A 288,358-nucleotide genomic window follows, 5' to 3' on the forward strand; every position below is an offset into this window, starting at 1 on the left:
GCTGTGGGAGAGAGAAGCCAGCCAGTGGGAATCTGGAACAGAGGTTAGTAAGGAGGAAGCGAAGAAGGGGAGAAAAAGGGATCCTTATCAGAGATGCCCTCGGGAGCCCAATTGCTAGGCTCAGTACACACTACTCGGTATCAAAAGACCCCGAACCAGAGGAAGAGGAAATTATATTCATCAAAAGCCTGAACCAGAAAGGACATCTAGGTTCTCTGCTAATTAGAAAGCCTATTTCCAGAATATTCTTTTGCCCTAGGCTTCCAGCGATTTAAGTTTTGCTAAATTTCAAGGTTTCAGACTTAAGCCATTGCGATCTGTCCCTTTATGTCTGTACTTCTCCCACTGCGTAGATGGGAGATGCCAGGAGACCACAAAACAAACACGGCACTCCTTTCTAGACCAGAAATGTTATCTAAAGCTTTGAAAAATAAAACATTACTCAAAAGTTTATAACACAATTACGTAATAAAATAGAATGCAAAATTCAGATTTAAAAAATTTAAATTCAAGCTATCGAAAATACGGGACAGCAAGACATACTTTGGGTAAAAATCTGAAGGTGCTGCCTTTCTGACTTGCTGTGTGACGTTGGACAAAGTTCTTCACCTCTCTGAGCCTTGGTTTCCTCATCTGTAGAACATGGGATTTAGCGTGCTATGCTTATCTTTGTATTAAGTTCGCCAGTCCATCTATCTTTGTATATCAGTCAGCGTCTTCCAGAGAAATAGAGCCAATGTACAGATTAGATTTACTTCAAGGCATCGGTTCAAATGACTTTCCAAGCCTGCAATCTGTAGCCCCACAGGCTGGGAACTCAATCAAAAGCTCTCAAGACAGAATTTATTCTTCTCCCATAAAACTCCGCTTTTGCTTTTAAGCCTTTTCAGCTGGCTGCCTGAGGCCCATTCACCTTGTCAGGGGGAGTACTTTTTAAAGTCAGCCGGTGGTAGGTGTTAACCACGTCTACAAAATACCTTCGGAGCGACACCTAGAGTAGCATGTGATGAAATAACTCAGTACCACAGTAAGTTAACCCACAAAACTAACGGGCGCGCCTGGTGGTAGTGAGCAGGGTGGGTTTCGTGGGTGCTTGACTTACCTGGGCAGTGTCAGAAGGATCCTGTGCTTAATTTAGTGCTCTGCTGCCACCCTCCTGAAATCCTTGTTTTGCAGTGGGCCCCGAGAACTACTTAGCTGGTCCTGCTGAGGGGTCAGTCCTTGCTCTCATGGCCATGGACTTGGGCATTCTGGCTGAGCCGGTATCCGAGGAACTTCGGTCCGGGAGGGCTGGCCGGGTAGCCACGCTACACCATTTCCCTGACACGTCACCACATTCTCCCTGGTGTCACCATTTAACATCCTATGCACATCGGTCTGGTTTCCCTGAACAAAAATATAGATTCGTTTTTATTGGAGTAAAAAATACATAACATAAAATTACCATTTTAATTATTTTTCAGTGTACAGTTCAGTGGCATTAAAGAGTCCCATTGTTGTGAAAGCATCACCACCACATCCAGACCTTTTTCATCTTCCCAAACAGCAACTGTCAAACGCTAACTCCTCATTCTATTTCCGGTCTCTATAAATTTGACTACCTTTCATATAAATGGAATCATACAGTCGTCTTTCTATAGCTGGCTTATTTCACTTCACGTTAGATCCTCAAGTTTCATCCATGCTGTAGCATGTGTCAGAATATCCTTTCTTTTGAAGATCCAATATTCTATTGTATGCATATGCCACATCTTCTTTATCCAATCATCTGTCAGCTGACACTTGGGTCGCTTCTACCTTTTGGCTACTGTGACTAATGCTATGAACGCGGCATGCAAATCTCTCCCCAAGTCCCTACTTTCAGCTTTTCTGGGTGTATATTCAGAAGTGGAATTGCTGGCTCATGTGGTCATCCTGTGTTTAATTTTTTGAGGCACCGCCATACTGTTTTCTGCAATGACGGCTCCATCGTATCACTATTCCACCCGCAATGCACAAGGATTCCTGTTTCTCTGCATCCGTGACAATATTAGTTACTTCTTAAAAATAATCGTGACCCTAATGGATATGAAATGGCCTCTCATTGTGGTTTCATTTGCATTTCCCTAATGATTAGGGATGTTGAGCACCTTTTCATGTGTTTATTGACCATCTATATATCTTCTTTGGAAAATTGTCTATTCAAGTCTTTTGCCCATTTTTTGATTGGGTATTTGTTTTTTCTGTTGTTGACTTGTAGGACTTCTTTATATATTTTGAATATTAACCTGTTATAAGATATATGATTAGAATATAATTTTGAGGCCAGGAACATGTCTTAAAGTTATTTTAATTCCCCAGAGCACTTGGCACCTCATAGATGTTCAGTGAGTGCTCCATACAAGAAAGGTGGTAGGTCAGAGGCGAACGGAAACTATATTTGCAAAAGGAATATAAAGAGCATTTCCCAGTTAAGTCTAAGACCTGATACCTCCGGAGGAAAGCCAGGAAATCAGTGCGCCCCGAAGGGTTACCTTGGAGATAAAGAGAAGGGATCAGAGGGTGAATCAATTTTTGACTTTTATTAAGATGAAAGCAAGGAAAATCCCATTTCCCAAACATCCTCTGAAATAGGCATGCCGAAGTTCAGGCTATGGGAGGTCAGATGGACAGGTCTACCCATAGGCGAGAGGGAAGTTCCAGGGCAGAAGGGTACTCACCCGAACATTTGAAAAGACCCCCCAAGAGTGGAAAGAAGTGGAGTACAGTACACACAACTTCTGTGCCCAAACACATGCCAATGGGGCCTCTTCTTAAGAGGGTTGGAGAGGGGACCCCTTTAAGAAAGGGACCCTCCCACAGGCAGGTGAAATCTGTGAATGACTGAATGAATCCCTGAGCTCCTAGAGAAACATAACACTTTGGGGCTTCTCTATCTCTTGGGAAAACAGGATGTGGTAATGTAGGTTTAGGGAAAGGGGGTGCTGCATGAAGATGTAAATGGGAGTTGGGTGCTCTTCCATGCATGGGGTTCCTGTGAGGATAAAAAAGGTAGGAGAGGGATGTGTCCTGCCCAGAGCCAGGCCCATCGCTGCGGGTCAGAGCAGCGATGGGCTCTCTGGCAGAGGCCCCAGGGAAAAGGTCTGTTCCCCTCAGGCCAAGGAACACAGCCTTCGGCCTCATCGGAGGCAACTCTGGGGATGGGTGGGGTGAGCTCTTCTTGTTTTCTGTTTCTGCTTCAGTAGAACACCTCCAGATACGCATTCAGAAACATCCCAGTGGGGTCCAGCTTTTCTCTGATGGCACAGAACTTTGGGAAGGCAGGATACATTTTTTCAAAATCCTTCCACCAGAGGGCGCCCCTCTTTCCCGTTTCTCTGCCTGTGGAAGCAACAAGATGCAAGAGACCTCAATCCCTGGAGCTGGCATTTCAGTGAGGCTGCAAACAGGCACGCCATGCCCATGTGCCTGCATGTGTGACATCCCTACCAGCAGGCACACACACACATGCATGCACCCCTCCACACACACACATGCATGTGCACGAATGCAGGTACCCATACCCATAGGTGCATGCACGCACATACATGCATACGCAGGCACACACACACACACACACACACAATGTAGAGACCCAAACAGGAGGAAGTTTCTGGAAACTAAAGAAGGAAGGTGTTAAAATGTAGCATTAAATTCCCCATTCCCAGTCCCATCAGGCAGTGTGACAGAAAGGAGAGAGTCCTCTGGCCTCAGTTTTACTGCTAATTAGTAAGTCCCATCACCTGGGAGACCCTAAGTTTCCTCTGTTAAACGGGCTCACCGACCCCTCCCTTACCCGGCTGCCAGGGTTTCTATGAGAATCAAATGAAGTGAAAGAGGAGGAATTTTTCTGAAAACTCTGAGGAAATTACAGTCACTGGGCTGCTGGACCACGAATGCAGAGGGAAGCTGGGTCTGGGGGAGCCCCTCCTTCCTGGGACTTGCTCAGCGCCACTTTTCTCAGCCTTGGGCAGGCAGAGAAACGGGAAAGAGGCGCGCCCTCTGGTGGAAGCCCTGGCTCACAGCAGCTGCCCAGCTGACACAGCAGGCGAGGCTCTGACTGGCAAGTCCTACTTTGGCCCGGTGGGGCCTGCCCCCGACCTTCTTCATGATCGTCTGGTAGGCCAGCCAGTAGTCCAGTCGTGACACATCCTTGCCGTAGGGCCTGGGGGTTGGGCCAAAGGAGGCGAAGCCCTGTCCCTGCTCACACCGTCCCACAGTTACCTAGCACCTTCTCTGAGCCACACCTGGAACTTGGCATGTGACATGGAGATCAAGATGTGGCTCTGCCTGAAGGACACGGAGAGCAATGACACAGCAACTTGAGGGTTTTTGCTCATGGCTCATTCCAGGATCTGAGAAAGCTTGCATCCTCTCACATATTTTTCAATTGGCATCTGAAAGTCGTCATGAGTTTAAATAATTTCAAAAAATTTTGTGTCTCTATATAGATACATACAATGTTATTATTATATATGTATATTATACATTTATAATTATATTATGTAATAATAGTTTTTGGATTTTTTTTTTCTGGACTCTGGGCCTCCCCTCTAGAACATCGCATTCTTGAATTGTCCCCTAGGCATCCTATTAGCTTGGGGTTTTTATATGCTGAAGAAATACATCATAAGCTTCAGACTCTGTGAGAGGCGTGTTTTCCTTTTGCGAAACGTACATACAATTCTCTCTGTGTATGTATATATATATATATTACATATATACGTATTTCCTACTTTAGATATCTTTTTGACAAAGCCTAAGAATTTCAGAATTACCTCATTCAACGTGCAAGAAGCATGGCCACATAACCTAGTTGCTCAGTCTTCACTGCCTGACCCACTAGCCAAGACAGACTTACTAACAGAAAAGGTTAAGTCAGAAGTTTTAAAAATTAAAAAAAAAACAAAGAGAAACAAAACAAACAACCCCCCCCACCCCACCAAAACCACAAAACATAAAATTCACCACCTTAACCATATTTAAGTGTACAGTTTGGTAGTGTTAAGTATATTCACATTGTTGTGCAATGGCTCTTCAGAATCTTGCAAAACTGAAACTCTGTCCATGTTAAACAACTCCCTATTCCCCCTCTCTCCGGACCCTGGTAACCCCCATTCTACTTCGTTTCTATGAATTTGACTACTTTAGAAACCTCATAGAAGCAGAACCATGCAGTGTTTGTCCTTTTGTGTCTGGCTTATTTCACTTAGCATCATACCCTGAGTTCAACCACGTTGTAGCATGTGCTGGAATGTTCATCTTTTTCAAAGCTCAGTAACACTCCACTGTATGGATATACCACATTATGTTTATCCATTCATGCACTGATGGACACTATACTGTGAATAATGCTGCCGTTAACATGAGCGTGCATGTTATTCCTTTGAGACTGTGCTTTCGATTCTTGAAGATATATACTCAGAAGTGAGATTGATGGATCATATGGCAGCTCTATTTTTAACTTTTTGAGGAACATCCATACTGTTTTCCATGTGGTTGCACCAATTTACATCCCACCAACAGTGCACATGGGTCCGATTCCTCCACATCCTCACCAACACTTATTATTTGTTTTCAGTTTTCTGTCACCACATGCTACACTGTAATAATAAATACCTTTGTCGTTATGTCCTTTCCAGAGTATCGGGGCAAAGGGCGAGTATAATTTTAATTTTCGCAGATTGCTACCAGATTAATTTCCATAAAGACTGTAGTATTTCACCTTCCTTCCACACCTGACCATCCTGGGAAGCCCTGAATGTTGAAAGTGGTCAGTGGGGGCCAGTGTCCTAGGGAGGGGTCTCAGCTTATAGGCTCTTGTCTCTGGAAATGATGCTAGAACCACACAAAGAATTGCAAAAGGAGGATTCTGTGCTTCCTGGCCAGGAAGGAGCTATCGCCTGGCTTTTTGATCTAGGAAACTCACTCACCAAGTTCTATTCTTCAAAATCTATACTTACACACACACAGAGAGATTAAAGTTCACTTTTTTCCTGTTTATAAAAAAACTAAATGTTCACTGCAGATATGTTGGAAAGACAAGAAAACAAAATCAGCCTTCTCGATGCTGTGCAATGTCAGACCAAAGGCCTGTGGTATCGGCCCAAAAGGGGAGGGGGAAGGGAGCTCCTGCTGTGGGTAGGCGCTGGACCACGGGCCTGTTGGTGTGTGCGTGTGTGGTGTGCGCCATCTAACGTATCTGCATGTGATGGATGGGTTCACAATGGCGTAGATGTCAGCAGGTCTGCCTGACACTCCAAAGCCTATGCCCTCTCACTGCATTATATGCACTCAGGACACAGGGACACGGGAAAGACAGCACGGGAATCATCCAGGGAGGTGAAGGATTTCTGCCATCTCCTTGTGTCCATGAAAGTGTCAAAAATCTGCACATTAAGGGCAGAGAGACTTGAGCTGCAGGTTGTAAACGGAGAAGCTAAAAGGCAGCCTCCACGAGGGCCAACCTCAGATGTGCAACCAGGAGCTCTTTGGGGCTGGGGCAGGGGTGAACCGGTTCTGGCAAGGGCCCAAGTGGGCACAGGTCCAGAGGCTCATCACGGGATGGCCGGACAGAGGGCTGTCCAGTCATCCCACTCATGAACCTGGGTCCTGACAGCTCAGGGCCCTGTGAGGTGAGCTGGCTTTAACCACCTCAGCAGCAGCTCCTGCCTCTCCTGGAGTCACTAAAAACCCCTGGTGACCAGGCTCTGTCTGGCTTCGATCTGGTTAAAGTGAAAATGGGCTTTGGGACCTATGGGCCTGAAACCTCAGTGCAGGCCTCTCTCTCTGGATTTACTCCCCTTTCTCCCTGCAGGTGGCCTCTGCCCAGAGGCTCAGCAGCCACTTTCCCTGCCCACAGGTCTAACCCTCCTCCTGTTTCTGCCATCTCCTCATCCCATAAATCCATCTCAACTGCTCAGAACACCTCGTGTGGGTTTACAGATAATATCACTGGATCCAGGGCCTCGTATTCTGCCATGTAGGTGAGCCACAAGAAGCCTTCATGGACCTTTGCGAAGAGAGAGGGAAGTGATGTCCAGTGAACACCCTTCATGTGGACTTAGCCTGAATCTTCCCAAGAACTCAGTCGTTGCTATCGGCTTTACTCACTGTACAGGTAAACCAGTGTGGAGAGGCTGAGTGATTTACCCAGTCACACAGCAGGTGAATGTAGGGCAAGGATCAGAGTCCAAGGTCCACTTGACTCCACAGCTCATGCTCCCTCTCTGATCCCAAGGTGACTGAGTTTTCTGGAACTCAGATATGGATACGTGCTCCAGGGCCAGAGCAGAGAGGATTCCTCTCTCTCAAGGCAGATGCTCTCTTATGTCTCAGAAACCAGCCTGGCTGAGGTGGGGCTTCCACTGGCCTCGGGGCACAGGGCTGTTCTACCCATAGGAGCTGAACTTGGCCCTGATCCTGACTCACCCTCCAGGGACTGAGTCCTGACAGATAGCCTGCCTCTCTGTCCTGGTCAGCTATGGCCACCACTATCACCCTACAGTTGACTGGTACTCAACAGCTCAAGGACATGGATCAAGCTTTTCTTTTGGCATTTCTTACATGAATATCTATGAGCTTTGTCCAGGTGCCAGGCACTGTCTGGGGCACTGGAGATCAAGTATGACAGGACAGACAGGGTTCCTGCCCTCATGAGGGTAAAGTAAGTCTTACTGTGAAGCTACTGGTAAACCACCAGTTTCCCAATCGTTATTTACGGTTTACTTCTACACCCTCAGGCACACAGCTCAGTCAGTGTCCAGAGCTGCAGAGATGAGGCAGGGGAGGCAGTGTCCAGAAGCCATTAAGGTAGAGCCAACTGGGCTGAGCTCAGAGGCCGCAGAGCTCTCACGGAGAGCCAGCCCCGGCTGGGATGTGGCCGTGGTGAGTGATTTAGAGTCCAATCTCTTTGAGTGCTCACTGGGCTCGCACTCCACAGACACAGGCACATAAAGCTGCCGAGCTGCTGTGATGGAGGCTACAGAGAAAGCCTGGCCACTCTCAACCCCAGTCCATAATCTGGTGGCGTGATAGCCTTCGGCTCAGCTCACTCACTACTCCTAGTCCCTTCTCCGCCCAGATCCAGCAGGTCACATCTCTAGTCTCACTGTCTTAACACTTTCTGGGCAGTTAGTTCTCTTCCCAGTTTGTCGTCTTCCCCTAAATGTGCACACCCGCCCCCGATCCCCACACCTCCCCGCCGCCCTCCTGCTGAAAGGATGGGGCCGACTCTTCTCAAACAGACACCTGGGGCTGGGCCACGCCCAGAACTGACAGGCACACTGGCCAGCTCTCCCGGTCCTGCTGTCAGCGCCTCCTTTTGTGTGCTTTTATGACTTTACGGGCAGGGAAAGTTTTCTTAATAAGACACAAAATTCCCAAAGAGAAGAGAATAGATGGATAAGTTTGGCTATATTAAAATTAAATACATCTGCACACCACAAAACACCATAAAAGTGAAAGACAAGACTCAAACAGGGAGAATATGTTGCAACACATATAACCAACAAAGGACTAATGCTCAAAATACATGTAAATAAAACTCTACAAAATAGCAAGAAAAGAAAAAAAAAGCCACTCAATTTTTAAAAAGGGCAAAATACATAAATAGGTATTTAAGAGAAGAGAAATCTGAAGGATCAACAAACTGAAAAGGTGTGCAACCTCATTAATAATCAGGGATATAAGAATCAAAAACTGTAATGAGGTAATGTTTAATACACATCACCAGGAAATATAGAAGGCTGTCAACAGCGGACTTGGCTAGCTCGTGGTGCAGAGTCTCAGAGTGTTTGCAAGTTAACTTGGTATAATAATGACTTCAATCTGATAAAACTGAAGATGCCCATACTTGATGGTCCAAGAATTCCACTCATGAGTACATACTTAAGACATAAAAAGCACCAGGAGCAATGTTCGAGAATGTTCACAGCAACATTGTTTGTAATGGCTAAGAATCCTGGAAATGATCCAAATATCCATCAATAAGAATATGGATACATTGTGGTAAATGTATCTATACAGAGAAAAACAAAAAAATTAGAGCTCTCCATATCAACGTGGATAAATATGACTATCGAAGCTGAACTAGTGACTTTATTATTTCAGGATTCATAAAACTACAGTATAAATAAAAGCAAGAGAATGATAAGCAGGAAGTTCAGGGTGGGGGTTTCCTCTTGGGGGGAGGGGTTGCGATCTGTGAATTCCGCAAAGAGGACTCCGTTGTACTCGTGTTGTTTTGTTTCTGAAGCTGGTGTTGAGTATGTGGCACTTATTTATATCTTAAATATACGTTGCCTATATTATTTTGTATGTATGAAATATCTGTTAAGTTTTTATATGATGTCATCCCATATGATTTCTTGGCTGGATACAAAGTCCCCACTGAAGGCCCTGTAAAACCTTGCCTATCTATCACTGATAATACGCGTCCAGGGGCAGACATGGGGCCCGAGCATGAGCACAGATTTTAGGGAAAAGGTAGAAAGCAGGACAATATTAAAAGATTCACTGCATCACCTGTGAGTCAGAACAGAAAACCACTGTCTCAGGAGCCAGACCGAATCTGTGTGCATGAAGGTAAGGGAGTTCTTTGGATGGACCACATCCTCAAAAAGCATACGGCAGATGCCAGAAACGGTGCCCCTACATTCCTACCTGATCCAGAGCAGGAACTCCAGTAAATGGAATCCGATGGCATAGTCCCCAAACCAGCTGGCTGAAGAGGAGGGGGGCTGGGGAGCAGAATTTGTGATCAGTTCCGTTCCTCATGGTGTCCCCTTAGAGAGAGATGTGTCCCTGTAGAGAGAGAGTGGCAATATTGTGTGTGTGTGTGGGGGGAGGGGCGGGGGCAGGGTGACTCACATGCCAGGACAATTAAAAACCTCACTCCTTGGTGGCACAGTCAGTTCCCCTGCCCCAGTCCCTTTCATTCTGTGTGTATGTATTTTTCACAAGACAAAGGAATACATCTGGCTTTCCTCTTTAGAGCCAATGAGCCCTATGTCCAGCTATCGCCCTTTATTAACCCCACACCAGCCCTTACACATAATAGGTGTCATAGTCTTTGCCTGACTCATCCCATCAACATCCATCCTAAGTGAAGGCTTTGTTTTATTCTGCTGAGAAGCAGCCTGTTTGCTAAGCACAGGAGGGACAGATATGAAACTACTAGTTTCTTCACCTGCATAATTGGGGGTGGGAGAGATGGGGGTATTGGAGGGAAGGTCCGATGTGTTAGACGGTTTCTGAGGTCTAGTCCAGCTGCCTAGTTCTGTATCTTATCCCATCCTGTCCTGCCCACACTTCTGTCCTTTGCACCCCCACCCTTGACCTCACCGCTACACATCCCTACCCAGGGACACAGTGGACCCTCGCTGGGCCCACCTTCCGTCTTCCTTCCATGCTCTGGTCGTTTCTGCTTCTCTCCTCACGCTCAGCGATGTTCCCCTTGCTGCTTCCCTTCTCACATCTCACTGACCTCCGGGATGACATCTCACTTCAAGCATCAGCCGCCGTGTAGCTGAAGGGGTATGGGGACTGTGGGCTGTGTGACAGGGTGGCTTCCTTGTTGGTGTGGTCCTGGTAGATGAAGCTGACGTTCTCGGTGTGTGGGGACCAGAGGAAGCAGAAGTACTCGGATTTCTTCAGATGGCTGTCCAGGTTGTCAAGAACCTGACCTCAGCAGAAGGAAGGAGGAAAGATGGCATTGGTCATAGGATGATGGTGGGGAGTTCTGGAAGTCAGGGCCCAGGGTGTGCCTCAGTTTCTCCCCATCAAAAGGAAATTCTTAAAATTGTCCTAACATTGCCAAATGGCAAGAAATGTCTCATAATAGCTGGACCTTAAAATGGTCCACTTCCACGCTGACTTCCCTGAGTGGGTTAAAGGATCGCAATGATTTCTTAGTTGTCCTGGCTTCAACAGTTAGCGGTACGAGTTCGGGCAAGTTAATATCTTTGTGTCTTGGTTTTCCCACTTATAAAATGGGATTAATAACAGAATCCAGGTCAAGATTGTTATGAAGATTAAATGTACTAATGCCTAGAAAATGCTTAAAATGGTGTCAGGAACATGATTAGTACAGTATATGTATAAGCTGTTGCTGCTACTACTGTTACTCAGATTGTCATTGTCATCACCATCATCATCATCATCTCTTATCCCCATAATGCCTGACACATCTTAGCCCTCAGTGAAATGAACAGGAGACTCCTGCTCTAACACGGCTCATTATTGAACACATGGAGATAACATCGCAGAGCCATACGGTCTCTGTCGCAACTACTCAGCTCTGCCAAGGATAATGACAAAGCAGCTACAGATAACACATGAACGATGAGCGTCGCTACGTGGTAATAGAACTGTATATACAAGAACAGGTGGCAAGCCAGGTTTTGCCTGCAGGCCGTAGTTTCCCAGGCTCCCACCCTAGAGCTACCGGCACAGAGCCTGGAGCGCAGTGAATGTCAGAGAGCACCAGGCTTCTTGATTTGAAGAGAAGGGCCTTTCCTGCTGTGCTGTAAGCCTGGGAGACGTTCGGGAAGAAACCCCAGGGCTCCATCGCTATCACTTCCATCCTGACAGGGCGCAAGCCCATGGCCCACAGGGCTGTCACCACGGAAGCCTCTGGGTGGAGCTGCTTTTCTCCTGTGAGAGCAGGGAACACGGCCCAGTGGGTTGGCCTGGAGGAAGGGGCTGGGCACGAGAGTGGAAAACCCCCATTTCCTCGTGTCCTAGCATCCTGTGCCGTCTCACTGTACTGCCCAGAGTCCCGGCAGTGAATGTAATGGCTCCTTCTAGCGTATTAAAGCTGAGTCTCCTGATAACTGGTCCATCCACTCTCTGTTTCTCCTTTGACAGGGCCGAGATTGGCTAAGATTGTCCGTCTGTCCTTCCGTCAGTCTGTCTCTCCAACATGAGTTTTTCATTCATTCAAAAAACACTGCTTTCAGTCAGAAGCCAGCACCCCCCCACCCCCATCATCCAGATCCAAATCCCCTGCATATGACCTCAGGCACAGGGCAATGTGGAAGTTAGTCCACCCACCCCTTGCTGTGAAAAAAACACTATAAAGGAAATCTGGGTGTTCCCTGTGGCTGGGTGCACTTGGGAGTCAATGCCCTCCAAGAAGGAGTCAGTTCCTGCCGGCGCCTTGTCTCCTACAGCAAGTCGCTACCCAGCCTGCTTTTTGGCTGTACCTCTGCCATCCCCCTGCAGGTCCTCTGAGCTTCACTGACCTGCTCAGAAAAGGTTCTGGTCACAGTGTTGCTAAGGCCGAGGAGGGGATGACGAGGTCAGCCCACTCCCCCTTTCAAGGGGCCCGCAGAGCCACAGGGGGCTGTCCGTGGCACATGGCCCACTTGTCGACGTCCTCCATTCATTTTCTGAGGTTGACCAGTGGCGAGAAAGAGACCAGTACCTCTCTCAGGGTGGAAGGGAAGGAAGTCTCCTGCAAGTGGAACTGGGGCACACACTGCAGGGTGATGGTGAGGATGACTCCGAGGCAGCCCAGGCGAACCCGCACGGCCTGGAACACCTCTGTGTTGCTGGACTCGGAGCACTCAAGAATGGTCCCGTCGGCCGTCAGCAGGGTCAATGCCACCACCTGGCAGCGAGAGAAGAGCCTCACTCAGAATCCAGGGGGGCATTTCCCGCACCCTTCAGGTGAAGCCCTCACCTCTCTGTCTTTGCAAGTGAAGTCAGGGATGACCTGGCCTGGGAAGATCACTGTCATCTGGCCACAGGGGACTTTCCTGGCAGGGTCTACGGTCACAGCCTGAAGGGGGTCTCAGTCTTTAGAGAGGGAGAAAGGGGAAATGGAGAAGGCGAGGCTCTGGATGAGTGGCGTCAGCCCTCGGTAGGGAGAGGGGAACCATCCATCACGTGAGGTTCCATGGGACCTGCACGTCTTGTCCTCCCACCACTGCTTTGCTCATTCTGTGGGCTTCACGGTCAAGGTGCAGCAAGCCTCTGCCCCGCCCCGAGGAGGACTAAGATGAGCCCGGGCTCCAGATAGCTGCCAGGTCCTGGGTGGAGGGCCTGGCAAAGGCAGAGGGAGCATATGCGTGCATCTGGGGTAAGACCAGCCCACTGTCCCCACCCGCAGCCTCTCTCTGCCTGTCACTTCTCCTGGGTGCCACCTCAGGCAAGCTGAGTCCATCCTCTCACCTCAGGAACCAGGGTCTCTCACTTGGACGCACCTGCCTAGCAACCTCTGGGTTTCTACAAAGAGTAGGATGCTCCTTGGAGACAAATGATTAGCTCTGGCATCTTTCACCTTGGGCCCATTTCCGGAGGAATGCTCTCTCATGGCCTATTTGAGTTCCTCTCCATACTCTGCTACCTGCTAATTTGGACCGAAATTGCTTTTGACACGTGTAGGTGGTGGCTGGGCGCTCAGGGTCAGAGAACAAATAAAGCTGAGCTAATTCTGATTAACAGTGGCCAAGACTAGACAGGAGAAAGCGGAAGAAATGGGGCACGATGGCCCTCTGTGGTAGTGAGGGGGTCGGGACAATTTTTATGAAAAGCAGATTTTGTGTAAGAGTCAGAGCAGTGAATGAGAACTGGCCAGTGAGATACTTTAGCCGGGTCCAGCAACAAGTAAAGGTGGGCAGTGATTTTACATGTTCTGTGACCTTGGGCATGTCATTTAACCTGTTTCCTCATCTGTAGAAGAATAACTCTCTCAGATACTGTGTGAAGATGCGGCTAAGTGCCTGGCGTACAGTGGATGTGAAGGGTGTCAGTCCCCTCTCCGGGCTCCTTCCGTTGGCATGATGTGTAAAGTACATCGGCGGCATCCCCCGCTGCTGTCCCAGAGCCGGTCCTGCTGAGTTGGGCTGTCTGAGAGAAGGAGCCAGTAAATCTCATGAGCCTTTTGATCTGTGGCCAGAGTTATTTTCATACTCCGCTGATCATTTTGAGAAACTGAGGCAATCAGTTTGACATCGGCCCTGGAGAGCCGACTAGGACTGTGGCCAAATCTTGGGAAGAGGGCCACTGTGTCATCCTTCACCCCCAGTGACCACTGGGCTTTCGTGGGCAGTAAAGTCAGCTCTGGGTAGGAGCGAGGAATGACATGTCCATTGAGGGCTCTGAGCACCTGGAGATCAGGTCCTACAAAATGTATCATGCTTTGGCTGCAATGGCTCTTACCTGTGGAGTGGGGGGAACGGGTAACGCGGAGCCTCGGCCTTTCCCCTTCCCTGCTCCCTCCGCCCCTTGGGTTGCCCCTCTTTGGCCTGGTGGTTCTCTGGGCTCAGCAGGACAAGAGCAAGAGGGACACAAGGGACCAGTTAGGCTTTCCTGGGACAGTGTCCCCCAGGTTGCGGCGTGGGACAAAGAGGGAGCGGGGGAGGGCGAGCGGTGCCAGGGTGAGCGCACACTGCTGATGAGAAAGCGGAGTGGGGTTTCAAGGCACAGTAGCTGTGAATTAGGGTTCCTGAATTAGGATTCCCTCATGGTGTTCCAGAAAACTGACCGCGTCCCTTAGAGAACGCCTTCGGGCTGTTTTCTTTGATGTCGGTGCCACTGTGGCTAGAGCACATGGGACCCAGGCTCCCAGCCGTCACATTCAGCCCACGCTTGCTCCGGTGTTCTGTCTTGCTCAGAGGGAGAGCCATATACCTGGTTAGTTGACTGGGGGACACTTAAGTGATCAGTGTGGTCCAACCCCCAGAAATGCTGAAATTTGACAGTACGAAGTACGAGCTCTGGAAAATGCCTTGCCTTACATGCCAAACCTATCACCAGCGAGCCCTGTGTACACTCTCCTAAGCCCCCACGTGCATGGCTGTCGTGATCATCCCCATTTTCCGGGGGAGCAAACTGAGGTAGCCAGAGGCAAAAAGACTTGCCCCAGGTCACACAGACAACAGGGGAGCTGGGATGCACAGCCGAGCCCCAGTGCTCAGCCCTAATGTTCCAGGAGCTGCAGCACAGATGAGCTCCCGGGGGCAAAAATCACCTGGCGAGCCCTGGAGTGCCGACAGAGCACGGGGTCTCCACCATCCCTGACGGAGGGGCAGCCACTTCAGTGTGTGCGCCCTGCAGCCTGCCCCACACCCTGCCTGCTAGGAAGCCCCTCCTAACGTGAAAGTGAACGGAGGTAGCCCTCCGCAGGGCAGCTCCTGATGCAGGCTTCACAGCCTTTCACCGCGTCCACCGCACGTTTAATAGATGCCATCTCATCTACTCCTCCTGGGTCAAGGAGAATTCTCCCCACGTCCCAGACACAGGGATGTACAGAGAAGTTAAATAACCTATCTACATGCGCATACCCAGAGCTGGTAGGAGGCAGGTTTTGAACTCAGATCTAAATCCGAAACCTGGGCTCATAACCAGTTCCCCACACTAGGCTCCTGCGAAGTTTAAGATACGCTTTTCAATGAAGGTCAGGTGTGGATCCGAGGCCCACATGTGCTGGGCTCCAGGTAGCCCCGGCCACCCTCTGACCGCCGGACTTGCTACTGTGGAAGGACCCCTTGCCCTGCCTGGCTCCCGCTTTCAATGAGGATGAATGCCTTGCCCTGCTTGCCCTTTTCCACAAGGTGGCCAGGAGGCTCCTGAGAGGCAGCGGCGTATTAACACATATGAGGACTCCTTTGTCACTTGTGTCTGTCAGGGACAGATGAGGCTGAGAGCAGGAGATGCTGTTCCTGGAAGACACCTGGGCTGGTTTTGAGGCCCACAAGGAGCTGAGCCAACAGGCTCTGGGGGAACGAGATTTCCCAGGAGCCTCGGTAAAGTGGGGCTCCAGCCAACCCTCCCTTCTCCCTGGCAGTCAGCAGAGCGCTGCGAGGTAGGCACGCTCACCTGGGTGGCCAGGATGCTGTGCTTGATCCCCGTGTTGTGTGTTCCGGTCCCAATGACGCCACCTGCAGTCACATCTGACACGGCTCCCAGGCTGGGCTCGGCAGGACAGAGCGAGAAGGACACAAGGGACCAACCAGTTAGGCTTCCCTGGGACAGTGGCCCCCAGGTTGCGGTGTGAGGCCCTCAGAGCAGAATAGTAGATTCATCTCCTCCCTGGGTTCTTGTCTCGCACTTCTCATGACTTCGCTTGTCTGGCTCGCTGGCCCTCCTTGTCTCTGAGCCTGTTTCCTCACCTCGGTGACCTGTCACATGAGCTGGCAGGGGCATGGCCCAGCTCTGGGGTGGGGGTGGGGGGCCTGCCTGCGTAGCTCCGGGGTTTCCACAGCCTACAAGCTCCCTTCTCTCGGTCCCCCACCCATCAACAATATCTTCTCCACCAACCCAAGGCCCCAGTGTTCCTGCTAAGACTTCTTTAGATCCAGCCTAGTAAGGCCTGAGAAGTCCCGGGGGACGTGGGTCAGATGACACACAGACATCCCAAGCTGCCATGAATAGGTAGGAACCTCCCTGAGTTGTGAGGAAGGAGAAGACCATTCTTAGAAACCTTCAGGGGCGTCTCGGGCCATCTAGAATAAACCCCGCCTCCTTCAGCCCAGAGTTCCAGGCCCTGGAATGAATAAAAGGTTCTGTGTACACAAGAGGACCAGATTTCTTAAGGGAAGTTGTATTGCTCCTGGGGCATGCAGTCTGGGGCCAGAAATTAGAAAGATACGCCCAGATCTCAGGGTCAAGGAAAGAGCGGGTCAGGAGCATAAGAGGCTTACATCTCAGGAGCTTTCTGAGATATTCCAGCCCCAGCTTAAAGGAGAAGAAAGACAATATTTACTGAAGGTCTATTGTTTGCCAAGGTGATTGGAGCCTTACATCGTACATAACAGTTTCACAATTAATGGGCTTGGTGTGGAAGGGCAGGGATTTGAAATGATCCCTCCCCTCAGCAGACCCAGAGCCCCGAGGCAGGCAGGCTCCCCAAAACGCAGGCTGGAGGACACCAGTGGCTCTGCTCTGATTTCAACTTAAGTTGACAAGCTGACAATCAGAAAATCTAGCTTCATGCCTTCCTGCAGAGGGGCCTGGGGGCTGCCCTGGCAGGACAGTAAGAGGATGAGAGAGACCGAAGCCTTTTCCCGTCCCCCCTTGTCCTCCCCTCACCTTGTGTCCTCTGTCATCTCTGTTCCTACTCACTGGACTGCTGGGTAATATGGCCCCTTCTGAAAAGACCGGAATGTTAACAGGGGGTCGCAGACAGCCTGCGCCAGGGGGATGCTCCGGCGCGTGGGAAGACACAGGCACGACGACGTTTGTCACAGAATTATGAATCACAGCGAAAAACAGAGCCGCCCAAGTGTGCACAGGGAGGGTGGTCGATCCAGCTGCAACCTTCTTCCCTTCTCCATGAAGTTTACGAAGACGAAAGAGGAACGTGGAAGAGAGGCTGTGACAGAGTAGGAGAAAGCAGGCTGGGGACAGCAAGGCCCTCAGGGAGAAGGGCCTCGGAAGGAAAGACCAGGCTTTGGCCTCTGAGGGGATGGACATAAGGAGCCTCGGGGGACAGTTCACTTCTGGAGGCTGTGGAACGAGGCATTGATGGAGCCAGGAAAATGAACAAGAACAAACATTTACGGAGCGCTTAATATGTGGGGCGTCTTTTACTCGTCCGGTCCTCTGAGCACCCCTATTTTATAGACCCACTTTTCCAGATGAGAATTCTGAGGTTCAGGTGGGTCAAGGAACTGGACACAAGCTCGTATGGGGTGCAAGCGGGACGTGCACCCAGGCCGGCTGCTCTTGGAGCTGGGGTCTTCACCACACTGTCTGTCTGTCTCTTAAGCACGGCGCTGTGTCCTGCAGCCTCTGGCTCGCCACACGGCGAATGCCCCAGCCAGTGACTTGGGTAAATAAGCCCTTTGGCCTCAATCCTGGTTTCTTCATCCCTCAGTGGGGGTTATGTTTCTCCCTCTCAGGGCTGGTGTGATGATGAAATGAGACGGTGCATCAACCAGCCAGCACGTGGCCTGACACAGCTGTCCTTCCCTACTGCCACTCAATCCCCACAGCATCCTTGGAGTTGTAGACCCAGGTGGCCCCTGGGACACACATGCTGGGACATCCTAACTCCCTCTGAGTGGCAGATGAGCCTTGTGCAGGCAGCCACTTGAGGGGGACTGGGTTCCCAGGGAGGACAGAGACATCAGGGCCCAGAAGCTAACACTTCCTAGTGTCACCCGTCATGGACTCTGCTCCACTATCTGCTTACGGCCCCTGAGTGCCCCAGGCAGGGGGTAGTGAGCAGCACTGGCCCACCTAAAAATGGGGGAAGTGGCTCTTACTTGGACAAGGCCAGGCCATGCTTGTCCAGCTGTGGGTGCAGGTCAGCCAGGTGGATGCCAGCCTCCACGGTCACCTGCTTTTTCTCTGTGTCCACCTGCAACAGAACAGCATAGGCTGAGATGAGCTGAGTCATTGCCCAGTCCTCACAACTGCATGAATGAGAATGTCTCAGCCTGTGGTTAGCTCAAGCCACCTCCCACCCCAGGTAGCCAAATGGGATGTGGGCCCTGGCAGAAAAGGGGGTGGACATCCTCACCATGGCCACAGGGGTGCAGAACTGACAAGAGGCCTGAGCAAGCCCAGGGAGGGCTCTGGACTGTGGGTCAGGAATTGGGGCATCATTTTGGGACTCAAGGGCAGGGAGGGGATCAGGCCATAGGGGAGAGGCTAATGAGCTTCTGCTTGGGGTTTGGGATGGAGGCCAAGGCTGGGCGCCAGCAGAGGCGGAGGAGAGGGCTGTGAGCACCTGGAGGACCCGGTTCATCTTGCCCATGTGGATCAGGAAGCCATCGGTGCAGGCGATGTCTGAGGGCGAGTGGCCACCACCCACCACCTTCACCCCGGCTTGTTCTGCTGCCTGGCCAGGGCCGGCACCTGCCAAGGCAATGCCTGGGTGAGCCCCAGCTCAGGCCTTTGTCTGTGGCACAGCCAGGAGCACGCAGGGCCGTGCAAGCCGCCTCCAGGGCCCCTGCCTGGCTGGAGGCTGCTGTGCGGTTCATCCCAGGAAAGAGAGCCGGAGAGAAGGGCCAGGAAGTGAATGGGATGGAGAACCAAGGAAACGTCCCGAATTGGGACTCCCATGTGCTCCCCTGGCTGGAGGCTTTTCTACAGGCAAGCCTGATCACATTCCTCAGGGCAAACCCTCTCAGGGGTGTCCCAGTGCCTTCAGAATAAGGTCTCGGCCCCTCACCTTGGCCCACACAGGCCTCAGCTGCCTCCTAGGCTGGAATGGAGCCTCTGAAGGCAGTGACAGTGGCTTAATTTGACTCTGTACCTCCCATGTCTGCCCCGGGCCCAGCGTGAGTAGGCAGTTTATAATGATCACTGAATGAATAAATGAATGAATGCGTGATGCCACTTAAATGAATCCACATCCTTTCACCCTCGCGTCCCTGCTCAAACACTCTCACTGGTCCATGGAACACCAGTTTTACAGTTTATATTGTAAGGAGTTCCACAAGCAAATAAACACACATACAGCATGTTTAAAGGTTCAAGTTCTAGAATAAAGAAACCTGTTTAACACCAACTTCCTAGAGCTCCCTCGACTATACAATCTGTTTTTATTTTCACTCGTCCTTAGTGGCCCTCTAGGGAAACATCGGCCCACAACAGCCTCACCTGTTAGTAAGTCGCGGCTGTGCAGGCCAGCATAGTTTAGGAATGGCCTTCGAGTGCCGAAGTATTAGCACACCTCCAGCTTCTTCGTGCAGCTCCGGATGCCCTCACAGCCACTCTGCCGTCCCAGCCGCCTCTCCTGCTCTGCACTGCACTGCACTGCACTCATCCTCCAGGTAAGATAGTACATCTCACCTGGCTAGCAGACCTGGGGTGGGCTGGGAGTCTTAGCCTGGCAAGCCCATCTCCCAGCCTCTGCTTTGGAGCAGAGTCTGGTCTATAGGGCCTGCACAAGCTGGAGATCCAGGGGCTGGGCCAGTGGGCACTGAGCTGAGATGGACACTCACCTCTATGATCTCGGATATGGATGTGGGCTGATAGTGCATCGCTGGGCAACAGCCATAGCTCCTTGCCCAGTTTTGGAATGCGACTCCTTTGTACCCATGAACCTGTGACAGGAGAAAAGCTAAGTCACCACAGATAGGTGGCCATGGCTGCCCTTGACCTTCATCCCACTGTCCTGTCATTGAAGAGGAGGGACTGTGTGCTGAGCTAGGCTCCTTCCCTGCCATCATCACTGCTCAGGGTCATAAGGAGGAGGGCAGGTGGGCAGATCACACAGAAGACTCTGCCTATTCTTAGGAGGCAGGATGAGGTCAGGGTGGAGCCTGAGAAAGCAGGACCCGGGGCTCAGTCTGAGCAGCTCTCTGAGGGACCCAGGAGGCTGAGCAGGATGATCAGGAAAAGGGTTGCATAAGCTGGCCTGTGGTCCAAGGACTTGGAAGTGGCCTTCGTCTTCCCCACCAGGCTTTTCCAGCATGGAAGGGGCACATCTAAGAGATTCCACAGCACCTTCCTGGCCTGTAGGTCACAGCAGGAGCCCAGTGGGTAGGACTCCCATTTATTGGAAGCCATCTGAGTGCAAAGCGCTGTGCTGGGATCCTCCACATATTGTAAGTTCCCCAAGCTTACGCAGCAACCCAAGGTCGACTGGAGTCCAACAAGGCTCTTCTCTCCCATACCTTCCCCCAATAACCCTGTGCCTCCTCACAGGCCTAAGTCCTCTTCAAGAGGGTCCCCGTGGCCTCCCTGTGGCCTCCCCTTGGCCTCAAATATGACCTAACTTTGCTCTCCTGCACCCTGCTCAGGGGCCTAGCCTGAATTAAGCCCGGCTGAGCTGACCAGCTGTCCCGTGTGGCCTTACCATGGTTCCAGTGGTGGGTCAGTGGCCTTGGCTCACTTTGGCTTCCTCCGGAAAGAGCCGTGGGCAGCGGGATTCAGAGGCATAGCCGAGGGGTCTTGAGCAGCCAGCACAGCGACTTCAGTACTTGGGGCTGACTCCAAGCTGCTGCTCACAAGGGACTTTGGGGCCCAGCAAGTGTTGGGGATAGGCTCCGCCTGGACAGCAGCTCAGGCCCACCCCCTGCCCCAGTCCTCTCTTGGCAGCAAGGTGGAAGGGCAGTTTAAAGGTGGCTGCTCTGTTGCTGGAAGCTGCCTGAGCGCTGACTCCAACTCCAGGCATTCTGGAGCAGAAGTGTTAGGCAGTTCCCCAGGCTCCTGCTACAAGAGTGAAGGCCCAGCTCTGTAACCATAGAAACTTCCCTCGAAGACCTTCCTTAAGTACCTCCTAGAAACATCTCCATTTTAGGGTTATAAATTATCCCAAATCCTAGAGGACAAAGTCCATAAAAGCTGCTGGCCTAAACCAGCTACAAACTCATGTGCAGGAAGTACTGCCCATAACTCCAGCCTCATTATACCGTCATTATAATATCGTGATTATGGCTGGAAGTTCATGAATCTAATTATAACACTGAATTCTGGGTAAGCACATGCACACTAGGCAAAGTTAATATAGCAACTGTCAGTCAAGGGCACCTCACATTCGGATCATCTAGGACCCCTCATCAGGGCCCAAATATAAACAGACCTTCCCCTTTCTGGTGGTTACAGCAATCCTGGCTGGAAACCCGCCCCTCCCTTTGGGGCGTACTGTCTCATCTCTTCATCTCCTGAATTCCACAGGGCTGCAGCCTTCCTTAGCCCGGCCGGTCTCCTTCTAAAATGTACTTTCAATAACTCTTACTTTTTCTAAATCTCGCCGACCTGTAATTCTTTGCTGCGTAGGTGGGGAAGAACCGAGGGACACAACACACGTTGCCACTGTCCCCCACCCCCTCACCCCCCATGCTGCTGGAGTGACACCGGATTTTCATGTCACCCCAGTGGTGACAGCAGGTGCCCCCCAGCCTTGAAACTGGGTCCTTAATACTATAGGTCAGGGGAGGCTGTGACCTGGGGGCCCATGTGGGTTTTAATGCAGGGGATCCCCAGTGGGGCTGAAATCTGTTCGTATGTTAGTTTATTTGTCAGGCTGGGCAGATGAATACACTGAGGGGGAGCAGAAATTGCCACCCCAATATATGCTTTTTTTTTTTAGAAGGATACTGATTATTTTAGCTGATTACTTTCATAAACAAAAGAACCAGGAAAAACCTTTGACCTTCCCCCTAATCACCTGAAAGAATTCAGATTGAGGACCCGCTCCAGGAATGGAGCTATCATCAGAGATAACTAGTTTATCAGGTACTGAGTGTGACAGACAGAGAGGGACTTGGCAAGGCCCATTCAGTCAAAGTCCTCTCTGTTCCGTTGTTAAAGATGGCCCTAACCCGAAACCCGAAACCCGAATCCTAAAACTTTGCCTCTGCAATGTCAAATGCTGCAGACTGTATGTATGATAGCCGGCATTACCTCAGAAAAAATTCCCATAGGTATATAACTCCTAGATATAGACTCTGAAAAATTGAAAATGAGTGTTCAAAAAAAAGAACTTATTTATGAATATTCATAGAAGCAGCGTTCATAGTAGTGGAAAGGTTGAAACGATTCAATTTCTCTGTCCGGCTGCTATCAGTGAGAGCAGCAGAGTGGGTGCCAGTGCCCACGTAAGAAACTTCTAAACCTGTAGAGAATTTTTGTAACTTTTTACGTGAGCCAAACATCTGCCCAGGAGCAAGATCTCAAATGCTCTGAAGAATGGATTTTGCATCTTCTTTAATGCATTTGAAGTTGCAGAGGGAACATAAGGAAGATTACATGCAGGTGGGGGAAAACAAGGCAAGGATGGCTTACAGGACGGCTAACAAGATTATGTGCTTTCGAGAGGGTTAATACCCCCTTCAGGGGTATTGCTTTTGTCATTTGAAATGCATCTTTACCTAGATGCACCACTGATGATTGACAGGATTGGCTTCAAACCTTTCGCTGAAGTTTTAGGCCTAGGGCTGACTACCCACTAGGACCTGCCTGGAGAAGAATTTCCGATCTTAACATCCTGTGAGGCTACTTTCCATAAAACCTTACTCTTTTTCTTCCCACTTGGGTAGGGTGGAGTAGAGACCTGGAGGAAATTTCTCTATCCCGGTTCTACCAAGCCTGTGAGGGGAAGAGGGGGTGCCTGGGGTACAGAGGGAGTACAGACTTGGAGACAATTTCAAGCACAAGCCTCATATGTGAAAGGCTAAAGGGGTACTGGAAGCCGTCGGAGGAGAGACCCGAAGGCGAATTCTCCATGGGGCATAAGCTGAGTATGGGTGAGGAGAGACCTACAGGGAAATGCTCCATTCTGGCCCCTGCCAGATTGTGAGGGCAGAGGAGGTCCAGGTGCAAGGTTCAAGATGAGACTTGGAGGCGAGTACACCACCCCTGCTCCAGCCAGCCCGTGGACGGCAGAGGGGGTGCCTGCGGTAGGGGTTGCACTTCTGGCAGCTGGAGTTCTCGGGAACGCCTCCAGCAGGCTGGTTTCCTGTATTTCCAGACCGCTTCCCAGGTATACTTCCTCCGGGCCCAGTTTAAGTGAGCACTTCCTATGGGACCAGTTTCCTGAAGCACTGAGAGAGCCAGGAGCCAGAGCTGCCAGGATCCCTTTCTTGGTCCTATGGCGGCATTGATTCCGCAGGAATTTGAGGTGCTGCAGTATTAGCCCTGGAGGTGCTGTGGCTTTGGGGACAAAGTGGGGCTGCGCCTGGACGTGGTTTACCTCAGCACCCTCCCAGGGATGAAAAGGTAGGGGGAAGCTTCCTGTGAAGGAACGCTGCTGAGTGTGGGGTGTCGGGCTTCTGAGGACTCAGCAGAGCGAGGGCTTACTGTGGACAATTGCTGGTTTTTCTGTGTGCTGCAAGGTAACGCCCAGGGTCCTTCAGCGTGCGGCTGTTTAGTGTTCCAGCGCCATTTATGCGAGCTCGATTTTTCAGCTCCATTCTATTCTATTGACTTATGTGTTTGTTTTATGCCGATACCACCGTTTCGGTTACTATAGTTTCTTAGTGGAGTGATGTGGCAAAGGGAATTCACTGCGTCCACCGCATCCCAGGTCATCCTCTCGACACCTGAGTCGTAGTGGCTGCTAACCTGGTCTTCCCACGGCGCCTCTGATGACCACGGGGTCTGCTCTGAGGGAGATGTGCTTCCCGCTCCGGGTGGACCTGTCTGCAAAGGGCTCGGCCGCTAACAAACTTGGTTCTTCTCTCCGCTTTTCTGGCATGGTGTCGACATGGTTGTTTCACATAGTCATTTACCTTCCAGTCATTTCAAAAGTTCAGAAAACTTGCAACGGCAGTGCAGACTCTTTCTCTGCACTAAGAGCCCTCAGTTGTCATTGCTTTATCGCATTTGCCATTTGACACGCAGGACTCCCGGGGCGTTTCATCCCAAACAGGTGTGCCATCCCCGGGATGACTGGCCACATCACCTGCGGGGAGGAAAGCGTTATGGTTTCCATGTGAGAATCCAGTCCAGGGTCCCACCTGAGCTTTCACCACCTGTCCCAACTGTGAGAGAATGATTTTCTCCGTTCTGATCTGATTTCGTTTCTTTGGAACTTTGACAGAGATGTTCCCACATTTTCACAATGTTGATGGATTTGGGCTGCACAGATGACTCCGATCTGGGTGGCCTTTTCTGCCTGGCTTCTTTTATTTACGGTGTTTTCAGTGTTCACTCATCCCTGTGGTGACATGTATCAGTACTTCATTTATTTTTCCCTTGTGATTAAATATACACAACACCACATTTACTGTTTAAACCATTTGAAGTGTACAGTTTTATGGGCATTAACTGCATTTACGTTGTTGTGCAAATATAAACACCATTTGTCTTCAGAACTTTATTTTCCGGTCTGGAGAGGATCACTTATCTCTCCAGCTTGTGAGGCCAGCTGGAACGAGACAAGCTTAAGGGAACCTATGCCTGTGTGTCCCTATGGCATTTCCTTAAGACAATCGACATAAAAGACAGACATAGAAAAAAAAAAAAGACCATTTCTGGGAGGAAAGGACTCAATAAAGAAAACCCTAGCACTATTTAGCTTCACAAATATTTCTAACTGCCAATCTAAATTTTCGAGTGAGACAATGGATTCACACCACCTCTAACTTCTACCAAACCCTGCAGACAGCGACGGGGAATTTTAAGTTTTGTTAGGCAGCCCAGAAAACTATGGTACACGGAGTGGGAGGACCAAGGCTGGTTACCCGGCTCCCGCGTGGAGTCTTCCCATCCCCTGCTAAGGAGATCATGCTAAGGTTTTTTTAACTTGTCCTTCACAATTTTTAAGGAACCAGGCTAGACAACCAAAGTCTGTGTTTTTAAAATTGGCCCTTTTCCAGTTATATTTCCTTTGTTTAGCACAGGCTGCCTCAGGCAGCTGTGGGCTGTGAGGGCCTGGGGGAGGCTCTGAGACTTTCTTTGTAATTCCAATCAGACTTTCAAAAATCACCTTCCATTTTTGTCCAATTTCTTGAAAAAAAAATCAGTTATTAAATCCTTTAAAACCAGTTCCAACATAGTGATACAGGGAAGAGGCAGGAAGCTACAGAAATTGACTAAATATTAAACCAGGTTGTTTTCAGAACCTGCCAAGGTATCGCTAGAAATGGGAGCCTGGCTGGTCAGCCCTACGGCCAGACCAGAGGAACCTACAGAACGAAGGAAGATTCCTGCAGAGATAATAACTGTTTATCCAAACCCTTAACAGTTACCCAAACTGTGAGGGGAAAACAGGAAAACAAATACGGTAAGCTGTACCCTAACAAACAAACAAACACCAATAACTTATTCCATTCTTTACTCCCTCCTGCCAGACCAAGAGATCAATACCAATTGATCTCTCATAATACTCATAATCTTATATATCAATAAATTTAAAAATTTCCACCTTTTTGGGAAATCTTTTGCTTTCCCTTCTGCCTTTTTATACTAATGTTGATATTACCATGTGTAAAACCCAAGAAGCTAAAGAACTAATTCAAAACTTAAGAATAGTTAAATTCGCTTATACTCATTTGTTTTTAAAATGTGGTCTTTCTCTAGGGACCAATAAAACAATTGCTTATCATGAGAGTTCTATAAAACATTTTCCAATTTAAAAGTTTTTCTAATTCAAGGAATTCATAGTCCGCCCATTAATGGTAGGATTTTAATAGCATCCTAAACCAATAAGACTTTTTACAGCTTAGCCAAGGAAGCCAAAGTCTTCCTATCCCTATGATATTTCCTTGTTATAACAAACACAAAAGACACGGACACAGAAAAAAAAAATGAACATCTCTGGGAGGAATGTTTCAATAAAGAAAATCTTGAGTCACTAAGTCCAAGTAGCTAGCTTCACAAATATTTTTTTTATACCAGTCTAAATGTATCAGAGAGGAAAAAGACTGGCAGCACTTCTAAATTCTCCCAAACCCTGAAGAAACAGACCAAAAAGGCTGACAGGATAAACAAAAATATTGTTTACTTCTGCCAATACATGTGATTTCTCAGATGGGGCACTTTCCAGGAGCTAGCGGTGCTGAGGCCATTCATGCTGGCACCATAACAAGATGGGAGCTTTCTGGTTTTCTCAAATCATCTTAAGTGGGCCTTTAAGCCCAAGCATTTTTTTCTCTCCCGCGAAAGGAGGAGGGGCGAGGAAAGAGGCAACATCTAAGAAAGAGCCAAAATCTCCAAATCTGTTGGTTTAGGCAGAACCTCTCCATCCGTTAGCTGTTAGCCTGGGGGGACAGGCAGGCTGGAATTACAGTAGAAGCAATTCCCTGATACAAGGATACTGATAGACCCAAATATCGTTAGTTCCTCTGCAATATAAAGCAAAAAATAGATAAACCTATGTTCAGTACTATCTTACACCAGAAAAAGTAAAAATAAGAAACCTCAAAATTCCTCTGCTGGGTCCTCTGAAGTCTGATACCCTTCCCTCACCCTCCAGCCGTCGTCGCCCACAGTGGTCCTCACCTTTTCCCATGGCGGTCCCTTGGCGCACCCTCTCGGGGATGCTGAGGTACACGGACTGCCTCAGCACCCGGGGGACATGGGAAGCCTAGAGAAGCTCCTCTCAGGGGCTTCCTGAAAAGGCAAGGTGCGCGTGCACGAGAAGCCACGCAGACTCTGCGGGTCACGTGAGTGGCAGGCGGGAAGGCGCGCACAGTCACGTGGGGTCACGTGGCCGTCCACGCAGGGTGGAGACGAGTCCCTCCACCCCCAGCAGCTGCAGGCCCAGGTCTGGATTCGGGGCAAACGGAGTCCACTGATGGGCCAGTCACCCTGCGACCCACTCGTCGGCTCCTCCCCACAGGCCGGGGCCTCCTCCCCGCACCCTCACGGACACCCGCGACCCGCACCTCCTCTGGCCAAGCAGCCAGTGGCCAGTGGCGGGAGAGCAGCAGGTGGACCTACGCTGTGTGGGCGGTGTGCCTGAGATGGCGTTTTGTCGCTGGGACAGCCACCCCTGGCAGAGGAGCGGGAAGGGACTGAGTTTGCTCACCCGTAAGTGTCCGCGGCCTCGTCCCTGCCCAGACTCTGGAAAATGGAGAGGGTTCTTCAAACATGAGCTTTGATTGTAGAACAGTTAGCAGAATTGTGGACATAGGCTAACCCGAATCGCTTAATAATTTCTGAATGACTAATACATCTCTTCAACACACGGTTGGTATAAAAGTATAGGAATGTGAAGGATGATTGAGTCACTTTCAGAACGTCTGCAGGTAGGTGCTCCTGTGCCAATTCGCTCTCTTTATTAAGCACATGAGCAACTGGCAGAAATGTGAATTTATCAGGGCATTTTGTTTTCTGTTGCGCTTTATTACAAGGGATCCCTGACTTATCAACACCTCATTTGAAAATTGTTAGTGGACTCGGCCACTGTCCGAGGTGGAGCGGTGGACCAAGAGTAGAGCCCATGCCATGGTGGCAAGAGTGTCACAGGGACCAGCCCAGAGAGGCCCCCACCGCCTCTCATGGACCAAGGAGATATGAGTTTGGGATAGGAATCCACTTGCAAAACTACTTTGGGGTTATGAATATGATTTCTGATGAAACTTGGTTGGAGAACGTTTCATGATCTTTGCGTGTGTGTGCGCGTGCGCGCATTTTAATTTTGCATTTGACTAAAAGCGCCCTGAGAAAATTCGTATATTGCAAGGTGGTCCTAGCCTCCTCCTTGGTTTGGGTTCTCTTGGATGCGTTCCTGCCGCTTCACTTCAGTGAATGCAACGAACGTGGAGGAAAGGAGCGAGGCCTTTCTGCCGGGCTGTTCTAAAGCCAGCACAAAGGCCTCATGAAGGTCCTGGAGAAACGGGGAACTGGTTCCCACTCCCGAAGAGGATCAGGAAAAGCTGAAAGAGATGTTTAAAGTCAGTCAGTTCAATTAAATGGCCAGTGAGATGACTGCACCCCACAGGTCTTTACCAGATGATACGTTAGAAGGTATAAAAGAAAGATATATCCAGATAATCTTCCTACGGCAAGTGTGGTGGTAGTTTGCCACAGTGAGGCTCGGAGTGTCCCCCCATAGGGCCATTAATCGCTCACTAAGACACAGGCTGGAAGAAATTGTTGTCGTAGATGATGCCAGTGAAAGAGACTCTTTGAAAAGACCTCCAGAAAGGTATGGGAAAAAAATGAAACGTATCAGTTTATGGAGCTCTCATGGAAGAAGGTTCTGGATTGATCAGAGATAGATTAAAAGGAGCTGCTGTGTCTTTATAAAATAATATTGAATGTCAACTCTAATTGAAACATTAAAAATGTTTTAAATTAAAAAATACAGAAATGAAATGAGCGGCTGTGTCTCAAGGCCAGATGATCACCTTCTTAGACGTTCAGTGTGAGTGAGATGGCTGAAGGCTCTCTCAGCCAGCATCGAACGTGACAGGAAGACAGCAGTGTGTCCTGTCATTCATGTGACCAGTGATAATACCTTTGAGCATATGGCAGGTTCTGATAACGACTTATGGTGGACTCCACTGTAAGCTTGATTTTTGCTGATATCCTGTTCCCCAAAGAGAAATGGAAAGAAGAAACGGTGATTGGACTCTTTTTGTCAGAATACCTACAATGGCAGGAGGCCTTTTTTCAATAGATAGAGATTTCTTTCAGGAAATTGGAACATAGGATGCTGGAATAGATATTTGGGGAGGAGAAAACCTGAAAATTTCCTTTAAGGTTTGGCAGTGTGGATAAACTTTTGATTGTTACCTGCTCACATGTTGGACACATGTTTAAGAAAGCCACATCTTACATATTTCCAGGAGGCACAGGACAGAGTATCGATAAAAATGACAGATGACTTGTAGAAGTGTGGATGGACGAACTCAAGAATTTCTTCTATATAATTTCTCCAGGTGTTTTGAAGATAGATTATGGAGATACAGCATCAAGACTTGGTCTAAGACACAGACTCGAATGAAAATCTTTCTCTTGGTATCTAGAGAACATGTATCCTGATTCTCAGATCTCACGTTACTATTTCTCTTTGGGAGAGATATAAAATGTGGAAACAAATCAGTGTCTAGATAACATTTCTAGAAAAGAGAATGAAAAAGTAGGAATTTTTAACTGTCACGGTATGGGAGATAATTATGTTTTCTCTTACATTGCCAACAGTTAAATTAGAACAGATGACCTTTGCTTGGATGGCCTGGTCACAGTGCTCAAATGCCACCACCTAGAAGGCAACGAGCCTTGCAGCATGTGAGCAGCCACAGAAGCCACAGAAGGGGACAGCCAGGTGCCTAGCGTTAGAGACTGTGATGGAAGCTGGTCCCAGCAGTGGCTTCTTCAAAACCTCATTCATCTAGAAATATTCTGAGACAAAACTTACAAAGAGAAAAAAAAAGAAAAAAAGGACCGACAGAACTACTTCTGCATACCTTTCTGCCATATTCATAAGTAGCGAAAAAAGGAAAATTGCTTTCCTCCTCCTGCAAGATGTAAGGTTTCTCAGCCATTAAAAATGAGACTCCATTCACTTCTCAGCTGTGGACGGGACTTCCTGTCCCAGGATGAGCAACGACAATGCAGCGAGACCATGCACACTGCCCAAGGAACCTGGTGTTCAGCTCGTTTTGCAAATGCTGCACCTGGAGTGAAGTCCCCCCAAACCCTTCAGCTCCAGCCTCCAGACCAGAGCCCAGGATCCCGCTGCACCCTGCCTCCCCAGCTCTCCCTGGGGGCTGCAGTTTGGCTCCACAGGCCTCTCTATGGTCTTTTTATATCCAAGCTTTCTGCTTTCAAACTTGGGTTCCTTTTGGTCTGTTCCTTCAGGGCTGCCTCTTTTACCTGCAAAATAATTCTTTGCTTTACACCCCACTACCCCCAGATGTAGTTACTTATAAAGGCTCTCTAAGCACACTGTTAGTTTAAAAACTGCCCAAGGGAAGGTAGAGAGCCAAGAGGGGAAGGTGGCATAAACCATGCATAGGTAAGAGGCAGGTGAGAAGGCAGTTGATTCAGGATGTGCCAAGACCTGTGCCAGGTGTCATCTCAAGGACTCCATTTTCCAGTGGCAGCTTCCAGGGCACACATGACTGAACCTAGGGCCCAACCCTGTGTCTGACATAGTCTTCATTGGCTCAGAAGCCTTCAGAGAGAAAATATTTCCCTAGTGTTACTCCCGAGTTGCACTCTAGATGGTTGTGATGAAAAACTTTGCGTGACATACACTCTGGTGTTATTCCCAAAATGCACACGAGATGGCAGCAGAAGATAACTTTTTAATGACATACACTGAAGTGTAATTCCCAAGATTCCTACGAGATGGCAGCAATGAGTAACTTAATGACACACTTGGGTGTTATTCCCAAAATGCACATGACATGGCAGTAGAGAAAAACTTTTCATGACATGCACGGGGATGTTATTACGGAAATGTTTCCTAGACAGGGGCTCCCTCCCTAGAGACATAGCCCACAGCCCTCAACTGTCAACCCTGTTTGGATTTGGCAGTGGATGAAGATAATTACTTTCTCAGCTCTTCGAGGGCTCCGTCACTAGAGGGCTCCGTCACTAGAGGGCTCCCTCGGCAACGCCCACTGGTGTCAGCCCACTTTGGGTCGCCCTTGGGTGAAGATAACTATTTCTCTCAAGTTAATGGAGGGTTCCCTCCCTAGAGAGGGGCTCTCTTTCTAGAGCATGGCTCTCTCTTCGAGAGCAGGGCTTCCCCCTCTGAGATGCCGGAGTGGGATTCTCCTATAAAAGCGGGGCTCCCCCCAGAGTGTGGCTCTTCCTATTGAGCAAGGCCTCCCCCTAAGAGTTTGGCTCTCTCCGAACAGGCGTTTTCCCACTAGAGTGAGGCTCCCCCTTCAGAGCTGGGCCCCCCTAAAATCAGGCTTCCCTGAGTGGGGGGCTCCTCTAGGAGTGGGGCACCCACTAAGAGAGGCCTTCCCACTAAAGAAGGCCCCCTAAAAATGGGGCTCTTCCTCCTAAAATGGGGCTCCCCCTAGCAGTGAAACACTCCCCAAAAGAGTGGAGCTCCCTTCCTTGAGAGGGGCCCCTCTAAGTGTAGGGCTACCCCTTTTAATACATTCTGCTCAAAGGGGGGTGCCCCTCTTGAGGTAGGGGGCTCCTGATCTTTAGGAGAGAACCCCACTATTAGGGGAGCCCACTTATTTCACGGGGCCTACTCTGGGTGGAGCCTTACACTTAGGGGGGCCCTGTTCAGGAGGGAGCCCACTTCTAGCAGTGGCCCTGCTCTCATGGGGAAGTCCCACTCTGGGGGAGAGCGCACCTCTTTGGGGGAGACCCCAATGTAGAGGAAAAGCCGCTATGGGGAGAGCCTCGCTTCTGGAGGGCACACTCTAGAAAGGGAGCCCCTCATAGATCTGAGAGAAACCCAAAGAGGGCCGGCGGCTGAGGGCTGTGGGCTAAGTCGAGGCAGATTCCGGGGGCCGAGATCCTCTCTCTGGAGAGAGAGGGGAGCCCCTCTTTAATGGGAGAGCCCCAGTCTAGGGAGAGAGCTTCTCTCTAGAAAGGGAGCCTGTAGGCCAACCATGGAGTTGAGAATGTGGGTATGTTCACCCCACTGCCATCCCAAGGCAGGCCGCAGGGAGCCCTTTCTCAGAGAGAGCCTTTTTTTCGTGTGCAAAAGTTACGCTCTTAGGAAAGAGCTCCGCTATTAGGGGCTCGCTCTAGGAGTGGTACCCCACTCTCGAAGGAAGCGTTATGCTCTAGGCCCGCACAGTGCTCTTATGGGGTGAGCTCCGATATAGAAGGGGGAGATCCTCTCAAAGGGTGGGGAGCCCTGCTCCTAGAAAGTGATTTCTGCTCTAGCGGGGATTGTCCCGCTCTTAGGGAGGGATCCCCGCACACATAGGAAGGAGAGGTCTGGTTTTAGGGAGATAACTCGCTTTAGCGGGGAGCCCATGTTTTAGGGGGAACCCCGATTTAGAAGGTGGAGCGCCACACTTGACGGGCCTTTATCTAGGAAGGGAGTCCCACTCTTTGGGGGAAGAGCCCCACTGTTAGGTAGGAGGAGGGGGAGCCCTACTTTTAGGGTGGTTGCTTTAGTGGGGTGATGCTTTTAGTGGGGGCTCCACTCTGTGAGTATTAACTGTTATTTGCCTGGGTATGTTGACTTCCACCATTCTTAGTTGCTGCTGCATTTAAGTCTTTCATAATTGCCTGAAAAATGTTACAGGTTCTTTACTCTGACTTCTAGAGTTGGTGGATGAGTCCAGGACATGGATCTCTTTCCCAAGGTCATTGGCATAGCAGCTCTTTGGGTTTACCTGCAAATCCGGATGTCCCTGGGCAGTCTTGGAAGGGGCGACTGTGCCGTTTGCGGGCCTCGGTTACAAATGCGTTTCATTGTCTTCACACATCACATGTTTTTCTTCTCTCTCTCTGTGTATGTGTGTGTGTGTGTGTGTGTGTGTACTCTATATATTATATATACATATGTGTATACATATACATACATTTGAAATATTTGACTTTTGACTTTGTTCATTGTTGTTTAATTTTAAAAATGTTAATGGAAACTTATTTATTTAGTAATTTATGATGAAACAAGGGTGAATTTCCCCCATTATCCAGCCATCTATCAGGTATGTACCTATGCGTTCGATTCTACACCAACGCCTTTTCAAAGATCTAGCTTTTTAAAAAACTATTTATCTATCTATCTATCTATCTATCTATCATCTATCTATCTATCTATCTATTTATCATCTATCTATCTATCTATCTATCTATCTATCTATCTATTTATCATCTATCTATCTATCTATCTATTTATTTATTTTTGCAGGAGAGACCCATATGGTAGAGTCTTGGAGTTCATATCCAATAGCTATTCTTCTTTCTTCGTAAGAGAAGCTTTACGTTTTGGAGGGAGGGTGAGAGGTGGTTAATGCAGCCACCTAAAATGCCGCACATCCCAGAGTGTTTGCAGCTCTGTGTGGCCATGTGGGAAAGTCTTAGCTGGTGAGATTTAATCAGAAATGTTGTGTGGGACTTCAAGCAAGCTGGGAGATGTGAAGTTTGCACTCTTTCTCTTGTCAGAAATCAAATGTGATGGGTGAAAGCCCAGCCACCATCTTGGGACAAGAGCTGACCTTGAGGCGGAAGCCAGAGCTAGACTAACGCAGTGGCAACACAGACGCCTGAGGTCTTGCTGAACGCAGTACTACCATCCCTGCCCGAGGCTGCTCTCCTCTGGATTTCTGTGACGTGATAGAGGAATAAACTTCACTCTTTCTCAAGCGACTGTTACTTCAGCTTCTCTGTTATAGATAATTGTATGGAATCTTAGCAGAGATAGGGGACCTGCTTTTGAGTGCCCCCAGGAGATGGGTCTTTTGTTGAATGAGCTGTGGTAAAACTGCAGGCAGCAGTGAGGGGAAGTAGCTTCTCTGCCAGGGGCGAGAGGACGAGCTCATAGAAATAGCAAGGATGGTCCCTGCCAGGGGTTGGCGGGCTTCCTGATGCCGCCAGGGGCTAGCATAGGCATTTGGCTGACTCCTCTTGAAAAGATTATAAACTCTAGGTTCTATTTCTCTCAGTGCTTCGCCTTTGGATCTTAAAATCTTAGTTTGGGAGTGAAAAATAATAATACTATAATACCATAAATAGTTTCTTTCTCCTTGAATTTCTGCTCTACCGATCCTAATTCTCCTCTGGGCAATATAATCGCCACTGAGTGATGGGTGGAAAGGGCAGGGAGGAGGGGAGAGGGGAACAGAAGGGCGAATGTTTATGATGTTATCTCAGCACATGTACCTGCCACCAGAATGTTCCCTAACACTGTGGTAATATGAAACAAAAAGATGCCGAAGCAAATCACAATCACTCTAGTTTCTATTTATTTTGAAAAATACTAACTAAAGAAAAATATTCATTGAACCTTCAAAGAAGTGTTGTCCTGTACTGAGCATGCCTACTTTAAAAGAAAAACCATAAAGCACAACCTATGAAGACAGTAGCTCTTGTCAAAAAGTTAGTATGACATTTAGTAGATCATCTTATCAATGACGACCAGCTATTTGAGTATAATTATAGCCTTGCCTGTCTACCATCCTCTCGGAAGCTATTTGCAATCGCACTGCTTCTAACACTTTCGGTGGCATGCCAAGTGATGATAGTATCGTTTTCTATAGGAGTTAATTGTAGAATATTTCATTTTATCCTTATAGGGTATGCAGCTGGTGATGTATTACAGCCAACCCTTCACATTGAGAGTGGAGAGTCCATGAGATGCTGGGGAGACCACGGCAGCTCTAGGTAAGGAGGATGGAGTAGAAAATCTCAAGTACTAATATGATCCTGAGTATTGGTGAGGAAAAGGAACAAGATTCCGTGCATGAGTTTGTGACCGGGAAAGTGCCGGAGTCCCCTGTCCCTGGGGTCAGAGTGCCACTCCTTCTTTTCCTCCGCTGGTGTTTGACACATTTGATACTTAACTATTGTCAAGAAGAGTTCATTATACTAGAAGAAATAGCTGTAAGCATATACCCCAGATGTAATGAAATTAACTGTTTTCATTTTTTAATTTCTGGGTCCTATCTATGGAAAGTTTTCTATCTTATTGACATGTCATCGTTCCGTCCTTTCAGCAAAGATGAGATTCTTCTCTGTTTTGATTTCTTTTAGTTACTTCCTTCTTTCAGTCCTGATGAGATCTCGAGTGGAACTGGGTGCCCAGGACTTCTCCTATGATGCTGGGTGTCAGGACTTCAGCAGAGGCCCTGTCTACAGTCAGGGTTTGTACCTGGAGAGTGCTCACGCCACTCGCTCCTGCCCGTGGTGCAGAATTCTCATTTAAGCTGTCCTTCCATCAAAGACCTGGCCGGTGAGTGGAGATCTAACTTCTCTTGGCTTATTTATTTTGTCTTAAATAAGGAGACAAATCCTACAGACTACAACACTCTTCTGATTTGGTCATGCTAACCAATGAAAATGTGATTTTTTTTGAAATAAAACATACATACCACTCTATTAAGGGTAGAAAAACATATATAGATAAAAATATCCAAATCAAAGGCTGATACCAGCTTTACTTTTTAAAAATCCCCAGCCTAACTTTGTATAATAATAGGCAGAACTTTCAGAAATATTCTTCTCATAGGGCAAAGTGAAAAAAAAAAAATTAAAAATAGTTCCAACACTCTAATGACACTTCTTTTTCTTTAAACGTTTATCTCTTTTCATGAACTTTACGGTGACCTTTTCTTTGCTGTGTGCCCTGGTTCCTTCCAGGAGTCACGTTCCTAGTTCCCTTTCTAAAACTGGTTCATCTTTTTTTTTTACCCAGCCTGACTTTCTTCTAACAGAACTGGATTAAAACATTCCTGTAGAAGTGATTACAAATTTTTTATTAGTTAATTAACAGAAATTCAAAAAGTAAAATGCTTGAAACATCTGTGCTACTTTCAATTCCAGAAAGAAAAAATAAGGACTTTCATGATGATACCTGGCAAATAGTAGGTCCACTAAAAATTTGAATTCTTCCTTGCTTCCTTCCGTATCAGGCCTTGACCTATCTCCAAGGAATTTCGCATTGCCCATTTGCCTTTGTGTTTTATTTCTTCTTTTCGGGTTGAGAGTCTGAATCTCTTTGACAAGCCTATTTTTAAAACAAATCATACGAAAGAGTCTAATTATTTTTAAAAATCTTGATAATCATCATTTTTTCCTTGGGGGCCATTCATTCTTCTGTTTTATTCACTTAGACAAAATCTAAGAGAATACACATCATGATTTTCAAAGTCATTTTAAAATAATGAAAACTCTGCCCAATCCTTTAAAGAAAAGAGCTTACTTTAATAGATTTTGTGGGGTATCCTAGCAACCACTTCATAAAGAAATTTATCAATTTTCTGAGAGAATTTGCACTAAATCCATGAAAGAGACACTTCAATTTTAGCTTCTTAGAACTCTTTTTTTCTACATTGTTCCAAGAATTAGATCTTCTTAGATATCTTCACTCCTGAGGATTCATTTAATGACCATTAAAAACATTTGATGTTATTCTGCTCAGCCTAGCTCCTTAAGTGGCACTGGATTCTACCTGCCCATAGGTAAGTAGGAAGATAGATAGGTAGACAGGTAAAGAGAATTTTAAAATTGTATAAGCAGCCTAAAACTTAATGCAAAAATAAAATATATGTTTGTTATATGTTTGTGTTTTTTAGTTTTACTTCTGTATATGCAAAAATACAAGGTAAAATGTTCTTGATCCTATGGAAATATTGACAGAAGTTGAAGCTTGGAAAGTATGTTCATACTTGCTAATCTTGGTTTTCCTGGCTGCTATAAATGGGAGAAGATTTATTTGGTTGCATTTTCAGATATTAGTTGTTTTCAAATGGGTGACTTAAAAAAAATTCTGAATACAAATCAAAGTAAAAATTTCTCCCAGGTAGACAGACAAGTCAAACATGAAATAGCAAGCTTGCGTTCTGAAAGGAAGATTCTGAAGTGAACAGGCTATTAAAATTAAAGAACGTTAACAATGCATCTCTGGATAACCAAGGAATAATGCCTGCGTGGAAAATTTATATGTGTGAACAAGATTTATTCCTGTCTTTTTGCGACCTTGAAAAGCAATATGAAATGGTTATATACATTGGTCTATGTGGATTTAGAATCCATGCATTGTTTAAAGGCAGTCCTTTGGTTTTGCCTAGATATCTATGTGGACGTTTGAATAAGTACATATGTGTATACAGAGAATTATTTTAATTCACTGTATGATAATTTCATTATGAGAAGAGAATTTCCACAATCTACCAAGCTTACTGATAATACTTTCTTTTTTTCCCTAATAATGCTTTCTTAATGTGTTCTGTTGAATTAAGCATTTAGAAGTCAATATTTATAATGATAGCCTTCTTCTGGCAAAATGCCCATTAACAGAGTTGGAGTTTATAGCAAATACTTTTTCTTTTAAAATATTTAGGTATTCAATAATAGTTTGTTGATTTCATCATACTAAATGTTCTTTATAAAAATTTTATTTACTTATAGTCTGAATTATTTAAAATGTTATATTTTGAGTTATTCTTTGAGCTGTGTTAATATTACTTTAGCTTCTTACATCCTTTTTATTTTTATTTTTCATCCATTTTTAACCTGTTAGTTTTAAAGATTATTGTTTCTTAAACCTTCCATCTTGAGCGCATTGAATCCTGCTTTATTTGTTTCCCTTTATTTTTGCTTTTTCTGGAGGTAGCTGGGTTACCGTTCGTTTTGGTATGTTGTTGATAATGGCAACAAGGAAGCCTGGGCAGAGGGTGACAGTGGCAGGAAGTGCCCACACCTAGGAGGTGGAAGATATTGAAACCCATCCCCTTCCCCAGTGGTCCTCCTTTTTTATCTTCTTTCATCTCCACTCCCTCAGTGTGAATTCTTCAAATAATCTTAGGGTGATTTAAGAATCCTATAGACCAGCGGTCCCCAACCTTTCTAATGCCTGATGATCTGAGGTGGAGCTGAGGTGGTGATGCTAGTGCTGGGGGCGGCTGCAAATACAGAAGAAGCTTAGCTCGCTTGCCTGCCACTCACTTCCTGCTGTGTAGCCCGGTTCCTAACAGGCCATTGATAGTACTGATCCAGGCCCAGGGGTTGGGGACCCCTACCATAGACAAAGAAGGTTTTTTAAGACAAAATTATCTTATTTGTTCAAATGGCACACTTCAATTGCTATCACCTTAGGCAGCCTCTAGTTCACAACTCAGAGCAGCAACTATTTATTGAATAGCTATTGTATGCTGAGTTTGTGCCATATACTTTCTATAAATTGGAAATATGGAACTCAGGAAGTGTTTTCTCCCAGAACATTGCCATTCTTATATCTAGGTACCTAGGTCTGTCAGCAAAAGCCCAGGGGACCTGGACCAACTTAATGACCACTTAATTAATCCTTCCCTTCTCTTATTGTATTAAAAAAAAAAAGTCTCGGCATGCTGAGTTTCTTTCTGTGCACATTCACAACCATCTCAAGGAATTAGTTTCTTACGTAGGTTGGTTTTAAGCTGCTCTTTCCAGAGTTAAGTGAGACAATTAAAGGGAGACACAGCCTGGGATGGCAAAAACCAGGCAGAGCAATAAACTTGAGCCTGAGAAGCCTCCTCTTGGGGCAAACATGAGAAAGACTGGGGAAGAATTTCAGTATGAGGGACTGAGGCAAAGACGGGCAAAGACGGGCACAGACGTTGCTGAGCGACGACTTCGGAGATGTGTTGATTGCGTCAGTGGGAGACTAGCAGACGCGGAGACCAGTGCCTGTTAGAATGCATCGTGAGTGAAGCTAAACAAATCTGTAAGCATCGCCCTAAAAATGGCCTCAGTGGGAGATCATCAAAAGATTCCAGAGAGCAACAGGTATCAAATGGAAAGTAATGCTCCTTAATTAATTAGTTATTAATTAATAATGAATTAGTAATTAATATTACTAATGGGTTTACTCGGTCTTGATGACCTCAAACCAGTTTTTCATTAACATCTTAAATTTCTCAATTTCCGACTCTCCTGCCAAGGGCATTGCAGGCATCCAGCCACCGACCTGGAGAACTAAATCTGAAAGCCATGAAAAAAATAGCGTAGTGATGTTGCAATGCCTCGAATTCAAAGAGAAGGGTGTTAAACTGCATTAAAAACAAAACTGTTGTTTTGAATGCCGATGCTTAAGGGAAGGCGAGCCTAATTAGAGGAGGATGACGAAGCTCCAAATGGGACAGGTGGCTACTTTCAAGGGCTTCGAAAGCTGGTGGCAGAGATTCCTTTTGAACCGGTTTCTTTTCAGTGTTTCTACTGGTCTGGACCCTTGCCCCTTTTCCCTGCCCAAGCCTTTAGCTTGGCTCATAAATGGAACAAAAATATAATAAGAAATGGAACAAAAGAAAGATTCCTGGGATAAACTGGCAGAAAGTGGGATAAGAAAGAAAAATAAGGGAGCAAAGGATATTGAGGGAGATGATTTCTCAGAGGAGAACTGAGAGGGTAAGGGGAGCGACGGAGGAAAAGAGATGTGAGCAAGGGGAGTAGAGAGTTAGAGGAAGAGAAAAACATAGTGGGGCAGAGAGAGAGAGAAAGAGAGAAGAGAAGAGAAAAGAGAGATTGCAATTGTGATTGAGAGAGATATTGAGAGAGAGGAAATGGGGCACGAGATTCTGTGCGGATGTCATGGCAGTAACCTCTTCTTGGGTGATGCAGAGGCCCTTATGAGCTCATGGTTTTTTAAGTTAGGGCTGAAGTGGTGCTGTGGGCCTAGAAGTTCTTATTTTAAGACAGAGAAAGCTGACATCAGAATGGCTTAGGGCCCTCGTTTGTAATGCTGGCTGCACATTAGATTCACCCAGGGAGCTTTAAAATTTTTAAGCTTTAAAACTGCTTAGACCTGCCTCGCCTCTCAGAGCTAGGCACTGATTGGCCTGGGGAGAGGCCTGGGTATTTTCAAAAGCTCACCTGGTAGTTCTAACGCGCGGCCAGAATACAGAAATCAGCCTGAACATTGAATGAACGTCGGAATGGAGTTTGGAGACATTGGGGCAACATGCAACTGGCTGCTCGTGCTTGTGGGATGCTGCTGATAGGCTAGTCGTCACCCTTATGAGCATGTCTGCATCTAAGTACTTGGTTTGTACCTTGTACGGGTTCCTTTGAAAAAGGAGACATCCAGGGTGCTCTCCAATGCTGATACTTTCTAAGGAGTAGAAAAATATAGCATTTAATATAATTATCAAACAGCTTCTTTCAACTACATCATTCATTTTTACACTATAATTTCTTTGTAAAATTTGTAAAATAAATGTTCTTATTCTCTCTTTGGTGAATTTTTCTGCTGCTCAGAGATATTAAAGGGAAGGAAGCCCTTTAGATTTCAACTGTCAACATTGACCGATTTCTCAAACAATACAGAATTCTGTAATCTGTCAATAAAAAATTACTGCAACTGGATTTTTAAACCAGGGGCCAAGAAATTTGAAAGGAAAGATCCTTACTAGCTAAGTTATCATCATCATTATTATTTAATAGCTATTTCTATTAAACACTTATTATATATCGGACGTTGTATTAGGTAAATTATATAGGAAATCTCATGTCATTCATACAACTCTGTTTTCGAGGTTAAAATGTTGACAGTAATTACAAAAGTCAGCTTTAACATTGAAAAGAGTCTTGTTCATATTCCCAGAGAAATCACTGTGGTATAATGGAATTTTTTCCTGAAAGTTAGAAACCTAGGAGAACTTGTTCATTTCTCCAAGTTGTGGTTTCTTTACTTGTTAAACGATGTGTTCAGACAGATTTTTATAAATTTACCATGATTTATAAAAAAATCATGGTAAGAAGAAGTAGCTGGATATAACTATGAATTGTTGAGTGCAATATTATTATGCTTTTGGCTGATGGTGCTTTACAATTTCCATTATAAATGTTATTATTTTCGATTCTCACTCACAGTTCCCTTGTGAGGTAAGCAGAATAAATATCACCTCACCATCCCTGGGAGCAAGCCTGGGAATGTTATTCTTTCTTAAGAATACTACAGAAAGAGCAGTCAGTTTTTTTTATCTTGCAGTGCGAGGCACTGGGAAAAGTAAATGAAAGGTTTTATAATTGCTAAAACAAATATACAAAGAAATGTAAAAGCTTGACTTTTCCATCATGCCTTGCAAACATTTTACAAATTTTGATTTTACTAAAGAAGAAAATCATGTGAATTGTTTCCCTCTAAAATACTCGACTTGAGAAGGCAATTCAGTCTCCTAGCAACCAACACTTCTCCAAATGAGAAAAATGTCTGGAGGAAGGGAGAAACTACAATTACACACAATGAATGGGGTAGAATTCTCATGGGCCTGGAAGAGGATCGTAAAGGGTGTGATTAGTCCATTTTCATTCTCCCAGAAGTGTCAGCTTCTGGGGTCCTCAGAGGCTCCCAGCAGGGTCCCCAGCAAGGTCAAATGTAAGGCCTACCTTACGCCTCTGCCTGGTGCCGGGGCCTCTTTCGTTCGCGCCCCCTCGGAGCTTTGCCCTTTCTGAAGGAGCAGCATTTTTATAGGCAAGGTCTGTAAACCCTCTGGAGTAGCATAGTTCAAAATGATAGCCACTAGACTCATTTGGCTATTTAATTTTAAATATGAATTAATTGAAAGGAAATGAAATTAAAAGTCAGTTGCTCATTCGCACGAGTCACATTTAAGTACTCATGTGGCGACAGCTCAGACCGGAGCGGGTCCATGGTGACAGAGCTGGGTGCTGTTCCCTGGCACTGCCGTGCAGGCTGGGGTGGGGACATCCCGTGAGCAGGGGTTGGCCCGCCGAGGAGCCTTGCTGTTGACCTCCAGTGGTAGGTTCTTCTCACTGTATTTCCACATTAGGCATTCATTTTTCCTACAGTTCTCTTCAGTAGGAAAAGTAATTTTTATAACTGGGAAGTTAGGTTATGAATGTGACTGTGGGCTACAGAGGGGAAAAACAGTGAGAGGACGAGGACCTTTTTTGCAGCCAAGCAATTGATGTTTTCTACAGATTTACCTCTAAAGGTTTATAGCAGCAACAGGAGCAGCAGGACACAAACAGCAAAAGTCTCTGTCCAGACAACTCAGTACGGGTCGTCTGAGAACCGTGGACGTGCTTATTTTTGCTTCCTGTTTTCGGACCCCGCTTTCCTGCCAGCCCATGGGGTGACGCTGACACCGCTGCTCGGGGCGAATGAGGCTGTGCAGACAGACAGGGATTTCCTCCTGGGCTTCCTCACCTCCTCCTCTTCTCTTTCCTCCCCGCACCCTGACTCGATCGGCTCTTCTGTTGCCCCAAAATAAAACAGCTTAGTGCCTTGGAAGGAAACACGAAGCAGAACCGGAGTGCAGCAAGCCGGTGTTCTGGATCCATCTGCGCCCATGCGCCGGGTTCTGGACCTCGGCTCTAGTCAGCGGTGTGTCTGGCATAGTTCGCTGCCAGCGCGATTTCCCCGCCTGGCTCCTACGTGGCTATGGGGGGCCCGGCAGAGACGACACGTGTCTGTAATTCCAGGGCTTTCATCATTAAGGACACATTTATAAAAGTTCGTCTTATACCACTGAAATGCACTTCTAGTCTGATATTTCCTTTTCTATAGGATCGAAAATTCTTTCTTCAAAAAATCTTCTTTTCACCTACTATTCTCCAGGAGTCTTTTAATTTGAGAAAGCATATGTTAGCCTGAGAGGCGAAATAGTAGAAGCGAAAGCAAGAATTCTCCGAAACTTTGAACAGGTATACATAAAGTGTGGATTGTTAAATGGCCAAATGAAAGGGCTTTGTGAGCTTCTGTACCCACAAGACACCGGGAATGAGATGATTGAACAGCGATGCCAGGAGGGAGGATATTTGCTGACATGCTCAGCAAGTAATACGGCACCCATATTTCTGCCCATGGAATCGATTTTAAATTAGAATCCAAGCAAGAATTGATCCATAGCAGTTGTGGAGGCTTAAAACACTCTTTCTTTCTCATGGCCGTAACATGCAGAGAAGAGACCATGGCAGAGAGAAACCAGACGCATAGACCTGGTTGAGAGACTAAAAGCTGTGGTTCATGATCTTGTCTCCTTAATAGTGAGAGCTGGAAGCCAGCAATCCAGAGCAAAGGGAAGGAGCACAAACTCCCTTACTGGAAATCAATTAATAAATAGTAATAAAAGGAGAAGAATTGTAAATAGTCACAAGACTCAATTTGGTGACCTTATTTTTATGCAAGTCAGCTTAATCCTCAAGCCACTACTTCTGCCTAGTCCTAGAAAAAAATAATCTTGCCAACCCAACAAAACTCAATTACCTCTGGTCTGAAATTTAGTCAGGTCAGGATTTAAGCTTATTCAAGTAGAATTTTTCTGGGCCCTCCCCCTTCACACACACACCTAGACATATGCATACTTTATTCCCATAAGGGAACTCTGAGACATAGCTATTTTTTCTCTCCTGGGGCTTATATTGTCACAGGATCCTCTGTGAAGCTGTCTCTAGACAGGAAATGGGGCACAACTCTCCTGTGCATTTGAAGACCTAAACATGCTTGGGGTTTCAACACTGCTTCTTTCTGGGATGAAGATGCTGGCGACGAGGTATAGGGTGGGATGGAGCACAGACTGGCCATTTTATTTACTGTCTAAACGCATTGCTCTCTCTCATCTTCTCCATCCTTCTTCCTCCAGTCCAGAGAGGGTCGCCCTCTTTCTCTCAGTGTGATTTACAGCGTGAGCCCAATGCCGCAAGTGGTCCACTCTCTGGGCTTTTGGAAACACAAATCCTCGTCTCTGTTAACAAAGCCAGATTCTTGCAAAAGAATGCTTTGCTTTTCAGTTTGTTATTTCTGTAATAGATTTACAAAAATTAATTTAACACTTTAATTAACATTAATTGATTAATTGTTTTTGTTCTTACCCATTCTCCTTCTGGAAACAATAAACGGCATTGATTCATTGGGTGAAAAGCCCTGTGGCAACAAGAAGCTAAGAGGAATCACAGGAAATGAAGAAAATTCATCAGTTACTAGGCACGCCAATTATCTGGACAGAATATGACTGCCCTCCCAGGGCAAGGCCACCTTGACCTCTTCGGCTTCATAGTTTGCTGTTTGTTCGTTTCCTCTGAATTTATTTTACTTTCACCTCTACTAGGCAACAAATATTTGTGTTTTGCCCAGGGCTTAGCAGTCATGAAAAATCTCAATTTTATAGCACCCAAATTGAGGGTATTTTATTAAGAATAGAACATCCCAGAACTCATGGGCCAGCCAGCATTGTATTGCGTGTATAAGTACGTCAAATGCAGCACAGACAACTCAGCGAAGTAAGACTGATAGATGAGGGGCAGGGGCAGGGTTAGAGGGGAAGAAGGACCTGACTCCAGGCATTTGCCACGACCCTGCGCATAGTCCTCGTGGAGGCCGAGGTCTGTCCCTTTGCCCTGAAAGCATTATTTTTATAATGGTAAAGATCCTTGAAGGAGAGTTAAAAGGAAAATTGAGTTTCAGTGATAATGTTAAATCTTTTCAAGCGCTTAAAACGAGTGGAGCTATTGACAGGATTAGTGCTATGATTTTATTTTGCAAATACTTTTCTTTTTTGGCTCATCGCTGGGTGTGAATTCTGTTCTGTGTCATAGAACCTGCTTCATCTCTCAATAACTCAAAAGCCAAAAACATTTTCTTGGATTAATGATTTTTAAGTTCACATCTTTGGCTAGCCTTGCCTCACCTTTTCCATTTTCATACTTTACCATAATAATGATGGAGGGGTGGGGAGGCGGTTTTAAACGGAAATGGAAAGAGAGCAACTAAGCCACGTACTCATGCTGGGATTCGCTGTCTGTTCAGTCGGCCGATCGTTTCCATGATGAATCCACTTAGACTTACTTTTCAATATTGATTTATTTATAAGGCACAAACTGGTTAATTAGCTATTGACTCTGTGAAAAATAAATTATTTGTAAAGATTTATTCTATGATGTCACATGATACAAATGAGCTTCAGAATGACCGATGACTTTTCAAAACAATTTAGTTTATTCCTATGCACAAAAAAGTCCCCAGTGGCTACCATGCTGCTTATGAGAAATCCAGTTCAAAGTCATTTGAAAACAATCATTCTGAGAACAGACTTAAAAAAAAAGAAAAGCAAATATGTTTGGTAAAATAATAGCTGAGAAATAGTCAAGGAAAGGAAAGAGTTTGACAAAGTTTTTTTTTTTTTTACAGTAGCAAAAAGTTTGGGAATTTCTAACTTTTCGATTTGCTTATGCCCACTTGTGCCTACTCTTTGCAATGCCCTTGAGCAATTCCTCTGAGCCTGTCCTTGGTGTGCCACTGGGTTGGCAGGTCACTTCACCTCTCTGCCCTTCCATTATTTATTTATTTACTTCTAGTAAATATTGAAGCCATGCCCATGCCGGGGATTTTATTATACTGTTCTTTCTACTTTTTGTATAGGTTTGAAATTTTACACAATAAAAAGAAATAGATTGAAACAAATTTTACACAATAAAAAGAAATAGATTTACACAATAGAAAGAAATAGATTGAAACAAGAAACAAGATTTCCAGCTCTAATATTTTTTTATTCTGTCATTTGGAGCAATATAAGTCTCAGTCAGTGTTTACTCTGAATATTTAGCTTATGTAACTGGTCTTTGAGTTTCATACAACTGATATTTTTTTAATTACAAAAATAACGTGAAATAATTAGAAGTAATATAGTTAACTATTGACCTTTACCACCACCCGGTCCCAAACTCCCACTGCTCCTGCAGTAATCAGGGTATCTTTCCACACTTTTTTCTGTGGTTATATGAACATTTATATCCGTATGTAAACTTTGGTGTTTTTTCTTTTCTTTACAAAATTTGGGCTACATATTTATCACTTAATTTCCTAATACAGCAAGGTCATCTCCTAGTAAATAGACATGGATTTATTTAACTCATTTTCTCTTTTTTTTAAAACCCCACCTTAAAAGTAGTGTGTTTCCAGAGATTGCTGGTACTGGGGTCACCAAGATTATGCGGTATGTCAGTGTTTCAGGATGGACTTGGAATGTCAAAATAGAATGACTGCTTTTGAAAATATTGGAAAAACATTTGTCACCATTTTTGAAGTTGTCATATCTGCTATCTGTTTATTTATTCACTTATTCTTTCAAAAGTAGTTCTTTAGGACTTTTTACGTATCCTGTTTTGCACATATATTAGCAAATAGAGTCAGTGCATTGCTGCCCCCATAGAGCTGATAGCTGTGGCCTGGAGCGCATGTTAATTTTTTAAAATAAAAGACTTTAAAAAGTTTTCTGGACTAATAAGAGACCTGAACCAGCAAATGGGGCTTAAGTAAATGTGTCCTTCAATATCCCTAAATTATGAGGTTAAGGGAAATCAATAGAACTCTACAAAAGAGAGTCACTAAAAGTAGAGTTTTGTAGTTTACAGTTTCTAATGGTTATTCGAGTGCTGTTCATTTTAAGGGCTGGAAAAGGGGACTAGTGAGAGATACTTCCAGTTAGCTCCTCTTGTTTATAAAACATTTTATAAAGGGAGGATCAGATCAGATTGCTTTCCACCTTCTTCTGTGATCACAAGATGGCAGTGTTTCTGAGCTTTGCTGCTGTAGCGATTTGACTTAAAATGGAATTGGACAGAATTGCTGTAAGGAAGGCGGAATAAATGGTGTGGAAGCATCTCAGCACGTGAAATAAAATTAACCAGTAAAGAAACGTCACCTGATTGTTCAGGAGTTTGCCTTTCTGGAGGGGTGACTTTGTACCTAGGTCTTGAATATATCTGAATGCTTACAATTCAGGGACCTTTTCTAGAATTCTCTAAAGATGAGAGGTAGAAGAGTTCTTGGGAGGGCAAGAAGGTGCTGAGGCTGGGAAGTTATAAAGGGTATTGCGTGGGAGACTAAGGAGATTGAATTCTGGTCCTCACTGAGGAGCCACTGAATGGTCTTTAAACAAGGTTAGGGGAGGGGATCAGATTGTGCTTTGGAAAAAGAGTTATGGCAATATTTTGTAGGTTGATAGTGCAGTGGAGAGCACGTTTAGACACGAAAGACAGGCTAGCTAGTCAAGAAGTTGTTCCAATGGTGAAAACAAGATCTAATTATCTAGATTAAAGCAATGTCAAAGAGATAGAGAAGAAATTTGAACTGTAAGTAAAAGTATAGTCAGTAGGATTCAGTGATTGTTTTGGGCTTTGAGAGAGAAGTCCTAAATTAGGTGACTGGGCAGATAGTCACATTATTATAATGAATTATAATAATGCATGAATTATATCAGAGAGATAGAAAAAAGTTTAGTGGAGAAAATGATATATTGGGTTGAGGGTCTGGTGGCTGTAAAACATCAGTTGGAGAAGCCAAGCCTTCTTTTGAAAATGAGAAATTAGCATTTCAGAGAGAGAGTGTGTGATCTTAAAGTCCTGGTTTGGGGCACCATGGGGTCTAGGCAGAAAGCTGAAGCCTTGAGAGCGGGCAAGTGTAGGGGTCTCAATAGTGGAGACAGTTTGTCCCCCAAATAATAATCACTTTGGTAATAAAAAATTCTCTGTATTGCAACTAATATTTTCTAAATTGTATAAAAGTCATGAACACATCCATCCGACAATGATTGCTCTCATGGGGTGGGGGAAGATCATGTGTGGATGTGAATAGGGGACATGCTCTTATGACCCAACGAGTAAGAGTTATTGATTTGAGGGTTTGTTGAACAGCTGTGGGGACCCAACTGAGGTTGGAACCTATAGATTTGAAATGATGTCAACCTGCATTAATTCATAAGTTTATTCAATACTGTCATGGGCCCTGGGGATAGAGAAATAAATAAAATACACAAGATCTTGCATTTCAGAGGAAGGGCAGACTGTAAACAAATAACTAAATAAAGGAGTTAATTTCAGAAAGTGGTAAGTGCTACAGAAGGAAAAAAAGTGGTGATGATGTGATACAGACTGAGAGGAGGGTTACTAGTGGCAGCTAGCATCTCGAGGAAGACCAAATAAAAGGAAAAAGGTGCTTGGCTTAATCCAAAAAGAAAGGAATGGGTACTTGAGCAATGGAATATTCCAGAAGTAGGGGATGGGAGGGGAGGGGAGAAATCCAAAACAAAGTGTCCTTGCTCTGACAGCTTAAAAAAAAAATTTTTTTTGTGGAGGGGGCTGAAGCCTCAGAAGGATCAAGGGCCAAGGATGTTAAGGTGGTTGCTGAGAGGCCAAATTGGCCCTGAATGACAGTGAAGCTGTCTTCTGAGTTCTACAAGGGTTTTCTTCACAACAAGTTGTAGCGTTATTTATCTTGGAATGTAATTAAGTTTTTAGTCATGTGCTTCCCTGACTAGACTGTGAGTTCTTTCGGGGGAAGGGATTTTGTCCTACCAGATTCTTCCTTGAATTCCTAAAGCGTTATATTTAACTGGTCTGGACCATTGCTTTCTGGAATGCCAGCTGGAGAAGTTTGGCTGTCATGCCCCGCTGTGGTAGTCTAATATACCCCAATAATCTGCTTGTGTAGGAGTAGATGGATCCCCAAAGACAGGCAACTTGTTTGTCTTAATAACGGAAGAGTCATGTTAGATAAATCATCAGAAATAAAAAGCAGAGTTCGATGATTTAAACTTCTCTTTATGTTGGTTTAAAGATTGCTGGAAGAAACCAAAAGGCCATCAAGAATGGATTTAATATATTTAGAGACCCTCTGCAAGAAGTGAGGTAAACCGATTTTTACCCACATTTGAAGAAAAGGAGGTTAAGATAATTTACCATGTAGTAATTTATTCGTCCAATAATATAGAAGACAATTATGTATTTTTTCTACCTTGAGACATTATTCTTATTGTTTTTTGCCTCTGTCTGCTTTAAAGAAGCTTAGATTCATTTAGATTTAGATAAATTTTAATTACTTTTCTGTCTCTAACTGCTATGTCTTTAACTGCTATCAATCAAATAATCCAAGTTAAGTATAACACTTTCCAAAATTGAATAGATACAGACTTCTAAGATCTTGAGTCCAAATTATGGCTCAGGAAGGTTCTGGATCTTCAGTCCAAACTGGAGGTGAAAGTCCCCCTCCGACAATGTGTCCTCGATGTTCCTAAGTTCTGCTCATAAGTTTTCTCAGCCCCATGAATCAACACCCTATCTCCTTTCAGAGCTGCCTAATCTAAATATAGATATTAAAATTTCCCTTCAAAATCCTTATTTGAAATTCTGAATGCATTTCTTCTTATAAGCCACATTTCGAATGGAGTACTATTTGATTGGATCAGCCTAAATGCTACTTCCAGAACGATTGGGCAGGTCAGTTTTTTCTGGTTTCAAGACCGGCATTTTCCTATTTTACTGCTCTCTTTAAGTAAATGTTTCACATAGGCAGAGATTTCTTGGTATCTTCCCAGCAGCCGTCTTATATCCAACATTGACTTTCCAGCATCCTTTTTTTTGTCCTTCTTCTATAACTTTCCGTAAAAGAGACCATGTCCTATTTCCCCAAACAAAAAGCTTTTCAACAGAATTTGATGGGACTTAAAAACAGAATTACAAAGTATTTTTGCTTTATAGTCAAGGGCTTCCAAATTAGTATGCTTTATACATACCAGCTTCATATCGTAAAGCTGTGAACTGTGATCCAGCCTCCATTCTAAATGAAACAGTATGGGCTCTGCTTCTCCTTTAAAAAAAAAGTCTTTAATTTTTTAAAAATCAAAGTAGCTGGAGATACTCATTTACATTATAGTTTATTGACTTGCTATATTTGGGGGCAAGAGCAAAGTAATTTTGATTATGGCAATTTAAAATAATTGCTCTTCTCAAAATAGAAGGGAAATTAGCTGGCCTGGTGGATCAGCCTTTTGAGACAATATGTCTCCATATGTCAGCTCACTGCTTTCTGCACCACCTGCTTGAGTCCCCATCAGGGACGCAGACTGATGAGATCACCACAGCGAGCTATAGATCTCGGGCGAGTTAACTGGTCTGAGGTTGCTTAGTAATGAGGAGAATGTCTCTGGAAAATGGGAAATTGGAATCTGTCACCTCTTAGCAAACTGATGAGTGATTGCTATTGTTTTGCATTTCTGTGGGGTTGGCACAGTTTATTAACTATTCCTCGGCCCTGAGAGTTTAGTGTCACTCCTGTTTCATAGGCAAGAACCTGAGCAGTGTGTTGCGAAATATAATTATTGAAAACAAAGTGAAGGTGAGCAGATTTCTCTGAGCCTTAGGATGCTAGCATTACCTGCCTGGAGCAAGCTTAGTGATGGGGAGAGGAGGGGATTTTCAAGGTGATGCTGGCTAGGATCATAAATCAAAACACTTCTGCGGAGTGACTCACAATGCATTGTCCCTGAAGAGTGACTTTACCTCCCTAAATTCCTGAAATCAAAGTTCGCAAATACCAATGCCAATGTGGCAGAAAAATGTGACAGTATTTTCAATAATTTATTTTGATTTTGATTAGGAATTAATCGTGGAAGAACAAGAAATGTCAGAATTATCTTAGCAAACCCCTTTATTTATTAAACAAATTTGCAAGCGGGAAGGTTCCAAGTTGTCAGTCCTTGCTTCATGCTATTAAAAAGAAACTTTGGATAAAACAATGTTCCTCGAGAAAAAAACCATGAAATCACAAACTTGGAAGAGACCTTAAAGGTAGTCAGTTCCAAACTACGATTTTATATGAAGTTACTGGGTGCCAATGGAAAAACCATTTAGTATTAATTGGTAAGAAAAATCTACTGTCGTGGTAAGTAGTACTAAAATACTTGTTAAGCTGTGGGTCCTGACACTTAGTAAGTCCTGGCCAGCATTAAAAAACAGAATAACAATAAAAAGTAACAGTAAAAATTAGGAAATATTAAAGTACATCTAGTATTGTAAGGGTACAGAAGGTGTCATGAAACTATTGTTCCAGCTGCATTGTGTGTACGTGCGCGCAGTGGCTTATGAAATAAAGCGTATATCTCAGAGTGGATTAGAAAAGTTTGAAAACTACTGCATTTAGAATTGAGTATGAGGAGATGAAAAGAAACAGATTCTTAGTGTGTGCATCAGCAGGTTTCCCATCTCATGGGTCAGTGACAACCTTGCCCCCCTGCCCCCGCCATTGAGTAGATTTCATGTCTCATTATATAATGCTGAGATCGTTCCCACAGTCAGGATTTATTTCCCTCCACGATATAACGAGAACCCAGTTTTCCGGCTACTGGTCCAAGCGCTTTAATTTAAAAGTAAAGTTCGTGTTCTTAACCCCTGTTCACAACGACTCCGTTGTCTTCCTCAGATAAATTGTGGCTACCTCTCAGCTGTATCCCAAATGCACATCTAGTTAAGGTTTTAACACTTGTGATTGTGTTTTCTTTGCACAGTATTCTTTGACCTTTTAAATGGGAGCTTTTTGTTGTTGTCACAGATGTTTTTCTAAAACGTTTTATAAAAAGATAAGATTTTTGGAGCATGCATTTAAATCAGTGAACAAAAACTCACCTTGACATTGTAAGAAACACATTCTCTGAAATGAATCTTCCTAAATTACCACCTGGAACTAATCCCTTGAGATACTGTAGGCTGGGAGCAAAACCAGTGCTGTGGTAACTTCCACCTTCTTTTCAAAGAGAATTTAGATGTTTGAGAGATAACAGAAGGTTTGGAAAAGCAGCTATTTATTATGGACAATGCAAGGAAGAGGACAAACTGGCTTTGGCATTGTCAGGGATGTTTTAGTTTCTTATTGCTGCTATAACTAATTACCAGGAACTAGTGGCCTGAAAACAACACATATGTATTATTTTACAGTTCTGGAGGTTAGAAGTCTGACACGTGTCTCATTCCACTAAAATCAAGGTGTTGGCAGGGCTCTGTTCCTTCTGGGTGCCCTGAGGAGGATTCATCTCCTTGTCTTTTCCAGCTTCTGGAGGCTGCCTGAACTCTCTCCCTCATGGCCCCTGTACCCGGACCTCAGCTTCCATTGTCCCATCTCCTTCTCTGACTCCAGCTTCCATTGTCCCATTTCCTTCTCTGACTCTGACTCTCCTGCCTTCTCCTTTCATTTATGAGGACCTTTGTGATTACGCTGGGCCCACCTGGATTACGTAAGATAACACATTCATAGGTTCTGGAGATTAGTATGAGGACTGTCTGGTGGAGTCCTACCGCAGGAGGAAGGGAGAGTGACATGCTTATAGGGTTAGGATGGGGTGACTGGGCACCTGCAAAATTCAAGGATTGGCGTCTGTTTCCACTCCATGGCCTTGTTCAGCTCTGCCTTTTTCCTCATGGGCCATGCTACACACCTGCTCAAAAATGAGCAATTGCCTCTCTGACTGCCCGTGGTTGTTTCCAGAATTTAACATTCATCTCTCTCCCCTGAAGAGCTTTATCATTTGGGTCTTTAAAGCATCTCCTCTAAACCACATCTTTTATGGCTGTTATTTTTAAGCTTGACCTTTCTGCCTAGATTAGAGACCAGGGCTTAAAAGAAGCAAAGAACAGCAGATAAAGCCCGTAGGTGAAGCAGGTGGGCTGAGGATAAAAACACAGGAGAAGAGAGGTTGAACGCCTTCAAAGCAGCTCTTGAAGATGAAGCGCACAGCAAAAACTCAGAAGCTGGATTTATAAATAAAGTAAAGTGTCCAACATAAAGGCCCATGAAAGCAGAGGAAAAAAAAATAAAAAACCATCTGCAGACACAGGAAGCTGTGTTTGAAGAGAAGCTCCTGCAAATGCAGTAATGTTCCTTCTGGTAGATATCCCGGAGTTCAGTATGATGGCGAAAACACTCAGCATGCAATGGCTGGGATGGATGTTGACCGTGGGACTTAGGCCTGCTTTCTTGCAAGACTATGGTTTATTAATTGAATGCATCTTGCCAGGCCAAGAGCTTCTGGAATTTCATTCCTCTATTTCTCTCTTTTTTGCACTGCATACAAATAGTTATGGGAAATAGGAATTGGCAGTAAACCAGAGGAAAGTTGAGGGGCACCTGAATTCAGGAAGCAGTTGCTACCACAGCCTCTCCAGGGATGGTAATCTATTTTCTGGGGGAAGTCACTGGGTGGAAGGGGCTCTCCCGAGACCTCCGGATTCTAGAGCCCTCAAACTCTAAGTCTGTGATTTCTCAAAGGACAAGTTCTCTCTGCAGTCTAAAAACATCTGTAAAAGTATTAAGTGCTGACTCAGTCCTTAAAATTTTAATAGCTTTTATAAGAAACCTCTATGTGCCTTAAAGTAGGTAAATTCATTGATTAATTTGTGCAAATATCTGCCTAATATCCAGGTTAGTTTTAGGGCCAGTGGTGGTATTTGTGTCATGGATTGCTGAAACAATATTTGGAAAACGTGTAAAAACTTATTCGATGCAAAAGAAGTTTTTATCAAAAAATGGAAATATGTGGAAAATGTAAATTATGATGATGGAGATAATGGTTTTTCCCTCAATTCACATGTGTTCAGAAAGGCCTAGCACATTCCTATTATGATTATGCTACTGTGTTGTTGATCACACTAAAGAAAAACAAGGCTGACATTCAATCTTGCATTTCTCTTTATGTACACACTGCTAAATCTAAAGAATTGGGGAAAAAACTCAGGTCCCATGTGATCCAGGAAACTTAATCAAGGAGCAGTGCTGCCAGATCCACATATGTTCCATGAGAAAACCGAGATAGTGACAGGGCCAAAAATCTGTGGCATAAGTTTTCTTCCCAAATGTCTGTGTATTAAGGAGTTTCTCATAGATAATATCTATATCCAGTACCTCCCCATCTGCGTGTGCTAATCGGGAACTGTGCTTCAATCCAGCAGGATCCATTTATTTCCAAAATAACTGTGTCTTGATCAAATAGGATTCATGTGTGCCTGTCGTAGTCAGGAGACACACTGGGCCGGATGTGGCTCTTTTCCCTGACTGCCTTGATTCAATGGGATCCAGGCATTTTCCAACTGCAGCTGTGGCTTGGGGGGAATCCAGGTGTTTTTCTCACTGAATATTTGTGGGATTGGCAGGGTCCTGGGTATTTCCTTTGCTTTCTGTGGCCTGGAATTATTATAACATATATTATATATATGTATTTCAGTGAACTTTGCCTTGTCCCAGGAAACGGATTGACTTCCTTTACTTCACACAAAGAGCAATTACACCTAGAAAAATGTGGGCAGGATTAAATGATACCTATCTTTCCTTCATGCTATCTTGTACAAATACATGAGTATTCTAAAAATCTCTTTGAGTGAAAGCAAGTAAATTTCCTTTGCACACTGAATAATTATCTCCTCCGAAGGTGTTACTTTATCGAAATGGATGTGTCACACCTGTTCCGACATCCACTTGATAAGAACCTGTTGGACTTGGCTTTGATTTCTGATTGAGGTAAGTCTGTTTCCCTAAGTTTGGCAATGCCTAGACCCTGTTAGAAAATGGTGTGTGGTTTTGGTTTCCACATCTCAAACAATCTATAGGGAAATTGGAAAGAGTTCAGAGAAGAGAAACAAAATGATTAAAGAGTTGGGGAAATAAGGAGCTGGGATTATTTCATCTAAAGAAAGACTTTCAGGGAAACAAGATGGTGGTGGTGGTGGTGTGTGTGCATGTGTGTGTGTGTGCGCCAAAGACAGTTAGAGAAGCCAAATCTTTAAGTCTATATGCTTGAGCAGGTTCGATTGGCCTTTGTAGGCCATCTGGAGTCTGGGGGAGGGAGCGGGGAGAAGTCGGTCTGCCTTACCAATTATTGGAAAGGAGAATAAGCAGTTTAGGAGAGAGAAGCGGACTTGGGGGAAATCGGGCAGGAATTACTTTTGCTGAGGTGTCCGTGTCAGACCTGCTTATGCTATCATCTTTAAATGCAGGGACCGCTTTAGTATATGTAACTCTTCCACTTCAGGCTTCTACAAGCTTAGAAAAGTATAGTTCAATATAAGATATCTAAATCTATGTAATGATAAGCTATTATATTTTCTCCAACCATATGACGAAATATCAGTATAAGGTTTTTCTCCATCTTCTCAAAGAATCAGAGGAAATGATACAATTGGCCCTTGAATGACATGGGTGTTAGGGATGCAGACTCTCGCCCATCTGCATATGACTTTTAATTCCCCTAAAACTTAGCTACAGTTGTCCTTCAGCATCTGCAGGGGATTAGTTCTGTGTGGCTGTTCTGCGCCCTCTATTCACACAAACACGCTGTCTGAAGTTCTTTTTTCTGTAGTTCTCCCAGGTCTTTCTCAGACCGTTACTATCACATTGTACTGATTTCAATGAGAATTCAGAAGCTGAACAATCTGCTTTAAGCAGAAAGTCACGGAGACGATAAATGAACAGTGAAGAGCTCAGAAGACCATGGGCATGGGAGCAAAACTGTTTGGGTTCAGATTCCAATTCCGCCGTTTACACCTACATGACTTGTTCAAGTTACTTGCCATGTCCGTGAACCTCAGTTCTTCATCTGTAAGATGGGGGTAATAATTATAATTACTTTCCTAAAAGGTTGATGTGAGATGCTTTGAATACTGCTTTGAGAACTTAGTAACTACTTAGATTATTTAAGTTAACTATTACAAAGCTAAGGACTATCTACAGTCTGGGAGAAAATGTTTTTGACAATGGACTTCCTACACTACATAAACTATATCACGCCAGGTGAAGATCTGCTCTGGGCCTTTTTCCTTTTGATAGTGTCGCTTCATGATACTGGGAGTTTTACATCTTCCCTCTCCACACATTCAGGGGTTGCTAAGAAGTCAGAGTTTGATATTACTGAGAATCCCAAAACGCTTCACCCCCCAAAATATTTCATCACACAAACAGAGGGCAAGGGACATAATATTTACTGAATGCTTTCTTTGTGCTAGTTCGCATGCACTGTCTCATTTAAAGCTCATAACATTCCTATAAGTTAGATATATAATCCCCAATTTAGAGAGGAGGAAACTGAGGCTTAACAAGGTTGAAATAATTTGCCCAAAGTTATAGAGCAGAACCAGGATTGCCCATTTCGAAGCCCAAATTCTGGCCAGTTACATCATGATGTTTCTCTCAAGAGAATCAGACTTTAACTCATTTCTGGCAGGCTGTTGGCTTCTGTGCTATTAAAATTATTATTATTTTTGCATATTTAAGAAATGCTCTTATTTCTTTTACTCAACTAAATTGAATTCTCAATTCTAGAATGCTGCTCAGGACAGTCAATGAAGGGTATTGTGAAATGGGTGGGAGACCTTGAATTGTACGTACTAGAAATATAAAGCCTGAAAATGAATTGGTAAACAGATGTTTGAAGTTCCTGATTTTCCATTTGTTTCTAAACTAAACCACTTTTTACAAAGAGTGTGTCAATGAAAGATGCAGAAAAACCAGCTGCTTTTCCTTTATTTTTAGATTCACATCAATATTTGATAACAGTAAAGTTTGCAAAATAAGTTGAAAATTTCAAAAATAAGTTCACGAAGCCCCAGCAAATGATTAAAATGAGTAAATTTTGAAGATTCAGTTCATCACAGTAAAGGTTCTCATGGCCAATTAATTCTGAGTTATGGCTTCAAACCCCTCCTTTAACAGAGTTATCCTTCATCTTCCCATTAGTTCAACCAGCCATCCATCCAGTCATCCAACACACTTTTAGTAAATAGAGACCCATTATGTGGTACATGCTGTTCCAGATGCTGGGATAGAGACCCATTATGTGGTACATGCTGTTCCAGATGCTGTTCCAGTGCTTACGGTGGTAAAGAGGGTTGAGATCACAATAGTCTAATAAGCAAATGAATAATACAAGCTACTTCCAGGTAGTGATAAGTGCTGTGATTTAATTATAATATGAAGACAGCTTATGGTGGAGAAGCTATCTGAGCTAGGGTGGTCAAGGAAGGTCTGTAAACAGTTGGTATTGGAGTTAAGACTTGAATGAGAAAGAGCCAAATCTTTGTAAAGCAGAAGAAATAACTTGAATTGTTAGAACCTTTCTGTGCCTGAAAGGTTCAGAAAGGTTCTAACAATTCAAACTTATACAGTCTTAGTCCACTCAGCTGCTATAAGAGAGCACCATAGACTGGGTGGCTTATAAACAACAAAAACTTATTTCTCACAGTTTTGGAGGCTGGAAGCTGGAGGCCAGAGTAACAGCATGATCAGGTTCTGGTGAGGGCCCTCTTCCTGGCTGCAGACTGCTTGCTGACTTCTTGTATTTCATGTGGTGGAGAGCAGAGAGCAGCAAGCTCTCCTTTTTTTTTTAAATTAAATTTATTGGGTGACATTGGTTAAGTCTCATGTCTCTTATAAGGGCAGTAATTCCAGGACCTCATGTAATCCTAGTCATCTCCCAAAGACTTGACCTCTTAATACCATCACATTGGGGGGTAAAATTTCAGCATATGAATTCTGGGGTAGATATGAACATTTGGTCCATAATAGGTACCAGAATCAGAAAGGAGGCAGTACAGCTGGATCCAGAGTGATGATATGAGATGAAGTCAGAAAAGTGAATAGGACTCTGTTAGGTGTTGTACTTTTGGAAGGAGTCTGAATTATAATCCAAGTGTAATGGAAATACATCAGCAAGTTCTAAGCAGAGAGTGACATGATTTAAATTAGCTTTAAAAACTTCTGTCCAGATGCAGTTGAGAATTACTTCTAAAAGAGCAAGAGTGGAGGCAGGGGAACTAGTTAGGGTGAGCTTGCAGAGGTCAAGGTAAAAGAAGACTCTAAAGACTCTATCTCCTTAATGGTAAGGAGACTTCACTGGTGAAAGGAAGCTGAATTTATTGTAATAATGTCTCCATTTACGTGCAACATACCCGCTATAAAACAAATTGTTTTATTATTATTTTGTGAATGGTAGGGTCGGGGTATAGAGTAGCAATTATATATAAGTCACTGTATGTTAAGCATCTTGCCACAACGAACCACTATGCCGGGCTTCTGGTCCTCCCTAAAGAGAGTTACAGTATCTAGAAAATTAATTTTTCCCTTCAGCCTAAGTGCAAAATTGCAGAGGCCATATGCTAAATATGGCCGGCTGTTCTTAAAGAGGGCACAGTGTCCTTCCTCCGACATTCTTTATTAAATAGAGTCCATTTATCAATTTCTACCAATTATTATGGATAATTGAGGGGAAACCTGTGACTATGACAATTTATTGGCATTTTTCTTGGGCTCATACACAAGCTATTTTGAAAGTGGTATGAATGTCTGCCTGCGAACTTCGTTGCTCACAGGCGATGGTGGAGCGCGGGGAGGTAGGTGGTCGAGCCTCAGTCATCCGGTCTTCCTGCCCGTAAATCAGCATCTTAACACATCCTGGCAGTGTCGTGCTGGCGCTGAATGTATGAAAAGTGCTCGCAAACCAAATCTATTGTCGTCATTCCTGGTGACAGAGGGGAGTGACAAGACGCTCACGTGTCCCTGAGCAGTAACGCGGCATAATAAAGTGTGGTTTGCACCATGTGTGTCACAGATTTGTCGGGGTTTCTCGAAGGTTTTTCCAAGTTCCGCCTTCCACCCTTTGCAGTTATCTTGGCCCCAGCTGTGCATAGGCTTTTGACTCCATCTATCCTTTCGCTGGGGACGAGTCTCTCGCCAAATGAAGAACACGAGTTTGGCTCCCTAAAGTGATTATAACCCCCACCCTCTCTGCTCAGCCTGAGCCAAGCGTCTGGCCTGCTTAAGGGACGGTCAAGGGGATGAAGAAAGAGGGCGTTGAGAGGCTGCTCCCTTCCCCCCACCATCGCCACTGTACGCAAAGCCAGGGCGGACGCCCCCGCCTGCGCATCCCACACCCGCCTCACCGCCCGAATCTCCGGGTCCTTTCTCTTTTGCATCCCTCTCCTCCGTCCCCGGCCCAGCTGCAAACGCACCCTGCTGCAGAGCGGCGACTCGCAGGTTGGAACTTGCCTTCGCGTGCGCCGCGTCACACGGCAGGGAGGAGACCGGAGGGGAGGGGGCGGGGGTGGGGGGTGGGGGCTGGGTCGCAGCAGGAGCCGCGCGTCCTGCGTGCCCCGAGATGCTGTGGGGAGCTGCCGCCCCCCGCAGCCGACGTTGCTGCAGCCAGAGCCTCCGCTCTCTCTCTGTCTCCTTTTCCCCCTCCCTCGCTCCGGACTGGTGCCCTCACTCTCGGCCTCTCCGCCCTTACTCCACCCCCTTTCCTAGGCCGACCCTCATTCTCTCCTTGTGTGTGCGCACTTTAAATAATTTCATGCTTTTTGGCAAAAGAAATAATGCACCTGATTTTACCAGGGAAAAACAATCAGCTGAGCAGAACAAGGAACAGATGTAAAAGGAATAAAAAGAGAGAGAAAAAGATGAGATTCGTTTAAAGAAATCCGGGGGCTGAAGAGGTGGCCGCAGAGGCAGAGGCAGCCAGAGCGTCCCGGTCTGCGTGAGCTGCAGGCAGAGGACCTTTTCACCAGTTGCAGATGTAACCTCGAGAACTCCTGAGTCTGTGGGTTTGTTTGCCAAACAAAGTCTTTTCTTCTTTGGCTGAGACACTGAAGAGGCTCCTGGATTTTTCTGCCATCCCGCCCCAAGCTGGCAGTTACCCGGGAGCCTACTCAAGGAGCTGGCATAGCAATGAGCCCTTCTGCGCGGAGGATGGGCGAAGGGCTTCAGCAACCGGGCGATCCCTCCGGGAAGCGTCTCCTGCTACCCAGGAGGAGAGGGTCAACCCGCCGGCGTCTGGGCGGTGGCGGCGGCGCCAGGGCGCAGCGCTTCCTGCTCCGGCTCTTTATGCACGTGTGGCTGTGGGCGGCCTCGGGCACATCTGCCCAGGTGTTCAACCTCACCCTTTCCGTGGACGAGGGACTTCCTCCGGACACTCTAGTCGGCGACATCCGCGCCGGGCTGCCGGTTGCGCAGCAACAGGAGGGGGGCGGCTTCTTTCTGTCCGAAGATTCGGATGACTCCCCGCTGCTGGACGACTTCCACGTGCATCCGGACACCGGCATCATCCGCACGGCGCGGCGTCTGGACCGCGAGCTACGGGACCACTACAGCTTCGTGGCCGCCACGCTGCTGGGCGCGGTGGTGCAGGTGGAAATCCGCGTCAACGACGTCAACGACCACTCGCCCCGCTTTCCCCGCGACTCTCTGCAACTTGAAGTCTCCGAGCTCAGCCCTCCAGGTACGTCGTTCCGCCTGCCGGGCGCCCATGACCCCGACGCCGGGTTGTTTAGCACGCAGGGCTACACCCTGCTGCAACCGTCTGACCTTCCCGAGGACCCCGCAGGACCCTTCTTCCAGTTGCACTATGGGACCCTAGGGTCACCAGGGTCACCGTCACTGCTCTCCTCATCACCCCTGGAGCCCCTAGACCTGGTGCTGCTGCGGCGCTTGGACCGAGAGGCAGCGGCGGCACACGAACTGCAGATCGAGGCTTGGGACGGCGGCCGCCCGAGGCGCACAGGCCACCTGCGTGTGGAGCTGCGGGTGCTGGATGAGAATGACAACCCGCCGGTATTTGAGCAGGGCGAGTACCGCGCGGCCGTGCGCGAGGATGCTCCGCCAGGCACGGAGGTCTGTCGCGTGCGCGCCGCCGACCGTGACCTAGGGCCTAACGGCCACGTGCGCTACCGCATCCGCGCCCGGCAGACTCCTGGGGCAGGTAGCAGCAGCGAGGCACTGGGGGACGCGGCCTACTTCGCCGTGGAGGAGCTGAGCGGAGTGGTGCGGGTGCAGAGGCCGCTGGACCGCGAAGTGCAGGCCTGGCACCAGCTGGTGGTCGAGGCCCGCGACGGAGGTGCCGAGCCTGAGGTTGCCACTGTGCGCGTGTCCATCGCTGTGCTGGACGTGAATGACAACCGGCCTGCCATTCACCTGCTCTTCCTAACCGAGGAGGGTGCCGCGTGCGTCTCCGAGGGCGCCCGACCCGGCGACTACGTGGCTCGAGTCTCGGTGTCCGACGCTGACGGTGACTTGGAGAAGGAAGAGGAGGCACTCGGGGAGCTTGGTTTGGGACTCGAAGGCAGGACCATTTCGCTGTCCTTGGAGGGAGCTGAGGGAGCCTTCGCACTGCGGCCTGGCGGTTCCCCGGGGGTATTTTTTCTTTGTGTCGAGGGGCCCTTGGACAGGGAGACCCGCGACCTGTATGATTTGCGCCTGGTGGCCACGGATGCGGGATCCCCGCCGCTGAGCACAGAGGAAACCCTGCTGCTCCGGATTGCTGACCTCAACGACCAGCCGCCTCTCTTCAGCCAGGAGCATTACCAGGCCTCAGTGTCTGAGGCCGCGGCCCCTGGCACCGCGGTCCTGTGGGTCAGCGCCTCCGATGCAGATGAGGCTGGCACCAGGCACGCCCGACTGCGGTACAAGCTGGTCCACCTTCCTACTCGCTGCAGCCTGGAGGCTCTGAGGACCGCAGCGGAGTGCGGACCGTCCTTCACTATTGATCCCGAAAGGGGCCTGATCAGCACCACCCGGAGGCTGGACCGAGAGGTCCAGGAGATGGTAGAACTGAGAGTGGTGGCCCAAGACCTAGGAGAGCCCCCGCTATCTGCCACCTGCCTAGTGAGCATCACCGTGGACGACATGAATGACAACGAGCCCATCTTCCAGAGGCAGGTGTACAACGCCACCCTTGCGGAGCATGCCCCGGTTGGACACTGCTTTCTGCAGGTGAGTGAGCTGGGCAGTGAATGAAAGGAGGCCTGGGGAAGGATGGCGCTGTTGTGAGTCTGTCCAGAGAAAGAGAATTGTGATGTGGTGGTAATACCCTAGCTCAAGAACAGGGGACATGGGCTCTACACCTCTGCAGTGAGATGATTGGGTGACCCCTGGCCACCTAACTTTTCTGCCAGAGGTTTGGAGTGAATGACCTCCTGGGTCCTTTCTACATAACATGATGTTTGGACCTTGCTTTTGCTTATAAAATTCTGGTTTCTTCATGCGGTTATATGCACCTCGGTTGGTTTGGGGAAAACCACCTGTTCTCAGTCAAACAGTAGGTGAATGGCAATGTCTCATATTTTTCAGCATCATTATGTGACACCCTAGGGAAATGAGGTGGCCCTCACAAATTAGTTTTTTCAAACAAACAAGTGTATGCCTTTAAACACTGAAACTGTTTTGAATAATCATGGAGTAACCAGAGACTTCTTATACACAGTCCTACCTTCTTTTGAAGCTTACGAAGGCTAATTGAAGACAGCGAGTCATTTTTATCAGTTGTGGGCCCTGCTCCCCCAGTGGTGTCTTCAGGACTCTTCGGAGTAGTGGGGCTCAATCATCCTTTGTAAGATGCAGGCTCTGTACTCTGCTTTTGGGTGTGTTGCCTTTTAGAGTTCTGATCTCTTCTTCGCTCGCAGGAGGTTGTGGTGTGCAACCTCTAGCACCACTCCTTATTGATTCCAATTTCCTATTTCTTGTCTGATGTGAAATAACAAACCAGATTTCCAAGAATGGTTTATTCACTCCAAGAAAACTTGAGTAATAAATAGAACCTGCGAGGCTAACTAGTGAGTGAAGCTCTAAAGCTTCATTTTGCTCTCAGGCTGGGTTGTTTTAAGACCACTATGGCTTATTTCCTGGTTCTCATGGAGAGGCTTTGGCCTTTATAAGTTATATCTCAAATTATAACCTTTAGATAAGTAAGATGCTACTACATTATAAATATGAGCTTTATGACTGCTTGTATGTATATATTTTAATCTTTTGGATCTGTGGGCAATAATAATCTCCATCCTTTTGTCTAGCACGATTGGTGACTTTGAGTTGCTAGGTTATTAAAAGAAGGCTTGAAAATCAATGAATGCTTGCTGCTGAAAGGGACAAATCCACAATTGTCAGTGAATAACATAATGGAAGATTATTTACCTCTCAAGCAGAGTCTAATGTGATGCAGGTTGGCGGGTCTTCTTCCATCCAAGGTAGGGCCAGGCCTGGGAGTGACTTAGATCAGGTCCACCAACTTCCCATTGGTCGGAGCTCAGCCACGTGGCCTCAGGCGTACTGCAAAGGAAGCCGAGAATGGAGAGGAGCACATGGATGCCAGGGTGTGCTGATAGTTTCTGCTGTGGATTTCTAAAAATAAAGTCATAATAGGTAAGGAGTTGGACTAGATTTCTTCCATCTGGAAGACCTTAAGCCTCTTGATATGAAACAGTACAACTTGGCTCCATTTAAAGGAAAATAAGCAGGGTGGATTAATTGTGATTCCTTTGATTAGAACCTATCTTTAGAACCCATTGTGAGATGATTTGGCCGTGAAGTGTGAGTTTACCCATTGTTATGACTCGATATGTGGTGGATCCGTTATGGTGAGCTGACCTTGGCTCAAGTGTGGGACTGCATCTCCAACTGCAATAAACCTTTCCAGGTTGCCACGTATTGCTGTAGATATTATTAAGTCGCATTGATTAGAATTTCTGGAAATTCAAGTGATCTAGCCCCTGAAGATTTCAGAAACCCTCTTATCCACTGGTGGCTCTCTGGTGGCCTCTTCGCAGCAGCTGGCCCAATCTTCTGTTTTCCATACGTCTTCTAGCTGACTGCCCCCTAACTTCCAGGTAAGCCTCACTGGCGTATCTTCCATATGCTTTCTTTTTTAAATTTAAGTATAGTTGGTATGTAGGTTAAATTAGTTTCAGGTGTTTAATATAATTTGACATTTTTATACCTTATGATGTGATCACCTCACTAGTTCTAGTAATCATCTGTCACTGTGCAAATCCATCACAATATTATTAACTATATTCCCCTTCACCTTCTTCTCCCATCCTTCCATCCTCCTCCCCCTGGCAACCATCTCTTTGGTCTCTGTTTCTGTGAATCTGTTTTTGTTTTGTTTGTTTTAGATTCTGCATGTAAGTCGAATCGTGCAGTATTTGTCTTTCTCTTTCTGACTTATTTCACTTAGCATAATACCTTCTATGTCCACTCATGCTGTCACATTCTATTTTTATTGCTGTGTAATATTCCATTGTATGTATATACCACATCTTATTTTTGTTCATCTATTGATGGACACCTACGTTGCTTCAATATCTTGGCTATTGTAAATAATGCTGCAATGAACAGCTTTCTGTCTTTTTACTCTCGACCTTTTTTTATACCACTTTGTAAAAATGAACCTCTCTAGCTAACCTTTGGATCTCATGGCCACTCCTTCCCTCCAGAGCTTTGTTTAATCACATTAAATAAATCCTTAGAACTGTACCTTCTTTCTGTTGCTTCCTGCCAGTTTTCTCCCTATAGACCTCATACTGCTCTGTACTCTTTTATCAGAATCAAACAAAAACAAAACAAGAGATAACAGGAAAAGAAAAATTCAGTCCTAGATTCCCTGTAAGGGACTACCATGTCATCTAATAAAACACACCCTTGAACCTTCAAGGCATCTTGGTGGTTTCTCCCAATCACATATCCGCTCTTATTTCTGCTCCTGATGCTCCCACAGTGCTGGACATCCTCGCATCCTCCAGGGCTGGCTGAACCCTTATCCCAATTCCATACCCACATTGGAACTTTCCAAAGTTCCAATGTGGGCAGAACAAAGGGATTTAATACACAATACAAGAACCGGTAACAGCCTGAGACGAGTGACCTCTAGTCCCAGAGGGTTTTCACAATCGTGTGGGAACTGAATTGGCTTCCTTAATTTCTTGCTCCCCACTGACCCTCTCCCTCATGTGGGGAGTCCCTTCTTAACAGCCCACCCCTCAAGAGCTCCTGTCAGTATCTCTTGGTGCTTTTATGGTCAAGGCAGAGAGGGACTTCTACTCTGCAGACAGTCAGGGTTCCCCCTCCCCCTGCCAAGTTCTATTATTTGGCCTTAAAAATTCTCTCTTTCCTCAGATTACTGTCAGAAAGACTAACTTCAGCCTCTAGGCAGGACCTTCATTTTCTACCCACACTAAGTTCAATGATGTGAACTGTACTTATAGCTTTTATCTTGTAACCAGATCTTTTTTTTTTTTAAAATTACTGTTGTCTAGTCTTTATTTATCTATTTTTAATGCCTACAGCACCTGATGTTCCAAGGTGGTCTCCCATCCAAGTACTAACCAGGCCTGACCCTGCTTAGCTTCAGAAATCAGATGAGATTGGGCATGTTCAGTACCGGATTTTTTTTTTTAGGCGAGGCAACCTTTGGTTGACCTCACAGATTGCAAGGACCTCGTCAGTTTACAATCCCTTATTTTTTATTTTTTACACCTACAGCATCTGGTCTTCCTAGGTGGTCTCCCATCCAAGTACTAACCAGGCCCGGCCCTGCTTAACTTCCGAGATCAGTACCAGATCTTAATATAACGCCAGCATTCTCACCTGAATCACGCATAACAAGATTATTCTCTCATATCCCTCAAATATCAGCACTGTATTAATTCATTCACCAATTCACTTATTTAAGCAAATGACAGCATTCATTGAATAAGTAATATTCAATGGACAAATATTTATTGAGTACCTATTACATGCCAGGGACCGGTCTTGGTGCTGGAGACATGGCAGTGAGCACAGTGGGCGAGGTCCCCATGCCAGTAGGTTCTCTCCTTCCTTCCTCTGTCAGTCCTCGTGAGTGAATGACAGGTGCCCTGCCTCCACTTGCTGATCACTCTTTAGCCTCATTCTGACCTTCCCCCATCACTATACTAAATTCTGCCTTTCCGAAGGCAGCTTTGTTCTTTTATTTCAAATCTAGTGGGTTTTTCTTTGTCATAGCCTTGATCATTTTTTTCTAAAGCATTTTGGACTGTGACTCACTTCCTCTTTCTTAAGTGCAATTCTTCCCTGCCTTTTGTCACACTGGCTCTGTCTTGCCAAATGCCCCTTTCCTCTTGTGCCACCCCACTCAGTGTGGTATGGACATTTCAAGGGTACTGTCATCCTCTCATTTCTCTCTTTTCTGTACTTTCTTCTTATATATTCCCAGAACGTCACCGTGTTTTATTTTTTGCATCTCCAGGTCAACCTCCCTTATAAACTCCAGATTAACATTTCTCTACTTGGTACGTATCTCTCTACCTTGATGTTTTTTTGGCACCTCAAATCTAACATTTCCCAAATTGAACTCATTTCCCTTCTGCTACTTTTTTCTTTCTTTTATTTTCTGACTTCGTTCATCAGCTTCTTTTGGAAACTCTCCTATCTTTGTGAATATGTCCTTTCTATAGATGTGTTAATGCATTCGGTGTGTGTCTGTGGGATGTATTTGCTATTTGTTGGCATGGTTGTGTTTGCATCGTTGAGAATTACAGGGTAAAGAGCAAGGTCCCATCTCCTGTCAATCAGTTAGATAAAAAACAATGTCTCGAGATTCTGAACGTGGGTTGTCAGAGGGAGCACCTGACGGTGCTTGTTTGTTCACAAAGTTGTGGTCTGACTTTGAGAAACCTGCTAGGTGGGGTGCCTGGGCGGCTGACCTTAAAAATGGTGTCTACCATGTGGGAAGACATGAAGGGTGCGAGGACCTAATTCTCGCTGTGCTCCATGGGCTGAAAAGGACTAGACCACATCTTGTTTCTGATTCATTATATCTTTGAAGGCTATTTCCTTTTTATTAACTCCCTAGCCTTTAGTAAAGTCTTTCTAAATGTGTTAGCTTTATCTCGGCTGTAGTATGGAGGTAAAAATGGAGAACCCAAAACACCCCTTAGGTGATGATATGATTGAAAGGAGTGTTATTAATTAGCTTTAGTCAGAGTGTCCAGGGCTGGCAGCCCCTCTCCTGAAGTCTGAGTGGTGATAATGGCGAAGGATGCTGAGGTCAGGTGGTTCTCAGGAACAATGTGAGGCCCTTTCTCTCAAGAGGCTCTTAGTGCCGATTTAGGATGTAAGAGACTTTATTAAGGAAGATGTTTCCTAAAATCTTAGTGTCATCTTTGACAAATTTGACCACAGTAGTGGCCAAGGCCTATGGTGTTTCTTACCTCATTCACACCCATGGTTGTCAGCTAGTTCTGTCTACCATCACTTCTTGTCTTCCGTTGCCTGTTCTTTAAACTGCGGGGATTGTAGGCATATCTCAAATACCAACTCCTCCCACTAAATATTTTCTTATTCTGTTTCTCTCTTAATGTTCTATCTGTTTCTATCTGTTCTATCTGTTTCTCTCTTAATGTTCTTTATGGTGCTACAGTTTTCTTGTCTTATTAAAACAGAGGATTGCGAGTACCTTGTGGGGTTGCAATTTAATATTTGAGTCCCTCGTAATTAATATTGTCCTCAATCTCATGTACTAGAAGATCAAAAACTTTGTTGAATTATATTGAAGAGCTACATAGCAAAAAAAAATATGTCTGCTAATAAGAGTTACATCTAGTCAAGGTGTTTACTTTTTCATTTTTCACATTATATATAATAGATATTAATTTTATTATAAAGTTTATCTACTTAATATATTTTATCATTGGTCCTTTGGAATTTTATGGTCCGAATTGCATTGCTTATCCTTTACTTTTTGTTTCCCTCACCTTACTACCAATATACTTTTATTATTTACCTTCATACATGCTCCCAGACTTCCACAGTGTATACCAGCTTTGACAGTCATACAATTGCATTACTCAAACGTGATTGTCTTATTCTGACTCCTTTAAATGGCCTGGTCCTATCTGTACAAATACACCAAAAGCATGTAAGATTTCCACAGCAATGCCTGTCTCCAGTATATGTCTAAATCACCTGCTGTCATCTCATCTGATCATCTGACTCTTCCGGGCTTTATACCTTAGTTCCCGCATGTGCTATATATGGCTGTGGCTTTGCTTTGATGAGCTGTCTTAGGCACTCAGATTCCATCATAGAATTCTCTCTCAGACTTCATGTTTATATCTCTCTTCTCCCTTTCTCCCATACAACTGCTACCCAAGACCATCAGCTTTCTTTACTTCCTTTCTCCTTTCCCACTTGGGAAAGGTGATCAGATAATATATTTGGATATGTAATAGGGGGAGTATAACCTAGAATCTGGGGATGTTATCTGTAGTTATAGTCAATATATAACTTTCCAATAATTTGTCTAGTTCTTGGTTCTGTAACAAAAAGATGACCGATATGACATTGTGGAGCGTTCATAGCTTTGAAGGTTAAAATTAGGCTCCATGCAGTGATGAAAATGTAGACAGACTGTGGGGGTGGGATGCCTGGGTTTGAATCTCAGCTTTGCTGCTTACTAGCTATGGGATCTTGGACACTGTGCCTCAGTTTCTTCATGTGGAAAATGTGGATAACAATAGTGTCAGCTTGATAAAGTTTTTGTATAGATAATGAATTAATACATATGTGCTTAGAGTAGTTCTTGACTCATAGTAATTGCCCAATGCATGTTATATGTTATTAAATGTTAGTAAATAAGGCTTCTAGAAATGATGAAGGGAACTATTTTGCCTGATACAGCAAAGGCTGAGGACTCATTGAAAATGACATTTCAAATAAAAATTCTTTTACACTCAAAGATGGAAAAAAGAGCAGAAAAAATTTAAATTGCATGTTAGGGTTTTAGTTAGAAGTATGTTTCTGACAATGAAAGCAGAAATCTGTTTTACTTACTTTGGACACTTGTAACAAATCCTTGTGGGTTACAGAATCCCACCTGTCTTAAGGAAGGTTCAGATGGCCTCTCTCTCAAGAATGATCCCTGCTCCCCCTACTCTACCCTCCTAAAAAAAGCACTGTGAAGGTCTTAGAGAGACTAGGTAATAATACAAGTTGTGGTGAAGGTATGGGGGGGTCATGAATTTTTTGGGATGCACTTCAGGGCACTCACCATCATGCTTAGACTTAGTGCAGGCACCTGACCCCTCTCAGGTGACAGGGCATGATTCTGGTCTATAGGGTCCTTAGTGTCTTATTCTGCTTATCAGTTATTACTCTTTGGAATCTTTTATTGAGATGGCATGGAAAAAGACAGCACTGGATTTAGAGTCAGAAAACTTGGTTTCGACTCTGACTTCATCATTTCCTATCTCTGTTAACTTTTCTGGCCATAGTTCCTCATCTATAAAATGTTTGTATTAGTCAAGGTTCTTTAGAAAAATAGAACCAATAAAAAAATATGTGTGTCTGTGTGTGTGTGTGTATTTTGGTAAGGAATTGGCTCACATGGTTTTATGTATATGTAAAATATAAAATATATTAACATTTATTATAATAAATTATATTATAGATATTTATTATATTATTATATACCTATTATAACAAATTTATTATGTTATATATTATAATAAGTTTATTACATAACAAACATAATGCATTATAATAAATATAATACATTAATATATAATGCACATATAATGTATTTTATTGGTTACATATAGTATAAAATGTATTATTAAATCTTATATATAAAATATCAACTATATATAATTTATTATGAGGAATTGATTCATGTGATTACAGAGACTTAAAAATGGCATGATCTGCTGTCTGAAATCAGAAGACCCAAGAAAGCTGGTGGCTTACTTCAGTTGGAGTCTGAAGGCCCACACACATTGGGTTGGGGGGGCATCTGCTTTACTGACGCTACCGATTCAAATGTTAATCTCAGCCAGAACCACCCTCACAGATGTACCTAGAAATACTGTTTAACCAGATCTCCAGTGTTCCGTGGCCCAGTCACATTGACATATAAAATTAATCATATATTGTAATTCGTTTTAGCAACACATTATGGTAAGGATTTGAGGTGATCTATGCTATGTGGTAGAGAGTTGTCGGTGCAGTAAGAGTTAAGGGACCGTGATGTGGAAAAGGTTCTTTATGAAGTGGATTGTCATGGAGGTTTCTTTCACTAGATATGGACCTTCTAGGAGTCTTTTGTGTAATATATATGTTTTTATTTACAACTTGTCATGGATGCATGCCATTGCACATCTTTTTTTTTCCATAAAAACGTGTGCATTTCAAGGCATGATCACCTCTAAAAGAGGATCACTCAGGATGGATTTCTGAAAGTCGTGATCAGTATTTCTTTCTTCTGAGGATGGAAATCTGACAATAAATTCATTTTATTAACAACCACACACCACAATTCTACTAATGAGCCCCTCACTTTCTAAATTATAAATTAAAAGTGAGCAACCATAGAAGTGATTTATACTTTCATAGCCCGTTAGGGAAATTATGCTAGATCATTTTCACAAATGCCAGGTTAATTGATTAAAATCTTACTTAATTAAAATCTTGATTTAAAAGGAGTATGTGCTTTGAGGTACAGGTAGATCCGGTGAATATCTTAACAAATATGAATTTAATTAAAACTCTATTTATGATTGCATAGTCCAGGTGAGTATAGAATAAATTGGAAAATCATCGTGTTTCTGTTTCCTGCAGTGAAGTAATGAGAAGAGCTTTGAAGACAAGGGTCGATGACCCCATGAAGGACTTGCAGTGTTTGCCTAAAGAATTTGATCTTTGTTATGGAAGCAACTGAGAGACGTGGGAGTTTTATAATAGAGATTGATCTGTGTTAAAGTAAGGTTGTAGGAGGATTTGCCTTGAATTAGTAGAAAGAAGTAGGGAAACCATAGAAGAGAGCCCTGATAATGCTCTCGTAGTAACACATACTCAGCAATGAGAGGCTGAACTAGGGCAATGGTTATGAGGTATAATAAAAACGGTGGCTTTGCTCTGGTTCCTTCTCTGTCCAGCTGGGACTCCCAGAGACACTAGATTAACCCTTGCTCTTCCATGCCTGTGCACACATTACTGACTGTGGATTAATCCAGCTACATGTGGCCCGCCTCCCCGCAACCCCACACTTGTAGTATGGGACACTGCTGGAGTAACTCTAACTGATGATCGGTTCTATTATAACTGCATGGCATCAGCTTGGCCCTCGATACTGCTGAGCGATTTTGTTGTATTCATCTTAGCATCTCTCCCATAACTTTATTCTCTCTAAGCATCATATCTTGGTCCCTTTAGTCTTTCTTTAAAGGCAAATCATGCCTCCTACTCAGAAGAGTTAGAAGGTGAAAACTCGCTTGAGTTTTTGCCTCCTATTTTCAGACTTTTCTGTACCTATGCCATCCAATTCCCAAGGACTAGGTACTTCTTCTCTGATTAAATCAAAGCCATCCAGCTCTTCCATTGTTTACAGTAAATTCAAGTCACATCTGTCCGTGGGCATCTCACCCCCTTTGCTTAAGTTTCTTCCTCAGTGCCCTGTAATGATTGAGGATGCTACCTGTTCGCTCATCTCTATCCAGACCTGGCCATATGTTGAGAGCCCTTTCCTACTTAAAAAGGGTTCTGGAAATCTGCTATTATCTTCTTCAGTGTTTGACATCTCTTGCTGGTGGATTCAGGACCCCTTGAGCTAAAGTGGTCTTCTTCAGCATCTATTAGTGTCAGGAAGTTGTGAAGAAAACAAACTGCTAAAGTATAAAAATGACACATGGAATTTATTATTGCCCATTTCTTAATATTATATCCTGTAGTTGATGGAAGCTCTTAACTAATGTCTTTCATATGAGAAGAAAGTGTTGAATCAGTTAAGATAGGGTATTCTATTGAACAGAGAAACATGCCTTAGTTTTGATTAGTGTTTAGATAATCTTGCTGCTTTTACCTTTTTCCTCTATGGCTTTTGGGCATACTAACCCTGCCCTATGTATGCAATAGGAAACTGTCATTATTTCTTAGCAGTTCTGTTTTGAATTTCCTTTTATAAAGCCCATGCTGTTCACTTCATTTCAGGTTTTACCATTTTCCCATAAAATACAGATCTCAGATTGCCCACTGATGAAGTATGTGGAAGCTCTTTAGTAGAGATGATGGAAGAGGTTTACTGGTGCTCATTATTTCCAGCTGTCCTTGTTTTGGACAGAAGAGTGATCTAGTGGTTAAAATCTTGCACAAAGGAGCCAGGCAGAAATGGGGTTAAATTTCCGCTCTGTCACTTAGTAACTTGACCTTGAGCAAGTTCCCAAACCTTCATAAACCTCAATTTTCTTATCCATAAAATAGGGATGATGATAATAGAATCTACTTCATAGGGCTATTGTGGAGATAATGCATATCCAGTGCATAGAGCAGTGCCTGACACAAGGTAAATTCCCAGTTTATTATTATGTGTAGCCTCAATTGAGTTTTGATTAAACCGAGGAGCTAAGTGAAAGTGAGAAAAGAAATGTCAGTCTCTTAGTTTAAAAATCTCAATGACTAGTCCTGTGAAATGGATAGAAATATGATCTCAAACCTCAAAAGAGACATCGGAGGTTAATTACTGTGTGGAACTTCATTCTCAAATTTAGTCTGTTCCTTATTGTTAACAGACACGGGAGCCACATGAGCTTTGAGAATACTTTGACTCTCTTGGTTTAAAGATTAGAGTAGCCTGTTCTCTGACATTCTTCTATGGTTCTTCTGTGGTCATATGTGTCAGTCCCACAGCTTCTATTACCTTGAATGCTTCTCTGGTCTTCAGAAGGTCAAGATATTTCCTAAGAAAGAGGCGCCATCAGGCTTTGTCTTACTGTACTTGTCTCCTAAGATGTTAAGTTGTCCCAGGGAAGGAGAAAACATTGACTTTCTAGAACATGGTGGCCTTGTTATCTTCTTTTTTTGTTTTTATTGATTATCCAGAGAACTTTTTCTCATTCAATAGTAGAAATAAGGCAAAGGGAGGAAAGAGATGCTTTGAATTTCCCTTTAACTAGAGTAAAGAAGAACAATATCATTCATAGCACCCATTAACAAACACTCACTGATACACACTACTTTGAGCATGGACTTAATTATAAAATAAAATCATAAGACTGCTTTTGAATAATTTCATTTACTGTAGGAAATTTACCAACAGAAAGAAAAGGATATCAATTAAAATTTATTTAGATACCTCCTTTAAGAAAGCAAAACAAACAGATCATTCCTTCGCAGTGCATATCAAAAAAGGAAATATATACTTAAAATATTATTTTAATATTAATGTAAAACTTTTTTCAGTTGTGTTTTTATATGTCGTGTACACTTGCTATATTAAGATCCCTCATGTAATCAAGTAAATTATTTGTTTATGCTAACTTTATAGAAATTAGAACCTATGTTCTATTCTAAATGATGGCAGTAATTTTTAACTGCTGAATTTTTTTTCTTTTTGAGGATCTTCATTCTAAATCCTCAGATAAGAAAATAGCATCTACTTGATGCTTTGGGAGAATGAATTGTGGCAAAAAGCAAGAAAGACTTGTAGTTTAGTTTTTGTTCACGAGGATAGCAAAGAGAAAAGAACAAAACAGAATTCAAGGCAATTTCTCGTCAGTTTGATAACTGACAGTTAATCCAACTTTTTTTTAAACAGGAGACTATCCTCTACCTTTAAGAGTTCTTTTGTTCAGATTATTCTGAAAATTCTTTTATTCTTTATTTAAATTAACTGTGTAGAAATAGCCATTGTTATGGATATGTTTTCAAGAGATTAAATATTATTTCTAGCTTTACCATAAATAGACTTGAATATTCTTTGATTTTTAACAGTAGTCTAGTTAGAAACTTCTCATGTTGTGTACTCTTCTTGATTTCTATATATGGAAACACAAAGGAAGTTATTGTTTACATAGAGATTGACTTGCCTAGTTTTTAAGAATGTCTGTTATAAAAGCACCAAGTCATGAGGTAAAAAGCAATCTAAGCTTATGCACTGTTTACCTTTCTTTGAAGTATAGCTTATTTTAAGTACTGAACTGTTAAAAACAATACAAAAGCTGTTCTATTACATTATGCAGAAACAAGAATACTATATTTCAGTGCTGGCAGATGCTTTATTTCCTGGACTCATCTTATAAGAATTTTTATATGGAGTTTTTCTTGGGTTGAATCTAATTGTCATGCTATGTCTATCCCACTTCCATTGCCTCCGTTAAGATCCAGCATAAAGAAGAGAAAGTGGTGACAGGAAGAGCAATTTATAAATTGATGTTTGACATTTACAAATTAATTAATGTACTCTAGGTAATTTGTTTACTTGGATTAAAAATATGGATTCTATGTATACTACAGTATACTTCTAATATCACAAAATGATTTGGAAATGGTAATATTCAGTTTTGCCCTATACCCTGTGGAGTACAATTGTGCTCTTATCTAAATTCATGATACCTTAAGGCTACTTTGCTATTATTTCTCTAAATGCATTTTAACATATGAAGTAGTTACCACTTTTGTCTGTAATTTGTAAAGATAATTTTTTTTTTTTAATGAGGAAGTTAAGCTTATTCCATGTATGAAGAGGGATCTTTTTAGAGGCTGCTTTTTAAAATTTTTAAATATTTTTTTCTGCTTTATTCTTTCTTTCCTCTGTTCCTGAGATACCAAATACACACATGTTAGACCTTTTAATCAGAGGTCTTGAGGGGTCTGTTCATTTTCCTTTTCAATAGTTTTCTCTCTATTCTTTAGATCAAATGGTTTTTATTGCTTTATTTTCAAGTGTACTGTCTTGTTTCTCATCTCATTCTGCTGTTAAGCACAACAAACAAATTTAAAAAAATTCAGATATTGTATTTTTTATTTGTAGAATTTCCATTTTGTTCTATTTTACAGTTTCTGTTTTTCTGCTGATTTTCCTTTTTTTCTTCCATTCATTACGAATGTTTTCCTTTACCTTGCATAGCTATAATAGCTGCTTTACAGTCGTTGTGAATTCCAACTTTCAGATCATCTTGGGGTTGGCCTTTGTTTTTTTCTTAATTATTCACGTGTCGAATAATTTTGCACTGTATTCTGGACATTGTGTACACTATGGAGACTCCGTGTGTTGATTCTGGATTCTACGTTCTTTTGAATAGTGTTGATATTTTTGTTTTACTAGGCAATTAACTTGATTGGACTCAAGCTGAAAACCGATTTCTGGGTACCAGGGCACAAATCTTTTGGTTCAGTTATGCTTTTCCTTAACAGGGCGCTTTCAATGTGCCCCACACATGTGTAGCTCAAGAGTCAGTCAGAGATTTGGTCAGAGTTTACAGAATATTTGGGGCTTGCCCACAAGGCTTTCTCTTATCTGGGATTTCCTTCCCATTTCTTATGGCTGTGGTTGTCCTCAACTCTGTCTTAAGGTTCTTCAGTTCAAAAAGGCTACGTGTTCCTCAATTGGTGATTTAGCCACCCTGAATGATGCCTTGACTGACACCTGTCTTTAGGTAACAGGCTATTTAAAAAAAAAAGTGGGAAACCCACTCCATGGCAGTCAATTACAATTTTTTGAGCCCTTGTGAAAATCTGACTGTTTTTATTCAGTCTCTAGAGCCTTTTTTTTTTTAAATTTTATTCTATTCAGAGTTTTGTTGTTACATGCATGAGGGTAGGTGGTCCTAGGAGTATACTTGGCCATACAGAAGCAAAACTGCTTTTCCCTTAAATTCAAATTTCTATTAATCTCAATAAGATTCAGATGATTATTAAGACTTAATAATAAGAGCCCTTTGAAAATAAAACCTGTAGAATTTTACTCTATTTATAGTATATTAGATTATGATTATGGCAGCTAATGTGTAGAGCACAAAGATTTACTGATTCAGTGTTTCATGGATCAACATTACCAATAGTAAATGTTAACAAATTAGTCATTTAAGTATATTTTAGTTTCACCCAAGCTCAATGATTTCATGTATTTATAATTCTAGAATCTTAACTGAATAGATGCTAATTCTACATGAAAAAGTAGAAATAAAAATCAAGTCCATGAAATAGATAATATTTTCCACTATATTTGGGTTTGGCTAGGACCCACTTTTAACTTGAGGAAAATCAGCCCTTAACAAGCCCTATCCAAATGCAAAAAAACCGCAGCTAGGATTGTTAAAAACCATTAAGGCTAAGCTTTAACATGCCAAAGAAAATTTTGTCTAAGTAGAAGTTGATTTTGCTTTGTTTCTCTTTCTGTAAGTCAAAACTCTAGAGCTAAAATATCTCACAATTATTTTTTTACTAAATGCCTTGTTCTCTTGTGACATATCAGATGGAACTTGACATTTACTTTGATAATTACTCTCTTTCAAAATCATCTGTAACATAGATCTGATAATATGACTCATGCTTAAAGCCTTCAATGACTTTGAAGTAGTTGTAAGATCAAGTTCAAAATTTTTGCCTAAACCATTCTTCCTGCCCTTCTATTTTTGTTCCAGGGAACTCTCCTAAACCCCTGTGTACTTCATGAAGGCACCATGCTCTTTCTCACTTCAAGCCTTTGCTCTGTGTTATGGACTGAATGTGTTCCCCCAAATTCTTATGTTGAGGCTCTAATCTGCAATGTGATGGTACTTGGAGGCAGGGCCTTTGGGAGGTAATGTGGTTTGGATGAGGTCAGCAGGGTGGGGCCCCCATGATAGGATTAGTGTCTTAGTAAGAAGAGACCAGAGCTTGTTCTCTCTATCATCTGAGAAGTGAGAAGTCAGCTGTCTGCAAGCCAGGAGACGGCTCTCACCAGAGTCTGACCAAGCTGGCACCCTCATATCGCACTTTCATCCTCCAGAACTGTGAAAAACAAATTTCTGGTTTTCAAGCCAGCCAGTCTATGGTACTTTATAATGGCAACTTTATTAAGACTAAGACGCTGGATTTTTGCTTTGCTTGAAATGTGCTATCCTTGTCATCTTTGCTATGGATTCTCCTTCCTCCAGCTTCTTTTACTTATTCCTTGGAAATATGTGTAAGCTCATCACTTCACCACTGTTTATTAAGTCTTGTCTTATGAATATCCATAGATTATATGCATTATGCAATAAGCCTCTTTTGTAGCACACCTCACACAGGTAACCCGTGTAGTATCTTTCCCTGCTCATTATAAACTTCATGAAATGATGGCAGAGGGCTTTATCTGTCTTGCTTATTGCTAAATGCTTATTAAAATACCTAGCACATAATAACAGTAAGGTTTGTTCAATAATAAATTGGAATGGCCTGCAGGGTACCCGCATAAATGAGTGTTGGCTGTTTCCGGAATTGGGCATAACCTACAGCATCTTCAGGCTTTCTGAAAAGCAATACTGTCATTGGAACATCTACCATAAACATTATAATACAGTAAGACAGTTTATATCCTTTTTATGTTGTAACTTAGTACTAACACCTCCCATTTCATGTAAGAAACATGATCTTTGTTAGTGCCTCTTTTTGCTGTCAGAATATGAAGCTATGAATTTTTCATATTAGCAGAAATAGCACTAGCCTTTTTGTTAAATGTCTCAAGTTAATAATCTGCTTTTAGTCCTTTAACCTGTCTTTAAAAGGCATGTATAATTTTCATTGTTTTCCAAAAAAATTGGGTAGCTGATTTGAGAATATAGCAATATTTCAACTTTTTAGTTTGTTCTGTATGTTTTCTAACTTGAAAAATAAACAAACCAGTTTGAAACTTAAAAAAAGACTAATTATATTAAATATATTTTCTCTTTTTTTTTTTTTTGGAGGAATGCCAATATTGTAAAGTACTTTTCTAATCCTTTTATGCAGAATATAAGCTGGCTTTTTAATGGTTATGTACTCAGTGGGAGACAGTGAGTAGAAAGAGTACCAATAGACTGGAGTCTAGCTCTGCATGTTATAAGCTGTGTTCTTTGAACCTCATTTTATTCATCTAGAAAATGGGATAATAATATGTACTTTGAAGGGTTATTCTGAGAATCAAAAATAATATATTTCAAACATTAGCATATAGTAAGCACTTAAAAAGTCGTAACTTTCTTACAAGTGGAGACATGGAAACTTGACCAGACATTACTCTTAGGACTGGTCCTTACTGGACTGGGTAGGATTTCTGCACAGAGCAGCGCAGGAATGTTTACTACATAATGGCGAATAGTATGTGAGTCCTCAGTCTGCAGGGTGACTTTTCCTTGTTTACATTGACTTACTACAGTTTACTCATCTTGTCCTAACAAATAATGAGATGAGGCATGTTCGTAAACGATATTTCCTAATCCTGAGAAAAACTAATTTAAGATATAGCTGCATTAAATGCAAAAAAAGTGTTGCTAATTTATTCCTTTAAGATTTCAACTTATCAACTATGTGAATCTATCCTTAACTTCATGTTGCTCTCCAAGTGTTAATGTATAACTTTGATCATCAAAACTCTGTAGTATCAGGCATTGATATATGATTCAGAGCTACTCTGAAATATCAAAACTTCCATTTAAATTGCAGTTTTTCTCCTTTTTGATTTTGTTGGGTTTGGTATATTAAATTTAGAATCAATATATGAGTTTACAGAAGGAGTTAAGTAGATTCACTCCTTTGATATTTATAAAGACAACAGAAATGATTTTATTCCTTTGCTAAAAAATAACTGACCTGGAAGTTATGATACTGTAATAGTGATCTTAAAAAATATTAATATATTATATTACAATTGGAATATCAGAAATAATGTAAACTATAACTTATTGTTTTTAGCTTCATTGTTCTACAGATTTATAACGTAGAGCCCAAAATGTGATATTAATATAAAAATTAATTCCTTAATGAGTGTTCTTTTTACAGAAGAAAACGTGATAATAATAATTGCTCATAATAAACATTTATTGAGCACTTACTATATGCTAGGCCCTGTTCTAAGAGATTTGGATCAATTAACTTGTTTTATTCTCACAATTCCCTGCATGGAAGACACAACTCTTATCTCCATTTTGTGGATGAGGAAACTTAGGAGTAGAGGGGTTCAGTATCTTGCACAGAGTTCCTCAGCTAGTGAGTGGCAGAGTGTCTTAGATCAAGTTCCCTGGAAACAGATGCTGAGATGGCAGCTTGCATGGCAGGGGTTCCCTGGGGGCTACTCTTGGGAACGACACCTGGAAGGGAATGAGTGAAGGAAGCAGGATTGAGCACAGGAAGGGGGCGAATTATGATGCAGGTGCAGCATTGACTTCAGCCCATCCTCCAGGAGCTCCGGGCTGGAAGAGCCCTTCAGCTCTATCTTGAGTTGGGTCTTGGGGCTCCCCTGAGGAAGGGACATAGTCTTCAGTGAAGCAGCTCTCTTTGGCTGAGGGCACTTCCAAGGAGAGACGGCATTTCCAGAGTTCCCCGCAGCTGGAGGCATGCATGCCTGGGGCCTGAAAGCGACTCTGGACAGTATACTACCTGCAACAGCACACCTGTGACTGTGGCCTTATTTGGAAAGAGGGACTTTGCAAATGTAATTAAGTTAAAGCTCACGATATGAGATCGTCTTGGATGAATGGACCCTTAATCCAATAATTGGTGTCATAAGAGGAAAAAAAGAGAGGTTTAAGACAGAAGGAAAGGCTGTGTGAAGACAGAGACAGAGATTAGAGTTATACTGCCACAGACTAAGAAATGCCAAGAGCCACCAGGAGCTCTAGGCAAGGAAAGATGGCTCCCTAGAACCTTCGAAGGGACCATGGCCTGCTGATCCCTTGATTTCTGACTTCTGGCAAAGAACTATGAGAGAGTAAATTTCTGTTGTTTCAAGTTGCCTAGTTTGAGGTACTTTATTATGGCAGCCTGAGGAAACTAATACATCTCTTGTGTTTCTTGGGCTTCCTATAGTAAGTTAATCCCATCTGGGAGCTGCTCCTCCAGGCTTCTGTTGGTTTCTTTTCTTGGGGAAACTTAAAAAGGGAAGATCAGCAGGAAGAACCACAGCCCTGTTGCTGCAGCTCGTTTGGAGACTGCTGCCGGCACCACTATCTCCCTCTTCTGCACATTCTAGAATCCCCTCACACTCAGCTAGCACCCTTCTTGGTCAAGGTGGTATGTGACTCAGGCCTTGATCCCAGAGGAATCTTGAGCCTCTGATTACCATAACCCTTCTCAAGCCATATCTGCTGAATCTGTCCATTTTATCAAAATTGGGCAAGGCAGTACCAAAAAAATGTTTTAGTATATTACCTGGGTGTCAAGTGACTTCTCCCCGAACCTCATTGTATAACATCAGCTCTGCGTCACAGTCAGGGTCAGTTACTCCTGTCAGGATGGTAACTGATGGTCATTTGGCACAAGGAGATGGAAGTGACAAGACATCAGCCTAAGCTGAGTCTAATGGGATTCTTGCTGTGTCCCGTGGGGAAGTGAGCCCCCACCGCCCTGGGAACTAGGCTCTCTAGACTCACAGAGCCTGGAGTTGTGGTGCTGGTGGTTTTTTTCTTTTTCTTTTGTATTTGGAGGTAGACTGGTCAGCAAGAACTGTGGCATTGAAGCAGCACTTTGAAGTAACTATAGACTTAGAATCTCTGGAGCAATGGCTGAAGAGATGATAGAGTCCATCTGATCTGCATTCCTCATTTTATAGGCTCTGGGAGGATGACACAGCAAAGTAGTAGTCTAGCAGGCCCCGAACATACCTTTTCTAGCAACGTATCATGCTGCTGCTTCCCATTACTTTACATGGATTAATTTTACTTAATTATTAAAACAAGTGAGTTGATATTTAAAATACACATACTATTGATTTTTCAAATTTGTTTTTGAACTGAAATGTTATTAATACAATGAAGCAGCCTCTACTAGTTAACTAGTAAGAGATTTCATTCCGTGCGTGTGTGCATGTGTGTGTGTTTCGAGCAGGATTGGATCATCTCTGAAACATACGTATTTAATATCAGTTTTGAGATCCAAGGCAGTTGTGCCAATGCTTCCATCAACGTTAGCTGCTCATTAAAAAATAAACATTATAAAATGCATTAAATTTTGGAAATTTTAGTGAGCGAATAAAATCTTTCTCTTGCAATAAATTGTAATAAAAAATTTCTTCTAAGTGCTGCATATGCCAAAACTTTAGGGAGAAAATGGAGACTTTCTAATATGTTGGTAAAAAGGGTAGTGTTGTTTAAAAATATACCTACAACATTAGAGTATGTGTGTATGCTCACCAGTTATGCCAGGTTAACTCTAATGTTATCTGCTTGGTGAAGATTGTGATGGATTGACAAGCTGACAATAGTCTTATTTGTCTTTAAGGACATGACAGGTCTTATTTCTTGGATACTTTCGTTATTGTGAGATTTAGAAAAAGTAATTGGAACTAAGATTACTTGCATACTGTCCTGTAATCACAAATGTTAGACTTGGAAGAGATCTCAGCACAGAGCGTTACAATCATTGTCAAGGGGATAAAGCATAGGAGGGAAGGGCCTTTTAAAACTGGATTATTTACATATGTGTGATAGTGCTGACAACTGGCCAGAGAGCTTCTTTGTGGTTTCGTGTCTCGGAGTTTTGCTGTTGTATTAATTAATAACTCTGTGCAATCCAAACCACTTTCGTTGCCCAAAGCTGTACTTTAAATAACAAGTTGTTTTTGCTAGGGACTCACAGGACATAAGTCATATAATAGTGATATCCATAATGGTATCACTGTTAGAGTAAGAATATGATCACATCTTCGGTCTGAAAGCTCCAACATTCTGAAATGTGCATCACCTTCAGAATCTGGATTGTGAGCATTTCTAGTCTCTGCTTCTGCTTGTATTTTTACCTACACCTTTTGTGAAGATTTGGCATAGAATTGCATTAATAAGAACTACCCTTCCAGAGACAGTCCAATCTCAGAACCTAAAGCATTCTCTAAAGTTTAGAGAATGGAAAAGACACAGAACAAATGCTAGGCACGTGACCACAATGATGCTTCGGTTCTGGTGACGGTGGAGATGTTTGCTCCTTGAGACAGTTGTCTGTTAGGATTGTACAGATGTGTCTCGGAAGGATCAGTGGCTCTTAAATTTGACCCAAGATTTATTAACTGAAAACTGAACATTATCTGTGATTGAGGACAGCCACTATGGTCCCGAGATAAATCATTTCTAACTCAATTAGAAACATGCTTCTTTTTACAGCTGACCTTGAAAAGAAAGGAAAGCATAGTTTGATCAAAAGTGGGAAGGCTTTCGCAGCAGTTACCCTCATGCTGTGATATTAAAAAGAGCATTATCAGGAAAACTTTTTTTTAACCATAATTTATTTCAGACCTATGCTAGAATAAATAAAACACACGAGCTTTAACAGATGCAAATAATAGGGAATAATCTCTGTAAGAGTAATTTAACATATTGTGTAGATTGTGGAATCATTCTGATACAAAACTGGGCTGTCAGAGACACTGTGGAGTTGGGACGTTTTTCATGTGGAACTTTAAGTAAGTCAGTGTGTCCTGAAGCCACATGGCAATGGTTATAAAATCCAGCCAGCAAATGAATGAATGAATGAATGAATGAACGAATGAATGATGTTAAATTCCAGGCCAATAAATAGAAACCATTTGTAGGTCTCTTCCCTTCAGCCACTGTGCTATGGTTGAAAAACAGGAAGTTGCTATGTTTGATTTCTTCTAGAGCACAGCTTGGAAAAACCCGCTAGGCCAGTAGACCCTTTTCCAGGATGCTCCTCTTGCTTTTGAGGTGTGCTTTTCCAAACCCTAAGTCTATATGAAACTCAGTCTCTACTAGAATGACATTTAGTTAACTTCGATCAAGTATTACAATGGAAAAGTGTGGTGATAAAATCTTCTTTTTGAATCCTTAGCCCTGCTTTATTAATTTTTTTTTCTTGAGGGGGAATGCTTTGAAAACATACATTATAAATCTTACCTAAATCTAAGTAGTAGTGAAACTTCTAGGGCTTTCCCACTATGAATTTTCTTGAGACACATAGTTCATGAAATGTGCGACTACGTATATACAGTGACATCAAAACTTTGGACTCTAAGTAACATTGGTTGAAGATTGTGTATAAGCTGTTGGTGTCTAAAAATCTTACCTCGGGTGACATCAGAGTTAGCTGGCAGATCTTACTTAATATTAGCTATAGCTATTAGCAGTTTGGCTCTTGTTGAATATGAAAATTTTTTTTTCCTTTTCTCTCTTCCTTCAACCTTCCTTCCCTTTGTTCTTTCCTTTCTTTCTTCTTTCATTCTCTTTCTCAATCGTTCATTCACTGTTACTCACTCATTCATTCAACTAATATTTATTGGCCACTCACTATGTTCCAAGCCATGTTCTAGGCACTGGAGATATAAGATACAGTAGGGAACAACTTTCAGGATTTATTTTCTTGTGGAAGAAGACAAACAGAAAATGAAAATAATAAAGAAATACATAGCCTGTAGAAAGTGCCATAAAGAATATAAAACTTAGTGATGGGTTAAAGAGTGCCTGGGGGTGACGTGGTGCTACTTTAGCCAGAAGGAAGGCTTCTGAGGAGGGTGGGATTCTAGCTGAGACCTGTATGATGAGAAGGAGGCAGCTGTTTAATACTATCTGGGGGATTAGCACTGAAGGCAGAAAGGAACAGTAAGTACTAAGGCACTGAGACAGGTAGGAGCTTGTTGTGGTCAACAGGCAGAAGGAAGACCAGTGTGGTTGGAGCTTCAAGATCAAGGTGAAGAGTGAGAGGAGAGTTAGGTAGGGGCCAGTCATGTAGCGTGTCACAGACCACGGTAAGATATTTGGATTTATTCTGATTAAATGGAAGAACACTGGAGAGTTTTCAGCAGAGGCATGATTTGAAAGCTCTTGAGTATGTATTTAAAAGATTTTGCTGAGATTGCCATTCACTGGATCACAGAATGTCCAATTAATGAGTGTACAGTTGAGAAACTTCTTTCAGATCTCAGTATTCAAGAAATAGTTAAAAAAATTTTTTTAAACTTATCCCTGATTCTTATAATAATACAGTATCATATCTCCATTTGATTTGACTTGTGGGAACTTCAGAGCTAATTTCCAGTTTTCCTCTAGTGATTATACACTATTTTATAATATACATTTTTTAAAAATTTTATTTAAAAATATATATTTATGACATCCAAAAGTAAAAAAAAAATAGATACTTATATATTGAGAAGGTTTGCTCCTATTCACCATTCACTTCTGCCTCCTATACACAACCTCTTAAATTAGTTTCTGTGAGTCTTTCTAGTTTTTCTTTATGCAGATACAAGCAAATATAAATATATATTCTTATTTCCCTCGTCTTTTTCTTCACTAAGGGTAGTGTGTGTGTGCACGTGTGTGTGCATGTGCGTGTGCACGTGTGTATATTCTTACATCTTTCTTTCTTTACCTAAAGTTGAGTCTGGAGATTTTTCTATTTCAGCACACAGAGAGCTTTCTCACTCTACTTTAGAGTAGGAAGGTTTTGCACTGAGTAGAAGTACTCTGTGCTGTTTCACTGATGACTTCATTCATTGATTAAACTCGGGTTATTTCTTATCTTCTGGTATTATAAGCAGTGCTGCAGTAAATAAACTTTTTTATATGTCACTCTATATTCATGAGCTATAACTGTAGGATAAGTTCTCAGAGGTGGGACTGTTAGATAGAATTGTACTTTTCATGATATGTAATTTTGGTAGGTGTTTGTATTTTGCTAAATACTGCCAAATATTCCTTTGCAGAGGTTGCGCCTCCATTAACAGTGGTATATGGTAAGTTATAGTACTCTTATGGTTGGCTTTACTGCTTCCTTATCATTTACCCGTATTTTTTCTCATTCCTGACTCCCTAATTTATTTCTATCCTTCTGTGTTTGTATATTTTCGGAGGTCACTTGTAGGCTACTTCCAATTATCGGTCAAAGAAGACATTGAATAAATAGATAAATTTTACATGCTTTAATTATTCCACTTAACAATCTGTGTTTTGATTATTCTTTTACATTTCTATCCCTTTACTCACTGGACTCAAAGTGGCTTCACAATCCCATGGTCCATATTTTATTGGTCTTAGGAGACCAATGCCTGACAGATAGTAGGCAATAAATATTTGGTATATTAATGAGAAGTTTAAAGTATAGTAGTAGTACTACTGAGCCTAATAGAGCTAGATAATATTTGATATGCAGAGAAGGAACCAGTCAATAATTTAATGAATGAGTTAATGAATATAGGATTTTTCTTTTAAGAGAACCCATTGTACCAGTAATGATAAAGAAGTATTATTATGGAATGGACTAATCTTGTTTTATTCAACTGAATGCCATTACAACAAATTAAAATGACATATTATCAGTACATGACTTTAGAGCAAATGAAATCCTATACTATATGGCAGATGAGAATTTTAATGAAAACATTCATAAGGAAAAGTGTCCAATGAATAAATTGGAAGCTTAACATAGAGAATTGGCTAGGCAAAAGAATGATTCTGAGGAAGATTATTCTGCATCGGGGAACTTTCAATGACATAAGTGCTCTAAGAAAGTTCTGGAAAACTTTTTAAATAAAATGCTTACATTTTTCTATGTGTAATAAAAAATGGTTCTACCTTATGCATTCAATAACTTGCCACACATTCTGATCTTGATTGTTTTATGACTTGTATTTAGATGAGCTGAAGAAACATTCTAAAACATTTAAAATGTGAAATTACTGCTCATGAAACATATATGTGCAATAAAAATCTCTGTCATTGGGTAAGAATGTCCAGCTGGAGTACTGCTCAAATTTAATAATTCTTTGTATATGAAACAACTAATCAGTCACCAAATAGGACAGCAGGAAGATGAGGTTTTGCTTTTAGGGTAATGTTGGTCAGGCATTGAAACAAACTCTATTAATCAGACTAATTTAAATGTATACCTGCCAGATAGTACACATCATAATGACTAAACTTGCATGTATGCTCAGATTGTTTTCATGCTTATTTAATAATCTTGGCATAAACATATGTTGGAATGATTTCATCACACTTTAAGGATTATGACATCGAATATCACTCAGTAAGTATTCATAAAGCATATAAAGATACAACCTTGCTTTAAACAAGTCTGATTTATAAAAATATACTTATTTTACAAAAAGATGATTTGCTTTATAGATTTCTTCAAAAGTATCTTTAAGTATCATTTTCAGCATGCATTTGAGTTACAATTCAACCCATAAATATCTATTTTCATTACATTTTTTTAAAAAACATAAATATTTTAAGTTTTATTCTTGAAAATAATTATGCCTCTTTGCTTATGGTGAATTACAAATATTTTTAAAACTTTTGACATTTCTGTAAACATCTTACAAGTGTTTCAAAAGTTGGCTAATATTTCTCTTGAATATTTTCATTATTTTAGCAATTTTAAAAAACGAGCTTTCTTGTTTAAATGACTATAATAGCTACAATATATATGTATTTGAAATTAAAATCTCTTAAAATATAGTCTCAATAAAAGTGAAATATTGAGACATGCCTTTTTCGTTAATAAATTCTATGGCAAACTATCACTTCATAGCTGGCAATATTCCCTTACTTGTACAAGACTCAAGTTAAATATATAACATAATACTATGATCTCGATCCAGAGTTCATACTTTCAGACAACTCAACAACCAAGACATATTCGGTATATCAAAATTATAAATTACTTTTTATTCTATAGTAATATACTCCATAAACATATGAATGGATTTTATATTCATAAATAAATTTCAGTCTTCTCTTTTTAAAAAATGTATACCATATTAGTTAGTATGATCTTTGGATATAATTGAAACTATTTCTTGCTGTGGATTTTCCTCAACTTTTTTAAAAATCAGCAATCTTGTGTAATCTTCATAAATATTACACCAAATACTTAGATTGTGTCTTCCTGTATTAGATGCTGATGAAGTTTTTGTGTATAGACCTTTAACACTGGTGAATATAGGAGAGCTAGTTAAGCTCTTAAAAAAGTCAGGAACTTTGTTGAGCAAGTATTGCTCATAGACCAATAAAGGAAGTTGTCATAAAAAAAGGCATTGTAGTAAAATCTAATATAGTTAAATCTTAAATCCCCTTATAGGTAAGAAGTATAATATATACTACTTATATTTTTTAAGCTAAAAATGTAAAATCTTGGATCAGTTGTTTAACTCTAGCTCTAACATTAATTCTCTTATTCGATTAATAAACATTTTGTGTATAAACAGTCTGATTTCTTCAGTTGACAAAGAATAGTTCAGTTTTTAGAGCTATAATTCTGACCTAGCTTATATGCTTCATTTAGTTGAGAGTTAGCTTAAGATGAGTTCAGTTTTCCCGTAGGTCTTACCTCCTGCTGGATATGCCAACAACGCGAGGTCTTGACTGCCCTTTACCTGGATTATTTATCAGGTTTCCATTTACCGTGAGCAACCTTGAAGGATGACATGATGTCTCCATTCAAGACAAAGATCAGGCTTGCTTTCTGCTTGCTTTAAAACAATGGGTTCTTTAAGCTCAGTGTTCTTTTCCTGTAAAGCAACCTACTGTGGATGCAAGCATTATCTGGCCCTCTACCTCACCCTTAATAACTGAGCTTGGGGAACCGACAGGAACATGCTGAACACTACGATTACTGCTTTTGCTGTGAGTAATAGTCTTTCATCTCTGGTTCAGGAGTCCAGTGTCTTGTGTCTTGTGTCTTCTCTCAGACTCTAGGCTGGGCAATTGTTTATCTCTGCTTAAGGATCATAGTTTTTACACTGTCTGTTTTCTCATGTCTCAGAGAGTTGTTTCTTATGTTTTTTTCCAGTTGTCTAGTTATTTATGACAAAATGGAAAGTCCGGCCCAGGTTACAGCATCATGCCTGGAAGTAGAAATCTAGGGCTTTATTTTCTTTTTTGGTTTAAAGTTATCTGTTAAAATTTGTCATCTTTTCTTTTTGTTTTCCGTGACCAAAATAAATATACAGCTTTGAAAGACTTTTTCTGACAATTCATCGCCAGTATCTGGAGCTTTGTGGATCTTTAGTCCGTTGTTTCTATTGCATTTTCCTTTTTGTATTTCATCTTTGTATTCCCGGTTATCTTTTTTGTTAGTTTGTTTTGTTTTAGGCTGTTTTTAATTAGACTCCATTTTAACTTTACAAACTGGATCATTGATACTTGGGATGTCTTGTTCTTTTTTTGGAGGGATCTAAATAATATTTTTATTCACTTGATATAATTTATATAACTTCCAATTTTACATGTTTGACGCCTTTTATCCCATCTGCCTCCTCCCCTGCCCCAATCCCCCTACTGTCTGGTAACCACTAGTCTATTGTCCATGTCTATGAGTCTCTGCTTGTTTGTCCTGTTCGTTTGTTGCTTTTAGCTTTATATCCCACATATAAGTGATATCATGTGGTTTTCAATTTTTTCTGTCTGGCTTATTTTGCTTAGCATGGTTATCTTTAATTATATGTGGCTATTATATTTATAGAACTATGTGTAAAAATAATTTGAGGCCTAGGGAGATGAGGCAGCCAGGATCTAAGGTGGTCCCCAATGACCCCATTTTTGCATGGTTTCCTTTGTTGAGTGTGAGTTGGACTTAACTCACACTTAAGTGTGGTTATAAAAGACTGTGACTTCCATGTTGGTCTCCCTCTTTTACTCTTAGATCATCTGCTCTGGGAGAAGTCACATCCTCTGCTCTGGGAAGCAGAGAGGCTGAGCAGAATTTGCAATGGCTTCTTACTGCTCAGGTCACAGAGATTGGTATCCAGGGCTCATAAAGTTGGGGAGAGCCTTCCAATCTCCCTCACTTTGGGCTGGGATCTCTAACGGCTGTCCCTCGGGAGTCAGGGTGAACCACGGGTAGGCTTGCATAGTGAGGAGCTGCAACTTCCTGCCTACAGCCACGTGAGTGAACTTAAACATGACTTCTCTCCTCCAGACCCAGTCAAAGCTTAGATGACTGTAGCACCATATGACTCCTTGAATGAAACCCATTGGAAATCCTGAGCCAGAAACACTAAGCTAAGCTGCTCCTAGATCCCTGCCCCACAGAAACTGTGAGATGATAAATATTATTTTAAGCCACTGAGTTTGGACTAATATTTTTATGCAGTATTTGATAACCTAAAACAGACCACGATCTCTTTAACAATTAAGATTTCTAATTGCTTCTTCCAGTTGCCTGGGGGTGCTAGCACTCTTGGACACCTGGGGAGACTCATAGCCCAGAATTACCTATTTCTAGTCTCAGGAAATGAGATGATTCAAAGCTGAGCTGCAGCCCTCTTGAGGGCCAACCCCTGGTTCACCTTGACTTCCATGGGACAGCTGTTAGAGATCCCAGGCCAAAGTGAGGGAGTTTGGAAGGCTCTCCCCAACTTTATAAGCCCTGGATACCAATCTCTGTGACCTGAGCAGTAAGAAGCCATTGCAAATTCTGCTCAGCCTCTCTGCCTCTCAGCTCTCCCTTCTGAAATTGGAATAGTCCCCACAGGAAGAAGTTACTCCAAACTTGGGGTTTATTAATCTGGACTCCCTTTCCTGCCATCTTCCCAGCAGATCTTTATTGTATTGGGAGCTCTTTGATGCCTTCAACTGGCTATTTCTTTATGTATGTTGTCTTTACAATTTTTTTTTAGTTGTCTAATGGGAGGACTGGAATGACTTAGTCTATCATTGTTGGAGGTAGAAGTCAAACTCTACTTTCATTTCTCTACCAGAGAAATTAAAAAGCAATGAAGGAAAAGTTTCTTTTTGCATAAACTTCTTCAGTCACAAAGCACATTCAGCAGTCGGTTTCAGTGTGGTAGTTTACTGAATTCTATAGGATTTCCGTGTGTATCCTCCATCTAAAACGCTGGAGGGTACTGTTCTGATGACCGATCTAATTTGTCCTGCTTGCAAATTTCACATGGTGACATTGCTGGTTTTCCTGTCTATGTGGATGGGCCATAAGGTGTCAACTCTGACATTAGTTCATTTTCTGAGTTTTACTCTGGTCAACAAGGGTTGTATTTTGATGTCACTTTTGTAATGGGGGCTGTATAGCATATTTTCTAATATCATATTATACCTCTGAATAGTTGTTATTATCTGCAAAGTAAATCTTGATGGTTTTATTTTTATATATGATTTCTAGTAAAGAAAAAATTAATATATAATAAATATATAATAAACTAATATATAATAAATAATTAAATACCAGCTTCAAATCACAGGAAATACAGATGTCTCTGAAAAATGCTGTGAGAAGGGAATTAATGTTGGGAATCTTAAGACCTTATGGTGAGGGGAAAGCCTATGTCATTTTTAAAAGTAGATATGTATATGTTGAGTTAGAAAAACATACCAAGATATGTTCTTACTGACACAAAGTAGCTGTATACCCAAGATCCTCTGTGTGTATGTCTACATACTTGTGTACAAAATATTTAAAAGGATACAGAAGAAACTGAGGAAGAAGACTGAGGATTTGGTCTGAGAAGAACTCTTGCTTTTTCCTTGTAATTCTTTGAATTATTTGACTTTTTATTATTTCACATGTCATTTTCCCAATTAACAAACTAGTTAATTTAATACTGAGTGGACACAGATTAGTAGTGCAATTTTATATTAGTTGTAAAGAATGATATATAATGATTTCCTTTTATCATCTTGTTTTATTCTCTCTTTCTTGTGGTCTCTACTAGATATTGGGTTTATACATTTATTTGTCTTAAGTTATAGATAGTTTGCATACTAAGTCTCTTATTTTTTTTCCTTCATTCGAATACTTAATACTTTTGGTTATTTATATTGGAGTTGCTAAATCTCCCTAAGTCACATTTCAGACTTGAACAGTTCTCAATTTGTATATATAAAATCCAGAGTCAGAAATTTTGGAAGGAATTTAAATTCTATCACTTAATAGTTGTAAGACCTTGTACAAAAAATTTAACCAGTTATTTCTCTCTTGTCTGTCCCCTTCATTCATCCATACTCCCAGACTCAATATTAACAACTATTTTCTGGACATTGAGTTTTCTGTCTGAGAACTTGAATAATGATAGATTCTTTCTCTCCTACCTTACAAGTTTGTGATGAGTGACAAGAGATAATACGATTGAAAGCTTTCGTAAGATGTCCAGCAGTATGCATACATAAGCTGTGATTACTTGTAGTCCTTTGCTTCTTTGTAAAGTGTTAATCAGAGACCACTGAGTTAGATGCCAATTTTCCATAGATAGTATCTATGAAGCCAAAAATTTAAGGAAAAGAGTTAAATATACCATTTGTAACTCCAGAAAAAGAATAACAAATGATACTCTATGGTAAGGGGATATACATTCTGGATAATAAAATAGGTTGGTTGAACATAAGAGCAGGGAATAGAGGCATCTTGTTTTTTGGGGTGGGGTGGGAGTGGGGAGGGTTCCTGCCAGGTGGCTTCTGCCCCTTTTCTTCCTCTGAATTTCAAAAGCGTGACCTACTTCTTGTGCTTTTGATTAGTTTAACATCAAGTGCAGGGCATCAGATATCAGTTCCTGACCTCAGGGAATACTTTCTGTGAAGCTGTGGAAATTGAACAAGTATGGGAAAGTCTTCCTCTGAAAAACTTCCCCTCCTCTCCTATCCCATGGACAATCCACTAAAAATTTCCAAGTTCTTGGTCTCCATTTCTCTAAATGATAAATACAGTTACTTAAGGATCCATCTGATGTGACCAGATGGTAACAATCTTAACAGCACAAGGGAGAAAAAGGCAATATTTTAGCTCTTCTTACTATACACAGATTTAAACTAGAATATTTATAGTGTATTTCATTTATCAACATTTTATAATTTTCTATTTAATTACCTATATATAATCTATTCTGAGTTGTGATGTACCACTTAAGCATGTCGTAATCTTTCCCATTCAAAAAAATTTTTTCTCTCTTTTTTCCTCTCTCTTGCTCAGAAAATATACCTAGTAGGATAGAGTAATGAATATATCTTTTAAAAGGCAGATAAACATAAATTTCATATTGAAATATATGAAATACTGATATATCCTGAGATATAAAGTAGAATTATTTGTTTTCATGGTTCTAGAACTATAGTTTTTTGTGTGTGTTTTTGTTTTTTTTAAGAAAAAACGGTCTTCATCAGCTTTGTCTAACTATGCCCTTGGCAGCTACTAGATGCCATGTATAACAAACTGATACCGAAAGAGAACAGAAAACAGTATTTCATAGAAGAAAGGATAAATATACTTTTAATGAAAATTTCTAGATTCATAGAGGATAGACCTAAAATTCTACTTAAATTTTATGTTAGCTTGGGCTGCTGTAACAAGAACAGTGGCTGATTGGTAGCTTCAACAGCAGAAATTTCTCATAGTCCTGGAGGTTGGAGGTCCAGTATCAGGGTGCCAGCATGGTCAGATTCTGGTGAGGGCTTCTTCCTGGTCTAGAGACAGCTATCTTCCTGTGACGTCCTCACATAGTAGAGAAAGAAACCTTCTTTCTCCTCTTTTTTAAGGGCATCAATCCATAATGAGGGCCCCACTCTCACGACTTAATCTAACCTAACTACCTCTCAAATGCTCTGCCTCCAAATACCATCACACTGGGGCTTAGGAATTTTGAGGAGATGCAAACATAGCAAATTTTAGTGATGCTATTCCTAAGTATAGGTCTGGGACTAGGATTGGATAGACTCCTACCTGAGCCCCTTTCAGGGCTTAATAGGGCTATTGGAAATAGTTTCCTGAGGATCTGATGTTTGTCAGAACCTCATGCTTCAGACATTATTCCTCTGCTCACTGAATTACTTCTCCTTATTTCCTTTTAACTAATTTTAATTTTTCTTGGTCTGAAAACTCGATTAGGTAACACTGACATACAGTAATTCAATTATACATTTTTTGTTGAAAGCTGAGGCTAAAAATAGGGTTTGTACATGTTATATGGATATTTTAGGCCGATAGTTGTATTATTATTATTTGAATCAAATAATGTATAAGTCAGCAACTTTTCCTCATTATATTCCTTTTTTGTTACTGGCATGAAGTTATATGCTGGCAATAAAATAATACCTAACATTTATTGAGTTCTTATTCTGTGCTAGGCAATACCATGCACTTTATATGGAATATCTGATTTAATCTTTACAACAACCCCATGAGGTAGGTCCTGTTATTAAACCATTTTATAGGTGTGGAAACTGAAGCTTATAGCAATAGATTACGTGCCTAATCAAGCAGATGGTAAATAGTATAATCAGAATGCCTGTGCTGGGAACATCTGAATGTTATAGTTCTCTCAGGTGACAAATCTCCCTTGAGGAAGGAGTTCTGCTTCACATGCACAAAAAATTTTTATATCAGCATTGAGTAAATAATGCAACAAGATCTATCTAAGAATAGGGCAGGGTGTTAGAGGTCATCAAAGTAACACAGCATTTACATAGCAGTACCTTTTTTTCCTGATATCATGTTTAATTAAAACATTGGAGACATTTTATAAATTAAATCAGTATGATTAATACCAAATAAGATGGGAGACGGCAGCTGAGATTTATATATAAGACTTTAATTTATTTGTGATAGTGGAAATGTACCAGTGGGCCTTGTGCAACCTTGTCATTGTCCGGTGGTATTCATGGCACTATTGCTTAACACGCAAAGTCAAGCCCCAGTCAACTACTAGTTCGACAGTGTATGATTTGTGGCCTGGCAGGTCAAATGATTGGAATACACTACTAGATACCAAGTTAGTATTTTTTGGGTTAATTGTGTTCATTTAGGTCCCCAAGGGGTTTAGTTTTTGTAAGTTGAAAACAATGAGTGTGTGTGTGTGCGTGTGTGCATGGATAAGGCCACAGGGAAGACCATTGCTACATGTACCACTGGAGAGAGAGAAAAGGTGAAGAATCTTGGGGTTTCCCCTTCTTCGGCCTTCTGGTCTCCAGCCACATCCCAATATGCAAACCTAATGGAGCCAGTTGTCAAGAAACACAGTGAAGTGTGGCTTGCAGGGTCATCCTGTGAGACGCAGAGCAGAGCAGGAAAAGGGAGAGGAGAGGATGGGAGCACCGACATACAGGTGACCGGCGCAGCATCTGCGGGGACGGAGGTCTGCATGCTCTTTGCCTTTGTTCTCCCTTTTGTGACAAGAGAAGAGAAGGAACTCCTGTCCTGGTTTAGGGAATTTTTAATGGTCCTTTAAAGTCTCGTTTGCGTGCTTTTTTATGAAACATGAAATTCCCCTTAGGAATAGTGAGACCTTTGAAGGCAGGAGTCTTAAGACTTGGGCATTTGCTTCAATTCTACCCTTCCCTTTCAGGACTTTTAATAAGGGCTTCCCAAATGGACTTTACCCTCGGAGGTATTTCATTTCGTGATGAGAAAATGCATTAGAGGAAGCATAATCTCCCTGACAAACCCAGTTGTGAAATAGTGTATCACTGATGGGAGCTTCTGCTCCTGATCTAGCTTCTCTCCACACATGGGCACTAGGAATTCTTCACAATTCTACCTTCTGTTAGGTAACTGCAGAGGTGTTTTCCTCTTAGCAATCTCTCATATAATATATATATTTTTTGCAATTTTGGAAGCAGTTTATCACTATAGTATTTTCTATTGCTGAGTCTCCATTTGACCTTATTTGGTGGAAAAGATTTAATAACTCAAAAGTGTTGTAATAATGTTTTTTTATTGTTTTGGAGGAATTGGGTTTGCTTTGCACGCATCTATGGAGTATGTGTGTGCATCTGAGAAGTACAGCCTTAGAGGATAGTATTTGGGCTGGTCACATAACCAGTCCAACGGACTTGAGAATCAGTCAGTGAGTATTGTGATTGATCAACTCTTTAAAACAGAGAATGAAATTTGTTCAGTTTTCTTTAGACTTTTCAGTATATATATATTTATATATTATATGTAGATATTTCGATTGTAACATGGAAGATCATTTAATAACTATCTAAATAGAAATTTCTAGATTTTAATATGGTGTATGAAAGAGATGGCATTTTATCTCATAATCGAGTTCACCAACTTCTAGTTCTTCATGAGCCCTGAACTGAATAGCTAATCATCACCTTTTGAACTTCAGAAAAAAACGCAAAAAACGCAGAATAAATTTTATAATGAGAAACATTGTGAAGCAGTTATATTAGAAATAATAAAAATTAGCTCTTCTCTTGTGAAATTAAGGCTTAGAGGCAGAGAAGTACCATAACAGCTGTTTTCCAGTTTGTCCTTCAGAAGCCTGAAGCTTCTACATACTAAGTTTATGAACCAAGTAACTTGATTCTATAATGAAAATTCCATGCCTTTGGAAATATGGGTCTAATTTTCTATTTAAATTGCAAATTTTAGCAAATTATTGTTTATCTATTTGGGCAAAAGAAACATGTTCTAAATGAAAATATTTAATTTTTAATAATTAGTGTTATCCCAATTCTCTAGTTATCCACTCCTTTTGTGTTGTGTATTTTTTCTTATTTTAACACATTTTTAGCAAGTGAATGTATGAGATTCTAGTTTTTATAAAATAATTCATCTAAAGAAATATTTATTTCTGTGTCTGAGGATTTATGTGGGGCAAAAATATTTACCAAAAAAAGTTAAACATAAAAGCACAAGGCATATTGACGTAACTGCAATAATAACCATGCTTGTTATTATATTTTTGCATGTGGTAGCAATAGAATGATTTTCCAGATCAGTTCTCCAGGTGTGGTCCCTGGGTCAGCAAGCAGCATCCGCATCACAGAACTTGTTAGAAATATGAATTCTTGGGTCCCATCCCAGACCTACTGAAAAAGAAACCTTTAGAAGGAGGTAGGAGGAGAGCAATTTGTGTTTTAACAAACCCTTCAGGTGAGTCTGTGGACCCCAGAATAATTACCATAATTTGGTATCACTTTCCAATTCAGATTACTCTATCATAAACCAGGTATAATAGATGGAATAGATAGATAGTATAAAACACAAAACCATTAATACTATTGACGTTGGTTCTTTCATTTGTAAGAGCTCTTTCTTGTGGAGATAAACATTTGTATGGCTGTAGGTTCTAAAAGCAGGAACATGTACATCATTCTTAAGGGTTGCCACTATAGCACTAAGGCCATAATGATAGGACATAGAGAAACCAGGAACAGGGGATTTCATTAACATGGAAGTGGTGCTTGAGTTCATCTTAGTTGTGTTAGTAGGTTAAAAGAGGATAATAGGTATGAAAATGATTTGCACATAGAAAGGCACTATATAAATGCAATTTGAGCATTTGTGCTGTCAGGAAACATTTAAATGCTCCAGGTACTAGGGTATCAGCAGTAAAGAAAGCACAAGCCCATGCCCTCGTGGAACTCATGTTCTAGGGACTTGAGTTGTATTTAACTATGTATATGTTATACATGAAGCTAGAAATGAGTACTTACAAGTAAACTGAAGTTTATTTGCAGAAAAAGTTGCAATTCAAAATAGACCCTGTTAGCAAGGACAATTTACCTACTTGTTGCTCAGTTGTATGGCAGTTTCAAACATATCTAGTTACCAAGTAAGAAAACAGGCCTCTGCAAACCCAAAATAGACGTCGACTGGTCCATTTGCTAAGCCAGGATTGACTTCGTCCCTCTCTGTGCTCATCTTCTCTGTTAGACTGTGGATTCCTGCAGAACAGGGACCACGTCTCATGAAACTCAGGTCACCAGACACTACCAGACTGTTGGTGATAAATACAAAAGGTTCCATAAAATGTTTGTGGCACTAATGAATTTAATGTGATAGTCTGGTTTCTCATCGCACAGCCCTTTAGAAAAAGCAAGTTAAAAGAGAGTTTCCTGGTGGAGACAGGATTGCGGTGAGGAGGGAGTCTTTACAATTTTACAACCAAAGACAAAATAGAAAATTTATTTAAAAAAAAAACCAACACAGCAGTGCAGCAATCTGGAGAACAAGGCTAATTGCTTTACAACAAGAGGATTAACGTCCAAACTTAAAGGAAAACTAATATGTATTTAAGTTTAAGATTTTCAGAACTGGTTGCCTAAAGATGTAAACCATCAACTCTCCAGGACACTTGGCTGTCCAGTGTCCAGATAACCAGAGTGTTAGTTTTTTGTTTTTTTTTCAGTTAGAGCGTTGTTTGACTCACTACAGATTTCAAATATGATTTTACTGAACAACATTCACTATATTTGTATGTATATCTAGTATTATAATGTTCATTAGTTTTAGTTTGATGGCATTCTCTTCCAGGAGAAAATACTATACCTTGTAGTTCGGCTAGAGAAAATGTACTCTCTTGGTTTTTAGAGAGATACGTATGAATATTTTTTTCTCACTTATGTTACTTTTAACTTCTTAAATCCTATAATGTAAATTTTTGTGGCAAAGAAACATTTTCTTGAGCAGCCATGAATGCCTCTTTGACATCCTGTGCTGAGAAGGAAAAGCTGCCTGGCATAACACAAAACTGCATAGTAGAGTTTTGGGGTATAGTCCCCCATCTGCCACCCAGTAAATGTGGGTCTCGTTTAAATCACTAAAATTTTGTCAACAGCTGTTCCCTTATCTGCAGAGTAGAGCCAATACAAACTTACAGCACAGGACTGTTTTGACAATTAAATGAAATAATATGTGTGAAAAGCATTTAAAAAACAAGGAACACTTACAGAAATGGTGGGAACCTATATCACAAAATATCTTACAGGTTAAAAGACAGAATCTAAGCAATTGTTGAAGGTATTTAAGTTTTCCATTCCCATCTTTTCCTTCCTATGATATTTCCCATGACAATTTATGAAGTCAGATGATTCTTTGTTTATATAAAATGGCCCAGATCCAGTTGTTCTCATGAGTTGGCCTGGACCTTTCTCAAGTAGGTTTGTGACTGAGCTTAAATGGTTGGTAAATTAATTATAAATTCTAAGGAGGAAATCAGATGTTATTAAATAAGCATCAACAACAGAAAATAAGTCCAGACCTGGTAAGTTTAACAGTGGCTAGGGTTTTTGTAGCGTTTACTACACTGGGCTTCTACCCTACTTATAAACAGATTGAATATTTTTTCTGTAGAGCTCTCTTATTTGAAATTTCTGTCTTCACACAGTTCTTTAGCAGCTGCCTCACATTAACGTCTTTCAGGGGAAAAGCCTGCAATAACACATTTGTCAAGGAATAGTTAGAAAGCTGTAGTTCAGCATAAAAACGGAAGTCAGCTATATGTCACTTATCAAATCAGTGAGGCTTTGCCTTTAATCCCTTTAGATCCAGGTCACAGGCTTAGCTTGGCAGGACAATTTAACTGCAGCTCAGATTATTTTCTTCCTGAAAAGAAACTGTATTATAAGCTGCTATCATTCATTAACACATTAGAGGACACCAACTGTCATCACATTTATAAAAAAAAAAATATTCAGAAGAGAATGGAATACCTGCATTTGGAGACTGGTTGAGAGAAAAAGCCCAAAGCCTGAAACCGCTTTTTAGGGAGGTGAAGTCTGCAGGGAACAGAGGCGAATGACTTGGAGAGGAGCCTGGTCACAACCTGAAGGAGCACTGAGATGGAGAGAGGCGTGGGGAAGAACTTCGAGACTGAAAATGAACAGGAAGGTGTCATAGGCAGCTTTACCTGCTTTGCAGTTTTGTCTGGTTGTTACGTCCAGAACACCGCAGAAACAAAATAAATAAATGTTTTTCTGACGATAATACAATTCAAATTATTAATGTAATAATTACCTAGTTCATATCACGGATGTCATTTTTAAGCCTTGATTTGTACTTCGTGGGTATAGTGGGTAGATTGCTGACTTATTTCTCTGATTAAAATAATTTCCTTTGGAAGACTTGAGCTTGTTATGCTGGAAAACATGTGTGTGTATGTGTATCAGTGCTATTTGAAACATGAGAATGTATAGAATTATTGTACTATATGAAAACAATTATAGTTTTGTTTAATATTTAATATTTGTTTAATATTTGTTTAATACTTAATATTTTGTGCTCATCAATTATATTTGTCAAATAATTTAAAGAGTAGTTCTAATATATGAAAGCTAAGAACTCGATTAGTATTTGTCACAGAAATACTTTTAAGAATAAACAGTTGCTTAGCATTCATGAAATTTAATGTGCTATATAGCTACAATAACGATATTCTCTTCTTTTAAAACCTTGTAAAATCCAATACAAAATCGCATCGTTGATTATTTGTCAGTTCGGGTGCTCTGGGAAACAGACTTCCTGAAGGCATTAGACATGCAGGAGAGTCATGGCGAGAGAAACCTAGAAAGGATACAGGGCGAAGGAGCAGGAGTGGGTAGGAGGAGACTCGGACTACGATGGAGGGTGATACTTGTGAGAGGAAAGACAGATGGAAGGAGAGTTGGCTAGAAAGAGGCTAAATATAGCTCTGAAGAAGTCTTGGCCAGACTGATGGGGTGTCCCAGAGCAAAGACTGACCACGAGAAGAGTCCTCCGCTTGGCAGGAATGGTCAGCCTGAGTACCCCACCACGCTCAGTCGCTGGCTAGGAGCAGCTGGGGTAGAGTGTGGCCTTGGCCAGGGTATGGCAGCTGGAGGCTGGAGGCTGACTACACTCCTCCCACCAGGTTCTCTCTCGAAGAAAGATCTGAGCAGCCCAGGCCCGTGGCTACCACAGTTATGCAATTAAGTTATCATCAAGCTTTAAAATTGACATTCTGTATGTTCACTCATATAAATATTGTGACTGATAATTGGGAATTGTTACGAGCACACTGAAATCATGCAAAACCACAGAATAACCAACATGAAATTGTATATTCTCTATAAACCTAACAGTTAATCTTATTTTATTTGAAAATTTACAATGATTATTCCATTTTAGTGTTTATTTTTTTCTATATCTAGGATCTAGAAAGTGATTTCAGCTTTCTTTAAAAGCTGCATTAATTGCTTTCTCTAATTCTAAATACAATACTTGCTCATTTTAGATAAACTGAAAATGTAAGAAAGCTTTCAAAAAGGAAATGAAAATAACTCTTAATCCCAACACATAAAATGAATATCCAGTTAACTTTTGTGGTGTCTCTTTTGTGATTTTTTTAAAAATCATGTAACAGGTATTGTTTGTAGTGTCTTCAGATAGCCACTTAATTGGTAGGATGGATTCTTTCCTGTGATAAAACTCCAGCCCTGTCTGAAAAGTACCTCAGCTGTGAGCTGGTGGCAGTGGCCTGCAGTCTGCTAGTGCTTGAGCTCAGGGGTGAGTTAATGCTAAGAAAAGAAAGAAGCAACCAAGATGAACTTATCCCATTAAGAAAGACTCAGCCTACTTCAGGAGAGACCCAGACTCTCTTGGTGACTGCCATCTACAGTAGTCTATCAGTCCTGGAGCCATGGAACTCATGTCTGGGGCCCACAAAGACCTGTTTCAAAAATGCCATGGCTCAAAGAGTGTGGCTTTGGGATCCTACCAAGTGTACCTAAAGAGACAGAAAGGGGTAAGCTCTCTTCTGTCACCATAGGTCACCTTGAAGCTGGCACGTGTGCTGATAGTGTTGGTAGAGCAGTCGCAGTGCCCAGTGAGACATGATGGTACTTGGAGGGTGCCCAGCAAGTTGAGGGGCTGTTCAACTTGTTTGGAAACATATAGGCAGTCGGTGACGCCCAGAAGTAATGCAGGGGTTAGAGCTGAGTAGCAGTGCTGGAGCTATTGAAGTTGGGCTATGGCTATTACTGGTCTAACGCCGTGTGTCCCACAAAGCCTGAGAGATGTACTTATGAAGAAATATACGTGTGTGTGTGTGTGTGTGTGTGAGAGAGAGAGAGAGAGAGAGAGAGAGAGAGTGAGCGAGCAATAGAGATCACATACAATTTTTTTATTCTATTAATTTTATTCAGTTAAAATTACAGTGAATGGATGTTTGCCCAAATTATTAAATTTTCCTTGAAAATATAATTTAAAAATAGACGCAGGATATTTTATGATATATGTTTGCTATCATGTATTTAATTTTCTTGTTGGCAGATATTTTGTTTTTTGATTGTTTTTTTAATTTCAAGGGGTATTGAATATGTTTGCATGTATATCTTTTTATCATATCTTTGATGATTCCTTTAAGATAAATTCCTACAAGGAGATTGCTGAGTCAAAGAATAGCCTCATTTTAAGATCTTTAATCTGTATCACCTAATTGCTTTGAGAAAGTTTTTGGAGTTTACTCTCTCATTAGGAGTGTATGAGGTTGTCTACCTCACTAAATCCACTTCATCATCGCATCTATTTAAAATAGTCCTTTCCAATTTGATATGCAAAAATATTAGTTTGTTTAACCTTTTTACCAGTGATGTTGAACATTTTTTCCTGTGTTTTCCTACTTAGTCTTATGTGAGCTTCTGTTCTACCTATTTTTCTTGTAGGATGTCAGCATTGTTTATATTGATTGGAAAGAGTCCCTTTATAGTATATGTATCGACTTTTTGTATTTGTTCTTTTCTTCTCTTTAACTTGTCCTTGCTTTTTAATTTTATTTGCAATATTATTATTAATGTATAGAAGTTTAAAGCTTTTTTGTAGTCACATCTTTTTTTCTTCCTTTGTGACTTTTAGATCCTCCATCCTAGATGGAAAAAAATCGGTTAAGTACTTGGAATGAAATCAAGTTGGAGTCTTAAATTAAACCACATGCCAAAATTGATTCCAGCTGGCATGAGGAATTAAATATACAAGGAGCCATAAAATTCTGTTTGCCATAAACAGGGATTTGTTGGTCCCCCTCACTGTCTGGTTTGATGCTGTTAACATGATCCTTACAGCTCACAACGGGAGGACTATTTGAAGTGTGAGGGCCTTCTTTGACTAGGTTCGAATGGCTGACCTGAGAGGTCCACCAGCCGGAAGAGCATCGCTAAGTTCTGTTTTGCAGTCAGATGCTCTACCTCTGAGCTATACCCTCTGCCAGCTTCTGTTTTGGATGAGTAATATATGCATGTGAAATCTCTAAGCTCTATCAGACTAGTCACCAAAAGAAAGAAGCATAGCAAAAAAGTTCTAAGAAAATGATGGGAGTACTCATAAATATAGTGGATAATTGTAATAAGAAGAGGTAGTTTGTATATCTGATGACATGTACCTCAAAGGGACTGTGGGTTTTAAGATGGAGGAAGAAAAAATTGCTTGGGAGCAGCAAAGAGGAGACATACCTCATTCCCAGCCCACTGGCACTAGGGGTGTGGGAGGAAAACAGCTGTCACTTGACAGAGTGTCAAGGTAACCCATGTCCTAGTGTGTGAGGCACACTGTTTTCAGTTACACCAGGAAGGTGATGGGAACATTCAGAGAAGAGGGTGAGAGCACAGGGAGACTTTCTCGCTGACAGGCCTGGGTTATCCAAGGTATGGTGGGGGCGGTGGTCCAGGAAGGGTGTGTGTGAGACTGTTAAGGGGTGTACAGAGCCATGTGGCATAAGGGAGTCTAGGAGTTGGGGCTCTACCTTCTTATGGGGACTGAGGTCAAAAGGGCGGAGGCATGATGATGAGACCTGTCCTGAAGGTCATTTAGCGGAGACCGATGACCGGAAAATTCTAGCTGCCTTCTTGGGAGCCATCATTTAGGCTGTGTCACAGGGTACCATGAGGTAGGAGAGATAAATGGTGATCTGAGCTGGAAAAAGTGGCATTCTGTGTACCTGCACCACCAATTCTGTTACTAGCGGTAACAAGGCTGAGAGATCATCCAGATGAAAGACAATAAAAATCTTTGGAGTAATGAATAAATATGATGTATTTGATGGGGATGGAGACACTTCACTTGTCTGGATTAGCACTAAATGAAATTTACTTATTTATTTGCCCATATTGATTACCAGGTGTGGAGAATACAGTGAAAAGCAATAGTCAGTCTCTCTTAATGATATAACTCATCAGAATGTCACCCTGCTTTGGCTCTTATTTATGTCTTGTCCTCTCTCTAGCCTTTAAAACCACAGGAGCTTATTGTTCATACATGGGCATTTATGCTTATTAATAAATAAAGAGCTGTTTTTATAACATAAAAATGCTCTATAAATAAACACTGAGACTTTCAAATAGGAAACAAAACACAACTGCCTAATAAAGAATGACATAACTCTTTCAATACAAATTAAAACTAAAACAAATCAAGTTGTGCTAACTCCAATAAGTGTTGTATTATAGTTTTTCTTAATTTGGAGAAAATATGATCTTTACAAAGGAGCTTAAAAGTAAAACTAGGAAAGACTCTTTCTGAAAAACTTTTACTCACGTCATACTATTAGCCAATGATCATCGCAGCAAATACAGAGTGCCTGACGGTTTTTCAGTGTATTTCTATTTTATGACAGATTTTGCACTTTGTATGGTTTTAAAAATAAATTTTACACGTATTAAGTAAGCTAGGAAAAATATAGTGTTTTATGATATTTAATTAATTCATGAACTATTATAGTCTCTGCTTGCAAAACTGCTGATCCAGAGTCGTCTTATTTTATTTTATTTTATTTTAGCTCTTAGAGCATCAACAAGTTGCTACAGTTGGTGCAGAAATCTTTCTGAACATACTATGTTATCATATTGAAGAAATCTTGGCTGAGGTTTTAAAATATGATCAAACCAATTTCCACTTAGCTTTTAAGTCAATGAGGTTTTCCATTCTCTCTTAGTGCATGGTTCCAACAAAGACTTAGCATCTTTTCTTTTAAACACTCCCTAATATCAAAGGACTGTCAGTGCTGCTGTGCCTCTTTATTTTTGAACTTGCCAGCAAAAGTTTGAGCCATTTTTCTGAAATGCTGGCAAAGTTCAAAGAGACTTCATAGTAACTCTCAACTTACTGGTGATACATATGTGTGTGCCTCGTGCACATTGTAACTCCAGGCATTCCGTGTTTTTTTCCTAATGACATATGGGGTGAGAAGCATGTGAAAGACATTATTTGGTGAAACAGGGGAAGTCTGAATTATGTGGCAAGAATGGAGTTCAATTGGGATTTTTTAAATGCCTCTCTTTATATCTCCTTTATACTGTGTTCTTTGGTCTTAAAACTTCTTAGCCTGTAGGGTTAAGACGGGGAAGATATAACTGTTTCTGGGCAACTAATAGAATGATTATTATTTTTTAGTGTCACGAAAAGAGAATATAAATATGTTCAGTCATTCACAGAATTTCATCTAGTCTATGAATCTTTAATGGGGGTAATAATGATTTTAGCGGGAGTATAAAAATAATGACAATGACTTTAGGCTTTCGAAAGGGTCAGGGTACATAAGTAGATATACGGTATATGTGTGATATTTAAATTTCATGGAAGGGGTAAGAAAAAATGCCTAAAAAAGGCTGTTTAGAGGAACAGTACTTTAAAAAATGTTGAGGAACACTGCTGTAGTCTTTGGAGATGGAAGCTCAGCACCAAAATAAAATGTGGATCACCAGGTGGTAATATGGAGATTTTGAAAATAAATTCCAATTGCATATTTTCCAGGTATGATTTCATTAGTTTATTAAACATAGCTTACCTTGAGTTTTCAGTACATCAGCCTGTTTATAACTCATGCTGGCTCATTATACACAGGGTTCTGAGGCAAGGCATCGCTGGCTCAGCTTTGCTTTCTCCTGGTCCTTTCCTCCAGGAGCTGGCTGTCTTTTGGGGGAAATGAGAAGAGGAAAGTGAAGCGCTTGGCATAGAACACTCCATAAGTGCACGTGTAGACAGCTGTGGGATCATAAAGGAATAAATAGTTAACTCTGCCAGAAGGTGTTTCAGAAGAGATTCAATGAAGAGATGACTTTAGACCAAGGAGTTTACAAATTTGGATGAGAAAACAATTACATCTTTATTTTCGATTTACTCTATCTGAAATTTACTGTTTCCTTCAGGTATAATGTGGCAAACCACAGTAGAGTTAGCAGTATCTGGACATTGTCACCAGTAGAAATCACAGATATTTCTATAGCACATAGTAGTTGTTGCAGATATCTTGAAATATTGTTGATGGTTATAACTTAGAAATTATAGTAGTTACTAGACTCAATTTTAGATCTTTTTATTTAACGTGTTAATTTTGTACATATTTTGTAAATCTCACATTTACCATATAAAAATTTAAAATTTCTATTTGACAAGGGGCACCACAAAGTTAAAAAGGAAAATGATAGCATCAGATGTACACACAACAGACAAAAGATATATATTCATGATAAAAGTAGAACTCCTACAGCAGATTCATGGGATTAAGGAGAAAACTCATGGCTTATCGAAAAGGGGCTATGACAAGACATGTTGTAGAAGAAGATACTGATATAGCCAATACAGATATAAAAATATCTCCCAGGTCTCCAGAGAAATATGAATTAAAAGAACAATTATTTAACAACATTTTGGCAAATTGCCAAAAACTGAGAGTGAAAATGTTAAATATAAAGGGTGTGGAAAATGGACCTTTTCATAATGTTGGTACAAAGTGGTCAATCCTTTTTTTTCAGGGCAATATAATAGTAGCTTTCTTAAATGCTCATAACTGTTGAGCCAGAAATCCCATCTTCAGAAAGTTCTCCAACAATACTGACGTATAGGCACATAGATGTTTGTACAAGGATGTTTGGCAAAGTAGTATTTTCATTGTGAAAAACCAGAAGTGACTTAAATGTCCATTAGTAGAGAAATCTACTGAATACATTGTCAAATTCTTATAATAGTTTCATATGCGGCTATAGATAGTTACAGCTATATTTACTGTCAAAGAAACTCTTCTAAGACATACTGCTGGATGAAAAGTCATAGGGAAAACATGTAGTGTGATCTCGTTTATATAAAACATAACAAGCCAAAAAACTCACCAAATTCCAGAAAGCATGGATATTGTCTTGATGGATATGAGCCCAACTCTTCATAAATGTTCCTGCTGGTGAGAGGAGGGAGGGTTGGCAGAATAAGTGACAAGAGAGTTTGTTTTTATTCTCCTATAATTTTTGAACTTTTTATTACTGTGTAATTAAGTGAAATGGAAAAAAATTCTAGAAAATGATTGCATTTACAATGAAAACAAAAGTGTAAACTACTTAGGAGTAAATCCACCAGGGAATGTATAGGACTTGTGGAAAGAGAACTATTAAATTTTATTGTGGTATATAAAAGAAAGCCCAAATAAATGGAGAGATGTACCATGTTCTTGGATTGGACGATTCAATGTATGTTTATAGATATTAGTGCAAATCTAGGCAAAACCCATGGGAAATTAAGATTGACAAAATGATCCTAAAGTTCTTCTGCAAGAATAAAAAACTCTTTGGTCTAAAGTCATCTCTTTAAAGAATAGCTAAGAAAATCTTTAAAAACAATAATAAGAATGTGCCTGTGCAGCCAGATATTAAAGAGTATTCTAAAACTAAATAATGGAAATAGTGTGTACTTGGCTCATGATTAGAAGAGATGATCCATTTAATAGAATGGAAAGCCAGATGTTTGTTGTCTGTTCATTCAAACCTTTGGGACATCGATTGGTATTTGTCTACTGCGGACTTACAGTCAGTCTTCCTACATCTTTATTTTTACTTCACATGGGCCACACTTAGCCTGGATGCCTTTGTACTTCCCACCGCACCTTGTAACAATTCAGTGTTTGATACTCTATGAGGTATGGCAGACAGAGAATGACCATTTGATAGGGTTTACCTGGCAAGGTGATTTTTAGGGGCAAATGTCTTGTTGCTGCAGTTCCCTTAGGGAGAGTGATATGGGTATCTGCCTGGGGGTGGGGGTTAGTGCACAGAAGGACTGAGGAGGGTATTTTGGAAATAAAATTTGAATCTCTAAGAAAAAAGGATTTTTGGAATAGTGTGTTTCTAAGTAGGAGACTAAAGAGCACTTTTAAAAGGTTTTCTCAGATACAGTGATAAAAAATATTTTAAAGAACAGTGGGGAGAGGTGCTTGCTGTAAGTCATCATGGAAAAAAAGCAAGCTAGGTTCAAAGAATGTGCCTCTCAAAAGCAAAGTTTATTCACAGAAACAGCAATAAAATTAGAGGCTATAGTACAAATTGGTTATGTAGATGCTGAAATTTTACCCTGCAAAAGAAACCTATAAATGGTAGAAGTAAAACTAATAGTATTTGCACTGCCTGATTATAAACATAAGACTATATCTTAAGCAATTTGGGCTGCTATAATACAGTACTATAGCCTGAGAGCCTTACAAACAACAGAAATTTATGCCCCTCTTCCGTGTCATGGAAGTTGTCTTCCCTCTCTCTTTTTTTTTTTCCATCATTAGAGTGGTGAAAGATTAGGTGGCCAAGTGTTGGATGTGTATCTAAAGCAATGGTTCTCACTTTATTGTGCTTTGGAGTCCCCTAGGAGTTCTCATTCACAGATTTGGGGTAGCGCCTGAGATGGTGCATTTTTAATAAGCTCCTAGGTGAACTCTATGAGGCTGGTCTAGGGACCACACTTTGAGTAGGACCTAAACTGAAAAGCATCCAATGAAGCCTAATTAGACCTTAGAATCTAGAACAGCATTGTCCAATAGAAATGTAGTGTGAGCCACAAATGTTAGCCAAATATATTAGTAAAATTTTCTCATAGTCACATCAAAAGAAGGAAAATGCACAGGAAAAATTAATTTTAATAATACATTTTATTTGAACCAATATATCGAAATCTCATTTCAACATATAATTGGCATAAAAATTATTGAGATATTTTACATGCTTTGTTTTTGGATTAAGTTTTTGACATCTCCCATGTAATTTATACTCAAAGCACATTTTGATTTATGCTGTAATATAACTACATTTCAAGTGTTCAATAGCCACCTGTGGCTACTGGCTACTGTATTGGACCATGAACAGAAAAAAGAGCCTTTCTGGCTTATACAAATTTTAGCTCAGATTAAGATTTGGACATATGAGTTCCTACTTTATGTATAAGAACTAAATGCATGTTTAAGTATATGTTTAATATGTAAACCTCACATATTCCAAAATAAATTCCTAATGGGCTGAAGATTTTTAAATGAGACTATACAATAAGGTGAATAAAATACAGATGACAAATTTTCTGTTCTTGGGAGCACCACAAGGCCTTTCTTCACACAAAAATATAATGGAAGAGAAGTCATGAAAGAAAAAAATGGCTAAATTTGTCTACATGAGAAATTAAAATCCAGTTAATCAGAAACACTGCATCCTGAATTAGAAATCAAGCAACAAAATTGGAAAAGTATTTATAACATATGTTATACTATAGATAATATCTTTAACCTGTAAGTGTGCATAATATACAAAGATACACAAAGGACCAATAAATTTTAAAAAACTAGTTGAACTCTGAATTTGGGTAATTTGAAGAGAGTAGTTAAAGTGACTATTTACAAAGGTCATTTGGTTTATGGGGTATAAAAAAAAACCACAGAGAACTTGAGGTGCTCTGGAGCTAGCAAGAACAGCTGGGTAGGAGCCTGGAGGAGCAAGGGGACTGCGTTCATTTCGTAGGGCTGCTGTAACAAATTACCACAAACTAAGTGGCTTACGACAACTCATAATTATTTCCTCATAGTTTTGGAGACAAGAAGTCCAATATCACAGTATTAGAAGGCCGTGCTCCCTCTGAAGAGTCTAGGGTAGTAGCCTTCCTCGTTCCCACCTTCTTAGTGGCTCAGAAATCCTTGGCATTCCTTGGTTTGTAGCCACATCACTCCACATTCTGCCTCTGTCATCATATGACCTTCTTCCTTGGGTTTCTGTGTCTCAGCACCCCAAACTCCTATCTTTTCTTTTATAAAGACACCAGTCATTGGATTTAGGGCTCACTTTCTTCAGTATGACCTCATCTTAACTTGGGTACATCTGCAAAAATCCCATTTTCAAATAAGGTATTAGTCACAGATATCAGGAGGTAGGACTTAAACTTTTTTTTCAGGGAACTCAATTCAAACTGCTACAGGGTAGGAACAATTACTGGAATGGGAGGAGGAGGGAGGAGGATGGAGAGAAGCGGGGAGATGGAGAGACTCAGAAATGAATGAATGAATGAATCTGCAGAGGCTTCCCTTCAGAAGCTGGTAGCCCTGCGAAGATGGAGCCAGGAAATATATGCCCTGCTTTCACCCTTCTAACCTCCCTCTGATCTTCCATTCTGCCTCCTATTGCCTGAGATCACAGGGAGTTCAGCGAGCGAGGGAGCCTCAGGGTGTGATCCATACAAGGTCAGCCATGAAGGGCACAGAGTAGGGGGGATGAGTGTAGAGACAGGATCAGGGGCACAGCTGTTGGATTGATTGAAGATCTTTTCTCTCTCTCTCTTTCTCTTTTACTCATTCCATTATTTCCTCTATTACCCTGAAAATTTTATTCTCCATATCCTTTTCATCATCAACCTGCCTCTTTTAACATGCATATCTAACTTAAAGTCTATAACAAATTAGTATCTTTACTCTCCTACTGAACAATGAATGTAAGAACTTTAACTCCCATCTTCTTTCCCACCTTATATGCTATTATGGTTTATTCGAAGTAATTGTTATTATAACGCCATTTATCTGATGAGAAAAATGAGGTTCTGGAGGTTATGTGGCCTGCCTTAAGTCAAGCAGTACTTCACTAAGAGTCTTTAGCATTATGATATACTTGACTCTGAGAATATGAAAATAAACTAGAATCCATGTTCTAACATCCAGTAGAATATGTGAAAACATTGGACTGACTATTAACATTGCTCTTTAGGCAAAATAACTAAAAACATCTTGGTTTTGTTATGATTTGCCTTATGATCTCTTAAAATTTCACACTTATTTTTTATATGCTGTGCTTTATTCAAAATGTTTCCTATAGTCAAGACGTTATAAAGATGGTTTTATTAACTTCTGACGAGGTGTCATGGGAGTTTACAGCTTGATTAATTCCCTTCCTTACCAACACAATTGATGGCAGCAGAAATATTAAAATAGGAAACTGAAACTATATATCCAGGCTAAAAAAACCACCTTCTTCTTTGTAGAACAGAAATGAAAATGGTGATTGGAGCCACAGCCGTAGGCTTGTTGGGCATTGGTCCCGGGATAGTCTACGAGCAGGAAGTGTGGCTAGAAGTTCAGCTTGGGTAGGTAAAGAGTAATGAGGGTCCAGGCAGCCTGGGGACTCAAACAGAGCCAGGTGAACAAAAACCGAATCAGGCTTCGAGGCTAGAAATATGACATCCCAGTGTCCTCATGGGACAGGAGCCTAGAAGTACAAATCCTAAAAGAGATTTGGCCTACCAATGTTATCTGCATAGACTCCCCTCCTCCCCTCAAATGTCAACTATTAGAGGACTTCTTTGCAGTATACAAGATTAACATAAAAACTCAGAAGCATTCTCACATACTAGTAATAAGCAATGGGAAAATGTAACATATGATAACTAACCTTTTAACAAAATATATCTAACAAAAGATGTGCAAGACATTTTCTGAGAAAAGCACAAACTGGTATTGAGTGATGCCAGTCGAACAAGCACTGCTTATGATATAATCAAAATGCAGCTTTAGTCGTGTCTCTTATCTTCCCTTTGTAATATATACAGAGAAGTAAATCTTCCCAGCACCTGGATTACAAATCGAGCAGTCGCTGCTTTTCTGGTTACTCTCAGGTAATAAGCCCTGTCTTCTCTTTAAGTGACACAGTCTTATTTCAGTAAATAGAACCCTCAGTCTCTTGTCATAGCCCCAAATCAGAATTTAATTTAGTGTTAAATCTCTTCCAGCTGAGGTCTGTTGACTCTTTTTCTTTCTTGATATTGTAAAGATGTTAATGCTCCCTAAATTGACCTGTAGATTCAATGGAATCCCAATAAAAATCCCAGTGGGTTTTTTGGGCGGAATCTGACAAACTGATTCTAAAGTGTATATAAACATGGAGAGGGCCGAGAATGACTGAGGCACTTTTGAAGATGAATGTCAGGGGACTTGAGTTACCAGGAAAGAAGACTTGTAATTAAAGCACAGTAATTAAGATAGTGTATCGCTGGCATAGGAATGGAAAAATCAATCAACGGAAGGGACGAGAGCCCAGAAACAGGCTCGAGAATATGGACACTTGATTTATTTCAGAAAGTGGAACCACAGAGCCACAGGTCTTCTTCAATAAATGGTGCTGGGAAAATTAGAAATTTATAGGGAGAAAATGAAATCGATTCCTCAAAAGCAGTAGTTCTAGATGATGCTGAAATTGAATCCTTAAATGTTGTTTTAGGTGATGCAGGGATGTATAAATTTTTGAAGGCTATTGATAGATGCTACACCACACAACTCACGCTTAAATCTAAAGGGATACACAATTTAAATGCTGGCTTTGAGAACAGGTTCAAGGATTCTATAGCATCCTCTGCTCCAAAGAAAAGATATTTTTTTGGACTATATTTAACTTCTCAGCCTGGGGGATTAGTTCTCACATTCCCTCAGGAAGGATCTTATGAGGTCATATCTTAATTTTCTTCTGCTTGGGATCTGTGTGTATCTGACCAGAAGCCCTGGGGGACACTGAAACAGACTTGCCTGGGGAGTGCTTTTGAATTTCTGACATTGTTCAAGCTTGAAACAAATGTCCTTTGCTCATTTTCTCTGTTAATCCTAACCTATCATGGATTCTTTGGTGGACTTTGGAAGCTTTTCGTGATCTTGGAGTATGGCCTAATATTTCAGTGGCCTAAATGTGGCTAGTTTAAAAAAGAACATTTCATAAATTGACACGATAGCAGGGTTTAGGCTCACGTTTGTGTCCCGTACATGCATGCTATGCCATCCTTTCCTACTTATGGAGTATCGAATATGTACACCCAGTGCCTCTTCAATTAGATTCCAAAGTGCTAAAGACAGCAGACTTGGCTTATTTGAGGGGCACCTACACTATTATTGTCATCACATTATCATAATCACAGCTGACGTGTATGCTTATTCTATGCCAAGCCCTCTCATAGGCACTTTGTATTATCAAATTCATTGACAAGACACCACCATGAAGGAGGGAGGTTGCTGTTAGGGTCCCTATTTTGCAGGTGAGAGAATTGAGGCATAGGGTGTGAGGTGATTTGCTGAAGATCACATAGCTAGTAAGGAGCTAGGGGAAATACCCAGGGGACTTCTATTCTGGAGTCCTGGCTGCTCACTACTCTGTAATGCTTTTTATGTACACTTAATAAATTGATTGCAGAAGAGAAGTTTCGAAGTTTTGAGGTTCTGTGGTAACAGAAACTGACTCTGGCTAACTTAAGTAGAAAAAAAATAATTCTTGGAAAGGTATTGAGTAGCTCTAAAAATTGAACCAACGTCTAGGAAGCTGGGATAGGAGTGTGGGCGGAAACCCAGGGGAGCAGAGTGGTCTGATAATTCTGCTACTGCCGGGTGCCACCGCTAAGGCTGAGTCCTCAGCTATCCCCTTGTCCTTGTTTTTCTTGCTCCGCAATTTGAGTCATCTTGCAGAAACTTCCATTTGGCCACGCTTCAGACACCTGTGCATGCTCCATCTGCTCAGGGTGAGGACAGTGAGCCTGTGGCCTCCTTTGGCTTTTATAGTGAGAGGTCGGACTTGGCTCCCTATCAAAAGCCACACACTGAAGCCTTCCCCACAAGAGGAAGTGGGGTTCGATGTCGAGCAGCCAAGAAATGACAAATAGTCGTTACAACTCTCCTGTTTGCTGTCGTCTGTTCACCGACGGCACCAGTTCTCACCGAGAGAGGTGCCTTGGGCACCTGCATTCTATGCCCGGCTCCCCGCCAGCAGATAGGAGAGCTGTCTGCTTGAGCCAGACTCAGAACATTAAACAATAGTCCTTTAATGTCACATGGGAAATAAATGATCCAGTATGCATACCATTGCCTGACTGTGCTCTCATTTTTGAAGATTTTCCTGAATGTTTAGAACCGTTATAAACAAATGTCCTGCTGGAACCTCAAACTTAATTACATTCATCTTTTTTCTTTTCAAACTTATTTCTGTTGAGTTCTCTAAATCTGTCAATAGCATCGTCTTTTCATCAAATTCTCTCTTTTCCATTCCCTTTGATCCCAACATCTATATATCTACCAAACCTTAGCAGTTATGAATTTAAAATGTCTAGAATTGGCCCTCTTTTTTTATTTTTACCCTTGTTATTTTTTGCATGACCCACTCTATACCTAACTGGATTTCACACCTCTAGTCTTCCCTCTTCCAATCTATCTTTACTGCTGCCAGATTCAGTTACTCCGAAGCACAGCTCTGTCTGCGTTACTCTCGTGCTCCATACTCCTTGATGGCGGTGGCCTGCTGAGTGTGAGGTCAGAGCCCCAGACCACATGTCCATCTGAGCGCCCCACTCACCGCCTTCATGTACACTTCCTTCCAGCCGAGCTGCGAACGAGTATTCTATGTTGGCTGCTTAGAATGTGTAGAGCAGTTGATTGGTTTCAACCATATATTTTATCTCAAAACCCTATGTAAAAGGTTGTATTCTTTCCATTTTACGAATGAAGGGAAAGAGAGTTGACATCATGGGCCTTTCCTGGTAATAAATGGTAGAGCAGAGCTCCAAACCCTGTGTTTCTAGCTCGGAGGTCTCTGGCGTTTCCACTGCACTCCACCACCCCTTTGCATTTGCTTATTTAGTTTTCTCTGTCTGGAATCCCCTTTGCCTTCTTTCCATGTGATGAAAATTTCCCCATCTTTCAAGACAACTTAGATGCCACCTTCTCATTGAAACATCCTTGAATCATCATAGTTCTGAGTAATATCACCTCTTCTGATTTCCTATGGCGTTTCATCTTTTTTATGGATCAACATTTTGTATTATGGTTCTTCACATACAGGTCTTATGGGGAGCCTTATGCGATACTTCCTGCTTGTTACCCTATGTTATCGAGTATTAGCACCAATGAATGGAATACTTCCATTGATCTAGAGAGTGCAAAATGTGAAAAGAATGATTTTAAAGGATCTATGTTAATGTCATGAGAAGGCAGGGTTCTTTGGAAAAGAAAAATCCTGGGAATAATAGCAGGTATTGGGAAAGAAGAATACCAAATATGAGATGGACTGACTCCATAAGAGAAGCCACAGGCGTGAGTCTGCAGGAGCTGAGCAGCGCTGTTGAGGACGGTACACTGGACATCACTCACGCACAGGGTCGCCAGGAGTCTCAGCTGACCCCTAACACACACATGTTAATATAACTGTCACCAACGAAAGGTAACTTCTTTTTGTCAGCCATTCACTGCCACCTTGCACTATCTGCCACTGAGAAGTAATTAAAATTGAACTGAGATATATCAGTGTATATTTAGATGAGATACAATAAAATAGAGCCTTTTCCTTCTTGTTTGTGATTCGAGGATTTGGGTGGCAACGAGAGCCAAGCGAGGGCTGAGATTGAGGTAGTGAGTGGGAAGACAGGGCTGAGGCCCCAGGAAGAGTCTGGCATGTCATTCTGGTCTAGGTAGGCTCCAGTTTAATCCTGAGGAGAGACAGAGGCCAAGAGGTCAACCAAGGGAGGAAACCGAAAGACAGGGCAGGGGCAGAGGATCAAAAAACAGGCCAAGGATCTCCTGCCCTGGCCTGGGCCCCACAGCGTCTCACTCCTAGGGAGCAGGCAGGTAATGGTTGCAGAATGTCTCAGCGGTAAAGCCGGAGCGTGATACTGAACCGTTGCTTGCTTCTGCCCAGGGCCAGAACGGCTCCCAGAGTGCGGGTGGGCCTGGAAGAGAAGCGTTTAGACACACTTGGCTGGGGTTAAGGGCCCGTGGTATGTGAACTGAGAAGCTGATGACGGTGTTACTTTAAAAAAGCCCTGTTTAAAAATTGGTCATGGTTCGTTTAAGCACTGTGGCTTTGGGAGTTACCTCACAGCTATGTGTTTTGCCTTAGTTAAGTGGAGCCTGATGAACCAGAAATGCACTCTCTATTATATGATGTAGAGATCGGTAGGATAGAAATTCAGTCCCTGCTGAGTGTTAAAATGCTAAATTCTCTGAATTAACTGACCACCATGTCCATTCCAGAGCTCCAGTTTTAATGATTTAGGGGACCTGCTAATTGTTATTTGGCTTCTAAATAGCGATTCCATATTCCTACTAGGAGTTCAGCAACATTTGGAAAAATAAGTGATTTTGGTCGATTAAATTATTCTATCTGGAAGAAATGTGGCTTTTACTTAGCTTAGGAATTTTGAACAGAGAAGAATCCTCCAATGCCACTTGAGGGCTGAGGAGAGCCAAGATTGCTATTTCGAATCGTTTACATGACGTGGATGTGCCACAGAGCTGCTTTTCCCTTGGAAGGTGCTAGAGCTTTTGTGTAGTAGTTTGTCCTTTCATTCAGCGGAGACTTAGGCATGACTTTGATAGTGAATCTTTTTCCTGAAGGGATCGACCCCACCAGGCCCTGTTGCACAGCTACGGTGAATAATTGCTGTCACCTGTTACTTGGCCTTGATCCTTCGGCTCAGAGATCCTGTTTATCTGCCACTGTCAAGGTGTGCTTATCAGGAATCTGCTTTCTGCAGCATAGTCTTCTCTCTTGTTTGGAAAAGATGTTAATTAAAAAAGAAATAGAGCTGCCAAAAGTGAATTATTGTGGTCTGTGGTTATCTTTGGACTCTAGACCTATTGTAGATGTCATCGCCGTGGGGAGAGGGGGACGTTCTATAGCCAGCATCCTCTAGCGACCATTCATTACCAGGTAGGCAGTGTTTGCAGATAACGCAGTCCTGAATCTTAAATAGGCTTGAATGAGGATTAAAACAAACAGATGTCCGTTTTCAGTCAGACATCTGATTTGAGGTAAAGGGTTAGACACATAAGCCTAACGAATTTTATCGAGAGCCTGCACAGTTTCAGACAAGTTGCAGTTTTTAAAACCCCTCGTGTCAGTGTTCGTACATTTCTTCATAGTGTGCATTTGTGCTGTTTATCCTGAAATCCAAAAGATTCTAGTTTGATTTAGTAATTCAATTTAGTGCCTGCGTGATTCATTTTCTCAAAAGAAAATTCATTTTCGTTGTTTAGATCTGCAGCTGGCTTTTATCTTCATTTTCTTGTTTTTGCATGTGTTTTCTTTTCCTATCCACCGTAAATTTCCATTTTTCTACAGCCTGTATTTTCTCAAGCTCCTTATAATCACTGTATAAAGACAAGTGAGGCTTTTTATCGTTATATTTTTCAGACACTATACACATTTGCTTGATATGTTAAGAAGTTCTTTTCTGGGTTCATTTTTACTATCATTTACATTCAGCTCAGTGACTTCTCTTTCTACCCTGAATTACAGTTGTTTGAGATCCAATTGAACTCTGTGTTCTTCTTGAATTCGTTGATTCTCCTTTCATTTACCTGCTGTTTCAACCACATCGGCTATTATTTGTAAAGGAGACTTTTTACACATTTCTGAAGTAAAAACTCAGCACGTTCTCGTTAAGCTCCTACTATGTGTATCTTAGATACAATAATTCATCAAAAACGAGTTGCATATATATTTTTAAATGCCAGCAAGCTTAAGGAAGGTAAGGTAGGATGCTTTAAGCCTCTGCTGCTGAAAGTGTGGACCCCAGAGCAGCAGCGTTGGCATCACTTGGGAACTTGTTAGAAATGCAGAATCTCAGGCTGCATCCAAATTTACTGAACCAGAGTCTGAGTTTCATTAAGCAGAGTTTATTAGGATACCAGGTGATTTGTGTGTGTTTTAAAATTTAAGAAAAAGGTGCGGAAGGGTATAACAAAATTTTATTTATTTACTTATTGTCAATATGCAAAATTATAGTTATTTGACATTTTTATACCTTACAATGTGATCACCCCACTAAGTCCAGTAAAATCATCTGTCACTGTGCAAACTTGTCACAATATTATTGCTCATATTCCTCTTCACCTTTTTCACGTACCCTCCCACTGCCCTCCCCTTTCGGTCTATCTATGAGTCTGTTTTGGTTTTATCATTTTGTTTTTTTCAGATGATAAAATTTTAAGTATGCTTTAGTAGATTTTAATTATTTGATCATTATGGCTAACGTTTAGTTATTTCAGTGACGAAAAGAAGAGTTTAGTTATTTCAGTGATGAAAAGAAGCTCAACTGGATTCTAAGCCTTCACAGTTGGAGTGACACATTGCAGAGGCTTTTAGCCAAGTTCACTTTTTCCAGTTTGTTCACAGTACACCTGGGAGAACACAGTGTAAATGGGAAAGAATGACCGAGTGCCCTCATCTCTCTGACAAGCCACACACCTGGGACTGTCCTGGGGGGTGAAATTATGGTCTTCGTGTATTTTTTAGCCAGATGAGTCTCATTCGTATAGCTTCTAACAGAGGACAAACCTCCCAAGAGTATGCTCGTGTAAATATTATAATGAAACTCTCGTAATAAAATTCGCATCTGGGATCCATGCAGCTGGGGGTGGCTGTAATGGGAGAGAAGAAGGACGGGGACAGATGGAGTTGGGGTCTGACCAGGAAGGAGCGATTTGTGTTAGTTTTGGCCTTGGAGCATAAAAACATCTGGGAAGTGAAACGAGGGAGGCTGACTGGAGTTGTGAACTTTTGCCAAGATTGTGTAAGAAATGCGCAGTGGGGAAGTAACTGCAGCGATGCTGACTTCTCTCTTCTCAGCTTCTAGCTTTGAAATTAAAAACAAGCAAACAAACAAACAAACAAACAGACAAACCAGAGAAATCATATTGCTGCACATGGGAAAATTGGCCATATTTATACACATTTATTAAGTATGATTTTCCCGAGTTCCCTTCCTGTGGTAATAAGCTGGTGGCTCAGGAAAGTGGGTGGAGCTACCACATGCTCTGAGAGACTGTGAATGGGCAGAGCATCAAATCTACTTCTGGAGTCTCGAGATGTCAGAGAGGTCCCCTCTAGACCCAGAACTAGAAGGATGAGATGGCAGATATGGGGAGACACTGGTAAGAGGCCTCAGAGAGTGTGAAGCCTTAAAAACAAAAGACTCATTCCTGGGTGGGGAATAGCACCAGAGGCCTTAAGGAAAAGAAAAGATGTTGGGTAAACACAGCCTCACTGGCCTTGTCAGCTGCTAGTGACCAAGTGCCAGGGGGGCTGTGGGGTCAGCCATGTCCCTCTGGTTTCTTTCAAGGTCTCTTATCCCAGCAGGAAATAGAAAACTGGACAGTATACATGGCTCTTTCTCTTCCTCGTGGTCACAGTCCCCCGTGTTTGTGCTGTGGACTCTCCTTCCAGGCTGTTCTTTGGATCCACGCTGCCCCTTCTCTCTGCAGTCTCTTCTCCCGTGCCCTGTGGGTGCTCTCCAGCCCCGCAGAGTTGATCCTGACCATTCATTTAGCGCTCTCTTCCTGCTGTGTCCATCTTGTGCCTACTGTTCTGTGTCCATCTCATTTCTACAGCGTCAGCCTTCAAGTTTTCTTGATTGACTATATACCTATTAAAAATTTTTTGAAGACTCATGTCCAATATATGTTTATTTCCTTATAAACCATATGTGAGAAGTATGCATATATGTACATAAACATACATATAGAAAAATGTATGAAATATAAATATATAAAATTTAAAAATATATTAAAGTGTATATATATTTATATAAGATAAAATATTAAAATATAAAAATTTAAAATGGAAGCAGTAAAAACATTATTAAAATAAATTTATTTTCTCCCCACAACTCTGCATATCCCCTTGGCCAAATGTTGGAGTGTGCCTGCGCCCGTGCTTGGGCGGGAGCTGCACCTTGTCCTGGATTCCAGCTTCTAGTCACCAGCCTCTCTCACCTCTTGACTGGCTCCACCTTATTGACATGCAGGGCTGGAGAGAGCAGTTCTCCACTACTCACAGTTAGACTTCTTTGGGAATCTTTAGCTAAAAGTACTGACTTTCTGGCTTTCCTTCAGTACCAGAAGTCAGAGATAAAGATCTGAATAATCTCTTACTACCTCTAGTTGCTGCTCTGAGCAAGGAGGAATTCTGTCAAGTGCCAATTCATTCAAGAACAGATCTGACAATAGGAATGCCTCTCAGTGATAATGTGGTGACACCCCCAGCGGCAGTAAATCCCTGAGAACTGGAAGAGTCTCGGTCTCTGAGATAACTGAGGATGTTGAAAATGAGGTAGAAGTCAGGAAGTTCTATTACAAATGAGTCATAGGCTCCAATCAGATGTATATGCAATTTAATTTGTGTGTTGGTCAAAACAAATTATGAGATGTTTCGTCAGTATTTGAAAGTGAAGATTAAATGTGAATCTTCTTAAGTGATGGAAAATACCACTCAAATAACTACCAAATTCCTGAGAATATTGTTTATCTTTATGCTTAGTTTCCACATCTATTGGTTTGCAGATCATATCAGCTTCATTAGGGCCCTCATGGTTCTCACTAGGATAATTCAGTGATCTTGTATTTAGCCAAAGAAAATAGCCATTTGTGAGGCAGTCGAACAGCTGTTACAGCTTGTCAGAGGACATATTATAGGGGACAAGCCTTTTGCCACACCCATGTGAGCTCATCTTGGAACTGTGGACCAAAGTTCACCCTGTGAGCAGCTGTCGGGGATGGGAAGCACTCACACTGTTGAACTGCTGATTCCCCAATGGCGTGACTGCCATGGCACCTTCAGATCTTTCTGAACTATTCCCTTTGATCCACCTACCCTTGGTCTCCCTGATATATCATTTGGAAAGGGTTGGGCAGGGTCTCACTTCCAGTCTTCCCTTTATTTCTCTATATTGAATACCTAAATTAGTTTTTTAGGTATTCATGTAAGAAGAGTACTATTTCCCATTTTGGTAGGATTAAGGTCCTAATATTTTAAAAGCATAGCTTTAGGTGGGAAATGGGGAGGTTGTGGTTGGATCAGTTCAATAACAGTGGTTGATAAATTTTTGTTTTGAGTAAGGAAACAAGTATACAGTGATGTCAGAGATGCTTCTTGAACTAGGGCCTAATTTTTTGGCAGATATCATATTTCCCTTGGCCAAAAAAAAAAAAGAGATTGTTTGGAGATGTCTTTTTGCCTTTATTCTATATTGTATTCTCTGGGATTTTTCTGCATGGCTTCCCTTAATGTTAGAAGTTCAACTTCAGGAAAATAATGTACAGAATTAAACATTTTGTCTTTTGATAGTGCTTAAAGAAATGCTACATTTAGACTTTGAGTTAGCACTTTGTCTAAACCTTGAAAAAATGAATTAATAATCAACTTAGTGTTTTGGGATTATCTTTTAAACATATAGAGATATTACTCTGAATTGGAATGTCTGTCTATCTATCTATGTATCTATCTATGTATCTATCTATGTATCTATCTATGTAACTATGTATGTATGTCTGTCTGTCTGTCTGTCTGTCTGTCTGTCTGTATCTATCTATCATCTATCTATCTATCTATCTATCTATCTATGTATCTATCTATCTATCTATCTATGTATCTTTCTATCTATCTATCTATGTATCTATCTATCTATGTATCTATCTATCTATGTATCTATCATCTTCAACAAATATTTATTGACTATCTTCTCTCTGCCTAGCACTGTTCTAGAAGCTGAGGATAATGGTGGTGACAAAATACCTGCCATGTGAAGTTTATTGTTTTGGGGGGAGTGCAGGGGAAGAATACAAAACAGTAAGTAAACAAATAAATTAATAAGATTATTTCAGATATTAAGTACAATGATGAAAATAGATTCATCAGTGTCCCAGCAAGAAATAGAAGATGTACTTAAATTATGATAATTTGAGAAATTTAATACAAGTTCTATTTGTAAAGACATGGGCAGGGGCAGGGTAAGGAGACCTCATAAATTAATGCAGTACTGAGGCTGGTAACAGAGGCAAACCCTGAAATGAAGGACCCAGTTACCTGAAGGACCAGGTAGAGAGGACTGCTCTACAGGGCCTGTGACCTTCAGCGGGGCCTCAGCCAGCTCTTGCATCTTTATAAGAAGGGAACTGGGGAAGTAAGTGGCCAGCTTCCCAGACTCCCAATTGGCCTAACTCACTGGAAGTCACATGGTGAGGGAGCCTGTCAGCACTGAGCTGATTAAGAAGGGAAGGTTTTGGTGGTGAGATGCCCAGTTGAAAGAACACATGAGAAGCCGACCTGAGAATGAAACGATAGGCACCAACTTTATTGCGGGGCGTGTGTGCTTCTGTGCTAGGGGACTGCATGGGCTTTACATATGTCAGAGAACAATAGTGGCATTCTGCCACACGTGCGTGATACGATAAGCTGAATCATATTTACACAAGTTAGGCGCAGGTGCCCTACTACATTAATGTAACATTCTAAATCTGGAGTCTTATCCCTAGTTGTGAGCCTGGGTCACAGCCAGACCTGGGACCCACAGAGCCAGATGATGTAATCGTACAAATCAGTCTTCTAGGGCATAGAGCAGGTGGGAGAAAGGTGGATAGGGTGGATCCAGAGGGGCAGGAAGGATATTCAGTACCAGAGCAAAATATGGGGTGTACAATGGGTGGTGATCTAAAATGTCATGTCGTTTCTGCCACAAAGGTGCTTGCAGTTTATTTGAGGCGATTAAAAATAAATTCATAAAAAAAAAACTAGTAAAATAAAACTGGTTATAGGCGATAAAAGTGTTATACACTATAACTCTTACACTTGAGAACAAGAAGAGATTATTTCTGCTTTGGGAGATAAGAAACATTTCATGGAATGTAATTGGAATTGAGCTTAAAGAATAGATAAATTGTTAATAGTTGGGAAAGAGAAGGAAACACTCCAGGACTATAACATGTCATGGGATAAAGTGCACAGATGGGACACATTTTAGGAACAATTTGGCTCAAGTGGTTGGGTGATTTTACAATCCTTTTAGAATTATAGACTTGTAGTGAAAATAAACCTACTCCCTCCTAAACTGCCACTCACTGTAGATATCACATGTGTAGGTACTAGTTAGCTTCCTTTCTTCCTCCTTCTCTTCTTTTCCCTCTCTATTTTTCTTTCCCCTCCATCCTTACCTCTTTGCCTTTCAACAAGCATTTATTGAGTGTTTACGATTTACGTGGTTGCAATAAGCAAGCAATAAGACGCTCATTGAACAAGACTGTGTCCCCGATGAGTCAAGGAGTTTAATTTCAATCTCATCATTCTTAGCGATTGAACAAGGTCATAATACTAATAGCTAACACTTATCAACCATTTTTTATATACCTGACACTGTTTTTATCCGAAAAGACTTGGTTTGTCTTATGAGGAATGCACTAAAGACTTCATTTTGAAAAGAGCAGGGATTACTGAAAAGATCTTCCATATTTTGGCTCTACAAAGATGTGTTTGGCTGTTTTAAAAGAAGCACTCATTTGCTAAAACAGCAAATTAACTGGATAACCTCATGCATATCAAATGTATCTAAGATTTTAATTTTGCATAAATTGTAGAAGAGGAAGATGTCAGGGAGAGATCCACAGAGGTTGAGTTTGTTTGGGTCCAAAGTGATTTCCTTTCACTTTGTGGGAGCACCTCTCTGCCCTCCTCCTTTCTAGAATTCCACACCTTGGGTCAGCAGTAAACGGAGCAGGTTAAGGTTTCACACAGGATGGCAGGAAATTGAGAGAAGCAGCAGGGCTGAGGAGGGGGTACCCCCGGGGCTCAGCTCCAGGAGAAGCTGCAGTCTCCGGGAGTGCTGCATTGGTTCCTCTCCAGAGGAGGTGAGACATCTGACTTTGCACTCTGTCCTCAGAGAGATGTCTCTTCAGAGGCTTGCTGTGGTTTCTCTTCATTTCCGATGTTGACAAGACAGAATTCGTTTGGAAAAAGAGAGCTTCATGACCTGGGTTGAAGCTAGCTAGTGTGTGTGTGTGTGTGTGTGTGTGTGTGTGTGTGTGTGAGAGAGAGAGAGAGAGAGAGAGAGAGAGAGAGAGAGAAAGAGAGAGAGAGAGAGAGAGTTAGTTTAAGCTCTTTAGGAATTGAGTTTCCCTTATAACTCTTAAGTCTTTTAAACTTTAGGCTAGTTTAAAGAAATAAGTTAGGATGATGGACACACAATGCAATATACAGATGATGTGTTATTGAATTATACGCTTGAGACCTATATAATTTTATTAGCCAATATACCCCGATAAATTTAATAAAAAAAATGTTAGTACAAAAATAGCAATGGCCTATATTGGTAAAGGGTAATATATTTTATTTTCTCTGCATGACATATATGAATTACAGATTTGTCTCTTATGAAAGTATTTCATGCTCACTTCGGCAGCATATATACTAAAATTGGAAAGTTTTTCCTCAAGAATTATTAACCTTCTTGGGTAGAGTTTTAATGCTAGTCTTAATTAAATTTGTTCATTAAATGTAGCTCAGGCACCATCATAATATTTCAATTGACGTAATCACTGGGCAGCAAAGGAAATATTACTAATGTGATTTTAAAATGATCTGGCTGAATATATTCCACACATGAGAGACCTGTTTTAAATTTGCATTTGCACTACCAAAACCCTGGAATTTAGGTTTTTGAGAAGTTAATCTTAAGGTGATACCAGCGTTAACTTTCTCATTTTTAAACTTGCTTTCCAAAGTTAATTCCATATCAGATACATGTAGAGATAAAAGATACTGTTGAGCAGAATTCCAGGGACATGACACAGGTGGTCTGAGGGTGGGAGAAAGACTATACTTGGGGTGGGTGTGGGGAGCAGCAGGCAGGGTTCAATTTCAGAAACTCTAGCTTTTGGCAGGAGATGGGGGAGGGAGGGGTCAGGAAAGATGGACAGCGTGGAGACAGGCTTTTGTCCTGTCCCCCCACCAGAAGGTGATTCCCTTGGGACTGCCGCTGTGGCGCTTGCAGTTAAGCAGGGTTTGCAAGCATTGGCATAGGGGCCTTTTTCCAGATCCTGGAGAAAGGAAGCACTTTACAAAAGACCAGGAAGAAGGAGACTGGAATTTGTGTGGAGGATTTCACTGATGTAGCAGGGGATCATCAGAGCGTGTGCTCTTAGCATCTGATGGAAAGCTCCCAGGACTTTTCTCCTGTGGTGGACTGAGTGACATGGTCTAAAGCATGTGGAAGGGCAGAGCACTACTGGGAGTTTTTAAGTTCCTAACTGCTTATCAACAAGAAGAGAAAGGTTTTCTAAGTATATTCAGTTTGGAATGTCTGCTTGGATGAGGTCTCTGCTAGAGTTATTTGTAGTTGAGTTACCACATAACTGCTTCACCACACACCTGCAGAGCCTCTGAGTTTTTGCTCCTGGTGAAGCAGATTGAGGTTGAGATAACAAAAGAGAAAAACATAGTAGCTTTCTTGCAGCAAATTAACAGAGACCAGATATGAGACTCTTGTTGGACCATAAATTAAGATAGATATGACTCAGCCTCTTTAAGTCAGGTTAGTAATAAATGAGAAAGTTCTCATGATGGGGAAGGAGGAACGAGCCCTCTATTCCAAGAAGAAGACTCTTCAGGTCCAGAATTTGGGCCTATGAGTGTGTACCCTGTCCTCCTCCACATTATAACAAAGGGGATTTCTCTGACCACTTATTCTCTGGCTCATGGCAGACCCCAATATGTGTGAGACAGCCTCAGGACTGCTTGTGACATGGGGAGTGTGGGCATCTCCATATTTCTGGGAGTGTTTGGTATCCAGCTGCTTTCATAAAGGAAAGGATTAGCGGAGCCGGCATCTTTCTTCTCTGGTGAGGGATGCAGACCCTGGAAGAGGGCAAGATTGGAACCTGATGCTGACTGCTTCCTTTCCAAGACAGACACTTAGATCCTAGCTCCAAAATTTGTTAGAGCAAACTTTGGTGTATGCAGTCATGTGCAGTTGGGAAATTGGTCATGTCGCCCAACACAATAGCAAAAGAAGAAAGGAAGGTGGGATCTGTGCTGCGAGTCAGAAGAGATTCACTTGCCACAAGCGAATATAACACATGACCCCTCTGAGAGAAAACTGCGTAATAGATTTGTCAGGAGTCCAAAAAGTTTTCCTGGAGTGAGATGTAATGAGCTGACGGTATTTAGTCATTTACATTCCTGTGTGGGGTTGACTTTCACAAGAACATTAAGGGCTATCATTTGCACTTCCGGCCACAACAGAGTAATCCTCCCACCATAAACAGCTCTAAAATCAGACAGAATATATGAGATAACTGTTTTCAGGTCTTAGATAATAGGCAGAGTAGGACTGAGATTCTTGAGCAAATAGAAACACGTGAGATAAGGCATTTGTTTGCCCTGGCTCTTGGATTCAAGACACCTCTCTAATTGTGGAAAAGTGAGGAGGAGTTAAGAGAAGCTTGCCGAATGAGAGTCAGCGATTGGGTTTTGGGGCTGCTAAAACTTTGTAGAGTGCTGGAGAGGAATAATTTGCTCAGAGGGGGACCCAAAAATCTGTATGGGTACGTAACCTAGACCTGTGGCCCAGGCCTGGGCTGCGTACGTGCAGGCCGGGACTCTGTGAGGTAGAGCAGAGAGCAAGAGAGGGTGACACAGAAACCCGAGGGTGACATCTGTGGGGGTGACACAGAAACCCGAGCCCATGTGGTGCTGGAGATGTTGGAGTTCCATCGCAGAGACGGGGAGACCTCGTTGAATGACTTGGGCATTCTTTCGAAAACACACAAAGGTCACACTTGAAGAATAAGAACTATGCCCTCAAGTAAGGGCCATACCTTAAGAAAAAAACACCAACTCTTAAAAGGAAGACAGTATAAAACAAGCTCTTTACAATGTGTCACACACAATACCCAGTGTACAATAAAAAATCTTTTGAAGCTTGTGAAGAAGCAGGAAAATGTGACCCAGAGAAATAGACCTCAAAATAGCCAGGAGGTTAGGTTTAGGAGACATGGACTTTAAAACAGCTATTATAAATATGTTCAAGGACTTAAAAGAAAAGGATGGTCCTAGTGAGGGAACATATGGGGATGTCAGCAAAAAGAAAATAGAAACTATAAAAGTGATCTAAATGGCAACTATAGAAATGAAAAGAACAATATCTGAAATTAGTCCAATCTAAAGAATGGAAAGAAAAGTATTTTTTAAAAAATGAACAGAGCCTCAGTGATGTCTGGGACGATATAATCTATTATTCCCATAATTGGAGTCTCTGAGGGAGAAGAGAGTAAATGGAGCATCACAAAATATATATATTTGAAGAAATAGGGCTAAAAATTCCCCAGATTTAGAGAGAAACATTAATGTACATATCTAAGAACAACAGCAACAAATCCAAAGCAAGGTAAATAGAAAGTGAAATCCACTTAGAGATATCATCATTAAACTGCCCCAAACTAAAGATAAGGAGAATATCATGAAAATGGCCAGAACGGGGAAGTATAATAGTGAAAACGTATTATACACTAGGAGACAATGGGTTAAAAGATAAACTATACAGATAGTAAACATCAGAAAGCTGGCATAGCTTTATCTTTTAAGATGAAGTAGACAAAAATTATCACCACAGACCAAGGAGGATATTTCATGACATTTCAATGATAAAAGGACAATTAATCACGAAGACATAATCATCCTAAATGCCCGTGCATCTAATAACAGAGTTGCAAAATACCTGAGGCAAAATCTGACAGAACTAAAAGGAGAAATAATAAAATACACAAGTTGGAGATTTTAGCAGCCCTTCTGAGTAATTGATAGATTAAATAGACCCCCAAAACATAAAGATTTACATAGTTGGCACTTACAGAACCTATGTCCGGCAACTGCAGAACATGCATTGTTTTAAGTATGCATGAAATGTTCAATGTCATAGATTATATACTGGGCCATAAAAAAAGTCTCGACACATTTAAGAGATTGAAATCTTAGAAGAGACTGTGTTCTCTGACCACAATGAAATTAAGTTAGAAATCAATAACAATAGGATTTTTAGGGGGGGAAAAAAACCGATATTTGAACATTAAATAATATGCTTCTAAATTCACAAGTCCATGAAGAAGTTGAAAAGGAAATTAGAAAATATTTTTAACTAAATGATAATAAAAATACAACATTAAAATTTGTGGGATGCAGTTAAAGCAGTTATTAGAGGGAAATGTTTTATTTTACATACTTGGAAATGTAAGATAGAGCAAAGTAGTAAACATAGATATTAGAGAAAATTACCATGCGAAAATTTCTTTTATAAGATTAATAAAATTAATTAGCCCCTAACAAGAATAATCAAAGAAAAAAGAGAAAAAATGAATTATCATTAAAAGAATGAAAGTGAGGATATTACTGCAGAATCTATATATGTTTTCATAATATCAAAAGATATTATGAAAAACTTTGTCAAGAAATTCGGTAACATACGAAAAGGACAAATAACCAACTTACAAAACTGACACAAAACGAAGTGAAAAATCTCAGAAGCTCTATGTCTATTTAAGAAATAGCATGTGTAATAACTACCCACTCCTCACCAGAATGAAAAAGCTTCAGGCTCAGATGGTGTTATGGGTGAATTTTATCAGTCATACAGGAAACAATTAATACCAATTTCACATAAACTCAGAAAATTGAGGTTAGAGGAATATTTTCCAACTCATGTTATGAGCCCAGGATAACCCCGAGTTTAAAACCTAATCAAGACATTATAAGTAAACAAAGTTACAACCAGTATACTTCATGAACATAGATTTAAAAAATCCTGAACAAAACAGTAGAAAACCAAATCCAATGATATATGAAAAGGGTAATAAAAGCAAGTGGGGTTTATCCCAGAAATACAAGCTTGTTCACTATTTGAAAATCAATGTGAATCAGCCCCATTAACAGAAAAAAAAAAAAGAAAAACTCTATATGATCATCTCAATAAATATAGAAAGCACATTTGATAAAATTTGACACTTGTTAAAGATTAAAAGAAAAACTGCTGTTAACAAACTGGAAATAGAACTCAATAAAGGGCATCTATAAAAAAAGTTATAGGTATCTCTATGCTTAATGATGGGAGACTGAGTGCTTTTCTCTTAAGATCAGGAGAAATGCAAGAATGCTTATTTCCATCACTTCTATTCAATATTGTACTGTGAAGGTCTTTACTAGAATAGTAAGGCAAAAAAAAGAAATAAAGACAAAAGGTTGGAAAGGATAAAATAAAACAGTCTTTATTCATAGATTACATTATTGTTTATGTAGAAAACTCTAATAAATTACAATAACTTACTAGTAAGTGGATTTAGCAAGATCACAGGATACAAGCTATAGATACAAAAGAAACCTTTTCCTATATATTCACAATAAAAATAGTAAATGAAAATTTTAAAACTCAATTTTTAAATAGTATAAAAAATCATATACATAGGAATAAATTTAATAAAAGATGTGTAGGACATTTGAAAACTATAAAACTTTGCTGAGAGAAAATAGAGCTCTAAATAATTACACATATAATGTTCATAGACTAGTATACTTAATACTTTTAATATGTGACTTCTTCCCAAACTGATCTATAGTTTTATCAGAGTCCCAATCAACATTCCAACAGGCTTATTTGACAAAAGTTGCAAGTCGATTCTAAAATCTGTATTTGATAATATATAGGATCTGGAATAGCCAAACATTTTTAGGAAAAAAAAAAAGTTTGAGAGACTTACTTTAACTGATTCAAGACTTAGTATAAAGCTATAAAAATTGAGAGAGTGCAGCATTGGCATAAAGAAAAGTAAATTAGTGGAACAGAAGTAGAGTCCAGAAAGAGATGCTCATAATTGATTTTCAGCAGAGATATCAGGGCAATTAAATGGTGAAAAGAAAGTCTTTTAAGTAAATCATTGCGGAATGATTGGATATGTGTAAGGGGGGAAACTTGTCCACAGTCTCACACCGTACACAAAAATTAATTTGAAATTGCTAATAGACCAAAATGTAAAAGCTAAAACTTTCAAACTTCTAGAAGGAAACACAGGAGAATATCTTGCACTTCTGAGGTAGGAAAAGATTGTGTGGAGAGGACTCAAAAAAGCCCAAACCATAAAAGAAAAAAAAAAAAAAAAACCACAAAAACTGGTAAAATTGAACTTCATAAAAAGTAAAAAGTTCTGCTCATCAAAAGACACCATTAAGAAAATGAAAAAGCAAAATGCATATTGGGAGAGTGTATTTGCTATCTTGCCATATTAATAATAAAATACCAAATAAGTCTATAAAAAAGTCAAAATAGTTGAACAGACACCTCACCGAAAAATATAGGAATGTCCAATAAACCTATGAAAAGTGTTCAACGTCATTAATTATTAAGAAAGTAAAAATTAAAGTTATCCTGATATACTTTACATTCACTAGAATGGATAAAATTAAAAAGTCTGATAACATCAGTCTAGATTAGGATATGGAGCAGTTGGAACTCTCACACGTTGCTGGTAAAATATTTTGAGAGAAGTGTTTGATTGCTTCTTAGGAAGTTAAATATACACTTACCCCATAACCCTGGAATTCTATGGCTAGATTTTTACCCAAGAAAAATGACAACATATGTCTACAAAAAACATGTATAAGAATGTTCATAGCAGCTTCATTCATAATAGCTCCAAACAAGATACAACACAGTTTTTCATGGTGAATGGAAAAATAAATTGTGCTATATAGATTTAATGTAATACCACCCAGCACTATAAATGAATGATCTTTTGAAACATGAAACACTGTGGATGAATTTAAAAAACCTAATGTTGAATGAAAGAAACCAGACACAAAAAAGCACATATGTAAGTTTATTTATGTGAAGATAATAAACTAACACAATTAATCTATGCTAATAGAAGTGAAAATGGTAGTTGCCTATGGGAGTGGAGAGTGAGTGGGTGAAGAAATGAGGAAAGTTTTTGGGGTGATCGTAATGCTCTATATTTTGACTTGTGTGCTGGTTGCTCAGATATTTATATGTATATCGTCTATCCATCTCTATCTCTACATATCTATGTCTATATCCATATCTATATTTTTATCTCTCTCAAAACTATGATCAATGCACATCACTGAATATAAATTTTACTGTAAAATAAAAATGAGGGAAAAAAGCTTAGGGTAAGAAAATAGACTTCATTTCATTTTCTGGAGCTGATCGCAGTCAGAAGTTGGGAGCCTGGAGGCGTGAGCAGAGAATGGCGGGGTGGGTGGAGGATAAAGGAAGAGGTGAAGGTGAGCATAACAGAGCAGCGGGGAGAGGGAGAGTTTCAAATCTATCATGAGGGTATTTAGGGAATTCTGTTTGTGTGAAGCAGTGTGAAGACTCTCCTCATCTCTTCAAGAAAACAGAAACACTCTATTGTTCTTGGTTTTTGGAGTAGATTTGTGTTGCTTTTGAAAGTGTCATCATACTAAGACTGGGCATAAGAGGAGTCAAGTTCATAAGGGTTTCAGGTAGCATGCCCAAGAGCATTCGGTTCTCTTGTTTGACCACCAAATAACACAATACTCTTACAGGATGGGGGTGGTCCTGGGGAATGTAGTACAAACTTCTGGTTTCCTGGATGAGAAGGTCCTTTGAAGGAAGTTCCGCAGGGGTCCTTAGAGCATCAGACAAGGGCTAGCCCTGACAGCCTGGTCATTTTATAGGTAAATATCACTCGTGTTTTATAAATGAAAAATTCTGGCGATTTCTTCAAGGGTTGCTTGTACAGAATGAACCCCCCTGTGGATTGATGCTCTCTTGCAACTTGTTCACAGCAATTTGGAATCGCTTCTCTATTTCTTTGTCCCCAAGGGGACTCCTAGGTTTCTCTAACTGTTGTGAAACATCTTGGAGCTATGAAACCTCGGCAGAACATTCTGGGCGCTGCTGGAGTTTACTTTGTTTACTGCTCAGCCCCTAAAGACCCACATTAATTATGGATTCAGCTTTGGTGTTTGAATACCTTTGCCACCAACTCCCTCTGCTGGCCTGGAATTTGCATCTTACTACTCAACCCTTTTCCCCATTTTGTATGATTTTTATCTCCTTGCGATATAAAGATAGCAACCCCAAACACAAATGAAATGTTTATTTATGAGTAAGCACAATAAAACTTAATTATTATTATTTCCAGTTCTCATTTTCCTGCCCACCTTTGTGTCTTTACCCATCAAAACTCCAACCCTTCTGTTGTCATACTGTGTGACTTAGTTCTTAACCCTTCGTCCCAAAACATCACAGTACAGCAATAAGGCATGTCTCAAATAATGTGGTTTTTTTTTTCCCCTAAATGCAGAGTACTTAAAAAATGTATTTCCACAAAATATTTCTAACTATTAACAGATTTGTGCTTACCCGGTTTTCAAGTTTTGGGGGGGGCAGATTTTAATGTTAAAACCTCGCGTGCCATCTGATTTGAAGGCAGGAATAAGAGCAAAGGGGGAAGGATGTGGAGGTAGAAGTTGAATTATTCTTAGCAGTTCTGGGAATGATACCATGTTTTAAAATCAATCCAGAATGGAAAATAGAAGTTGCTTTCAGGCATGACAGTCTAGCATTTACAGCTCAATTTCTGTTTCCAGTTCTCCCAGAAGACAGATATCATGAAATCTTTTATGAAACTCCAAATCTCCTCTTTAGATGATGTTTTGGAGGTATGGAAAAAAACCCACAAACACTGAGGATTTATGTCGATAAAGGGGAAAAATATGTCTGTTTCCTATTCTTGGACCTAGTGAGAAGGAGGTGGGAGTGGGGGGGTAGAGTCCTAAGAATTTGATCATATTGAAGGAAAAACTGTCCTTCTAAAGCCTCTGTCGGTGTTTTGCTCCCAAATGTATAGACCTGTACTAAGTCACCTCTATTAAGTAGAATAGCTTAATTTTTGAGTTTATGCACATCTAGACTCAGGCTTTAGGTTTGAGTAGGAATGGGGAATTTTTGAGTTTTTGAGTTTATGCACATCTAGACTCAGGCTTTAGGTTTGAGTAGGAATGGGGAATGAAACTTCTTATAGTATATTAATATGACTTTAGTGATTGAGGCTGGCAGTCAGTTTGGGGTGAAAGGGCCCTACTTGGGAGCTTACTGGAATGAGAATGTCTGAGAGTGACACTGTCATGGAGACAGCCTTCTAAGGATTGGCATCCAGTAACACTTTCCAAACATCATTCAAGAACTTTGCAAGTTATTCCATGTGATAAGCACATTATTTGAGACATGCTCTGTTGCTAAGCCCCACAGTGATGTATTGGGGCATGGTGGCGGAGAACTGCTGAACTCAACCTGACGACAGAAGCCCTGGAGTTGTGTTGGGTAAAGACCGGAAAGTAGGCAGGAAACTGAGAACTGGCAATAACTATAACTAAATTTTATTGAGTGTTTATTACATACCAGGCATTGGGCACTTTCTATACATTATTTCATTGAATCTTCACTCCAGGAAGTGGCTATTATTCTTATTCGACGACATTAGTAAATGTACCAAGGATTTAAATTCCTATTTTGTGCCTCTATTTGTACAGGGCATAGAGAAAATTTACCATATATAATTCTTTTATTTTTGTTTTAAAGGAAATTAAAATCAAACCAACAAATATTCATTGATCATAGTATTAGGCCTCGTGGGGACATAGATTTTGGATTATTTACCCTTAAAACAGAAGGAGATCCTGCCATTTGTGGCAACATGGTTGAACCTCGAAGACATTATACTAAATGAAATAAGCCAGACATGAAAAGAAAAATACTGCATGATCTCACTTATCTGTGGAATCTAAAAAGTCAAATACGTAGCAGAGAGTACAGTGGTTACCAGGGGCAAGGAGGTGGGGAGACTTGGGGAGATGTTAGTCAAAGGGTACAAAGTTTCAGTTATGCAGGATGCATATATTCTAGAGATCTAATGTACAGCACAGTGACGATTGTTAATAATACTGTATTGTATACTGGAAATTTGCTTAGACGTTAGGTGCTCTCTCACACACAAAAGATACCTTAACTACATGAGGAGATGAATATGTTCATTAGGTTGACTGTCGTAATCATTTTACTATATATATATATATATATATATATGTACATATATATATATATATATAAAAACTTGTACACCTTATATATAGTTGTTATTTAAAAAGTAAAATTAAATTAAAAAAAGAGAGAAGGTAAGCATGTGTCAGATAGGACTCCCCACTCTTCCCAAAGCAAAATCAAAAGCCAAAGCATATCTACGTCTACACCTGTCCTCACCTCCTTTTCAGCCTCAGTCCTCGATCCACTCATCAACGTTTTCTTTTATATCTTCAAACTCTCCTCTTATCAGCTCTATTACTTCTACATAGTTTTACTTTATCCAGCTGAGAGATAAGCGGATATTCTGAGATGCTGTGCCAGGGTTCCATTATTCGTGTGTGTGTGAATGAGGGAGAAGGGAAAATTCCTGCTCAGCCCTTTCCTCGTCTCCTCATTTTGAGAAACTTTCACTGTGAAAGCAGCATACAGAATTTGTTGGGAAAGGTGAAACCTGGCTCTTAGGAAATGCCATTTTTAAAAGAAGACCCCTCATAAAAAGTAAATGTTTTGTTTATCCTTGAGAATGACCCTTAGGCTTAAAGAGTGAGAGAAAGAGTTCTCTCTGATGAGGGGCGGCATTGTAGACAAAGCAGAGGATGCAGTATCGGGTTCGTCGCAGTGTTGTCACAGTTTGTCATGGGTGTGGTAAGAAGCTTAAGAGGTATAAGTGAACTGTTTTTATTTTATACTATGCATTATGTTATTTAAGTGGATCCCATATCCTAATTCAAGCCATTTTCAGGAATACAAATGGGCTTTCTTCTTGAATGTAGTACAGGTATCCTAGACCTCGACGGCTTTAATTTCAAACATTTGGCTTAATTTATGAAAGAAGTTAAGAATAGACATAGAGTAAATAACCAGTCATTCAGTCCTTAGCACAAATTATATGTGTGATGAAATAGGATTGAACAAATATGTAAGATACATTTGCCTAATTAATGTTCACTTAAGTAACTGTTTATGTCTTTTTGCTATTCCAACTTTTGTGGATCTTCCAATGTCATTAGAATATGGCACACGTTTGACTGCATGTTCTGCTTCATAGTGTGACGCCCTTGTCTACGCTTAGCTATTACTGCCTGCCTTGGGGCCTCCACCACTCCACACGGGCATGTGTTAGACAGTCACGGCTCTTAATTTTTGTTTGGCCTATAATTTCACCAAGGATTCTTTCCTCTTCTCTTAAGTTATTCAATTGCTACAAATTCCTTGAGGTCCTATTTAAAGAAATAATGGCAGAAAGATTTAAGATGTACAAATAACTCAATTAGGGAATAGTCAGTATTATAACAATGAAATAGATAAGTGCCTATGGGATTTTAGTGGAAAGAATGATTACTCAGCCGAATTCATCAAGGAGGGCTTCTTGGAAGAGGTTTCAATTGCATTGGGCTTTGTGTTCAAATAAGTGAATGAATTATGAGTAGGATTTGATTATATTGAACTGAAGGGGGTGAGAAATTCCATGCAGAGAGAACACCGGGAGACAAAGCCTAGGGCAAGGAGTGTGTGAAACAGTGGGTTATGTGTTTTGACAGGAACACAAGCATTAAAAGCTAAATAAGAGAAGATAAGTTATAAAGGTGGGTTAGGGACACCATGGAAACTGTGAATGCGAAGTGTCGCCACTGGGGACTCAATCAACTCTGTTCCCTTCCTGAGTTCAGAGCCAATTAAAAGGTCTCAGGAGTCAACAAATTGGAATTATAATGTCATCATTATTACCATTAAAGCCAATTAGAGAATATTCTTTCAGACCAGCGGCCAAGTGGGCTTGTAAATTAGACAGAATTACCAAACCGGCATGGAAGGCATTGGGCAACTGAAGGCCTCCCTTGCAGGGAAAGATCTCTAACCATATGGTCTCTAACCATATGTTTAGAGTGATCCTCTGGCCTCTTCTGGACTAAAAACATCTCCTAACTTAGCATTCCTTGGTCAGTTATTAATCACATAGCTGTTACGGTTATAACATCCATTTTTGTAGGATGCTATTTAAGTTAATGTATTTTGTACTCCACCTAATTAAAAAAATATGAAACTAACAAAACTATATGAAATTCAGAAAGACGAAAATAAAGGGAAAATGGTACAAAAGAAAAGTGAAGTGGCATAGTAAGATGGTGCTAGGAAGAATTTAATATGTGGAAGTAGAGTCTGCAAGATCATGCACGTGTATTAAAGAAGGTACAATTCGCCAGAGTGACAAGATTCATGTAGTCTCCGAGTTAGAAGCATTTCAGCTGCTCAAGAGAAGAAGTATCAACTTTCCTGGAACTAAAGCCTGGGAGTATTTTTTCCCTGCAGGTCTTTATAAAGGGAACACTGAAATGTAATGGGATTTCCCCTAAAGAGTTCACTTACGATAAATATAGTTCTGTAAGTGTTGAGGGGGGGCAGGGAGGCAAAGCAGTGTAGCCCATGTTTCCATTAGATCTGCGTTTACTGCCTTCTCTTTTCCCTTGAGAAAGCAAAACTGCTAAGTGGAGTCTCGGTTTTCAAACCTTAACGTTTGCCAATTGTGACTACGTTGCTTTTTCAGGTGCGAAAATTATGGTTAACTATATTTCCACACGTCAGAGCCCATATTGGAACTCACAGCCTGAAGTTATGCTGTGGACTTGATCACAGGACATCACTTTTAAAATTCTTAATCTTTTAGCAGGAAATGACATGGGACATCTCTTGCAGAGTTCTTAATCTTTTCAGTAAACCTAGTTAAGTTTTCTTCCCTCCTATTTTTAGGGAAAAGGCCCTCTCCCTCAAATCTTGATAATTGCCCTGAAACTAGTGACTCAGATCTTCTGGCTATTGATAAGGGTCATGGGCCCATTGTTAACAGAAATAGTGTTAGGCCAGGCAGAGCCCTTAGAGTCTGAGAGGGGAGGGGACTTAGTCTAAAGGTCTTTTTCACTCTTTAAGAAATATATTAACCAAGCCTGTTTCCCTTTACTGACTTAATAAGCAAATCAATAATAGAAATTAATATATATGTGATTTAAATAACAAGTTTGTATCTTCTTTTCCTTGTCTAGGGACTGAGGTGGCACTTCTGACTGAGACAGAAAGGGAAAGAGCTCCATGAAACCCTTGTAGGCAGGGACTATGACCCTTCTCAGCAGGAAGCAGATACAGAAGAGACCTCCCATTCCTCAACATCCATACTAAAAATAAGGGGGTTCGTGGCTCTTAGGAAAGAATTAGGCAGGAAAGTTAGGGGGTTTCAGGTCTGCCTGCAAAGATACTGAGGTCATCCTTTCCTAGAAAAGGTTCGCTCTAATCCACCCACAATTAAGCAAACCAGAAGGCATTTTTAGGCTAAAAGTAACTTCCACAAAGACACAAGTAAGCAGAGAATTAGGTGCCAGTTTATGTCAATCACTCGCACCTACTCAGTGAACACCCCAACGACCTTCAACTCACCTGAGCCTCATTATACCATCATTATAGTATGATGCATATGCCCAGAAATTTATTATAACAGACTGAATTCTGGGAACAAACATGCGCAGAAAGCAAATGATGAACCATTGGGTCCTGTCAATCTTAGTTGTTAATTAAGGAAGCCCACTCCAAGTAACCACCCACAGCAAATGGGGATAAAAACTACAAAGGCTTTGTTACCAGGTCTTTTGAGCCACACTTCTCTTGCTCAGGCCGCTTCCATGTCTGGAAGTGGACTTTCTCTTCTAATGAAGCTTTTCTTTTCTGCTGTACTTCAGTGTCTTGCTCGATTCCTTGTTCGAGACATCAAGAACCTGGACAATGTGCTGGGAGAGGACCCCCACTCTCCGGTAACAGACTTAACCTCACTTGGTCTTCCACTATTCATCTTTTCACTAGGATTTTTCAAACTCATGCCCCTGCTCCCCTCCCCACCCCTTGATTTTAGAGTGCACCTGTTTGTGTTTATCTGTGGGAGTATGCCTTTCCACTGGGAAGACCCCTGGGCATAAATTTAGGGTATCTCTTTGTTTTACACAACATACACAGGAGAAATACAACTAAAAGATAAAAGTCACATGGTTCTAATTTATGATATTCATTCCCAAAAGAGAATGAGATGCTTAAACATAAATCCTTTTTTAAAAAAATTCAAAAACCAGCTGCCCTTTCTAGACTTTGCAGGCCTTTCAGGGTGTCCTTTGTGGGTGAAGTGGGGAGAGGGTGGCCTTTAAAAATCACACAATATGGAAGATTAGATATATATAAAATCACACAATATGGAAGATTATATATATATATAATAATACAGAATACATAATAGATTATCAAAAGAACCAGACTCCATAGAAAACACTACTTATAAAAACATATCATTTAAAAAGTGCATGTTTGCCATGAGTGCATCCCAAGAGAGAACACCTGTTAGGAGTTTGGGGTATATTCTTCAGATCTTTGTTTTCTCTGGAAATAGTAACATTTATGTAACTCTGCACGATAATCTTCTATCTTGAGTTAGGAAACTGGTTAAAAGGAAATGAGCCTTGCCTTTCAGTGACCCAGTGGGGCCACGTGGTCCATTGCCGTCATCGCCTATTGTTCACGTTGAAGGAGGACAGGTGTGTGGGTGCTGGCAGAGAAAATCATATCTGATTTTCTTCCTCTGCTGGGGAACACACAGGTGGAGCCCCAAAACATGTAGAGTCACCTTTGTGTTCTAGATTCTTGCACACATATGGTGGCTAGAGGGTTGTGAAGTCAGGTGTGGGGCTGCTAGCCTAGCTGTCCATTTTCCTTGGCTTCCGGACTGGGCTGCAGTCCTGTTTGCATGTGGCCCCTCTTTTGAAGAGGTGTTCCTTTACCTCAGTCTGTCAGTCTTTTGAACTCTTCTTCTGTTCTTCGGCACCTTATCTCCTTGCAAACCCAGCCCGAGGAATTCTCTGATCTGCCCTTGAAGAAGGGATGAATTGCCTCTGAAGAAGGGATGAATCTAGTCCTGAGGTGGAGGTGAGGGAGAAGGCTTTCATTTGGTCTGGACAGCTGTGGAATACCCAAGAGGGGTGTTCAGACATCTCTCACGGTGGGAGTTCATCCCTCCCTCGCCTACCTACCACAGTATCCTTGCATCTCCAGGATCATTAGAAAAGCCATTCTCTTCCTTTATTCTGTGATGCCCTAGACTCAAAAGCAGTAGGACCATTGCACCACATGGTATCATTTCTTTAATTCAAAAGTGGGACCTTACTGGATCTATAAATTTTTACAACTTTTACTCTTAATATATTTTATTTATTTTTCTATGTGTGTATATGCGGATCTGCTTTATTCTTTTTAATAAATGCATGCTATTCCACTGTGTAGCTTTGAAATTAACCAACTCCATTTTTTTGATGGACTTCTTGTATCGTTTTCAATTTTTTACTGTAAATTGGGTATATCTTCAATATTCACTGGGCGTGATAGCATTTTTTATTTTTCCCAATCATTTTTTATTTTCCCAAGGTAAAAATAATATTAAACAATAATAAAAAAATATTGGATCAGAGCTTATTTAATTATTTTCGAAGTCGAGTATTTTTGTAGATGTTCATTGGCCTGTATTTAACTCACTTGATCTTTCGGCATCATTCTGTAACTTCTACTTCTAAGGTAAGGGACATAGTCTAATAACTATTTCGCTAGACATTTTTTTCTTGTGGAGAAAGTTTAGAAGAGTAACTCAGGTTTTTGACTTGAGTCACAGAGTAGATGGAGATACCATTTGATTGGAAAAGACTGAGAGAGAAGTGACTTCGGGTAGTGGATGGAAAGAAATTGAAATTTCTATTTTGGACATGTTGAATGTGAGATGCCATGAACCATGACTAGTGGGCTGATCATGGAGGTACTGCCATATGTGAGTCTGGAACACAAGGAAAGGGTTCATGCTAGAGATATGAAATTGGAGTTGTCTTAATAGGAGAAATTTAGTCATGAGACTGGATGAGATCACCAAAGCAAGGATTCCAGAAAGAGAAAAGGAGACAGCTTAAAAATACTGATGTTTATGTATATGAGGCGTATTTAAAAATAAATTGCATTGTGAGATCCTTGAAGTAGGAAGAAATAATAGAAATAGGGCATCAGCTTTTATAATCCATTTCTTCTGTCAAATCTCCTATAAGGCTCATACTGGCCAAAGAATTTATGTCTGAGCTTCAGAAAAATAAAATCTTGGAGGAAATGTTTAGTTAAGACCCTGTTACGAATTTGACATTTAGAGATTTATGATATTAGACATTGTGAATATCTCTGATAATCATATAGTGTTTATAATACAAGTTCATTTTTGGATACACAAAAGGTTTTTGATCATGTAAGTCTTTGTGTTTCCAGATACCTGTAAGAATGCTATGAAAACATTTAATTAAAGATTGATTTGTTTTTGAAAGACCACATTTTATTAGTTTGGTGATGAAGAGTAGTACAAAGTAGCTGTAAATGATGGTTGTCTTGAACAGTTAAGGGAGTTATATTGTGATATTGTTTGTGAAAATAATACAGAATACAAATTAGATGATCAGAAGAACCAGAGCTAATAGAATTTTACTCTTATTACTCTAACACTATTAATGTCAATAATAAATGATTAGAAAGAGACTGAAACTCATGCAGTTATAATTTCTAAAATGACATCATTGTTTTTCATGTGTAACTGAAAGTTAAAGATGATGTGAGTATATTTTAGGCTGCTGTGTATGTGTGTTTGTGTATGAATTACTTATCATATTAAAGTGAATTGATTTTTTTTTTTTTTTTTTAAGGCAAGGCAACTCTTGGTTGACCTCGCAGACTGCAAGGACCTTGTCAGCTTACAATTCCTTATTTTTTATTTTTTATGCCTATAGCACCTGGTCTTCCTAGGTGGTCTCCCATCCAAGTACTAACCAGGCCCAACCCTACTTAGCTTCTGAGATTAGACTGGATCTGGCTTGTTCAAGGTGGCATGGCCGTAGACAAAAGTGAATTGATTTTTGAATCAATTGAGTCAGCCGGTTTACTTAAAATTGCTACCAGAATTTCTATCTGTTCTTTTGCCATAGATTATTAAGAATATCGGCAGTCTAAAATACTTAAATCAAAGACAAGCATGATTTTTAAAGTACCAATGGATCAGCTACTGGCAACCTAATTTTTATACCATAAATATCAGTTAATTATTCTTTTAAAGATGGCTCTCTTACCTGGGAAGGAAGATTTGACCTCATCGAAACAGAGCCATTGGTGGAGAAGCACTGGAAGAGCTTCATGGGCTGTGGGGTGGGTGACTCGGTTCCTCTAACTTTAACATCCTTTGATCCCTTTTAGTAAAGGTACATTGGAGGGTTTTGGGGGGTTTAGTTTTGTTTGATTTGAGTGTTTGTGTATTTGTATGTGTTTAATTATAGGGTCATGGGATCTTCATAAAAGAGTCCTCCTCTCCCTTCTCCTCCTCCTCCTCCGCCCTCTTTGAGTTTAGCTTTCCTATAGAAATAGAATATGGAGGCAGCAATGAATGGAGAATAAACTCGCCTCTAAATCCAACTCAAATACAGTATCTCAAAAGAGCCCCTGATACACATTAGACTGGAGTCACTTCAATATGACAAATATTTATATCATCCAGTTTTCAAATCTATAAAATGGTAATAAGAATTCTTTCCTCGAATAACTAAAAATTTTAAGTCAAATGAAAATACATTTCTAGGTATTTTACTCTTTTTGATTTAATTGTGAATAGGATTGTTTTCTTAATATCTCCTTCTGATAGTCTGATAGTTCATTATTATTTATAGAAATGCATATAATTTTTGTATATTGATTTTGTATCTTGAAACTTTACTGTATTTGTTGATTAGTTCTAATAGTTTTTTCTGTGGAGTCTTTAGTGTTTTCTACATATAGTATCATGCTATCTGCAGTTAGAGACAGCTTTGTTTCTTTCTGATTTTGATGCTTTTTATTTCTTTTTTTTCTTAAATGCTCTGTCTTGAACTTTCAATACTATGTTAGATAAAAGTGTGGAGTAGGCATCCTTGTCTCATTCCTGATCTTAGAAAAAAGCTTTCAGCTTTTCATCATTTAGTTCGATGTTTGCTGACGGCTTGATATATATGACTTTTGTTGAGGTACATTCCCTATACGCCTATGTTGTTGAGAGTTTTTACGATAAATGAATGTTGAATTTTGTCAAATGCTTTTTTCTGCATCTACTGAGATGATCATATGATTTTTATCCTTTGTTCTGTTAATGTCACATTGATTGATTAGTGGATGATTAGTGAGTGGTTCACATCCTTGTATCCCAGGAATAAATCCCACTTCATCATGATAGTATCATCTTTTTAATGAATTGTTGAATTTGGTTTGCTAACATTTTGTTGAGGACTTTTGCATCTGTGTTCATAAGGGATATTGTAATATGATGTGTAATATTCTTATAGTGTCCTTGCCTGGTTTTGGAATCAGGATAATGCTGGTCTCATAAAATGAGTTTGGAAGTGTTCCCATCTCTGGCTTATTTCTTTTTAATTTTTATTTTATTTGTTGGATATTTTTTGTATAAATGGGATATTTTATATAGTTGCCTTTCTTTTTTATTAGACATGTGTCTTAAAATATCTAGTTTTCATGGTGACATCAAATTCTTCTCTTATGGATGAATTACATAAAATTCACTTAACTCTTAGTGTTGGACATTTGGTTTCTTGAATAAATAATGATATATTATGTATATGTTTTTCATACGAATAGCTGTCTACATATATTCCTAGAAATATGCTAATTGGGTCAAAAGGGATGCATGCGTTTTTAGGTTTGGGAGAATGTTTACCATTTGTATATAGTAAAAGCAAAGTTATTTTTCAGATAGACTTTAAAAATGAATGCATATTTATTTCATCCTTGCCATCACTTAATATGTTATTTAATGGTTGCCAACTTACTATTATTTTAATAGTTCCCAAATTGCTATTTATTTAATGGTCGCCAATTATTTTAATGGTTGCTAATTTCAATGGTTGCCAATATTTGAAAAATATTATTTCTTTTTTCAATTATTTGATTACTAGTGAAGTCAAATATCTTAAATATATTTATTCTTCTATGAATTGTTTATATCCTTTGCTTGTTTTTCTTTTGTGTTACAAAATCAATATATTTTTATTTTTAAAGACCTATGTTCATATTAAGAACATTAACTTTTTTTATATGTGTTGTAGATATCATACCTAATTTGCCTTTAAATATTTTTGTATATGGTGTTTTTGACATAGTAGAGTTTTAAATAATTATGCAGTCATTGTATTAATTTTTTTCTTTGTGATTCTTGTTCATCTGTTTTAGTTTTGTAATTCCTTTTTGCTTTGAAATTTCTTTTCAATATAAGAATCAGCCAATTATTCCTATATATATTCGTTGTGCTGTAAATAATTTTATTATTTATATTTAGCATGTCGCGTAGAACTTATTTTGGTGTGAGGTTAATATCAAACTTGATTTTTTCTTCAAATACTCTGCCAATTTTTTCTAGCAATTTATGTGGATAAATCCACATTTCTCAATGGGTTATGATGTTTCCTTTGTAATATACAAAAAATTTAGATTTGCCAGCATCTGTTTCAGGTCTTGCTTTTTGTGTTCAATCTGCCTACCAATTCTATTTTTAGATTATACTGTTTTAATTGTTTATTTTGTAATACCACATAAGACAAGTTACCTCCTTATCCCCACCCATTGGTCTCCTTCGCAAAATTTCCTTTGGCTGCTGCTTTTTTTGGAGATGGTGGGGCAATACATAGTAGGATTATTTGTGTCCTAATCCCATTCTCCAATTAAAGCAATAAAAACATGTTATCAGAACAGTAACTTTTTTTTTTACTGTTACTTGAGAGTATATAATCAATTTATTTGCCTAACAGTTCTATCAGTTTCTCTGAAATTATATTTTAAAAGGTGAAAATAAAAGTTTTTTTTCCCAATTTCTGAATAGTTCCACATGCCCTAAGACAACTTTTCCCCCCTTTTCTTTTGCCAGTTCTCTGATGATATAGCTTGGTTAATAGGTGTGTTTTAGGAATAAAAAAATTATTAGTCAATGAGTGTTTAATGGGTGTTTTGAAATATCTTGTTCTTTTGTTGTTGTTTAGTTTTTATTTCACAATCATAAACTTGACTCTATAATCCAGCAAGACTTGGAGGAGGATAAGGAAAATATAGAACTCAAACAAGTGTAGCAAGAGCTCAAAGATTACAGGATATTGCAAGCAGACAAGGCTGAGGGGTGTTCTCCTGAGGTACAGAAGGAATGGTCTGATGGTTAAGATAAAATGCAAGTCAGATTTATTAGAGTTGTCCACAGTGGGCAATGTCCACGATGGGCCATGAGTGTGGATTGAAATGAGAAATGGTCCAATGACTGAGCTCTAGGGCGCTGTAGTATTCAAAGCCAGAAAACTGAAGGGAGTTAGTAAGCTGTAGGAGGCGGAGGAGTGTCAGAGTGTGGTGTCTGATGAAGTGTTTCAATGAGAAGAAGATGGTTAATTGTGTGAGATGTGGCTGAACGCTGTAGAAAATAAGGCCCCAGACTTGATTATTAGACTTAGTAAGATATAGGTCATTGGTAAACTTGCTAAAATTGTGTTCAGAGAGTGGCATACTTGCATATGGAGACCATCTATTAGGACAAGTTGGTCCCAATGCTAAATCCAGTTTCCACTGAAATATTTTAATCATGTTTTAGCTGCAGGATCACTGGTTGGCCAAGTGCTTCAAATGTAAAACTATTTTGTGATTTGTTTTTTTTCTTCTTTCTGTTTAAAGTTCTATGTGTAAGATTGTTGTATCAATAACTTTGTTTCTTCAAACAAACTGTTCTATGCTCATGGATATCACATATAATTTTGGAAATTATTGTAAGAAAAAATTAAAATGAATTATTTAATTTAAACTTTTATTTAAAGTGCAGACATTTTTTCTAGGACTTTTTTGTTTGGTCATTTTTTTTTTTTTGATTGGGCGCTGAGGCTTTTCTATACATGCCATTTAATTAAATGATATGACTGACAATATATCACCCTATCACTTTGGGTTAACTTTTGGGTTTTTGGGTGCTGATGTGATTGGCTGGGCAAGTGACCTCCAACAAAGCTGCCCAGTTATTGAAGATCAGACCTTCCAAAATGGGCCAGGGCAGTGGTGGTGGCGGGGCTATGCTCGTGAGGGGGACGCAGATAGATCCATTCCACTGTGGAACGTGCGAACATTTTTTCAAGAGTCAGTGTTCTCAATTTGTCTTCTGTCTCTATGACACGTTCATGTGGAGAAATCCTTATCCAGATGTTAAAGGAATATCTTTCATTTAACACTTAAAGAAGTGGTAAAAATTCTTTAAATTTCAGAAAACTAATGATGGAATTAGGGAAATACTAATATCATATTAATATTTTGCATTTTTATAATGTCTCCATTAAATTTGTGAAAGATCAGGCTAAAGGAGACCAGTTCTGAGTTGAAATTAACTTAAAAGTAAAATCATCAAATTTATCTCAGTCTAAAACAGATAAACTGAGATCGAGGTGAGGAACACAGGGAAGGCACTGAGTGCTGAAATGTGATTCTTTGAGTAGATACAAGGAAAAACCCTCCCGAGATCTCCTCTAGATCCCTACTTTAGCACCATAAGATTGTGATAGTAGACTGACTAGCTAATTCTCTGATTCTTTGATTTAAGCAGCTATCTCAGAAGAAAGGGCCTACTGAGCTTATTTACTAATTAGGATTTTCTCTTGAAGATCTGACAAAGCCATTTCCACTTCCTATTATTTAAATTGCCTACATTTATGTGTAAGTCAGTGGATATTGGGAAATTTAGACCTCATAGAGATGCCAAATTAATTGTAGTCATTCAAGACCAAATATTAAAAGATGGAATATGTTGTTCTGGAGTACTAGGTCAAAATTTTTAGGGAGTTGAGGAAAAACAGGGAGGAATACATTCTTATTTTATGATTCTGAAACTCCGAATGTGAACTGCTAACATAAATTGAGATCAGACTCATATCCCACTTTGACTCCTTATATTTTGCTTTGCCAAAAGTCCAGATGAGAAAAAGGTTTTGAAAGTGGAAATAAGGAAACTTGTTTTATATAAGCTAAATTACTTGTTAATATGTGCCATTAAAGGCTGAGAATGAGTTTTAGAATTCAAAGTTCATTGTATTTATCTTCTAGTCAAGCCAAAGTTATTGAGAATACCATATGGTCTTAGAAGATATATTTGGTGTCTTTGGGAACTTGAGGCTACTAAATTATTAACAGCTGCCAGAATGGAATAGACCAAATGTACTTGGAATTTACTTCTTTGTAGTGGGGAAGTTTGTGGGTTTCCTGGTTCAGCCCATCTGATGAGAAGAATAGCTCACAAACATGTTAGCTAGTTGCACAGGATAAAATTTTGCCAGAGAATATAAGATAGATGAGAGTAAAGATAAACTTAAAAGACTGTGTCATTAGTTGAAAAAAAATTAAAGACAATTAAAGAGGGAAATAATATTGCCAATGGTTAAGAGGTTCCTCAGGTGAAGAGGGTCCTGTTGGCATTTTGGGTCAGAGAATTGTTTGTTGTGGGGTCTGTCCCGTGCATTGTAGGGTGTTTAGCAGCATGTATGGCTTCAACCCTCTAGATGCCAGCAGTGCCCTCTCCACAGCTGTGACAATCAAAAATGTCCCCAGGCATTGCCAAATGTCTGTGTGAAGACAAACTTGCCCCTGATTGAGGACCATTTGGCTAGACTACACAAATAGCCCCAAAAGCCACATTCCAGTTATATTCTCAAGGTAAAATAGGATGAAGGATCCAGCTTATTGAGAACTTCAGCTGAACATATTATTGGTTTGGGGTTTCATTTGAGAAGCATAATAAGTGTAAATGAGTACAGTAGAAATACTAATAATGTAGGTGATTGACTGTCTTCTATTTTGCCTTCCTCCTAAAAGCCTTACAGAAATACGTAGAACTGCCCCAACTAAATCCGTAGTAGGATCACACTGGGGAGTCTTCTCTGGGTATGACTTTTCACTTGCTTAAATTTTACTTCATATGTGGAGACCTACATAATCTTACATGCTTGTCTCCATATAAAGATATAAAGGCACTAGTGGCAGAGATAATTTGTATTCACCAAATGTCTTCGCGATCTACATTTTCCAGTCTCTAAGTTAGGTTGGGGCCTAGTTCTGTCCAGTGAAATATGAGCTGAACTTAACTTCTGGGTTAAGAAAGTTAAAAATAAGAGTGTCTCTTCCGCTCTCTGTTCCTCTATCATAGTGACTTCGGAGGCCTCACCCATACGTGTCCTATGATCCAGAGAAATAGCTGCTCCTTCCTTTAATTTTATGTGTTCTTTATTCTCTTTTCATGGGATGTCTGTTAGTTGGATGTTGGACTCTCCGAATTAATCTGCTTAACTCTCTTTTATTTCCAATTGTCATCACTCTATCTATTTTTCTACTTTTTGGAACTCAGTTGGAATTTGACCACATGGAATAGAAGGTTCAACTTAAGAATCCAGAGCACAGGCTTTACTGCCAATTACCTTTCTTCATGTTAATGATCTTCTAGTGAGAAAGCCATGTGCACTTGAAGGAAACAGTTACTTGGAGCGGTGTTACACACCGTCTAAGAAATTATGCACTGGAAGAAGGTCAGGGGATTTGGAGAGTTGAGGGGATACTTTTTCAGTAAATAAAAGATGAACTGAGAAGGGGTAAGACTTGAGAGGCAAGGTAGTGTGATCACTAAGAGCACGTCCTCTGCTGTCCAACTGCCCACATTTGAATCTTGATTTTGGCACTTTTTAGCTCTGTGATCTTTGGTAAGTTACTGACTTTTCTATCTGTAAAATGGAGTTCATTATAGGTTATAAGTATGTATGTTAAGCAATTAAGGTAGTACCTGTTCTATAGCATATAGTGTATTTTTATTTCTTCCTTTTTTTTTGGATGATCTTCCCTTAAAGTACTTCTTTTATTGTAAGTGCTATTTAGATGTTTGCTCTTACTATTAACTGGGTTACAAATCAAGAGAATTATACTGAGCCTATGAGTTCCAAACTATTTTAGATTCTATATGGCTTATTATATTTCTCACTGTATACTCCCACAATTAGTATAAATATGTTAAGTGCTTTCACAATTCCAGTTGCTTCATCTTTTCTACCAGGCACAGTAACACACTAACATATTTATGGCCAAACATATTTATGGCTGAAGAGAAAGCTGCCCTTTCCTCTGGGCAGTTATTGGTCCATGGCAGTGTGCCTATTTTGGCAAGTAGAACACTGGTTGGATATTATCCCAATGCACCTTCTGGGCCAGGGGCCTCCATGTGGTACTCAATCACTTCTGAAAGGAAATCTGGCTCGAGAAGTTCAAACCTCATACTCCAGGGTGATTTTCATCAGTCGGATTGGATTACTAGTAATTGTGCCACTTATGGCCTTGGTTTCTCTCCCCATCCCTTGCTGCTCAGAAAGGTGTGGGGGGAGTGTTGAACCCATTGCATGAAGGCTTTAGCTATGAGAGGGAATCCGTAGATATGTTGTCAAGCTGTCAGCATGTGGATGTTTTTAAACCCCTAAGATTGGATAAGATCACTTAGATATAGTGAGAAAAATAAGAAAACCAAAGGACTGAGGGCTGAGCCCCAAGGAACCCAAACCTCTAGAGAGCCCATGAAAGTATAGGAACAGGCAAAACAGACTGAAAAAGAGAACTTGCAAGAGGAGGAGAACAGTGAGGGAGATTTGTCATAGAAAGTAAGAAGAGAGAGAGAGAAAAACAAAGCCTACACTGTGTGAACAGCTACAGGGGGTACTTGGTTGTGCAAATCATGATGGCAATTCATGACCAACTGAAAAGTGATGCTAGCACTTCGACCTCCTCACTGGGCAACCTCCTGTCTCGTAGGTAACAGCCTCTGACGCAGATGCAGGACTCAATGGCTTGATCGAGTATTCTCTTTACGACGGATTCCAAAGCTACGGAGCACCCCAGGCCTTCCAGATCGACCCACGTGATGGCCAAATCTGTGTTTCTCAAGATATCGACAGGGAAAAGGATCCAGACACTTATGATCTCTTGGTGAAAGCTAGGGATGGGGTAAGTCTTTATGTATAAAATTTTAAACAGAATTAAAAGCGAATCATCGTATATACGGTAGAGAGTACCAATGATTGTCAATCAACAATTGGCCAATATTGTTTCATAAATCACTACCCCCTTTCCTTTGTAGGGAAATTTTGAAGCAAATACCAGACATTATATCATTCCATTCATAAATAGTTCAATAATATTTCTAACAGATTATGACTTTTAAAAAACATGACCACAATAAATTAACAATAATATCTAATATTCATTCCATTAAAAAATTTACGAATTATCTAAAAATGTCTTTTAATAGCTGGCTTATTTGAATCAAGATCCAAATAAGTCCACAAATTGATTTGATTGCTATATTCCTTAAGTTTCAATTTATAATAGTCAGCCACTGCCCTCCCCCACCGTTTTCTCATAGGATATTTATTTTTGGAGGAAATCAGGTCATTTGCCCTGTAAATTTGCTACATTCTGAATGTGGCTGATTGCATCCTTGGAATTCATTTAATGTGTTCTTTTATCACATTTCCTATAAACCGACATTCAGAGCCAGCGACCTGATTAATTTTTGGTTTATTTAGGTGGTGCTGTGTGTTGCTTATTGCTTTACAAGACACATTTCATTAGGGATTGCAATATGGTGATTTTCGAATTCTATTATTTATTTTGCATTTATTATCTTGAATGTTCAACAAAGGAGAATGTTCTCTTATCAACTATTTTGATTACTCTGAAATATAATTCATACAGAAAAGGCAGGATGATGCTTGATTATTTCTCTTTATTTTATCAGGTTTTAGAATAATGAGCTGGCACATTTACTGTATCCAAAGAATACTGATGATTTTTTTCCTAGTTTTCTTATAAATTCTTGGAATTTAATAGATTGGATCTGTTTCATACATTGCTGAACCTATCCTTTCTGATGTCCATACTGACCCATCTTAGGACAGTGGAGGCACCTTCAATTTGTTTCATGTCTTTTTTTTTTTTTTGGCAAACTTTTAAATTGACATGTAGAATGCTTACAGAAAAGTGCACAAGTCATAAGTACAGTTTATTGGATTTTTGCAAAATGAGCACATGCATGGAAGCAGATGAAGAAACATTATTAGCACCCAGAAGCTCCTGTCCTGGCTTCTTGCCGTGACTAACCCTTCCACTCTCTCACCCTTTAAGAGTAATCACTATTGAGACCTAACACCAAACATTATTTGCCTATTTTTAAACTGCCAGTAAATTGATTCATACAGTATGTGTTTTTATTGTTTCTTTTGCTGAACGTCATTTGGGATAATCATTCATGCTGTTGTGTGTAGTTCACTCATTCTCATTGGTTTATAATGATAATTTTAAAATCTATTCTATAATTGATGGTATCCATTTTAGGCAATTACAAATAGTGCTTCTATTCACGGTCTCATAAATGTAATTTGGTGAACAAATGTAAGCATTTATATTGAGTATATATTTAGGAGTGGAGTTGCTAGGTCATCAGAAAGCCAAACAACTTTTCAAAATGGTTGTACCAGCATTTGCTCCATGTCTTCTGCAGTGTTTGGTATTTAATGTCTTTATAGCATTCTGATACCTGCATGGTGGTATATCACATTAGGGCTTTACGTTGCATATCCTTGATGACTAATGAATTGAACATGTTTTCATATGTTTATTGGCTATTCGTATAACTTGTTTTGTGAAGTGTCTATTCAATTCTTTACCCATTTTCTATTGTACTGTTGGCTTCTTTTTCTTATTGTTTGTATGAATTCTTTATATTTTTTGCATGCAAATCCTTTGTTGGACGTATTTATTGCACATACCTTCTCTTGTTCTGTGGCGTGCATTTTCACTTCTCTAATGGCGTATTTTGAGGAACAGAAGTTCTTGATTCTGATAAAGCTCAGTTTATCAATTTGTCTCCCTTTACAACTAGTAGTTTTTCTGCTCCTTTAAGAAGTATCTGTTTGCCTTAGGGACATGAGGTATTCTCTTATGTTTTGTTACAAAAACTTTATTGTTTTACGTTTTACACTCATTTTTTTAATCAAGTGGGGGAAAAGGTTTATTTAATTTTTTTTTCAGTATAGATATTCAGTTGATCCAGCACTATTTACTGAAATGATAATTCTTTCCTCATTGCACCGGTGTCACTTTTGTCATGAATCATGTGACTATATGTGTGTGTCTATTTCGGGACACCCTATTTTTGTCCTATTTATCTAACTGCACTAGCTCTACATTCTCTTTTAATTATTTTAGCTTTGTATTAGGTCACGATATATGTATTCTTTTAGCTTTGTTCTTCATTTTAAAAATTTTCTTGGCTATTCCTGACCATTTACATTTACAGATACATTTTAGAAACAGTTCGTCCAATTTCCAATTATATTACAGCAACGATAGCCTACTATACACATTGTTATGCACTTTTACTTTTTCACTAAGTCTATTTTAGAGACTTTCCTTGTTTCTTTTTGATCCGCTTACTTACTTCTCCCTTGTGTAGACAGGTACTGCTAACACATTTCTGGTCTAATCTTTCTCTTTTGAAATTAGTGGGAGAATCTACCTACTTACGTCATGAATTGCTGGAGACAAAATGAGTCTAAATATATTTATTATAAGTAAATGTGAAAAAGTAACACGATCTTTTGGGCTAGATTTTATCAACCCCTGACTATATGGTTTCAGGAATCTTTTTTTCATGTAAGAAAAAAAATGTAGGAAACAAAAGCGGGAGTAAACAGAGGAGTTTAGATTAATTCAAATCTATGAGATTATTTAAAGCTCAATATATGCACACGCAAATGTTTATCCATGGCTTCAGAAATATATTCTTAATAGATTTTGAGGCAATTGTAAAAGGCCATCTTAGAATTGAATAACCAGTTTGATCCAATCCTGTGGTAGTCAAACATCTGTTGCTAATTAGTTGGTTTCAGATGATTTTGTAAAAATGTATGTAGAAATTATCTTAATAGAAATAAGATCGTTTGATGCCAGAAACTTTTTTTTTTACTGCCAAAAAGCAGTGCATTAATTAGGAGCATTGGCAGTGGAATTTTAAAAAATCAAGCCAGATATTTAATTTAAGCCTCCTTGTTTACTTCTGTCTGTTTCCATACTGTACCTACTCCACAGACTTACTCTATGAAAATGCTTGCTTTTCCTCGCAGCTTACCAGTATCTTTGGCAATATTCAAGTGCATCTTTAACCACACCATCTCTCCACAAACCTTTCCCAGGTTAAACAAAAGGGTATGAATTCTTTTCCTGCCAGCCAAATGTATTTTATTTTCAAGATATTTAGAAAGTATTTATAGACTATGTGGTAGGTTTTGATAATTTTTAGAAATCAAAGAAGAGACAGTCTCCAGGTTGATAATTTCCATGGTCTGAATATTTATGTTCTTCCAATTCATATGTTGAAAACCTAATACCCAAGGTGATGGCATTAGGAGGTGGGGCCTTTGAAAGTTGATTAGGTAATGAGGGTGGAGCCCTCACGAAAGATGGTGCTCTTATAAAAGAGACCCCAGAGAGCTTAGTCTCTATATCATCTGAGGGCACAGCCAGAATTTGACAGCCTCTGGGCCTTCACCAGAATCTGGCCATGATGGTACCTTGATCTTGGACTTCTAGCCTCCAGAACTGTGAGAAATAAATTTCTATTGTTTATAAATTTCCCAGCCTATGGTATTTTGTTATAGCAGCCTGAATGGACTAAGGCAATGATGTGCGTGAATCAGAATCAGGATATTCTTTTGTAAAAAATCTTTGTTTCGTAGAAGAAAAATCCTCTAACAAAGCACAACACATTCTAGTTTTGTTAGAACAGAGGCATCCTTCCTGTAGGTAGTTCATATTCAAGGTCTCATCCTCTATTTGGCTCATCTCATCCTAAGCCCTGCCCTACCCCCAAATAATAGGTTTTTAACAACTTCCTAACCATCTTGTTTGGACCTAAAACTGTCTCCAGTGTTCCTTGTGTTTGCCCTAGGATGTATGAGAGCAAGCAGCGTGTGTGTGTGTGTGTGTGTGTGTGTGCGCGCACACGTATGTTTGAGATCCAGTGTGCAGTGTTTATTCTGTTGCCTGCATAATATTTATAAATTTCTTCTATGATGAACTGTACATTTCTACAGAGTGAAGTCTTCATCTGTCAATCATTCTGTGCAGTATCTACCAGCAGCATATGCTCCTAATCAAAAAGGTTGGCAAAGATGAAGATAACAATGTTGTTAATGATGGGTAGTCTGTTCTCTAAATAGTCTAGACTGAATCAGAAGAATAAACGAACTCAGACAAGATATTTTAGGTTCAAGATGTTGGATTCCAAGCCATGATAAATTTATTTAAAACAATGAACTTCACTTTGACAAAAGACCTTTAATTTTATAGAATAACCTTGACAGTTTGTGTTTTCCCTCTTATTCTTTCTCTTTCTAATATATATGTCTTGAAAGCTCTTTGTAAGAAAATTGCCGAGAACCCATTTGTTGGTGGTTACTAAGATATTTGTCTGTCGATAGAAGAATTTTTTCTTATAAAATATCTACGTGTTCTGAGCCTCTTTTCTATTTATTGTGATGACTGTCAATATTTTTAAAAATTCAATCACTTCAATTTTACTGATATTACTTCTGAAATAACCTATTTTGCTAGTACTGTTGCTGCTATTTGTCTCATCCATAGAAGCCATGAAGATGCTATAAAATTACATAATGGAAACGAATAATTGGATTACATTGAAAATTAGGTGGTTTTTCACAGTAAAGCTCTATAATTTAATTATTTCATGCTTTTATCTAATTCCTGTTTCCTTTTTCTATTCATTTTCACCAAATGAATGTTTCTCTTTTGATGTGTATATTTATTAATATTCTATCCTTATTTTTTGTGACATCCTGAATTTCATAGCTTCAATGTGTCTCTATCTCACCACTCCAGGCTTAGGGCAGGGCTGTGTCAAACTAGCAATATAGAAAATAAATTGATTTAGCCCTTCACTATTATATGTATTCATGATAAAAGTTGGTTATTGAATCCGTGCTACACAGTTCGTGTGAAAAGTAGATAGAGCTCTAGAAGCAAACTTGCTTGGTAAAAGGGCATTTTTTCTCCCCCCCCCACTTTATTGAGTTATAATTAATAAATAAAAATTGTATATATTCAAAGTGTACAGCCTGATGTTTTGCTTATATGTATACATTGTGAAATGATCACCACAGTCAGTCAAGATAATTAACACATCCATCAGCTCATATAGTGAGTGAGTGGTAAGAACACTTAAGATCTACATTCAGCAAATTTCAAGTATGCAGTGTATTACTAACTATAATCTCCATGCTGGACTCTAGTTCTTTAGAACCCAGTCATCCTATGTAACTGGGATTTAGGGCAGATTATATTATCTCACTTTCCAAAATGTATTCACGTACTTATTCCTATCTTATATTTCATTGATCAACACCCTCACCCCAGTTTCAGGAATAAGCCTTTGATCAGTTAGTTGTCCCATAATTTTTAGCTAAGTTGAACCATGTCTTAAACCGATTTTCTACGATTCTTTAATATACTATCAAGACTAATCACAGAATGTCTTAAATACCACTTTACCATCGACAGGAGCTAGGGGAAATATTTGATACAGAAGAAATGGAAGCAAAGAAAGGAAATTATTTGATTGGCTATAGCTTAAGCAGTTAGACTCTCATTCTGTTCACTGTCTTTGAGATTTTTGTTATCTGCCTGTAAACTTGATTAGATCCTGAGTTCTTCTGGTTTTCTCAAATATTTGGCTATGACTCTCCAAAGCAACATTTCCAATTTCCTCTCACTCTTCTGATTTGGAGTCACTAAGAACAAAGAAAGCCCTTGAACCTTGTTAGGAAGGAAACATAACAAGTCCTTCTCACTGCTCGCTCACCTGGCAGCCATACTTCAGGGTCCACCTGTTTTTCATGAAAAGGGCTGCTCCAGACTCTCAGAACTGCACACCAGCTGGAGATCTAAATCTTATTTGCTTCTGAGGACCAATATCAAGGATCCCTTCAGCATTGAGATTTCCTGTGTTCACTGCTCATAGTTCATGTTGGCTTCTGAATAATAAAGATCCACAATCCTTTATCTGTAGTTCTGAAATCCCAAAGCTCTCACAATGGAAAGTTTTAAAAACTCATTTAGTGAGAAACTTGACTTGAACTGACATGAGGCTATTCATGTTCCTTTCTTTCTTTTTTTAATCCCTCAAAGGAGTCTCTTTTTTCATTTTGCTGCAGAATATTAAGTGCTCGATTATGGTGTGCCACTCCAAATCTTAGTAGGCATATGCACAATATTACCGTTATAAAACTTGGAAAATTCCAGATTCCAGGACAAATCGATCTGGCTCCAAGTATTTGGGATAAGGAACCTGTAAAATCTTAGAATGGATGTTGATTAATCATTATAAATGCTTTCATGCATATTATAGCCCTGCTTCCAACAACAGGCCTGCCAAGTGAGCAGTTAGCTCTGCTTTACAGAAGAGGTAGCTTGAACACAGGGACATTCTAACTTTCTTGAGGCTCTGGTCCCAGATGTGGTCAGGGCCAGACATTAGTCCCAGATCTTTTGATTCAAGATTGTTCCACTGTACCACAAACCCAGTTGTATAGTGTCAGTTTCGTAAATTATAAGTCCCTTGCAACAGGGACTCTGTCTTCCTTTTTCCTCTAACACTAGTCTGTGGTTGGCATTGCCCCTAGCATAGTCTTTAAACAAGTGTTTCGTGAAAGGTAGAATTGATACCATAGCAATACTTAGAGAAATCTAATTTAGAATAAGTCAGCAGGGGCTTTGGGGACAGATGCATCTCTGTTCTAGCTGTAGATCTGCTATTTACAGTCTTGTTTACCTTGGATGAGTCACTTAACTTCTCTTTGTTTTGGTTTTCTTATTTGTTAAAATGGAGGGAACCATAAAAATCTGAAAAAGGGAGATTATAACAATTGAAGGAGAAAATATATGTAAAGCACACTTAATGCACATTCACAAATGGTTGTTATAAGAGGAAAGTACTCCCATTCAATAAATTCAGCAGATACAAACTGATTCATAAAAAAGGAAGACCGAGATCTGTAATACTTTTCCTGCAAAAAAAATCATTGTTCTGTGACAATACCCTTTTCACTCTGTCCATGTAACATTTTACCTGTTTCTGGTAGCATTGCCTGATTTAGGATCTTCACAAACAGCTTAGGAATTAACATCTTTGTTCTCAAAGATCTTAAGGTAGAGCCACATCCGTTTCTTTACCTCTTCTCCACTTTCTTATTACTTCCCTTATCTGCTTTTTCAGTCCCTCCTCAGACCTAAGTGAGTTCTTGAACTTGAGGAGAAATCTAAAAAGAAGGGGAAAAGAGAAGAAAAAGGAAAGCAAAACCGAGAAAGAATGAGTTTAGAGAAACAGCAGGGCCTATGTCACAATGGTGTACAGTATTTTCTATCTGCTTATATTCAGTGTGCAGTCCACTCCACCTGGGGACCTACAAGTCATTTAAGTTTGCTGAAGATGGAAAGCCGGTCTGCATTTTAAGCATACAGGCTAGACAGAACTGCCATTGTTTTTATTTCTCTTATGTTAATTCGTATCTGGCATGGCCCTGCCACTCTGTTCAACTGAGAACAAGGAAAGCCACACTATTTCTAAAGATGTATTTTCTGATTTGTTTTTAGTCCCCCATGTCTCAGGTCTGTGGGACCTCAGAGCATGTGAGCCATTTCTGGATTTGTCAGTAACCTCATCCCAAGCAACACTCTTGCTCGCCCTCCCTCACCCTCACACGTGCTCTCTGCAGATCTGCACAGCGGCAGTCCTCCCTTTGCGCTCTGCCGAGCCTAGCCTTCTTCTCCATGGTCTTTCTTCTTCGTCTTTGCTCAGTGCCTCCCTGCCATAGTAGAAATTTTTTTTTTTTTTTTTTGAACAATAGAGAGGGAGGAATGAACCCAGGCTGTGTGACTTACCAAGGATTTTTGTCAAAGATGAAAGTATCAAAATGTACCAGATACAAACGGAAAGTGGTGCTTTAAAGTAGGACCATATGTTTTACTTTAGAAAAGTAAAAATTACAGTGGATTTTCTTCTATTGTATTTCCTCCCCCCACCTTGTTTTGAGATGGAGATGACACAAAATAAACAGTATGGGATCGACTTCTTACTACTTTATGCACTATATTACTTTTCTAAAACTTAAAAAATTTAGAATTCCAAAACAAATCTAGCTCCAAATATTTACCATCTACTCCAGACTTGATGATTCTAAATAGCCTCCTAATTGGTCTCCGTCCCCCCACCTTATGCTCTTCAGTATGTTCTGAGCACTGCAGTCTGAGTAACAGTGAAAAATCTAAGTTAAATGATGATACTCCTCTGCTCGAAACCCTCCAACGGGTCAGAGCCATGGTCCTTTCAGAGGCCCATGGAGTCCTCCAGGACCTGCTTCTGCCTCTCTGACATCACTCCACGCTGTCCCCTGAACAGGCCTGGGATGCACGCTGCACTCCTGCCTCAGGGCCTTTGCACTCGCTCTCTCCGCCTTCTTTTATGCTTTTCCTCCAGATAACTGAAGTCTGGCTCCCTCATGTAGGTCAGTCTCTCCTCAAATGGGCCTTCTGAGTGAGGCTTTCACGGATGATCTTTTCTCAAACTGCGTCCTCCACCAATACTCCCTTATCCCTCCTTATTGGGAGTTAAAAATTATCCTGGGGATAATTGTAATTTTTTTTTCTCTTTGACCATCAAGACAACTTTCTTTGGATATCTTTGGCCCATGCTCTGAAATTATTGCATAATAGAAGCTTTAAGTGGTAATCTCATGCACATTTAAGAATCAGTGCTAAAGTATATATACCGTGCTATTACACATGATTTCGTCTCGGAGTTAAAAGTAGAATTTATGCATATATAGTTGTTGTTGTGTTGTTGTTGTTTCAAAAGTCTATTCTAGGATTTTTGTCAGTTATTCTGTGTCCCAGCGTTCAGGAGAGATCCATTTGTAATCACTTCTTCATCAACAGGGTGGACTAAGCGCCCAAGCTTTTGTTCGTGTGGAACTGGAGGATGTGAATGATAATGAACCCGTGTTTAACCCGTCCACCTACGCGACGACCATTAGTGGCCAGACCCAGTCGGGAACCGAGATCGTCCATGTTCTTGCCACTGACAGGGATTCTGGGATACATGGAACGGTGACTTACGAGCTCCTCCCCAGTGACCTGTCATCCCTTTTTACCATCGACTCTCCCACAGGTACGTGCTTTTGGAACAGTTTTCCTCTGAAATCAACAGCTTTTGCAAAACAGCCAGAAAATTAGCAAAAGTGATTTTTTTCATTAGTAGGGATGTTGCAAAGCTCACTTCCCCTTCCGGAAGGCAGCAAGGCTGGGCTGTGTAGTGAGGTCAGACCTAGACCCCAGTCCCGGCTGACATCCTGCTAGTCTTATTGTCTTTATTGGCCTTGGTCTCCTTACCTTAAAAGTAGTGCTAATAATTCCCATGTTGCAAAGCTTTTGTGAGGATTAAGGGCAGTAAATTTTGTGAAACAGCTGGCCAATTTTGCATATGTCCCTCCATTTGTATGCTCGTGCCATGTAAGGATGACTGGCATCATTTCAGTGTACTAATAGGTCCTGTGAGTGCAAAGAGCATTGTGCGGACATCTCTTTCTTATACTGGGCCTGACATCCCCTTAATCTCTTTGGGTCTTAGTTTCCTTGTTTTTAAGGTAGTATCTAAAGTTTCTTCTAGTACTTAAATATGATGGTTGTGTGTCTGCCAAAGAAGTCCAGTGAGCGAACGGAGTCTTTCAGAAATAATCAGTATTTAAGAGGTTACTCTCCCCTTCCAATTGGTTCACTGCTAACAAAATAATGTTTGAAGTATTTTATTATAATAAAACATAAAATTTCAAGTGTATAAAATCACATTATAATACTTTTGAGATTTTAGATATATTCTAGCCCAAGAATGAACCTGCAAAAAAGGAAAAACAATTTTTTCTTTTACATGTCTTCTTTAAAGTTTTTGTAAAATTTTATTTTATTGTAGTACAACACTTAACATGAGATTTGCTCTCTTAACAAATTTTTAAGTGTTCTATACTTTATTGTTGGCTTAGGTACAGTGTTGTACAGTAGATCTCTAGAGCATATTCATCTTGCTTAACTGAAATTTCATTCCCATTATTTAGCAACTCCCCATTTCTCCCTCCACCTCCACTCCTGGCGACCACTATTCCACGATTTGATTTTATGAGTTTGACTACCTTAGGTACCTCATGTAAGCGAAATAATTCAGTATTCATCTTCCTGTTACTGGCTTATTTCATTTAACATAATGTCCTCCAGGTTCATCCGTGTTGTCGCATATGACAATATTTTCTTCCTTTTAAAGGCTAAACAATATTTCATTATATGTATGTGCCATGTTTCCTCTACCCAGTCATCCATTGATAGATATTTAGATTGCTTCGACAACTTGACTATTGTGAATAATGCTTCAGTGGACACGGGAGTGCAGATAACTCTTCTAGATTACATTTCTTCTTAAAGCATCTGATCTGAGCATGGGCAGAATGTATTTCTATCGTGATGATGATAACATCAGGTGTCATGCTAGGCATGTTCTGTACATTGCCCTGTTGGATCTTTATAAAACCCTTTGCAGCAACCATATTCATTAGAGACAAAGAGTAATTTACAGAGGACAGCTAATCTACCAAGTTAGTTTGCCTTCTCACCCAGCCCTGTTAGGTGGAGAGTCACTGCCTCCTAGAAAATGTGCTTCATCTAGAGTGTGTGACTGGCTGGGGGATTAATTGTTTACAGTGGCAGTATTTATAAGGCAAAACTTTCCTTGCTCAAAATAATCTACTGATGTGGCCCCTTTAACATTTAAAAGATCAGAAGAAAATACTTTCTTAGGAAATTAGTTTGCTTATCTTGGCCTTTTTAAAATTCCTCCAAAATGAGGACTTCAACTGCTTGTCAAAATGTCAGACCCTCTAGGGTACTAGCATTGCCAAAATTATGTAGGTCAGCCAGTAATCAGGGCACAAGATCGAAAAGCATTTAGCAGATTATTTTTAAAAGGCATCAACACGCTCATCATCTAGTTTCCCCTGGAAGATCTTGAAGAATGAGCCATACAGTGTTCTGTTTTTAGAAGAGACCTCTGTTGCCATGCTGGCTTCAGTCAGCCACAGGCTTCTTCTATTCCTGGCGCTGAGTGTAAGACAAATGCCATTGTTAATCATGGAGAATGCTTTATGTGAGTCATTATCTAGGGAAGGATCATGGTATTTTTTTTTTTTAGCAGAGACCAATTTCGTAATGGAACTAGCCTCGGGTTATTGCTGGCCAATGCATATATTATTTTTATGTCTGTGCATTTAGGTTGAAGACATTTCTTAGTCTAACAATACTTAAAATTTGGTTGCACGTAATCACAACTCATGAGAAATTCATGAGGGCTAGTAACGCTTTAACCTTTAGAGGAGACTTGAACAACATCATGACTAGCTGTGAGAAAAAGGTTATCTAGTGAACAGGCAGTCTCCAGTTTGAACAGTTGAGTTCAGGCTCATTTGTTGGTTGATTGCAACTTTAACCACAATTTTCCGTATTGTAAATAATGGTTAGGCTTGCAGGCCATGCCATAAAAGCTAATTTAACTGTCGATGTTCTCAAAGAATAGAACAAGGAGCAGCACTTGAGTATAGTTTTCCTCTTCTGGATTTGTGTTTTTCTTGTAACCTAGAAAAAGCTGAGTTTTGTTGCTTCTCCGAGAAGGCCTGTCTCTACAGAGACTGCCAATGTAAATAGTCTCAAGAAATTGCCTTTATCCATGTATATTTGTGGAATAAAAGAACAAATGACATTTAGAAATAATCGAAAAGTGATTTAAATCCTTATTACATTCTCTTAAATTGCAAGGGAGTGTCACTGATAACACAGGGTAAAACTCTTTCCCCATTGTAGCGTGACAGGTGATGCTGTGGCCTACCCCCACTTTTCCTCGAAACTACCCCAAACTATCTCATTCTCTCTCCAGCTTGTTTGTACTGGCTGGCACTTATCCAGATTTATATACTTAATATATATAAACAAATGTGCATATTTATATGTAGTTATATAATTATATAGATTGTAGTTTTTATATAATTGACTAGTGTATAGTTTTATAGTTCTATATAGTTTATATTGTATAAGGAGAATATCGAGAACTGATGAGCAAATTTCTACATTGTTACTTCTTCCCAAGTTACTCTAATATTCTTAGAGACATTAATTAATTCGCCCACTGATTCTTTTGTCCTTTCATTTTGATGCTTTCTGTATCAGACATGGTATTCTATGAGCTTATATACTTTGTGTTATAAGCTCATGTTTTCCTGACGACAAGAGATTTTACATTGACTTATTTGTGCCACAACCAAGACTCATGCATTAAAAATAGAGCTCTCTGACTCACTGTGTTCATCTGGTAAGAAAAATGTTTTGGAGAAAAGTGGAAGGGGGTGTGGCAATGTCATGGTTGTTTTCTCTTGTGGGTTTATCTTCTTGGTCTGTTTCTGGTTTTCTAAGTGTGTTGATAGTTCAAAGAACATTTTTGTAAAATGTGTTTAGGCACCAGGAGAGAGATACTGACTTGAGCCTTCATGTCTCTTATTCTCAGTTAGTTGGATTCCTTTGATGTGGGCACAGGGCAGACCACAGTGTTTTGAGTTTTAAAAGAAGGAAACACAGAGGCGTGTTTATTAATAGCTCTTTTTTCATGTATTTTTAATCCCATTTTATGAATTATATGTAGATTTTTTTTCCTGCATTGTTTGAGGTATTCTCTTTAGTAGCATGAAAAGAACAGTCCTTTAGTTTTTGTGTTTGTATTATTTAGTCGTTTTAACACTGAAACAAACAATACTTCCAATTCAGATTATTTTAAGGTGACAGAGATTGCAAGCATTTGTACTAGTCATTTATTATTGCTCAACTACTTTTTTTTTTATTAGAAATTAACTTTTGGTTAGGTTCTTGTGGTTTACCTCTTTTAACAGAAGTGAGTTAACATAAAGAAAAGTTAATACAAGTTCTTAAAAGAATGTTAACTTGTCTATTTGAGGCAGAAAATGGAAGACAAATTCATTCTTTCAATATGGATTTATTCAATGCACATTTATTTGTGTACCACGCATTGTTATAAGTGTATGGGATGCATCAGTGAATAAAACAGACAAAAATTCCTGCTGTTGTACATCTTACAATAAAAGTTTTTTGTAAGTTGCCTTGCCTATTGTCTGTTCTATATTTAGTTGTGAAGTACACAAAATCTAAGTTTAGCTCTACAGAAGAACAAGTAATTAAAAGGGTAACTGAGTGAGTTAAACTGCCCACAGGGGCAGCTATGCCTTCAGGTTTAGCTGTAATCTTTTGTTTGTACGGATATGTGGATTTTAAAGTGGACTATACATAATGTAGCACAGACTCTTTTTATTTCAAGGGCAGATTCTTTTCTAATGTTAGTTTTATGCTCAGATTTCATACCATGTAATGATTCTCATAATTCTTCATGATCGCCACTTTCTTACATTCAGAACATTCTGATATGTAGTTAATAAATTAATACCATGTGAGCCGACTGACACCAAAAAAATTCTTTCTTTTACTTGCAAGAAAGAGATTGAAATTAATCACAAGCGCCTAATCAGTTTATGTTGGTTTCACAGGAAACAAAAGCATGTTAGAGAATTTTCTCATTCGTTTTTTCAGTATAAGATCATAGACTCTGGGAGACGGAAGGGACCTTACAATTCAGGTCTCTCATTTAGTAGAGGTAGAAATTGAGGCAGAAAGAGATTCAGTGACTTGCCTAAAGGTGCACAGTTGGTAAATTGCAGACTTGAACTTAAGCCTGGTCCTAGATCTGTGATCTGTCCCTGTACTGCTCTGTCTCAGACAGTAATAACCTTTCAACATCTTTTCCATATACTGCCTATTTGAGCCTGACATCAACTTATGGGTTAAGCAAGGCAGATGCTTTATGCCCATCTGCAAATTAAGAGACTGAAGACCCTAAGAGTCTTTGTGACTTGCTCAGGGACATAGTAGTAAACCTGACACTCAAAATTACTCCATTTCAAGGCTCTTTCCATTATAATGACTTAAAAAAAAATTAAAGACAAAGTTAAGTTAAATAAATGTTCCATTGATTTCAACTAAGTAATATAGAAAAATGATCTCTCATTGTGACTTCCTATATAAGCTTAGTTGAAATACCAAATTATCTGTTGATTTATTTACTCTTTTCCAGTGAATAAATAAATTGGGTGAATTCTTCCAAAATGAATAAATTAGTCTTAAAAATTGTTTTAGTTGTCAATATCAGATAGAATTTTGAATCCATTCGATTCCTTTCAGCCACTGCAACTTAGTTACCCAGATTTGTGTGCATGAAAAATAGCGTAATGTCATATATTTGATGAATAAGTGACTGTATTCTCATAAACTGAATATAGGAGGGATATCATAAATATCAATAACCAGTAAGAAATTGGTATTGATATCCCATAGTTTTGATCTGTCTCTTGTTTTGAGAAAACCACCCTTATAGACTCCATGTGTGGGGAAGGTCATGATTTTGTGCTCATTTTTGTTCTTAATTATCTCATAGCTTACAATTTTAGTAATGACTTACAGATTATTTTCTAACTATAAATTACCATCTTGGTTAAGAATAGCCCTTTTGCGGGAGGTTTAATTAGTAGAAGAACATGATTTTATATACATATTAAATTTCAATTAAGAGAAGACCTTTGTTTTTAAGTTCTTTTATTAGTCTATTGATTAAAATAAATTTCATCCCAGCAGTGTCCTCTTTTAAATAAAAAGTGACGGGATAAAGAGAATAGATAAACATTATTGTACATTATAATTGGTATATGTAAATCCACGTACTCAGTAATTAAAACGTAAAATAATCAGTGCTCTATAAATGAATCAGTGTGTGTTTTAAAATAAAGTTTGTCCCTGAACTGGTGGTTAATGATAAAAAATAATCACTGTACTTTAAAGTAGTAAAGTAAAGTATCATAAATTTTAAGCTGACAATATATAGGCAAAGAGAGCTATTCATTTTATTCATTATTTTATTCTTTATTAAGTATATATAAATATGCATATTTAGATGTAACATTATATTATATTTTTAATGTTACATATTTAGATGTAACGTTAGTTATATTTTCTGGCCCCTCAACTTTTACTAGATAGCTAAGTTTATTTAATAGTGTTGGATTCAAGTAAATATGTTTTCTAGCTTCTCTTTATCAAAAACAAACAAACAAACAATGTTTTGAAACATCCAATATATAGGACAAGGACAAACTTAACCCTAATACTCCCTTCTTCTAAGTGGTGAAGGTTCAAAGAAACTTGCTGGTTTCTTCCTGGTCAGAAATTGTTTCACCATATAAAATTGGCTTTGAAGGCCAACTAAAATAGTCATTGACTCAGAGGTAAAATTTATATATATAGGGATAAAATGGACCATGTTCAAATATAAAAAGACAGATTTGGTCATTGCACTCCCCTGCTTAAAATCTTTAATGACTTCATATGGCTCTCTGGCTGAAGACGAAATCCCTGTTATGGTAACGCAGGCCCTCATGACCTGCCTGCCGTCCTCTGTGGCCTCAGCTCCAATAACTCTTCTCTTCAGTCCCTGTGCTCCTTCTTCGCATCAACTACTACTACTTCTCCTCCTCCTCCTTCCTCTTCCTCTTTCTTCTTTTCATCCCCCTCTTCCTCTCCTTTCCTTGAGCCTGCCATGCTTCCTTCTGCAGGGACTTTACATATTTTTTCTTCTGCCTAGATCATTTGGTTGTTCCCTCTTCTCTCCTCTTCCCATATTTACATCTTCACCTAGTTAATGGCCTAACTCATCCTTCAGGTCTCAGATTATCTGTCACCTTTTCATGGAGGTATTTCCTGACAACTTCCTCCTCAACCACATTAAATCAGGTGCCCAGATTTATATTCCAGCACAGCTTCTCTTTATATTATAATTATATATTTTGTGATTTTTGATTAATGTCGGTCCCTCATAGACACTGTTTATTCTGCTTCCTATTGGCTTCCCAGTTCCTAGCACAGTTCCTGGCGTGTGGTAGGTACACAGTAAATGGTAGTTGACTAAGGAAAGAATGAAGAATGAGATGGACTTGTTGCCAAAGTAAAGCTGATAGTTTAGTTGAGTTTAGTATATGTGTACATATACATACGCAAAGACGAGATTGGTGGTTGTCAGAGGCAGGGGACAGGGGTGTACAAGATGAAATGGATGAAGGTGGTTAAAGAAACAAACTTCCAGTGATAAGATAAATAAATCCTGGGGATCTAATGCATAGTGTGGTGACTGTAGCTAACGATACTGTATTGTATATTTAAAAGTTACTAAGAGAGTAGATTATAAAAGTTGTTACCACAAGGAAAAAAATTTTAACTATGCGTGGTGATGGATGTTAATTAAATTTATTGTGGTAATCATTTCATAATATATACATATATCAAATCATTGTGTCACACACCTAAAACTAATAGAATGGTATATGTCAATTATATCTCAATAAAAGGTAAAATAAAAAAACATTGTTATGAAAATATAATAATTTTTAAAGTTTAATACTAGAAAAGAAATAGATATTTAATTCGGACCAGAGTATAGAAATCTATGGACACATATGTAGGAATATAGAAAAAGTACATGTAGGACAAGGCAAGAGACTTAATAATTACAATTCCAAAATCAAAATATGAGCCTATAGACAGACAGCAGTACAGAGTTATATGACCAGAAGAAGCCAAGCCTCTTAAAAATCTTCACAATGGTATTTCATATTTAAAGTATTTTATCATCAGACTTATATTAAGCAAGCTCATTCTAGCGGTGTATCGAACTGAATGTCAATTACCAGGTTATAGTGAAAAACCATAATTATCATAGAAACTGAATACTTGAAGCTTCACGTCCAGCCTACCTTCTCCTTCTAGGCACATTATGAAGAAAGCCAAATCATACCTGGAAAAGTTTGTAAGTGAGCATTAATTTTTAAAGAAGGAAATGAGATCATTTTAATGTTTAGTAAAATAGCCTGGTGGATATTCCCCATAATAAAGATGTTTTTGCCAGTAGAACAGAAATATGAAAGCCTATGGACTTCCAGCACTTTGTATTACTCTGCTTTTCATTGTGAGTTAAAAAATACACTTGAAGTCTAAAGATCTCTTTGATCTCTTTGAAGTCTAAAAACACTTTGCTAAAGTCTCTCTTTGCTTCCATGGCTTGGACCGAGATGTGTATCCCTAAAATTTACCTCTCTTTTTTTCTTCTATTTCTGGACTCATCAGCTATCCTTTGCATTAGCACATTTTTTAAAAGATACTTTCACATTTCAGGTATGACCAAGTTTCTAGGAGTTAGAGTCACACTGTCTTCATTAAGGTCACTTTGTATTTGCTTTCCATGAAAAAGAAATACAAAAGGCAAATGTCATATATTAATTGATGACTGTAATGACTACATATAGTGTAGGGCTTCAGGGGGGAGCTCTGAAAATCCTAGAGTAGTCAAGGAAGCAGTTAATGGACTATGGAACTTGAGCTGAACCTTGCAAGATAACTCGGATTTGGATAAGCAAGAGGGGAAGAATGGATAGTGATTCAGGAGACACGAACTATATAAATATATAAATATGAAGTCATGGAGACAGTGAGCATTTCTGACAAGAAATTAAAATTTAAGTTTAGGCTGAGTCGCTAAGATACATAGTAAATTCCACATGCCACAGGGATATTAGACTTTATAAAGGATTGACAAGGGAGGTGCCTGAAAACCAGTTTTGTTTTTCTTCTGAACTTTACTCATCTTGTCAAAGGTATAAAAGGTTGATAAATTGGAGGTAAAAGGGTTGAAAATTTGGAGGGAGCTGCTGTTGATTTGTGAGTGTCCCTCCAGGGTGGGGTACCTATACCTCTCTGGCTACTCAGAACTCAGAGAACTTAGTGTGTATTCTCTGTTGTTTGGGGCTAACAGACTCAAGTCTCTCTCTCACCTGAGAAATCTAAAGGGAGAATTGACTGGCAGTGGAACAAAGGGGAGATTTCTGGGGTGGGGACAAGCCGGTGCTTCAGGAGTTGGTAGGAGCAAAGAGTCCTTAATGGTTTCTCCTGGATGTTGGTCATTTGTGACAGAGATAGCTGGTGTGGAGTTGTTTCAGATCATGCTCAGAAAGGGCCAGAGGGAGCAGCTCTGAGCACTGCCAGCTTTTCAGGAGACAAAGAAGCAGTCGCGTGGACAGTGTGAAGAGGTGTGTTCCCTCTGCTAAGGCAGCCTCAGATTCGAGGTTTGAAGCAAGCTCGAGAGGAAAGAGAGGAGCCTCTGACCCGCAGCATACGCCCCAGCTGAACTTTAAAGTTTAGAGTTATGATTGTTATATAGATCTTTACATTCTAATGATTAAATTGAGACTGTTTTGTGACTTAAAAACAGAAAAAAATTTTGATTGGTTGATAGTGATTGCACAAGTTGTAGGAACTTCTTGAATTTTAGGGGAAGAACAGTTAGCTGCACAAAATAAATTTAAATAGGAGAAAAAAATAAAATCACTCTACAATTGCATCCCATGAGCTGTTCTTTGTCATCATACTCGTTACCCATATTTATGATGGCAGGAGATTATCATGTATGAAGTGGATGAAGAGATGGGCTACATAATGACAGGAAGCTACATTGAGTAGAGTGGCTTATGAAGGAATTTAAAAGCATGACAGAGAACTTTAACTTGATTATTATAGGAAATAAGGGATGACATAAAGGTTTGGAACATTAGCACGTTATAGTGAAAGTGATATTTAAGGAAAATTATCTTGGCAGCAGTATGGATAGAACTAGAAAATTTGAACAGGGAATATATATTAATTAACAGTGAAGGTATAATAATATATTATTCTAATTATCTAGGGGTAAAGTTATGAGATTTGTACTAAAGAGATAGTAATAAAAACAGAGGAAGGAACTAATTGAGGGTATTTTAAGAGGAAGATGATATAAGAATGGTGATTGATTTATTAATGACAGAGGATGAGTCATACATAATTTCTTCATTTTAACTAAGACGATTGATAATCCAACCATTGACAGATGCCCTGGAGGAAGTGCAACCTAGAAAGAGGATTAGAACTGTCAGTCAGGTGGGAGGACATGGGGAGATACTGGAATAAAGCAACTAGTGAAGTCACACAAACATGTGAATATTTTGAAGGAATGAGTATGCGGTCATGTTTTTCAAACTTTAGAATAAATAAAAATTACTAGCGGAGCTTGCTAAAAATGCAATTCTAGATCTTTCCCCACATCTAGAAATCAAAATATCTGGATAAGAGCCTGAAAATTTTTGTTTTTACAAGTAGCCATGGTGATTTTGATCCAGGTGGTCAGGGAACACTCTTTGAGACTCTTCAAAGAATAGGACAAATAGCCTAGTACTTAATTAGAGAAATGCTTAGAAGTCCAAGGAGAAGGAAGGGCCATTGGAGAAATTCCAGAAATCGTTAGGAAAGGCAAAAAGGAAACTGCCATATAACCAAAGGAAAGAGTCCAAAAGCAAAGGGACATCATGTGTCGGACAGATTGTAGGAGTCAAGGAGCATGAAGTTGGACATGGCATCCAGTTGCCTATCTTTCCCTTGGATCCTGTCTGTATCCTTTTGTTTCAGGCATGTTTCTCATAAACATATGTTCGAATTTACTTTGAAATTCATTCTGATAAAATTTGTCTTTGAACTAGAGCATTTCGTTCATTTATATTTTCTGAAGTCTTTCCTAGTCAAAATCTGCTGTTGGTACTCAGTCTCAATCATGTTAACATATTTCCTCAGGTGTTTTGTGATTTTTTTTTTATTGCAAGCTTGGATCTTTATCTGAGAGAATCTTTGGAGCTTGAGGATGAAGGTGGGTTTCTTTGGAAAGTGTCTGTGCTTCTCTTACCTAAGTGCCCTACCAGTCTATATCATAATAAAGTAAATTCTTGGCTTGGCAATTGATGATCAGTGTTCTTATTTATACAATATTGACTATCCCATCATTACAGAGGAATTTTGGGTAGATCAGCAGTTGTGCGTGTGTGTGTAGATATATATGCATTTATATATATGTATATATATTTATATACACATAAATATATATGTATGTGTGTATAAAATATATTCATGAAGATGCCATCAAACAAAGGCCTTAGTTCTAAGACCGTGAAATGTGATATGGAACAATAAGATAATGAGCATTTTCTTTTCAAAACCTAGTGAAAAACTGAGATTGGAAGAATTTACCTTGTATGGTCAGGGATTTACATCATGTTATTTGTTTTAAAAGGCTTAAGAACTTTTTTTTTTTACGAGGCACTTCCCTTAGAGAAGTAGGACTCCTAACCTCCTCCTCCTTCCACGTAACTCATTCTCTGAGTGACTACTGTATACTGAGGTTCTCTGCTAAGCCCTCTGCATAATAGTTAACACTGGTGTAGTGCTTCACTGTTTATATGTCACTTTAAAGTGTGTTACTCAGGCTCCTCTATAACTCTCAGTTCTTACTCCTTGTTGGCATTACATTCTGGGAGCGTGATATGGTAGTCAGGCCTAAAAAAGACCACACAAATTTATGTTTTTCTGGTGAAATGATATACTTTGAAGATGTTCAATATTTGGAAAATATTGTTTATTTGATAGATTTTGGATCATCATTCACCAAATGTGCTCAAGTTCTTTGTTTGGAAAGCAGATGTATTAGTCAGGGTTCTCCAGAGAGATGGAACCAATAGGAGATCTCTATATCTATCTCTATCCTAATATATATATATTAAAACAGGATATATATAATATATTACATGTAGGGCATCTATAATACATATAGAGAGATTTATTATAAAGAATTAGCTCATTTGAATGTGGAGGCTAACAATTCCCAAGATCTTCAGGGTGAGTCAGCAAGCCGGAGACCCAGGACAGCCAATGGCGTAGTGCCAGTCTGAAGGATGGCAGTCTCAAGACACAAGAAAAGCTGAAGTCTCAGTCTAATTCCAAAGTCAGGAAAAAAAACAGTGTCCCAGTTCAAGGGCAGTCAGGCAGGAGCAGTTCTCCCTTACTCAGGAGAGGATAAGCCTTTTTGTTCTATTTAGGCCTTCAACTGACTGGATGAGGCCCATCTACGTCAGGAAGGGCAATCTGCTTGACTCAATTTATCCATTTAAATGTTTAGTCTCATCCAGAAACACGCAGTATAATGTTTGACCAAATATCTGGGCACTTCGTGGCCCAGTCAAGTTGACACATGAAAATCAACCATCACAGTAGAATCAACAGATCAGGTGTTACTGTTGCCCATCGATATTTATTGCATGTGATCTGTTTTTTAAATCTTTCTTTCCCCTCCCCAGGAATTATTTACTTAACATCAACTCTTAGTCATTTGGAATCCACTACACTTACGTTGGCAGTCCGCGCTCAAGACGGTGGTGGGCTCACATCTGTCATTAATGCCAACATCACTATACACATTCTTCAGACAACTCTGGCACCCTCTGAATTTGAAAGGCCCAAGTATACTTTCTCAGTTTATGAAGATGCGCCCGAAGACAGTCCTGTCGGGACTGTGAAAGCGAAAGAGTCCTTGAGTAAGTACTTCTTATGCTGCATTGGAATCCGTTATTGGAACATTCCCTATATTTCCTTAGGCTGTGCACTCTTGAATAAATCTTTCCTTCTCTCCATGTAAGAAAAATGGAGACCATACAATGTGGCTCGCTCTTTGTTCTTTCAACATTATTACTATCTTATAATTTCTTTGTAATCACAAAAGTAATAAGTACTTAAAAAAAAGTTTAAAACAAAAAATTATAATATAGAAAGTATATACCATTCACAGATACACACTTTAAAATTTTTTTTCCAAAAATACATCCTACTATCTTTGTTGTCTTACAACTCTATTTTTTTCCTACTGTATAATGTGGACAACTTGGCAGGTAACTGTACATCATTCTGTTTCATTTTAAAAAGTTTGCCTGTTATTTCAACTTAGATATAAAATATGTTTTATTAAACATTTCCCTTTTGCCATCAATTTGAATGATTTACAGTATTTCACTAGCCCGAATAGTAACTCAAGCAATGTCCTTGTATAAACAAGGTTTCTCTGCAGCATAAATTTCTAGAAGCGACTTACTTGTCCTGCTCCCAGCCTTCTCCTTTCCCTTCCTCTGTCTCTTCCCTGGACTTTTGTAGAGGGTGTTTGCCATTTGTAGGGAGATATCATAGAGAAACATCAACGTAAACCTAACTTGGCTTCCTCAAATGTATCAAAAAGGCAACCAAATAATTTTCTGAATATCTTTCCTTTTACCTGAAGCAAGTAGAATGAAGAGAGATAGTGAAACCCATGCCTTGATTTTTGTCCATTGGGCATTACCTTTGCCCACTAATGCGTCTTAAACCATGTGTTTACTTTTCAGCAGGCTTTGGAGAGCTGAGGAAGATGTAAGATGTTGCATACTATTCTCCGTAGATGTAGTATATATTCATGTTTTCAGATTTCAGTGTTTCCAGTGGGGACATCCCTTTGACATATAGTGATTGCTTTCTCTCCTTTTTTTCTTTTTCTTTTTCTTTCTTTTCTCAGACTACTCAGAGCCCGTTTTTTACAGAATCTCCTCTGGCAATCTGCAAGGAGAGTTCTCTATTCACCCTTGGCTGGGCACCATTCGAACCCAGAAGCCTCTGGATCATGAAACACAGCCCGTGTTTGTGCTCACAGTTCAGGCTCAGCTCGGTAGCTCCCCAGCCTGCAGCAGCACAGAGGTCAACATAACTGTAATTGATGTCAATGACAACCATCCAGTGTTTCTCAGAGCCTCCGATGAAATTAAAATATCTCAGATCACACTGCCGGGCACAGCCTTGTATCGTGCACACGCAGAAGACAAAGACAGTGGGTGGAATGGAGCCATCCGATATTCCATCGCAAGCCAGAATCCAAATGTCTTTTCCATCGACTCAGGGCTTGGTGTGGTATACCTCAATGGCAGTCTGGGAGGTGATATGCCCCAGAAGCACACACTAACTCTCATGGCCCAGGACCTCGGCATTCCCCCTCAAGCATCTCTGTTAGTGCTGACTATTGTTGTCGAAAAACAAGAATCAAGCCCTTCCTTGATTTTTGGAAATTTGATCTATCAAGTGGAAGTTAGTGAGTCTCTCTCACTGATGACCCAAATATTGCACCTACAGGCCTATCCCCTTGGCCCAGACCGCAAAACTTCCCCGATCCTATACTCGCTGGAGCCCAGCACAGACTCTGCTGTGTTTGGCGTCCACCCTTACACAGGCTGGATTTATGTGCGGCGACAGCTCGACTACGAATCCGTACAAACGTATAATTTCAGAGTGTTTGCCCGGATCCCAGAGGACAGATTGTCGCAAAATGTGAGCACTTCGGTAATTGTTCATGTCCTGGATGAAAATGACAATTCCCCTACCTTCTTGCATGATGTGTTATTTTTGAAAGTCAAGGAGAGCCCCCTTCCTCAAGGGGTAATAGGCAAAATTACAGCAATTGACAGAGACTTGGGAAAGAACGGACAGCTGTCATATTTTCTTTTGTCTGATGGAAAGTTCTTCAAGATGAATCCTCATACAGGTAGCATTTTGTAGCCTCCACTTACTCTTTTAAAATTGGAATTGACAAAACTCAAATCTTTTAGTTATTATAACATTAGTACAAACATATCATTAAAATTACGGTTTTTAGTACCTACTATATTGATTAGAGTATTATGATTTAAAAACGAAGTAAAAATTGAATAGAATTTTACCTGTAATGATTCATAGTTCTCTTGCCTCTCACCCACACATTGCTAGTATATTCTTATTCTGAATTAGAGAACTGCATTAAATAAATGTAATTTTTTTCACCATTCTTTTCCATTTGTAGATTTTAAAAAAATATCCAATCATGTTTTATGAAATATAAATGTCATTCATGTAAAGCTAGAAATCAATTCATTTAATTAAGGTTTCAATATCACTCTATCGATCTATTTTATTAATATATTTTTTCATTCTCATTTTGATAAGGGAACCATGAGGAAAAGAAAGAAATTTAGTGATTTTTTAAGTCTTAATTATGAAATTAATATAACGATTTTATCATATTTAATATTTTGTATTACATAAATTTAATACAAAATTTAATCTCTGAGACCATCTACAAATGAAATATGTTTATGCTACAACTATATTGCTGGGGAAACTGAGACTCAGGTAGCTCAAGTGACATCCCAAGGCCATGGAGCTCGAAGGGGTGAGAGGAGGCTACCAAGGTACAATTCTTGGAGACGCCAAGTCTGCCGGAGCCTGTGTAAATGATGCCCCATGCCCTACAGTGGACGGAATTTGAATTCAATTCTGATTAACTTTGAAGACTCCTGTTTTGTGAATGAGGAGAAGGAGCCCCTTCCTCCAGCAGATGGAGCTTTTTACCAGGGGACATGGCTTGCCAAGAAGGCTGAAAGCTGGATTTCAGCTCCAGCTACACAGCTGTACAGGATGGCCCTGCTTGCTCTTTACTTCCATATGCTAGTTTTCTAGGTCTTCTAGTTCACTTGGTAATTTATTGTTTTTGAAAATATGCAAAGCAGAGTTGTATGAATTTATAGACTATAAACTTGAGCATCCCTCTCCTACAATTAGTGCAGTGCCCAGGTGTCCTAATTTTGTTGCGTGGCTTTAAGCAAGTAGCTTAAACTCAGAGTGTGGCTTCCTTACTGTGAACAGAGGAGATAATCCGTGGCATGTTTCGTGCTTGCTCTGAGGGATAAAGAGGTAGAGCATACTAAAGGCCATGGAAAACGATATACTTGTAAACTGTTCCCATTACCAAGTCTAGGACAGTGTGACAAGGCAGGAGTTGAGGGCACTTCAGAGCATGGCAGGCATGCCCGTCCTCCACATCTTGGTGCTTGGAGCATCTTGTAGTGATCGGGACTTTGGCTCCCATAGAACCTTGTGTTGGCATCGCCCACGCCCAGCCCTAGGCTCAGCCTGACAGTCTTTCATTAACCATTGACCTCCAAACAGCTGCTATGTGTCATAGAATTGGTTCATCAAATAAAGATCTGCTTTCCACTCAGGATTTAGGATTTTCAGAGGAGAATTATAGCTTATAAACAACATATAAATAGACACTATATTTAAGCTCACCAATTAAGCAACATACCCAAATGTGAATTTTCTTTTTTGTTCCTCATTTAAGCTTTTTGTTTTGTTTTACGCGTCATTTAATTTAGATGAAGAAGGCTAAAAAAAAATCTTAGAAATAGCAATGTTAAGTGGTAGTTGCTTCATGTTTATGTTCTCACAAGTAAATATTTTCATAAGTAGCGAGGGAATCGGTGCCTGGTGGAGCTCTGCAGGAGACGGGCTATTGGAGAGAGCCCTTGGCCCCCTTTTGCCCTTGACAATAGGTAAAGACAGTTACAGTTTTATGCCCAAGTCTCCATGTCTGAAACATGAGGGAACTTGCCTAGAAGACGGTTCTAAGCAAAAATATGTAAAATAAGACTTGTAAAGTATTAAGTTTATTTGGGAAGTTGCCGTTCATTGCTACGCATATTTTTTGTGAGATAACAATGAATAACTGTACACGTATAAGATAAACCATGGCCAAAGGGACATGTTTGATTTTCAGGAAGATGTTTTACTATCATTTCACAGTGATGACAACTGTCACGTGTGTAATAATTTATAGCTTACAAAATAGTTTTAAATTTGTGATTGCATTTGTTTCCGGTAGTCATAAGGAAGTAGGTTTAGAGAGGTCCCTCTGTATCCAAGGTAGAGAAAATGGGCCCCAAACTCGGAGATTGTGATGTCAGAGCTGAGGTGTTTCTTTTCATTATTCTGTATAGCAGTATGAATAGGAATATGCTGTGGTTGTAAATCTTCTGAGTTATTACTAAATTCCCACAGAATATTTTATCATTTGTTCCTATGATTTCGATTTCAGTTCAAATGGTTGGTGGTAGGTAAGTTGAAATATAAAGAATGACCAATTTAAAGCGGCATTTTCAGGAAAAACTTTAGAAAATTTTTTCAACAGTGGAGTCACATTTTTAAGCCATGCGTGGTCTTGGAAGTTAGGCTTTTACTCAGAGCTATTTTACAGTATTTGATTTTCCTTTCTTCAAGTTATTTTGGATGGGGCTCATAATACCAGAATTCTGGTAGACAGTGTCAGCCTACTTTATTGTCATCTGTGTCCCTCAGGTGAAGTTATCAGTTGGGTGGCGTTGGATCACGAGCATCAGGTGCAGCATCAGTTGACTGTCCTAGTGACCGACCATGGCTCCCCACCGCGAAATGCCACCATGGTGGTTTATGTCTCCGTTGCTGATATCAATGATAACAGGCCGTATTTCCCACAGTGTCTCCCTGGAAAGGAATTACACATCAAGGTTTGTGGAGTGAAATAGCTTTGCAATGAATTTGTGATATTCTTATTTGTTTTGAGCACCATCTTGTGGTAAAAAGGGTGAATTTATGAAATCAGTCTTGGTGTGCTAAGACCTAGAAATTGTGTACATGTCAAAAAAATCAAATGATTATTTGTGCTATTTGGGATCTCACATCCAGTTGTTTTATGATAATGTAGTTCTGCCCTTTGTATACAAACATAATGATTCCCCATTATCAGTAATACTCAGACATGGATTATTTTTCCAATAATTTGCATGTGTCTTTTTGTGCAGAGCTCCTTATGAGCAAATGATACACATTTCTAAAATGGTTAGAAAAGATAGGAAAGCAATCTGTAACTATGCAGTAGAGAAAAGGATATCCAGAGATTATAAAAGTTGATCTTTGGGGGCACATGCAGAAATTTCTAACTATATTTATATTATCTTTTCATTTCTATGTTTTTGTATGTTTTATAATGCATGCAATAAATTAGCATTTTACTTCATGTACATAATTAATAAATAAATATATTTTGGAGATACTCATTAAAAAAATAAATGGGTTATATAAATAAAAATTTTAGAAGCTATTTCAAAACCATTGAATTGGGTGTTTAAATTGTGCTCAGATATGCATGTTGAATAATGTGAAAAAGGTATTGAGAGTGTTAATATCTTTAAACTCATCTTCTAAAGTCATATTTAAAGAAAATTTTACCCAAAATATTATTATCATTATTATTTTAATTATGCTATTAAAATATACTGTGGCTTAATTGTGCACTAGGGTTCTAAACATGAAGTTCAACTCCACATGTAAATGTCAATATTCCAAGAACGTTCCTATTAATTAATGAAATATGCTTCCAGTATGAGGTACGTTTCCTGAAATCAAGATTTATGTTTATTTTTAGCATATTTTGAACCAAAGCAACAACCTTTAAAAAAACATTCTGAGAAGGTGATAAATGAGAAGATAATAGAATTCTTAAAATATATCCAAAACCTAAGATTGTTTAGTTAATTTGATTTCTTTCCCACCTTTAGAATTTAATTTGTAATGTAGATTCTTTTTGTGGATTCACACCCATATAACTTTTATAAGGTAGACATTTTAATTATATGTGGACTTTAAAATAGTTTTAAAATGCTTAGTAGTGGTGTGTTCTTCACTTAAAGTTCATGGCTATTTCTTTTTAAAATTTTGCTGACTAATATGCAAGCCATTTGTTTTATTGTCAGGTTCTGGAAGGTCAACCAGTAAATATGTTGGTTACAACTGTGTTTGCAAAGGACCTTGATGAAGGAAAGAATGCAGAAGTTACATATTCAGTATCTTCAGGTAAATGTCACCATCCATAAAGAATTAAGAGCTTATAGAATTCCTCTTTCATGTATCAGCTATCTATCATCTTTCTGGGAAAATAGATAACATTAAAATAATGCCAAATTACAAAAAAAATACATTTGTTAGTGTCTAGAATCACCTTTATTTTTAAGAAAGAATTTAGAAGTTTAGCGAAAAATCAGTTTTCTGTGCTCTAAATAGAAACCAACCAACTAACCAACGATCCACTGTAAATAAAAAATTTTCAATAATCCAAAGTGCTAATCATCTTTTGAGAGGAAAGTAGTAGTGATATTAATTATAAGTAAATATGATTACAAGTACTAAGCATCTACGAATCTCTATAACGACTAAGTACTCTTAAGGTTAGAGTAAACCATACCTAGAAAAAGTTACATATGCACATAATGTACATGTATGTGAGAACTTTATAGAGGCAGGAATACTTTCGTGTTTTTATTTTTGATTGCACCGACCTCAGATTTGTTCTAGTGATTAACTTTAGTTGACATTCTGTTTTATATCATGTTTAAAGACATTCAGTGCTTTCTTACGTTTGACAAAAACACAGAAAAGGAAGACCCAACACTGCCCTTGCCAGCAGATAAATTGTCTACATGAAAACCCAAATGATGCTACAGGCAAACCATTAGAATTAATACAATGAAAAATTTCCAGGAACAATGTTGACATACAAAATTCACTAGCATATTAAAAACTAAGCCGGTTTTCAAAGATCTCATTGACCATAACAAAGAAAACCATAGGGTGTAGAAGCTAATGAAGTTTAAGCTTGAGTCTCCTTCACTTGCATTGGTCCTTCAAGGGTAGGACTGGGAACCAGAGAACAATTTATATTTGTAACATTGTTCTATTTTCCTTAAAGAGGGCCCCTCTTTAAGTTTCAAAACCTCTGAAACTAGGATGATCCTGATTAGGAGCACAGGGAGGAAAATTCCAATAAAAGATGTTTAAAACCTTTATATAGAAAATTATAAAATATTTAAAAAGACATAGAAGAAGAATGAAATAAAAGGCCTATAATATTCCCACTGGGGAAACTTCGGCCCCCTAAAGATGACACGGCAGATTGTCCAGAGATAATGAGCCTGATACAGGTCTACATTTGAGGACACTTCTTTTTTTGTGTCCTCGCCCCTGCTTCAGAGATTCCTTCTTTTTTTAAATTTCTCCTCTCAGTCTCCTCTCTAGCCATTCCCTTAGTCTATTCTAATCTGGTCCTAGGGGAAAGAAAAACTGCTTTGCAAGCATGCATTCAAGAGGTCAGTTAGTCCATAAGATCTTTATGTCATTTTTTTCTTCCTGTTTTAATTTGAGCTGCAGAAGAGAATGTATATTTTGGTATACCTGTGAAAGACAATGGGAGTGGAGAGAGAATACACACACACACACACAGAGATTAATATATTAAGCTATAATTCTGCTATAATACCATTATTTATAAATAAAACCATGCTATATATTACTCATGGATGTATGGACTAGAAATACAAACCCCTACTTTAGAAAAGAGGCTCTCTACAGAGAAGAAGGGAAATGAGATTTGGAGGTAAACACGGGTCCTCTTCTGGATTTAAACTCTGTCATTTCTTTAAATATTTTTGAAGGACTATTGGGAATTGATCAGTCTCAACTGTTTTTCTATGGATGTTCATCATATATTTCTTTTTTTTCCTTTTATTGGTAATATATATATTTATTTTTTAAATTTATTTTCTTTGTATTTTATTAAATTTATTTGGGAGACATCGGTTAATACAATTATATAGGTTTCAAGTGTATAATGTACAATTTGAAATATTTTAAAAAATTAAGCTTCTAAAATGATACTTGGGGCAAAGCAATAGAAAAAATATGATCATGTTATTCCTACCTTTGTTTTCACTATATCCAGTTGCAAAATAGAGGCAATTACAAAATATAAACTAAAATAAGATAAAAATCTATTTAATAGGAACAAAGATACATATCACATTTATGAAGGTGTTCTACAGTATTCTTGTGAGAATAAAGAAAATGGAGCAAAGCATAGAAATCGCCACCAATACCGTCACACCTCATTTATTGCACTTCACTTAATTAATTGCTCTTCCCAGATACTGCATTTTTTACAAATTGAAAGTTTAGGAAAACCCTGCATTGAGCAAATCTATCAGAACTACTTTTAAAACATTTACTTACTTTGTGTCTTTATCTCACATTTTAGTAATTCTTGCAATATTTCAAAAATTTTCATAATATATTTGTTATGGCGATCTGCAATCAGTGATCTCTGATGTTACTATTGTAATTGTTTTGGGGAGCCATGAACCACATCTGTATAAGACAGTGAATTTAATCCATAAATATTATGTGTTCTGATGGCTTCACCAACCGACGATCCCCCATTTCTCTCCATCTTCTTGAGCCTCCTTATTCCCTGAGACACAAAAATATTTAAATTAGGCAAATTAACATCCCTACTTAGACTTGGTCCCTAAGTGTTCAAATGTAAGGGAGTGTCGCACAACTCTCACTTTAAGTTAAAAGCTAGAAATGATTAAGCTTAGCGAGGAGGGCATGTTGAAAGCTGAGACAGGCCTTTTAAAGCTAGGGCTGTTGTGCCAGTTAGCCAAATTGTGAATGCAAAGGAAAAGTTCTTGAAGGAAATTAAAAGTGCTACTCCAGTGAGCACATGAATAACAGGTAAGCAGAATCCGTATTGCTGGTATGGAGAAAGTTTTAGTGGTCTGAACAGATCAGACCAGCCACAGCATTTCCTTAAGCCAAAGCCTAACCCAGAGCAAGGCCCCAACTTGCTTCAATTCTGTCAAGGCTGAGAGAGGAGGAAGCTGCAGAAGAAAAGCTTGAAGCTAGCAGAGGTTTAGGGAAAGAAGGTGTCCCCATAAAATATGCATAACATAAAAGTACAAGGTGAAGCAGCAGTGCTGATGTAGAAGCTGCAGCAAGTTATCCAGATCTAGCTAAGATAATTAATGAAGACGGCTGCACTAAACAACAGACTTTCAGTGTAGACAAAACAGTCTTCTATTGGAATAAGGTGGCATCTAGGGCTTTCATAGCTAGTGAGGAGGAGTCAATGCTTGGCTTTAAAGCTTCAAAGGACAGATTGACTCTCTTGTTAGGGGCTAATTCAGCTTAAGACTTTAAATTGAAGCCAATACATACTAAAAATATTAAAAATCCTAGGGCCATTAAGAATCATGCTAAATCTACTCTCTTCTTATGCTCTATAAATGGAACAACAAAGCCTGGGTGATAGCACATCTGTTTACAATAGTATGGTTTACTGAATATTTTAAGCCCACTTGTTGAAACCTACTGCTAAAAAAAAAAAAAAGATTCCTTTTAAAATATAACTGCTCATTGACAATGCACCTGGTCACCCAAGAGCGCTGATGGAGATGTGCAATGAGAATCATGTTGTTTTCATGCCAGCTAACACAACATCCACTCTGCGGCCCATGGATCAGAGTAATTTTGACTTTCAAGCCTTATTATTTAAGAAATACATTTTGTAAGGCTATAGCTTCAATTGATAGTGATTCCACCAACAGATCTGAGCAACGTAAATTGAAACCTTCTGGAAAGAATTCATGATTCTAGATTCTATTAAGAACATTTATGATTCATGAGAAAATGTCAAAATATCAACATTAACAGGAGTTTGGAAGAAGTTGATTCCAACCCTCATGGATGACTTTGAGGGTTTCAAGACTTCAGTGAATGAAGTAACTGCAGATGTGGTGAAAATAGCAAGAGAACTAGAATTAGAATTAGAGCCTGAAGATGTGACTGAATTGCTACAATCGCACGATAAAACTTGAACAGATGTGATGTTGCTTCTGTGGATGAGCAGAGAAAGTGGTTTTTGAGATGGAATCTACTGGCAAAGATGTTGTGAAGATTGTTAAATGACAACAAAGGATTTCATTTAAAGGATTTATAATATTACATAAACTTAGTCAATAAAGCAGTGGTAGAGTTTGAGACTTCAATTTTGAAAGAAGTTCTCCTGTGGGTAAAATCCTATCAAACAGCATTGCATGCTCCAGAAAACTTGTTCATGAAAGGAAGACTCGACCGATGCAGCACACTTGATTGTTCTCTTATTTTAAGAAATTGCCGCAACCTTCAGCAGCCCACCACCCTGTTCGGCCATCAACATTGAGGGAAGACCGTCCATCAGCAAAAATAGTAAGACTTGCTGAAAGTTTAGATGATGGTTGGCATTTTTTTAGCAGTTAAGAATTATTTAATTAAGGTACGTGCATTTTTTAGACATAATGCTATATTATACACGTAAGAGACTATAGGATAGTGTAAACCTAGCTTTTATATGCACTGAGAAAGGATAGCAAAGGGAATTATGTGAATGGGAAATAAAGAATGGCCATGAGTTGATAATTATAGAAGCTATGTGACAGGCACGCAAGAGTTCATTATATCATTTTGTCTACTTTTTTTTATTCAAAATGCCATACTAAAATTTTTAAAAATCTGTTCCATTTCTTATGTATATCTTCAGTATTATTTTTTATATTCATTCTCTCACAGAGCGTAAGGCATATACATCTTCCAAATGATCATAGATGTATTTAAATTAATTTTATTTTTTCTGCATTGTCAGTTAACATTAATTTCTTATTTTTTGTGTGTGCATATAGAAGATAGTTCTGATGACTTCAAGATTGACGCCAACAGTGGTGAAATAAGAACAACCACAATACTTTTGTATGATTATAGACCTTCCTATAGGATAACTGTCATTGCCAGTGACAAAGGAGTGCCTCCTCTTCAAGGACAGGCAGTTATTAATATTCAGGTAATATTCTGCCGTCACCATAAAATGTGAAAGGATGTTCTAAGGTCCTTTTTTTATTTTTATGCAACTGTATGGAGTGGCGACACATTAAATATATGAATACTATTTTTAGAGTCCATTGCACATGTATGTATGCCTTTTTGTGATCACTAGAGAAATAATTACACACAAATAACCTTTTATTTGAACTTTGTACAATTCCTGACAAGATACTTAGCTTCATCACTGTGTGGGCATTTGCGTTGCTTTGTTTATGATAAACAAAATGTGTCTTTTTTCTTTCCTCTAATTGTAAGGACCTGGTAAATTTGCAGGAGAAACTTGTATGTACAAATGGCCATTAATAAATCACACAGATTTTTGTAATTATTTTTAAACTTGGGAAAGTCACTTAGGATCCCTATTATAGGGTTTTATTTTCATTAGAATGAGCAAGCAAGTTGTGGGGAGTCTTCATAGTAGGAAAAAATTACACCAGCTCATCAAAAATAAGATGACTGTTCATAGCCCATTTTTTTGTTCATGCATATGATAATCAGTAATATTAATATTGGTATGTATAATAATCAAGAATATACATCCCCAAGAGTTCTGTTTCCAAATTATATTCTTTCTTGATTGAGGATATGTGGGTTAGGAGAAAATTCTATATTGTAATTTCTTAAGTTTCTAGTTTCAGATAAACAAGACACATGATACATAAATGCACACAGATGTCGTTGCTCTCTAAGAATTAGAGCAATTTGGAGAACTAGTTATTTCACATTCTCATTGAAGAATCACAAGCTTGACTATATATAGCATAGCCTCACCAAACTATCATTTCACATATTGGAACAAATGGGAAGTGGAAAATTCTTTACTTTCTTATCTCCTAGCTATTATGCAATTTTCAATCTTTAGAGGCATGCTGGAATTATATATAAAAAACACATTTTCTCACCAATTAACATATATATTTTACACAAGTGGAAAGAATTAGCTTCCAAAAGAAGATCATCACATGTACTGATTCGACTGTTAAAAATACCGCAAATTAACAGCTCCTTTTAATTCTTATTCCAGGTGGTACCACTATCCAAAGGGAGAGCTACTCTTTCTCAGAATATTAGACATTTAGTTATACCAGAAAACTCGAAGCCTGCAAAAATAATGAGCTTGATAAAGTCACCTGATCACTTTCAGCAACATCATAATGGAAAGTTACATTTTAGTATTGCTGCAGATGACAAGGATGGTCACTTTGAAATCGACAGCTCGACAGGGGACTTGTTCCTTTCTAAGGAACTTGATTATGAAATAACATCTCATTATCTTTTCAGGGTGGTTGCTAAAGACCATAGCAAAACTCCTCCCCTGAATAGCACAGTCTTCCTCAGTATTGACGTGGAAGATCAGAATGACTATTCCCCATCTTTCCGAGATGAGTTCGTTGTGATAAACATAGAAGAGAATGTCCCTGTCGGGACTCTGGTACATGTCTTCAACGCTAAAGATGGAGATGGCAGTTTCTTGAACAGTAGAATCCAATACTTCATTGAATCCCACCACCCTGGAATGAATCCATTTCTCATCCACCCCTCTTCTGGCACATTAGTCACCGCATTCCCCCTTGACAGAGAGAGAGTTCCGACTGTCATCCTCACAGTGACTGCATCTGATCAGGCTGTGAATGTGACAGACCGGCGACAGAGATCGCTGATGGCAAAGGTAGTGATTTTGGATGTAAATGACCACAGCCCGACGTTTGTGTCTTTTCCCGTCGCTCACGTCAAAGAGGATGCCACAGTGGGCTCCTTAGTGCACCACGTAACTGCTCAGGATCCAGATGAAGGAAGGAATGGAAGAGTAACATACAGCATCCTCTCAGGAAATGAAAACATGGCCTTTATGCTAGATGAGTCATCAGGTATCGTATATGTCACTGTCAGTTGAAGCCTCCGATCACTTGCTTACATTTATCCTTTTCATTTTCCTCTTAACATGATAGTTCTCAAGATGTATAAGCTTGAAAGAAACGTGACTTGATTTATCATTTAACTTATATGTATGATAGACACAGAGGTTGTATTCAGAAAACCAACTGTAATAGCCTGTTTGTTAATATTGACTATGCTCTGTAGCCAGCTCCCATTTCAGGGAATGGCTACATAATAGCAAACTTTTTTTGCCTCTGTTATGTATCCTCAGAGGGTAAGAGATGGTACCAAAAGTACCAAAATATAGAACATGATTAATCAAAAGCATTATTCAAAGACTTCAGTATGGAAACTTATCTTTAAGTTCATACAAACTTACATTTGTAAATAGTTGGAAATAATGTTTTTAAATGGTTGGATTGATTTGAGCATTAAGACCCTTACTTCTCACATCATTAACTGAACTATTTTATTTTATGAAAAACATTTATTCACTGTCAAGTACTGTGCAGAAATGTCACTTTTTGTCACTTCACTTGTCACTTGTCTTGCTATCACCATGTTGCTAGATAACATCTATTAAAAGTTTTTATCTAGTTTGTTGGAAGATTGCATGTACAAAGTGTCATTCTTGTGAAATGAACTTCCCTCAACCTGATTCTCAGGAGATATTGAAGAGATGGACTATCATCTCATTCTCTAAAAAGTAAAGTCATTTCTGCATGAGACTCAGAAAAAAATCTCAGATGTTTACCATTTGGCCCAACTATTAGTAAGACCATAATTTGAAATGGACCTGAATGCATAGGATTTGGAAGTCATGATTATAGTCTGGCTATATACTGTTGAAATTTTTTTATCAAAATATTTATTAAATCTTGTGCATATGGTTCCATTCTGAGGCATGCGTGAACACCACCTAAAAGCCTAACTGACAGAGAGAAAGTCCAGACCCAGTTGCTGATTTCTGTTAGAGCTGGGGTCTCCAAGGACCCATTTCAACAATGCTTAAAATGTTTTCCACAATGGCCAAGGAAGGTCTATTTCAGATTGTTAAAGAGGATAGATAAAATTTAAACTGTGTCTCAGTAATATAGGTATCATGAATCTTGAACAATTGCTGTGGTTGTTTCAGTTGAGGTATTTTTCAAAGACATAAAATAATAATTGCTGAATGCATTCATATGAGATGGGCTACGTGTCTCTCACAAGGCTCATATTTCTTATGAAGAAGATAGTGAATTTTTCAGTGGCTTTTGGCTGTGAAGTATAAAGTAATAATTATTGGAAAACTATTTTATAAAATCTGAAGCAGTAAACCTCTTTAATTATTTGAAGAACAGTTATATAGGATGAGCATGTATTAGAGAAGCAAACAACAATCCTAAAAGAAAAAATGTGACTATTGGAATCATGTAAAAGCTGCGTGTGTGCAAGTCTTTATAACATTTTGTTTATATGATTTAAAGGTGAAAATGGCAGTAAGATGGAGACATTTTTATTCATGAAAATTTATTGTCTGAGTTATAAAGTCTTTACTATTTTTGTTAAAAAAAAGACAGTTAAGTGAGTAAGTACAGAGAGACTATAACTCTAACAAAACTATATATATCTTAAAAACTAAATAGCTTAAAGAATATAGCCATACTCACCATTTTGTAACTTGATCATGTTAAATATGAATTTTTATTTGACTCAAAGATGTATACTCTTAGAACCTAGATTTTTTTTTCTTTTAATGAAGGTAGATGTTGGGTAGAGAAATAATTTTGATGTAATCGTCTCAGTAGATAATGGTATATGATAGATTATTTCTGAATTCTTATTCATTCTTATAGTTTTAATTAGGATGGCTTTCCTGGCTAAAAATGTTATCTTTTTCTTTTAGTTAATATATAAATTTAAAGTTGGTTTTATAAGGTTTATTCTTTAACAAAGAAAGCTTCTGAATTTTTTGCCAATTAGATAAGTTAGGCAGAAGTAGAGTAAGCACGAACTCTAAGGAATCTTCATCATATATTGCTTTTCTCCTCTTTCAAAATAGGCTTACTAACGACAACTTGTTCTCTGGATTACGAAATAAAAACTCAGCACATTCTGACCCTTCAGGCATTGGATAGTGGCATCCCAGCACTTTCTTCATCTCAGACTTTGACGATTACTGTTCTTGACGTAAATGATGAGACACCAGTATTTAAGCAGCACCTATACGAAGCGTCAGTTAAAGAAAACCGAAATCCGGGGGAGTTTGTCACAAGGGTTGAAGCTGTGGACAGAGATTCAGGTAATTGAAAAATATGGAAACTAGGTAATTAATGCTAAAAACGAAAATGGACATAATTTAAATTAGTTATGTCCCAGAAAAATGAAACTAGTTGCCAGTCATCTCAAATGTCTAATAAATCTTTAGTCAGCATACACGTAAAAACTCATCCACATGTAAGGACAGTGTGGGCTTTTTTTATGTATAGCATTTTCTTGTATCGGTCTTTGAGTGATGCTCACCCTGTAACATACAGTTTATTGATTTGATCTTGATAACAAACAGAAGTATAGACAGGGTATCACATTTTTTTTTGGAATATAATAGATACATTGAGAACAAGAAAGCAAGCTGGGTAACCTTGAACAAGTTACTAATCTTCTCTGTTCCTCTGTTTGCTTATTTGCATAACCGGGATAATAATAATGCTTAATTTGCACTTCTGTTATAAGTATGAATGAGTTATTACATGTAAAGAGCTAAGGCCAATGTCTGGGACAATAAATGGTCAATAAATGGTAGCTTCTCTCATTACTATTTTTACTATTATTAATGTCAACCACTGTGTTGATAAAAGTGACTTTGAAGTAAACAGTTACTTTGCTTAGGAATTTGTAAATTTCTTAGAATTGCTTTTTGTTTCACTATGGCTTTTTTTTGTGTTTAAGTTTCAGTAACTTTAATAATATTCTGTTTTCATTTTAAACAAAATAATTATTAAAAATTACAGTGAAATATTTGCCATTAACAGCAAAAGGCAAATTTTCCCATCTGAATTAATCTGAATAGTTTATTAGTCTTTTGAGTTTCACAATTGTATATAGCAAGTGTCATTATATAACCAGTATAATATTTTATTTTTTCCTTATAAGAATTGTAATAGACGTTTCTATGGAGAAATAATATTAATAATAGCATGCTCCCATTTCAAAGGGGTAAAAGATACATTTCCTTGAGCCTTAATCTAAATTATATACCATTTAGATGCTTTGCCCTTTTGGAAAACACCTTTTAATGAAATGCATTTTACAAGAATTTGGATGTAAGTTTACAAAAACTTTCTTTTTAAGGGCTAACTTAATTTTCTCTTTTTGACCAGAGCAGAGCAGTGTGATCAAACCATTTTTTCTTACTTTGCTCAAAAGACAATGACAGGAACATGCCAACAATTGCTTGTCTCGACCGGTACTTAAATAATTTATTTAGTGCATTTCTCTAAGTTTGGTTTTTAGGATGATAGAAACAAGCAAGAATGTACACATAAGCTTTATGTTTCGCCATAATTCAGTTCAGTAGTTCTTTTAGAGTGTGCTCTGGTGTAAACTGAGCAACGCAGGGCTTCGGGGCACCATACAAACCACTTCTCAAAGTAGCACAGGCCAAACCTGTCACTGATGTGCCCATTAGCAATCATTAAAGTATGTAAATTCTTTTCTTTCTCTTGACCTTACTTTAGCTTTTTAATTTTAGTTTTTGTAATGGACTCTACTGAAAGGATCTCTTTTGCTTTAAAGTTTGAAGAGGGAGGAATTTCAAAAATTTGCATGTATCAACTAAAGATGATTACCGTAAATACACTTTTCGATTTTTACTGTCAAGTTGCCTAGTGTCAGTGTGATTTTCTGTCAAGTTGCCTAGTGTCAGTGTGATTTTCTTTTAGAATCGATAGTCTGCAACTTGTTACTAGAATTGAATGTTCACCACTCAGAGATTATGCCTTGCCGGATGGGGAATTTAGATATAAAGTTATTGTTTTTCTTACTGCATTTATGGATGTTTGAGATACACATTATCATCTTCATGAGACTCATGTACCTTCACATGATTTGGAGACAATTTTTGCTTTACTGGAAATCTCAGTGTTTTTAATGAGGCTAGATCTGTTAAGCAAGTGGTTATGTAAATACATGTGAATTTGTATGTATGCATGTTCTTTTAAACATATTTTTCCTCAATCCTTTTTTTTTTTTTTGCTTGTTGGCTAAAACAACAAGAAAGGGTTATGCATGAGAATTAAATGACGTAGTCAAGTTTTTAACATAACTGGCATCATGTTGGAATTTATGAATGGTTTACTTTATAGTATGTATTTTAAAAAATACTATAGCATTACTTAATACTAGAAAGCTTAACATATGTTTTCTAGCATTCTACAATGCAGTTTAAAAAAATGTAAGCTTAAAGTGTTGGCATTCAAAACCCATGGGAATTCGAGCACTGAATGTTTATGATGTATGACTCACACTAATTCTAACAGGAGTTTTTTTCTCGTATTAAAAGGGAAAAACAACCACCAGGTTTTAACTAAGATATTAAAACTGCTACAGCATTTGGTGCCACCAACAAGAGCCCCATTGTTACTGAGAAAAGATCTACCCCCAGGGCACCCCTTTCCGCTCACTTCTGAGACAAGAGTGCCCCGCAAGGGAAGATGACTCACTCCTGGCTCAAACGTTTGCACAAGAGTGGTGAATACAAAATAATTTAACAGGACACTGCCATACAAAAATGTTGAATCCTATAATGAGATCCTATCCTCTATTCCATAGCGATGTCTTCTCTATCTTGGTTTATCTTGAACAAACTACATCTGGTTTCCTGGAAAATGTCTCATGTTGGATGAACAATTGCACTCAACAGCTTACACTTGCAGCAAGAGACAAATACTGCCATGACAGTATTTCATCTATGGACTCTAAGGCACCATTAATTGTAAAATGCATCTAATTTCAGAAATGTTAAAATGTGAAAAAAAATGTATCTTAGAATTAATGAAATAGTAAACAGAAAAAAAGAGTAAAGACCACTCATAACCTCACTCACCCAGAGAAAATCACTGTTAAAACTTTAATATATAGTCTCATTTCCTTTAATATGTGGTATTGTAATTATATAATTGTTTACTTGTCTGCCTGCCCTTTAGGCTGTGAACTTTTCATAGATTCAGGACATGTTTTATTCACTTTTATCCCAGGTTCTTTGGATAGTGCAAACTATGTTATAGGAGCTCAGTAAATATTTTTGACTATGTGATCTGAGAAACTGGAGCATCTTTAGAGTAAGCTTCTTTAAGTTGCCTCAGGAAGTTTAGTTTGGGGGAGGGTGGTGAGCATGTCATACATGGCAAATCCATCCTAACATTCCCATTTCCTTAAGCTTTTATATTCTTTATAGTATGCAAGGAAAGATCTGGCATCTCAACCTCGTTGATGATAGGCCACTATTGAATCCAGCCAGTCAAAGCAACTGCCAAGAAACATAACTATATGAGCTAGCACATTAAATTCAGAATCTCTGGTAAGCACAGCATATAAATAAATCTGGCCTAAATCAAAGTCGTATTTTATCTTTCTGGGTCTCAAATCCTTAGAAATGACTTCTACACATATTACTGATGTTTATTCCAATAAAAGTTAGAAAACTCTTGATATTCTTTTGAAACTATAAGCTATCTCCAACTGAGTCAGATTTGCATGTGACCGACTACAATACATTGAGATCCGACTCTAGTTATGGGTCTGCAGGTCACTAGGCATCTCTTTGTAAGAAGTTACCTCTTATATCTGCCACTCAATTTGAGTTGAGCTTTAGGGAGATTAACTTTAGGGCCCCCATGGATGTTTTCTGGTTTTCTAACTATGGCTGAGCTGCAAAGCTAAAGCCTTAGCTTGGAATTTATTTTTCTGTAAGTTCCTAGTTATATTCAGAAACAGCCATCTCATAGCATATTCCTTTTTACTACCATATGGCTCAAGTCAGCACTATTTGGTCCTCTAAGGAATCTGAGTCCTTTAGTAGTCACTTCATCATAATCGACCACAGGTGATAATTTCATTAATTGTGATGATATAATTGCAAAGTGATAAATTACTAGTATTCCATTTCTCATGGACAAGGAACTCAGCAGTGCATTCAAGGCCAAAGACAAAGTCAAACTAACCCCAGAGTTCTTGTTACCTGGGACCCATTGCTGGTGCTGGCTCAGTCAGGCGCAGTTGGGGAAAGCCAGAGGTCACAATACAGATACTAGAAGGCTGGGTAAACAAAAAGGGAATCTTAAAGTAACCCAGGAAAAATAACTGTAGGAAGCAGCTACCACCTCTGATACTGGGAAACAAGGGAAGAGATCGAGACGATCAGAACCTAGGAAGAAAATGAGACAAGAGGCCTTGCAGAGCCTAGTCCTGGGAGTGCCAAAGAAACCGAAAGCTGTGAGCGGTTGCTACAGCCAGGTGAAATGGCGTTGCTGATAGGGACAGTAAGCAAATAGGAGGAAGGAAGTCCTATCTCCTCTCCTGCTGACTCTCAGTCTCCCTCTGAAGTCCCTTTGGGGCCAACACTCTTTTTTCCCTCTTACCCATTAAATCCTATTCATCCTTAGGGACTCAGCTTAGACAAAAGGCAATTTATACTTACTCAGTCATGTTTTAACATGTGGAATCGCAATTGCCTGCTTACTTATCTGAATCCAGTGCTGTATTTTAAGCACTGTGTGAATAGAGAATTGGTCTTTTTGCTGGCAGTTATAGTCTTAGCACCTGCCATGGGACCTTGGTACCTACTATCACTCTCCATATATGTTTATCGACTGAGATGATTAATGAACAAACTAGCTACTTGTGGTAAGTCTTCTCTGATTCACTTCCTCAGTGATTTAATATATTTTACCACACTGTCTATAATTCATTTAATTGTCTCCCCCATTAACGAGAACTCTGTAGGCCAAGAAAATTACTTATTGTTCAGTGGTACCTTTCCAGTGCCTGGCACTATATGAAGAAACATGTGCATGAATGTATGCATGTATGTATGAATGAATGAATGAACAAATGAATGACACAGCCAAATAATTGGAGCTTATTGCAGACATATAGGTGATATCTGTAGATGAAGCGAGTGGACTGCGAGGGAGATGGAATGAATTCTTTTTTCCTCCTTACCTCTTTCCCTCTCTTCTTTTCTCTTTCCCTCCCCTTCTCTCCCTTTGTTTCTTCCTTTCTGTCATTTTTAACATTAGTCAGCAATATCCAAAGGGAATATCTAAAAGTGGCCAGTAGGTTTTATAACCAGAAGGTCCTTGGTGACAGTAGAAAGAGTAGCTAGTTATGGCAGTGGTTTCAAGCTAGTTACAGAGAGTGGATAGCATTTTAAAAGAAGCTTGACTATAAAGGGGAAAATAAACCTTGATTCTTATAACTAGAGAATAATATGACTTAAGGGGAAAAAAATTGATGAGAAAGACTAGAACTGACAGGAAAATTCCAAGAGAGAGTATTTAAAGAATTACTTCTGCCATTGAGATAGAAAGCAAAAAGTAGAATTGAATACTGATGCAGAAAGTTGAGGAGGTTCCTTCCCAATGCCTCCGTCTCTGGGAAACGGGAAGGGGAGTGATCTCTGAGCGTAAGCCAGGAGGTGTTTGGGGAGAAGACACAAATAAGAGAGGGGTAACCAAGGAGGTTTGGAAAGATCACCAGATGACAGCGACATTTCAGTGGCCTCAATCTATGCTGTTGTCAAATTTTCTCCAGCCCTAGTTTTCTGCTGGATATTCAAGGAGGGCAGAGAGATGGCTGGAATGATCTTGGGTTGAGGCTTTCTTTGGTAGACATCTATGGCAAAAAGCCACAGGACTGGAGGAAATCTGCAAGGTTGCTAAAGTGATAATTCATGGGACTGCCCTGGAAAGGGAAAGAAGTGAATTGAGGAGTGGTATCCCAGAGTGAGGGAAATTAAGAGGTCATATGGCTGTAGGTCTCGAGGTCTAAGAAAAGATATATGTACGTGTGTGCAGAATGGGCACACAGACACACACATCCTGCACTAGGTGTTTATCATCAGTATATCACGGAGTATGTGCAGATCCAGATTTTTTCAATTTGCTTAGTAAAGTAATGAAATTAAAATAAATAATCTCTATTTCATTTATATTTTCTTAGTTTTCAAGTTCGATGATGTTCTGTTTGTTCTGATAGATTACAAGGGCACATGGAGGAAGAAGCAAGGCACTAACGATTCTAAAATAGCCATAGAAAAATATTTAAATTTATTTCACATTATTTAAGTTGTAAAGGGTGTGAAGTTTGTAGTGTAAAAATGTATGTATGCAAACTACAGTTATAAATAAAGATCTTACTTATCTTTAATATACTAGAAGGATTGAAGGCGAGTCGATTGTTATCTTAGGGATAAATGCTATATAGAATAATAGAAATAATAAAATCTGAAAGTTTCTAAAAAGTCAGAGAAATATTGGTTACAGTGGTAAAGCACATTAGAGAATAATGCAAATAATATAAGGAAGAGAAAATATAAAGATTTGAGTTTGTTTAAATATTTGAAGATATTTTCTAGGTTTGACAAGTGTTGAAAATTAAAGTGTATAATTAACATAGTATAGTATAATGTAATATAATATTTTATAATGCATAGTAAAATCATAATAAGTGAATTTATTTCAAAAATAAAAGGTCCAAAAATTAAACGGTGCTCTTTTCCATGTAAACCCATGAAGGTGGTAGCCATACCTGTTTGAGTCACCACTGTCTCTTTGGCAAATTAGCACTATGCTTGTCACCTAATTTTATTCATCAAATATTTGAGGAACAAGGAAAGTAGATGTAAGATGGTATTGTTTCCATTTTTATAATGTGAGAGGAGATAAATAGGAATAACAAATTTTACAAAGTCTGTCTTGGCTATGAAAACTATTTTGTGATCATTATGAGATCAAAGTAGTCACTATGATTATTAAATAATGATTAATGTAATAATATGCCTAATGCTTAATGATGGTATGAAATATTTTGGTGACCCCTGACCATATCATATCAAATACATTGATCCTACCTTACTACCATTTTTTCAAAGTCATTAAAATGCCTGCAGATTGTCTCAAACAGCCTTTCTTTTAAGTGACATAGCAGGAAGACATCTATAGTTTCTGTTTATTCATAAAACTAGCATCACGTTCCACTTCTCCCAGCACTTCATCCTATGTTATATCCACTAGACTGGAGTGGAATGAAAATTTATTTTTTAAGACTGGCAAGATGGAAATTTGTAATGGAATTTTTTTAAGGTCAAAAAACAACATTTTATCTTTTCTAAAGTATAAAATTACGTATTCTAAGTGCTATATCCATGCCTAGATTCTTTTCAGTTAAGAAAAGAACACAGTAAAGTTATCAAAAAGAACTTGTGTCAAGTGCAAAAAAGCTGTGATGGCTTGCGATAAACTCGTTAAAGTTATGGTATTAACGGCCTTCACAACCAGTGATGGAAATGGCCTGATACTTTTCTCAGGGGAGAAATGAAATCACAAAAATATGGGAAGAATTATTTTCAAAATGCATAATGATGCAGTACTGCATTTCTCACTCCAGATAGGAGACCAAATACTAAGTAGAAAACAAAATAAAAATACACATAGAAGCAACTGAATGTCCTTGCCTCCTGTGCTGGAGAATAAAGAGTACTGTAACTGAGCACAAGCTTTGAAATAGGGGTCAATCTGCAGAAACTGTCCTGTGCCCTGCACACCTACAATTATGTCATTAAATCACAATCAGGGGTATTAGAAGGAGTAATTAGGAATATGTCGTAGGGTTGCACACTCATAAGAAATTTTTTATGGGAGGGAAAAAATCTTAAGCATTCACCATGGGGAAGTCTCATAAGACTTTTGAAAATCAAGCATTTCAGCCTATGAAGATTTTATTTAGCAAGAACAGCCAAAAAGAGTTGTTTTGAATTTTTTTCTTTTACCTTAATTTGATGGTTGTTTTAAGCATCTTGGCTTTTTTCATCCATTGCCTAACAAATTCATAGGAAACAGAATAGAACAGATGAATGAATTCCGAAGGGATAATGCTAAAGTTTTTCTTTATATTTTTGTCAAGGAACCAATTCCAAACTTCAGTTTGAAATCATGCCAGGTGCATCTTTTCGGTTGTTCGAGATAAATCCTGACACTGGAGTAGTGGTGACAACCGCCACGCTTGACAGAGAAGTTCAAGAAGTCTTCATCCTTCGAGGTAAGGGGATCCTTGGACTCTGCTAAACAAGCAAACAAAAATAGGCAGCAAGAGATTTAGTGGTGAAATTTCACATTTCAGTAGGATGTCTTTATTTTTTATTTTGTTACTTATTTAAATATATTATTTATTTATTATTTTTATTTATTTCTTTACTTTATTTATTCATTTTTAATTTTTCCTTTTTTTATTATAGTGACATTGGTTAGTGAAATCCAGTAAGTTTCAGGTGTACAATTCCACAGTAAGGCGTAGTCATACTGCATTGTGTCAGTAGGGTGTCTTTAGATAAAATATTCTTGACCTAGTCCAACTGGTTAGTTTGTTCTGATGCTGTCTTTTTAGGGCAATATATTTTAGGGATGAATTAATGGCCACAATCTGTGTCATTTTTTATTCCACGCCAGTACGTGTACGAGACGGGGGAGTCCCTTCCCTGTCCGGCACCACCACCATTCTCTGTACTGTGGAAGATGAAAACGATCACGCACCGGAGATTATTGTCCCCATTCATGACATTGAGGTTCTGGAAAACCAGGAGCCAGGGGTCGTCTACACCGTTTTGGCCTCCGATATGGACGCTGGCACTAATGGGGCTGTCGAGTATCACATAATTGGTAACTTTTTTTTTTAAATTAAAATCTCTCTCAAGATACTCACTGAGTTGACACACACTGTATGGTGATTATTCTGTATTTTGTACCTATTGCAATGTCTACAAAACACATACCCAGTGAGAATTGATTGGTGCCATGGGTTTCCTCTCTGCCTCCTTCCACGGTCATCTGGAACCACTACCCTCCAACTTCTTTAAAAATATTTTTAAAACACTCTTGTAATTTTTTTTCTATGAGGCAAATTATTTAACATTAGTGGATGTATAGATGGAACAGATAGCTTTTTTTCCTACTTTGTTTCTCTCTTATGATCTCTTCTTTTTATCATTTTAAGCAATTCAGACCTTTTTTCAAGTCTTTGTAAATGGAACCTAGAGGACGGGAGTGGGCAAACAATTCCCAGATCTGAATCCCAGTGTAACACTTTGGGTCTACAAACATACTCCACAGATCACAGTCTTTAGGAACTTCCTCCCTTGTAGGTAATTCTGTGATATTGCTCCCTTTGGATCAGACGCATAAGGATTTCTGACAGAATAACTTGAGCATTAGCACAGCCAGCATGAAATAAACACATCTTAGTCACCTAAAATAAAAGCGAACTGTCCGATTTTTAGCATACATCAGAGAGTACATAGAATGATAGGAGTTGAGGAGAGAGTGAAGCTTCAGAGACAGCTTCTGCTGAAGAGAAGCTGCTTTGAGATCTTGCAAAAATAGTTTTAAGACTAGCTTCTGGAGGCTGTCACTCTCTGTTGGCTAAAACTTCTGTAAGCAAGCTATGTTTACTTTGTACCACCCATTTTACTCCAAAATGAAAAGTTTTATTGCCTTTCTCCCTATTTATAAAATGATGTATAATTATTGTAAGATATATATACAATTTATGAAAACAAAAGTAATAACAAAAATATTATATCTTGCAGAGATAACTCATTTACTATTTAGAAAACACTTTTCCATGAACCTTAGTGAATATGGACACTAATTTTATATATGTTGGATAATTTATACATGCTAGTTTGTTACCTCATTTTTTAAACTAATAACATCTCTGAGTTACATGCCCCAAATAAATTAATGATCTTCATTTTTATTTATTTCCCACTTAGAAACTTTACTAGGTCCTACAAATTAGTTCATAGCGGAACCTCTCCAACTACAAAAAGATGCATTGCCCAGACATTAAAGTCAGTCACCATTTCAACACCAAATGCCAATATTGAGAATGCTCTTTTACTTGGCAGAAACTTTTTACACCCTGGAGTGGTATACCTTGGTCAGGTTGGGATAGGTCAAAAGTGAGCCTTTCTTTTATAATTTGAAAGAAAGGTGATTGCAAAGTGAATGTGGGAAAGACAAACCTATGTGATTTCTCAGGCAGAACAACTTCAGGAATAAAGATATGTAAACTGAGCTTCTGGAAATTACCTTAAAACTATCTGTCCCACTCGCTCCTTGGAAAGCTTTGTTATTATGACTCTGGGGCGCTCAGACCTCATTTGAAAGACAACTGGTCTAAATGCCCTTGAGTGTTTCACCTAAGCCCATCATGAATTCTTCCTTCCTTACACCTTTTTTTTCCTCCTTAATATTTTTGGAATGTGTCCACTTCCTCTGTGCCTGGATGATTTCAGAACCTCCTTATCGCTTAAGCAGATTACTGTAAGAGTCTCCTAACCTCCTGTATCGTATCAAGCTTTGACGCTGCTGCCCAGAACTCAGAAACAGAAATGTGATTATGACATTTTCCTGTCTACATTCCTTCAGGGAGTCCCTATAAACTTGAAGATAAAGTATAGACTCTCCAGCAGTGGACCCAGGGCATTCCATGATTTGTCCCCTGCTTACCTCCCAAATTCATGTCTTCTCCACTGCCAACCCTCTCCCTACCGCTGGCACTCAAATGCCCAAGGAATCCTGTGTTCTCATCACACTAAAACGTTTACATCCATTAATTTCTTACACTCCTGGGACTTTAACATGGGCTCTTCCCTCTTCCCTCTTCCTCTTCCCTTATTCTGAAACTTGTAGACTGTTTTCCTCCTTTTTAGGAGTTAGTTTTGATGTGCCTCTCTTAAATAAGCATTTCCTGGCCACCCTAACACAGGGCCGTGTGTCCTTCCTCTCTGCTTCCCAGTGCCCTGTTTGCATGATTCTCATGGCATCGCTTCAGTGTCCAGGTGCTGACCCCCATTTCCTCCTGGACTGTTGCCTCTTGGAGGCTGGGATCATGTTCTACTCTCCTCACATCCCCAGTATCCGGCACATACTTGGCATATGGCAGGTGTTCTGTAAAGGTTTGCTGACTGAATGAATTGCTTTATCAGCCACAAAAACCACAGAAATGTACTTTGTCTGACCATCCCTATGTTTGGTATAAATTAACCATGTCTTGTGTGAATACAAGTCCCTTCTCTTCAACCCGCCGGCACTACCTGTGGCTCTTGTATTCTCTGAATGTGATTCCACTTCTCCATATGCCTCTGGCAGACTCAAGTAAATTCTCATACTATTGAGAATAGCGTGCCTTATCCAAGAATATGCCCCTCATCCAAAAATATGTCCCACATCCAAGAAAATAGCCAGCAAGTCATTCAACCACATTTTTTCTGACTAATGTTCAGGGTGACTTTTAAATATTTTTGAAAGCCTTGTCCCTGTGTTGAGTGTTAACTTTTATTCCACTTAGTACAGTAATAGAGGAAAGATTTTTTTTTTGAAGGATACAGAGAAGAATAAAACATTAACCTTGCTTACGTTATGGGAGAAATAAACAAATGTTTCACCATTTCTAACAGAGGCGCTATTAGCACGTGCAAAATGCTAGGGAAACATGAACGAGAGCCCTGTTACGGTAGCATAATGGACATATGGTCTGTGAGTAACATTTGAGAAAATTACTACTACCAGTCTGTTGACTTTTGATTATTGATATCTGAAAATCGATATTATATCCTGTTTCTTATCCCTGCCTACTATTGTTTTATTTCAAATAAAACATACATTTTAGACCTCTCAAGAGGAAAAATACATGGCTATAAACATTGTAGATGCACACATATAAAAAATCATACTTCCGCAAATCAGTCAAAGTAGATATTCTAATTATTGATGAATTAAGATAGATATTGAATTATATTATTTTGTTCCTCCCCTGATAATAGAAGCTTCATGAGGGCAGGGACTTTATCATGTTCACTGTTATATCCTTAGTAATTACAAAGGTGCTAGGATATAATCATCAGGAAATCAATATTCGTTAAATGAATGGATGAATCAATATATATGTGTTGCTAGCTAAGGCTGCTACTTTTTCAGTTCAAATGAATTTTAAATGTTTTCTTTAATAGATGGAAATACTGGCGAGTACTTTGCTATTAATGAAACGTCAGGAGAACTCTCCACCACTCATGCTTTGGACCGGGAGCAAGTCAACAGTTTTGCCCTTGTCATCCTGTGCTCTGATCTGGGGGACCCCCCTAGGAGCTCTATAGTGCAGTTACAAGTTAGAGTTTTGGACGACAATGACCACAGCCCTTTTTTTCCCGCGCTCCATTACCAATCCTCCGTGAGAGAAGATGCTCAGGTGGGAACAGTGGTTCTCGTGCTGTCTGCTGTGGACAAGGATGAAGGTCTGAATGGGCAAACTGAGTATTTTCTGACGGACGAGGCTTCTGGTGCATTCACCATCGATCCTGTGGCCGGCACCTTGAGAACCGGCCATGCCCTCGACCGAGAAGCCAGATCCCAGCACACATTTAGGGCTGTGGCTAGAGACTGTAGCATCCAAGGCTCCAGAAGCACCACAGCAATTATACTAGTACACATCACTGATGTTAATGACAATGATCCAGTTTTGGAACAGAACCCCTTTGATATTTTTATTTCCCCTCAGTCACCAACAAACCAGACGACCGCCATTCTGAGAGCCAACGACCCAGACTTGGGGCCCAACGGAACTGTTACTTTTAGTTTTGCACAGACCCAGTCAATGTTTTCTATTAACAAATATACAGGAGAAATTCAACTTCAGCAAGATCCATCTTCTTCAGAATATTTTCCAGTTTGGCTGCAGTTAAAAGTTACGGACCAGGGGCTCCCAGCTAGGACAGCCACTGGGCTCTTGGTCGTTCACAGGGAAGGAGAAGATATAAAAATTTCCTTCAGCCACCACCTGTATAAAGGGGCTGTCATGGAAAATTGTGAGGCAGGTGAGTGTCCCTTTAAGTTTTCTGTGTATTGTGCCCATTTATGCAAAATGCTTAAAACTAAGGATTATATTGTAGGAGTGCTATTGTAGATTTAGTTAAAAATTTTTGAATCTAGCCAATTTTCGTTGTGCTAATTTTCATCCAAAGTTTATCAGAAAAATGTATTCAAATGCAGTAAAACATACCCATGACTGTTTTTCTTCATAATGCCAATTGTTTTTCAATAATTTCCACAAAAATTTATGCCGTAATGGGAAACATAAAAAAAAAAAGGCCAAATAGATTAATTTAAAATATCTTTCTACATGAAAGAAAAAAAATTCTTCGTGGATAATTGTGAATTGAAAGAAATTCAATCTAAGTAATTATATCCAGTTAGAAAACAGAAACATGATTCTTGTGACCCTTTCATCCAACCACAGGGCAGAGCAAATGGACTCAAGGGTTTGAGAAAGGAGGCGTTTGGTTGTTTAAAGTCTGATGTGTGCTGTGTGCTTGCTTATGCCATGTTTTTGCTTTTGTTTGTCATTTTATCATGATTCAATTTTACTTTATACCTACATAAACCACTGTTTAAAAGGCAACCTGCATTTTTCTGAAATTGGTTTATTCATTTCATAGCGAAAATATATTTTATATGTTATGTACTTACTGCCTTTTATATGAAAATAATATCAGTTTAATATTGAATATAAAAGTAAGATTATTCTCAATTGCAGATTATTAACCTGACATTGACCCTATTTTGAATTATGGTTTCCCCACGGGCTGCTTACTCAGAAGTCCCGTTATTGATTCTAAATATAATTAAGAGTGACTCGCAATTATCTTCATTAAATGAAATAATAGTGACTTCCAAAATAAGTCAGAAATTTCCAAACTATATTCTTATATGTAATGAGATTTCCATGTAAGAGTTAAATGTTAAATAATATGAGATATTTCTCAGAGTTATAGTTCTGTTCTTTTTAAGAGGCAGACATCCCAACACAGAGCAAAGGCTGATGAAAAGTAAACATTTTCTAAATAATATAGCACAAAATACAATATACTAATCAATCTTGAAATTGATCCGATAAAATCATAGAATCTTTGAGCCCAGCCTTTGTCTGAAGTGCAGACAATATAAACATTTCTCCCTAAACATCCCTGACATGTGGCCTTTCAATCTCTACTTGAATACTTCAGTGATTGAGATTTTAGGACAGTGGTTCTTGAACCTGAGTGTGAAACATTATCCATCCCTGCAGGTTCTGCTTCCCAGTTCTTTCAGATTCTACTTAGGTCTGGGGTCGGGACACTGGTGTTTTTTCTGTTGTTATTTGTTTGTTTTTTGTTTTCTTATGGTGACATTGATTAAAGAAGTTCAGTTATGTTTCAGGTGTACAATTTAGCAGTAAGGCGCATATATATATATATATATATATATATATATATATATATATATATATATATATATATAATATATTATCCATAGTTAGATTTCTTTCTGTCACCACATATTTGACCTCTTTTACCCCATCTACTTCCCCCTCTCCTCTCCCCTCCTACCCTCTGGTAACAACAAGTCTATTGTCCACATCCTGTTCGTTTGTTGCTTTTAGGTGTATATCCCACATATAAGTGATATCATGTGGTTTTCAACTTTTTTCTGTCTGGCTTATTTTGCTTAGCATGATTACCTTAAGGTCCATCCACGTTGTCACAAATGGCAAGACACTGTTGTTTTTAACAAGCTCTGCAGGTGATTTGATTGCATGACAAATTTGGTAAACCCCTTCATTTGAAAAGTCATTCATGTATTGAACCCAGATCTATCTCCTTTATGCTTATTCATAAATCCTACTTCTGCCCTCTGGAACACTCCACTGCTATACACAGTCATTCCTCGGATATTTTATTTGCTCCTTTGACACATTTTTCTTTCTTTTATTGAGTATTATATGCTAGATACTTTTCTGTTGGAATATATTAGTGAGCTAGAAGACAGATTTTTTTTTTTTTTTTTGGATGTGAGACTTCCATTCAGGAAAGATATAGAGACATAAGACCAATAATAAATAACTAACATATAATATATGTTGGATGGTGGTAAGAGCTATTGAATAAAGGAAAAGCAGAGCAGGGTAAGAGGGAATTGGAAGTGTAGGGGGAGGGCTAAGTTGCAATTTTAAATATATGGCATCATTGAGCAAGTGACATTTGGTCAAAGACTTAAATAGATAGGTAACCATTCATATGTTTGTGGTCAGAGCATTTCAGAAAAAAACAAAAGCTAGTGGGAGACTGCCTGGTTTGATCAAAGAACAGCAAAGAGGACTGTGTGACTGAAGCCGAGTAAGCAGTGGGGAAAATAGTAAAAAATGAGGTCAGAGGACTAAAAGGTGATGCAGGGCCTTGCAGGCCATTGGCAGGACTTCAACTTTTACTTGAAATAATTTCCCTCTTCTAGTTTGTTCATTTATCTGTCACATAATAGGGGTTCTAACCACCGCTAGTGAATATTCACACCCAATATAAATTTTGTGGAATAATATGCATTAAATATATTATTCCTCAAAAAAATCAGCATGGAAGTCATCATTGTTGTCACAATTTTTCATATTGCTGAATGGAATTTCTAAAGATTAAGTAATACACCTGAGGCATTTCTTAACTGTTAACATATTCTTTCTCAGTTCACCCAGGATCAATTTGTTTGCAGAATTAAACCTAAATAAAAGGCAATTTCGAAGGTGCGTCAAAGAAAACATTTTGTTATGAAATTAAGTTATGGACTAGTAAGTAGAATAATATTTCTAGTTGAATTCAGAAACGATTTAATGACACTAAGAAAACCTGCTATGGAAAGAAGAGATATTCACCTGTTTGCCTTTTGCAGCATGCCATTCATTTGTCTGTCACAGTTTCACTCTGTTGGTTGGAGACAGCCGTTACCGGAGGAAACGGCCTTGATTCTAGCCTGTTTTTCATCACACAGGCTTCCTCTCGTAAAATCTGTACACCTTCCATCTACTCCCAGCCTTCACAGTAGGGATTAATCAATATGATTAAGAGTAACCTGAGATAAGAAGTTAAGGCAGAAGACAGTGAAGACCAAATCAGGTTCTTACCTCTGAAGGTGGGCCTCCTCTTTAAGATTCCATCAGAAAAGCTGAGGAACATGTGGATAGGAGGCCTTCATCCTGTCATCTGCGTCACTATGTTTTCTTTGACCTCTGATCAGAGTTGTCCTTTTTTAGTCCTCTTGTATTTATAATTATCGAATTAAAATTGACTGTTATCTCTTTAATAGAACTTAACATTCTGTTAAATCTTACACATAAGGAAGGCTAGAAATACTCTGGCAGTAATACAAGCATATGGTATCCATAAATATCCAGGTGGGTATATATTTTAAGACATCTGAAGCAATGAGTTAGGATCTCACTATGAAAACTGAGATATGTGAAGGGCAGGCATAAAGTCTAACTTGAAAGGTAAACCAAAAACTTCAGCATGTAGCAGGAAGGAGAAAGGAAGAAGGAAAGAATGACAGTCAAGAAGGGTGTTGAATCTGATGAGATGCAGCGAACCTATGCCTGGGTCAGCAAGATCTCTTAGGCACCTGTGAAAAACAATGACAAGGTGCATAAAATATTGATTGACATTTCAAGCTGTCTAAAGCTTTTCTTTGGAACTTGAATTCAGTACAGACTGTCAGATCATATCATAGACACCAGAGGTGAGTCATTTTTTTTTGCTTTTGAATTCCAGTGGTTTAAAAAGATTATAAATCTATCATATAGGCTCAAGACCTCATTTTATTAACAAACCAGGGAGTTCTTCCCCCTAGGGCCGGGACTTACTAACCAATATAGCAGCGACATATATAAATCGAAATGCCAGTTCTTTTATTCCTGTGAAGAACTAGGATTGCCATGTTGATTAGAGTAGTCGTGTCAGGATGACCAAATCTTTCTTTTGAAGAAAAAAGAAACAGGAAGCCAAATCGTAATTAGAAAGTTGCTTGCTAATCCTAAACAACTCAGGCAGGATGTATTTTAAGTATTGAATGTCATCCGCCAGTGTTACTCTTTCCTCAGAAGGAACTCACAGCACCGCCTGGTAGGATTTTGTGATGCCTTCATGACTGTCAGGGCTTCCATTGCTCATTAACTTCCTTTTGATTGATACATTTTTTCTCGAAGTGTCTTAACACTTCAGTCAAGGCTTCTGCCCTGGGAGTGATTCTGTTTCTTCATGATGATTCTGCATAACTCTTTTCTGAACCATTGTTTTGTTTATAGTGTAACAGGGTTAATATATTTTTTAAAGACTTTTTTTTTTTCCAGAGAAATTTAGTTTCACAGCAAAGTTGAGAGAAAGATACAGAGATTTCCCATGTACCTCTTGCTGCCACACATACATTATCAACACCTTGTACCAGAGTGGTACATTTGTTATAATCGATGAATCTGCATTTACACACCATAATGACCCAAAGTCCATAGTTTACATTAGAGTTCACCTTTGGTATTGTATATTCTATGGGTTTAGACAAATGTATCATGACATGGATCCATCGGTATAGTATCATACAGAGTAGTTTCACTGTCCCAAGAAGCCTCCGTACTCTACCTATTCATCTCTCCCCCACTTCTGCCCCAAACCCTGGCAACCCCTGATCTTTTTACTGTCTCCATAGTTTTGCCTTTTCCAGAATGTCCTATAGTTGAACTCATACAGTATGTAAACTTTTCAGATTGGCTTCTTTCACTTGGTAATATGCATTTAAATTTCCTCCAGTCTTTTCATGGCTTGATAGCCCATTTCTTTTTAGCATTGAATAATATATCATTGTCTGGATATAGCACAGTTTATTTATCTATTCATCTACTGAAGGACATCTTGGTTGTCCTCAAGGTTCATCAGTGTTATAGCTTATGACAGTTTTTTTCTTTTTTTAAGGCTGAATAATATTTCATTGTACATGTATACCACATTTCTTTATCCAGTTATCTATTGAAGAACATTTAGGTTGCTTCCACCTCTTGACTATTGTAAATAATGTTGCAATGAACATGGATGTGCAAATATCTCTTTGAAATCCTGTTTTCAGTGGGATTCCTGGAGCGTATGGTAGTTCTGATTTTAATTTTTAGAGGAACCTCCATATTGTATTCCATAAAAGCAATACCATTTTACGTTCCCACCAACAGTGTACAAGGGTTCCAATTTCTCCATGTCCTTACCAACACTTGTTATTTTCTGTTTTGTTATTTATTCATAGCAGCCATCCTAACTTGTATGAGATGATATCTTCTTGTGGTTTTAATTGGCATTTCCCTGATTATTTGTGATGTTGAGCATCTTTTCAAATACCTGTTGGCTGTTTGTATGGCTTCTTTTGGGAAATGTTTATTTAAGCCCTGCGTTCATTTTTTAATAGGGCTTTTTGTTTGTTTGCTATTGATTTGATTTGATATTGATTTCCTCTTTTTTTCAAGCAGTCTCACATTTAAACTTTGTCAGAGGAAGAATGTACATAAATACATGAAGTTCTTTGCTGACTTTAGAATCCAGTCCAAATTTTTTCATTGAATGAAATTCTTTTTGTGCTACAATTTCATTGACATTATGAATATTTTATTTGCAATAAAAATAAGCTTGTTCCTTTTATGAAAGAGACCATATGTGATTCTTAGGCACAATTCTGTACTCATCTTTGTTCTTCTAACATGCAAGTGATCTCCATGTTTTCTTTTGTAATTGGGCATGTAATAAGCATCCTAACCCAAGAAGAGAAGGCCGTCAGCAAGATTGTACATCTTGCCTGCAATACTGTTTTTCTTCTTACTACCATTCTTAAGAATATATGACAAGCCAGCTGAAATAAAATTTCCTATGTTTAAAATACAAATTGTATCAGGAAGCACAGAACAGTGATTGAGCACTGAAGATAAAACATCCTGCCCTGCTGTGAAGGCATATTCTTCCCAAAAAATGTAAGACATTTTTATATTAACAATATGCCTCCTGAAATGTAACAAAATAAGCATCAGATTATAAAGCAATTTGAAAGAGTTCTCAACATGTGTGGTAACTTGATTCTATCAGATTAATTAAAATCCTTCACTTTGTTAGTAAATGATTTTGTGACAGCCTTGAAAAGAGAAACAATTTGGAAACCTGATAAATGATTTTTAAACTTTGTTACAGTTTATGTTAAACATAATGTTTTTAAAGAGAATAACTATTTGGCTTGGGTTTTCCTGTTCATTCTCCATAACAAATTCTGTTTTATGCCTTTTTCGATGAATTTTCAGTTTTGCAGACAATATCACGTACTTGTTTTTATTAGTATTTATAGCACCCATTGCATTTTTCTTTGAGTGTTAAGTGTTTAAAAGACTCCTGGGGAAAATACTGTTTCAGGGCCTTTTCATTCTTCTCCTCTTTTTAGTGAGGCACTTTTAAGAATCTAGAAGGAAAATGTACCCATTTGGCTATTTTTACTATAACCTCCAGCAGGGTGGGTTTCAAGCTTCTTGCCTGAGGCCTGTGCAGTAGGATTCAAGGAGAAGGTCCAGCAGAGATCTTAAATACATGCTATTTTTTTCAACTACTGCAAATTCCATTATCAGATAGATTTGGTATTATAACACTGAGTAATTAAAAATAAAATTGCTGCTGTTTTAAAAGGGTCCTGTAAATGTTTCAGGCTAGAACACTATAGTGGCGCCTCCCTCCCTCACTGGCTCTCTGTCTCCTCTGTTACCACCCTTCCGCCCATACTTATTAAGCACTAATTATGTACAAGGAACGAACTTTTGATACACAGAACATGCTTGCATCTCAAAAATATATGCTAAGCTAAAGGAGAAACTATTATATGATTTGCAAATATATGAAATTGTAAAGGAAACACTAATCTAGAGTTATAGAAATATGTAGAATACAAATAGATAGAAAACCTCCTCTACCCTCACAGAATTTAGTCCAACTTTGCAAGAGATGAGATCAATCTCTTTAGGTGTGACAAATAAATACCACCATCTAAGTGCTAGATGGGTTGGTAAAATAGAGACTCATCTTCTTTATCAGAGACGGTAAATAGGCAGACTCAAAACTGTAGTCAGGCCACAGCTACGTGTTTTTCAACTCATATGGTTATTTTTTTATTTTTATTTTTTGCCCTAAATTACATCGTTTTCTGACTTGTAGGAATTGAAAAAGTAAATAGGAATTTTTGAGCTTCTTTTGAAAAAAAGAAAAAAGAAAGAAAACCAGAATCTCAAGAAGCCTAATTTCTGCTTTGCCTGCTGCCAGTGATGAGCTGAGGCTGAGTGCCTTGGACACGTCAGGCAGTCTCTGGCCTCCTCCATCCATCTGGCTGCTTTGTTTGTCCATGCTTCTTTCTTTTATCCAAAGGCTTATGAGTTAATGAGCCCTGCTTTGTACTCATCTCTGATACCATGTTTCCTTGTAAAATGTTTCCTTTCACTTTTCCTCTTGCGCCTTGCTGACACATTTGTTTATCAGGTCCCATTGCTGCATACTCAGCAGCTAAAGAGCCTCCAACAGAGTCCACCTCTTTCCCATCTCTTCCCACTGAGTATAACATGCATACCTTTAAAAATAGGTGGCATCCTATAGGGTAGGATGAAAGTAAGAGGGCAGGCAGAGGTCATTGCTAAACTGAGAGTCTAAAGTAGGTGACATAAGTTATAGGCCTAAGATAAGAGGGTTAAGGCCAGTAAAGGACTATGAAAAATTTTCTCAGAAGTGGTGGGTAAATAGAGAAAAAGAAGCCAAAGAACAAAGATGAATTAAAAAGGGAGTAGAAATGGCGAATAAGCACATGAAAAGATGCTCAACATCATCAGACATCATGGAAACTAAAATTAAAACCACAGTAAGATACTACTACACATCCACAAAGTTGACAAACTAAGAAGACTGACAATACCAGTGGTTGAGAAGCAACTGGAATTCTCACATATTGCTAGCAGGAACATAAAATGATACACCCACTTTGGAAAATAGTTTGGTGGTTTCTTATAAAGTTAAACATACACTTAGCATAGATGCCCACCCATGAGGAATGAGAACATGTGTCCACACAAATACTAGTACACAGCAACTTTTTTCATAATATTCCCAAACTGGAAACTATCCAAATGCCCGTATAGAGATGAATGGATAAAAAATTGTGCTTTGTCCATTCAGTAGAACACTACTCTGCAATAAAAATGGAATCAACTCTTGATACACAGAATAACGTGGTTGAGTCTCAAGATATTATGCTGAGCAAAAGAAGTGAAATACTGTATGACATACACATATATGAAATTTTAGAGGCAAAACTAGAGTTTCAGAAAGCAGATTGGTGATTACCTGGGGCCAGAAGTGAGAGAAAACAAACTGTAAAAGCATGTGAAGGAACTTTTTGGAGTGAGAGAAATATTCTATATCTCGAGCATGATGATAGTTACACAGGTGTATGTAGTTGTCAAATCACATAGACCTGTATACTTAAAATATGTGTATTTTATTATATGTTAAATTTTAATAAAGTTTATTAAATGAAAAATACTTCAAAAGAATAAAAACCAGTACAGGCAGTCATAGGATGGAGACAAGTGGACAGTCAGGACAGGAAGCAACACAGAGGTGAGCAGCAAAGGGCACAGGATGATGCACATTAAGACAGCTGAGTGCTAACATGGAGCCCAAAGAGATTCTGGGATCCCTTCCAGTGAAATACAGTTCCCCTAGAATCCTTTTCTTCCAGGTCTTAATATGGTTTTTCATGCTTCAAGGATCAACTGGGATGTCATTCCTCTGAGGCCTCTCTAAAAGAGTGTCCTCTCCCCTGCAAAAATAAGTGTTTTCTGTCACATAACCTTGGTTCCTTCTTTCCAGAGAACTCAGCACATCTGAAATCTACCTCAATTATGTACTCATTTAATGGTTTATTGTCTGCCTCCTTTCATTAGCTAATAACCACCATGAGGACAGAAATCTTTTCTATTTTGTTTGTAGTTATATATCCCCAGCACCTAACATGGGATTTGGCTTATTGAAGACACTCAATAAGTAATCACTGAATGAATGAACGAACAAATGGAAATGTAGTAGGCAAATAATAAATACCCAGTGTTTGCTTTTGTTTTTCCCTGAAATTTTCTTTTCCTAATTTTTTTAACCTAATTTTTATAGGTACCTCTATTGTGACTGTAAAAGCTTTGGCTCTTGACTCAATTCAAGACAGCATTAAATATTCAATTTTTAGTGGAAATGAAGATGGAGTTTTTTCTCTGTGCTCCAACTCAGGTAAGTCTTCTCTATCCTATAACAGCTTTGTTTCTGGCTTCATTTAATATTACTAGAAAAAATACTTCTCTAAAGGAAACTCAAATTTTGAAAGATAGAGATTGTTATAGGTAAATCATTTGAAAGGTAAACAAGACAGAGCTTTTTATGGTAGCTGATGAGAAATTACGGGAAATCCAGAACTATTTATTCGTTTGCATGTACTCGCTAAGAATTCTCTACTTCACATTTCCAAATTAGACAGTTCCTATCCTACTCTTTGAATTTTTAAAGATAAATTGGTTTCTACTTATAATTTACCCACCAATTTGGGAGAATTGGAAATATAGTAGGAAGATCATTGATACTGAGTTTGAACTGAAAATAAGCACACATGTCTAGCCTTAGGGAATTTTCATCAGATTCTTCCAATTTGCCACTGAATGTCAACAACGCAACGAAAAAAGGCAGCTGGAAAGGTTTCTATGTGGTGGTAAAGAAATTACTTCCAAATACAGCATGTATTAAATTTAGCTTTAATAAGACCATTATTGTGTTTTAAATGAATACCAATTGATTATTTGAAACATACTTTTTTGACTAACAACTATGTAGTAGATACATATCTACTGCTTCGTTGTCAAACCTCAAGAAGAATGTTTTTAATAATTTCTATATTACCGTGGAACTGCCTTATTTAATCTGTACTACATGCACATGGGAAGAATTGAGAAGAGAGTAATTTCTTAAGCAAATCCCTTCTTGGCCAGGGTAGTGTTACGACTTTTTGATCCACATGACCTTTGGTCAGGAGCTTTCTGAGGTGGTCTGTTATAAGTCTTTGTCTCCTCATGTCATCTGGATAGAAAGTGGTGTGGGAAGCCTGTTGGCAAGAGGGCTACTGTGAATATCATGAGGCCTTAAATTTCTAGCAGTGTAGGTGCCTGAGGGTTCTGGGAAAAGAGCTAAGATCGGAAACTTTAGGAAGAAGGAAAGCAGAGTTTGTGTATTTTCCCAGACTATCCAAATCCTTCTGCTACCTCACTCCTAACATGGCCCAGGCTTGGCCTTATTTTTTCTAGAGCATCTCATTAAAATGCAGATAAAATATTCCTAAGGTTAGTTCAGAGAGGTCATTCACAGAAAACTATTTTTCCATTAAGTAGTTATTTATTTATGTTGGAATTTATTTCAAAATTTTATCATGAAATAGCTACAAGATGACAGGTTAAGACATATAATACTGTATAATGGACAATAGTAAAATAAAAACCTGTATATCTGCCACCCATCTCTAAAGATGAGACATTAATACTAGAACCTTGGGACAGTACCCTGTGTGTCCCTACCCTCTCACAAACCTCTTCTTTCACCCCAGAGGTAATCAGTAATCTGAATTTGGTATTGATTGCTGCCCATTTTTTCATTATAATTTTCCCAGTGTTTGAATCCCTAAACGATATGTTATTTAGCTTACCTTGTTTTAAACATCATAATAGAATCATGCTGAATGTCCTTTACTATCACTTGATTCCTTTGCTCAACATTTTTATGATAATTTATAGTGCGGAAACCCTGATGTACACAATAAAGAGGAAGAGCAAAGAACGATATGGTCCTGTTTGCTGCCAAGGTTATGAGAAAGAACACGACCACTGTCATCAATATACCCTTTGGGCCCTTCTCTAATTGCAGCCTTTTTTTCCCCACTGCTCTAGGCTCACCACTGTCCTGACTTCAGGAATAATCATTCCCTCACGACTTACAGAAAATAAAACTGCTTAATTTTGCCTACACAATAAAACTGCTTAATTTCGCCTATCTTTGAATTTTATGTAAATGGATTCATACCCGACGTAGTCTATAGATTACATTTTTAAATTCAAACTTAGAATCTTTTATGTTAATGTGTGTAGTTAGGGTTCTCTCATTTTCATTTCTTTATTGTAGTTTGTTGTAAGTTTATATCACAGCTTATTCATCCATTCTATTGTTGATGGGCAGTGAGGTTTTCCTGTCTGGGTATTTAATGACTAATGCTATTAGGGACAATCTCATGCATGCCTCCTGGTGCATAGGTAAGGAGTTCTGTAGGCCCAAGAGCATGCGGATCAGAAGATGCATTGTTCAGCTTATGGATTCTGACACATTGTTTTATGAGGTGGTCTGTGTCACTTCGCATTCCACCAGCACTGAATGACAGCTATCACGGTTGTTCACAGCCTGCTTTCTCTTGCCAATCTGGTGGGTGTGAAATGATATCTCACTATAGTTGTAATTTGCATTTCCGTTTTGATGAATGAATTTGAGCATTTTTTCATAGTTTATTGCCCATTTCCTATTTTCGCCTATGTGAAAAATGCATATTGGGATTCTTTGCCTAATTTTCTATTGGGATATTTGTGTTATTCTTCTTGAAGTGTAAGGATTTTTAATATATTTTATTAGTATTTATCCCTTGTTTATTTTTGGTTTATTTTTGGAAAGATGTTTTTAATATATGTTTATGACTTGCCTTTCACTCTCTTAATGGCACATTCTGATTTTAATGAATTAGAATTAACTAGCGATTTGGCCTTTTTGTAAGTTGTTTAAGAAATTCTTCCCTACCCTGAGATCATTGAGATGTTCTCACATTGTCTTTTAAAATTTTTATAACTTTCCTGTGTTTCTCATTTATATCTTTAGGGCATCTAGAATTGATTTTTGGGTTTTACGTGAGTTAGGAATAACTTATTTTTCCTTTCATTTTCATTTCCTTTCATATTCTAATGGCAGTACTCTTTTCCTGTGATCTGCAGTACTACCATTGTCATATATCATGTTTCCGTGACTTTTTACTGGACTATCACCCTTTTTCATTCATTTCTTTGTCTTTCCACACACTGATACCACACACTCTTACATACATGGGCTTTATAATCAAGAAAGCTTACCCCCCCGCAATATTTAGCCAATCTTCATATTCTTCTTTATGAATATAATAGCTGTTACTGGCCCTTTGCTCTAATATAAATCATCGATTTCGCTTGTCAGGTTTTACACACACACACACACACACACACACACACACACAAGCCTATTAGGATTTTTTTCCCAAGGAAAAGAGATTTATTCATAAATTTTGGGGTGATATACAGTTGTCCATATCTTTATGTGTATAACCCACATAATGATGGCATGCACATTTAAGATGCAACCTCACCTAAATTAACAAAGAAAAACTTTTTTAAAAGTCATATAGCTCCAATTTAGAATTTAAATAACTTAATCATCAGGCTACAATGCCCTCCTCTGAAATCTAACATAGCCCTATATAGTTGAGCATTGTAGATAATAATAATCTTTTAAAAGTTTTCTTTTTTGATTTACTTTTTTTTAAAACATCTAACCTGAGCTCCGCCTTCTTAACCAGTTTTGAAGTGTACAATACAGTCTTGTTCGCAGAAGGCATGGTGTGTGCAGATCTCTAGAACTTACTCATCTCGCATGACAGACACTTCACACCCATCGAACGGCATCCCGCATTTCATCCTCCCTCAGCCCCTGCAACCACCCCTCTAGTCCCTGCTTCCGTGAGCTCCACTATGTTAGATACCTCATATAAGTGGAATCGTGAAGTATTTATCTTTTTGTGACTGGCTTATTTCACTTCACATAATGTCTTCAAGTTTCATCCACGTCGTCACCTATTACAGGATCTTCTTCTTTGTGAAGGCTGATTAATATCCCATTGCATGTACACCCTACATTTTCTTTATCCATGCATCTACTGACATTTTGGTTGTTAGAATTTTTATTTGAATTGTATTAGTCTAAATATCAGTTTGGGGAAACCTATATCTTTACAGAATTATCTTCTAAGCCAGAGTTAATATAGAAAATCACACTATTTTTTTCTTTAATACATTTTAATAAGGCTTTAATTCTTTTATATAGCAGGCCTACATATTTGTATATTTTTTTGTGAGATTTAGCCTAAATACTTTATACTTTTTCTTGCTAAAGTAAAGGAAAAATGCTTTTTCTGGTAGTGTTCGTATGCGTACTTGAATTAGCTTTTATATTTTGATTTTGTATCTAGCAAACTTTTAAACTCTTATTTAGACGTTTTTTGTATATTCAACATATAGTTATCTGAAAAATGACTATTTTTGTGCTTTTGGAAGTTATATAGCTATTTCTCTTCTTTTAGTGGTTAGCATAGCTATTTAAATATACATAATTAAAGTCTAACTCATCAACGTTTTGCTCCTGAATAATACAAGAGACTTAGGATTCTTTGTCTCCCAATCTCTCTTTCAACTTATAGGCTTTTGTTGACCACTATTTTAGTTCTTTCACATTTGGCATTATAAATATTTTTAAATAGTTTTAGCTGCTTCTTTGCTCCTCTCTTTGCTCCATTTTCTTTCTTACATCTCAGACTTAAATGTCATTTTCTTTCTGCCCGAAGTACATCCTTTAGTGAGGGTTTATTGTAGTAAACTTTATCAGATTTTGATTGTCTAAAAGTGTCTTCATTTAATCCTTGTTTTTAAAAGATATTTTTGTTGGGCTTAGAATTCTAGATTCATAGTTATATTCTCTCGTCTTTTTAAAGAAATTATCCTACTGTCTTCTAGTTTCCAATTGTTACATGAAGAAATGAGCTTTTGATATAAATACCATTTCCTCGTATCTTTTAAAAAAAATCTAATTAGACAAATATTGAGCCATACCACTCTCTTCTACATCTTTTTCATCTTTTTCATATCTTTGTCCCTTTTCTTTTCAGTCTAGAGAACTACTATATTTTTTTATTTCCAGAAGTTCTCTTGGGTTATTTTTCAATTCTTCTTGGTCTTTTCAAAACGTAATTTCTTGTTTCTTGCTCATGTTTCCAAGCTTCTTTTTTATGTATGTAAACTATATATAAGTTATATATTCTGTTTCCAATATTTCTAGCATCTTAGGTCTTTGAAGATTTATTCTGCTCTCTATGGATTTGCCTGCTGTCATTCATGGTGCCTTATTTCTCTGTGATTGTTGTACTTGTTAGTTATGAGCTTTTCGTTGTCCTTTAAACTCTTTCTTCGAGGATCTTTGAAACCTGGCTTGAATTTGTGCCCTTTAGAGAGGATTTGCTCTCCCTTTTGCAAATCACCTGGACATATCATTAAGCAAAGACTAGCTTAAATTTAATTATTGAGGATCATAAAAAATATAGCTATGGTAGTATGACTATCACAAATTCAGGCCTAAGCTAACGAATTCTTAGCAGAGACCTTGTTTCTCCTTTCCAACCAACACCTGGTCAAGACAAGCAAGTTTCTGTGCATCCGTTTTAAAGTCGATTTTGTTTTAATAATGATCACTCATTTGGAGCATAGCTAGCCTTCGGGTTTATAGCTCTACTCTGGTTTTCCTGTTAGAAAATAGGAACCCACCTTTTTTTGGGTTCAGGCTTCTCTTGTTTTCCACACCCTGTGCAGCTATCAGAGTTGATCTCAAAGAAGAAGGTTGTGTTAGAAACCCTTGGAACAAAAATGAGCTTTTAGAGCTTGCTTACCTCCCTGGATTATGGTTTTCATTTATTTTTTTTCCTCTAAGAATTTCTTACTACTATATTAACTAAATAATATATGTCAATACACACACACCCACACACACATAATTTGTCAAGCATTTTAGTTGATTTTATTATGAGGATCATTTCAATATATTATTTACCACACTGTTGTCAAGAAAAAATTTTTTAAATCTTCCGTTATGATATTACATTCATCTCTCATGCCACTTTTGTCACATAATTGTTAAACTTGTGTCTAAATGTACCTAATATAGGTTTTAAGAGCGTATGTATTTTAAACCATATACCAGTTAATATATAAAGCTCGTATGTATGACAAATCATTGAAGTTGTTCTCTAACATTGTGGTCACTTTTCTTAAGGATAAAAATGTGAGAAAACCATATTATTAGTTATTGGTTGAATAAGTTATGGTTAGGTAGCTCTCTGGTGAGAACTGTGTTTTCTCTCTGTCTGTGCTAGAGTTTGCCCTCTGTTCCACAGTCACAAGCCAAAGGTTTACCTTTGTATCCAAATTTCTTTTCACTTTAGCTTAAAAAACATCTACTACTCACTGCCTCAACCAGGAATTTTGGAGTCTGATTAATGTTGTGTATGTCAACAGATGGTAATATTCATTTCGTTATTTGGTAGAGTGACATAAAACAAAAATGATCAAACTCCCAATGTTTCAATGCTGCAGTTTCAACAGGAGAGAATTTAAAAGCTTTTGGAGGACATAAATACCGCATTCTGCTGAGGCTGTATACAATACGCATGTGCATAGTTTGTAACTGACTGATGAAGTAACTTGAGTAAGCTACCGAGCATTTAGCATCTGAAGACTCTTAATCTCATTTTGATGTGTATTTTATGACTTGGACAAAAGCTATATCTGTACATACAGCAGGAGGAAAATATTACTACAGTTTCATTCTCAAGTTATTATATAACTGGCACTCTAACATATGAGAATGAGCATGAAGTTGGTATTGTGAGGCCCTTACTCTAATGAAAACATGGACTTCTGCCCGTACTATTAGACAGAGCCTGGGAGTACTTTCATCTCACTGGTGATGGTAAATCCTTGATGTCTCTGAGAAAAATACACATATATCACTCCATGCAAAATATGGATGTAGTAGGTGTGCCAGCCGTGAATTATCTCACAGACTGGTTATTGTCTTTTCTACTTGCATAACTTTCACAGCATATGCCAATTATTATACCCAAAATAAAAACCAAGCAAGGAAAGCATTAGGACTGCAGATTCATTCCAAGTGCAAAATTCCAATTATCAAAGCCTAAACCCAGGCCTTTTATTAAAAAATCCACTTTGATCTGCACTATAATTGGCACACTTTCTACTAAGTGACACTGGCAATTTAGTATTGCATTTCTATTGTATTTTTTCCTGTACTAATAGTAACAGCACATGATTGCAAGCTGAGTGCTCTGTGGTAGAGACAGAGCTCCAGATGATAGCTTTGGACCCACTCATACTGGGCCTCCTCTGCCATTCGGTGGGCACGGGCTCAGCCCTTGCTTCATAGAGGTTTCTAAAGACCAGCTTCTTTCATTACCAGCTCATCAAAGTGCAGCTTAATCATTCTCCAGCTACCAATAGTTAGATTTATTCTAAATTTTCTGTCTAGGGTGTTGGTAACATTGGATTGTGGTTTGTAAAAGTAATTTGGTTTTAGTTCTGAATTGATAACTAAATCACTAAATGAAAGTGATTTTATGAAATTGGAAATTCAGTTGTATGGTGAGTTCTTCATAGAGAATATAAACATTTAATTTATTAAATAGCAAAACAGAAGCTATAAAACCTCTACTCAGTATCAAAGTTAGAATATTAGAACAGCATATGATTCCCATCAGCATCCAGACAAGTACATGATAGCCTGAAGTTTCTCAGATTAGTTTGGTTATCTAGGGAAACTGGCTCAGATTCAGCACTGAGAACTGTGGCTTCCAGGCCACATTACCTGAAACAGTACAGGTTCTTTTAGCAGAAGATCAAACTTCTAATAGTCTGTGGCTATTCAATTACCTCTTTCTAAATTCAGAGGTCATAAAGATATTAAATCCATATCCGATGATGGAGGGGAAGAGACACGTGGGTAGAACACTGGAATCTACACCATTTAACTGCAAAGAAACCTTCTAAATATGCACTATAGTCTCACAGCAACCTTATCGAGTCATTGTTAACAAGCCCCATTTTGCAGAAGAGGAGATTCAGCTCTGTAAAACCTGAATAACTTACTCCAGGTCACAAATTTAGTAATAGTGAAGCCAGATGAAGTAGCCTGGCTACCCAAATTAAGTAGCCAGGTCTAGGATCTACACTTGGATTTGGGTTTCTCAAACTCCAAATCAGTGCTCATCCAACAAATTTCCATCTGATAGAATTTCTGGCAGTCGGAACCAAGTAAATCAGGATAATAACAATAACAATAAATTGAGTAAGAAATTTAGTTGAAAAAGGGAGAAGACAGTAGAAACTAAAGAAGGAAATTAAATCAGGGGAGAGATTTTCTTAATTCTGGGGAGGAACTTGAACATGGCATAACCCCCATTGGTCACTTCCTAGCCTAGTTATTCTTTTTTACATGAAAGTGTAACAAGGGTTAACAAGGTCTGTGTGCCAGACTTTGAGCGAGGTACTGGGGAGGTGATTGCTAAGAAACAGGTCGCCATCCTTGCCTTGCAGAACTTCTAGATCACCAGGATTAGACTGAAGCAGGTGAACAAGGTACAAGCAAGTGTTGGGGAGAGACTGTTGGGTGCTCACATAGCAATGATTCGGGGATGGGTGGTCTGGAAAGATCCCCGAGGAAGCACTGAAGGGGAGGACTATATTACAGGCAGACGGAAAAGCATGGAATGAGCATTTGAGGAATTTTTATGAATTTTTGACCAGAGCAGAGATCAAGATGGAAAATGACACAAATGAGACTTCTGAGGTGGGGGAGGTCCTTTGGAAGTTAAAAATGTTGAACTTTATCATAATAGCTGTGGAAAGCATTTGGAGGGTTTGACGCTGGACAATGATGATGTTGTTTTTTTGTAGTTTAATTCAGAATGAGAGCTGGGTTTATGGGGAAACAAGTTAAGTGGCTAATGCAGGAGACAAGGTGGGAAATGCCAGTGGCTTGAAGGAGGGCAAGAGAAGTGAAGATGAAGAGAGGTGGATTCAAGAAATGTTTGAAAAGTAGATAGACCAAATATGGAGAGAGAAGGACGATTTAAGAGATAGTGCCCAGATTTCAGATATTTTATAGTTTCTTTCCCTCCTATGTATTTGAACCTTGCAAATATCTGCCAGCCCTCAATTTTTCCCCACAATAATCCCAGTCAGTCAGTAAGGGAGGCCAACCAACGGGAGACTTTGAGAGACAGGTGAGCATGTGAGCACATGAGCCAAAGGTGATTTGTGACTTTTCAATTAATAACTATAACATTCTTTTCTTTTCTTTTTTTTCTCCCTGGGAATAAAAATAGGAGAACTCACTGTGAAAGAACCCAAGTTTCTTGATTTTGAGGTCAGAAAAGAAGCACGACTCATCGTTTTAGCTGAAAGTAGTGGTCATAGAGCCTACAGCAAAGTAGCCATCTTGATATTAGATATGAATGATAATTTACCACACTTTGAGCAAAGCATTTACCAAGTGTCAGTGTCTGAAGGCCACTTCTACAATGCTCACGTCGTACAGGTAAGAGAAATACATTTTGTGTATGTACGTATGTGTGAATGAATTATTATGAATCAATGCACATCAAAATATCTAAGGTCTTTTTTTTTCCCAGCACATAATTAAAATTTAAATGTTTGCAGGGCATGTACAATGTTTGATAAATGAATGAAATCTTAGATAAAGTAAGTCTGGAGTTTCTGAGTTCACTCTTCTTCCTGTTCTGGGATCTCTGTCGAACACTAGCATGGAATCTGTAAGGGCACAAAAATAAACTCATCTTATCAATGCATGCAATTTAGTTGGCAAGTCAGAAATGTAATAAGTATATAATTTAAATGCATATATTTAATGTTATAATAGAAATGTGCATATAATGTTGTAAAGAAAAGAGGAGACACAAACTCTTCCTGGCAAAAAGCATAAGGCTTCACAGAAGAATGATATTTGCGCTAGATCTTAAAGGGCAACTAGGCATTTGCTGGGAGGAGCTGCAGATGGTGTGGACTGAGGCGCGGGCACGTGGGAGAGCTCTCTGGGTTTGAGATTTGCAGATGTTTCAAGTGTGAAAGGCACAGATCCACTGTTGTCTGGCCTAGCCCACTTCAGGGAAAGCTCCAGGCCCTCAAAGAGAGTCTGGGCACCAGCAGTGTCGTTCAGGCTCTGAAACTTACCCATCCTTGGTAGTCTCTCTTCCCGTGCAGGACTAGAGCCCATTTTTACCTTTCTCCTCACCATCAAATTGATGCTTTGCATTCAAAAAACCTGAACATTAAGAAATCTACACTCTCTTGAGGATCTGCAGAGGAAATCAGTATAAAACTACATTCCCGACAAAGCCAGCAACAAAATGGGACATTCCCTTTGGCCTCTATAACCTCGCTGCTGCGAGCCGGCACCGAAGGACTATTATGCCCCTTTCCCTCTAGCCTAGGTGGGGCCAGGTACCTAGATGGCACATTTGTGCACTTTCTGCAAGACCTCCAGCGGCTCTTCACTGTGCGGCCACCGTCGCCCTTATAGACAGGCGCCTTCTTATGATTGCCGGCCCAGCACCTAGCACACATGTTCACCTCTTTGGTGTGAACCAAACCAGCATCTCAGCAGTCCTGGAAATGTAGCTCTGAGCCTTCCACACAGTCCAGGAGATGGAGGATTTTCTACGCTATTTTTGCAGATTTATTTTGTGTGATAGTTACTGAATTGCTCCAGTCACCAGCCTGTTCCAGAAGCGCCATGCCTTTACTTCCAGCGTTAGCCATGACTGGGATGTTTAAGAAGAGGGTGAGGCCTTTTGCTTTTCCCAGTCTGTATCACTCCTGCCCAGTGATGCCTGTAAGGTGGGGATGACATATGCCTCCAGGGCCACTGTGGGGCCTATTTTGTCACAGAGGATCCTTGTGCTGCAGTCCTGCTACATTGAACTTCTTTGTCACACATGCTAAACTATAGAGAGAGCCAGAATGACTCTTCTCTATGGAATACACAAAGGTGACAACAGACTTAAAGCCCAGGTACACGGAACGGGAGAGCCCCACCTACCAGTGATTAAAGTTATGTCAAACTTTGAGAAGATGGAGTCAGGGACGGATTCAAGGAGATTCGTTCTTCACATTTTTAGATCATTCATTTCCAAGGAAGTTAGAGCTGCCATTTTCCTATGTCCTGTTGAGATTAATAAAAATGTAGAGGACTCTGGAGCTCATGGTAGTTACTTCTTGCCTTTTGCCAGCACCCTGCCCATGCTCCCCCCTTTTGGTTACAACCCCACAGACTTTCATTAGAAACTGTCCTCTATGGGGTGCAGTCTGGGTGGGATTGTCAATCAAGATAGTGATCTGCGCCGCCCCCCCGCCCTTTGCCTCAGTCTCAGAGAGACTTTCTCTCCCTGGAAATTGAATCTTGAGTGGTGGGGCACTAACTAGGACAGAGATAAGTTAAAGTTGATTCATCTTGAGGGTAATGACTTGAAAAAAGCTGTGCCCCGGAGCTGTCCAGGTTCTTGTACCCTAAACCCGAACTGATATACTGCCATGGAGACCTGCTCTAGAACACTTTTAAGTATATGGCCCAGGGGACATGATAAACTTCCTACTGCCCAGATACAGATGAATTTCTCTTCCTGGGACTGTGTATTGCTGCCTTTCTGTACCAAATGGCTGGCTGTGTGCCCTTCTCATGTTGGCCTGAGTGCACCACTTGGGCCACTTAGTATCCCCTGAGAACTCTTGACAGCAGCATGAAGGATAGGCTGAGAGGGTGGGAAAGTAGAAGCAAAAACCCACGAGGACATCAGTATAATCACCCAAGAGAGAGACGGCAAGTGACATGAGCTGAGGCCAAGCCTGATGGGCATAGAGGATAAAAATAAGTTTAAAACATTTTTAAATTAATTTGTCAACTCGTTCATAAAAAATATCTTAAATCCACTGATAGTTTTGCGGTCAGAATGTAATACAGGCTAAATGATATATCTCCATGGAGACCAATACAAAATTTTTCATTTTGACACAATGCAATATATATATATATATGCCTTACTGCTAAATTGTACACCTGAAACTTACCGGATTTCGTGAACCAATGTCACCATAATAAGAAAAATAAATTTAAAAAAACTTTTCGTTTTGCCCTCAACACTACTTTGATAACTCATCACACAAATGATCAGGAGGTCAATTTATTAGCACTAAATCGAGACTTTGTTTCATCTATTTAAAGATCCTTTTAAAGTGAGACTTTTAATATGATATAAAAGATCCACACGCGGCTTATTTTACAGGCGATACTTTAATCAAGAAAAAAAGCAAATGACAGATTTTCTTTCATTACGTGGAGGGTTCCTATATCATTTCTTCTCTTTTCTGGTGCTCACCTGAATCTACATACAGTACTGGAAGTCTTCTATTCAAGCAAATTAGATTTTTTTCAAGTATTTTTTCCTCTTGCCTAAAATTGTAGCTCAAAAATGTACCATTCCTACTGAAAGTTACTTGGAAGTTTTTCTGAATGAGGATGCAGGCTTATTTTCTAACCTGTTATCCACTTTATTACAAAGTAATAAATGTAAGCTTCAGCAGTTGGTCGGTAATGCTTTATCATCATTTTAAAAATGTGTTTGACAGTCTGTGATGCAGAATGCATTTCTCTGAAAAACAGACTTAACGCCTCGATGCAGATTAAACCCTTATCTAATGGAAGAGTTGCTTTCTGACAGGTTTTTGCTACCGACCTGGACAGCGGGTTGAATGGCCTCATTGAGTATTCTATTCTCTCGGGCAACCAAGGAGAAGCATTCCACATTGATGCCCTGAGCGGCGAGATAACAGCAGATGGGATTCTGGATTACGAGCACATCAGCTCTTACAGGTTTGTCTCGGATGCAGATCCATTCAGTCAGCTCTCTGCTTTGTTCTGACAATGTCGTTGCTTTGGGCACGACCTCCTATCACGTAAGCTTATTTGTAAAATATGTTTTCCCTGTGATCCAACTTATGATCACCCCTTTGATATATCGAAAGAGTCTTTTAAAGGTATTTGCAATTTTGGAAAAGGAGATTAGACTAGAAGAACTTTAAAGTCCCTCCTAGTTCTAAGATTTCATGAATTTATGATGCTGTTAAGTACTAAAATGAGAGACACTGAAAAAAGACAATACTTATAAAATACTTACTGAACAATAGAGCACTCTGCAAATGTTCGTTGTTACTATTTTTTTTAACAGTGAAGACTGAATGGCATTGCTCTTTTTAAATTATTTAGTTTTTGTGTACAAATTATAATCCTGTCATCGGGTCCTTGTAGCAGTACTGTGTTCTAACAGAAATGATCTTGTTAAAAGCACTCAGTAACATTAAATATACTTTTGTCTAGAGTCCAAGATATGCTGGCCTTATACAGAATTCTATAAAAGAGAGAATAGTAGCATTACAAGTCTTCTAGGTATTTAAAATGTCAGTGCTACAAAAGTCTGGCCATACATACAGAGATATTTATGGCACCTCAATCTGTAAAAAAAAAAAAAAATGATCAAGGAACCTAAAAGTCTGTCAATGGGGACAGCTTTAAGAATGATGGTCCAGTTGCCTGTGGAATACAATGAAACTGATTTTAAAAGAGAAAGAGGTATATTTGTATATGCCTTGAAGATGGAGATCTAGGATATTTGGCTAAGTGGACAAAATCAAGGTGCATTATAGTGCCTGTACTGCAGGTCTATTTGAGTAAAAGCACACACATGTAATTGGATGACTTCAGGAAGAAAACATAAGAAACTGTTTACCTTGTTTGTCTCCGGAGAAGTGGTCACATGGGAAGCTTGGGGTCAAAGAGAGGCTTGACTTTCTTATTGCTTATTTTAATAGGCTTCATATTTTTGTCATATTTCTGTATATTCTTCCAAAAGGCCTTGCACATACCGTGTTTCCTTTAATCCTCACAGTCACCTCCCATGGAGGTTAAGTTAGGCATTTTCTTCTTCACCAATAGGACAACAGACATGCAGTGGCTTTCTCGGGGTCACAGGACCATTTAATGGTCATACATGGACTCATAGCCAGGTATTGTGATTCTGAATCACACTCTTTCCACTGTACAAACTGTAGAGCTGACTTTCTGTTTGGGTGGCGGGGGGCGGGGGGGAGGCAGGTATATGAAAGACCTAAGTGTCAATATTCTCCTAGGCCAGGCTGCCTACGTTTTGATGAGGTGAGTGTGGTATACTCCTGTGGTTGAGCAGTGAGAGCCGATTAAAATGGGATCTGTCAGTACTGGGAGGATTGGATTAATTAAACTCTGAAAAACTTTCAAACTCTAAAAGTTTGTGTTTAGTTCTCTTTGTTTAATATATTTCAAAATATTACTTCAAAATTCTTTTAAAAGTTTAAGACCATACCCTATATTAACCCGTAGGATTTTTTCAATAATATTTTAGTGTAATCAATTATCATAATACTTTTATTGGATAAATATATTAAAATCGATTATATAAATATATTAAAACCTACCTCTGCCACATTGTTTTTATAGTAAGCATAAAGCTATTTTTTGTTTCTATAGCAAAAAAAAGGATAAAGCTTTTTTTTTCTCTCCATAGATAACTACAGAGGAATCTCAGTTTAGTTGCCACCTGAGTAATTATAAATTCAGAGATTATTGAAGGTCCGCTATGTTCCAGGAACTAAGTATTTCCTGATTGTAAACTTACAGTTACAATGTTCTTCTTACTTAGTGGAGCTTAATTAGCCATTAAATCTAACTCCTTTCAGATTTTCCTATTTGCGTCATAGTTTCAATGTTCCCAACATTTGAATTGGTCCCAATACTTAAAAGTGTTCCTCTCCAATTCTCCATAAAGAATTTAATTCAAGGCTGGGAGAACTGAGAGAAATTGAACTGAACTCGAACTGAACACGGACAGGCACAGAGAGATGCAGAGACAGAGGCAGCCAGCTACCACCCCTCCCCCCACTTCAGTCTCACCAAGGCAAAGAATTATTTTAAATCACCTACCTCTCTAGGTTCTCTGCTTCCCTTGCCCCCTGTGGCTTCTCTTCTTCTTTAATTTTGTTTTCCTTGATATTTAAGGCAGCAGGAAATATAGGATGATTTTCCCCTAATCTGCTACACCTTTAGTGAATGCTTTGGAAAAGGTGTCATTTAGTTTTTTTCCTTAACTTTTGAAATATTGCTATTTCGTCCAATTGATGAAAATATTCTCAATTCTGGTTCCCTGTTTTACAATATAAAATGAATGGGAAAAAAGATATTGTCAGTTATGATTCTACTAAATATAAAAGCATTAAATAAAAATTAAATAATTTTTAGTCCTCACATTAAGCCACCTATAAGAAAACTCAGTGGAAAGATGATAACAAATTATAAAATAAACCTTAAGTTCTATCTGACCAATGTTTCTGAATTTAAAAAACTCTCAAGCATGAGATATAATGACATATGAAATAGTTCTTGTTTTCAGGGAGCTCGAAAATTGAGTGCCATTATAATTCATGGCAGGAAGCATATTAAAAATCACAATAATTTATGGAGCACCTGCTTTACATGTTAAATTTCCATAATAGACAAGATTTACAGAATGAAGAAACTGAAGTTCAAAGAGGTAAAGTTTGCCAAGAATATGCAGCAGTAAATGTAGAACTGAGATTCTCGTCCGTGTGAACAGTTGTAGCAGGGCTTCCTATTGTACCACGTGACTGAATCTTAAAAGTACATACCTGTTTATTTACAAAACACGAAACAGAAAAAGAACTTTAGAAACTTAAAATAATAATAACAAATAAGTTCCACCTTGCAATTTATTAAATAACAGATGTGTAGGTGTGAGCATGCAGTAATTGGATTTGAATCACTGCTTACCAACACTTGACTTATAACTGACATAGGGAAGCTTATCACTATTTAAGCTGATAATTGATATTCATGTGAGCCTTATAACACTTCAAGGCCAAGATTTTTAGTCTTTTGAAAGACTTTTCAAGCAAGCAACAAAATAATCCTAGGCAAATAAGAGTTAAATTGCTTAAAAATTCAATTTCCATCATAAATATTCAAGGTCAAACGGCAATCATTGCCAAGAATAATGCTAAACTCATACTCTCCTTTGAATGCTCATTATGACTGTGAAATAATAAAAAAAACATTTACATATACAAGGTAGGAAATGGGCTGAGATGCTAATTATCTCTTCCAGAATACGAAACTCATGCACAGTAGGGCTGGATTGGAACCCCAATCTGTTGACTCCCCATGGTAAAGGGAATAAAAGCCCTTCCAGGCAGAAAGCATGAGGAGAGGCAGGGACATGCCAAAGCGTTTGATGTATTTGGAAGTAACAAGTGGTACAGCGCATCTGTGTGGAGTAACAAAAAAGAGGCTAGGGATGCGGAAGAATAGGGCAAAGGTGGCCAAAAGGTACAAACTTCCAGTTATAAGAGAAATGAGTACTGGGGATGAAATGTACCACTTGGTGACTGTAGTTAACACTGCTTTATGGTATATTTGAAAGTCATTAAGACAGTAGGTTGGTTCTAAGAGTTCTCATTACAACGATAAAAGCATGTTTTTCTTTTTTTGTGTGTCTATTTGAGATGATAGGTGTTAACTAAAGTTATTGTGGTAATTATTTCACAACATATGTAAGTCAAGCCATGCTGTACACCTTAATATTATACAGTGCTGTATGTCAGTTATATCTCAATAAAACTGGGGGAAAATCTCACAGAATGATCTGAAAAACAAAACAAAACAAAAAAGCTGGTAGGTCGCAGGCAAGTTTTGTAGGACTTTATATGCCCTGTAATGGAAATTGTACTCTATTCTGTAGGCTGTATAAAAGTGTAAGCAATTGAGTGCATGCTCAGATCTTTATTTTTAAAAGACATCTGGTAATGAATGCATTGCAGAACAGAGAACCAGCATCAAGCAGATGAGCTAAGCTAGACGACAGCTGTGGAAAGGTCTGCGCTGTGGCTGAAGCAGCAGGGATGGAGGGGGTGGGGTGCATACTCACTCGCTGATTCACTTATAGAATCCATGGGACATGGTGGTCAGCTGAATTTATTCAACAAGGAAGGAGACAGAAATACTTTGTAATTTCTACATAGGGAAGGCAGGAAGAATAGATGAGGATTGGAATTTGGGGGGCATTTTGAGTTCGAAGGGCTAGCAGAGAGCAAAAGTAAAGATACTCTATAGGCAATTAAAAATCATGTACAATGTAGGAAATATAGTCAATAACATTGTAATAGCTATGTATATCAGATGGGTGTGAAGTGATCGCCCTGATAACTGGACTTATCAAGATGATCACTTCATAAGGTATATAAATGTCTCATCACTATATTATATACCTAAAACTAATATAATATTGTATGTCCACTGTAACTGAAAAATAAATTTTAAAAAATCATGATCTGGAGCTGAGGAAAAGGTCTTCATTCAAGATTTAGATTTGGGATTCAGCTAGGGAAAATGAAAAAAATGGAATTACCTAGGCAGAATACGTAAAATGAGAACATGGGGTATTGTCACAATTTGAGGACCAGGCAGAAGCTAGAAAAATAGATTCAGAGACTAGAAAGATAGGAACATGAACCTGGAAAAGATGATTTCATGGAAACTAGGGAGAGAGGTAGGACTGTGTGAAAAAAATAAAAGGTTTCAAAATGTGTTTGGATTAGAATCTGCTAGAAGTGTTCCTTATATTAAGGAATTTTCAAAGAATAGGCTTGTTCTAAATTATTTTCTAACAAGAATACTTACACACTATTATATTTGTAGGTTAATTAATTCAAAGCTGTAAAGTTCATTTAAAACTCAAGGGAACAGATTGATTTTCATTAACAAAAATAGCCTACAGATTAAGTGAGCAAATAGTTTCCTATAACAAGTATGTATTATAAACACCACAAGTTATGGGAGATCAAAAAACAAGTACTTCAGGTTATGGTTTACTATCTTAGAAAGCTTCTGTAAACTTCAAAGAGAGGAATTGTAACTTATGATAGTAAGACATTATACTTGTAGATTTAAAGTTAAATACAAATTTTGCCTCATTTGGCCAGTGTCTCAACAGTGTGTTTTGTTCAATTTTCCTCCTGTGGTCACCGGAATGGAAATATCTTCCATCCTTGTATCCTTCTTTCATGAACAAGGGTTGAAGTGCCAGCATAGTGTACTTTTAGTTTTCAGAATATATACGGCAGGGTTATTTCCTCTGTAGACGTCTCTGAATAATACCCCTAGGACCTGGAATTTCTTTTCATTTCAAACAAGGCTGAGTGAGCATTTTGAGATTCATAATGTTTATGTCTGCAGCTAGAAAGAGACTATTGTCTGGTGATTAGGAAGCTCTTGATATTATTTTCCAAAGGAGAGAAAGCAAATGATAGTGGGTTGAGGAGACACTAAAATAAGAAGCAGAGACAATTATGATGGACACTTCTTTTTCAGCAATGTCGAGTTACAAGGAAGGAATGGCAACTGAGTGCAATTCAGCCTGGAGAGTAGGGTATGTTTTCAGGAATAGTTCAACTTGAGCATGTTTATAGGTGGAAAAAAGGTATTTGATAGATAAATATTAAAGATTTTGATCTAAATACCTTTTCTTATTTAAAAGTTTTTATTATCAAAATAATACATTTTTTAAAAAAGTTAAATAGTACCATAAAATAGCAATGGGCTTAGATGAAAGTCAGCCATTATTGTCTCACCTGTCCCAGCACTAAAGCCCTCCAGAGGCTGACATTTTTAACTGGTTTTCTCCATTATTATAAACGTCAATATGGCTTAATTTGTCATTTTAAATATTATCTCTCAAGTTCCTCTTATAATAGATGTGGGTTTAATATTTTTACCTTCTCATATCCAATTGTCTCTTTATATTGATACACTGTTTTTCATTTAATCAATAATCAGTGTTTATATGATTCTACAAATGTTCACTTCAGAGCCATGTCCTACTCATATTTCCTTTCTTACCCTTCCCCAGCCCCAAGATTAATGCGTAGCTTTTGGTTTTTGCTCACCCAATTTGCTATTTCTGTGTACTTAATTCCTTGCAAATGTTCCAGTAGCTCTGTCATGCCCACCCATCTTCTCTCCTCTGCCCCCACAAACACCTCTCATATAAAATACTCTATCAAGTCCTCTTTGTTCCATAGAGACCTCCTTCCAGCTCTTTTCTGCTCTTCTGATCTAGCGTTAACATTCTGCACTAGGCTCTCTAAGCCCTTGGCAAAGCTGGTTATTTCACGACTTTGCTTTATTGCTCTCTCAAGTTGGGCCTGTGTCATGGATTTTGTGTGTTTCTCTTTCTTAGTTTTCTCTTCCAGTAGCTTTGTAGAAAAAGGTGCCAAGGAAGTAAATTCTTTGACTTCTTGCATATCTAAAAATGCCTTTATTCTATTCTCACATATGATTTATACAATGGATAATCTAGAAGTTGAAATTTTTCTTAGAATTTTGAAGGTCTCATTCTGTTATCTTTCAAAACCCAGTGTTGCTGTTGAGAAGTCTGGTTGCATTCTAATTATATGTTGTGTATATGATTGATTTTTTCCTTCTCTGTGGAAATTCTCAGGTTATTTTCTTTATTGATAATGTTTAGAAATTTCGTGATTGTATACTGTGCTGTGAATCTTTTCTTGTGCTTCGTACTTAGCGAGCTCTTTTAATAAGAAGAAATATTTCTTTTACCTTTGTTTTATATTATTTCATCTTTAATTGCCTTTCTTTCTGTCTTGTTTTGTTTGTTTGCTTACTTTGTCCTGTTCATTTTTCCTGGATCCTATTCAGTCTAGCGTAGGACTGCCTGGATCGATCTTTTGTCAGTATTATTTTATCTCATACTTTTCATTTCCTGTTTTGTGTGTTAGTTTATTTTTATTTTTCAGAGAGAATGCTTTAATTTTAACCTTATAAGCTTTCTTTTTTGTTTTCTAGTTTTAAAAAAAACATTTTTGGATATTGTACATATATTTATTTCCAAAAGTTCTTCCTTGATATTTGAGCTTTTCCAAAGCATCTTGTTCTTGATTTATGCATGCATTGTCTTCTGTCTCTCCAAGATCATTAATTGAAATTGTTTTTACATTTTCTTTTGTTCTTTCAATATCTTCCCTTTGGGTTCATTTCTCCTCTTTTCTATTTCGTGCTCTCTTTTTCATGTTGGAGGCTTTCTGAATGAGGCAGTAGAACCCCTGAGTGGCCGGCAGAGCTCACTGACCCGCAGGCTCCACTTGCAGGTGCACCAGGGAAGAAGTCGACTGCTTTGCAGGATGATGTACAAATGACAATACGCAGAGAGTTCTTTTTTCTCTAAGAAGGGGCTTCCATTTCCCCAGGGACAGCCCCTCAATATTACTTATTCTGAGTATGATCATCAGCCATTCTTTTGCCTGGGGGTGAAGAGTAATGGGCAGGGCATTTGATTGTTCTGTATTTTGAGTTTTAAATAATCTTCAAGCTATTTTTAGCTCAATATCTCACCTTACCATTTGCCACATCTTGAACATCTCCTTGGTTACACGGGGGCAAATCTGTTTCTCATTCATTTTTACCTCTCTCCAGATGCATTTTAATCTGTAGTTTTCTCTGACCCACTCATCAGTAATCACTTCTCAATCTGCTTGCATTTTCCAGAAATTTGTTGAAACTTTTCACCTACTCAACGCACTAATATCTTCTCCCATTTTCTTTTTAGCCTTATGGAAGATGTGAGCTTTAAAAGACTAAGAGGGTGTAGAGACAGGGATTCCAGAAAGACACCAGGTCATAGAAGGTCATAAATGTGCTCAAGGCTTGGACTACCTGTTGTAAACATGGAGAGTCAATGAAAGATTTTTAAATAGGGGAATTGGATTTTCAAATGGGGAGTTTAAATAGAGCAATCGAGTTGCAAAGGGAGTGGATAGGAATAGGTGAGACTTGCGGTAAACAAATACTCCAGATGAGAAAGGATATAATGAATACTCAGCCTTCCAGGAAAAGGCGATGAGGGCACGAAGCTACGGAGACCAACTTGTTCCTGTTTTCCTAGGACTGTCCTGGCTTTAAAAAACTGAAAGTCTCATGTCACAGGCAACCTTCCACTCCCTGGCAAAGCAGGATGATTGCTCAGCCTTTCTGAGGCTCTGAAGGTGGAGGTGGAATGGACGAAAACTGATTCAAGTGATACTCGGGAGATCAAATCTATCAGACTCATAATTAGTTGGATGTTAGAAGGGTGGTAACAGAAAGAGAAAAGTTGAAAACGCTAGGAAAGTTTCTAATTTGGTTGCTGGGCAAGTTAGTTGTACCATCATCCAAGACAGATTGAATCGATATGGATTCTTTCAGATCATGGACTTTTACATCTACTTTATAGTCCTAGCCAATCATATACCTTTTGTACATGTATTAATCATGGAAACGTCCTCTCTTAATTTTATAATTTTGATTGTTTTGCAGTTTGGGTCTGAAAAAATATCAATGCAAAGCAATCTTTTAGTGGTTCTATCTTTTGTTGATATAGTAAAATGGAAATATGTAGCAATATCCAGGCCATGCATGGCAGGGTAGAGACAATCTACTTATCCAAAGGACAAGTATTGGTGTTTATACCTTTTAAGAGGTTCTTAGTGGAAAAAGAAATGAATTTGATGGTCTGTATCCCAGAAATGATGCATTTGTTTTGACATACACACCTCATGACCCCTGGTAACCTGCAGGATTTGCTTCTCTAAATAAATAAATTTCAGGCTACGGTTCTTCTGAAATAAATTTTAAATGATGCAATTTAGAAAAAGCCAGGAGAAGAAATAAAAGTAGCTAGCCAGTTCACTTTAAAATTTTCAACTGGATATAAATATTCAATTTGATATTTATGTTGTTTTTCTTATTCTTTGGATGACGGATAATATTCCTTGATTCTTTTCCAAACCAGCTTGATTGTGCAAGCCACAGATAAAGGGATGCCCAGGCTTTCTGGCACAACTGTGGTCAAGATACAGGTGACTGATGTAAATGACAATGCTCCGACTTTTCTGCCCCTTGAAGCAGTGGAAATTGCAGAAAGTAAGTGTGGCAATTTGGAATAGATTAACGTGTATAATGTCATCTACCATTGTTTCAGCCAGGCACTGTATTAAATATGAGTATTAATACTCAATGACTAGGCAACATAAATAGTTTTCATCTTCATTTTACAGAATAGAAAATGGATGATCAAAAGTTTAATATCAAATGTCAAAGAAGGTAAAAGTGAAAGCTGGGATTTGCATTCAGATCAGCAGGATGCCAGTTCCCCATGCTTAAACCACTATTCCACGCAGGTTCTTTTTGTGCACTGACATTTCTTAAAAAGATCTACTCTATGAAGAAGCATATTTTATTGACTGTGATGATCATCCTAAAATTCTTCTGAGAAGAAGCAACCTAGACTGATAACTGTCAGTCTTTGCGGTATGCTAATGACTAGTAATAAGTGAAAGGAATCGGATATTCATTATACAAAGTCATCATTTTCCTCTAGTGTAAACTAAACTTTGACACTGCAGGAAATTTGTACCACATTAGTGGTAGAGGTGGAAAATACAAACTTTTACATGATATGCTTATTAATCTTAATTGTTTGGGTCTCTGGGTTCTACGATGACCCCACAGACTATGATCCCAAAGTTGTCTGTGGTCAATGGCTCTCATGGTAAAACCCAACCCAGCTCTTTATAGTTGAAATTACAAATGGCAGAGGCCCCTTACTTGCCTTTCTCCTTTTACTCTTAATGCCAAACTTATTCCTAAGGTATTCCTAAAGTTTTGTGTCCACTTTTCCAAACAAATTATAAATATCACCCCTCACAGAGGGATATATTCCAGAAATTTCTCTAAGAAGGATATCTACAAATATTCTAAACATTTTAAAATATTCTACCAATAAAAAAAATTCTTCAGCTTTGCCTCCTACCTATTTGATATATTTCCACTTGCTTTTACTGAAGGTACTATTCCAAAGTGCATCCATTAGCATGAAGATACAGCGGTGTGCCCAGTATAAATATGTAACAAGAACAAATAGCATAAAACATACCAAAAGGGGATAAGGTGTAGTTGGTGTACATTAGGAACTATTCTGAATACTTTGACATCTTCTTCCTACCTACACCATACATGTAAGCTTAAAAACAAAGTTCCTTTCATGGCAGTTTAGGCCAGAGAACACATATAGTGTGTGAGGCATTTAGCATGTCATCTCTTTTGTAGTATTTTTTTGGTGAATCATATTAGATATTGGCTTTCATCACATGTCTTTCCATAGTCTTGATAATGTTGAGAGTCTTACTTTAAGGGAAGGAAGCAGTGTATCTGCCACTCCAAAAGAAATAATTTTGCAAAAATAAGTACAAGGAACTAAGTATTTCCAACTTCAGTGTCCAAATATTTTTATTTAAATCTTGCCTACTTTTCAGACTCTTATGTTTTGTATTGATGTTTTGAGTAATAACCTTCTTCCCACCCATACTCCCATGAATATATGATTTTGATACAGAAACCATGTAGTACAAATAAGTGGCTTAGAATGTTTCTTGGTCCTGGAGTTGTGTTGTAAGCATACAATAAAAAATGTAATATAAAAATTGAATATAACCTACCTCCTCAATTCCCCACTCAATGGTAAATTTTTGCTTTTATTGGGCTTATAAATTCTTCAAAGTTTTTGTTCGGTTCATAACGAGCTTTGTATGAGAAATTGTGCCAAGAAACAGCAAATCAAGTTGGACTTAAAATAAAAATGCTTGGCTTGAACTATTAAAGAAAAGTATTTCAAAGGATGAATTTTAATGGAGACTGACATCGATCATGGCTATTTCAGATTCTTTGCCTGGTGTAATTGTGACTCGGATATCAGTTCATGATGTGGATTTGAATTCAGCTTTCATCTTCAGTTTCTCCAAAGAAAGTAATCCTGGGACCAAGTTTGCTATTGATCGGAACACTGGAGTCGTGGTGCTAGTGAAAACGTTAGATTTTGAAGAAGCTACTGAATATGAGCTGCTTATCCAAATTTCTGATTCAGTGCACCACACAGAGGGAGCACTTATCGTCCGTGTGTTGGATGTCAACGATAACCCTCCAGTATTTTCTCAAGATTTTTACCAGGTAAACAGCTTAAAGAGATGCTGAACACAGCCAAAACGAGAAAGAATAGGGTAGAATGTAAGGCAACCATTGTCGACAGACTAATTTGGGCATACAGTAGTCGCTGTTTTTAGTGCTTAAGTTGATGCTGAGGGTTTTATATTTAATATCATGGTGGATAGAAGTATATATGGAATTGACTATCTTATTTGAATCAGTTTTTTAAGTATGTATTTTTTCATATGTCATCATATGAAAGTATGAAAGTATGTCACCATTTCTTTAGTTTTTGGGGATTGGGGACTGGTTATTCATAATGATTGGAACTTGCCTACTATTTTCAAAGCCATAGATGAGACAATAAGGCAGTGTGGATTATCGGCAATTAATTTGGGAAAACTTTTTCTTTCTCAGGCATATTTTTTGGAATATATCAATTAATATTTTGTAGAAGCAAATCCTGAACAAAACTGTAAAGTGGAATTTCAGTTTTTAGAGCATAGTGTATGCTTGTAGAAGTAAGGACAATGATAGCATTCAACTAAGTACTTGGAAATAGGCTTCAGGATTCTTGGATGTAGCAAATGCAAGGTTTCTGTGTCAACACAGGAGGGAATCTAACCTAAGTCCTGATCCTCTGTAAAGGTGTGCTAAATTATGCAAGGTACATAATGTAATAATATATTAGTGAACGTATGAACTATCCTCTACCACACAGAAATAACTTAGAAGGAAATTTTTCATAATAAAAATCAAAACCGAATTCAATTTTTTAAAACATATTTTTGTTTGAATTCTGGGATCACTACACAATCTTCTTAATATGTCAGCTCTATAAATTAATACCCCTATTAAAGGCAGCTTCTCTGTGTATTTTCCATAAGCAAAATAAAGAAAATGATCTCATGTTCTGGCCCCGTTCACGAAGCTATCTATAGCCTTTAAGCGCCATGTCGATTCTCTCTCTTTTACCCTCAGGTCACCATTCCCGAATTGGTGCCTGTGGGGTACTCCGTGCTGACCGTGGCAGCCACAGACTTAGAAAGCAGCGAGTACGTTTCTTATAGAATCCTTTCGTCTTCTAAGGAATTCTCAATTGATGCTAGGAATGGTGAGTATTTATAGTGGCTTTAGTGTTCGTAGGTTTAAGTTACAGGGTAGAAGCCTGAAATAATCCTTTCCAAATGCTCCTAAAATAGCTCCCCTCCGCTCCCCCCTAGTTAAATTATAGATGCCACCGTCTTTTTTCTCTTCACATCAAATGTTGTGGTAGCAAATCCCAGTGTTATTTCTCTTCGCCAACATCTCAGTGGCTGGAGAGCAAAAGGAATTGATTAAATGCTGGCAAAGGTTCAGGAGTTCAGAGACCCCCATATAGCAGTACACAGCTAGTCCGTCAGTCCGACTAGGCGCAGTTCAGGTGGTTATCCCAGGCCTCGGCAAGAATCAAATGAAGTTGAATGGATTAATTTAGTACTGAGCACTTCATGTTCCTAGAGTTTAGAAGCTTTTTATCTAAGCCCAAGTACAAAAAGTTCAGTAATAGCATCATACATTTAATAAGGACCAAAAAAAGGAAATTATTTGAGCATCTCTACTAAGAAAAAACATTGTGGTGTTCTGGTTTATTTGATGACTTTCTAGGCTCTCTGTATTTTTATCAGAGCAAGACATTTGTGGCTCTGAAATGTGTTTGGGCAAGTGATTTCAGATTAGAACAGCTAAGCCTTGTACAGAGAATGTTTAACAGTGAGTAAACATTGAAGCTAAATTTGATAAAGATGAATAATTTGTCAAACACAGCCCCTAACAGAGCACACTGTAGAAAAGAGGAGCCTAGGACACAGTACACTGTATGTTCTCCATCTCTACCCACCATTACAAATTTTCACAAGTGAGGGCTGATGTAAATGTTACTCTCAGGATGGTGGATGTTAACTAGATTTACTGTGGTGATCATTTCTCAATACATGTGTATGTAGAATCATTGGGTTGTCCACCTGGAACTAATACAATGGTATATATCAATTACATCTCGATTAAAAAAAAAAATTAACCTCAGGATTACCTGAAAGGAGAATTTAGTCATGAAATACAAGCGCAGGGTCCACAGAGTGTTGTAATAGGAGAAGCAGGTAATGTTGCTACAGGTGTGGATAAATGGCTATTGTACGAATTTAAACATGTCAGGAATTTGGCTTTCCTTTTCTTCTCCTTCTCTCTCTTACCTCTCTCTGTCTCTGTCTCTCTCTCATTTATTTATTTACTTACTTATTTTTATTTTATATATATATATATTTTATTTTATATATATATGTATATATATATAAAATATAGATTTGGCCTCAGATGATGGCAATTCATGCCCTGTCCACTGCAAATCAGTGTGGGAGGCGGGCAGTGGTCTCTCTAAGCGCTCAGTTCCAGCAACCCTTTTGCTTGACCTGTATTATCAACAAACTTTGCAATGAGATACTGGCTAGAATGTTTTAAAACATTAAATCTCATCAGGTCAACTTAGTTCAGGGTGGGACTCCAACTGAAATGTGGCATTTAAATGATAGCATTCTGTATTCTTTTTTTTATTGGTTATACTTAAAACATTTATCTTAGAAGAATGTTATTACATCCGTGTTTATAAAAAGTACCCATTTCTGTATTAAAACAATACAACATATTAAAAATATTTCATCAACAAGGGGAAATCCCATATGTCCAATTATCTAAGAGCTTTAGGAAATACATTTTTATAATTAAACAGTAGTTGCTACTCTGCATTATCATGTTTACTACTTTCAATTGACTAGAGTGGTGTGAACTAGTATTTCCAGAATAAATATCTGTATGCTAGAATGTTGCTATACCTGTGTCTATGGGTGGTAGAATGGGGTATGCATTTTTCAAATAAGAATACATTTTCCTTTTGAAAAAATAACAATGGAACAACTTATTATACAAAAATAAAACTAAGAGAAATTTGTGGCAAAGTCACTTATAAGCAGCATATATATTGAATAGAGTGAATGCCATGAACATTATTTCTGGATCTTAAGTGTTACAAAAGTATAAATACAATAATTTTAATTTTCTATTTGGAGTTATTCTTGGTTATTACTTAAGTAACAAATCTAATAAATAACTAAACACATTAGTAAATATTTTACAAGTATTTACTGACTAGATGGATCATGAAATTTTAATATGACAACATTTAAAATGCTATGTCTTGTTTCAGGTACAATATTTACTATCAATCCTGTCTTACTTCTGGATAAAAAATCAACTATTCAGTTTCTTGTTGAAGCCAGAGATGGTGGAATTCCTGACCTGAGGGCTCTTACCCTAGTGGAGATAGAAATACAAGATATGAACAATTATGCCCCTGAATTTGCAGTAGAATATTATAATCTTAGCTTGAGTGAAGATGCTAGGATAGGAGTCACACTTGTCAGCTTTTCAACCATTGACCATGACTGGACCCGTGAGAACACACGTGTTGAATATTCCATCATCAGTGGTAATTCACAGAACAATTTTCATGTGGAAACTAGTTTCATTCATTCAGAATATCCTTTTAAGCAAGTTGGTTATCTGGTGTTGCTTCAAAATCTGGACAGAGAAACTTCTGCCAGTCATAAGCTTGTCATTCTGGCATCTGACCATGGCTGCCCTCCATTGAGTTCCACAGCCATCGTATCGATAGAAGTACTTGATGTCAACGATAATCCACCTAAGTTCAACACTGTAAAATATCATGCCCATGTCAAGGAAAGTACCCCTCTAGGGAGTCACATCACTGTGGTCTCAGCCAGTGACTGTGATGTGGGTTCACATGCAGAAATCCTCTACCACATAATCTCCGGAAACGAGAAGGGGCATTTTCACTTAGAAGAAAAAACTGGAGTTCTTTATCTGATAAAACCTCTGGATTATGAAGAAACGATAAAATTCACCTTAACTATCCAAGCTTCAGATGAAGAAAAGAAACATTTTTCTTTTGCAGTTGTATTTGTTAGTGTCCTAGATGATAATGACCATGCACCTCAGTTTATGTTCTCAAGCTTGAACTGTGTTGTTCCTGAAAATCTGCCTGTTTTCTCCACCATATGTTCTGTAAACGCTTTGGATTTTGATGCAGGTCCTTATGGAGAATTGACCTATTCTATTTTATCCCCCTGTTCTATCATGCATGGAGTGCCTCCTGATCAAGAGCCCTTCCTCATTGACCCTTTGACAGGGGATATTCATGCTAAGCAAGTCCTTGACTATGAAAAGGACGATAAATACTGCCTCATAGTTCAGGCAAAAGACAGAGGGGACTCAACAGCCTCCTTAATGGTTTGGGTGGATATCGAAGGTACAGATGAGTTTGAACCCATTTTCACTCAAGACCAATATTTTTTCAACCTCCCAGAAAAGAATAATATAAGACAGCTGATTGGCAGAGTGGAAGCATCAGATGCAGATGCTGGTATCGATGGTGTTATTCTTTACTCCCTTGAAACTCCATCTCCTTTCTTTTCAGTAAATAAAACTAATGGAAATATTTATTTGATTAGAGCACTTCCCCTAATAAGGAGTGAAGTCAGCAAAGGAGATGCCATTGAAATGAAAATAACCGCTCGTAGCCCCAAACAGGACTCCAAATTCACATCTTGTACTGTTTTTGTGAATGTGTCTTTTTCCTCAGAAGGAAAACGCTCAGCAGTGTCAGCCAGCAGCTTCTCCATCAGCCTCACGGTCTCCTTTTTAGCGTTCCTGTTACTCATCTTCATTCTAATTGTCCTGATTTTAAGACATAAACCAAAGGACGCAATAAATAATTTTGAAGAAAAGAAAACATCATCATCCTCAGATATCAATCTGCGACTGACCATGGATGCCAGCACGCTCGAGCCCTTCCAGAAGACTAATGACTGCAGTGACGAGGTGGTGCCTGTGGACTCCACGCCGGAATGGTTGGGTTTAATGAGTCTCATGGAAAAGGACATTCTAAATCTGTACCGGCACTCCAACTCCAGTGGCCACTGCTCTGTGGAAGGAGAAACTGCAGAAGATAAGGAGATCCAGAGGATAAATGAGCACCCTTACAGAAAGGACTCAGGCTCAGCTCTGAGTGACCGGGGGTCCAGGGTGCCCGACTCTGGAATCCCGAGGGACTCGGACCAGCTCTCTTGCTTGTCTGGGGAAACGGATGTCACCGTCACTGTTGAAATAGCAGAAACCAGCCATACATTTAAGGAAGGAGATGGAGAAGAAGGCTGTGGCGCAACCTATGTTCAAAATAATGTGCTGCCTGAGACACTAAAGAAGAAAGAGGTACAAGTGGGCATCCTGGCCGAGGCCAGAAAAGAGTCTGTTTTTGTTTCAGGTGATCAAGAAGCAAGATGTGCAGCTCTTTCGACCCAGAGAACCTCTGATCCTGAAGGGAGAGGCAGCTGTCCCTGGGATTATCTCCTTAGTTGGGAACCCAAGTTCCAACCTCTTGCCTCAGTATTTAATGATATTGCGAAACTAAAGGATGAACATTTACATGTGCCTGGCATCCCCAAAGAGAATAAATCTTTTGTTTTTCCACCACCTCTGATAACAGCAGTAGCCCAACCTGGGATTAAAGCAGTTCCGCCAAGAATGCCGGCCATGACCTCAGGGCGAGTACTTCAAAAATGGCCACACTCCCCCTTTCTCTACCATCTCAATTCTCTGCCAGAAGTCATGACTCCCAGTTTTTCTCCATCTCTTTCCCTACTGACCACACAGACGCCTGTCATGACTCCACTGTTGTCAGATGAATTATTAGGAACATGTCTAAGTGCTACATGCCATGAACTTAAAGCAGAAGATGAAGTTCAAATATAAAATGATAGTGATATCAAGCACCTGCTCACCTTTGCTCATGAAGGATTGAACAGAACATTCTTAAGTAAGCTCCTTGAGGTTGGGTTCATTTTATCCACAAGTGAGTGATATAATTTAGTCAGGGTTTTTAGAACCTCCTCATTTAAGTTTCTCAGATTTCTTCCAGCCTTAATGAAAAGTTATCCCCTCTTTTAACCTTTATGTTTTGCTCTCAGGACTCCTTTGTATATAGTGAGTAGTATATATTCTGTCGTACCTGGTTTTCTATATGATTAGATTTCCAAAGGACACAATGAACTCGACCAACTGCCAACATGTTTATATGAAAATAAATGGGAATAAAGTACAGGTATAGTACACTTGGTCACGTTACTGCTGATTAAATAGTAAAGACTGAATAAAGAATGAGTGTAGGATAGAAACCAACAGAGGGGAAATTTGGAAGGACAAACAAGTTTTAAAGCGAAGCAATTTTCTGTAGACCCGATATATTTAGAGACGCATTTCTCCACTTTCCATATTGGCCACACTTGTGGAGTTTAGCCATAATTTGAATTTTAATGTGGTGTTTTTTGGAAATTGAATGATAAATTAAGAATGAAATTTGTCATGACTCTGAGCCAAATAAGAAAATTATTCCTGATTAATTGAACCAGACACATTCAGAGGGGACTGGATCGATAAAAGCAATAAGTATGTGGTTGGCTGTCACCTAAGACATGTTTCCTTGGCCTTCTTTACAAATAGAATGATTTTTTTTTTTTTCCAAATGCTCTGTCTTGTAACATGGTACGGGTACAGACATTAAAGTTTGAAGATTAATTTGTAAATATTCCTTCATTTTATTTTCTTCTACATATAGTAACTTTTGGTGAGAAATAATTTATCCACTCAATGTCATTTTTAAAAATTTGCATAGATAGAATTATGTTATTAGCTAAAATTTTGTATAGAGTAATTTAGCAATATTTTTTAAATGAAGTTTTTTCATATAAATATTTCTACTGTGAAAGTTAAGAATGGATATCAGAAGTCTTTCTTCCATTTGTTCAGACTCATGTTTAGCTCCGTCATTAGATGGAGTAGTTTGGCAACACAGTTTAATAATTCTGTTTTGTATAGCTACTGTTTCAGAAATATCATGGTGTTGTATGGTGTTCACATATAATGCTATATCCTCCTCTCTGGTGAGTGTGACAATCCGTCAAAGATTCTTATTCATTCCAGGAAAGCAGAGCACATGCTGATGATGATGGTCCAGAAGTCATCCATGGTAGGCAGCATGACTAGTCTTTGGAATAAGAGTTTAGGATTCTAATGGACATCCGGTATGGTTTTCTTAGTGGTTAGTGTGGGCTTCTGCTATAGAAATATTTCCTTTATTTTTTTCAATAGGCCTCAACTGAAAAATTATGTGAGATAACTCATTCTCTTTACCGAAAAACATTACAGGGTGTTGTGTTTGATATCTAGTTTTGTAGATATCAATTCTAAGGCTTCCTATGCTAATTTCATTAATTATATATCTTTTCTGACTTTTAAACTGAGAACAAGTATATAAGACCACATTAGAAATTATACGAAACATGAAGGTTTTTAGACAAACCTAGAATCCTAGGAAAATCTTTTAGGCATGGAACACTTAAATATTAAAGGACAATGCATGTTCCTTTTTTTTTTTTTTCAGGGCATCTGGGGAAGAAGATTTTATAGTTTTTCTTTAAAAAACTATTTAAAATTTCCAATGTTTATTCTTTTTGATTTCCTTTAAAAGATGACTTTGAACATACAAAGACTTTTTTTTTCTAATTATATACGGAAGTTTTGTTTTGCAACAGCATTATATCTAGAAACTGAGAACATTTTGTTGTCTTTAATTAAACCAGTTATTTACTTATGCTTAAAAAGCGTTATCCATATAACTCTTCCCTAAGTTATTTGCCTATGATTTATTACTGATTCTAGACATGATTCTGCATTTTTTCTAGACATTTAATAAAAACAGAAGACATGAAGTATTTAGAGCCATTCCTAACCAATATCTGGTGTATTTTTAATGACGACTTTATTAATACTATATCCAACACCACACCACCACCAAACAAATGCTACAAGTGGGTTGAGAGTAAAAATGTGAACATGCTGGTTAAGTGCTCACAATAAATTATATGTCAGCCCTTTCAGCTAGAGTGCTTTTTTCCCTAAATAAACAATATAATTTGTACAGTTTTCCTTCAAGTTTAATATTAACTTGCCTCATATGTTCTGTTTTACATTGCTGATCGACACACCGGCTTTAGCACTCTGGAGGGGGTACAGAACTTGTTAGTGGAAAATTATATTAAGCCCCAAATTCATAAGCTATAAAATAAAAGACAGTTGTCTCTTGTGGAATTTTGGCTGCTTGAAATTCTGGACTTTCTTGTTGGCAGCCTTAAAAATACTGGTGTAAATCAGTACCAAATGGATATCAAAATTCCATGTCCTAGTAGTAATCATTGAATTGGCTTCCAAAACAGATTCCTGGGCGAAGAAAGGGAAAAATGCTGTATCTTTAGGGATTGGGTCATTTAACTGTTCTCTAAAAATATTAAAATGTATTATAAACTACTGGTTGCTTATATGTATGCATACTTAGTCTATAATAAATGTTCAGTTGAGACAGGATTTGTGTTTCTCAGCACCTTTACCTTCAGTTTCAAAGCCCTCCTTGCTGTGTTATCCAGAAGTTATAGTGATGGGAGTTAATTAATAATTTTAAAATTATTTACTTCCAAACAAATGTTGTATTATTTTTGTTTTGTTTTGCCATTTTCCACATACCCTAACTTTAAGTAAAGAAAAAGAAAATCAAAACTTAACCAAAAAGATCTAAGATGATAGTCCACTTCAAAGTAATGAAATATATGGAGTAAATATGGTTAGTAGATTATTCACACATGATACGATGAGCTTGTTGGGTTTATTTTCACAGCATGTTTTAATTGAGCTATCTGTTTGGTCATAGCCGAAGAGAGTTAGTATGGAAAATCTTTCTGTCCAAGAGGGACACCCGGATCAGTGAAGTTGCAGAAGCTTTGCTTATGACCAAAACCGGCATTCCTGTGCGAGTCACTGAATGATCAAAGTAGCATTCACCCATTATAGGGATGGAGGGAGAGAAAGAGAGAAGAGAGCATAAAGGATTAAATCTGAAAAAGAATAGTTTAGGGCACAGGTAGACAAAAGCAAGAGAGGAAAATGTTAAGGCTTTGTAAAAAATTTTTTAAATCTCTCTCTCTTTCTTTCTCTCTCTCTCCCCCCTTCCTTCCTCCCTCCCCATTTTTTTCCTCCTTCCTTTCTGTTTCTGTACCTCCATTGCTCCATTGTCTGAAAATTTAGGTTTATCAGGATGTGAACCTAAATCTAGGCAACAATGAACTAGAATACATTTGACCATGAAAACTAGAATTTGGGGTGTTTTTTTTCCCCCTTTGGTGAATTATAGGATAAAAAAAATTGGAATGATTGCCTTATCTTATTTCTCACTCTACATACCTTTGGCATTGAGAGTGCCACAATTTTAAGTTGGTGACTTTATACACATGCTAAGTAATGGAAGGTCAGAAAGTAGTTGGGACAGAATATGGAATTTTAGTTCCTGGTTGTTTTTCTGGTAGCTTGTCCTTTTAAAAAATGAGTGGTTGCTTAATGGTCATGATCTTATATTAAAGTATTGCATTTTATATAACTTTTAAACCACAGTATATAATACACAGGCATAGTTGATAGTTTCTCCTCAAATATTGTCAATTTTATTTGAATTCATAAATTATCTTGGCTCCATATAAATCAAAAAAATTTATCTATTAGAAACAAAATTATAGCAATCTTAGAAAGATCCAGCAAAAAAGTTGGAATATCAAACTATACCTTCCTCTTATAAACGCGGTACTTGACTATTTGACGATTTAACACTTCCTACTGTTTTGGCCAGCATCATTTTCCTCATTTCACCCTGCATGATTTTCCTCGTTTCACCCAATATACTTATTTGCTAAACCAAAACTGTGACGTGTGTAACAGAGAAGGGGAAAGCATACCAAATAAATAGCAGATGCACAAGTGCATCTCTTGAATGAGAAAGCATTATTTTGGTTAGAAAACTAAATACATGGATTTCATTGTTAGATAGTAAACCCTCAGGGCAAAGTCCTGGTCTCAACTTGTATTATGAAATACAGATGTTTCACAGAATGAATGAAGACATATGTGAATGGGCACAGAAGGTGCTATAAAGTGAGGGTGCAGATACATAGGCCTAGAACCCAATGGGTAAATTCTAACATAGTCCTGTGATTTTAGTGAGTCACAGGGCAGAGGGAAAGTAAGTGCAAAGGTCCTATCAAAATATTATAGAATGTCTTAGACAGAGTCAAGTGACGAGAAATTCCTTCTGTAATCTGGTTTGTTTTCTTTCTTCTTTCCTCACAATATATGTCCATTTCTTGTGAGTTTTAGACATAATAGAAACAAGTCATAGAGGACATTAAAAAGCATATTGTTTGAGACAGCCACAGTACATGACCAAGCACATTGGTTTAATTTAATTTCAGATCCTGTAATAACCATGACTGCCCTATGGCTATCAGAATGAAGTTCTATCAATAAAATAAGAGTATGTAGTTCAGTAGGTATGCCTAGAATGTTTACATCAAAATTTATTAAAATTTAAAGTAAAAACAATACGAGGAATTTATGAAAGGTATTCTGTATAAGCCAAATACTTAATATGTGTTAAAAGTGATGTTTTAAACAAGCACAGATTATTCAATAAATGCATACTGGGAAATTGAGGGAGGAAGTAAATATGAAGTTATTTCTCCTCATATCATAAACAAAAGTGAATTCTAGCTGCATTAATAACTAAAAGCTAAAATTAAACCATAAGAACTGGAAGAAAGACATAGAATAAAGGTGAGAAAGATCTTTTTTTAATATAAAAGCAAAGGTAGAGTAAAAGTTTTGAACTTAAGACAATCAAAAGTACTATAATAAGAACTTATAAGAAAATATAATTGGGGAATACTTCATAGATTTAATCAACAAAAATTAATTAGTACCTATTGTGGACAAGGCATGGATCTAGGCTCTGGAAATATAAGTGTGACTGGAATAGATAAGGCCAGTGCATTTACAGCACTTATATTTTATGGTGAGAGAAAACAATAAAAAATATACTTTCAAGTAATGATAAATGCTATGATGTAAAGAAAACTAAAGAAGGACATAAAGAAAAACAAAGAAGAGATCGACAGGGTGTGGGGGATATGGCAATACTATTTTGGTTGACTGTCCAGGGGCAGTGTCTCTGATAGGATGCTATTTGAACCGAATGAAATGAATGCTTCGTGGAAAAATCTGAGAGGAAAGCATTGAAGGTACACGTGTCAACAAGTACAGGGACCTAGAAGAAGGAGCCACGTGGAGTGTTTGGGAAACTGTAAAGCCAGTGTGGCTTAGAACTAGTGTGAGAAGAAAAGTAGTAGGAAATAAGATCATAGAGGTAACTAAGGTTCAGAAGACATAGGGCCTTGTAGGCTATGTAAAACGCTTCAGCTTTTGTTCCAAGCATTATGTGAAGTCATTGTTAGTTTTTGCTCAAAGATACGATATTATCTGATTTATATTTTTAAAGAGTAATTGGCTACTTTGTGGGAAATAGGCCAAGGTAGGGATGGGGAGAAGGTCAGTATAGTAATAGTACCTCAGTTAATTGGCTATTGCAGTAATTTCAGATGGTGATGATTGTGGCTCAGCTGGGGTGTTATACGTGGAGGTGAACAGAGTCAAGTTATACATTGGAGGTAATGTTGCTAGTCTTGATAATGAATTGGATGTGAGGCATGTAGAAAGTTATACGTAAGTCTAGGGTTTAAGGAAGAATTTAGAGTGATAGAGAGAAATTCTGGAGTCATCGGGTAGACGGATAGTATTTAAAGTCATGGGATTGGATGAGATCGTTGAAGAGTAAGTGTAAATAGAGAAAAGATCCCAGGACCAACCTCTTCTGTGACACTGAGCAAGAAGTCAAAAAAGAGAAAGAAGATCCAGCAAATAATTCTCAGGGGAAAAAAAACCCCCAGTTATTGAGGTGAAATAGAAAAGTAGGATAGTCTGGCATCCCAAAAGCCAAGGAGAGAAACTGGTTTAGGTTTTAGTTTAGGCAAGATGGCAACATCAGTGTAGATTTTTAAATGTTCCCAAATCATCTTACAAAGCAGTTAGAGCACTTAGAACAGTGAAAGTGAAAACTCCTGGGCAACATCTTTAACAAAAAGTAAAATTATCCCTACAATTCTAGAATCTGAGCAGACAAACAAAAGTGCCAACTATTGGCAGTAACAGAGGGGAGAAAAGAAAGAATGTCCAATTTTCTTTGAGGCAGAGAATAAGGAATCAGCAACAAAAACTCACCTACTCAAGGAAGGGTCCATCCTTGAAGGGGAAACTTAGCAGGCAGACCTGAAAATAACTGTCAGAACTGGGAAGGGCTATAGAACACCCACTTTGTAGATGAGTGTAGAAAGATTAAAATGAAATTAGATTATGCTGGTATATTTGAGTCCCCAGCTTCCAGAAATACACAACCAACATTGCCTTCTAGAAGAACAGAACCCCACACTACGTAAAGTCTACCGAAAGAATTCAAATATATATGACTAGTACAGGGAAAGAAGTACTAAATATAAAGGCCAAAAGGGACTAGCTCTTTCCACCCCTATATGGCAACTTTCTAAAATATAGGAAAACCCATCTCAATAAAACACGAGCAACAGAAAATAATGCACTGTAAAGTACATTGTAAGCAAGAAAACTAATTATCTGAATGATGTGCCAATGGAAAGTGAAGACACACTAGAAAAATATGGCAAAAAGGCCAAAGAAAGTTATGATTTAATATTTAAAAATTAGCTAAAGGAATTTAAGAAAACAAAAATGATAAAGGTTGCATAATCCATCAGAAAAATCCAGAGATGAAAACAATAGCTAAGAAGATGATATTAAAAGGAAGAATTTGATGAATAATTTAAAATAAAATTAGAAATTCAGGAGACTAAACTAGATAAAACAACATTAATAGACATCAATGAAATAGAAATAGAGAAATAGAAAATGAAAATCAAAAATAAAAAATAAAATAGAACTGAAAAAAATAAAAATAGATTTAGCAGATGGAAAAAATGATTCAATATGTGTATAAATGTAATTTTAAAAAAAGAAAACTAAAGAAATGAAATAAAGTGTAATAACCATAACTCAAACTTTTCAAATATGAAACAAAAATTGAATCTACATAGTGAAAATGTATACCATGTAAAAACTAATTTAGAATTGTTATTACCACTCTAAGATACTTTTTAAAATTTATTTTTCAATTACAGTTGACATACAGTATTATATTTTATGTGTATGACATAGTGATTAGATTTTTACCTTATGAAGTTATCACCTCAATAAGTCTAGGACCCATCTGACACCCCACATTAATTATTACAATATTACTGACTATATTCCCTATGCTGTGCTTTACATCCCCATGACTACTTTTATAACTGGTGATTTGTATTTCTTAATTCCTTTCATCTTTTTCCCTCATCCCCCAAACTCCCTCCCATCCAGCAACCATCAATTTGTTCTCTGTATCCATGAGTTTTTCTCTCTTTTCTTTGTTTATTTATTTTGTTTTTTAGATTCCACGTTTAAGTGGAATCATATAAATACCAAGATACACTTTAAAAATCTATTGTGATTTCAAAAAAGAATATATCCTTTGGGCTTCCAGAAAAAAAAAGAACCCAAGTTACTTACAAGGTAAAGAATGTAAGATTGGCTTACTTTTCAATAACAGTAATTTAAGCCAGAAGACTGTGGTGTAGTATATTTAAGATACTGAAAGATAATGTAAGCCAAACATTTTAAATCTAACAAAACTAACCTTTAAATATTTAATATATATAGTAAATATACATAATAAATGAGGCTATGAATATGCAAGACCTCAAGGAATAGTCCTAAAGTATCAACTAAAGAATGAATTCAAACAACTGAGAAATACTGGGGAAGGTTCATCATAAGGATATTGAATATATTTAACTGTAGAACTTACGGTAGATATTAAGGTGATAGACTAGTATATATTTAATATGTGCCCTGACAATGTAAATAAAATTCAACTACAAAAATGGGGGGAGAAAGGAAATAGAATGTTTGCTAATTGTCTTATAGATACTAACTGGGAGTAAAAGTATTAAAATTAGAAAGAAGAAATTAAAGGCTAAACAGAAATTAACAAAAATAAAAAGCAAAAAACCCCACAGAGCTTATGAATAAATAAATCTGGTTCTTTAAAAATCAATTAAATTGAATCAGTTAAATATAAGAAAATGCAAAATAAGAAAATAGTGTATAAAATAATAATATACAAGATAAAAAATAGCAAAGGGGAATAATGATAGCTGTCAAAAGAAAAGAGGTTAAATCAAAAGAGACTTTTTGGCATAGCTCTATGAAAATTCATTTGAAACTCTAAAAGAAATAGATAATTTTCTAGGAAAATGTAATTTACCAAAATTGATCTCAATAAACATACAGAGTCTAAACAGAATGAATTTAAAAATTAAATAAAGACATAAAGAATCCTCCCATATGTAATTCTATAGTGAAATTTTACCAAACTTTTAAAGATTAAATCATCCAAAGGCTATTTGGAAAAGTAAGAAAAATAATAAATATAATATTGATATCAAAACCTGAAAAATATTGCACAAAACACAACTATAGCCTATTCTTACTTATAAGTATACAGAATTCTTAAAATATTAGTAAAAAGAACAGTACTTTAAAGACTAATACTTTGTAACATGAGACATTCATTTCAGAATATAAAAATAATTAAATAGTGAGAACTCCATCAATATAATTCATCATATTAATAGCACCATGGAGACAATCATAGTATGAATGTTTTCAGAAATGGCAAAAAGGCACATAACAACATACAACATCCTTTTATGTACAAAACTCTTAGTTGTCATTAATGGATATTTCTTTAAAATAATAAAATGACATCTCACCCAATAACCAGTATCTTCCTTAACAGAGATATGTTAGACCTTTTACTGCAAAAACCAGGAATAAGAAAATATGCCTCATATCCCCACCAAAATCTAATATTGTACAATTAAACAAGACAACAATTAGAAACATATGTATTTTAAAGAACAAGGTAAAATTATTTCTATTTGTAGACTAACTGTATTTCTGGAAAACTCAATTGATGGAAAATTATTATAAACAATGAAAGAATTCAGTAAAGTTCCAAGATGTAACAATAATGTGCAAAAATCAAATCAATACCCTTCACATATATGAATAATAACGACTTAGAGGATGAATGAAAGAGAAGACTATTTACAACAGAAAAGAAACAGACTAAGTAAAATCAACCTCCTCCCCCAAAAAAGCCTAACGTCTATATGAGGACCGTTATAGTACCTCCTGAAAAACACAGAAGAGACTTAAATAGATTTTTTTGAATAGACTCAATACTAAACTAATGCTAGAAAGATGTACATTGTTCCAAAGTAAATTTAAAAATTTTACCTGATCCCAATACAAATAACATATTTGTTTTCCAGAGTTAAATAACTCAATTATACAGTTTATTTGGAAGAATGAACAAGAATAGCTAGGAAGCACTGAAAAAATATGAGCTCTGTGTGTGTATCTATGTTTGTGTGTTCATGTGTATGCAAGTGTGCACACTTGCACTAATCCTACCAGATATAAAAAATATATCATAAACTTCTCTATAATTAGAATAGGGTGGTATCGGTGCATGACAAGAACCTAATGGGACAGAACAGAAAATCCAGAAATGACTTCTGTAATGATGGATCAGCTTGCTGTATACCAACTCTCCTGCTGAGAGTAAGTAAAAAGCTGAGTAAGAATAATAAGTAGAGCAAGAAACAGTTTTGTGTATGTATATGTGTGCGAGACGTCGGAGAACCAAGAGAGTAAAGACGAGAAATGTAATCCTTGCAAGAGCAGAAGCACAGAGAAGTACACCTGAAATTCTGTGCCTCAAACTCCCTTGAGGCTAAGAGGAAAATGTCTACTGCTAGGCTGAGAAGCTGAAAAGGACTACTGGCAATAGTACATAAACTGAATCTTGATAACTGTTGTTAAAAACATAATAATTGAATTAACTCCATAAATATGTTTAAATCATATTAGACACAGATAGAGAGAGGATTAGTATATTAGAAGAGAAATAAAAAGAAAATATATGAACTAAAATCCAGAGAAATGTTTGGTAAATACTTAGAAGAAGAGATGTGTGGAACATGGTTTAAAGGTTCAATATGTGTAGCGAATCCTAAAAGCAGGATGGAGAGAATAGGTCAGAAGCAATATTTTAAAAGATGGAGGCTGAGAATTTTCCAAAACTGACATTAAATTACAGTTCAAAATGTGTTGTAAATCCCAAATATGATAAATTTAAGAAAAAGAAAACATAGACACATCGCAGTAAAATTGCTATAAAACAAAAGGAAAAATATTTAAAATATTCAGAGAAATGACACATTATTTTAAAAAACTGAGAGTATTTGGAAATATGGCATGATGGAGGCAGCACATCAAAAACTGAGAGTATTTGGAAATATGACATGATGGAGGCAGCACGTCAAGTTAATGAGGAAATAAATAATTTTGTAATAAGTGGGGTTGGGCTAACTGCATGGCCATATGGAAAAAAGATTAAATTGATCATACTACACACCAGGATAAGCCATATAAATAAATACAATTAAATACTAGAAGAAAACCTGAGTATATACTTATATAAACTGCGAATGAAAAAATCTCTAACAAGAGTCAAAATCCAGAAGGGAAAAAAAATAGTGATAAGTTTGACAAAAAAACATTTTGCATGGCAAAAATTTCTAAGCCAATCACAAAGTTCAGGAAGATGGTTCTCTGGACTCATATTCAACCTTGTGATAAGAGTTGTAGGACCTTGTGATTTGTAAGCGCCTGATGGAGAAAGACTAGTTCCTGAAATGAGCAGATGTCTGGAACCATAACAACATGAATTAGATGCACTCTTTCACATTGCATGTTTATTTATAAAACTAATTTGTAAATATACCATATTGGCTAAACAATGAATTTACCAGTTTAAGTGCTATTTCACAGAGAAGAGTGTGCTTGTATACTAAGCAGAAGATTAAAACCTTATTAGTAACTGAAATTTTATTTGGTCTTTAAGCTTAGGTTTTTATTTTTCATCTTTAATTATCTTATTTCCTTTCCTGTCATTTCTAATCTGTCATTCATTTTCCTCTTCAGCTAATGTAAAGCAAATAATTTGCTTATTATTAGAATATTAAAATAGTTCTCATAGTGACACAAAACTGATTGGACTTTAAGTTTTTATAAAGTTTTCCTTTTTCTATTTTAATTTATCTAAAAGTATAGTTTCTATTTCTTATCTGAGAATTCTGAGAAATCCTATACTACATGCTAATTACTGAAAGCATATGTGCTTATTTTTATGACATGGACAAATTGAAAGTAATGAAAATAAAAGGCTTCAGATTATTGTCAGATTATATGTCATCAGATAAAAGGGAAATATACTAACCTTTGTGAACTTAAATAAATAATAGCTAAATTTTATTGAGTGTTCATTATGTGCTAAATATTGTACTAAATGTTTTATGTATACCATATTTTGTATAATCTTCAAAATGACCCTTTAGGGTGGATATGGTCCCTTTTTACCAATAAGGAAACCATAGCTTAAAGAGCTAGTAATTGGTAGAGCCTAGACTCCAACTCAGTGGTGTTACTGGAAGCTCTTCTCTTAATCCCTTCACTACATTGCCTCAGACTTGAAAGTTCCTTAAAAGTATGTTTTCTTTTTAAATTATAACCGTCTATTGGCTCTATTTTTTAAATCCTTTAATATGTACAGATTGTGTTTAACAAATCCTAAATAAGCCATATGGCAACTGGATGCATTGTTTTCCTTGTGTTGAGATCTGTAATCACAGGCAATTCATAATTCAGGGATTACTCTACAGACACATAATAAGTATAATTTTTTTCTGATTCTCACCTTTTCTTACATGTGAAGAAAATTATTTAAAAAATAGAACCAATAATATTTCTGGCCAAAATGACTCTGAAAGTTTGCACATGGCTTTAGTCTCTGCTACAAACAAATAGCAACAAGTGATAAAATGTTTTAAGCAAAAGTAAAAATGACATAGATTCAAAATTAAGATAATCCTCTCCATGACAATATCTAGTAAATATCCTACAAGCTCGTGACAATATCCTACAAGCTTGTGACTTCCATTTCTTGGTATATGCACTAGAGAAAAATCTCACAAGATATTGAAGAAAAATAGAACATAAACTCAATGCCATATGTATGGCTGAAGTTCGGGCTTGCTCTACTCCAGGAAGTAAGTGTCATTAGACATGGACAGACAGAAAAGTGCTTAAAAGGTTCTGTATAAGTTGAGAACCATTACTAGGCTAACTGCTGAAGGTGGGGGCTAAGTATGGCTGCTGAGCTCTCTTCCCCCATAAAAAGAAGAACAAATATCAGTTGCTGACCACCTGGGCTATTAGTAAGCTGGGGAACTTGAGAACCTGAAGAGTAAATACTCAATCTCATGAATAAGAGTTAAACCAATCTTCCCACAACTAAGTGATATTCTACAATATCCCAATATTACTGAGAGAGATGAGCCTTTGAAAGTCATTATAAGATCTGACCCTGGAATCATCATTCCCATTAATGTCCGAAGTAATAGAAAGATCTCTAATGTTACTATTTTAAAGTCCACCTGTAGTTGTATATAATGCAATAGGACCAGAAAACAGAAAGGAGTGCACATTCGGAAAGAAAGAGAAAAATATTTTTATCTGCAGATAATACCACTCTAAACAAAGATTCTACATATAAATTATTAGAACTCAGAGAATTCGACGAGCTTATAAATACAAGATCAGCATCAAATATCATTAACGTCCTTATATACCACCAGTATTCAACTGAAACGTAATAAAAGAGAAGCTCATTCGCAGTAACAATGAGGACTATGAGGCGCCTGAGATTAAATCAACAACATTTTCAAGACTGTTCAGAGAATTTAAAAAATAAAAGACCTAATTAGATGAAGGTACATAGCAGAAGGGAATACTCAATCATTTGGACATACTAATTCTCTATGAATTTGTCTATGAACTCCTTGCAATTCAATCAAAAGGCCAGTATGTATTTTTGTATAATTGAAAATGCTATCGAAAAGTTCATAAGCAGGGAAAAGACTCAAGAATAGTGAAGACAACACTGAAGAAAAAGAAAGAATGGGAAGGGAGAAGTCATTTTTCCTACCAGATATAAAGAGATGGAATAGATTAGAGAGACCTAGAAATAAATATATATATATGGAAACCTCATGTGAAAATACTTACACAATAAGGAAAAGGTAGGTAATTTAATAAATGGTGCTGAATTAATGTTATTTATTTGTATTAAAAAGCAAATGCAATTGGATCTCTTCCTTACATATACAAAATTAAAGTGAAAATTAAAACTTTTAAACTTTGAGAAGAAAATATAGGAGAATATCTTTATGACCTTAGAGTAAGAACAAGATATTAACACACAAGATATAAAACACACAAACACAAAAGAAAAGATTGATAAATATAATTACTTTAAAATTAAGAATAAGTATTGAAACAAAGACATCATATGATCAAAGTTATAAAAGATTCTATAACCTAGAAGGCATATACACTATATATCATGAAAAAAGGCTTAATATCCATACCTTATAACATTAATAAGAAAATAGCTTAATAGAAAAATGGACGGAAAATTACAGAGAAGGAAGTTTGTATTGTCAATAGACATATATATATGTTCAATGAGATATACTATTACATACCTATCAGAGTGGCAAAAATATAAAAATCTGACAACATTAAATATTGACAAGATTCAAGACTTTTCATATGATGCTTGTGGGAATTTTATAGTTTTCATACAGTTAGTCAGTTTTTATAACCATCGTGGAGAGCAATTTGGCAAAATGTAGTAAAGTTGGTGATATTCTCTCTTAACAACCTAGTTAATTCCATTTCTAGGTATATACTCTAGAGACCACTGAACTTAAGCTCATAAGAAGACATGTATAATGCTTTTTGCAGTACTGTTTCTAAAAGCAAAATTGGAAACAATATAATTGTCCTTTAAAAGGAGTATTGATAAATATTTGTGACATATTCACAATGTTATACAGTACTTAAACTGAATGAGCTGGAGCTATTTGTATCAATATGTCTTTAAATTACTACATTGAAGAGTAAACTATACTATATAATACCATTTACTTAAAGTTTAAAGTGCAAAGAACAATGCTATATAAACTATTAATCAATATTATATATACGTAATATATATGTGGAGCATTAGTATAAATACTTGCCTAGGAAAATAAATTCACAGTGGTGCTTACCATTGGGAAGAGAGGGTCATGGGGTCCTCAAATGTGTTTGAAGTATTTTATTATTTTTGGAAATCTAAAGCAAATCTGGTAAAATATTAAACTTTCATAGAGCTGGGTCATCAGTAAGATTTTAAAGTTAAAAAATATAGTACCAATTATAAATATCGATATCACACAAGAGAATTTTACTTTAAAAACTTGGCTTTCTCTAGGTTTACACTGCTACTTCTAACCTCGGAAAACTAACTCGTCTTCTAAAGGAGAGTGCTTTCCCCATGCAAACTGTGGCCATGAATCTAAGCATTCAAGCGCTGTGGAAAAATTTTTTAGGCAGTATGCTTTAATCAGCATCTTCTGCCAATGATTTTTCTTTTCTTTCACATGACAAAGAATGCCAGTAGGGTGAATGCAATCATGTAACTGGCCAACATTACTAGGAGTGAACCGCAGAACCTGAGAACTGCCAGGGTTTTTTAAATACACATTTAAATTTTGAGCAATGGAGGCCCTTGTTTTTGTGATGAATGTGATGTGGCATTTTCTGATTGGCAAGTGACCCATTGAAAACACCAAGGGAGTGATCATGTCACAGTCCAACTTCATAATTAAGTGTAGTTTTGTTTGCGGCCTTAATTGCATTTGTTGGAAGCCAAGTACTTGCTTTCCCAATCATGTCTGCATTTTTACTTGCGCTATGTAAAAATGAATAAGAGGAGATTTATATCCAGAGCAATACAAATTTGGGAGATTTGTTTTGTATGGATAGCAGTAGAATGTTTATCTCATTATACGGCTCTCATTGTTCTCTCAGGAAAAAGCTGAGTCTTCGTATCATCTGGGCATTTTAACTATAACCAAGAATTTGTCCCTTCAGTTAAATGCTGCTAATCTGATACTTCTCGCCGAACTGCGTTGCCTCAATTAATAAAGGGGTTGCTTTGAGTGTCCAGCTCCTCGGTACAGCTTTACATGTGCAGATGTTTTAGCCTCACACAATCATCACTTGCATCTTCCCTCCAAAAAATATAAGGAAGTTGAAAATTATGAAAATGTCTATGACAATCCTTTGTATGATGAAAACCATTTTACAAGTATAATAAAATCATCCTGAAAGTATGGAAGAGTCACATTTATGTAAGTCCATGTCCCTTTCCTTTAAAAGAAAAGGGATGTTTCGTGGCTACTAGCTCTTCAAGCATGGGGTTTCCTTCAAGTAGAGATGGATGGAAAGAAAGGGTATGGTATTCGCTCTGGCCAACGAGCCCCAATTTTCTCATGAGGATGAACCATCACAAGCCCACAATCAGTGTCTGGCAAGCAGTAGGTTCCCAGTGTACCCGTGGAGATTCCAGAAGCATAACCATGCACTAATGACTATGTTGGAACAGGCAGAGGAAGAACCATCTTCAGTTCAGCCTGCCAGTGTGCAAACAGAGACAACTCGGTTCCAAGCGCCGGCAGCACCACAGGGCTTGGAGCATACTTGATTACCATGTCTATCGCTGAAATGTCTCTATGGGCTCGTTTACCTAAAATTATGTATTTACTACTCACGATACCGATGCAGGTAGTGGACCCATGGGGCTGGCGGTGATTCATGGTACCTGTGTGGCTTTGGGAGAAGGCAGAGAAAAGCTGACTCTTGGCATTTCCGCTTCAATTAGAGGTGACGATATTCATTTTTATGAATTCAAACATTAAACGAGATCACAAAAAAAAATTTTTGTGGACTTTTCTCTCTGGAGCTCAAGTGATGTTAGTCCCAGCGTAGATTGAGGTGGTGCCCTGTACGTGAAATATGTCTTAGCTCGCCATTTCTTTTTTCAAAATTATTCCTGTAAATCCAGAATGCACTAAAAGATGTACAAAAGCTTGGGCCAAAAAATCTGAATACACACTTTGTGTCCACTTTCACAAGCAGCTCTGCTGATTGATTTCCCACCCACCTCACCTCACCATCACCTCCACATCGGCCCAATGGCCTCCCTCCTTAGAAGCTCTTTTCTAAAAATTAGCAGATTGTTTTGAGCTGAAAGAAAGGAACACAAATGATAAATAGCAGAACATTCTGCACCCCCAGGAAGATACTGCACCTAGAGGAATTTTGGTCATAACAGTTAGGTGTTAAGTTGCCCGGGGTGGAGGAAGGAAAGAGGAGTCTAAGAGGAAATGGTATTTACCTCCATATCCTGTGAAGTGTGTTGTTTTGCCATTTGACAAGCCAATTGAATCATGTAAGTTCATTTACTTAATTAACTCCTTGAGAGTACCCATTCTCTAAAATGATGTTATTTTTCCTATCGAGACATAAATAAATACATTAGGATTCAGAGAGGATCGGTCCTTCTGGCATGCTAGTACCTAACAGAACACAGGAATGTCAAGGTTAAGGACATAGAAAGTCCACTGAGAGAAGGTAAGTTATTGTCACTGCAGTCAGTCTCAGCTTCTTCCAGGACAATACCTTTGGACAGTAATAGAAGGAGAGACTGTCACTTGTATCCAGTACTGTAGCCTAGTTTTCTATGGGGGTTATTAAATTTTAATTTAAATATTAATTTCCATTGCTTCAAGGCGTATGTGGACAAAGCGATGCCACATAACACGTATCGTCCTCCTTCCCTGCATTGGCCAATCTTCCCTAGAGCGGCACTCAAATTGCTTCTCCTCTGCCCCTGGCCTCCCTTCTTTCCTCCTCCCGAGGCCACCCTTCCTTGGGCATTCGGTGTTTAACATCTGAATCTGGGGGGACACAAACATTCAGACCATAGCAACAATGATGTTGACTATTTTTAGTGGAAATCAAAGATCATTTTTAAAGACCATATGATAATAATGGCTATCATTGCTATCAGTGTTCATTGTAAAGGGACAATTAGAGATAATAAGTTAACGTATTTTAAGGATTCATATTTTCTTCATTCAGAAGAATGTTAGTTAATAATATAAAATTATTATCTATTAGGAACAATGATAACAATGTACGGAATTCCAAGGCAGGAGATGAAAGAGCAGACCCTGGACCCAGACTTCCTTACAAGCTGTGTAACCCTAGCAAGTTCTTAATTTTGTTGTTCCTTAATTCCCTTAATAGTGTGATCAGGACAATAATAATGCCTTCGCCTTAAGCTTGCTAATCCATATAAAAAGCTTAGGAGAGTGTCTTGCACAGGATAAGTGCTCCATGTTAGACAGTATCTTCTTTAAGGGGCATTGGCTTTGAGTTTAGAAGTAAAGATAGCTCAAAATCTCTATGACGCTGACACCACATATGCCTGATTTATTTCTCTCAAGGGACTCAACGCACTTTAGAAGCACACGATTTCTCTGGAGTCTAGAAATTCTAGAGAAAAAACCTGATCTGTGGTGTCAATTTTTATTAGGGAATTTTAAAATATATTCTTTCCTACAGTGTCTCTATTTTACAAAATTACTTCTATTTGGTGGACCTTCAAAAGGAACAGTCAATCTATGCAACTTTCCTCCTGGCCCTACCCACCCACATTCCCTTTCCTCCAACCAGGGAGATCCTGGGTGGGGGGGAGGGGCGGGGGATGGTGGGGAGGGGTGAGGAGCATAGATGGGAATGAGAGTTAGAAAATGACCATTACTATCCATTCCTCTAACTTCGTGGCCTTGGGCAAGTCACTCAACTTCTAAACCTGGTTCCTCAACTTAAAATGAGGAGTTGGAAAGTGGTTATCTCCAGGATGTCTTCCAATGCTAACATTCTATAAACTTACTGTTTTTAGAGGATGTCTTAATTAGCTGCTCCATATTATCTAATGTAAGAATCATTTATATTTGCCTTTGAAATGTGTTTTTGTTCTTGTTACTGAATCCGTATGAGATGTGGCCCAGACTGATGAAGCTCTTCTTCTGAGTCTTTCTCTCCAACTATTACCCAGACTCAGAATAATAGAGCATGATATTCCCAGGAGAGTAGCAGTGTTTGAGGAGGAGATAATTAAGTGTTAGGGTTAAAAGACTTTTGTTAGACTATATCTCATGGAAGAATTAATGAGGATAAGTAACATTTTAATATAAACAACGGATTCTTTTTACAATTAAATATTTTTTTCCACTTTGTCTCATTTTTTTAGTACACTATGCCTAGCATAAGATAGACACAATTGAAACTAAAAAATTGAGTTATATTTATGGACCTCTAAAGGTGGGCATAAGGATGAGACAATCTCAGAGAAGTTGACTGACCTGCTCAAGTTCCAGGCATGTTGAGGAGAGAATCTCAGGTAGTGATTTCCCTGCCTCCAATCCTGGGCGGGGCTAGGAACACCTATACTTCGTGATGTGTACTCATTTCCTGTAACCGAGCTCTCGTCTGGCTTCCCCTTGGTCATATTTCATCATGCACAGTGGCTCCAATGAGTATGTCGAGGTTCTGTCCTCAGGTGCTCTCCTGAATTCTAGCTGGCTGTTGAGTCTCCACACTTGCGTAGCTTTTAGAAGAGTGGTGTCAGTTCCCAGCGGTTCAGGTAGCTGTGCTTTGGCCTTGCCCCTTGGACTGTTCAGCTACCATTATCCTCCCTTGGAGGCCCTTGTCCATAGCTGTCTGGCCCTTGAGATCTATGTTTCTCTGTTAAAAGAGCATAAATAATAATAATCAGTCTACCCACCCCCCAAATCCATTAGATGCCTGGAATTGCGCTAGGACTTGGGGTACAATAATAAATAAGAAATTGGTCCCATCTAGAATTGCTGACAGTCTGGGGCCAGGGTTCCCAGTCTGCGGCCTCAAGGTCTTCAGAGGCTCCTGAAAAGCCACGTAGAGTCCACACGGTCAGTTCATGAGAGCTTTTATGTGCATGTTTGTTTTTTGTCTGTGTGTTTAGCGTCTTTCTTGAGAACATAGCACACACTGCTTACCAAACCTGATGTGGTGATAACAATTGAGATTGGAGCTATTTCTGACTTCTTTGGAGAAGATTCCACTGGTAAATGAGAGCATTGTCGTTTTCATTTCTTTTTAATCTGTCACCCTTTAACAGTAGACTCAAGTTACAGAATTAACATGTTGTAAGTCATTTAATATATTGTCCCCAGATGGCAGATGCAAAAAAGGATGCTTGCCCACAAGTCCTCCTCCCAAACTTAGCAAACAAATGGGTAGAAAGGAGCAGCAGAGTTCGTCAGTTCTCTGGATTTTAGTTCATCTGCTTGCAAAGTATTTCTGTATCTCATTTTTAAAGTGTTATCCCAGAAAGAGATTGACAAATGAGTTATAAAATCACCACTTTATACATGAAAAAAGTAAGAATAAGTGAATGGGAGGGTCTCTCAGGAAGGAGATTGGTGGTGCTGAGTCTAGAGATTGGAACTCTCGTTTGGGTGGCAGAGGTGTGTATGGGTGTGTAATGTTGTAGTTTATAATAAAAATTATATATTGGGAGCTGGTTACTAGTAGCCAACCATGTGATTAGAGGGCTGGAACTTTCAGTTTTACCCTTGATTTTTGGAGAGGAAAGACAGGCTGGAAGTCGATTCAGTTGCCAGTGGGCTGTGTTTTAATCAATCATGTCTATGTAATGAGGCCTCTATAAAACCCCAAAAGGGCAGGGTTTGTAGAGCTTCTGAATGGTACCCCCGGAGAGGGCACAGAAGCTCCGTACCCCTTCCCATAGACCTTGCTCCATGCAGCTCTTCCATCAAGCAGTTCCCGAGTTGTATTCTTCTGTCATAAACAAGTAATCTAGTAAGCCAAATATTTCTGTGAGCCACTCTAGCCAAATAATTGAACCCAAGAAGTTCATGGGAACCTCCAATCTATAGTCGGTGGGGGAAGTCTTATAGACTGAGCCCTATCTCAGGGTAGATCATGTTGGAATTTAGTTGAACTGTAGAACACCCAGCTGGTGTCTGGAGCATTGCTTAGTGCTGTGAAAAACCCCACCCCCATTGGAATTGGGTGCCAGAATCTCAGGGAGTCTTTCCAGTTCTGCTTCCTGATCTGCCCCTTCTTTCCTCTTTCCGCCCCATGGGCCTGGTGGTCTGAATGGTCCTTCGTTTCCTGGCCCCATTATCCAGACATCCAAACAGTAAGGCTCTTGTTCATTTTTTCATCACATTCTGCCTACTTCTATGCGCAGCCCCAAGAAGACCTTGATAGTTAGGGTTTCCCCATTCCCTGAGAGGGTGGTAAGACCCCAGGGAGAACTCCCAGAAATGCTCTGAACCCTGACTCTAACATTATTCTCAGGGATCAGAGACGAGGGTGTGTCCATGCAACTTGAAGTTCCGATGCCTCTGTGTACAGATAAACTCAGTAAAGCACATCTAGCTCAAGGCCAGAAAAAATTCTGACGTTCAGAGAGAGGACCCAACAAGGCCCTGGGGAGGGGCAGTGCCCATTCCCCTGGGGCCTGCCATTGGCACCAGCCCATTGAGCTTACTGGTCACCACCCTCCTGAACACTCAGCCCATAGCTATTGCCCCTCTGTCCCTGGTTGCTACCGGGGAGGGGTAGGTGGAGAGAATAAGCATAGAAACAGCTCTGACCTTGACCTGACAGGGCACAGCTTCAAGGAAGGAAAAATAACTTGAACTGTTTGTGGAAAATAACAAAGCAAAAGAAAGATTAATTGATCTAATTATGGCCCGAAAAAAATCAGAGGATCTCACATGAGGTTTCTTTGCTCATTGCTCTTTGCTCATTTGAATTCAGGACCCAGGAATAAATGATAATTATGTCACAGTCTAACAGAGTTCCGCTCACCATCTGATGAAGGTGAGTGTTCTTGCTCACAGTGCTTGTACTATTTTCAATGGAGATGCATACATTTCTCTCGTAACACTAAATCATTTTCTGTATCTTATTTTGCCCTTCGTTATTGTAGAGAGGTAGAAAGGATGGAATAGGGCGTAGGACTCAGGACAGTTAAGGGGAGTGGGAGGGCGGGAAGACCATCCATAGTCTAGACTTCTATCCTTCAGCTCCTAGATGCACACCTAACAGAGGTCATCCTGTATTTCCTTCTCCTGCTCCCCAGGGCTGAGACAGGGATAGAATCCCATGTGGAAGCCAGCTGGAGGGTCCCTGCCACCCAGTGTAGGAAAATAAACCACAAATCAATAGCAGGGGATTTGCACTGAAGGAAGGAGATTCTTAGAATAGTTCCCAGTTCCATTATGGAACTGAGTGCGTCAAAAACAGATGATTTCATCTGGGCTGATCTCTGAAGGGTAGGGGTGGGGGAGGAGAAAACATGTGATTTTCCACATTCCAAAGCCTCTCTATCAACCATGCACATGTCCATGACTCTTTTTAAAAAAGTCTTTTAACTCCTTAAACAGTATAACAAGGACATCAACGCTAGCCAGTAATGTCATCTTTTAACCCCCTGGAGACTACAGAATGCAACTTCCAAACATTTCTTACTGAGGAGTTGCTTAAGTAATAGGCAGATCTCCCAAGGAGCAAGAATTGCTTGTTTCAGTAAGGTGCAAGTGTCCGGGATCTGGCTGGCAGTGGGTGAACCTGGGTCTGTTTTGTCTTATCTCCATTCCAAGTATCTGTCACTTCTGGGCACACAGCCCACCATGTCTGGGAAGTACTTTAAGTGATCATATTCTATGACCATCCTCACGCTCACACCAAACTTTCCAAGTAATGGTGGCCAAGAGAGTTAGAACTCACCTCAGTGGAGAGACCATATAAACTCAACCTCCAAGGCAGATGGCAATGCCGAGAATTAGCTTTGCAGTGGCAAGATGTGCAAGACAGTCACAGTACTGCCACACTGTGTAGACAGATTCCTACAAAGCCGTCAGGCTGCGTCAGCATGGCAGAGAGGAAGGGCTGGGTTTCTCTGCAGCTTTCCCTGGGAGTGGAGTTTCAAAAGAGACAAGGGTCTTCTTGGGTTGAAGTGGGTACTTAATTGAAGGACTGCATGGTAATAAAGACTAAGAGAAGTAGAAAGAACTCCCACTTGGTGATAGTACTGCCAAGGCTGAGGTGTCTTGAACTAGTGGTGACGTGGTAACGTTTCTTAACTGATCGATGCCTAGTGAATTGTGAGTAGCTTGGTAAGAGTGGAGAGAAAATGAATGGAAATGAATGCTATGAAAGTGGTGGGTCCTAGAGGGCTCTCTCTCTGCTTTAAGCTATTCTTTGAGGGGGAAAAAACCCACAAAAACCAAAAAACCTAGTGGTGAATGTTGGACCACAATGTGAATATGGCGAATGTATTGAGTTGTACACTTAAAAATGGTTGAAAAGGTAAATGTGATGTTATGTACATCTGACCATGAAAAAATAAACAAACATGCATGTATGTTGAAATGAGACCATTTCAGGCAAAGCATGAGATATTTTAAGACCAAGGTGGGAGAACCAGAAGGCTCTATTCAGTTTGACTTTGGGAGCTGGATAAGAAGCACAAAGGAGCTCATCCTGCAGTCACAGTAATTGTACTTTACAATGGAGATGAATATATTTTTCTATTAATATAAATCATTTTCTTCTTCTTTCTTTCTTTTTTTTTTTTTTTTCATGATGGGGATGGAAGGTAAAAATACGGCCTAATGTTCAAGGCCATCCCTGAGGGGAAGATAGGGCTTCTAAGAAGATGTTTTGAAAAGAGCTCACCTGCTCTTTACTAAATTGCAAAATCAAGGTAGATCTGAAGCTATTTCCTCTGCATAGCAGAAGCTGCATGGGTAGCCTTTATACTTGATTTTATATTATTTCTACTATTCTCTTCAAGGGTGCTTGTTGTCTAGTAGCTTGGACTGGGTGAGGGGCCAGGAAGATTGATTCTGGCAGCAGGAGACTGGACCAGGAACAGCAAGTGAGCCCAGATAAGACACGTCAGATGAGAGTAATGGGTCCAGAAAACTAGTCAGTGGCCAAGTCAGAAAATGAGGCCATGCAAGTCCAGATCTGGAGGCCAAATACTCCCTTAATCACTTCACTAAATCACCTTTGCCGACGCTGGATCAAATCAGTGGCATCTCCAGCTCACATTTTTGTTACTGTTGGTGGTGGTGGAGGTGTTTTGTTTTGTTTAACCAATACCACCCCAAAAGTAAACGTTGATACACTCTCCGAAATCAACCTTCCCACTTTCCCTTAAGAGCTATTTTTTTCCTAATGTTGAACATAACTGTTGGACTATGTCAATAATCTGTCAATCACAGAATGCTGCAGGCCTCACCTTAACAGCGTTCCCCTTCCCTCGGGGGTCACAGTTTTGCACTGCTGGTTCTCCTCAAGCCAGTAGGACTGTGGATTTTCTGGCCAAGTTTTAGCCACTCCATCTGGTGTGGACTGGGGTCTGCTTTCAGATAAAAAGTTGAGAAAAAATGAGAAACGTATCCTATACTATTTCTTCCTTCCTAGTGTAAACTGTTACCGAGTTTTTGCCTGCTTTCATTTGTTCTCTGGGTAGTTAACATTTTCTCCAGAGTTCATATTTATTATTTGAAGGCAATTTGGTCCAATAGGAGCTATTCCTCCATTACTAGAATCCCATTGCTCTGGCTTGCATTTTTTTAATATATACATACAATGCCTTATACTTGTCCAACATCAACAATTTTTCTGGTCATTCTCGCAGCGAAATCAGATCTTTCAGAATTCTACTTTATCTCAACTACACAAAAACGACTTAGCATCATCCTCGAATACGAATGTTTTGCTGTGTTCTCTCTCCTCCAAATCATTTATTAATTCCTGACGTCCTTATAGTACTCTCCTATGACCATTTCTATTCAGAGTTCATTACCTATACCCTTTGGTTTCCTATCTCTAAACTCTTTCCAAGATAAAATATCCTCTTCGCTAACACCATGACCAGGTTTTAAAAATAACTTACATGGAACTCTGTCAAAGGCTTTTTCAAACTCTCTGTAGACTACAGCAACTAATTGTTTATCCTCATGTGTTTTTAGCTTTTTAAGGACATCAGTAATTTATTGATAACATATTTTAAAATGTTCCTTTGGAGAACCCACGTTGCCCTATGGGTTATTTTAAGAGTTTGATAGTCCAATCCTTTATTAATTATAACCTAATATCAGCTTGTCTGGAAGAGAATTGCAGTGTAATGATTTAAAGTCCTTGGATTCTCCCTGGATTTTTTTCTTTTAACTGAGATTTCATTTGCAATCTTCTAGTCTTCTGGCATGAGAGTCATAACAGGTCAAACTTTACATTTTGGGCCACACATCCCTAGTTTCATATCTCAGTTGCTTTAAGAGTGCCATCTGCCTTTGGCGATGTAAACTAAATTTATTTTGCTAACAATAACAACTATTTATTGTGCGCGTATTAGGTGCCAGACCATGCTCTAAGTGTATGATCTCATTTTGTCCTCCAATAACCCTATAAATTGCTTTTATTCCCATTTACAGATATAAATCTATTGGAGCACATTCTAGGTATTGACCACCATTTGATCTAATGCTTCTCATTTTTTTCTACTTGGAGGAAATTTTAGAACTGCACATCTTCTTTCCCAGTAAACCTTCAAAATACAGGGTTTCTTGGCCTGTTGTTTAAACTGGTTCTAGAAGAACAATATGTTTTCCTCTGGGGATGGAGGGGGGACTTTAAAAAGTGGGAGAAATAGCAAAGATAGGAGGTTGTCACTCAAAAAAGTAGAAATGCTGAAGCTGCCAGCAGTGACAGACAGCATGTTGTGGGATAATAAATCATACGTTATTACTCTCAGAGCCTCATTCTTTTATTAATGTTTGAATAAAACAGGCATGTTTTATAATGGGTTTTTTTTTCATGTGTTTCTGGCTAAGTTTATCAACCCCATATGTTTTGTCTCTTTCTTTCCTATTTTGGGTTATAGGTTTTCTTATCTGTCATTTAGTTTGAGGCATCCCCTTGGGCCCCATTTTGCTCTTGAAATATCTTTTCATTATTTTAAACCTTGCTTTTTGTTGGAAGAGTCTTTTCCTCTATCATTTCATTGCCTCTTAAAAAAAGAAAAAAAAAACAAAAAACGCAAACTAGTTCATTTTCCATTCTTCTCTTTTCATCTTCCTAGCCAGTTGTGATTCATTTTCATTCTTTGTGTTTTTAATTACAAGCTTCCTCCCACAGTGCTTTTTCTCTGCTCCCTTCATCGTTTCCCTTTATCTCTTCACAACTTATTTTTCCTTTGTACAATTAACTGGCTTGTTGAATTGCCACAGTATTTATGATTTCTCCTATAGTGTGGTCCTTTCCCCTTCTTTCCTTAAAACCCGCCTCCTCACCCAGTTCAGTAACGCACTGTGTCAAAACAGGACTTCGTGACCTTTCCCTTGCTTCCATTGGCTTTTCCAAACCAATTCCTTGAAATTGCCCACTCAGTTCTTAAACTAGAATCCTACTTTCAGCTTAGATGAAAAAGGGACAGGTGGGCTTAGAAGTCGTGGTTCAAAGTTGCCTGCATCAATCACATAAAGTACCTGGAACAAAAGCGCATCTGGACATGAGGCTGGGAGGGCCGAGAGCTCTTCCTGGTGAAAGCATGGTGTCTGTGTGTTCGCAGGGGCCAGAAAACGGTCTTCTCCATCAGTGATGTGAGACACGAGCTGGAGTTTTGTTTTTGTTTCCCTGAGATTGTAAAGCACTGAAAACAAAAGCGATATTGAAAAATACAGTTTGAAAAAGTCTTCTACAGTCTTCTTACTCCTTTCCTTTGGAGACGGCATTTTATGCCACCTTGCATTCTTATCTCCAAAGTGTTTTAAATATCATCTCAGTTAATTCTTTTAATACTCTGAGGGTGAAGGGCTGCAGTGAAATTATACCCACTTCACAGGGTCAGCTCACTGAGGGATGGAATTTCACTTGTCTGACGTAATATGACTCATAACGAATGGGAATTTCTGTCTGTTGCATTGTGTGCCTTCTCGAGTTTTATTTCCCCGCCACTCTCCCCGCCCCACCTCTGCACCTTCTGGTTCTATATTCCTGTTTTTCTCTCTTTCATAATGTGGGATCTTTCATACCTATCGTTAGGCGAGCTGGGATGACTTGAACTAACTGAGGGAGTAGAAAGTAGTCATTATATCCATGTGCTCAACTGAAGTTTCCCATATATACTCTGTATATTTAGACTCCATCTACTAATCATTCAAGTTTGAAGTGAGTTACTATCTCTGAGGGGTTCATAAAAACATTTTGGCAGAAAGAAAAGACAGACGAATTAAGGGAGGGAATGACAGTGACAGTTTGGTCGTAAGTTCAGTGGAGAGGAAGTCTGAGAGCCCACACAAGTAGTAGGCTGCGGAACAGAAGGCCAAATATTTATTTTGCTGTCTTTATCATTTTCAGCTTTGTGGCCCTCTCATAGAGTCGTCCTCAGCCTCTAGAATACTCAAGAGTCCAAACTGTGCCTCCTATTGCTTCCCTGTAGAAGAAACAACTGAGCGTTCCCCAAAGAGCTTCTTTTCTTATCAAGAGCACCCAAAAATTCTCTCAAAGTGCACTCCAGATATCCCATCTTTTGTCAGCTGCCTTATTGACTTTCTACAAAGCCTCAGACCCTGCGTTTTCATGAAAATATTTCCAACCCATTTTTTTTCCCTACCATTATCAAGCTTGTGCTCAAAGTCACCAATTTCACAGCTCCCATTTAGTGCCGAAGAGGTGTAAGGCAGCTCCCGGCTCTTCCCAGGGGAGCAGGCACAGTCCCGTTGCAGGGCATGACTTTGCTTAGTTTCCTGTGGGTTTCCTTTCATCCTAATAACTTCAATTGTAGACATGTGCTTTATCGGCCTTTGCTGGAGCTGAGGGAGGCAATGTGGAGAGTGGGTAGGAATAGAGGCACAATTGAATAGGTAGACTCTCTGGCCTCCTAATTCTGCTAAAATGTCATAGCCCCGTTGCACTCATAGGAGAAGCCAGCTGGATGGCACTGACTGTGGTCTGTGGTCACAATCTTTGGTCCAATATAAGCTGATGAAAACTTCTCTTGGAAAAATTTTGTTCTATGGCTAACTGGAATAACAAATCTGGTGTGAAATAGATCTTATCCTGCTTCCCTGCCATCGATCACTTTTCAGATTTTATCCTGGAATAAAAACATGCCAGACAAATTTAGCCTAAAGAGAAGCACTATATATTTTTAATGGCCAATAGCAATTCATCTGAAGAAATCTGTTTTCCACCACCTCTGTAGCCCGGAAAATGGCTAAGTGAATTGTCTTTTCCATAGCCAATAACTTTTGCCGATGCTTTTCCAAAGAGCCGTGCAAACCAAGAAAAATATATTGTAAATGCTATTGAAAATAAACTGGTTTTTGAGACAATGAAAACATTCTGTTCATTTAAATTAAAGCAGAATGGCAGTGGCCTGCTTTTAATTCACATTGTCCATGAAATTGAAACAATGCATTCATCTTGATTTTTCATGCTCATTGTCTCTATTTTAAAATGGTCAACTTCAATTGCCTATTATTTGCTCAAAGTTGTTTAACTTTGAGTCTGTTTTTGACCAAAAATTAAACAAGTGCACTGATGTGCCATCTTTCAGCACGTGGCCAATGGTCTCCTTTAGTGAAGCCATTTTTCCTCGCCGAGTGTTCAGAGCCTCAGAAGGTGGTATTCTCCTTGATAATGAAACTATGATGTGCTTAGGGATTTGGTAATGAGAGGAGAGTATTAGTATCAAAAAAATTCAAATGGAAAAAATCCTCACAGAATAGTTAGAAGCCAGCCTGTGCCATCACTTAAAGTACGGTGTGAATGTACATACCATGAGTTTCAGAATCAGCTTGACGATTAAAAAGGAAGGAGATGGCTGATTAACACAAGTTCCAAGTGGTTTTGTAATGTGATACTAATCATTTCTAAAACCTTTCTTAGACCTCCAAATTTGAGATGTGTGAAAAGGGATCTGAAAGCATCTTCATTTTGGAGATAAAACCTTAGTAATACTTTTTTACATAGAACTCTTCATATTAAGCTGGTGACTTAGGTTAAACACGTCAGCTTTTGCAACTGGCACAAAATTAAAAAGTATTCTAAATATCTCAAAATGGGTGACTATGTAAGAAACACTGTGCCTTGGAAATTAGGGTGTAACATTTATTTGTGTTGCCAAAATCAGGGATGTACAGATATGTTGTATAAGTGTTCCTTGAACTGTACATGTCAGCACTATTATTCATTTATAATTATTTAATATTAAGTATAGGATACCTTGGAGATATTGCAGGTTTGGCTCCAGACCACCACAATAAAGTGAATATAGCAATAAAATGAGTCACATGAATTTTTTGGTTTCCTAGTGCATATAAAAGTTATGTTTATACTATACTGTAGTCTATTAAGTATGCAATAGCATTATGTTTAAAAGATGTACATACCTTATTTTAAAAATACTTTATTGATAAAAGATGCTAACCATAATACGAGCCTGTTGGAAAAGTGGCACCAATAGACATGCTCATTGCAGAGTTGCCACCAGACCTTCAATTTGTAAAAAAATGCAAAATCTGCAAAGTGCAATAAAGTGAAGCACCATAAAACAAGGCATTCGTGAAATTGTAAGCAGCATTTACACATGTGTTTTTCTTTTGTAGAAAAAGATCTTCAAACCACAAGACTAGATGATAAAGAATTTAATTTACAGAATATTTCTTAAAGAAATCAGATTTTTTTTCTTTTACGAAGTACAAAAAAATGTAGTATTGAATATTTATAAATGGAATAAAGTGGAGAAATTATGGTTCTCAATTGGTTTACATCAAAAATCTCAATGACCTTTATAAGAAAGAGAATTGTCAGAACTGGAAGTGAAAGAAAAACAAAGAATATTTAATCTTTCAGCTCATATTTTGAAAAATAAAAACCTGTTTTGAAGATCAAATATTTTCTTAAGAGCCCAAAACATTTTCAATAAGGAAATAATTTTCAATTTTAAATAGAAATCATAAGAGTGGTGTTTAAATTATGTAAAATTCTGGATTAGTGGAGTACCAATTAAAGAGAAATTATAGTAAAACAGAAACAGATTGCACAAATTTAGTTCTAGAGGTACTTCAAAAATGCAGTCGCAAAGCAGGAGTTTGGGACACGTTGTGATGACTGACTGTGGGTAGCGGCTGCCTTCCGAGCTTGGATGGGGCTAAATGGCTGAGCTGCCAAGGTTTCCTTTCTCATAGGATGCCATTTTGAAATGGCTTAGCGATCTTTCTCCAGATTTAGTTTGAGAGAAAGATGAATTGGAACTTCAGTGCAAAAATGAACAGCCAAGCTTTCGTCATGGGAGAAAGACAAGATTTATAACTGGACACATATGATAGTCATTTACTTTGTTATTAATGCTTTTGAACCTAAGTGCGTCCAGCATTACAGATATCACACAAAGAAACACGAGGCTGTTCTTAGAGCTAGAATGAGCTCAGAGAAAGAATCCAAGGATTTCTTTGGTGGACCTGAATATTCTGGACGATTTTTTTCTTTTCTTATTTATTACCATTTTAGTCTCCTTTATCCTTCTATTAAGGGCTAAATATATTCACAGAGTCACAAAAGCTCATAATGTGGATTTAGGGAGGAAATAACACCTCTGATTCCAGTCAAAGTGCCAAGCTAACTGAAAAATAAGGTAGGACTCCTGTGGGTAGAGATTAAAAAGTCTGATTTAGTAGTATCGGAGCTGTTTGTTTAATATAATCTAGGAGTAGCCAAAAATGGGCTTGATAACATTCTCCTGAATTCTCCTGAATTCACCACCCCCTCCAACCCCGTAATAGAAGCTTTCTGCAAGTAGGTGTCTTCCCGCAAAATTCAGAAACCAAATTCTGTCTCCCAAACTCACCAATATCCCATGAGTGGAATCGAGAACGCACGAGTGTTACCCCAATGCAGTGGTTCACAAATGTGGTCTAGGGCCTGGGGATCCGTAAACCTTTTCAAGAATCCACAAGGTCAAAACATATTTTTGTAATAATACTATTATTTGCCTTTTTCACTATCATTTTCTCACAAATGGGGTTTTCCAGATGCTCTACGGCACATAGTATTGTATCAGATTGAATACAAAATCCAAAATCCACCTGATTTCCAATAAGCCATTCATTAAATAGATTTTCAAAAATGTAAAAACAATGTCACTTTTCACATTATTTTTTTCTTTAATTAAAAAAAAAACTTTTTGTTTTGAGATAATTTTGAATGTACAAAAGAGTTACAAAGATAGCATATTTTATCCAACTTCCTCTGTCAACATCTCGCATGATCATGATGCGATTATTAAAATTAAAAAATCAACATCAGCACAATCCTATTAATTAAACTACAGAATTTATTCAAATTTCGCCAGTTTTTACACTACGATACTTATTCTGATTCAGGATCCAACCCAGATGCTACACTGCATTCCGTTGTCATATTTCTTTAGTCTCTTCTAATTGTGACATTTCTTCAGTCTTTCCTTGTCCTATATGACCTTGACATTTTAAAAATAATAATGGTCTGGTGATACTTTATAGAATGTCCCTCAATTTGAGTTTGTGTCTAATATTTTCTCATGATTAGAATGGATTTGGGGGAAGAAGAGATGGTGATGTGTCCTTCTTTGGGAATATGTGATATTAATATATCTTGTTACTGATGACACTAAACTTGATTATTTGGTTAAGATTGTGTCTACCAGGTTTTTCCACAGTAAAGTTACGAGTTCTCCCTTGGCATTCCCTTACCTCCTTCATTGTCATGTCATACATTTGTGATACAGTTAGATATAGTTATCAGTCTATATTCCATCTCAAGTTCCCTGATTTTAATCCAATCTATTTTTAATCTGATATATTCAAAAACATAGATGAAATGGACACATTCGTTGAAAGAGACTGTATCAGTTTACTAGACTGCCGTAATAAAATGCCACAAACTTGGTGGTGGCTAAAACAACAGAAATTTATTGTCTCATAATTCTGAAGCCTAGATGTCCAAGAACAAGGTACTGGTGATTAGTTCCTTCTGAGGGCTCTAAGAAAGAATCTGTTCCATATCTTGCGCCTAGCTTCTGGTGGTCTTCTGGCAATCTTTTGCAGTCCTTGGCATGTAGAAGCATCACCCTAACCTCTGTCTTTATCTTTACATGTTGCTCTCTCTGTACTTTCACTTAGTCTTGCCCCTCTCTCTACAAACATGGCCTCCTTATGTAAATTACACAATGTGTGAAATTGCAACAGATTAAATCTGCAGAAGCAGATATGAGACTCTAGCTGTCTTCTGTTAAGGCAAACACTGAAGAGATTTACAAAAGTGTAAAACCATGTTACTCTTCTCACTAGATTTATCTTTGTTTTGGAAATTATAGTTAATTTTCATAAACATGTTGCTCATTTAATTTCAATATGGTAATTACTGATAGATAGAACTTATGTAAACAAAAGCTCTTTGGGGTTCTCAATTTTTAAGATTGTGGCAGGATCCTTAGATCAGAAAGGTTGAGAATCATTAGGCTAATAGAACCATTTTTTTAAAGACTAAAGCAAGGTCCACAGAGTGAAAACAGATTGCCCAGAGCAACTGCTACTTGGCAGAGCTTAGAAAAAAAGTATTTCGCTAGGGATGTTTCCCTCACACCACTCTGATCCCCTCTCATTTGCCCTGAGTCTAAGTGAAGCCTTTCTCTGTTTCTCCAGCTGCCCAACTGCAGTCACTGTACCCAAAGGCACATCACTGTTTTTTATTTTTTAACACAAACATACAGCTTTCTGTTACAAACAGAGATAACGACTTGTCACAAGACACACTGACCTGCCCCTCCTCAAAACACATGACCTCTCTCCATCCTCACCCGGTTTGGAACGACTTTAAACATAACTCATTCTCCAATTATTCCAATTATTGGAAACAGACTTTGAATCTCTGTATACCATTCCAGGGTAGTCCTTATGGAGATTTTCCCCTGCAGCTCTATTTCTAAATTCTGTTTCTCTTCTTTATTTCATTGGCATGGTGATGTATTTGCATGTATTTAGAATTTCTATAAAGGAACTCTAGGAAGCTTAGCCTGTGTCAAGGTTATTTAGAAAGCAGAAGGAATGTGTCTTAGTGTGAGGCGTGGCAACCCTGCCTAGCCACAGCCTGCTGTGGTTAATGATGGGAGACCCAAAAATGAAATGTTAACACCCTCCCCCGTCCCCCCAAGAAGAAGCTCACTTAAGCTGAATAAATTCACTTCCAATTCTCTTTATCTCATACTGGGGGAAAAAACGGTTAAAAATAAAGAAGTTGATAATAATGCTGACAACAGGGGAAAGGTAGCTTTTTTTCCCGTTTCAAACAAATCACGTTTTCTTTGTACGTTTTCCCTCAAAAGAATTCTATGCTTTATTCACAAAGAATTATACAGAACTTGAGATTCCAGTATATCATTTGGAGTGGGAAAGCTGGCAACTGAAGCATAAAGCCCCACGTTTTTGCAATTATCTTTCTTTTGCATCTCCCCCCACCCGTCGTGTTCCCCAGCAAAGAAGCAGAGCTGAAATGTGGGGTGGGGTGTCCAAGGAAAGAACTTAGCAACTCTCACGGTGAAAATGTGCTGATTTTAAAAGGTAGTAAAGACCATCGATGATAGAGTTCTGTAGACTCACTTCGTATTTCTCACAAAAATACAGATGTTTACTGTTGATTTTATGCTACTTAAGTCTATAAAAATATTTTATTCAGACTATAAATAGTTTTGCTCCAATTAGCTTCGGGGCTAATTCATGTCACATTTGTGCCCTCAGAAGGCAATTTGGAAATAAAAGTGAAAATGATGTGACCTCCTGGGAAACACTGTATAATACAAGTGGGATTTTCCCTTTTTTTTTGAATTGCAATAGATGGCAAAGCAGATGGGGTTTAAAAAATCTTTGACAAGCTTGAATAGAATTGGTTAAGAATTAAAGAATTTATCAACAAATGGAAATAACATAGGACACATGTGTTGTTACCTAATTAAAGTCTCTAAAAAAATTAATAAACACCAAATGCAGAGGTCTAGATGGATCTACGCAAAAGCACACGCTCGCACAGGCGTTCTGATGTGTGGAGGGCACTGAAGAGGTTCCCTGACGTTTTTTGGTGACTGGTCAACTGCAGATAGTGATGTGTAGTTCATTCTGTGTGTAGATGCCAATGTTAGAAATATAAGTCAGATCCTTGGGCTGTTAAAGAGTGCATGGGGAATACAATAGCCTTATTTTCAAAGAGATGTTTACTTTTTCTGTGGTGCTTCATGGGAGGCAGGAGTGAGTTTAACAGAGGTTGCTAGCTAGTCTCATCTTGGTATTATGGGAGAGGCTGGATGAGGTGGGGGCAAGGTTTCCAGAAATGGCTGAGAGCAAAGGAGAACCCCAGACAAAGAGGAAAGCTGGACACCAGTCCTGGGGATGAGGGTTAAGAATCAAGTTTGAGAAACTGGTACAAATTATAAATCAGAGGCTCAGCGAAGGATTAGGGACCGAGGAGATTAAATGCAGATAAAAATGGTAGTACGAAGTGGATTTTAAAAATGGAGCATGATGCAAAAAAAGTTGAGGATGTAGACTGTAAATGAGGCAGGAAGGCAGTGGGAAGGAACCAGCAGTGGAAATCTGTGCCCGTGATTGAACGCTGACAGGTTCAGACGGCCCTGACACACTGGAGGCGCAGACTGAACTGGCGAAGGAACTGCAAGAAGCTGCTTGCTCTGCAGGTCCAGCCTGGGAAAGGCTCCTTAGCCTGGAGACGGAGACGGAGACGGGACTCCTGACATAGAGGCAGTGCCTGACCCATTTAACAAGTCCTGACGATTTGTGGATTGCTTATTTTGTTTTTTTCGATGGTAGTTTATTTAGCTTCTGTAATGTTTTAAAGCTCCGGAGAGAAAAGTGGTGATAAAATATTTACCCAAATGGATGTAACCATCTTACATTTTTTTCGACTCTTTCTTTATGCCAGACTCAATACATTCTAAAAAACAAACATGCAATCAAAGTCAAATTGGACTCTAAAACATTTCAAAGCAATGCAGATCTTTCCTGAAGGGGTCTTGGTGAGAGGACAAACAGATTGTATTGCACGTCCTTTGAAAGCAAAATTTCCTAATCGTCCTCTTCGAACATTTCTTTTCGTCCAGGTTCCACTCTGTGAGGCGCCTCCTGCCTTCCCGCCTCCTTTTTCACCGGCTACTCCTCTCCTTCCACCCTCCCTGCCCCTCTCTACCTTTGCTCCTTGAATCTTGGCTTCTGCCGTTGGCCTCATCTTGTCTCCGTAGCACGATTTGGCTCTCTCATCTTTTCCAGTTCTCTCCACCCATCGGCTCTCTCTTGAGTTTAACATCCTTCAGGTATCTAACATGACACTGTCAATTTCTCTTTGGAAAGCAAGAGAAGGGAAGGATTTTTAAAGTCTTAAAATGTATTCTTTTGCTGTCATGTGGGGAATTCAACTCGTGGCTTTGACTTCTTTGCTCAACACGATACAAATTTGAGTCAAGCATCTCAATTTAATGTTGGGGGTGGAATGGAAAGAGCACTGGGTCCACTTGGGACTCTTGGGCTGGAGTCCCAGCCCAGCCTGGAAACTCACTGATATGTACCTGGCAGGACTAGAACTTTTGTGAGCTTTGTACAACATGAAGATGTTGGCCTAAACCGTAGGAACCCTAACAACAGCCAGCACTTGCGTAATGCACCACAGATTACAAAGCACTTTCCACAGTTATCATATCATTACATTTTCACATAGTCTGTGAGGCATCGCGGTCCCCATTTGACAGATGATGATAATCAGAGGAATTAGGTAATTTGTCCAAGGTCACGCAGTTAGATACAGCCGGGGCTGTATCAAAAACACAGACTGTGTGATGTACAAGCATGAAATTTTAGTATTTGGGAATCAATGATGTAAATCCCCTCCAAGAGCCTCTTTCTTTATCCATTGAATAAGACACAGTCAAATACAGTTACTATCAATGAGACCCAATAGCTTTGCACACAACTAGATATTTCTATTGTATTTTAACTCTTTGTAAGAATCCATTCCCACCTATTATTTGTATTAGCATAGGACTCAATTTCCTAATCTTTTGAACAAGCTGATCTATAGAAATGGTCCAGCGGTTGGAGAGTCAACGTGTTGCTTCAGGAGTTTCCAAACCATGCACATCACTGAGGAGCCTGTTAGAAGGCAGATTACGAGGCCCTGTCCTAGGCGTTCAGGTGATCTGGAGTTGGAGTCCAGGCGACTTGGCCCACATCTTAAGAAATGCTGTCCTTGTTCACAGCCCTTGGGTATCCACAGAAACCGAATTTTCTTGCAATAGTTGGAACAGGCCGTTTATTTCATGAAGTGCTTTGAGGTGGAGTAGAAATATAAAATCCATCCCACAACGTCTCTGATAGCAGACTGCCACAGTGCAGAATATCAGACATTCCATTTGAGATGTTTTCTTCCTCTTAGGAGGCCATTTTCCTTTAGAGGAAAAAATCATTTTGGAGTCTAGGGAATTTAAGAGAGGGGAGGATGTGATGCAGAGCAAAGTCAAGAGGGATAGAAAGTGAGGAGAGAAAGAACAAGGGCACGTGTGACAGCAAGGTCCTCAGCCCGAGTGCACACCCGCCTGGGAAGAGCTAAAAATTATGAATACTTGTGTCCCACCTCTAGGATTCTGATGTGATTGGTCTGGGTGCAACCTAAGCATCAGGATTCTTAAATACTTTCCAGATGATTCTATTGTGCAGCTGAAGTTGAAAACCACTTCTTTACAGTTTTGCCCCTGCTGGCTCTGCTTAGCAAAAAAAGACGTGAGGATTGTATGCAAGTGAAAACCATGGCTGTAAAATAGAATATCCAGGGAGCTCAAATGGGACTAGAAAACTTTATTTTCTATGTTGCTACACTCCTGGGGACATAGGAGGTATTGATTGGATCAAAATGTAAGGTTTTTAAAGGCACAGTATTTTGTCTTGCGCTTTGATCTTTGATGGCATAAATGCATATTCAATGGATCTAGATAATAGTGAAATGATTGCAAGCTTTCTGGTGTTTAGTGCGCATGTAAAAGTTTATGGTTTATTGAAATGTGAACTAGCAGGGGTCTCCCACCCCACAAATGGGGTCGTTAACGGCATGCAGGCTGGCCACTTACGGGATAGAGGGCAGTTCTCATTTTCTCTGTGGGTTGCGGCCGGGATTTGAGTTTGAGAGTTTTCACGATTTCCACATACGTAAAACCCCAGCTGTAATGTTGCATTTCCATGAATTTAGTGGATTACAATTGTGGGTTCTGGCATGACTTCCAGGATTAGTCCCCATACTGGTGAAGTCTCACTGTTTGACACTGACCTATAAAATGTGTTATAATGACCTAAAATAAGGGAAAGACATGAAAAATAAAACCAGCCACAAAAACATTTTGCAGTGAGGTAAGATTTGGAATGGCTTTGGCACGTGCGGTGTTCTATAAAGTCAAGTCCAAGACTCAGTATTTCTTTCATTTTTAGAAGATTCTTGCAAATAAAACAGTAATATGTATATGGTAAAAAGACTGGGGAGTGTGAGTCTATAGCAAAAGCGGTCTTAAAAGAAAGAATCAGGGGCCTGCTTGCTTATTGTTTACCTTGTTCATTCTGTGACCAGCCACAGGCAGTCACAAAAATCTCTATGCTGTATCTTCACCATGCTCAGGTAGTAGCATAAGGGTATCTAAAATAACAGTCAGGACTCACCACAATAAAACTCTTAATTGTTGTATGCACTTAATTGTTCGGCACTTCCTAAGAAGTTTATCCACCACCAGTTAATGGCCCAAAATACCATCATCAACATTATTCAGATGAGCAAGCTCATGTACGCCAGATTCAAAAATAAAACAAAATGCTTCAACCACTTTCTATCAAACCAGACCCCAGGGCGATCTGCAGAGAAGATATCTATTTCAAGTTCAGGAAACATCTCTCAGACTTGAATATCCATTAAACTTTCTCTTTCACTTTTTAAGTGAAAAGCTGTGTAGAGCAGTGGTTGAGAGCTAAGCTTTGAGTCAGGTAAAGCTGGGTTTGACTCCTAGCTCTGTTATTTACTGGATGTGTGACTAAGTAAGCTACTTATCCTCAGTGAGAGTCAGTGTGCTAATTTATAAAGTGAGATAATAATAACTAGCTACGTCATAGGATTGTTTTAAAGACCAAGTGAAATAACGAATAGGGTGTGCCTAAGTGCAGTGCATGGTACAGAGTAGCTGCTCCGTGACTGGTAGGTGCAGCGGTCATATCCATATGGAATCATCTAAGATTTGGCATAGAGCCAATGTTGCATATAGGGGACAAGGAAAATTAAAGATGACTTTCAAATTGTTTGCTTAGTAGTTGTATCTCCTCTTCCTTTATATAATTATCTTCATTGCCAGGATGCTCTCGGGTTTCTCCGTTGCTTTTTAGCCAAAATTTTAATAGTAAATTTTCTAACACGGAGTCATTTTCTGCATTTTACCATCCACTTAACTTTCTTTTCTTAGTCTGTCTTCACCAAGAGAAGCCCTAAGGAGTGCAGGTGGGGGGTTGGATGGCATGAGTTAGATAGATATTGGGCTAAATTTTAGTAGAGGGAGATCCTTGTAACTTCGAGATCGACAGCACTAGGCGAGAAGCTGACACTAGAATGGCAGATAGGGCAGCGATATTTTTATTACCTCCCACCACTTTGCACTTAACACGTGGTCAATAAATATTTATGGTAATGAACGAATGAATTAACCCTGATCTCTTTTGTTCTTACAAATATTTGAGTGAAATGACAATGACAAACTCTGCCCTGAGTAGCCCGATTCCTGGGAAATTCATTAGTATTTATCCTGATAACGATGGCTTCACGAGTGTCTGAAATATTCAGCACTTCCTAAGTAGTTTATCCATGCATAAGACCATCATCAGCGTTGGCTGCCAACTTCGTTATGAGAGAGTAGAGTTTCGAGCATTTTGGGGCCTCCTTCCTATGTTGGGGAAATCTTCCAGTGTATGGGTCTCGATTGGGGTAGAGTGCCACCTCTCAGAAGCCCTGAATACCTTCATTCTCCTAGACCATTAGCAATTGGCAGGGACCTACACTCATCTCCACAGATGATCACCATGGGACCTCAGGGGCTTGAGTGAGTGTGGCACGAAGGGCCGAGACTGTTGACAACACCTGCCAGAGGCAGGGGAAGTGCTAGCCTCTGATCTCCAGTCTCTAGAGAGATATCAGGATCAAGAGTCCGGTGATGAAGGCAGGCATCTATCACAGCACTGTGACAGCACCATGTTATCCATGTGTGTTCTGCCTAAACTCTCATCTGCCCCTGCTAGCCTCCTTAGGTCTCTGCCTATTTTCTAAACCTGATTTTCCAGACCTTAGGTTGAGTTTGTAATCTATAAGGTATTGTCCCAATAGATTCCCTTTCTACTTAAGTTACACAGAGTTGGTTTGTATTGTTTTCAACTAAGCACTCTGACAGTCACAGTGAGGGCAGATGGAGTTTTGTGAAAGATGAATACAGGCATATGATCTTTTTTAAGCAACCAAATCTTTTAAAATCCGTCATTATTACACTCTTGTATAATTAAAATTAGTCAGGGTCCTCTGTTCCTTTTTGTATCCCACAACTCATCCGATGCAGAGCATGGAGTCTCAATAAATATTATTGTTGAATGAATGAATTAAAAAAATGCAAACGATTAAAATTAACTCAATAGATGAGCCTGACACCAGACTGAACATGCAAAATATGGGTGAAATGGAAGAGAGCGGAGTAGAAAGTGTTCAGGGTACAGCTGCGAAGAAAAATAAGTATGTGGTTATATCCCCGTGGAGCTTAGTCTAGCTAAGAAGAGGAGGCTGACATCCAAGAAACAATTTGCTAACAACAAAAGATATAATTATATATAAATAAGGGGTAAATGGGAAAAAGTGATGGAAGAATGTACGTATTGTATATGTTTGACATTCTTCCTTTCGTGTTTGTCTGTCAAATTATCCCTCCTTTGCCAAGCATAAAGATGTGGGCAGGAAATGATCCAGAACAGAATATTCATGTTCTCATTGTATTAGTTTTGAATGATGTCAGCTGAAGCATTCACTCTCTGGATCTGTATATTGACAGAGCCATAATACCAAGTTTGTCTGTTGAGGTTTGGTTCAGAAATAGCTATTGTGCTCTCTAATTAGAGAAGACAAGGAACTAGAAGAACTGTTCTGTAACACCCCTGATCCAGTCAACCTCTGGGTAAGCCACTGAGTCACACAGAGCGCTCGCTCCTCTGTTCCTGTATATATCAGGAAAGAGCACTCAAGTTAAGACAATTTAAGAAGGACATAATACAGGGACTGTTTTCCAATGGTGTAGAGAAATAACAAAGAATTCTGAAATACCCTGGGTCTGTTACCTTCTCTAGGGCCAACAGGACAAGAGGGGCGAGTAACCATCAAAAACTGAAAGAAGAAAGTCATAGAGAGATGGCCACCTAAGAGGAATTGTGACCCTGAATCAAAGGAATCAGCCTTCCTTTGAAAATCCTGCTGAAAAAGAACCTGGAAGATAAACAACACCCTGATCTCTCTCCTTCCTAATTCCTTGAACAAGCCTAAACAGAAACAAGAGGGCAAGAAAGGCTGATGATATAGTCCATTCTAGATCAGCCTCCAGAGGCTGAGAGCAGGGTGGAGAAAGGTGAGGAATGAATTTTGAGGAGAAAAGGAACCTTATCTGGTGCACTACAGAGTAGTGGTTTTCAAAATGGTACACTTACCTAAATTGGGGAATGCATGAAGATTCCCTAGGGGTATGTGGCAAGGATAGCTTTAAGATGATCAAGTTCTCGACCCTTGAGTTACATTTGTATTTCTTCTTAATATTGATCTGCCTGAGAATGTGCCTTTGGTTGAGGTTACTTCTTCCCACCTCTCCTTTCACAAAGGCCCTATTAACCTTAAAGAAAAAAAAAAGTATATCTTACCTATCTAGAAAGAAAGATATACCTCTTATTTGTATTGATGTATTATCATGAAGTATGAAAATCTTTGAAGAGACAAACAAAGGTACAATTTGAAATACTGATGTCTGTGGATTCTCATTCATCAGAATTTATAATGTATTTAATTTATCGCGATCAGTTGTGTGTTAGTAAATTGCAATGGTTACTCAAACCAGAGGCAGGTTTTATGTTTTGTTTTGTTTTGTTTTGTTTTGTTTTGTTTTGTTTTGTTTTGACCTTTGGAGCAATGGTTGCCAACAGTGGCTGCACATCATAACTACTTGGAGAGATTTGAAAATATCTTAATGCTAAAGCTGTACCCAAGACCAATAAATAAGAATCTCTAGGGATAGGATCTATATATGAGAAAATTTTAAAGCTCCCTAGGTAATATAAAATGCAGACAAAAGTAAGAACCATTGAATTAGAAAGTTAAAGAACTAAAAATCATTGATCACAGGAAATTAAATTTTCTAAAAAGTTTATGCTTATTTTGTTTAAGAAAAAATATTATATGGTGATCAATAGACATTTAAATTGAAAATTACATTTCATAGGGATCCTCTGTTACCTAGGAGACTGATGGAGAAAGTAGAATGAAAGTATGTAAATAGATCAGTTGGAGGAACAATGTAAAATTTCCAACATTATAGAACTTTTAAAAAAATGGATAATAGCGTTTATCAAATCTTTATTATGTTGGGCCAAGATGGAGTCACTGTCAGCAGACCCTGCTTCTGATGAAGCAACTGGGAAAGCTGGATAAAATACAAACAAAAATTCTCTCGAGGGTCATCAAACATCTACTAGGCTAACCAAAACTCGATGGGCCAATAGCTCAGAGAGGAAAAAGAAAGGTGAGCTGGCCTTTGAAATAAATTTTAACTTGAAGCATTTGCTGATTAGCCCTGGACGAGAGGCTGAAACTCAAGTAGAGCATCATGGTGAAGAAGCACAGAAGGTAGCAGAGCTTCAGGCAATTTCATGAGTTTGTAAGACAAAAATTATAGTTAGGGATGCCAAGGCATCTAGGACATGAAGAACCCAATGTCTCAGAGAGAGGAAATACAAAGAAATAAGTCCAATACTTAGTGTGTCTCCTCAGAGGAATTTGCCGAATATTAATCTGCTTAGGGAAAAATGCTATGTAACTAAGCAAAAAGCTTCTGCAATGCAGAGTGGTGTTTTCAGTAGTCTCAGAGGGCTGAAGAGACAAAGAAGTTTGGACCAAATTTCCAAAGAAGAAGACCATTGATAAACATCATAGAAACCGATGATGTTTAGGTTTACACTCTAGGTGAAAAGTATAAGCCAATCTCTTAAGAACATGAATTTTTAAAATCAATGAAAATATCAGCAAATTAGATCCAGATATATATCATACTTATACACACATACATATATAACGATCATGTAATTTACCCATTAGCCAAATAAGGGAAGAAATTATATAATCATCTCAATAAATGCTGAAAAATATTTAATATAATTTGGTACTAATTCATGATTTAAAAAAACTTTTAGCAAACCAAGATAGAAGGGATAATTAAAATATGTCTTTATCTGATAAAGGGTACTTACAAAAAATCATAGTTAATTATTACATATTGATAGCTGTCTCCATGATATCAGAATAAGTCATCTTATCACTATTACCTTTTCTGTTTAACACTGCATTTGAGGTCTTATCTATTTTAATAAGGCAAGGAAAATAAAGAGTTCTAATAAATGGAGAAGAAAAGACCCTTTAGAAGATAACAAGATTGCAGGCATAGAACTCTCCAAATTTAAATTAATTAATTATAATTAATAAGTAAAGCATTTTATAGGGCTGTTACAAACCAGAATAATATATAAAAATTAAATGTGCTTTTATATTTAAACAATAAAGATAAATTTTAAAAGAATACAATTTATTAGTTATAAATTGAACTGAAAACTATAAAACATTACTGAGAAAATTTGAACAAGATGTATTAAATGGTGGACATACTAGGTTTATGGCTTGGAAGACTCAATATTGGAAATAAATGTTCAAATTAATCTAATACATAATATATATCACAATATATATCAATATAATCTTAATCAATATCCAAGCTATTGTGTGTATGTGTGTGTTTATGTGTGTGTCTGTATATTGATAAGCAGATTCTAAATTTTATATAGAAATAGAGAGGGTCAAGAATTGTCAAAGTAATATTAAAAAAGAATGATAAAGGTGGGGAATCTATACCACTAGACCACATTATAAATCTATAGCAATTAAGATAGTATAGCATCTGTACAAGAATGGGAAAATAGACTAATGAAACTAAATAACATACAAAAACACAGACATACATATAAAGTCACCTAATTTATGACAAAGATGTCCTTGCAGTGTTATGTGGCAATAAAGGGATTTTTGGTAAATATTGTTGAATCAATTGTATAGAGGGGGAAATTAATATTACCTCTACCTCACGCCGTACACAAGAATCAATTTAAACTCATTTTCGCCTAATAAATTAGGTAATACAATAGTAACCGTATACAGTAGTCCCCCCTTATCTATAGGGAATATGTTCCAAGATCCTCAGTGCACGTCTGAAACTGTGGATAGTGCAAACCATATTTTTATATAGTCTATTTCTTATACATGCATACTTATAATAGTTTCATTTATAAATTAGGCACAGTAAAAGATTAACAACCACTACTAATAAAATAGAACAATTATAATAATATACTGTAATAAAAGTTATGTGAACGTATTGACCTTATGATGATAAAGGTTACCTGAACACAACACAGATGCCATGACCGTTTATCTGATCACCAAGACCCCTTCTAAGTGGCTAATGGGCAGGTAGCATATATAGTGTGAATGCACTGGATGAAGGGATGACTCATGTCCCGAGAGGAACACAGCAGGATGGCACAAGATTTCATTACACTACTCAGAATGGTGTGCGATTTAAAATTTATTGTTTATTTCTGGAATTTTCCATTTAATATTTTTGGACTGTAGTCAAACCATGGGTAACTGAAACCACAGAAAGCGAAACCATAAATAAAGGGAGACTGATACCAAAATGTGAATGCTAAACCAATAAAGCTTCTAGAAGAAAACTCGCAAGAATATTTTCATGATGTTGGGTAAGCAAAACTTTCTTATAACCATAAATGGAAATAATTGGAAATTGGTCTACATTAAAATTAAGAACTTTTATATAAAAAGATACCACTTGTAGAGTAAAATGAAATCCAAAAAGTGAAAGAGAATATTTTCAACATGTACATCAAACAAAGGACCTACACAGAGAACATATGAAGAACATCTACAAATCAGTCAGAAAAAGACAAACTCAATAGAAAAATGGGTAGAAACTTGAAAACACACTTCACAAAAAAGATATCAAAATGACCAAAAATATTTGAAAAAGTGCTCAAATTCCATACCTATAAGAATAGATAAAATGAAAAAGAGAAACTCTCAAATGATGTCAAGCAACTAAAATCATCAAACACTTCTGGTAAAAATACAATTTGATACAAAAACCCTGGGAAAATGTTCAGCAGTACCTCATAAAGCTGACTGTATGACCCTATGACCCAGCAATTCCACTGTTAGATATATACCCAACGTAAATGTTTACATACTTCACAGAAAGGCATGCAAGAAAATATTTATAGCAGCACTACTCATAGTAGCCAAAATTGGAAAGAATCCAGATGTTCACCAATGGCATCATAAATAAATCAATTGTGATATATTCCTGCCATAGAATGAAATACAACAATGAGAATGAAGTATTACTACACCCAACAATAAGTCTCACAAAGATAATGCTGAGCAAAAGAAGCCATACTTAAAAGAACACCTACTGAATAATTCTATTATTTATATAAAGTTTTAAAATAGGAAAACGAATCTATGATACTAAAGTCACAACAATGGTTACCGTTGGGGCAGAGGAATGTCTTTGGAAGGAAAAAGGGGGAATTCCTTGATCTATCTGTTTCCTGGTTACATGGGTGTGTTAACTCTGAAAACGAGCGACATGTATACTTAAAACTTGTGTACATTTTTGAATGAATGTTATACTTCGATAAAAAGTTTGTTTTTTTTAAAAAAACCAGTATACTATTTTGATGCTATTAGTATTTTTAAGATAAAATAATTGTTTTACTTTTAAATGTTAGTTATTTACAACACACTGGAAAATTATATCCTTTATAACTATTTAAAGTTTTGGTGAAAATATTAGATGTGAACTTAAAAAATTTGTATGAGACTGTATCCTTTTTTCTTCAAAATCTTTCAGTAGATATCTGAGGATAAACTTTGATGACCACTAGTATAATGTGTGAAAGTCAGTAGAGGAGGCATACTCAGATGCTGTTTCAAGAAGGGATTATGGAGCTGTATATCTTTCCCAATATAGGGCTCAAGTCAACCAAATGTTAGAGTAAATTTACAAAGTGGGTGACATGAGTAGGTGAAATTCTCTAGCTGATGGAAAGTTTTTAGCGAGAGTAATGGTTGTGTGCCACATCAGAAGTACTCTGAGTTGTCAAATATCTACCCTCAGAGCAATGGGTCACACAAGAGTAGAACTCTTTCCTTGGATCAACAATGTCTTTTTCTCCCTGTTCCTCCAATGTGTTAGCAGTAGAAACGGGGTCAGTGGTAATAAGAAGTCAAGCAATCAAGCTTTACACCAACCATTTCTTGCTTTCTAGAAAATTGTTGCCTGTTAGGTGAGGCATTATCTTCATTCTCACCTTTGGGCATATGTGGAAGTTGGGCCAATGACTTGTTGTGATTCTTCTGCTTCTAGAATTTTCTAAGTCTCTTTCTTGGATCATGTCACTCTGCTTCTTCTCCCCTCTTCTCATGTTTCAAAATTTTCAAGAAACTCCACATAAAATATCAGTTACTGGCCAGTTTTGTATCTGTCTCTGTGCCGACATCATCTATCCCTTCAACCTCAAAATCTCTTCGCCTTCCTCCTCTGCCTCCTTCACCTGTGATCACGATCTCCTCTCTCTCACCCGCTTCCTGCTTCATCCATTGTACTCTCCTTCTTTTATGCATCTTCAATGTCCTCACTTCCAATCAATTCTCCCCTTTTGTTTTAACTACCAACCACATCTTTATTCTTCCCCCAAATTTCTCCCTTGTCTCTATTACCCACCTTGAGTATCAAATTTTGTTGCTGATCTTTCTGAAAGAATAGTCTGGTCTTAGAAACATCACTTTCACTCCAATCATTCACTATTCAAACATAGTATCTGGATTCTGACTCAGAATTCCATGGAAACTCTGATGAGAAAGTTGTTAATCACCTCCTAACAGGCAAACCCAATAACCTATTTCAGTCCTCATCATCTTTGACTCACCTGTCATTTTCCTCTGTAGACCAGCCTCTTCTTCTCAGGACTATGCTTTCTTTGATACTGTGGAACTTTACTGACCTAGTTCTCTCTCTCATCAACTCTTTCTGTGTTTTCGTTGCTTTCTCTTGTCATCCAGCCCTGTAAAAGGAGGAGCTTCTTCAGGTACTGTGCCAAGAATGCCTGTCATCGCACCCCACACTCTGCTTGTCATCTCATTCATCCCCATGGTGCGGGCCTTCCACTTATGAATTCCAAATGTACATTTCCAATGAGACCTGAAGTCTCAATGGGGGCCCTTTGGGAGTATCTGTTGACTCTGAAATCATGAATTTCTTTATTCACTCAACAAGATGATGTTTGCATGGTGTTTTTTTGTGTTTACATGTTTGGCATTAAGCTGCAATGTTTTCAATTATAAGGTACCAAAGGGCAGAGGCCACACCATATTTAAGTAACTTTCCATTTTTTAGTAATGGATGATGATGTTGGTGATTTGACAGCTTTATCATTCTTACCTCTTTGAGTCTCACAGTAACATCTCAAGTGGTCATTTTCCCTGGTTACCTCAGCTTTTCACCAATGACTTGGTCTCTGGATGTAATGGCACCGTATGTGAAACCAGTCCGAAAGAAACAGTGCCTCTCAAGCAGCGCGTGAATCAGCAACCACAACTTTGCATTTTGGAAATAGTTTTGGCAGTTGGGAAAATTATCCTGAGCTAATTGGGACTGTTATCTCTGAGTGGAAAGAAGGAGTCATATGAGGGTGAGGTGGGCAGAATGAAATCAGTGGAGAAGAGGTAGCAATTAGGCAAACTCAATAGCAACTTGGGAGAGGTTAGAAACAAATATTCCGCTGAAACCGAATGTGATTTAGAGCCAGAAAATTCCTGGGAAACCACACAAGCCAAACCTCTCATTTTATAGATAAGGGGCCCAGAGAGGTTATTTAGTCAGACAGAGTTAGACAAGTCAGTCAACAGCAGAACCACACCAGGACTCTGCAGTTCCAGTGCCAGGTCCATGATGTCCCAGGATGCCTCCAGGACACCGTCCGATGGTCAGTCTAGTGGACTTTTGACTCTCGGCTTCTTTAAAAGCACGATCGACCAGCATTTTAGTGACACTTTCACAGGAAATCAAAGAGGGCTAAACTTTTCAGGAGCTAAGTTGCTCATATTATATATAGATTTTTTTCTTCAACCAGTCTTCGCATCATCCTAGATGAGATGATACATGTATTGACTCAGCCGTCTTCCCAGCCTTGTGGTTCCTTGACCTTATCCTCCATTCCCACACACCAATCCACTCCCTAGCCCACAGATATTGCCACTACCAGGAGCTGCTGTGTCAGTAAAATTTCACTCTGACTTCTATCTCTAATGCTTCTATGTCTCACACTAGTTACATCTATTCTGTGAAGTTTCCAGTCCCACCATGCGCTCCTACCCTCCTGAACGTCTCTCGACTATCATTTTCTCACCCATCTTGGACTCCATAGTCAGCAATTTTAACCACATCCTTGCCAGCATCTTTGAGTCCCTCATCCCCATGATCTTCAAGTGTTGGGTCCAACAATTCACAACACTCACTTAATCCCATCACATTCATTCTCTCTGTTCCTGACTTGCTGAGTTCAGCTGAAGAAAATAACAAAATTGTAACAGCCACTAGTGTGTATTTGTCCGTGGCAGCTTTACTTGGGCCCTCATTACAGCTCATCAATCTTTCTTACTTCCCATTTGTCAGTGACATCAGAGCTCTCAAATTAGCTTCTTCATTCTTCATGACTGTAGAGGTGACGCCATCTCCTAGGACACCAAAAAGGACCCATTGACATAAACTCCTTCAACTTTCACCTTCCCATGTCCAAATAAATACGTTGTCACCTACCTTACTTTCTTTTACCTTCTCTCAAAACATATGGAGCTATTTAGATACCAATGCCTATGCTTTCTCCATTCCTCCCACATCCTCTTTTCCCTACTGATGGCATGGAGACATCAAAAATAACTATTTCTCTGGGAGAAGCTAAGCCTTCCTCTTTCCCTCTTTCCTCTTTCTAATTGAATGTCTTGGTCTATTCTCTAAGTTTTACACACACACACACACACACACACGCACGCATTTAAGAAGTCTGTGTAAGCCAGTAAAATTAATGTCTTTATTTAGCTATGCACCATCTTTATAGAGCTCAGGGAAAAAAAAAAATGCTGGTGCGTTTAAGGTTTGTGCGCTGTGTTCCTGTACAGTCTCCTAGGGGCAATGCTTCCAGTTCCGCCCGCAATGAAATGCCGATTCTCAGCAGTTAACAGCACATCCTTAACCTCCTGACATCATACGGAGTGGGAGTTTTCCAAAATTCCAATAGTTTTATTCCAAAAATTTCTAAATCAACAAGTCAGCTTTGGGGTCACTTTTTAAGGCACTTCTGATACCTATGAACTCCAGGTATGCTTCCCAGAATTTATTTTAACTAAGCAGTAACTGCACATGCATGAAATTTCCCTCAGGAACACCATTTCTTCTGGGAGAAATTATTTAGCCATCTGCACATCAGAAAAATGGACACTGATGGCCCAGGGTCCTGGCAGAAAACATACTCTGCATTTCATATAGGAAGGTTGAGAGAACATACAAATGTATGACATGTCTCAGTATCTGTCCTTCCTTATCAAATATACATAAATGTCATTTGAGTGCTTCTTGACTTATATCTAGGTTACACCTGCAATGCCAATAAAAACATATATTAGGGAAAGGAGACTCTATGTACTTTGGCCAAATCTCAGCATTTTCACTTTAGATATTCCCAAACCCCAGGCTGATGACCATTGCAATGTTCTTTCATAAATTTGGGGAAAACACACACTCAGACTTTCTAAGGTGTCCCTAGGCAGCTGATCCTGAACTTGGAAGCCCTTAATCCACAGAGAGGGATGGAATGGGGAGAAGGCGGCATTTACCATCATGTTTTATCACGACTTGTACATGACCTACTTCTTATACTTGGCACATGACATGGTGTCCACAGCTGTACTTATTTCCTGATTTTGTTTGGAGCTAGTGGACGACGGCCACTGAGCCAGGCTGGGCCGATCCCCATGAAAGGTGCCTTTTTGCAAAGCTATTTTGCCCTGTGTCAGAAATAACTTTGCATAACTCATTATTTGTCTTATTGAGTCTAAATAAAGGTGCATGTCACTAATAGTTTATGAAGTAATGCACACATGCTCTTAATATGGTAAGCAATGTATGGGGCTTGGGGTAACTTACATATTCAATCTTTTGCCTTCTCTCCCTCCTCTATACCAAAAAATTTTTAAAAAAATAGGGAAAGTTATCTTACATAGGAATTAACAGTGAACTCTAGGAGTTTTTGGTAGAATTTAGGGATTTTGTGTGTGTGTATTAGTATATGTTTTCCCTTTTAAAAATAGTCGCAAGATGAAAACCTTTGGAAAAGCTCACCAAGTTTATGAAGATTTAAGAATATTTAGTACCTAGGGCATTTTGAAGATTCCAAGAAAAGAACAGGCATCTCCTTTTGTACGTCCTGTCAGGGTTCCCAGCGATGTTGCTGTGGCCCCGAGCACCTCTGCGTACCAGATCCCCAAACAATAAGCACAGCAAATTAAATGTGGCTCCAGTGGTTTTGGACCTGAACCAATACGTTATCTTTATTAATGCGTTCAGGGAAAAGGTCTCGTTTTTATTACATTGTTTCCCCAATGATAAAGGCACTAAGGGCAACTGAGCAAAAACACACCGAAGAAATTTCCGGCATTTGGCAGCCAGGTTCATTTCCCCGTGTGCCTGGGACAGTGAGGACTTGGCACAGTCCAGCTCACCCACTCCCCGGTTCCAAAAGCCGCCCCCTCCCCGCTTTCTCATGCTGCTGCTCTTTGCTTACTCTGACATTTTCTTGGCTTTAGCTGAAATTTTGACACATAAATCCCACTTGTCAAATGATATTGTAAAACAAGCATCCAAGTGTCAGCACATGGCCCTGCAGTCTGGGGACCAGAGAGGAAAACGAGGAACACCTCCACAGCGGCTTTCATCTGCCTCCAGCCATCTGCAAGTAATTCGAAACCAGTTTCCATCACAGCTAGGTTATTTGGCCCGGTAACACGGCACAGCAAAAAGAAAGGGCCAGAGTCATCAAAACCTGTTAACTCTGTAATGAGTAGATAAAACTGTATATTTTTAAAATCTACCTCAGATCAATCCATTAGCATTCAGTCAGATGGTCCAAAATCTCTTTTTACTTACAAATCCCACCGAACAGCGCTAGCCCATTCAGACATCACCTTTGCCAAACATCCCCGGCCTTTTGACCTTACATCTCTGGACTTGAAAATTGTTCAGACCTTGATAGGACTTCTGCGAACTTGAAATCTACAGTTTCATGTGAAAGAGACTCGATAGAGATTTTTCCAAATTTGATAAAAATCTTCAATATTTACAGTTGACCCTTGAACAAAACGAGTTTGAGCTGCATGGGTCCACATATACATAGAGTTTTTAAAACAAATACCTGTACTGTTTTGACCCGTGGATTCCACGGATGCAGAGAGCCTACTGTATGCATTAATCTATGCCATTTTATGTAGGGGACTTGAGTGTCCCAGATTTTGGTATCTGCAGGGGTCCTGGAAGTAATCTCCCACAGATACTGAAGGACTACTAAGTTTTTGGGGAGTCAAAAGGAGGGAGGTTTGGGGGCCTGGGAGAATGGGGTGAGGGGTTAATGAAGTACAGCTTAGTAGCTGATGGATGGTCAGGGGGATGGGGAGCACGGCAGAGGAAATGCAGTTAGCATTAATATGATGGCTAAGTGGAGGGCCAGGGGAGGGAAGGAGCAATAGGGGAGATCATTTTATGAACTATATAGATGTCTAACAAATGTACTGTATACATAAAACTAATTAAAATAAATAAAAAGTTACATGCAGATTTTCTACTCGGGTGTGTCAGCACCCTTAACCCTGAGGTTGTTCAGGGATCAACTGTATATAACAATATCATTAGCAAGTTGTGAAGCTGAATGTTATAAAACAATAATAAAAAACAAATATTGATCATCCATGCTGGAGGAAATATTATTTTTCTTTTCTCTCAATAAAAACAAATATAACAAAAGCAGTGTCATAGGAAGAGGTGATTTAAGAGTATACAGATAAAAAATGTAGGAAAAAATATTTTAGAGGTATGTCATGAAGTTAATTAATTAAAATATATATAATAACTTCTTGGAATTTGTAATGTGGCAATTATTGCATTTTCAAATTTTGTCATTTGTTGTGCTTGCCCATCTTATTATAGAATAATATTCACTTCCATATCAAATCTTTTCATAGTTTTTATTCTTTTTCTCAAAGAGGGACTCCAAAATTGGACAAGCTTCAAGCATCAGGAAACCTGAATTTGCTGGGGAACCAAGGAACAAACCATACACGCCTCTGCTTATAGTCGGGCTGGGTAAGCCCATGGAAAAACTTGTACAGTTTATTTTCGGACACCACTCTCCCTTCGGCCCCTTGTCTCTAACCCTGGTCTCCACTTCCTGCCTGCCTTCCTCTCTTTGGCATCACTCCAGTAAGGCCCAGAAACCAACACTGTCTCCCACACCCCGCTTCCCCTCTTCTCTGCCTCTGCTCCCATCAGCACTCACCTTGCAAACTTATCATCTGGGACCTTGTGTTAAGTCAGGACTAAAAAGCCCTTCATAATTTACTATGTGACCAAAGATTACCTGACTAAACGCTAGACTATACAAATTACCCGTACGATCATGTCATTAATGAGTTTCCCAAAACTCTGAAGGCGTTTATCTAAAAGGAAGGGTACTGGTGCTTGGAGGTCCTTCCTGCATCTCCTAACGCTGGAGGCTGTTTTTCTAGCTTGCTGGTCGGTGGGACAACGCTCCAGGAGAACTTCATGCGTGGCAGCTGGTATGGAGGACCATCTAAAGACAACAGTCTGCTTTGTTTCTGTGGTTCAGAGCTTTTTGCAAACTGTTTCCAAATGTTCAGATAATATAGTCACCCGCCAGGACAAACCCACGAGCTTTAGTCTACAAAACGTCGTAGACTTCTCA

The 288,358-nt window shown here is 38.9% G+C and overlaps 2 protein-coding genes and 2 pseudogenes across 2 annotated transcripts; 2 read left to right on the top strand and 2 right to left on the bottom strand.

Moving 5' to 3' along the window:
• Window positions 1-2,542: 2,542 nt before the first annotated feature.
• LOC120613175 (L-gulonolactone oxidase-like) lies at window positions 2,543-24,118 on the bottom strand. The gene is given in 13 exon segments (XM_039875768.1): window positions 2,543-3,343; window positions 4,093-4,242; window positions 7,842-8,040; window positions 9,682-9,758; window positions 10,588-10,698; window positions 12,446-12,631; window positions 15,844-15,934; window positions 18,234-18,328; window positions 18,701-18,796; window positions 18,799-18,828; window positions 19,920-20,021; window positions 23,108-23,655; window positions 23,986-24,118. Coding segments are annotated over 13 exon segments (1,944 nt in total). The 3' UTR covers window positions 2,543-3,217.
• Window positions 24,119-26,873: 2,755 nt separating this feature from the next.
• On the top strand, window positions 26,874-29,719 carry LOC120613176 (polypeptide N-acetylgalactosaminyltransferase 1-like; annotated as a pseudogene).
• Window positions 29,720-58,884: 29,165 nt separating this feature from the next.
• DCHS2 (dachsous cadherin-related 2) lies at window positions 58,885-236,493 on the top strand. The gene is made up of 20 exons (XM_039875917.1): window positions 58,885-61,474; window positions 147,251-147,442; window positions 156,506-156,737; window positions 168,973-169,209; window positions 170,214-171,230; window positions 173,858-174,045; window positions 175,291-175,390; window positions 180,085-180,242; window positions 181,308-182,151; window positions 184,206-184,445; window positions 192,326-192,460; window positions 192,868-193,077; window positions 196,431-197,291; window positions 206,496-206,609; window positions 215,650-215,861; window positions 219,058-219,209; window positions 228,283-228,413; window positions 230,209-230,495; window positions 231,453-231,585; window positions 233,710-236,493. The coding sequence occupies exons 1-20, from the start codon at window positions 59,435-59,437 to the stop codon at window positions 236,331-236,333; spliced, it is 10,107 nt and encodes a 3,368-aa protein (XP_039731851.1). The 5' UTR covers window positions 58,885-59,434; the 3' UTR covers window positions 236,334-236,493.
• Window positions 139,144-139,262, bottom strand: LOC120613556 (uncharacterized; annotated as a pseudogene).
• Window positions 236,494-288,358: the final 51,865 nt, after the last annotated feature.

The sequence above is a fragment of the Pteropus medius genome, unplaced genomic scaffold, assembly GCF_902729225.1.
Source record: "Pteropus medius unplaced genomic scaffold, Ma_sr-lr_union100, whole genome shotgun sequence".
Classification (NCBI taxonomy): Eukaryota; Metazoa; Chordata; class Mammalia; order Chiroptera; family Pteropodidae; genus Pteropus; species Pteropus medius.

Bases quoted from the DNA above. Each gene is read 5' to 3' on its own strand.
- DCHS2 (XM_039875917.1), top strand. From the start codon at position 59,435: ATGAGCCCTTCTGCGCGGAGGATGGGCGAAGGGCTTCAGCAACCGGGC. The intron at 169,210-170,213 runs GTAAGTACTTCT...TTCTTTTCTCAG, and splicing joins GAAAGCGAAAGAGTCCTTGA to ACTACTCAGAGCCCGTTTTT. The intron at 175,391-180,084 runs GTAAATGTCACC...GTGTGCATATAG, and splicing joins TACATATTCAGTATCTTCAG to AAGATAGTTCTGATGACTTC.